The sequence below is a fragment of the Xyrauchen texanus genome, chromosome 34 (genome assembly GCF_025860055.1).
Source record: "Xyrauchen texanus isolate HMW12.3.18 chromosome 34, RBS_HiC_50CHRs, whole genome shotgun sequence".
NCBI lineage: Eukaryota > Metazoa > Chordata > Actinopteri > Cypriniformes > Catostomidae > Xyrauchen > Xyrauchen texanus.
Window position 1 is genome coordinate 34,714,974 of NC_068309.1, and position 234,225 is coordinate 34,949,198.

Below are 234,225 nucleotides of genomic sequence, written 5' to 3' on the forward strand. Positions count from 1 at the left end.
TGTTTTGTTTTTGAGCAGGAAGATAATATAATGCAGCATTTATTAAAAATGGTATTGTGTGTGATGCTAATAATATTTCATACTTTGCTCATCCAACTTTTTGGACTTGCTTAGCGCTTAACTCTTTAACAGTTCTCAAATACTATTCTGTTTGGTAATGGCACCTTGTATACAGCTGCAAGAAGAAGTTTATGAACCCTATGGAATTACCTGGAATTCTGCATCCATTACTCATAAAATGTGCACATGTGGTCTGAGCTTTGTCTAAACTAATAACACACAAACAGTTGTAATTAAAAATAAATAAATTGTTAAGTGTAAAAAGTAAGTGAACCCTTTCATTAAGTAACTTGTAGATCCTCTTTAGCAGCAACAACCTACACCAAACATTTCCTGTAGCTTCTTATAGTCTTGCACAACACATTCGTCCATACAAATCTGTTTCAGAGCGGGCCCTAGCCTTTTGGGGGCACTAAGCAGATTTTCAAAATGGGGCCCTAATATCTGCAGGTACAACTAACCAAACACTCCCATCATCAATAATGCACATAAACAAGTCAGTTTCTTCGAAAGTATAAAGCTTAAAAATGCAAAATTATCAACTGTAGTTTACAAGCACATGCATAACTGCTTCAAAACAAAAACAAAATTAAAGAATATAATATTTTAATCTAGCCAAACATGAATGCACAAATAAATAATATATTTAATGACATTCCAAGACTGTGCAAATGAATAAGAAAGAATTAAATTACCAAATTAAGGTAAGGTACAGTAGATGCTATCTAGCAAAACCCTTCTCTGCTGTGCCCAAAGTTTAGTGAGCCCTGTGATCACCATGAGGACATTGTGTTTACTTTCAGGTAAATCACACTCCCATTAGACATTCTATTTACATTCTATCTAGTGTGTTAAATTTATTCAAAATACACAACTCTTCGACAGCATACAGACACTGTCTGTCTTTGCTTATATGAGATGGATATTGGGGAGAAGAGTGAAATTGGCAAAAGGGAGATTAGAAGTCAGATCACCTGCATGGAGAGTCAACTGCTCCTTTACAAAAATCGAGAATTTGATGCAAACTTGCCACAAACTGGCCACTGATTATTTTCACATGCAAATGAGCTTTGAAGCAAACATGCGGCAAACTGTTAATTCTTGCCAAAGGTTTACTGCAGGTTTACCACTACGGTTAAGAGCTGCAAACGTCTGGCAAACAATTGCGGTGAACCACAAGCTCATTTGCATGTGAACATAATGAGTGAACTTTAGATTTTTGGTAAGGGCTATCCTAATGTTGTCATGCCAGTTCTGAGAAATGTTTACATAAAATGTATATCATTCAATGTATGTTTTTCATTGAATGATTATATAATAAGTAATACATTTTATAGTTTTGACGGGTGTCAATGGACTACTGGCGTGCATTTAGCCAGGCTGTGTGGAGATGTGCTATGTACACTTATTGCAAATATTTATTTGGCTAAAGACCAATCCTATTGTTTACAAAAAATGGTGGCAGAAAGCCGATAGACTGTTGTGTTAGATTTGACATAGATTAGATGATTAAACGAAAGTAAAACCATCATAAATACACAAATAATCTTAGCTATACAATTATTATAATGATATGAGTTAATATAATATCTGTAATAATGTTCACTTTATTTGTTTGAAACAAAGCAGTGGGTTGAATTTATCTCCTCAGTCCAGTCAGCTCTGTTGGCTTGAAGCCACAGCCATCTATGAGAGCCCTTGAAATCATTTTTCAACAACAGAATCAGAGAAAAGTTCACTGTTTACAGGCGGTTTTTGCCACCACTTCCATGTGTGATGTAAGCTGTGACATTGTCAAAGGATTAGTCTATACTGAACCAGTGGAGGGGGGGGCCTCCTTGGTGTCACGGGGCCCTCTACAGCCACTTATGTCACTTATTAGGTGGACTGGTGTCTTGCCAATTTTTGACTCCCCATGATGGTTATGGTTAGGGGTAGGTGTAGGCGTGGCCCTTAACGATAGGGACCAATGACTCCCTACTATGTTTAGGGTTAGGGGTGGACTTTAAGGATAGAGACTTATCAGGTAGCTGGGAGTAAAAACCTGGAGGGTTGTCAGATTTTGGCACAACACAGGAACAGCAGATCATCAATATTTCTGGGTTGTCTTGATTGCACAGCCCTCTTCAGGTCATGCCAGAGAATATTAATTGGGTGAAGTTCAGGACTCTGACTCGGCCATTCCAAAACATGATTTTTTTTAAACATATTTGTTTACTTGTGTGCTGTGGGTCATTGTCTTTTTGCATTACCCAACCTCTCTTAAGCTTGATGCCACAGCAATTAATTGTTTTCTCAATTACCGCGAGGCATCCAGGCTCCCTCCACCATTCTTCACAGTTGGGATGAGCTTTTCCCAGAAAAGTTGTGGAACATCCAGGTGGTCTTGAGTAAGGGTTGACAAACGTTTTCTTGCAACTGTAGTTACAGTGAAATCAGATAAAATCATATGAAAGACATTTCTGATCCTCAAACTTGGTGACCAAAAACATTCTAGGTGGTAATGACTGTATTGGGGACAGAGATAGATACAAGGATCTCGCTGATCTTAAAACTTTTATAAATATATTAAATATGTTAAAAAGTTAAGTTGCAAAGTCTAAGAAAGGGGACAAGCCCAAAACAGAGAAATTGTGGCACATGTAACATTTTGGAAGAACTATACACTCTTCAGTTTTCACTATTGATCCTCCAATATTGTTTGAATCTGAACTATGTACAAAATTATATAGCAACAAAAAGACAATACAAAAATAAATTTATGAAAGGTCATTTTCACATTTCATCTCGCAATGTTGTTCAGGGACGCGCTGACATGCAATAATTCTGATATCTCCCTCTAGTGGCGTGGGAACGAACTGCTCTTTTCCATCACATTCGCTCAGCAGTCAGGAAACATGGCGACACGAGTCTTTCAGAGACTGGGCAGCGGCCTGACACAGCACGCCAGAAATGCTCTTCCATCGAACCAACACCTGCGGTTCGCGATCAGGTGAGATGACATTTTGACTGAACAAACTGACTCAATACATTATCATCACGTGTCCTACTGCTTGACGCGATCTCATTTGTTTACCTTCACTACCAGTCAGTGATTTAACCATTATTTGTAGCTAGCGGGCTAAGTACAGCTCTTAATTTTTAATTGTACACCCCTTTGGCATTTTATTTCAACGTCGTTTTCCCATTTAGAATAAATGGTGTTAGTCTTGATTGCATTTCTTTGTGTAGTCTCAGGAAAATTGCATAGACACATCTCACAGTGAAACTTTAAAACTTTATGGACTATTTTGCAGGAAGTTGCAGCAGTGTGCATGTTAAGTCATTTTTATTTGTATAGCGCTTTTCACAACACGCATTGTTTCAAAGCGTGGATTAACCAAAAAATAAAAATTATTTTATTTTGTTTCAAGAGTGACCTTAACCCAAATTGTTTTTTATTATTTAGTAAGAGTTTGGTGTTTGGGGAACAGACACAGTCTCTATGTGTAGCAGTTTATGTGACCTTTGTGACGTCTCAAGGCTGCTAGCAGATGTTCGGATTAACCAGTTTGTCTGGTTCCTGACCTGGGAACCAGTTAGTCAAAAACGATCATTATTAAGTCTATGAGCCAAATGACCAGAGAGGAGAGCGGCACCTTCCCTGAAGGGATGGAGTCCTTCTCTTTTAGCAGGTCAGGTCTACCCCACACCAAAAAACTCTTCCAATTACCTATAAATCCTATGCTATTCTCCGGACACAACCAGACATCCAGCCGTTCAGTGACACTAATCTACTATTAACCTCGTAACCATGATGAACAGGGAGGGGAGTGGTGTAGCTTTGCTGAGCGAGTATGCCACTGAGACGTCACCCAATCACCCTGTTGCGGGGGCTCTTCAGCCGGAACCAAAGTGTGTTGCTCGCTGTTCTACATTTACATTTACATTTATGCATTTGGCAGACGCTTTTATCCAAAGCGACTTACAGTGCAATTATTACAGGGACAATCCCCCCAGAGCAACCTGGAGTTAAGTGCCTTGCTCAAGGACACAATGGTGGTGGCCATGGGTTTAGAACCTGCGACCTTCTGATTAACAGCCCTGTGCTTTAGCCACTACACCACCACCACTCCATATGTTCTACCCGCATCCGAAACAGTACCGGCTTCTCTTTCTCACTGACCTCCACTAGTGTTAGGATCTGTGCCTCTAGCTCATTAACCTTCTCCTTCGGCCAGACTAATTCCATACATTTATCACATGTGAATCCCTCACTGGTGATGAAAGAAGCAGTAGTAAACATATGGTGTGTAAAGCTGCTGACTACCACCCTGAATGAGTCCAGGGCCTTCTGATTGACTCCAGCCAGGTCTCCTAAGCAACCAAATTGGCCCAGTTGCTAGAGAGGGTAGACTCACATGGGGTAACCTCCTCGTGGTTGCTATAATGTGGTTCTCGCTCAGAAGTGGGGTGCGTGGTGAGTTGTGCATGGGTGCCACGGAGAATAGCGTGAAGCTTCTACACATGCTGTCTCTGCGGCAACACGCTCAACAAGCCTTGTGATAAGATGCGCTAATTGACATCGCAGATGTGGAAGCAACTGAGATTCGTCCGCTGCCACCTGGATTGAAGTGAGTCACTATGCCACCATGAGGACCTAGAGTGCATTGGGAATTGGGCATTCCAAATTGTGGAGGAAAAGGGGAGAGAAAAAAACTGCAATATTTGATCCCATTGCAATTAAAGCATAAAATCATGAACTCTATGATATTATGCTTTCATTCCAGAGACATGGCTTCAAAATTAAATTTCATGTTTAGTCTATGGAGAAAATACATGCTTTTTCCTATTTGCTGTTTGCTGTATGCTGTATTATAGAGCACTGCAGGCCAATTGTATAAATTATGCAGCTAAAATTGTGTGGGTGTGTTGGGATGGATGTCAGAGTGTGTTTTGTATGTGTGTATTGAGAAGTGTGTGTGTGTGTGTGTGTGTGTGTGTGTGTTAGGGTTGAAACGGTTCTCGGTATAAAACCGAACCGTACAGTTCGCCATCCACGATTCGGGAAGCATAGGCACCGCGGTTCACCGTTATTGACGCATCTGGAGCACAAGGTTTTGTGAAGAAAATAAAGCATCAAATAGACACGCATAGTTACAACCTCTGCTAATGCACCTGAATAGATCTGTAGATGGATATGCTCCACCTGTGTTTCACGTGGGTCATCTTGATGATATCACTCTTCTGCAAGCGTTGTGTGTAGTTGAAAATGGCAAGTGGTGAAAATGAGCCGCTGATTACAATTACAACAGCAATGGTCAAAAAACCTTTACAAAACAGGCACTGCTTTCAGACATTGCTTGACACAAGTGCTGTACTGGTAATACATTGACATATGATAATTTACGGCGAAATCACCGGGGAAAGATAGCTCACGGCGCGCACACTCACCCTTTCGTTCTTAAGCAAGCACTCAGTGCTAATTCGGACAGGCATAAAACAATAAATTAAGCGATTGGGGTGTACATTGCCAATGATGTGTTTCCCTACTCCACTGACGAAGATGTGTGATTTCTGCATATGATAAAACACTCGAGCCTCATCACAACATCCCTCGTATAGCAAAGTTCCTTCTGTATTTATGTATGTATGGTTACTGTAAAACAAAGATTTTTAGTCAGGACAGACCTGTTGAAGTTTTTGTTACCAAATAGAGTACTCTTACTTTGGATTTGGTAGTAATATTTTTTTTCCTTCTGTACATTGCAAATACTTAACCGTATTGAAACCGTTACCCTATCACGGTTTTAGGGTGATACAAACCAAAACGTGAGACATTTACCCCATTACACCCCTAAGCGTGCGTGCGTGCGTGCGTGTGTGTAGAAAACAACAGTGGCATTATGTAAACAAACTGGCATTAAAAGGGTTAAAATCTTGAAAATGAATGAATATTTGGTAGTATAATCAGCACTGATGTTGGTTAAATAATGGAAAATAATATTAATATATAATATTAGTATGGCAGTTTTTTGACGTGGATATTTTTGTCCTCTAAGGACCTCTGAGTAACTTTTTTTTATTGATGAAGCACAAGGGTTATGATGAATCACTTATGATGTGTTATTCCTCTTTTGTTAGTTGCTTTGAATAAAATCATCCGCCAAATGAATAAATGCAATGTAAATGGTATACCTTTGACAATTTTGAATTAAATAATTATAATAAAACAGTGTAAACAACCAAACTATGTGCTATACTACAGTTTAATGGTAAAGAAAGTTTCAACCAACAGAGACTAGTACGGTAGCTTGTAGTGTATTATGCAGAGGTCGACCGATTGTGGATTTTGTCGATACCGATAACTAAGGCGGTGGAAAAGGCCTATTACTGTTTAATCGCCCGATAGTTAAAAAAAAGTAAAAAAAAAAAGTAGTCTTCCCTTACTATGACGGGTGCAGAAATAGAGGCTACAGGAGTCCAAAATTAGTAAAATTCCAGATGCAGTTTATTTTTCGACCAAAATCTCAGTAATAACCCCCCAAAAAAAATCAAGATTATAACATGGGACTTTTACCTATAAACAAGACCAAAACACACCAGGACTCTTATTTTGAAATGGCAAACACTAGGCTCCTTTACGATGATCCATATTTAAAGGGCACCTATTATGGCATTTAAAATGTTCCTAATATTGTTTTGGGAGTCCCCAACAACAGTTTTACATGCATGCAATGACAAAAAACACTTTTGTTGTCTTATAATATGCATTTATGTTTACCTGATTTGCTCACCGACTCCCAAATGATTCGTCCAACGACTCATTTTTCCAAACCCCTCCTTTGCGTGACGCTAATCTGCGGTGATTGGTCAGATGACCCAGTCAGTTGTGATTGGTATACTCTGTGCAGAGCTTGTCAGAAACAGAACGCCCATCTTTGTACTAAAAAAATCAAAATCAGAGAAGGAATTTGAGTTGATTTATGTTAGCGATCATAGCCCAAAGTTCGGTGGTAAACACCCAATCAGTTATTGTTTGCGTTAGCCCAATGCATAAACATATTGGTAAAGTTATTGCTCTATTCTTTATGACAACTCCAATAACATCGACAAACATTTCACATATTTCGCTGAGCGTAACTTACACAACACACACAAATACTTATTAAGCATGCTAAAAACACATAAAAGCAACAATTATTAATAATACGTACAGGTTGTGATTCGGAGGAGGAAGCTGATCCAAATAAACTTGGTACTGAACCTTCCTTCAGTATCAACCGGCTCGCGAATCCTCACTTGAAAGCATTCATGTTCGTAAAGCAATCGTCATTAAAATGACGCGAACAAGGTTCGGACTATACTTGTGTGGTATAGTTGTAAATATAAACTCTAGCCACTGATTCTTCACATGCTCGTCCCTGGGCAGTGAAAAAATGTCGCTTTTTATATGCACTTCAGAACACAGCGTCTTGTTGTCGACATGATGTTTTCAAGTTTTCCCTAGTGTCTGCGCGCGCAATGAGTGGGCGTGGCCAATTTGATAATTTTTCGTCTTGACGTCACAACGAAAAGGAAAATGACTAATTTGAAAAACGATTCATTAAATTGACTCAGAGTCGACTCCTACTTTTTTTACGGTGAACTTTCATATATAAAACTTTGCAGGATGGTTTTGTTCACTTAAATCTATGTTACACACTACATGAAAGGTAATTTTCAAAATTCCATAATAGGTGCCCTTTAAGTATTTACCAAATGAAGCGTTTTATAGCCTATACATTCAACAGGTTATGGTTTTTGTATGTATGTGTATGTATGTATGTATGTGTGTGTGTGTGTGTGTGTGTGTGTGTGTGTGTGTGTGTGTATGTATGTATGTATGTATATAGTTTACTATAGAACCTTTCTGTTCTAACTGACAGAGGAACACAGAGGAATAATAGTAATAATAATAAAATAAAAAAGATCAGCCTAGATTTTTCCCAATAATCAATAGGCACTGATTAATTGGTAAAACCGATATATCGATCTACCTCTAGTATTATGTTTCACATGACTCACCAACATTGAAATAGAAAGGTGTGTTTTTGGTTACATATAGCTATTATGCTTTGGAATAATAGTTATGATGTGTTTAATGTATTGGACATTTATTGTTCTTTGTTTTGTTAGGAGTGCATTTACAAACAAAAGTCGTGAAGACAGCTGGATCAAGTCTCTTTTTGTACGAAAAGTGGATCCCAGAAAAGACGCCCACTCTCACCTGCTCGCTAAGAAAGAAGACAACAACCTCTACAAAATTCAGTGTATGTTTTTGATCCCACATTCTTAAATGTTTTTACATTGCCGAATTAGATTTTGTTTCTTGGAAAATCATATTATTATGATTATGGGTAGATTTTTTCCCTCAGGCAGTAGAATCACAGTCTGTTGCCATCTGAACGACCCATAACTTGCCTTTCTTTTACAGTTCACAATGTCAAGCCAGAGTGCCTTGATGATTATAACAAACTCTGGTAAGATTATTTTGAGATGACATTGTGTTTATTCGTGCATAGAGAAATTATTTATGTGTGTTTAATTAAATAACTAAATATTACGGCTGTCAATCTATTACAGTTTTTAATCAAATTATTTACATGACCTGCCAATTAAATCATAGAAATGATCGCATATTAGTATTTGTTGAAGAGGCCTTCAAAGAAAGATTGATTTTTTTTTTTAAAGATAAAAAAAAAACAACTCATATATAATTTAAATAATTATAAATATACAGGGCATTCAGAAAGTACTCAGACTCCTTCATTTTTCACATTATGTTATTGTGGAGCGGAGGGGGGCGGGGCCGGGCTGAAATGTCGCATGCCCGGTCCCCAATCGAACTGATGGGGCACGCGAGGAATAAAGGCGGCCAGTGACGACAGTTCGAGAGAGAATTACGGGCATGTCCGTCATGTGTGTTTATGTTTGTGTGTTTTGGTTTAAGTTTTCATTAAATTATTATTTATATTGACAAGCCGGTTCTCGCCTCCTCCTTGCCCATCTTAACCCCCTTAGATTAACACACATGACGGACATGCCCGTAATTCTCTCTCTCTCTCGAACCGTCATCACCGGCCGCCTTTATCCCTTGCGCGCTCCATCAGGCCGATTGGGGACCGGGCGTGCGACATTCCAGCCCGGCCCCGCCCCCCTCCGCTCCACAGTTATGTTGCAGCCTTATGCTAAAATGCTTTCAATTATTTTTTCACACCTATTTTAAATCTACACTCCATACCCCATAATGACAAAGCAAAAAAAATATTTTTGATAACTTTGCAATTTTTTTAAATAGAAAAAAACTTAGTCAAGACATAAGTATCCAGACCCTTTGCTATGACCTTTGAAATGAGCTCAGGTGCATCCCATTTCTCTAGATCATTTTTGAGATGATTCTACACTTTGATTGGAGTCAACCTGTGTCAAATTGAATTGCTTGGACATGATTTGGAAAGGTACACACCTGTCTATATAAGATCTTACAGCTGAAAATGCATATCAGAGCAAAAACCAAGCCACCTGGCCAAACTTAGCAGTCGGGGAGATGGGCTTTGGTAAGAGAGGTGACCAAGAACCCGATGGTCACTCTGATTGAGCTCCAGAAATCATGTTTGGAGATGAATATAATTCATTTTAAAATACTATTATTTCATATTTTATGATTCTCTCTATTAAGCTCCCAAAGGAAAAGTTGTGATAATAATTTCAGATCCTTTTCACTCATAACAGTGTGAAAGCGCCCTCTGTCTGCTTGTATGATTGTAAAACATTTAAAAGTGTTTCACCGCTGTTCAAACGCTACTCAGTTTGCATTATTGATATGAATAAATGTTTTCCAACTGAATAGACATGAAACAAATTACAGTAATATGAAAATGAATCTCTTCAGTAATCCAAATACTTTTTGAAAGTAACTTTATTCTGATTACTAACTATTTTAATTGTAACTGAAGTGGACTAGAGTTACTAATATTTTGTATTTTAAATACATAACTCTGCTACTTGTATTCTGTTACTCCCCAATCCTGCATATGGGTCAGGAGGCATGATTCATTGTTTAAATTTTTTTACTCACTGTTTTATATTATTAATCACACTAAATTAACACATTAATGAACAGCCCTACCAAATATTTTTTGTTAATGTTACAGAATAAAGATGACATTTTACAGATAAAATATTACACAAATAACAAAATGTCATCATCTACCCACTAATATCTTTCTAAAACGGTATGACTATCTTCCTTGGAATACAAAAGGAAATTTGAATGTCCAGGCTGCTCTTTTCCTACAAAATAGATTGGTGACCCCAACTTTCAAGCTCAAAAAAAAGAAAAAAAGCACCATAAAATTTGTTCATACTCGATTCAGTGAGGTGGTCATTTTTATATAAAGTACTTTCAAAATGTTGCTTCCATACGACTATAATTGACACATTTGCAGCTCTATATAACAAACCAACGGCTAGAATCAAAATCAATGGAGATCTAACCAGTTCATTCATTCTGGAAAGAGGAACAAGACAAGGGTGTTGTGCGTCGCCGCTCCTCTTTGCCCTGTTTATAGAACCCATGAGTCAACTGATTAGGCAAAGGTCGGATATAAAAGGGGTAACAATGAAATCTGTGGAGCAAAAATTGGCCCTATTTGCTGACGATTTATTGATAAGTATAACACAACCTACTCAGACACTCCAAAAACTGATGAAATTATTAGAGGAATTTGGTTCCATTTCGGGTTATAAAATTAATATCAATAAAACTCAAATATTCAAATTTAACTATGACCCACCAGCCTCAATTAAGACCAGGTACAATTGGAAATGGGAGGCTGATTCCATTAAATATTTGGGTGATTTATTACCTAGGGACTTCTCAAAATTGTACGACATCAATTATGGCCCATTAAATTCAAAGATAAAATCTGATATACAAAGATGGAATGTTATTCACTTCTTAAGTTTAAGTTCGCGGATTGAGTCAATTAGAATGAATATTCTTTCACGGATGTTATACCTTTTTCAATGTCTGCGAGTCAAAATACCATCTAAGCAGTTCTTAGAATGGGACAGATTAATAGCAAGGTATTTGTGGCAAGGGAAAAGGGCCAGAATTAAATTTAAGACACTGCAACTAAGAAAAGAGAAGGGTGGAATGGGCCTTCCTTGCCTACAGGATTACTACCATGCAGCCCAACTGAGACCTTTAGTCTGCCTGTGTTCACCAACTTACACTGCAGCATGGAAAGAAATAGAAAGTACAATGTTAAACGGAATTCCAATGACAGCCCTACTAAGTGATAACAAATTACTAGAAGAACAGGAAATCCCAGACGATTCTATAAAGGGTAGCTCTCTGAAGTCCTGGCAGGCAATAGTTAAATTTTGCAGATTACGAGAAGCATCCAAAATTATGGCATCACTGTAACGAAAATCTTAAAGGGCTGTTAGGAACAAGTGGAACAGGGTTCCTAGAAGTATTTTTATCAATAACCAAACCCGGACCAAGCAACAAAATTATCTCCAAACTATACAATGCTATACAATTATCTAAACAAGAAAATACAGAATACATAAAGAAGAAATGGGAAAGGGAAGTAAAAGTGATGATCACACGGGAGAGCTGGGGGAAAATATGCCAGTTACAATGGTAATCACACATGGCGGGAGTTTTGCTGGAAAAACATTGCAAGATTTGTTATCACACCCATTCAGAAACGATACCAGGGCAGCGGAGATGCCTGTTGGAGACTTTGTGGCTCTAATGGAGCCAACCACTTCCATATTTTTTGGGACTGCCAGACAATAAGACCTTACTGGAAAGAGATCCACAAACATATAAACAATGTATTTAATGTAAACATTCCACTTAAATGTGAAACTGTATATTTGGGCAATCTAGGGTATGAAACATGGAACATCAATGATAAAAAACTGCTGGCGATACTATTGGCAGCCAGTAAGAAATCTGTTACGAGGAAATGGTTAAAAGTAGACCCACCCACCATTGATGAATGGATTGAAATTGTCTATGAGATTTATATTATGGAAAAGATATCCTTTTCCCTTAAAGTTGAAAGAAAAGTTTTATAAGATTTGGACCAAATGGACTGAGTATGTAAAACCAATTGGATCTGATTTCATTTGACTGTACTTGTGCTTTGTGTAGACCTGCCCTCTTTTTAGGTGATGTTTTCATTACCTGAAGTGGTGCGCTGTTATGCTTTGTTATTGTTCCCAACTGAATAAGTAGTAGTATGTAAAAGAAAATTTCAGAAGTGCAATATGGACAATCTCATGTAAACTTTCTGAATCCACCCTTACATATGTACTTGAACGACCAAAGTTGTGATTAATGTATGTGATGGGTATTTGCTCTTCCAAATAAAAAGAGAATTAAAAAAAAAAATTATAATTTGTTCATATAAATAGTTCATATATAGTTCAAGTCTTCAAAAGCCAATTTTTTCAGACCAATTGAAAACCATTTAGGTTTTACTGTTGTATTTACTATTAATATTAATTCATTTCTATCTAAAATTCTATTCATGATTAAAAAGCCTTATTGTTTGGTGTTGTTAATTGGGTCTAAAATGACATCTGTGTTTGCACATACAGTGAGGATGTACTGCCATCAATACATGCTGATTCTAACTACCCCTGTGAGCTAGTGGGCACCTGGAACACATGGTATGGAGAACAGGACCAGGCAGGTGAGGAGAGACCCTACACTCACCAATTATTCATGTTCCTGCTGATGAATTATGAGCTTATCTAAATTAGGGAAGGTTATCTAGGGTTTTTATCATTTTTTAGCAGTTATGATTTGAAGCATATTAATTTATTTGAGCAACAAATGCGACAAAATTGCACACTATGCAAATAATGTTTTTATTCGCCAGTGATTGAGTTGTGTGGCGATAAAGAACTTTAGCACAGCCATCTTTTTACTGAATAAGCTGGTGATTATGAAGCCTAGCTGAATTCAGCCTCGTCTTTTACTGTGTGTTGTGTTTCACGAGTGCACACTCTGAAGGAAATTGTCCATATTTGGCTGCAGTGGGTCCTGAGGTGTCGCGTTCGTGCGGTCATCATTGGTTTAATTGAGCCGTGATATGCCATAGTTACATTTACATTGCATTTAACTACGTCAACTCATATTTCGCTAAAACTTTTCCTGGACTGTTTTTACAAGCATGGCTACAGACCAGTAACTCACCTGTTGGATGTCTGTTAAGAAGGTAAAAGTGTTGCAAAACTCGAGAGCTTGTATATTTGAATTTGACAACTTGTACAATAAATATTTGTACACCTAAGTTGATACACATTATGCAAGCAAATGTTTCCTTTTGGCTTGTTCTGTGTATTGAGTGTCCAAAGACGAGATCCACACACACTATTTTCATTTCTTGTTGGTGAACAAAAAGTAAAAAATAAACAAATTCTAATCACACACTGCACAAATGAGCTGAACCACCGTGCGACTTCTCTCTCGTTAATGTGCGCTGTGCTAATTCAACTGTAAATATTTACTCGTGGAGCTGCCGGTTCTCTTAAAGAGACGGTACCATTTTAGTGCCAGTTATACATATCAATGTAAACTCAATGTAACATAAACATAAACATTTAACAAAATATAGTAATGTAGTAAGTGTAATAAATATGTAAATATAAATATTTAAAGGGACGATCATACATTATGAAATATTTTAACTTCAACAAACACTAAATATTTAAGATTTTGACAAATAGGCTCTTGAAGCTATGCAGAGCTTTTTACAAAACCTAATGTTTATATATGGTACTGTTTATAATAAATTAATCAAAAGGGGATCTGGGTAAAGACGCTGACTACCACCCCTGGAGTCGTGATTCCAGGGCATGCTGAGTGACTCCAGCCAGGTCTCCTAAGCAACCAAATTGCCCCGGTTGCTAGGGAGGGTAGAGTCACATGGGGTAACCTCCTCGTGCTCACTATAATGTGGTTCTCGCTCTCGGTGGGGTGCGTGGTGAGTTGTGCATGGATGCCGCAGAGAATAGCATGAAGCCTCCACACGTGCTATGTCTCTTCTGTAATGCGCTCAACAAGCCATGTGAGATTCATCCTCCACCACCCAGATTGAGTCGAGTCACTGTGCCACCATAAGGACTTAAAGACACCATAAGCAATTGGACATTCCAAATTGGGGAGAAAGGGGGAGAGAAATTATTTTTTTATAAAAAATAAAAATAAAATTACATTATTATTTCCATCCATCCATCTTCTGTAGCTGCTTGTCCTATGCAATGCTAATTTGTTAAACTGTGACGAGCTTGTATGATTTCTATAAGTGCAATCTTGTAAATGTGACATTTTTACTTTGCTTTAAAAAAAGCTTAAATGTGATTAAAATGATAAAAAGCAAAATATGAAATAATATTTTCAGTCTTGCATACTATATTGCATGAATTCATTTATATGAATACTATTTATATTTGAAAATGCCCCCTTTTCCATTTCCTTATGTCATTTTCATTTTTCAGTTGCATTACGCTTACAATGTCGTCCAAAATCTGCAGATTAAAAACAAAAGTTTACTAGCCAATGGCAATTCTTTCTGCATAGAGGGTTGCAAAACACTCCAAGACGTTTTTTCTCTAAATTCATCCCCAAAAAAGCAGACTTCAAATCATGTGCTGTGAGCAATGTTGCTATTATTGACCCTTCCCTAAACCCTGCCTTGAAAGTGTGTTTGACCGATCCTACTTTAGCAATGGTTGCCGCCTGGCATTTCTCATTTCTTAATTTTTTCAATGATATTGTATAGGAGTAATGTGTGTGGAATTTTATCAAAGTTATTCCAAAATATTTTTTTAAATGTTGTTGCTGGTTCACTTGAAATAGTGTTTTTGTTTTATTCTGTTTTAATATTTTAATCAATCTTGAGAAGAGCATGCAATGGTTAAACTATGTGTCAGTCCAATCTTTTGCCTGGATTCTGATTCACAGTCTCAACCATTTTTCAAGCACATTACTTTTCCAAAAACTCTTCATTCCAGCCCACATAAGAATATTATCCATTCATCTTATGAGAATATTTAGCAAAAAGTATTTTGCTGCAGTCTCCAATTATTTCCTATTGGAAGTTCTGCAATGCTAGTCAGAGGGAGCAGGGGAAACCAAAGAGGACGGAGCTTAGCCAAAGGTCAATTATTCATGATTGCTTTTGTTTTTTGTTTGAGGATTATGATTGTGAGGACTAGTGTTAATGTCTCTGTGTGTGTCTGTCCATTAGTACATCTTTGGAGATATCGAGGAGGATACCCCGCCCTGACAGATGTCATGAACAAACTCAAGAAGAATAAGGTGGGTTCATGGGTTCACCAGCTGCATGATACAAATGGCTTAGACTCTAATAGGATTATCTGAGGGAACTAGGGACTTAGGTGTGGAATAAAGATAAGTTTGGATGGATGTCCTATACCTAATAATCTTTGCCAAAAATGCTTCGGGACATGGACACCTGTTTCAAAATGTACAGCCAGAAGAGGAGACAAGAATATAGCGGCTTTCATGGCCTGATCATACTATCACAAGTGCAACAAGCTGTTTAGCATTCATTTCATGACACTCTGACATGCATACAATGCAAAGGAGAGTGGGATTCTAGAGAAAAACAGTACACTTTTACCATGTTTTACCAATAAAGAGGTTGATCGAGGAAAATTGTATCAATAAAAAAAAAAAACATTATAATAATAATTGAACTAAAACCAAGCACATGTAGGCAGTTTTCTTAGCAGTTCATGGTGAATTCAATGATAGTGATATGTACCTCACAGCACAATCTAAAATACAGCATTGGAGTTACAATTTGTCAAATAAAGTGCTGCATAACAGAGCCTCACCAATGTGAGATACTGCTTAAATATGATATAAGTAGGGATGCACCGATCCGATACCTGGATCAGTATCGGCTCCGATACTGACGTTTTTAGATGGATCGTGTATCAGTCCGACGAGCCTGATCCAAATCCGATACAGTGTGTTAGTCATGTTCGTTACGGTCAAGCTCAAAAAATGACATAAAAGAACCATAAAAACACAAAGTAGTTCATATGACTCGTGCATTTTATTCAAAGCCACTTGAAGACGTGCGATAGCCCTGTGAATCACAAAAGGCTGTGTTTTATAAGTAAATATATAAAATGCACGCGCAGCTCCAGCACGTCAGTGAATGGAGCTGCTCTGTTCACACACACACACTCACTCACTCACACATGTTGTGTTTCCATGTTTTATGGGGACTTTCCGTAGACATAATGGTTTTTATACTATACAAACTTTATATTCTATCCCCTAAACCTAACCCTACCCCTAAACCTAACCCTCACAGAAAACTTTCTGCATTTTTACATTTTCAAAAAACATAATTTAGTATGATTTATAAGCTGTTTTCCTCATGGGGACCGACAAAATGTCCCCACAAGGTAAAAAATTTCGGGTTTTACTATCCTTATGGGGACATTTGGTCCCCACAAAGTGATAAATACACGCTCACACACACACTATTTTTTGCCTTTAGAAAAAAATTTAGTCTATGATACGCTGTGGTCGTGGCTGGAGGATTTTACAGTTAGAATGGCTTGGTTCTATAGTATAATGCAGTAAATCTGCCATCATATCCATATTTTTATCCTCACTTCAATGCACATTTTGTTGTTTTGATTAGATAATGTTCTAAACTATATTAAAATGTCTCCAAGCTCAGTTGGTAGAGCGGGTCGGCCACTAATCGCAGGGTTGGTGGTTCGAATCCTGGCCCACACGTCTCCACATGCTGAAGTGTCCTTGGGCAAGAAACTGAACACCAAGTTGCTCCCAATGGCAGGCTAGCACCTTACGTAGCAGCTCTGCCGCCATTGGTGTATGATTGTGTGTGTGAATGGGTGAATGAGTCACAGTGTAAAGTGTTTTGAATACTGTTAAGGTTAAAAAGGTGCTATTTAAGTGCAGACCATTTACCATTTATCGTTTTTGGAAAACCCATTCCCACCATTGGAGCAACTCATGCTTGAAGTACTACCTGTTTTCAGCTGGGGGCAGTAAGCGCAAATACAAGATATTTGACAGAGGGATTTCTGTCTGGAAATGATGGACATTGATGACTGCTGATATGTCTGTTCAGGAGTTTTTGGAGTACAGAGATAAGCGTGGTAAGATGTTGCTGTCCCGCCGAAACCAACTGCTGCTAGAATTCAGCTTCTGGAATGAGCCGGTGCCCAGAGAAGGGCCAAACATATACGAACTGAGGTCCTATCAACTCAGGGTGTGTATTAACTCATGTTAAAGAGTGTTCATTTGAATGCCACTGTTTTATCATTCGTTCCACAGCATGAGTAATATTATTGGATGTTTAAGGAATATTTCACCCAAAAATGATAATTTCCCCTCATCTATATTTTGATATACTGTCAGTACTATGGTATTAACTGTACAAAAACCTCTACCGGTTGACACATTTCTACTTAGCATATATACTGCTATATTGGCCAGAATTAGGGCTATTTTATTTTATTTTATTTGAATGATTGTAAAAAATATTTCCCCCTCCTTAGCCTGGAACCATGATCGAATGGGGAAATTACTGGTGAGACAAATCTTTTTCTTTTAGTTTGAAATAAACTGAATGTTTATTGTTTCATAATGTACTGATATGGTGGCATATTTTTAGGCTACACGTATGAAGTGATGTTTTCATATCCTCTTACAGATTGTAGTAGCTGAATTATGAGAAAGTATGGTAACACTCCTTAAATTTCACGCTCTAAAATATATAAACCTAAAATGGGAGAGTAAAGGCGATGAATATACAATCAAATTTGGTCTTTTATGCCTGGCTTAATTTGACTGCTGCATCAAACACTTCACATATCAAAGAATCTGCATGTCTCTTTTTAAACGTTGATTGGATACGTCTTACATATTTTTACAATTAGTAATTTGATGAGATTGAATGAAAAAACAAATATATAGCAGTAAGTAATTTAGAAGTATGAATGAAACTGGCCTCTTCCACACAAGAGTTGATATTCAATATTAATGTACATTGAGAATTGAGAACTGGAATTCAAATTAGATCTAGAATTGTCAGAAAGCTGAAGTTTCGCGTTGTGCTCGCAGGGCTCGGGCCATTGAGTTCCGCCAGCAGAACCAGGAAGCTGTAGGAGGATTCTTCTCTCAGATTGGAGACCTGTACATGGTGCATCACCTCTGGGGTGGGTAAACTTATGTGTACAGTGCTGTGAAAATGTATTTTCCCCCATCCTGATTGTGTATATGTCATACTAAATTGTTTCTAAAATTCAAACAAAATCTAACATAAAACTAAGGCAATCTAAGTAAACAAAAATACAGTTTTTAAATTATAATGTTATTTATTGAAGCAAAAAGTTATCCAATACCAACTGGCCTGTGGGGAAATCAATTTGCCCCCTTAGTTACTAAATCCCCAAATCTATTCAGAATGGGGTTCAGCTGGACTAGACACACCCAGTCCTTATTACTGCCAGCCCTGTTCAATCAAATCAACACCTAAATGAATCTTTTTCAGCAGCGTGAAGTTTGGCTAAAAGGTCTCACCCTGTAGCACACTATGCCAAGGTCGAAAGATATTCCAGAAATGATGAGGAAAAAGGTGATTGAAATACATCAGTCTGGGAAGGGTTACAAAGCTATTTCAAAGGCTCTGGGACTCCAAAGATCCACAATGAGAACCATTATGAAAAGTTTACACAGTGGTGAACCTTCCCAAAAGTTGAAGGCCGACCTTCCAAAATTCCTCCAAGAGCACAGTGACGATTTATCTAGGCGGTCACAAAAATGCAAAGGACAGCATCTAAGGGACTACAGGCCTCTCTCGCTTAAATAAAGTTCACTGTTCATGACCCCGCTATCAGAAAGACACTGGACAAAACTGTCATCCATGGAAGAGTGGAGAGGTGAAAAACACTGCTAACCCAGAAGAACATTAAGACTCATCTGAATTTTTGACAAAACACCTTGAAAAAGATCCTCAAACCTTTTGGGAGAATGTTCTGTGGACTTATGAGTCAAAAGTGGAACTGTTTAGGAGACGGGTCCCGTTACATCTGGTGTAAATCAAACACAGAATTCCACAAAAACAACATCTTGCCTACGGTCAAGCATGAGGGTGGTAGTTTGATGGTGTGGGGATGCTTTGCTGCTTCAGGACGACTTGCAATAATTGAGGGAAACTTGAATTCTGCTCTCTACCAGAAAATCCTAAAGGAAAACGTTCTGTCATCAGTCCATGAGTTGAAGCTCAAACGCAGCTGGATTAAACAGCAAGACAATGATCCAAATCATTGGAGTAAATCCACCTCTGAATGGATCAAAAGAAGCAAAAGTTTTGGAGTGGCCTAGTCAAAGTCCTGACTTGAACCTGATTGAGATGCTGTGGCAGGACCTTAAACGGGGCAGTTCATGCTCGAAAATGTGAAAACAGTATTTTGTGTTTTCTCAGGTTGCTTTTGTTTTATGTTATATCTCGTTTGAAGATCTAAAACGATTCAGTATGACAAATACACAAAAATAGAAGACCTCAAATACTTTACATCACTGTACATGACTTGCATATGATTTCATTACACCTGTTATTTAATTTTTTTTGGCTTTATCGTGGAGCGACACTATGGAAGTAATATGTGTAGTCATGACATCAGAGACCCTTTCATGACAACATATGATCACAACGTTTTTGTATTAGAATTGCATTAGAAACAAAGCATATGTTGTAGCTAGCAATATTTGTACGGTTTCTACCTTACCTATGCTGTTTTACAAACATTGAACTTTCAAAAGACAGATTGCGATCAAACATAACACTGAAGTAATTAACTGTAGAAGATGGCATAACAGAACATCCATCGAGAGAGAAATTCTATTATAGCGTCTTATGTTTAGAGGTTTTTGGTCCAATAAATGATGCTCCTCTTTTGTCAGAATTTAGTAGAAGGAAATAACTAGCCATCTAATCTTTGATATCATTGATATTAGGGCTGCATGATATCGAGGAAATATGCGATATGTAGTGGGATAATGCGATGGCATAATCCTATGATAACATCATCGGAGTGTGGAAAAAATTGGAAAACTACCCTTTCAAACGGAGCGAGGCGCAACGCTCTCTCTCTCCGGCTTATAGCACAAAAAAAACATGAATGAACATCAGAGGGTATGTTGAAAGTTACAATACAACTTACTAAAATGTGTCAATTCTCATGTAATTGCCTAATCTGTAAATGTTGAAATGACATGAAAAAAATTAATCTGGAATATCTTGTGCTTTTCTCCTGCTTCGGGTCTATGCCTATAAACTGCACGCGCATGCAACAAGTGACAATCGCACGCCCATTCTATTCTCTCCATTTTGCATCTTTTTAAACTTTTTAAAGTGTGGTCTCAAGCCCTTGCAAAATGTATATTTCGATAAATGCGATATATATCGTGCAGCCCTAATTGATACACCCTAATTGATACACTGCTAACCTGGAAAATTGGAAAATGTAATCAGGCTTTGTGGAAATATAAAACTAAGTATCTTAATCATAAGTGTGAGATCTTATTCCTTGGTTCTTGATCATTTCTGTACTTCCATCCAACTATTTTTATGCAAATGTAAAATTTGCACTTAAGATAACCTTATTGGGAATAATTGATATGTGCATAAACTCTTAAAATTCTCTTAAAAGTTTGTATGCTAGGCAGAGATGGATTTTCTAAGAATTTCACATTCACATTAAGGTGATGTAAGCAGTTTATTTGCAAAACGATGACATGATTTGACTAATTGTCAAAATAGGTCCAAACTCGGCACACAATTCTTTGAACATCGCCCATGACATTCGTAAGTGTTTAACCCACTGCTGTTTGTTAAAGTTGGCACTCAAAATCCACCAAAACAGTTTTGAGCTTGGGTACCCTCAGCTTTTCCAGCCATAGTTATATGAAATATTACACTCATTCTCATTTTTAGACAAACTCTTAGAAATGCACTTAAAAAATATGAAACATTTGATGGAAACCCATCTAATGTTTCCCAAGGGAAGCATATAAAAGGAGAAAAGCAGAGAACCTAATACTGAGCCTTGTGGTACTCCATACGTAACTTGTGCTTTATCTGACATTTCCTCATTTACTCAAACAAAGGGGTAGCGGTCCGATAAATAGGACCTGAACTGTGCTAATGGCTGTCTGCAAATGCCAACATTATTCTCAAGCCTAATTATTCTCCAAGGGAATGTCATGATCTGTGGTATCGAAGGCAGCACTAAGAGAGATGCAGCCATGGTCACATGATAAAAGCAAGTCATTTGTAACTAAGGATTTAAATGGCAATCTGTCTCACCTGACCACTTGTGATCAAATTACTTGAGATGGATGTATACAGAGCCATAATAAAAGAATGATTCTAACCAATTGGACTACTTCCTCCTCTCAGCATACAAAGACCTGCAGTCTAGAGAGGAAACCAGAAACGCAGCATGGCAGCATGATGGGTGGGATGAGGCTGTGTATTACACAGGTGAGTTTTTCTTTTTAAAATGTGAAGTCTAAACGATTAAGTGTATGAAGGCTAATAAAATCATGTTTTGTTTTCAGTTCCTCTGATTCAGCATATGGAGTCGAGTATAATGATTCCAATGAAGACCTCTCCTCTGAAGTAACCTGTCAGAAACCAGCTACACCTCTTAAAATGATAGTTCACACAAAAATTAAAATTCTGTAATCAATTACTCACCCTCATATTGTTCCAAACCAGTGAAAGGAGTCCCCATTAACTTTCATTATATGACAGAGTGACCAGGATATTCTTAGGAAATTCACCTTTTTTATTCCATAGAATCATATGGGTTTGTAAAGAAATTAGGATGATTACATTTTCAGAATTTCTTTTTTGTGTGTGAACTATTCTTGAAACGTACATTCGGAGATGAAACCAACTGTCTGTCAGAGTTTGAACTGCCACGGGATTCTGATCAATCTGAAATTTCCATGTTTTTTTTTTTTTCCCCCGTTACTCCACTTATTAATGATGTTTGGTTTAAACATTCAAACAAGTGGTTATTGCCACTTTAGGATTAATAAAGTTGTATGAAATTAAATAAACTGTCTAGAAATGAAAAGAGATGATGGTTTGTTTCCAGATAGTAAGAGAAACCTGTTTTTTTTTTTCCTTTTATACAAGATGATTATTGTTTGCCATTTTCCATACAGTGTCAGCAAGGTTATACCATGACAAGTCCCTGCAGTTTTCTTTAAATTCTAATCAACGCTAACGTGTATGCTTTGTTGGTGAACGACACAATGATTGAATGGTATAAATATTGTTAATATCACTTAAACCTGAAGTCTTTCTGAACTGTTACTGAACTTCATTGTGAAACTTATTGATTTATAATTGTTTTATTATTATTTAACATCCTCAGAAATGAGTGTGTGTGTGGTTTTTAAGGATGATGAAATATTATTCCCATTCCAACCAACTTTGATGTGTTTGTAAAACGTTACATGGAGAAGTCTTGGTTTAGGCTTCAGGTTCACTGTTTCTTTATTTTCACTTTTAATTAGGACAAATTAATATTTATGGTCTTGGCTTTAAAATTCTCATTTGTATGATTTGGTGTATTTTAAATGAGTAATAAACAATAATTCTCTGATATCATAATAGACACAAAGATGTGGTTTCTAGGTCATTTCAATGTAGTTGCAGAGGTTTTCTGATTTGTTCTCAGTGCACCGCTATGCAATTTCTAGGTGTTTTTTAGGCAGATGGGGTGGTTACCAGGGTGTTGCTATGCGGTTGCTAAGGTGTTCTGGCGATTGCAAGGTAGATGCTTATTGGCCCAAATCGAATTATAATGCCACCCTTCGATGTCCCTGATGGTATTTATGATATTCTGATGTCTAGATATGGCTCGAGTCCCTTCTTTAATGGAAGTCGATGAGATTTTTCACCCATTTTATCATCAGCCAGTAGGTCAGGTCTTTTAGAAAAGTACAGCCCCAATGCAAGCGCCACAAATTATTACATTATTTGTACACTACTAATCATGGAATCACAATAATTATAATAATACTAAATAATAAAATAGTTAAAGGTGCACTCGTTAATAAAACGTTCTTCTAAAGAAATTAATTATAATTTTGAAACGTGTATAAAATCATTATAATTCATGTGGGACGAAGTCCTTTATATAAGTATAATATAACAGGTTCATAATAATAACATATTTTATATATATCATATATTACAACGAATTCAAAATATACAGAGAAAAAAAATCTAAAATTGTATTTTTAACACGCATATCAAGGTGAGGCTGGCCAAAGACAGACGTTCTAACGAGCCAATCAATCAACTATATTTAAAATGTCATGTTTCTTCCTACCAATCAATGCGTGCCAGGGGCGGGGCAGAGACAGCATGCTAGATGTTTCTGGAAGCTGCGCATATGCGAGCTTCTCTTCCGTTAACCGCGTGAAACCCTGCTCCTCACTTCAGCAGAATGTCCGCGGTAAAAGCGCTCAACCCGAAAGCGGAGGTCGCCCGGGCTCAGGCGGCCCTGGCGGTGAACATCAGTGCCGCCCGCGGACTTCAGGATGTGCTCAAAAGTAACCTGGGACCAAAAGGAACCATGAAAATGTGAGTTTGTCTTGAAGCGGCTCGAGACTCAGATGCGCTTTTGTTAGCGCACGCTCGTGTCTCATTGATTCAGATCGAGCTAAGCTGCTAACCGGCTATGAGCCAAATAAACACGTGCTCCAACGTTTACGCACAATTTCTCTGTTATTGCGAAAAAAACTAAAACATGGTTTGTAGCGTTGGAAAGGCACAGTGTGTGGCTCAGACTGGTTTTAATATAACCTACACATTGTCTACAAGTTAGTTAGCTGTTAGGCCAACATGATTCTTCATTTAATAAATACATATTCATCAATATTTCGTCTGATTAGCATGAATAGTGCTGTTTGTACATGCTGCAATGGAAATGCATTTAATATTAGTTTGCTGTCACACTTTGGCGTTTCTTGAAGTGTCCAATTAGGGAAGGCTTATGTGGTGTTTCTATGGGTGGGCTGACATTTTTTTTTAGTATTTGTACACAGCCCTGGCTCTGTAAATGGGACAAAATCAAAGTGGATCGGACCGATCCAGTCAACTCTACTCCAGCCAATCAGCAACAGGGGGTGGGTCTTGAGCGTGCACAGGATGGGTGGTGGGGGTAGAGCGAATGCAAATCAGGTTGATGCAAACTTTCAAAACTCCAAGGAGGAAAAATGACTGAGAAACAAAGAGGAAAAAGGTAAAATGAATATAAACTATAAAACAAGGATTATGATAAATTGAGGGCTAGGAACTGTGTCAATATCTGTGAGGCTTTTCAGAGGTGGAGAGACTTGAGAGAGGTAAAAGGAATGAATTTGGGGCGGAGCTTCCAAAGGAGTACTCAATGGAGGGGTGTGTTTGTTTTGGCAGTTGAGTTCGAATATCAACAGTGTTTCTCAGGAATCGCGGAGTGCACCTTTAAGTGTCATGCAGTTCATGCATGTCTAAGTAACCTCATATTGCTAAGTCAACTTCAATATATAATGATTCTCTTTTTAATTGAGTGGATGTAAAAAGTCAGTGCAGAACAGACAATGGAGATGCCATGCTTGCTTTGTTTAATACTTGTTTGGGTTTTATTAGATAAGATGGTTTGATCAAATTGTGTTATTTCCTTCCACAGGCTTGTGTCTGGTGCAGGAGACATTAAACTCACCAAAGATGGAAATGTTCTGCTGCATGAGATGGTAAGAGCTTTACTTCCTTTTGGTGAGCACTTGAGAACCTGTGCAAACTCATTGGGGACTTTTCAATGCATTCTATATTTGTTTGGTAGCAAATATTGTAAACAATGATTTATAGCAAAAAGTCTTCATTCAGAAATTATCATATCGTCCCAACCCTGTTTTTATATCCATAAAAGACAAAGATGTTTTCAAACTTCTGTTACTGAAGGTAAGTGTTTATACAGTCAAGGTCCAAAACAACAACAAAAAAAAGCACAAAAAATTGTCTTATTTCCATGTGTAATAAAAGCAGTCCATATGACTCTTGCTCAATATTCGACTTCTGAAACCAAACAATAGCTTTGTGTGAGGATTTGTCTTGTTGAAGAACGAATGGGTGTGACTTAATTTAAAACAAAAACTGAGGCATTTTTGAGTTTGTTTCGTTGGCTCTCAGGAAACTTTCTGGCTGCTAAACACCTTCTTACTTCCATTGGTCCACATCATAGGTAGGTGTGACCTGTAGTTTCACCAACTTTGAGCCTGACAGTTAATTCCCATTCAGTCAGTACACATCAGTCAGGTAAATATTACAAATTACACATTGTTTACTGCATATACATTATTTTAATCCTCATCATCGAGTGGTTAAAATTGCCCTGCGTTGTGGCCGGTGTCTGAATGTTTGCAAACAGTATACCATTGCTCAGCTGTTTCAAACTTCTTTTACCTCTGAACGAGGAGCTTCTTATTAGAGGTCGACCGATATTGTTTTTTTCAGGCCGATGCCGATCTTTTGAAATCCGGGTCGGCCGATTTATTTTGGCCGATATGTGCTTGTTTTTAACCTCTTATTTGAATCTTTTATTTGAAAGATAAAATGTAACACAAATAATTACTTAAGATAGACAACATTTCTCAACAAATACATTTATTGAACACTTGACCAATCTGCACTTGTAGACTTAAATTAAAAATGTATAATGTAAAAACATATTGTATAAATAATGTATAACAAATATATTAAATAAACAAAGCAGGTGTTACGAACTGCTCCGAGACACGAAGGTTGAGATCCAAATGCAGCTTTAATTAAGGGGCAATCCAGACACGTAATCCAATATTCAGAGCATCCAAGAGAAGCACAGGCATAACTAGGGATGGGTATCGTTAAGGTTTTAATGGTATTACAATCTTACCGATACTGTTTATCGATCCGGTACTTTAACGGTATTCTTAACGGTTCTTTATATATATATATATATATATTACACAAATATAAACGTTATATAGGCACAGTGATTTAATTTCAGGAAGGTCTACTAACATTACTGTTCAGGTGTGGTCTAAAAGAAATCTAATAAAGTAATCAATTGTAAAATAACACTGCATAGTTTATCATAGATAGATTAATGCTTATTAATGCAGAAGTTATTCATTCAAGAGCTGTAAGTGATTTTCTCTTTGCCTTTTGTTGTTTGATTCGCAGTAATGGCTCAATCGTCACATGTTTAATAGACAGCTTCCCCTTTAAGACCGAGTTCAGAGCTAATAGGTTCCTGATGCAGCATATTTTCTCCCCAACTATTTCCATAACTACGTCCATTTTAGACATAAACTGTGTTTAAGTGAATCTCCAAGCCGGTCGTTTTGACATATTTTTGTGTATATTTGATCGTTTAGACACATGAAACCCAAAGTAGTCTATAGTTTGCTCGTCTCTTTGCGGTGTATTTCGGAGCGCGCGCCACCTTGGGAACGGTATCTCTTGCGCTCTTTTTATTATTAAAAGCGTCCCGCAATTTAGCAACAGTAGCTAGACTGCATTTTACAACAATCACCGATCGTGCTGATTCTGACGTTAAGTTTGAGTTTTATGCTACGTTCACACCGGACGCGAATAGCGCGTCAGGCGCGAGTGATTTCAATGTTAAGTCAATGCAAAGACGCGTTACGCGCGTAAAAAATTCCTGCGGCGCTGAATGAGGCGTGAGCGCGCGGTAGACGCGAATACGCCTCATTCAGCGTCAAGTTCGCGCGAATTGAGCGTCTGGCGTGCTACGCGCAAATGGTGCATGTTGTGCATTCACGCGTTTGACGCCAATTGCGTCTGCCGCCCGAGTTGAAAAATCTGAACTTTGGCGTCAATTGCGCAGCGTTAACCAATCAGGAGCCTAGCTGCCTGCTGCCCTCCTTCCTCTTCTCCTATGCCGTTCCCTGTGGCTCTTCCACCTTCCAAGCGAGGTCCTTTTTGTTCCTGTCTCTTAATGTAAATAGTTTGCACATATTGTTCATTTTTTTCAGTTCATATTGTTATTTTATATGTTTTGCCTAAATAATTGTTTTTAAGTTTTGCCTAAATATGTTTTTTAATGTTATACCTAAAATTACTTCATATGTTTGGCCTCAATAAATTATTTTGTAATATGACTAAATGCCTGGTGTGGTTCTAATGCACAAACAAAGCAAATCTTTTATCACATAACTTGATTTCAATATATGAGACATTTTGATTTTGTATTGATTGCTATTTGTTCCATATCTAAATCTAGATTATATGAAACATTATTATTTTAATGTAAAGACAACCAACATTAGTGTCTGGACAGTGTTGAATAAGGAAAAAAACACAGGACAGGTTAATTACTTTTGAGGCTGGCTCCATTTATCATCAAAACAAAAATAAATAAATAATTTAACCTGATATACTACCATGGAAAACCTGACATTTTTAAAAAGTCTCAACTTAATAAATGTGCATGTTGTGGACCTGACATCCTGGAACTGGGGCTGACAACCTGGGGAAAAAAAACAAAATATAATAATAATGGACTATTTTTAGATAGTTTAGCTCTTTATAGGTTTGTGGGTGGCTCTTAAAAGAGCCGTTGTGGGAAAGTCATGAGGAGGACTTCAAACGCTACTCCGTCGGCTGCCATGGTACTGCTCCCTCCGCCGAGAAGTGTGCCATGAAGACATCCCTCACCCGGAGTGCCTCTCTGGAGGAGTTGTTGGCCGGAACCCGACCCAGACCTGGCAGTGGCTCCTCTCCAGCATGTCCCGCGCCCCTCGCAGCAGGTGCCTCTCTCCTCTCCGAACACCTCAGAAAGTTGTGGAGAAGACACGTCGCCTTCACACACTTCTCCGCAACTTCTGGGTGGACCTCGATGAGGCGGCAGTACATCCTCCACTGTGAGGAGAGGATGCCAAAGGCGTTCTCCACCACCAGCCTGGCTCTGAAGAGGCGGTAATTGAAGACACGCCTCTCTGGAGGACAGCATAGAGGGTAGTTCCACCGCTCCTGGAATCCTTCTGTGATGGACCTCCAGTCATCAGTGGTGGGCACAGCCATGTACTCCTCCACAAGACAGTCCCAGATTGCAGTCACAACCTGGTGGACGATCTGGCTCACTGTTGAGACACCAACCCTGAAGCTGGACGCTATGGTCCTGAATGAGTCCCCTGTGGCAAGAAACCTAGAAAATATTTTTATAAGTACACTTGTAGTTACATATTCAACTATATACAATAACCAGTCTGTTTTACTTTAATGCACCATATTTGTTTGTTTGCTAGCAATTTTGCAAGCAATTTAACAAAGTTTTGAATCTTCAAAACAAAAGGGTATATGTGTATGGTTTAAATCACTAGTGTGCCAATAACCAATAACTGATTATCAAAAAGAAAGAGTAACGCGTATACTACATATTGCTTACAGATAGAGACATGACAGTATCATTTTTAGGTTATAGCAGTTAACCGAGTAACGTTATCACTAGAAAGAGCACTACATATTGCTTACAGATAGAGACATTATCATGTCTGCCAAAATAATATTTTATTTTTTAGGTTAACGTTACAGCAGTTAACTGAGTATCACTAGAAAGAGCACCAACAGTGGTATCCGTACCACACAGTTTGAAAAACATTGCTAGCATAGCGTAAAGTAACATATATTTAATATACTGTATTTAACATTTTATATACATTTACTAACCGAAGACAGATGGACAGGCGCTCCGCGAGCTGGGATAGAGCCTGTAGTTGGTGTCCTGAAGGGTGATCCTCGCCCGATCGCGGGACAACAGGTCATCAAACTGGGCGCTGGACAAGCGGAAGTACCGCTGAAAGCGGCCGTCATCCAGGCGCAGCTCCTGGAGCAAATGATGAAATTGCCGAACTGGGAACGCCTCCGGAGGGTCTGGTGGACCCAAGTATGGCGACGACGACCCATACGCCGCTGTTCTGCTCTCCAGAGCAAATACAGAGCGGTGACTCTCTCCACGAATGCTCGATCAACATCAGCCATCTTGTAAAAAGATGGCCGTCAACGGATTTACGCCTCTGACGCCGCCACGCCGTAAATTTCGCTTCAAACTTTTGTTTTTTACGGCGTCAATTTCAGCTCTTGACGCGTGAATGGATTCAAAGTGGTCAAGCGTATAACTAGACGCGGTAGGCGCGAATTTGACGCGCTGTTCGCGTCCGGTGTGAACGTAGCATTAGGGAGAAATGTCAGTGCACCGCTGTGAAGGGAAGGAAGTTGTGCTAGACAGAATGCGGCTTATGTATAAATATTCTTTTTATAATCTTTGGAAGGCGAAATCTAAAATAAAATCAGACTAATATCACAGATCTAAACCAGGCTATGTTTGAATGTTTAGTTCTGTCACTCATTTAGCAGGGCTCGTTTTGTGCTCTCTGTGTCACCGCGCGAGATCTCTCTCTCTCTCTCTCTCTCTCTCTCTCTCTCTCTCTCTCTCTCTCTCTCTCTCTCTCTCCCTCCCTCTCTCTGACTGCGAACAGCTAAATTGCATCACAGACAAATGGTTTCATATTATTATACATAGAAATGGCTGGCGAGATAAAATAACTTTCTCTTTATAGCAATAAAGAATGTATTTTCTTAATTTCTCCAGTACCGACAGCAGAACGGATAACATCCGAGCTTACCAAATTCAGTCCTTCAATAGGCTATAGTGTGTTGGTATATTTTTATTACTTATTTCTCTGCATTGAGTGACAACCCTCTCAAATATAAGACACACAAACAGAACAAATAAAAGTCTCAGATTCACTGTCTGTAATTGCAAAATTCTTGCTTACTTATTGTGAAATGATAGCAACCCTTCTGCTGTGATAATGCAACTTCAACTACGCTATCAATATCCAAAGTAGCCGAACGTCATGTCAACTATGGCGTTTGTCACGTTTTTTTCTTGAAGTTGGCAGTAACATATCAAAGGTTTTTAATTAAATATAAAGAAGTTATACAAATTTAACCCTTACTGTTTTCTCCAAGGAACTTAGCTCCTTCCTTAGGCACTGGATGAGGTCTGCTCACTCTGCTGGAAAATGACTCTAGAGGCAGTGTGCGTCGAACACGTGTTCCACAACAACACTAGGCTGCCCACAGATGCGCCTGCCTAATAATCGGCTTGATATGTGTGGATATTGGCCGATGCCGATTATGTAAAAAATGCAAAAAATCGGCCGATTAATCGGTCAACCTCTACTTATGTGTAAGTGTGCTGCTAATGCGCTATGAACTAACAGTGAACAATTGTATTTTTATTAACTAACATTGATTAATAAATTCCATAAATATATTGTTCATTGTTAATACATTGCATAAATGCATTAATGTTAAAGAAATTAAACCTTTTTATTAAGCGTTACCAAATTTAAATTAATTATGAGTTGCTAACATTGTATTGAAAACAGTTATTCATATTTAGGTTTTCAATATCAAAAGGTCATTGTGACATACTGGCAACTAAAAACCATGAGAGCATCGCACACAGCAGAGATACTTTCAAAAATAGAAAAATATATACATTTGTGACAAGGAGGGCTTGGCCTGCCCGTAAGGATGTATGCCTGGTGCTGAATTACCCCAATCAGCTGGGAGGGATAAAGAGGAGCCAGAGTTGCCAGTTAGAGAGAGAGAGAGAGATATGCATGCAGCCGACGAATGTGTGTATTCTGCGTTGGGCCGGGAAGGTCAACAGTGTGAGCAACACATGGAGCTGAGTGTGTGCTGAAAAGTGACACTGTCTAATTAAAGTCTTACGTGAACTGTTCACCCGGCTTCCGCTTCCTCCTCTGTAGTGTGGTTCTGCCTCGGTAAAGTGTTACCAAATATTTTGTCATCATTACTCGCCTTTATGTTGTACTAAACCTGTCTGACTTTCTATCTTCCATGGAGCTCAAAAGAAGGTGTTAGGGAGAATGTTAGTTTCAGTCTCAATTCTTACAGGCTGAGTAATTAGGGTGAGTAATGATTTACCATCTTTCTGTACTGTGACCTTAATCCCTATTAGGTGTAAAAGCTTTTTTATTAATTGTTTTGTCTCTGACAAGTAACTTTTTTTACTCTTGACATGTGAATGACCAATTTACTTGTTTGAAGGACAAGCACGTGACAATGCTTAATGTTGAGCCCTGTAACATAATCAGTGGACCTCAGGAAAGATAATAAAATGATTAAAAAAAAAGCATTTCATGACCCCTTTAATGTGTTGAAGCATCAGGTGCATTGACACTGTGATGATTGTGCGCTAGTACTGTTTGATGTGCTTGAGAGATGTTCCTATCAGCGCATAACTTGCATTTTACTTTTTTCTGTTTAAAATGCATAAATGTTACAAATTAAAAATGTGGCATGCATTTCTGCGGGGGCGCGGACACTCTCCCGGGGGGGCACGAGTAGGCTACGATGGAAGGGAAAAATAAATGTTTGGGCACATTTTTTTTATCACTAAACTACTGTCATAAAAAGTTATAGTTTTGTATATACATAACTCCTGAATAAAAATAAAAATGTGTTTGGACTGCTTTAAAAAAAAAAAAGTTTTGAACAAATTTGATTGGTTTGTCGATAGTGAGCACAAATGCAGGTGATAAGCATAAGCGGTTTCATTAAGCGAGTCATTGAGTCGTTCATTCAAACGATTCGTTCAAACGGCCGATTCATCAAGAATGAGACAGATGTTTGTGAATGGGTCATTGAATCTTTGACTCAACCGATTCGTTCACAACACTGAATCATTCAAAACACGATTGAGTATTGCTGTGAGATGCGCTATGGCTATGCTGTGATCTTTGTTTGGATTCATCGGATCTATTTTCGCTGCTAAAATAGACCAAAACAGTCATTATTTTGTCTAAAATGTAAGTGACTTAATATTATTAACTTGTTTGTTGAACTGTCATAATGAAATCAGTGTCACATTTTCAATCGTGAGGTGATGGTAAATTAAGTGATGGTCAATTGTCAGCTCTCTTGGTCGTCAGGTCGTGTGATGTATGTTGCTGAACTGTATTCAAATGTTATAAATATAAAAACACCACATTTTGAAATTTATCTGCAGTATGTCAGTTTAGTTTATTTGTGTGTGCTGCGCTCATAGACTTCAGAAAACGGTGCTCATTTGTTTGATTTCAACCTGTCTTTGCAAGGCCGCGAAACTCATATTTTGCTCCTTGCAGACAAAGTGCACGCCTTCACACAAAAACTAGACCTCTGGCATGGCCGCATCAGTCGAGGGAACTGCGTCATGTTCCCCAGCCTTGCAGACTTTATCACTGATGCAGGCACGTCACACGATTTCTCCTCCCTATTTCAATCAGCGTCTGAGCACCTGTCAGCAATGAGAAAACAATTTGCGACGTACTTTAAAGAGGATTATCGCTCTTTTGCGTGGGTTCGAGATCCGTTTGTGTGCACAGCAAACGAGCTATCAATTGATATGCAGGAACAGCTTATTAAGCTGAAGAGTGACAGTAGACTGAAGGAACTCTTTAGCTCCTGCCCTCTTTCGTCATTCTGGGCAGCATTGATGCAGGAATACCCTGAACTCTGTGACGTCGCCTTGAAGATTCTCCTGCCTTTCGCGTCGACATATTTGTGTGAGGCAGGATTCTCAAAAATGACTGCACTAAAACGAAATACCGCAATCGTGCACAAATCGAGGATGATTTGAGGCTATGTTTATCAAACATTGAGCTAAGAATTGAGGATCTTTGCAAGGCAAAGCAGGCTCAGGTCTCACATTAACATCACCTACCAGCAAGCTTCTGTAAAAAATGCAGATGATGCCTACTATTAGGCCTAGTAATAAGTCTGGTGCCAATTCCCAATTATAGCAATAGCCTAGTAATGATAATAGGCCTACTGATGATGATAATAATAATAATAATAACAACAATAAAGCATTTAACCTCATATAATTATATAGCAATAGCCTAGTAATGATAATAGGCCTACTGATGATGATAATAATAATAATAATAACAACAATAAAGCATTTAACCTCATATAATTATATAGCAATAGCCTAGTAATGATAATAGGCCTACTGATGATGATAATAATAATAATAATAATAACAACAATAAAGCATTTAACCTCATATAATTATATAGCAATAGCCTAGTAATGATGATAGGCCTACTACTACTCATAATAATAATAATAATAATAATGCCTGCAAACTCACATTAGATGTCTGGTGTTACTGCCAATAATAATAATAATAATAATAATAATATTATTTTTATTAACAACAACAACAACAACAATAATAATAAAGCATTTAACCTCATATAATTATATAGCAATAGCCTAGTAATGATGATAGGCCTACTACTACTCATAATAATAATAATAATAATGCCTGCAAGCTCACATTAGAAGTCTGGTGCTACTGCCAATAATAATAATAATAACAACAACAATAAAGCATGGGGCGGGGGGCACTGGGGCCCCAACTGCAATGAACCAGCTTTGGGGGGGCCCAGCTTGCAAAAGGTTGAGAACCCCTGGGATAAACAATCATTGTTTGAGCTGCTCTAAAAATTCATGAATCTTTTTTTTTTTCTTGATCTCTTTCAGCAAATCCAGCATCCCACCGCTTCATTGATTGCCAAGGTGGCCACAGCCCAGGATGATATCACAGGAGATGGCACGACATCAAATGTGCTCATCATCGGAGAGCTTCTCAAGCAGGCAGATCTCTATGTCTCTGAGGTTTGAACATACTTCCCATAATTACACATTTACTTGAATGTTTCATAGTGCTTGTCTAGAGTCAGTAGTCATGTTCCTTTTGTAAACCTGTTCGTCCCCTGAAGGGTCTTCACCCTAGAGTAATCGCAGAGGGCTTCGAGGCTGCTAAGGACAGGGCTCTTGAGGTGCTGGAGGAGGTAAAGGTCACTAAGGAGATGGACCGAGAGACGCTCATCAATGTAGCCAGAACCTCACTCAGAACCAAGGTCCACAATGAGTTGGCTGATTTACTTACAGAGGTGAGAGATGCTGTGACTACGAGTACAGACTTTGAGGAGATTTAAGGCTTACTTTGTGCTTTATGAATATTAAAAATGACTTCATTTTACTTTAATTCTGTTCAAAGACACTGGTGCTTTGGTAAACTGTTAAAAACATAATTTATTCTTATATAGTTGGGACAGTATTCATTTTTTTATTAATATTTTTATGGTTTAAATGATAAAGAAACCAACATAACCATAATTAGTGTTGTCAGTCAATTAAAATATTAAATCCTGATTAATTGCATGATATTTCATAGTTAATCGTGAATAATCACAGATTTTGAAAGTGCTGAAATATTACTATAGCCTGTATACTTTTCCTGTCAAAATGCTTTTAGTTCCTCCTTAGAACAGAAGAGAAAACAATATGACCAAAAATGACTTAACAGTTTTCTGATTGTTATTTACTATATTAAATTGTATGATAAATTGGCATTGTATCAGCCACACTGCTCTCTGGATATCGGCCATTAAAAAAAACATATCCGTTGAGCAGAAATCACGGTATGAAGGTGCAGTTCACGCGTAAAGTAATACCATGAATTATATATGTCAACGGTTTGATTACAGTCTCTTATTAAAACCGTGGTATAACATGAAACAATGACACTGTTACATCCCTAGCCCGCTGTTTATATATATATATATAAATGAATGAATGATTTTTATTTTTTATGAAACACCTTTTAAGAGGTCCAAAGTACTAAAAGTGCCTGAAGTTAAAGAAACACTTAATAAATAGTTTCATTGTATACATACCTAAGTTTTTATAGAGTAACTTGTATCCGATTTCATATTTGAGGAAAATATGTATTGAATATGATTAATAATACTTCTAATGGGCATCATTTCCAAGTCTACAGATTGTTTTTTTTTTGTTTTTTTACGTGTAAAATTTTACTTATTTCTTTTCTTCAGGCTGTGGTGGATGCTGTTCTGACCATCAGGAAACCCAATGAGCCCATCGACCTGTACATGGTGGAGATCATGGAGATGAAACACAAAACAGACAGTGATACACAGTAAGACTTTAACAACTCAAAAAATGACAATGGTCCTAATATAGTCACCCTCATGATGTTTCAAACTGTATGACTTAATTTCTTCTGCGGAACACAAAAGGAGATGCTAGGCAGAAAGTTAAGAACTGTCAAACATGGTCACCATGTACTTTCATTGCATATTTTTTTCCATATAATTAAAGTGAATGGTGACTGACACTGAACATTCTTTCTAAAATCAAAAGAAATAGCCGTATGGGTTTGGAGCAACAAGAGGGTGATTTAAATGACCCTTTTCATTTTTAGGTGAACTACCCATGCTGCCAAGAGATTGCAGGAAAGAATGTGTTTTTATTATTGTAATGGATTAGCCTTGTTTGTGTTTTATGTTTAGACTGATCAGTGGTCTGGTGTTGGATCATGGTGCCAGACATCCCGACATGAAGAAGAGGGTAGAGGACGCTTTTATTCTCACCTGCAACGTCTCCCTTGAATATGAGAAAACGTATGCTTTAAAGACGTTCTTTCAGTTTTACAGTGTATTACTGGATATTTCTCCCCTCAAAACATCTGTAAACGATGAACAGTGTGTAATCATGCTAAACGTCTTTTCTCACAGAGAGGTAAACTCTGGGTTCTTCTACAAGAGCGCGAATGAGAGAGACAATCTGGTGAAGGCTGAGAGGAAGTTTATTGAAGATCGGGTGATGAAGATCATTGAGCTGAAGAACAAAGTTTGTACAGATAACAAGAAGAACTTTGTGGTCATCAATCAGAAGGTAATGGACATTTAATATTTTGGGATTTTTTAAATGTATTTTGGAATAAAGTCTAATTTGTTTAACCCAAACCTTTATTTAACAGATTTCCATGGAACTAAAGCACAGGTTTTCATTTTATTCTTTTATTTTTAGGAGTTATAGCCTTTATTTTTTAAATAGGACAGTTAAGGGAGACAGAAAATTAGGGGAGAGAGGGAGCGGAGTTGGAACAGGACATGACCTGGCTGGACTGAAACCTTGTCTCCTTGAGGCAATGGCTCTTATATGTAATAAGCACTACCCTCTGACTTGTAGATTTTCTTACTGGCTTTGAAGGTTGAAAAATGTTAATGATCAATGAAAATCATAGTCACACTGCCCTGTATGCACAGTGAACACCCATGGGTGCTTGTGTAGCTCTCCTTGGCCGATTTAACTGTGTTATAGTAATGCGTGGTCTGTTACCTCTGCATTAGAAGAATTCTTTCCCTTCTAAATGTATTCATCAGACCAGCACAGTCTCTATGCTCTAACCCTAAACTTACACTATCTGTCTGCTGCAGAACTGATTTAATCTGATTGATCTTTGAAAGGGTATTGATCCATTCTCTCTGGATGCTCTGGCCAAAGAGGGCATTGTGGCACTGCGCAGAGCAAAGAGGAGGAACATGGAGAGGTGAGGGATATTATCAATATCAGACATAAAAACAACTCTTCAACTGGCATGGCTGAATTCTGTTTTACTCTGTCTCTAGTAAATGCAGCCAGACACCATGCAAGATCAGCACCTGCTCTCTGTACAGTTAATGATGGGATCAGTCCATTCCTATTGCTTGCAATGAGAGTTGGCACATTGTAAAAAAAAAAAAAAGAAGAAAAAAAAAGGCCATTGTGGCTGCTTAAAAGGGCTATATCAGAAAAATAAATGTTTGCTATTTTGAAATGAAAGTTCTTTTTACTATGAAAACATAATTACTTGCAAAACTCAAAACCTCTCTTGTCTGAAAAGATCATCATGAGAAACTAAAGACTTTTTTTTAAATATTTTTTTTTCCTTTATGATTGTTGCTTGTAAGACTGAACAATATTATTCCTGTGAGTTCTTGGGCAAAAGCCATGGCACACTGTGAGATATTACTTCAGACTTTATGGTACACATAATAGTCAAGACTATTATGTTTTATCTCGACTGCATTGCGAATTTTCTGACACTGCCAGGCTGAGATTTGTCGCTTCAGCTGTCTGTAACCCCCACGACAAGAAAATATTTACAATCCCTCAAATTTGTCTCTGATGGCAGAATCATGGCCATAATCTAAGGGTGCTTTCACACTAGCACTTTTGGTGCGCACCAGAGTTTGAATTACATCGAGGTTCAGTTTGTTTGGGTGATGTGAACTGCAGTTTTCCGAACCGCACCAGAGTCAACTTGAAAAGGTGGTCTGGGGTATGGTTCATGTGAACTCTGTTGCGGTTCGCTGCTGATATGAATGCAATAGTACCAAATTACGGAAGTGAAACCTCATTGATGTATAGTCCTGATCGAAATTATTATGGTTACATTTATCATACAAGCTTGTGTCCAAATAAGTCACCTTCAGAGAGCAGTTCACAGCCTTCACATCTCTTGCAACGCATCCACGGGCTCGCGGCAGACAAACACTAATATTCTGCACGTCATTGCACGTTATTCAATACATCCGTGGCAGACAAACATAATTAGTGTTTTGTGCATGTAAAGTTTTGGTGGTAAATCCAAAGAGATTAATACTTCTATAACACAGCTAAGGTGATGTCTTCTTGAGTTGTTGCCTAGTTACAGTAGTCGCATTGATGACGTAATCAGACCGTGGTTCAGACCCAAAAAGTATGATGTGAACTGAGACCAGGGGAGGGGGGAGGAAATAAACTCTGTTCAGTCCAATCAATTGAACCAAGTGTAAATGAATTTTACACTGTGTACCCGGCCTAACCTGCAAAATGCTTTTTTTAAAACGTTTAACTTTCAGACTTCAACATTAACATGATCTACGTCCATATTTACACATCAACGACACCTATTTGGTGCTCTTAAATTTGGCCTGCCTAGCAGGGCTTGACATTTTTGGGCAGGGCTTGTGGTGTTACAAAGTCACCAGCCACTCATTTTCACTAGCCAAATTCCCCCATCCCACAAAAAGTAATAAAGGTAACTGGAGACTGTAAATGGATGGACATTTTATGGTGAGAGAGAATCTTCCTCGTTCCTCCCTATTTTTCCTCAACACCAAAAGAACTTATAAGTGTGGTCTGTCAAATATTATATGGTTTCTGGCCAGCTGAAGTTTAATTTGAACAAGATCCCAAACAATTTTAGTCTGATCTGAACAGTGCACATGTTAGCGCAAGAAACCTTGACTTAACATTTATCTCAGAAAAAAACCCATTTAACTTTGACCCCTTTAACTGTGATTTTTATTTTTAACTGAACCCTTTTTTAAATGGTTAAAATAGTCTCTAAATTCTGTCTGTACCTAACGCTTAATCTTCCAATTAGACTGACTCTGGCCTGCGGTGGTATTGCCATGAACTCTGTGGATGACCTTACGCCTGAGTGTCTGGGACACGCTGGGCTCGTGTATGAGCACACACTGGTGAGAACTGTGGTTTTACTCTACACACCAGCAAACCTATTCTGTGACATCAGAGTATGATGCTCACTTATTATTGCTTGTTTGTGATAGGGAGAGGAGAAATACACATTCGTTGAGAAGTGTGGAAACCCTCGTTCAGTGACGCTGCTGGTGAAAGGGCCCAACAAGCACACCCTCATGCAGATCAAAGATGCGGTTAGAGACGGACTCAGAGCAGTCAAAAATGCCATTGAAGATGGTAGGTGGAAAGAAGCCTCGGCCTACAACAAAGTATTTCTTTCCCCTAGCCTATACTTGGTGTTATCACTCCTTTTAGTAATCCCATCTACAGATCACAAGAGGGCGATATAGGCTGATGCTTCATTGTCTCTTCTCTGTTTAGGTTCTGTTGTGGCCGGGGCTGGTGCGTTTGAGGTGGCTGTGGCTGATGCACTGGTCAAACACAAGCCCAAAGTGAAAGGCCGATCCCAGCTGGGCGTGCAGGCATTTGCTGACGCCGTCCTTATCATCCCTAAGGTAATGGCAAAAACTAAATTAGAATCTCATCTTCAAAAATTATGTAGAATATAGATGAACAAGGTTCTGACATGGAATTCCAGAATTGTGGTTTTAAACAAATTCTCTGTTTGTAAAGGTTTTGGCTCAGAATTCAGGCTACGACCCGCAAGAGACTCTTGTGAAGCTGCAGAGTGAATACAAAGAGTCTGGACAGCTGGTGGGAGTGGACCTGAGCACAGGCATGTGTCCTTCCCACACACATGCAAACACACTCATATTGGCTGGACATTATAACTAAAAGAAAAGGAATGTCAAAAAATATAAAGAAATGCTTCTATTAAATATTTTCAAATGCAGTCAACTGCACTGTTATGACAACACATTATGTGTGTATATATATATATATATATATATATCTCAGACATGGGGACTTGTGACTTGGACTCGAGTCGCTATTTTTATGACTTGTGACTTGACAAAAAATAAAATACTTGAGACTTGACTTGGAAGTTAAAGACTCGGGACTTGACTTGACTTGAGACACGAAGACTTGAATGACTTGAGTGTTAATGACATCATGTTTTCAATTTGAATATAAAATATGTAAATTATTTTAAAAAATAAAGTTGATCCAGCTGGAGCGCAGGCTGAGAATACTCACGACACTATAGGCTATCATCAGCCATGCCCTCTCGTACCTTACGCACACCACGCCCACTTAGATCAGATAAACAACACATCACCATGTCAGCCGAGGGGTAACGTTACCGAGGGTCATCGCTTTCGGCTTCAAAAATTATTATCAAGATGGCAAAAGACGAACAGCGCTTTGCAAGACATGCAACGTTAAGATCACGGACAGCCAGACGACAACCTCCAATTTCGTCCGCCATTTGAAGAGCCATTCTGCCCAGTAAGTGCTTGTCAATTTGTTAATTTTATCTGGTTAGTTGGTAGTTAGCTAATGTAATAATAGCAGGGTTCCCACGGGTCCTTGAAATCCTTGAAAGTTTGTGAATCTGAAAAATAAAATTCAAGGCCCTGGAAAGTTCTTGAAAATAAACATACATAGATACAGGTCCTTGAAAGTGCTTGAATTTATTTTGTGCAAGAAGTTTTCTGGAAAAAAAAATCTGTCCATTTAATTTTTTATTTCAGCCAACACTTCGTGGCTTATGCTGCATACTAGCCTGCTTGATTTACCTTAGTTACGCCGCATTTACGTTAAGTGTTTCCCGTGCGAGGTACTTTGTTTTGTACGTTGCCATGACGTTCACGCGCGCTGGTACCTCAAGTTGCAATACCTTTTAAAAGAGGTAATGACTAATGGATATACTCTGTGTGTGAGTGAGTGTGGGTGTGGGAGTGTGAGAGCGCGAGAGACGAGAGTGAGTGAGTGAGTGAGTGAGTGAGTGAGTGGGAGAGTGAGTGTGTGTGAGTGTGGGAGAGTGAGTGTGTGTGTGAGTGTGGGAGAGTGAGTGTGTGTGTGAGTGTGGGAGAGTGAGTGTGTGTGTGAGAGTGTGGGAGAGTGAGTGTGTGTGTGAGAGAGAGTGTGTGTGTGTGTGTGTGAGAGAGAGTGGGAGTGTGGGAGAGAGAGAGAGAGAGTGTGTGTTGTGTGTGTGTGAGAGAGAGTGTGTGTGTGTGTGTGTGTGTGAGAGAGAGAGAGAGAGAGAGAGTGTGTGTGTGAGAGAGGGAGTGTGTGTGAGAGAAAGAGGAGAAATGTAACAAAGTTTAATGTACGTAACTGTGTGTGAGAGAGAGAGAGAGAGGGAGGTGTTCAGAGAGGAGTCTGTTGGATGTTAAGCTGTTATTTGTTTTATGGACTCAATGTTGAACATTTAAAACATTTCAAACACTGTTGGCAGAAGTGAAAAATAAATAATTTTATGAAGTTACAATTTTGTTTGATTCCATGATGTATTTTACTGAACATGAGTATTGTAATTTACTGACAGTTACTTATATCTTGTCTTTTCACTTTATTATGATCAGATTCTGCAGGTAAAATTACAATAATAAGGTGACTTGACTTGGACTTGACTTGACATAGCCTGTGACTTGACTTGACTTGCCCAAGAAAAAAATACTTGGGACTTACTTGAGACTTGCACATGTGTGACTTGGTCCCATCTCTGATATATATATATATATATTAATGCGCTATGTTGCTTGGAAACCATAAATGTCCAAAAAAAAACTGTAAATTAGGGATGTGTGCAACAACTAAATTCACTGACATTTAAAAAAATTTGTAATCGACTAGTCTAAATGTAACAAACCCTTAAACAGAGTGTTTTATAATTATATAATTGCCCTGATGTCAATGAAACACTTTCAGCATAGTAGTAATTTAATCATAAACACATTGGTTGTGTAGATATCAATGGTGATGACATGGCAAAAAAGTCACACCCACAAAGCATAAACATTTACATTTATTCATTTGGCAGACACTTATAAAAGAGGAAAACATAAGTGAAACAGCTTAAGGAGATGGTGTTGTGAAAAATGCCATATTACAAGTTTCACTTGCATCAGAATAATATTCAAAAATGATTACAATGCAACAAGAAATATTTTTAATTAAATTTTTTAAACGGTTTGACGCTATTCACATTGTCAAAACACAAAATCGACTAGAGCATACATTTGAGCCAGGGCTCGACATTAACTCTTTCCCCGCCAGCGTTTTTAAAAAAAGTTGCCAGCCACCGCCAGGGTTTTTGACGATTTTCGCTAAATTTTAATGACCCGCAGAATATTTTCTTCCATGAATATATGAAGATGCTATATATCACAATAAAGATCTGAGCCTCTGCTTTTAGGCAAAAAAACGATTTTATTTTATCTTCATTTGTTCTTTTTTTATTGCGACTTGAACAGAGGTCGGTTTTGTCAAAAAACAACATTTCAGACAAAAAGCTGAGAAAAAGGCATGTTTATGTCTGATATTTTGAGCTTCTCAATACTCCACTTCTTCATGTTTGAGACGATCGCAGTCTGTTTCTTTGATCAAAGAGTTGTGTACTCTTTCAAAACATGCGGAGGGGTCTTCCTTACCGTATAACACCTAAAACACGGAAACCCGGAAAATTCAGTGTTTGGCGGGGAAAGAGTTAAGAATTGTCATTTAAAGTACATTTTCTGTTGTTAATTAGTGGCATTTAAAAAATAAAAATATGAATTTTTGGATCGATAAAATATTTACTTGTCTGGAGAGAAAAAAGGACATTTAAGTTACATGCTCAAGTAACATGTCACCGTTTATGTTTTATATTTTTCTAAAATTATGAGCGATGTCCAAACTAATAGTGAACCAATACAATCAACTCAATTATCTGGGACAGAAATGTAAACTGCACCGGGTAGGAGAGGAGACTATTGTCATATGAGAATTATGTTATGTTATGTTAGGTTTGGTAGTCAAAGGAAAACCTCCATCACCATCATTAACAGCAGGAGTGAGGTAATTAACACCACAGTCTAGGTAATTAATGGGAAAATTAATGCAGAGCCGTAAACTGACACTTGTCCAAAAGCAGTCCATGATAAAAAAAAAAAAATCCTGAAAATATATTCTGTAAAAATACCATTTGCAAGAATCTGTTCTGTTCAAATCTGATATCTATTTTTTTGATAATATCCAAAAAGAATTGGATTTCTTATTTCCATATTGAATTTATTTCGGAAGTACTAAAAGAATTGTTAATGAAACCTTAAAGGAACTGGAATAATGTGAACAAGTCATTGAATTATTGTTTTGATTCTATTAAATATTTCGGTAATGAATCAAGCTTCCAAACTATTGCTTTTTTGCCACTGACATTTGTGAAATGTATTTATTTTTTTGCAGGTGAACCAATGGTAGCTGGCGAGGCCGGTGTATGGGATAACTACAGTGTGAAGAAGCAGCTTCTTCACTCATGGTGAGATATTCAAGCAAATATAAATGCCAAAAAAGAACAGCATGGCAGAATTCTGTGTTACTCCGTCTATAGTAAATGCAGTCAGACACCATGCAACATCAACACTCACTCTGCTTCTGAATAGTGATAAAACTCACTCAAAGTCTCATCACACATGCAAGAGTGAGCACATTCAGTTAATTAAAATTCAGCACCTGGTTCAACAAGACATTTCTGTTTCTAGCATCTGGAGTCAGTAGTAGTACACTACAGGTACTCATAGTTCTTTAGTATGTGTACTGTGCACTGTATGCAGGGGAGACATTGACCTGCTACATTTGCCGGTGTATAACCAGATATAATTAGTATTTTTATAATGGGTGTTATTAGTTTAATATTAAAAGTCTGGGACAAGGCTAAAACAGTCAAATATGTACATGAAAGACAAGGCATGGTAAAATGTTTCTAATACGGTTTGAATGAACCCCTGGGACATGAAAACCCCATTTTATTTAAAAAGTATGTATGCAAGTATTTTATTTCAAATAGCCTTAGGGTTCAACCTTCAACCAAGTAAAAAAAATATTCCCCCTCTTTTCCATCTGAACAGCACTATAATTGCCAGTAACATTCTTCTGGTTGATGAGATCATGAGGGCTGGCATGTCTTCACTCAAAGGGTAAATGTAGTCCAGCATCAAGACAGGATGAAGAGGGCTGTGAGCGAGCACCAGATGCTTGGATCTCTGCGATCAGTGACATCCTGCCCGCCAGGACTCCGACTGTGTGCCTACGCTATTGTCATTACCTGTTTCTGCTCATTCTACATGTTCAACTAATAATGTCCTTTGTTATGACCTAGGAAATGTCACTCCCCTCCAGTGAATTGGTTTATTTATGAGATTGTGTTAAAGCAGCACTGAATTGCAATACATATTTTTCATTTGTACCCATTAAAATGTTTTTGGTTCAGTTTTTTGTGTGAACCGCAAAAGTATCATTAAAAACCCAGAGAATAAAGAATTCACAATGAACCCAAAAGGAAATACAAACTCAAGCAAGGTAAAGTACAGAATCAGATGTAAAAACGTATAGGATAAATGACAGCATTTGTGGTATCATGTTGATTACTATATCAAGATTGAACAGAAGATTTATTTGTATTTAATATTGATTGAGCAACGTAATCTGAAAATAAATTACAGATTTGGATTTAAAATTCAGGTGGGCCTTTCACCCCACCCTTGGGGTTTATAGTGATATTGTGTAAATATAGGGGCAATAGTTAAAATACTACATTTGTTAACAGGGCTGTTGCAGACAGGTGTTATGTTTCATAGCACCTATGTCTGACAGGTAAAGGAGACCTTTTGTGTGGAATTTAATATTTATATTTAATATACTTTGTTGGGTTGATGTCAACACAAAATGAAAATTTGCCTTTTGTAACTTCTGATTCATCAATTAAAATTATTTTAAAGGTTTTAAAAAAAAAAAAAAGTGCGTCATGTAATGGCTTTTTCCACCTCGAAAATGACTGTTTTGACATCAAGCCCTCTTATTTTTCCAACCTTAAAGAGAACTTTTGACTTTTTCTGATGGGTACAGTAATAACGTTACAGAAGAAAAATGAGCTGCAAATGCTGTTTCATGAGATCAAGAGTTCCACGGTTATAAAAAACGGAATATAGTGACAGTCATAACTTTTTCTATTGCTAGAAATGGCTATTTGCAAGAGCCATCTGTTAAATTATGTTTTAAAACTTAGTAATCAGGAACGTCATGGAAATGCATTGCTCGAAATTTGTGAGAACCCTGCAAAACTTCAATATTCGACAGATTTCCGTGAAAGCAAAAACGACGTAGACAGGAAATGAAATATTATAGTTGATGTTTATTACTTCATTAGTTTCAACGATTTTCAAAACAACAGGTGCAATTTCAATATTGCTTTTTAAAGGTTTCTAGTGTTAGATCACACAAAATTCAGACATGTTTGTGCATTTTGCGAGTCCAGCAAATGAATGTATTCCACACTGTCTGTTTCATTAATCATTACAACTTCTACACCTGCCACATCCATATCAATACATTCCTACTTTCAGTAAAATCCATCTGAAAAGCACTTGTCTTTAAAAATAAGCCCAACATCAACCAAGTCTTTCCTTTCTAGAAATTAAAACAGAAGTATGCATCTTTTTCAGTATTAAAATATGTTCTTCTGTTCAATCTTAAAGGTGCACTCAGTATTTATTCCCTCATTATAACTCTTAAAGACACGAGTTGTAATTGTGCACTATATGTATGAAATCATGAGCACTCACATTAAAATGAAAACTCCAGTCACATCAGTGACCTTATAAAAGCTGTTTTATTCTACATGGAGAGGGTCCACACATGGGGGCTGCCATGTTAGAGTCACATGACCAGCTGAATACTACTCTATAAATCTCCATTACTACATTTCTACAATGACATCTGAAACCTATTGATTTTAAAGCCCATTGTACAAAGGGACCTCCGTTTGTTCCTGGGAGGCAGCATATGCCCAAACCCGCCCCCACCCTAATCCTAACCATATGGAGCTTGTAAGGCTGGGTAACCTGCCAGAAACCAACTGAGGCATCTTTGTCCCATCATAGATTTTACAGCCTCCAAGCTGCTAGGTGTCAGTGTATGTCCATGATGACAAAAGAACAAAAGTTACTGAGTGCACCTTTAATATGCAGAGACAACTATAAGTGAGCCAATCACAGGTACATTTTCTCCAAAACTCTAAATACTGTGTCTCTGTGGCGCTATATCAATTCAATTATGTTGCTTGGCTTTATTCTTGTTTTGCCATTTTTTCATTTCCTGTACATATAAGCTATTCATCCCCTAAATTTGTATGGCACATTTTGATATGTACTAGAAAATACATTTCTATGACTTTGGTTTTATAACACACAAATTACACTCGTTCAAATGTTATTAGATATCACACTAGCAAACGGTTCACTTCATAAACTCAACATTCATCATACAGCATAGTGAGAATGACGTTCTTACAACATTCTGCCGCAATATTTTAGATTTACTCAACATTCGATCCAAACAGCAGGTGACACTGAGATATCCATTTCGTTAAAAAGGCAAAGAGGATAGTTCACCCAAAAAAATAGTCATGCAGTTTTGGAACATAAATGATGACAGAATTGTATTTTTGGGTGAACTATACTTTTAATGTTTATCTTGTCATACAATAAGACATTAAAGGAATAGTTCAAACAAAATGTATGACTTTCTGGAACACAAAAGGAGATGTTAGGTAGAATGTTTACCTCAGTCACCATTCACTTTCACTGAATGGAAAAATAGATGCCATGAAAATAAATGGTGAGGCAAATATTCAGCCCAACATCTCATTCTGGTAAATGTAAATCAGAAGAAAGAAAGTAATTCGGGTTTGGAACGACATGAGGGGACATAAATTAAGATAGAATTGACATTTTTGGGTGAAATATTCCTTAAAGTCTTAAAAGCTAGAAAAACAATACTGAAATAATTCAAACCAAAAGAAATCAACCACTGTTGCTCCAGCTATGCAGCAGAGCAGTCTTCACATTTTTATTCAACAGCTGCTGATCTGAAACTGACCAGAACAATTCTTCTGAGGGATCCAGATCTCTATTCCACAACATTTGGTTCCTCCAGACCCAGTTGGATCGAGCAGCACTGTGTAGTTTTGGCATGAGTATTGTGCTTTAAGCTTCTAAAACAGTCTGACTTGTTTCTTCAGCTCATTTCGTTTCCACAGTGGCAACCGGTCAAAATCTGCCACAGTCATTCCAAAGACGTGATAGAAGTCCTGTTGGGACAGATGTCTCTGCGTTCACACAAAAAAAAAAAAACAGCCAATGAATTACTAGCAAATAAAAAGTTACCATAATCAAATCGTGCTGCTATATTAGAGCACAACCACAGAATTTATGCTTAATTATTTTACAATGATCTTAAATCTGCTGTGTCATTTCTGACATTTGTGGCACCAAACAGAATTACAAATATAGATGCAAGCGGCAATTACAGGGCCAAACACACCAATGGCAAACATTTAGATTGTATATAGTATTCCGGTGATGATTTTAAGCAGAGTGTTGAAAAAATAAATTTGTTTCATGACTTATAGTGTAATACAAGTGCTTATAACTTTTTACCAATAGGTGGCGCTGTCACCAAATTGATATTATATTGTCAGGGCTTTGTCACAATGCCACATATGAAGTTTCATGTCAATGTTCATGAGATAGATTGGCTTCTAGCCATATTATTATTTGTTTATCCATTACATGAGAATAATATGGTCTATCAGAAAGTATTTCACAACTTTTGTCATGAGTTTTAATTGGAAATACTAATTTGGTATTTCCAATAAAAAAATCAAATGTTTTGCAAATTGGTTGTACGACCTAGGAGGACTTTGAAAACAGCAGACAGTAAATATGACCAACCATGACAAATTGGGTATCATAGGACTCTGTATGCCCCAAGGAATCTAAAGAGACTAGTCTCATCATTTTAGGCCAATCTATTCAGAAGTTAAAAGCAAAAAGTAAAAAAATATTTTCTTTTCATATTTCTTGACCACTAGATGGTGCTTGCTCATGCTTGACATATACCAAGTTTTGTGTCAGAATGCTAAAAAGCATTGCCATGATACAGCCTCATGTCCAGTTTGGCATGTTCACTTTCTAATTAGTTGATGAGTATACAAAAACAGTTTGTTCTATCATCATGAATTCCATCATTTTTGTCATGAGTGTCTCTAGATGATGCATGCAAAATTTTAAGTGGATCGGACATCCGGTCTAGGAGGGGTTAAAAAAAGTTGGATTTTCTAACAATTCAAAATGGTGAAAAATTTAGTGGGACAGAGCTTAAAAACCAATACGAGGGAAAAATAATTTGGTTTCTAGGACTTACAATTCAAATGTTATTGGCCAAAACTTATTGTAAATTTGTAATGCTTGGTGGCGCTAGAGGGTTTGAGTTAGAGTCCCCAAATTTTGTGTGGGGGCTAATCATACACACCCCTATCAGTGTGCCAATTTCCACCATTTTCCTACGTACGGTTCTTTGGGCTTCTATACACCCCTTCAGTTTTTGGCCCCTAAAAATAATATCTACCGGTATATCCAGAATAGCACAACATTACTACTAGCACTGATGTCAGGATTTTAACAGCTCTTTCTTGGCTCACTATTTAAACAGACTTTATGAAATTGTTTACACAAAATCATATTAAAAAAGCAAATGATTTATTTCGGACATGATAACTAGTGTAAATGACACTTGCTGATTAAATATGCAAGTAATGAAGTCATTTGACCAAAATGTTTGAAAAGTTTATTTGAAAAGATATACCATATATCATTTAAAAAAACTGTAGACAGTATCATATGTAGAATATTTGAGGGAAGGACTACAAATACGCGGTTAAATACATGTTGCATGTCACATCTGCCTTTTGGAGCATGTGCAGACTGGTCCAATGTTAGTCGGAATAAAGCGTTTATGACATTTAAAGAAAAATCAAAATATTAGACAAATTATCAGACTAAAATTAAAACTAAAGTGCATGTAAATGTACCGAGTTTATATGTACTTTGTTGGGCTGGTTGGAAAGCTCAAACAAACAGAGCAATGTTTTGATAGAGCTGCAGTGTTTACACTTTCAGGAGAACTAACATATGAATGGCTTGCTTTCAGTTGTATCTGCATATTAAACTTGGATACGAAAATGTATTTTCAAACAAAAAATACAAAATATTTAATTTCCTATCCTTTAATGAGCCAATTTTATTACCAACAAAATTAGGTTCTAGTATTTATATGAGGGAAAAAAATCATATCTAATGATGAAAGCACTTTGCTCACCTCTAATCTTGCTCTGTCCACATCATGTGGGAGCTGACTGCGTCCTCTAACAGTTACTATCAGAGCCTTATAGGGGTATATCTGCAATAAACATGAGAGTACACTGAATATCATCAGGTATACTTTAGGATAACAGTTAAGACTAATGTAAGACTAAATATCACAGTTAACACCAATTCCCCTTTGAAATGCTGTAACAAGCCTAAATCAATGCCACAGAAACTGGGTCCTTGGATTTCAGCACACATTTCTCTCTTAGAGCAAGTCATTTGTAAAGATCCTCACCTTGTAGTCTGAAAAAAACAAAGAAATAGACATAAGAATTCACTTTCTTTAAAACAATCCAGAGATGTGTCATATTTTCATACAGTTGCTGCCAGAGAAACTCACCTCTGGAAGTCTTGTTGACTGAATTGCTGCTGTCGTAGTGAAAACAGTCTGCACTGCGGGGCTGAAAAGAAACAATATTAAAGCTATAGCTCACCCAAAAATGAAATTTACTCACTCTTATGGCATCCCAGATGTATGTGACTTTCTTTCTTCTGCTGAACACAAACAAGTATTTTATGATGAATATCTCAGCTCTGTAGGTCCATACAATGCAAGTGAATGTGTACCAAAATATTGAAGGTCCAGATTTTGGTACAGCAACACAAGACTCCAGTGGTTAAATCTATGAAGAAAGAAAGTCACACACATCTGGGATGGCATGTGGGTGAGTAAATGATGAGAGAAATTTCATTTTTTGGGTGAACTATCCCTTTGAAGCCTAAAAATGTTCCAGGTTTAACAAAGCATTCGGCAGAAATGTATTGTGTCCCTCAGTTCGTTTGAACACTTGGAGGTCTATGGGGCAAGACGTTGCACTAGTATAAATGTTAAAATACATACTGCATACACACATTACATGCTTTAATGAGACTAGTGTGATAAAATTGCTCACTAACCTTGTCTATACAGTTATATAAAAGCTTTCAGCTGTAAAGCCAGCAAACACTGTAACTTTCACACAATAGATGCATGGCTACCGAAAGAGACTGTTTACAAGGGCAAAAGTCCTAACACAGGCATACAGAAAAAATATAAACTTCACATTTCTGCTTTTAAACCCTCTGGTACAATTGCCCCGTAGACTTCCTTGTAAGTACAATGCAACTTGACTAAAATGGTTGCAAATGAGACAAAAAATAAATAAATAATTGTGACAAGAATAAAAAAATTTGTCTAGACAAAAATCTAGAATCTAGTGCATTCAGATATCATCTTGTGAGTTATTAAATTTTGAACAAACGCCAGTGTGTCCTCTGCATGTTGCCAAAACAACACCGACCCGCCAAGGCATGGACTCTACAAGACCCCCGAAGATGTCCTGTGGTATCTGGCACCAAGACATCAGCAGCAGATCCTTCTAGTCATGTAAGTTGCGAGTGGGGTCACCGTGGATTGGACTTGTTGGTCCAGCACATCCCACAAATGCTCAATCTGATTGAGATGTGGGGAATTTGGAGGTCAGGGCAACAACTTGAACTCTTCATCATGTTCTTCAAACCATTCCTAAACAATGTGTGCAGTGTGCCATGAAGGGGTGTACCTGGTCTGCAACGATGTTTAGGAAGGTGGCACAAGTCAAATTGACGTCCACATGAATGGCTGGACCCATGGTTTCCCAGCAGAACATTGCCCAGTGTATCACACGCCCTCCACTGGCTTTTCGTCTTCCCACAATGCATCCTGGTGCCATCACTTCCCCAGGTAAATGGCGGATACTTACATGGCCATCCAGGTGATGTAAAAAAACGGGATTCATCGGACCAGGCAAACTTCTTTCACTGCTCCAAGGTCCAGTTCCGATGCTTGCATGGCCATTGTAGCAGCTTTCTATGGTGGACAGGGGTCACCGTGGGCACTCTGACCGGTCTGCGGCTACGCTGCCCCATACGCAGCAGGGTGTGATGCACTGTGTGTAGTATTCCTCCCATAACTATCATTAAATATTCTGTGACTTGTGCCACAGTAGACCTTCTGTTGGTTCAGTTGGTTCAGACCAGACGGGATAGTCTTCATTGTCCTTGTGCGTCGATGAGCCTTTGGTGCCCAACAACCTTTCTCTGGTATGTGGTTTGTCCGTCCTCGGATTACTGACGCCAGGTACTCACCACTGCTGACCGGGAGTACTTCACAAGCCTTGCTGTTTCATAACAATTTGGCGCTTGTCAAAGTCGCTCAGGTCTTTACTTCTGCCCATTTCTCCTGCATTCAACACGATGACTACTAGAACTGATTGTTCACTTACTATCTAATCTATCTAGACCTTGACATGTGACCTTGTTAGGAGATGATCAATGAAATTCACCTCACCTGTGAGTGGTCATAATTTTTTGGCTCATCTGTGCATACGTATACAGTATATAATATATGTGTATGCTTTCATATAGCCTACATCTCTATTGTAAACACTATCAGCACATTATTCGGTTTATGGCTCTTTCTTTGCTTTATCTTTTTCTATCTTGTTTATTTATTTATTTTTCCCAAGAGCATTTAAAGAATCTTTTTGATTCAACAAGCCCAGAGAAAAAGTCCACATATGTATCTGCAGGCCTGGCCTCCACCCACTCTTTCAATCTCAGATCTCTTACCCTGTTCAGGCAGTTTCTGCTGTACCCCGGCAACGATGCTGACTTAGAGATGAAGGAATCTGGGAGAGAACATACACACACACACTCAAATGAGAACACTTAACACCCACTCTATCTGACCAAACACCACAAGAGTGGGAAGATCTGAACACACAAAAACACACATCACGCCTTGATTTACACAGGGCAAAGAGAAGAAACCATTCACCACACACACACACACACACACACACACACACACACACACACACACACACACACACACATGGATAATGCCTTGGAAGATGGTGAAATGAGAGATAAAACAGTTTGGGTGAATATTTATCCAAATATTTATCAATTGCACACAATCAATGATGCCTAAATCCTGCATGCACACTCATCGTGCCAAAGACCCTGAAAGCAGTAACTTTAAATGCAATTGAAATCAGGATTATGCACCAGAAATGAACTGAAAAAGCCTTTTCATTTCTGTTCAATTCTACAAACAGGACACTTCATTATTAAAGCAAAAATGAAGTAGAATCAAAATGAAATTCAAAGAAACTCATAACTGCTGTAAGTGCAATGAATTATGCATAAAAATGTTATCATGTACACATAAGACGTGTTCCCAGAATAACACAATATTAATAATCAGTTTAGGAAACTCCTCCAAATGTACACATTTTATATTATATTTAATAAATGAACATTCATTTGATTAGAATTCTAGAATCAATAGAATATGGAAATGTCTGATACACATTTATAATGGGTACACTTGTGTGGTTGCAGCTCAGTATTTTACATGACATATTTTAATAGATGAATATTTTGATTTAAAGTTGAAACAATATGGAGGATATTTTGTGGTGCTGTATGTTGTGCTTTGTTGATGTTTTTCATTATAATGACTCTATTCAATAAAACATGACTGTAAGTCTATGAGTCACTCACCGCTTTCAGCACTGTACTGGGATCTGGGAGCTACAGGAAGAAACGGAGAGAAAGAGAGAGTAAATCAAGTTTGCTGAGTCACAAATAACACCATGAAGCTCATCTATGATCTGAAGTGATAGACTGTGTCATTGACGTATGGCACAAACTGGTTCAGTGTTGTCAGACTGTCAGTCTGGTTTCAGACAGCAATGAGAGTATGTATAAAACATGCCTTCCTCTATCTCTCATGAATTAAACAGCACAGGCACTAAAACTGAGGCGAGCTGATGAGAGGAGAAAATGAAGAGGAGATGCAGAATCAATGCAAACATACAGTACATGTGTAACACAATGGGCTTTATTCTGATTTATTTCATTCTATTGTGCTTTTTTTATTTTGCACTATTCTACTCTGCTTCAATTTGTTCTATTTTATTCTATTCTGTTACTCTATGTTCTATTTATTCTGTTCATTCTATTCTCCACTATAATTCTGTATTCTGCTCTTTCTATTGTATTCATTTCTGTTCTATTGAATTCTATTCTGCTCTTTTCCAGTGTTTTCTATTCTCAGCTATTATGCTCTATACTATTGTATTCTAAACTGCTCTATTCTACTTTCCTCCACTGTTCCATTCCATTCCATTCTGCTCCACCTGTTCTATTTTATTCTATTTTGCTTTTAGTTTATTCCATCATCCACTATTACATAGTATTCTGCTCTAATTTAGCCTCTACCGTTCTTTTTATTCTATTCTGATCTGCTGTATTCTACTCTTCACTCTTGCATTCTATTTCATTCTATTCTGCTGCATTGTTCTATTTTATTCTGTTCTGCCCTATTTTAGTGTATTCTACTCTCTACTATTAAACTGTATTTTGCTCTGTTCTAAGTTATTCTATTTTGCTCTATTAGTTGTTCTAGTTTATTCTATTTTACACTTTTATACTGTATTCTATTGCATTCTAATCTGCTATTTTCTATTCTGCTCTATTTTACAGTATTCTAATCTTTTTTTTATTTTTCAATTTTTCTCTACTGTTCTATTCTATTCTACTTTATTCAGTTCTGATCTGATCTATTCTACTTTTCATTTTTTATTTCATTCTATTCTGTTCCACAGTTCTATTGTATTATTTCCTGCTCTATTGTAGTTTACTCTATCCTCCACTATTTGATTCAGTATTCTGCTCTATTCTAATGTATTCTAATCTGATCCATTCCATTTTCTTCTACTGTTAATTTCTATTATGTTCTTTTTTATTCTATTCTACTTTATTTTATTGTCCTCTAATCTGCTCTATTCTATTTTTATCTGCAGTTCTATTCTATAGTTCCCTCTATTGTTTTATTTGATTATATTCTGCTCTATTCTATTGTATTAAAATCATATCTATTGAATTTTATTCTGCTCCACTGTTCTATTTTATTCTGTTCTTCTCTTTTCCAGAGTATTCTATTCATCACTAATATACAGCATTCTGCTCTATTCTATTGTATTTTAGTACTTTCTAGTTCTTTTTTGTTCAATTCTGTACATCTATTCTTTTTTTTTCTTCTGTTCTAATTTATTATATTCTCCAATACTATATTCTGCTCTGTTGTATTCTAATCTATTTCCATTGACTATTCTATTACTTTCTGTTCTACATTATTCTGTTATATTGTATTGTAATCTGCTCCATTTCTTTCTATTCTGGTTCATGGTTCTATTAGATTTTGTTCTATTTTAATTTATTCTGTCCTCCACAAATTTATTCTGGTCTGTTCTATTGTATTCTAATCTGCTCTATTCTATTTTTTCTCTCTACTGGTTTATTCTGTTGTATTTTATTCTATTCTGTTTTATTCTTCTACTTTTCTGTATGTTATTATATTTGATTCTATTCTTCTCAATTCTATTTGATTCTATTCTGCACCTCTATTCTATTTTTTATTCTGCTCTATTCTAATTGATCTACTCTTTTTACTATATTCTATTGTTTCCTACCATTTTATTTATATTCTACAGTAATTTAGTAATGGCCCAGGTATAATAAAATCCTTTTATAATGTCAGCTGTTATAATAGAAGTTCTTCTCCAAACCTCAAGAGCACAGATTTGATATATGTGTCTGTCAAACACATGAGCTGCCTGCAGAGGGTTTATTGGGGTTGAGCAGCTGATAAACTGCACTGATCAGCACAGGTCAGCTGGTCAACTACAAGTTAGATGACATTCTCTCCCCTGCTGGCTTCAGCAGACTTTCATTAAGAAGCAAAAGTTGTGTGACTGTGTGTGTGTATAGAAAACTCCCCGTGAACTCTTTAGCAACTATGAGGCAACATTTGGAACGCATAATGTCATACTTATGCTTCTCTATTCTTCAAATTATAATCCCATTGGAATTATCCATGTTCTTTCGACAGTATGAACCCACTTTACTTCCATAATGTGATATTCTTTGAACATCCTGTGTCAGAAATATAAGAAATGTAGGGCGGGATTTGATTTTATCAATCAGGAACTGATTAGTGGTTTAATTATGATGTAAGCCAAAAAGATCAACTGTTTCAGAGGCTAAAAAATTCGTTCATTTTGATGTTTAACTTTCAATGCTAAAGAGCACTTAAAGATGCTATTTCCTGTTTTTAATGATGAGACAAAAATGATGATTAAAATGTATAAAGTACTAAAGCAATGCAAAAGAAAAAGATCTTGGGAGTTGAATAGCTTAAAGGAATAGTTCACGCAAAAATGACATTTCTCTCATCATTTATTCACCCTCATGACATCCCAGATGTGTATGACTTTCTGTCTTCTGCCTAACACAAATGAAGATTTTTGAAGAATATTTCAACTCTGTAGGTCCTCACAATGCAAGTGAATGGTGACCAGACATTTGAAGCATCAAAAATCACATAACAGCAGCATAAAAGTGATCCATTCGACTCCAGTTGTTAATACCATATCTTCCGAAGTGATATGATAGGTACGGATGAGAAACAATCAATATTTAAGTCCTTTTTTTATCATAAATATCCACTTTTTCTGTCAATTTAAAAATGTGAAGGAATGTGAAAGTGACATTTTTTGTAGGGCTGTCAATTTAACGTGTTAATTTAGTGTGATTAATTATATAAAAAAATAACACGTTAAAATTTTTACGCAATTAATCATGACTGTAATAAGGAATATTCCTACCATCAAAGCAATTGAAGCTTGAAGTACCACCTTTTTTCTCCAGGGGGCAGTAAGCGAAACTCCAGCTGTATTGGCAAAGTGCAGCTTGCACAAAGAACAACAAAGCACACATACCAACCGCAGACAGCGCAACATGAGGACTCATTCTTGCATTCAAACACTTGATGGGGTGCAAATCAGAATACAGGGATCTCAAGATGTGTTTTTATACATTTCAAACTGTTTAATTTGGCACAGCGACCTAAAAACAGTATGTTTATGATGCGATGAAACCAAAGTGAGACACTCCACAGGTGTACACTGACGTGTCCGACATGCCCTCATAATAAATCTAGGACTGGTTGACAAATTCAATTGCAGAATGGATTGCTGTGAACTGTACAGGCCAATGAATGAATATGGAAAACTATATAAAATTGGATTCTAAAGCCACTTTTGTCTTATCAATGTTTAACTCATCTGCCAAAATAATGTAATGCCTTTATCTTATTTTTATATATATATATATATATATATATATATATATATATATATATATATAAATACATTCTTTGTCATTTAAATATAACCATTTATAATTATTTCATCATTATATATAAAATTATTATTTGAGTGGCTTTCTCAGCTAATATTTATATATGCGATTAATTCGATTAATCGGCACACCATGTAATTAATCTGATTAAATATTTTAATCGATTGACAGCCATAATTATTTGTTCATACCAACAAAGCTGAAATTATCTTAATAATAATAATAATAAATGAGAGAATTTTCATTTTCATTGAGAAGATGCAAAAAATAAAATAAATAAATAAATAAACACTGGACAGTTATGATGCACTCCCATTTAAGTTATTTTTAGGTAAATAATATTATTTCTAATAGTCTTTGTCTTCTATGCACTGTTGAAATAATGAAATTAATTTATGTTCAATCCATATTCTGAGTTCAAATAATCAGATGATACTGATAAAACAAAAGCTACTGTATGCACTCACAGCCATTGACTGTGTTACTGTAGCCCACGTTATGCAGTGTCTCTTTACTGCCATCATGAGAGTTGCGGGCACTGCCCCAGGGGTCATTGTCATAGGAACCAGACCTGGCCTTCATTTCCTCCTTTAGGATCATCCTCCCAATCCCACCCTGGATCTGAGTTAGGAAGAGAAGACAAACAGGAATATATTCATAAAGCTTTGTAAAACACATATTGCAGTTTTCCTCAGGGCTTATAGTACTTGATGCAAAATCAGAGACATATTGTAATCTATCTGTTATCCATCCATCCATCTAGACATGGTCATTAAGACTTGTTGTATGTAAAAAAGATTCTGAAAAGATTATTTTTGGGTGCACTATCCATTTCTTTAGGCTATGGCACTTACTCTGTTAATGCTCTGATTCCATACATCTTCATCTCCACCTGAAGAAAATCTCCGTGCTCTTGTAACTATAAAACAGAGAAACTCATGTAATACATCATTTGGAGTGAAACTGAGCATCACCTGGCCAGCTATAAAGATTAAACTCAAGCAGACAAAGCTGAGCTGTTAATCATTTTCTAAAATACCTTTTGGAGAGGCAGTGTACTGGTAATAGTCTGACTCAGGGTTCTGATAGTGGTCTGGAGAATACGACGAGAAAGGAGAAGACAATATATCCTCGCTCGTTTTGCTCTTTGTGGCTTCATTTTCATTGTTGTCTGTGGGGAAGAATGATACATTAGCTACTTAGAGCTGCAGGCCGCAGAACGGCTGGAGCTGGTGTGAGTCATTTTCTCGAGTGAAGGCCTTTCTGAGAGACTTAAGTGTAAAAAATTTAGATAGAGAACAAATGAGTTGAAATGAGGTTAGAGACTGGAAAGATAGAAGTGACCATGAGGCAGAGACAGAACATCACTCACAATAACAAGCGGAGAGACTGGAAAGAGAGAGAGAGAGAGAGAGTCTTTGATTTTGGAAACATACATAACTTACGATGTTAGTGTGTTAGTTAGAGTGAGTATGATAGTGTTCGCATGTTGACAAAGTGCATAAAAATTAATAAAAAGCACAAAATCTACAGTTTATTGCTTCCAAATGAACTTGAATTGAATCTTTCCCATTGGTATAACTTTGTTTTAAAAAGTGGTGGGGACAGGGGCCTGGTATCTCGGCGAGTATTGACACTGACTAACACCGCTGGAGTCGCGAGATCTAATCCAGGGTGTGCTGAATGACTCCAGCCAGGTCTCCTAAGCAACCAATCAATTTGGCCTGGTTGCTAGGGAGGGTAGAGTCACATGGGGTAACCTCCTTGTGGTTGTGATTAGTGGTTCTCACTCTCAATGGGACGTGTGGTAAGTTGTGCTTGGATACAGTAATTTTGATTCCCGAGTTGGAAGGAGACAAAGTTTCAACATGGCAGAGGAGAGTACAGTTTAGTTTCTATAGTGAATGAAGGGTCTTTTTAATTTTGCTAAATGCTGCTACCTTGTTATCGCTTGCCTTTTCAGTCACATACAGTGGCAAGAAAAAGTATGTAAACCCTTTGGATCAGCTGATTTTCTGCATTAATTGGTCATATGTGATCTCATCTTCATCAGTCACAAGTTTAGACAAACACAAGTGCTTAAGCTAACAACACACACACAATTATAATCTTTCATGTCTTTATTGAACACATCCCATTAAATATTCACAGTGCTGTGGAAAAAGTAAGTGAACCCTTGGATATAATAACTGGTCGATTCTCCTTTTGCAGCAATAATCTCAACCAAGTGTTTCCGGTAGATACGGATTAGACCTGCACAACATTCAGAAGGAATTTTGGACCATTCTCACTAAAAGAACTGCTTCAGTTCAGACATATTCTTAGTATGTCTGGTGTGAACGTCTCTCTCGCAGTATCTCTATAGGGTTAAGGTCTGTGCTCTGACTGGGACCCTCCAAAAGGTGGATTTTCTTTTATTTAAGTCATTCTGTAGTGGATTTACTTCAATGTGTAGGGTCATTTTCCTGCTGAATCGCCCAACTTCTACTGAGCTTCAACTGGCGCACAGCAACCCTGACATTATCTTGTAGGATATCTTGATAAACGTAAGAATTAAGTTGTGAAGAATTTAATTGAATAATGCCTTGATGATGGCATGCAGTCCAGGCCAGTGACGTGCGGTGATGTCTTAAAGAGGCTAGGCACTGAGTTATGAAAGCCAGATTACCTGATTTATTGTTTAAGCTAATAATACGTAATAACAGTGAACGTTACGCACAAGCGCGGCATATCAAGAAATGTAAAAATCAGGATGAATTATTTGTCAATAATAATAAAAAAAAATAAATAAAAAAAAAATCAGGATGTATATTGTGTACTCTCTCTCTCTATCACAGACACACACACACAGTGAACGTTACGCACAAGCGCGGCATATCAAGAAATGTATGTATTTTATATATGTTTTATATATAATATATACGATTTTGTTAATATATCTTCATTAGATATTATTATACAAAATTCAGTAGTCAAAACACAGAACATATAACAGAACATAAGTTGTTTATTTTTTACAACATTATGTGCTTATTTTTTTATGTGCAATCTTCATCTTTATAACAGAAGATACAATACAACAATCCTTTACCTTTTCATTGTGGTAGGTTATATTCAGCTTCCTTTGCTCGTCAAGTGCAAGGTTGATCTGAGATTTTCCAAAGGTTTTCAGTGTAATTTGACACTGGATGTGAGCTGACGACTTTTCATGCTTGGTTAAAGCTGCGGACAGGTTGTTCAAATCACAATATCCCGCTGAAGTCCAAACAGTCTGACTGGTTGAAAAAAGCAGGCAGGGATAGCAGTACAGCCGCTGATTGTTAGCACAGCCACATAGCCAATCTTTTCTTACATACCAATCAGTTTGAAATGATTGGATACTTTTTGGGCCCTTTTGCTGTGCTAGTCCATCTAAGGCTGGCGTAGACCTCCCTCTTGCAATTAACTCATATTTGGAATTAAAATCGAGCTTGGAAAAAATTCTTAATTCCGTGATTACGGCCGGTGCTGTCATTTTGATTTTGAATTTGGCGGGGATTAGGCATGTACGCTAGCTGTGGTGTAATGACGTTAGCTACGCAAATGTCCTGGAATATCTCGATTTTAATTGGTTCATGTCTGATACGTAACGGAGATGATTACGGGCATAACATATTTACGTCAAAAGGCACAGCAGATTTGTGCTTTTTGCCGTACATGTTAAAGAATACAGGATCGAAGTGCGCATGCGCAACATGGGTTTTCCGCGTGTCGTCTGCAATGAATGGACCGTAAAAGCACTGCTTATTCTACCATTTGTTTTTAGTTGATTATGCGTAACTGCTACATTTGTCATCATAACGTCTAAACAATTGGAATAACACACATATTGCATGTATAAATCACAAGAATAAAAAGTAAAAATCCAAATACAAGTTTATTATTTAATAAACATTTTATTTTTGAATTTTGGCAGGGTAGGCAGTGCCTAGTTTGCCTACCCAGACCGCACGTCAGTGGTCCAGGCCCTGAAGTAGCCCCAAATCAAGATGCTCCCACAGTACTTCACCGTTGATGTTTTCATGTCAAGGTGGTCTTTGGCAAACTTCAGGCGCACAACAATGTTGTTGTTGGAAAGCAGTGGCTTCCTTCGTGGTGTCCTGTCATAGACACCATGCCTGTTTAATGTTTTCCATATAGTTGATGATTAGCTGTCACTTTAGAGTTTTTTTTTACCACATTAAACAATCTGCTGTGTGCCCTTTGAGTCATCTTGGCTGGACGGCCACTTCTAGTGAGAGTAGCTACAGTACTAAATCGTCTCCATTTATAGACAGTTTGTCTAACTGTGGACAGATGAATATCTAAACTTTTAGAGATAACTTTGTAATTGATTGTAGGTCTTCTGAGATCTCTTTTTAGCGAGGCATGGTCCACGTCAGCAGATGCTTCTTGTGCTTTTTATATGTCAAAGTAGCTCTAACCCACACCTCCAATCTTGTTCGATTAATTGGATGCCAGATTTGCCAACTCCTGTGAATGTTTCATTGATGTATTCAATATGCACTTTAATGATCCAAAAGTCATATTTAAGCAGCATAAAAGTAATCCATGTGACTCCAGTCAATCAATCAAGTCTTCTGAAGCAAATCGATATGTTTGTGTAAAAAATAAATACATAATTAAAACGTTATTAACTTTTAAAAAGCATTTCCTGCCAGCAGCTGTCGTGACGCGTGGTGTAAACGCGTTGCGAGAATTCGGAAGCTGTGCTTATTTACAACAGAACGAACGTCACGCAAGAGTTCGGCTATTTCAAACTGCATCAGAGCCCTGGATGGAAGTGCTGATTTAATTATCCACTTGTTTCTTACATAAACCTATCAATTCGCTTCAGAAGACATTGATTGATCGATGGAAGTCGTGGTGATTACTTATATGCTGCTTAAATATGACTTTTGGATTGTCAAAGTGCTGGCACCTGTGTACTTCAATTATAAGGACCTGACAGAGCTTATTCTAAAAATCTTCAGATGTCAATGAAAGACAGTCATACACATCTGGGATGGCAACAGGGAAAGTGAATAATGAGAGAATTTTAATTTTGGGTGAATTATTCCTTTAAGACAAATGTATACATAAATGCAGGTAATTCCAAAGGATTAAAAACTTTTCTCGACACTGTACTCAAAAAAGTAATCCACTACAAATGACTAATTACTTCTCCAAACCGTAATCAATTACTATACTGATGTGTAAGCCTAGTAATTGTACTTAAAGTTAATTCAAATAATTGGAAGTCAGTTACTGTAATTTGATTGCAAGAATTCAAACTTTAATGTGTTACACTATTTTCTGACATAAAAGTAATCAGATTACTTTAACTAGTGACGTTGCAATCAGATTACACCCCACAATGCGTATATCAGTAACCATTTGATGCATATTGTAATTTGTATGTACAGATAGATGAAGGGTTATCAATTAGATTAATCAAATTCAATCAGAATGTCGCAATTTCTGACACAGTAGCTACATTGTATCACCTTTTATCAATTGCCTGAAGTTACATTTTTATCATGAGTCACTGGACATGCCCACATCGTGTCACCAACAGTCGCTGTCCCTCATGTTATCAGAAATCAATAACTCTCAATGAAAATAAATGACTTCCTGTAGCTTTTCATTGTCAATGTGAACACCAACAACAAATGTGATGTGGTCACATGCGTTTCTGACTCCCTCAGAATGTAGTTTAAATAATCAGATTTAAAAATGCATTGAACACCTTTTGCATGGTTATATAGTTAGATAAGAAAGGTGACAGAGTGAGATAAAGACGCAGAAAGACAGAGAAAGCACTCACTTCTGGAGTGAGATACTTACAGTGAGGAACAGAACAGCAGGACAGGAGAGGAGAGGGGAGAAACAGATCAGAGATGCAGTAAGAGAGGGAACTATAAAAAGGATGGTTGACCCAAAAAAATGTACATTCTGCCATTATTTACTCACCTTCATGATGTCCCAAACCCATTTGACTTTCTTCCATTTAACACAAAAGTATACATTTTGAAAAATAAATATCAGTATACAAATTTGAAAAATAAGTATCATACAAGTAGTCCATAAGACCTGTGTGCTATATTTCAAGTCACGCAATAGCTTTATGTAAGCAATAGACCGAAATTCAATAGATCATCCCCTCCTGTCAGTACTTGAAATCGTGAAAAAATATTTCAGACTGGTTTTGTGAATGGGATCAAACAATTCACTGAAAAGATCTGATTGGGTTACAAATCAGATATCGCTTTTCTCGTGAGCTCCCATGAATGTGAAGAACTAGTGCGTTAGCGATAAACTAAACTATTTTGTGTCCTTTTGAACCTTGAAAGCTCCAATGACTGGTCATTGTAATTGCACGTAAAAAAACGACCTGTACATTCTTCAAAATGTCTGCTTTTGTGTTCCACGCAAGAAATAAAGTCATACAGGTTTGGAATGACATGAGGGTGAGTAAATGATTAGAGTTTAAATCTCAGTAAGCACTTTATTAGGAACACCTGTACATCTTAGTCATGTGATTATCTAATCAGCCAATCGTGTGGCAGCAGCGCAATGAATAAAATAATGCAGACACGGTCAGGAGCTTCAGCTAATGTTCACATCACTCATCAGAATGGGGTAAAAAATGTGATCTCAGTGATTTCAACAGTGACATGATTGTTGGTGCAGACAGAAATGCCTTGTTGATGAGAGAGGTCAACGGAGAATGGTCAGACTGGTTTAAACTAACAGAAAGGATACAGTAACATCTCCGGTTACACATGTAACCTCGGTTCCCAGAGATGAAATACTTTCCTCGATGACCTAGTTGAAACCTTTGTACAATTATGCCAATCTTCTGATTTTGGGATCAAAATCAGAAATAACAGTCAGTATCTGGTGTGGCCACCAGCTGCATTAAGTTCTGCAGTGCATCTCTTCCTCATGGACTGCACCAGACTTGCCAGTTCTTGCTGTGAGATGTTACCCACTCTTCCACCAAGACACTTGCAAGTTCCCGGACATTTCTGGGGGGAATGGCCCTAGCCCTCACCCTCCAATCCAACAGGTCCCAGATGTGCTCAATGGGATTGAGATCCGGTCTCTTCGCTGACCATGGCAGAACACTGATATTCCTGTCTGGCAGGAAATCATGCCCAGAACGAGCAGTGTGGCCGTGGCATTGTCATACTGGAGGGTCATGTCAGGATGAGCCTGCAGGAAGGGTACCACATGAGGGAGGAGGATGTCTTCCCTGGATCGCAGAGCATTAAGACTGCCTGCAATGACAACATGCTCAGTCCGATGATGCTGTGACCAGGGCTGGACTGGCAATCTGGCATACCGGGCGTGCCTGTGGGTCGGCAGCGAAACGTGCCGAATGTGCCACGATAAGCAAATATGAGCCTCCGCGTTATGCAGAGTGGACCCCAAAACGGCGCCACGATATGCAGAAAAGGATCTTTTCCTCTGCTCAACAACTTCTGGGCCAGTTGCCATGTAAAATCCCAGGCCGATTTCTCTTCCCAGTCCAGCCCTGGCTGTGACACACCGCCCCAGATTATGACGGACCCTCCCCTTTAAAATCGATACTGCTCCAGATTACAGGCCTCATGTAACGCTCATTCCTTTGATGATAAACGCGAGTCCGACCATCACCCTTGGTGAGACAAACCGTGACTCGTCAGTGAAGAGCACTTTTTGCCAGTCCTGTCTGGTCCAGTGAAGGTGGGTTTGTGTCCATAGACGACGTTGTTGCCGGTGATGTCTGGTAAAGACCTGTCTTACAACAGGCCTACAAGCCCTCAGTCCAGCCTCTCTCAGCCTATTGCAGACAGTCTGAGCACTGATGGAGGGATTGTGTAATTCGGGCAGTTGTTATTGACATCCTGTACCAGTCCCACAAGTGTGATATTCAGATGTACCGATCCTGTGCAGGTGTTGTTACATGTGGTCTGCCACTGCGAGGACGATCAGTACGGACATTGCAATTTATTGCCCTGGTCACATCTGCAGTCCTCATGCCTCCATGCAGTATACCAAAGGCACGTTCATGCAGATGAGCAGGGACCATGGGCATCTTTCTTTTGGTGTTTTTCAGAGTCAGTAGAAAGGTCTCTTTAGTGTCCTAAGTTTTTATAACTGTGCCCTTAATTGTCTACCATCTGTACGCTGTAAGTGTCTTAACAACCGTTTCACAGGTGGATGTTCATTCATTGTTTGTAGTTCATTGAACAAGCATGGAAAACATTGTTTAAACCCTTTACAATAAAAATCTGTAAAATTATTTGGATTTTTACAAAATTATCTTTAAAATACAGTGTCCTGATAAGGGGAGTGTATATATGGATATATATATATACAGTATGAGTAACCCACATGGCTAATACCAGATGGGAATAAGTGTAGTCTGGGTACCTATATGAGTATATAAGTACACAGTGCTTGTGACTTAGAGGGGCATTATAACACCGTTTATATATTAGAGATTCACTGATCGACTGGCCAGGGACCAGAATCAGCCGATTTTCGACATGTTTTGTTGCCAGCGGCGCAGGCAATAACATCACAGCCGCATGTAAACATGTCATTGACGTGGAAGATATTCACTGGGAGTGAAGAATACATAAAGTTCGCAATTTGTAATACTTGTAAGGCTAAAGTAAACCGTGGGGGAACCACCACAATAATGTTCGGAACAACAAACCTAAATAGACACTTATAACACCATCACCCAGCTGAAAATGCCCATTTTAAAAAAGAAGCTAAAAAGGGAAAGCGGCTAAAGCTAGCCAGAGCTCAGAGCCAGCCACAAGTCAGCAGCCTCTCCTATCATTCCTTGGAATGAGCAGCGAAAAGACCAAAGCAATTACGAGGAAAATTATGGAATTCATGGCCCTGGATGACCAGCTGTTCTCCATAGTCTCCATAGAAATCTGATAAATTTCCTCGATACAGAGTAGGAGGTACTTTCCGACGTCGCATTGCCAGAGTTGTTTAATCTCATGTCATGTCACACACGCAGCTGGTTACAAGTGTACCTGGGGTACACAAATCCTGGAGAGGAAGGGGGTGGATGGCAGAGGCAGGCTAAATACATACAAATTGTGCCGTTGTGATTTAATGTGCTGAGTAACATATTTTTCCCACCATGTCCGATATTAAAATCAGAGCGACACACATTGCAAAAGGCGTGGGTATTGTTGATATGGCTTCGGGATATGAAATTAAATTCTTCCGCCCAGGTGTTGTTAAATTTACATATATATATATTTTTTCTGTTTTTTAATTTCGCCAGAGCACCACCAGAGTCTTCTCCTCCCATCTACCAGTGATGCTTGATTCAACTTCCCGCGTCTACTACCTGCGCAGATATCAACAGCACAAATGGGTTGTAGGTTGCCAGGTTGAGGTCACAAATGATTAGTAATTTGTATGATGTGTGGATTGTGTGAGTAGGATGCGTTTCATACAAGATCTGGCAACTGGACAACCTTGGAATAATATATTGATGTGATTATTCATATAACGTGGTTTGGGCCATACAAATGACGGGAGTTTCCCGGGAGAAATAACAAAACGGGAGGGGGTGGGAGATGGGTGTGAAATATGAGAGACTCCCGGGAAAAACGGGAGTGTTTACAGGTATGGTTACAAGCCGATCCCGAAGCAGCAATCAGTTTTACAACTGATATATGGACATCTAACGTAAGCGTAATGTCAATGTTGAGCGTATTGGACACTTCAGTTTTTCAGATCTTTGGAATTGTTTTGTTAAACGAGTAATAAAGAGAAAAAGGTCCATTAATAAAAATAGTGGAAAATAACATCTGTTATATAAAGCAACTCATTTGCAGTTAATTGTTATTTCTACCACTTTCTAGTCACAGAGCACTTTATTTTGAGAGTTGTTTAAGTGAGAGAAGATCCTGTAACTTAGTGCAGTTTGGGGGAAATTGTTATGTTTAATAATTCATTTTATTATGAAAATAACATTTTGCATTGAAGAAAGGTAGATTTTGTTTGTATATGCGGTCAATAATAGTTCTTAGAAAGAAAAACAGAAAAATCAGTATTGGCAGGTCACACTTGCAAAAAAATCGGAAATCGAGATCGGCCAAGAAAATTGCAATCGGTGCATCTCTATTAGATATAGTGGCTGTATAGAATATAACTGGTAACCAACCTGTAACAGAGATTTTGGCTTATCTGCTGAATAAATAAGCGCTCCAGACAGAGAGGACTTGTGAAGAGATGGATGCCATGTCTAGGTTGTAAAACCTGGCAAACGTGTTTTGTGAAGACCATCCTGCTGCTTAGCATATGTCTTGTAAGGACACCCCATTTGTCCATACCTCTAGTTGAATGTGCTTTGACCCCAATAGGGCAATTCCCGCCTTGTGATTTGTATCTGGGGGGGATTGTATCTACAATCCTGAAAGAGAGTCTTTGTTTGGAGATGGCCATGCCTTTCGCATGGCTTCCATAACAAATAAATAGTTGATCTGACAGTCGTGACTGGTGGGTGCTTTCAACATATTTGGGTAATGCCCAGCACCAGGCATAACAGATACATAGACTGCTCTTCATTTGATATAAACTGTGGTGGCAGAATGCTTGCAGACAGACCACCTGAGCCATGAAGGGCATTGACAAAACCTTAGCCTTTTCTAGGTTTAAGTAAGGCTTTTGAAAGCCCTGTTCCGAACACCAAGCATGAACTGTCAGTCGACAGCGAATGCATGTCTATCACTTGTTTGAATGAGGTCAGAAACATCAGGAGTGTGGTTTTAATAAAAGCACACGCAACTCAATAGATTCTAATGGCTCAAACGGGGCCCCTTTAAGTGCTTTCAGCACTAGGTTTAAGTCCCAAGTCAGTACCATAGCAGGGTGAGGGGGTTCCATGGGGTAAGACCAGTGTCTATTCACGTGCCCTGTGCTTGAGAGAAGAGGTCCCTCCTCAGTGGTGTTTCCCACAGAGGGCCGTCCAATACCCCTATCATCTCCATGAAACCATGACTGATTGGGTCATTTCGGCACCATCAACAGAATCGTTTCCTTGTCCTCTTGGACTTTGCTGATGACAGAATGAAGGGTATCAGGGGAAATGCATATTTGCATTTCACAGACCATTTTTGGACCAATGCGTTCAGGCCCAGCAGAGCTTGGAGCATGGTGTACCCGAGGGGACAGTGAGTATTTCCCACAGAAACAACTTAAGTGCCGATTTTATGTACACCACTACTGTTGTGTTGTCCGAATAAATCAGAATGTGGTGATTCACAATGTCAGAATGAAAATCCATCACAGAGTTGAGCTGAGCCCCTAAAAAAGAAGATTTGTTGGCTGGGGAAAAGCATTGCTTTTCGCACGGTTGACATTCAGACCCAGGTTTTTAGCTCATTCAGCATTGCGTCTGACTGGGCTAGAACAGCCAGTCATTGAGGTAATTCAACACACGCACACCTTTCATTTCCAATGGGGCAAGTATTGCATCTATACATTTCGCGAACATACCGGGAGCCACTGACAGCCCAAAAGAAAGGACTTTGAACAGCTACGCAGTGCCCTTGAATGCAAATCTTAAAATTCTACTTCTAACATGCGCAATTGGTACATGAAAGTACGCATCCTTCAGGTCTACTGACGCAAACCAGTCCTGTTGATGGATGTGCGATAGGATTTGTTTTCTGGGTTAACATTTTGAATGGGCACTGCGCAAGCAGGGCTTATTGATTCGATCACTGTAGGGGACAGAGCGCCACAGGGAAGCAGTTGGCTATGGTGTGTCTGGTGATAGACTGACCACTCGTTAAGGCTCGCGCACATCAGGCTTATTGATTCACTTGTTACAGGAGACAGAGCACAACCTGCATTCGAATGGGAGAGCCCCCTCAGCACTTCGAAATGTGTGGGGTGTGATAGACTGACATGACCGTGATGGCTCACCGCGCATCTCCGCAGAGAGATAGCGGGCTCGCTACAGGAGACATTAATCCCGCTAAACACAGGGGAGCCGTTGATTTAGTGTGTGTGTTAAATGTTTATGTGAACACCATACACAGAATCACATTTGCGTGCTACCCCGGCGACCTACGGTGAGTAGTGAGCAGCGTGTAAATAAGTGCATCTCGAACAGACACAATCAACATATGCGAGACACTAAAACAACATATGCAAGACTGAGTCACTGGTGACTTTTTTGTGACCCACAGCACCTTCCTGAAGCAACTATGAAATTTCGTGTCACATCCATGACACCCCCAGATCATCCTCCACCTGGTTGTCTAATGGTTAGACAGATACCTGGAGAGGCCTTCAAGCCATAGTGTCTCGCACCCACTGTGAAATTAGGTGGAGGATCGTGATGATCTTGGGGTGCTTCAGCAAGGCTGGAATAGGGCAAATTTGTCTTTGTGAAGGACGCATGAATCAAGCCACGTACAAGGTTATCCTGGAAGAAAACTGGCTTCATTATGCAGCGAGAAATGTTCCTGTACTTAATAGAATAATTTCTTTTTTAATTTTACTCAAACACATACATAAAACTAGTAAATCTAGATAAACTAATAATTTTGCAGTGAAAGGACAAAATGCCCCTGCCGGAACACTGTGAGGAAACAATGGGGCTGAGTAGTCGCTGAGGGGCTGAGTAGTCAAAGCGACGAGCATTTGAAGTGAATGGATTTAGAACACGAGCTCACTCACCATTCAACAAGAGTGTTTTCAATGGCAATGTGGCGAAAACTTCTGCGGAAACTCAGGGGAGCAGTAATCCTTCTCGCTGCAGGCACAAGAACACAGGCGACGAGTGGTCCTGTTTGCATCTCGAGCCGTCCACTGAAAGTGTATCTAGATTGCGAAGCGGAGAGGTTTTCCTAGACAAAGTCGAATGTTCTTAGTCGTGAAAGAAGTAATGGTGATTAAGTGCCCTCTTATATAGAATGACTGCGTGCCTAAAGGGGCAGAGCTCAAATCACAATTGCCAATCAGAAGATTGTTGTTATTGTACAAGGGTTTCAACTAGGTCATTGAGGAAAGTATTTCCCCATACTGTGCACAGCAATGTTGAGTGAACTTAATTAAAAGGGAACTCGGATAACCACTGTACAATTGTAGTGAGCAGAATAGCATCACAGAATGCACAACACGTCGAACCTTGAGACGGATGGGCTACAATATCAGAAAATCATGTCGGGCACTTTATTACGACCATAGTGTTCCTAATAAAGATCTTATTGAGTGCATGCATGAGTTATTCATTTAAATGTGATTGTAAAAGAGCGCAGTAAGGAAAAGCTGCTTTTAACAGGGCATTTTAACAGGTGAAGGCATATAAGTGGACTTTAGTCTTTGGGACGGGTAGGGAATGTTTGCGCTCCCTCACAGTAAATTTACCATGGTTTTACTATAGTACTATTGTAATAACCATTACTGTGGTTACTATGGTTTTACTACAAATACCATGGTTCATGGGTTCACATGTTACTGTAATCTATGAATGAAGAGAAGGTAAACATATGTGGCTCGCTGTCCATAATGGTGGGCTTGAGCTCGAGACTTGAATCTGAACCCCCAAAACTGCAGAATATGTCGATTGCTACTCTGGAGAATGATTGGGACAGCCAGCCAGAAATATGTTTTAAAGAGATACTGTGGATTGTACCTACTGGTTTCTTATAAGAAAGTGACCCCAGCCAAAAGTATAAGGAAGTATTTAATGATGGAGTGCTTGTAGTGGCCTTTAGTGCTGTGCTGCACTTCAATAGATGTTTGAAGGCGGCGGATGCGTTTGTGAGTACACATGCCTACGGTATACCTCCAGATGTGGACATTTTGAAACAGGGCTCATGCTGCTATCCAAACGGGAGCTTGCGGTGCAAATGGGAGAGGATTCTTGCTCACAGCATTTGAACGCCTAGCAAGCAATCGAACGGGAGACCCAACCTGCATTCGAATGGGAGAGCCCCCTCAGCGCTTCGAAAGTGAGAGCCCACGTAATATGTTAACGCTAGATCACACAACCTTCGAACGGGAGAGCATATGTTCAAAGCCTGGACCGAAGCCTGGAAGCTCACAGAATTTTAACAGGGGAGCCCACGGCCGGAGAGTTGTAACTCACACTGTGAGTGACAGAATTGAAAGCTTTCTAGAGGCCCTGGAAATGAGCAGAACCTTGAGTTATGAGAGACTGCTGAATATACATTGCTAATATTTACTAATGAAGTGATTAATTTGTTCATGTATGACTATGAACGCATGAATTTTATAGATCTGCGTACATGCGTTCCCATTAACGAATGTACAGCCGTGGCCAAAAGTATTGGCAGTGGCATACATTTTGTGTTTCGCAAAGTTTTCTGCTTCAGTTGTTGTGGTGTTGATTCACATTGTTTCTTGATTATTGTGCAGAGTGATCAGATGCATTTTAAATAATTGCAAAAAGCTTCATTGGCCAAAAAAATGTACTTTATCACAAAAAAACTAAATTTCTCTGTTTTTTGGCCTTGGCACAAAATGACCAGTTAACATAATTTCACTAATCATATCAGCAGCACCTGGGATAGTGTGAACGAGTACTATTCAGGTGAAATCATGCTATCATTCTGATTGGATTATAAGAGCAGACTGATTGCTATAAAAGGCGGGAAGAAGTGCTTCCAATCATTGTGTTCTTGTTCGCAATGGTTACCTCTAAAGAAAGACATGCAGCCATCATCGCTTTGCATCAAAATTGACTCACATGCAAGGAAATTGCTGCAAAGAATATTGCACCTGAAATAACCATTTACCAGATCATCAAGAACTTCAAGGAGAGAGATTCAACTGCAGTGAAGAAGGCTTTAGGACGTCCTAGAGTGTCCAGCAAGCACCAGGACCATCTCCTCCTGAGGATTCAGCTACGGAATCGTACCACCACCATTGCAGAGCTTACTCAATATTGGCAGCAGGTTAGTGTGAGTGCATCTGCACGCACAGTGAGGTGAAGACTTTTGGACAATGGCCTGGTGTCAAGAAGGGCAGCAAAGAAGCCACTTCTCTCCAAAAAAAAAAAAACACATCAAGGACAGACTGAAATTCTGCAGGAATTACAAGGATTGGACAGCAGAATACTGGAGCAAAGTTATTTTCTCTGACGAAGCCCCCTTCTGACTGTTTGGGACATCTAGAAAATCTATAGTCCGGAGAAGAAAAGGTGAACACTACCATGAGTCCTGTGTCATGGGGTTTCTTTTCATCCAAGGGAGTGGGCTCTCTCACAATTCTGCCCAAAAACACTTCCATGAATAAAGAATGGTATCAAAACATCCTGCAAGAGCAACTTCTCCCAATGATCCAGGAGCAATTTGTTGATGATCCGTGCATTTTCCAGCATGATGGAGCACTATGTCACACGGCAAGAGTGATAATGAAGTGTCTCGGAGATCATTACATTGAAATTTTGGATCCGTGGCCAGGCAACTCCCCAGATCTTAATCCCATAGAGAACCTGTGGTCAATCCTCAAAAGGCGAGTGGACAAGCAGAAGCTCACAAATTGGGATCAACTTCGAGTACTAATAAGGCAAGAATGGATTGCCATCAGTCAGGATTTGGCCCAGAAGCTGATATCCAGCATGCCAGAGCGAATTGCAGAGGTTATGAAGAACATGGGTCAACACTGTAAATATTGACTCTTTGCATATATTGAATGTTTTTGCCAATAAAATCCTTTTAAAACTCACGAAAAGCTTATCATTGTTTTCCAGTATACCATAGAAACATGTGAAAAAATTATCTACAAATACTGAATCAGCAAACTTTGCAAAACACAAACTTTGTCACTACCAATACTTTTGGCCACAGCTGTAGAAGCAACATGCACATGAACGCCTATACGCATGTGCCCTTTCATTGGACGAGTGCAAGATTATTGGATAGGACAACAGAACTGGTGATTCCTTTAAAGAAGAATTAGTCAATTAAAATTTGGTGAGCTCTTCAGAAACAGTTCGTTCTGATGTAACTGTGGAAAGCGTCTGTAAACCAATGTCCGAGATAAAATTTCCTGTTCGGGTTGAATATTATACGGCAGTGGTTTCTGCTCTGATGCGGAATGAATGGAATAACAGCCATGATGCCAAAGGGAGAATTAGTGAATAGCAATTGAGATAGTACAGAAGAAAATGTAAGCATTGTAGAAGCAATGCCCGATAGCATATCACCCGGACGTTCATTTGATGTGTGTTTATATACCATACCATACCAACTTTATTTGTTAAGCACTTTACAACAACCAAAGTTGACCAAAGTGCTGTACAGAAAAATATACATAAACATATGTACAATTAATAACCATACAATAAAAACATTCAAAGTAACAAATACAATCAAGTAAATAAAGTCGACATCTTACTAGGTGTCAAAAGCCACAGAGAAAAGATGGGTTTTAAGAAGGGTTTTAAAAACAGATAAAGAAGAGGCCTGCTTAACATGCAAAGGCAGATCATTCCATAGTCTAGGGGCAGACACAGCAAAGGCACGGTCCCATCTGAGATTACGCTTAGTTTTAGGCACAGTCAGGAGCAGCTGATCATCTGACCTGAGAGCGCGGACGGGTTTATAAGAGTGTAGAAGCTCAGAGAGGTATGGCGGGGCAAGACCATTTAATGATTTATCTATTATAAATTATCTATATTTATTATCTATTATCTATTAAATCTATTATAAGCATTTCAATAAGTATGTCCCGGAAGCCAATAAGACAATCAGCAGATGTCCCTGAGTTGTCAGTGATTTAGAATATTTACAAATCTGATCTTTAATATGTTTAATAGATGCCAATTAGACTGATGCTTCCAGGTGAAAAGGTCTATAACAGAATTCTCAGAGATGCATGTAGCCTATGCCATCTTGAGTGGCGGTTACCGGTGCATGGAAATGAGCTCTCGCAGATGCTGTTGCACTGGAGGAATCTGCAATGCCTGGGCAGGGAGGTGACCCCCCTTTCCCCCTACCACATGGAAGGGAGAGGACATAATGCCGTGCCTGAGCACTCCGGGCAAGAATGGACCAACTCTGCTCTTGGCAGGCGGGCCCGCCTCGCCCTGAACTTGACCTTAAGACATGTCCAGATGCAAATAATTAGAATGGGAGTGTTAACTCTCTTAACGAATGGGCTGAATCCTTAAGCAAGGTACAGCATGGTGTTTGATGGAAGAGCCTGTACTTTTCGCATGAAAATACTTGATTCTGGATTTCGAACACGAGCTCACTCAGCGCTGCGAAAGGGCTGAATCCTCAAACACAAGACCACAGAGCATTTGACGGGAGAGCTCCTGTTTCACTTAAAAATTATTAATGCTCTATAGTAAATAAGCCTGCATTGTGATAAGAACGAGCAGAATCCTTGAGCACGGGAACACGCGGCGTATGACGGGAAGGGCCCATGTTTATGGGAATCTCCTCTCAAGAGTGATGATCTCTGAAGCCCTATAAAATCTTAATTTATTAGCAGATAGCAGTTTCACTCTGAACTCAAGACGCTTTGCTCTTGGCTTGCTTTTGTTGTAAAATCCGAAGCCGATCCCCTCTCATCACACTGAAGGTACTGCACAAAGGAGCTGCATAAGGACATGATATATAGCTCAGAATTTGAGGAGGATTTTTTTGCAGGCTTGAGCCTTGCATCTCTCCTCTCTCTAAAGCGGCTTCGCCTGTCCATTACAGCCATCGCCATCATGATTGGATTATGTTTGCCAGAAAATATGATGAGGAGGATGCTATATTTTGCTGAAATTTATCCCTGTAAGGCATCTAGCTGAGATTGATTGCGTTCATTGCGAGCATGACACACGAAACGCTTCGCTCTTGGCTTGCTTTCTGTGAAAGCTGACATTGATCCCCTCTCCTTTCTATACTTAGAGAGAGAATTTGAGGATTATTTGAGCCTTGCGTCGGCTTGAGCCTTGCATCTCTACGCTTCTCTATCTCAAGCGGCTTTGCCTGTTCAGTGCGCTGTTGACATTCATTCTGGCAAGCTGCTATCGTTTATGTTTGGTAGAGGTGATGATGTCAGGATGAATAGTGTTCACAGTGTTGGCACTTTTGAGTTTCTCTGCAGGTGCAGTTATTTCAAGAGTAGCATGAGCAGCTTATTTTGACTTGATGTTCACCCTTTTCAGTGAGAGTTTAGGTCACTGGCGCTGCCGGCTCTGTGGTGCTTGCTAAATGCGCCACACCACAAATTGGTGCACCAGCCACCAAGGTCTATGCCCAGGAATGTGGTAGGTCAATGTTCGGCCAGTATCTGTGCCGTGACTAAATTTCTCAGGTATTCGCTTCTTGCTTTACCCACCGTTGTGAGCTGGGAGCGAGAGTGCAACATGTCCTCTGGAGCACAGGACAGTTTTGACCTGTTTTTATTACTGATTTCCCCTGCTGTTGCTAGTTGGTAACGATTTTGTGGCATGACACTGGTCACTTCCTTGCCTGATTTGCTGTTGTTATTGATGTCCCACAAGATTGCTATGGCGCAGGTATGTGAATAGGTAGCATGGCACAATGGTATGCATTTCCCATAGCATCAGCTACTGGCACAGAATGGTAGTGACCGACTTGAAAGGGAATGTTCTGGTTACAAATGTAACCTTGGCTCCCTGAAAGGAGGTAACGAAATGCAGAGTTCACCGCAATACTGATTTCTCTTAGATCGAAAGATGCTCTCTCTTCCCTTCAGTTGAAAAATCTTGATGGCACTGTGCTATTCTTTATAGACCCACAGTGAAGCAAGCATCAGGGGTGGAGTGTCAAGCGCCATCTGCCAATAGACTGGGGTGTTTTGTAGGGCTTCAAAGATCGTCACTCTTGGGTGTAGTTTCCCATAACTTCAGCTACTGACAGTATCTCATTCCCTCCTTTAAGAGAACCAAGGTTACAGTCGTAACCAGTACATTACTATTGTATAATCATGGTAAATTTGTGGTTACTGTGGTTTTACTAAATATAGTTAAACTATGGTCACTGTAGTAAAACCATTGTTAATTAACCCAAATAATTGCAAGGGAATGCAAAACTACTGAGAGGGGATGCAAAACATATTGTGAGGGAACACAAAACTAATTCATAAAAACAATCCTCACTGTCTTCTAAGGGCCTCCATAGATGACCAAAAGTAAAAAGCAGTTTGTCTGAAAGTCACTATTTCCTACTTTGGTAGATTTAGGGTATTGTGCATACGCAACATCTCAATTTATATTATACAAAATAAACAAGTAAACTGGGAGAAAGAGACAATAATAAATTAAACAGATCACCCAGGCTGTTAGATTCCTATTATCCTAGAATTCATTACAAGAGTTCTTTTTGGAAAGGTTTAAAAGGGGGAAATAACAGCAAAATTGTGGAAAGGCACATAAACACACATAGATCATGCAGTTTTCTCAAATTTAAGAACAACTAATTAGTAATGACCCTTTTATAGCAAGTAACAGCTCTGTTACAAAACCGAGTGAGTTGTCTAGACAGTATTTTAAATGCATCTCACACACACACACTCCTGACACGAAAAAAACAAAAACAACATGCTACACAACAGCCAAAGATGTCAGCTTGACACTTATGTACATAGACCAACAGACGTCTTATGTGAATGGCCCCTAAAGGCAGCATTGCCTGTATCTTTCATGGAAAAACAAAAGATGTCGGAAAAAAGGATGATTATAAATTCACTTAAAGGGGTCATGTCATGAGAAATCAAATTTTCCTTGATATTTTGACCTAAAAGAGGTAAGGGTTTTATAAAAATATACTGTAAGTTTCAGAACTCAAAACTTACTTCCCAATGCAAAAAAAAAAAGCCTTATTCTCTACCTCCGTGATTTCCCTACATCACATGGGGGCTCATTAATTCATGGCCCACTCTACAGCAAGACATCTAAACCTACTTTAATATTATTGCACCCTTCTCACTGCCCACTGGTGTTCAGTTGAGAAGCTGAAGAGAAGAGAGTAAGGACAGATACAGTAGGCCTAGTGGCCAACTATTCCAGAACATCAAAGGAGACTGTAGAGCAGAGGAGGGCGGGGCCAGGCTGGAACAATGCAAGCCCAGTCAACCCAATCAGCCTGATGGGGCGCACGAGTGATAAAGGCGGCCGGTGACGACAGTTGGAGAGAGAGAGAATTACGGGCAGCTGCCCTGTATGTGGTTGTGTGTGTCTTTTTAGTTAATTAAATATTATTTATATTGTTAAGCCAGTTCTCGCCGCCTCTTTCCCTTTAACCCTTTACAAAGACTTACACAGGACACCTTCTTTTGCCCATCTGTACTATTTTGAATTATTTTATATATAAACATGCACTCGACAGACGTCTTTCATCTCACTCCAATATAAAAAAGGAGCTGTGTCATGCTGTGTCATCTAGCATAAAAGCATACTGGACACATTCATATATCCGTCTGTGCTATTTTTAATTGTTGGTCTATGCAAACATGCACTAGATGGAAGTCTTTGATCGTTTTAATGCGTTTTTGGCAATGTGTGATGTGTTTTAAAAGTGGAACAAGTTCAACTTCTAAAAATGTGACTTGGTCTTCTCCATTCCATTACTGCCCAGTGCTGGTCCTCCTATACACAAGTTCTTATAGTTTATAAAAAGTCTGCAAAAAAAAGCAAATGCAAAAACTGATATGCAAGTTGACATCATTACCTAACACTGTTTTAGGCCATTTTAAATGTAGAATCATATTTTTATCTGGCCTCTGCAACAATTCTCAAGTTTATTAGTATAACCAGCAGCACCAGCACAGACCCCAGTAATGTACATCCAGCAAGAGCCCTGCCAACTGATCCTGCAGACTGGCCTTATGTTCCTTTTCTATTTATTCATAGAAATTTGGCACCTTAGATACTGTTGGCTGGAGGCAGTTTTGCTTAGGGCCCCAAAAATGCTAGGACTTTCACTACACTTCTGTCGTGGTTGTGAAAATCCCAATTTCAGAAAAGATAAAGCGGCTGAATTTGACCAGTTCCTGATCATGATTTCACCATGGGTTATACTGTATGTGTGTGTGGCTCATTACAGCGTGGATTGCTTGTGAACAAAGGAATGTTATTTAAAGATTAAGGACAGTTAAAAACACTATTGGACCCGATCGCAAACCTTAAGTAACCAGTTTTATTCATAAATGTCTCATCTGATTATGATGGTTTATTGTGTAGTTGGGCTTAAACAGTTTGATACATTCAGATGCTTTTTGTTTTACTGACATTGTTGCTATTGTTATTTTGTGTTGGATGTGCATTGAGCAAAACCTGAAATATAGTTTTTGTTGTTGTGGAGCTGATTCATTCTGTTTTCTTAATGAGTTTCAAACATATCTGGCTGCATTCGAGGGGTTGTACAATGTTGGCCAATCATAACAGTGTGCCCTTTACATTAAAGGGGAAGACAAAAACTGAGTGTTTCAGTCTGAGGGCCAGAGGCAGGGTTCAACATTATCATATATAACTACACTCTGATGGTTTTTGGTGCTAACAAATCTAAAATTAGAAATAAATGCATGACATGACCCCTTTAAAATATCTCATCTAATTACAAAAGGTTTATTTCACCCAATATTTGTGTGTTCTATGTACAGTGGGGTTCAAAAGTCTGAATATCAACTGAAACATTTACATAAATTGCAGAATTGCTTAGTATTTGTTATTTCCTCCTTTTGCTGTTATGACAGCATCAGACATCAAATGGAAACTGAACATGAGTTTACACTGACAAAAACAGCAGAGGGCACTTTGTGTCCTTTTAAGTCCTCCACATGTAGCTGCCTATGTAGGCAGTATGCAGAAGGGCAGCTCACTAGGCTTTGGAACAGAGATACTATCAAGACTTCAACTTAGCAACTAAGATTGTCTACTCCGTATTACCATTAGATATGATACTTTCACTGCCATGTTGAAACTGTTTTACTTGACACCACCACCAGCTGATATCAGATCATCTTTACTGTATGCTAAACAAATGCTCCCAAATACACAACATTTGCTTTCCAATCATTGTAGTACATTTACATTTGTTAAGTAATAGTGAGTTAAATGAGTGGATTAAACAAACAAACTGGGAATTGAGGTTTGGTGGACAGAACAGACTGTTTAATCTCAATCTGCCTCATCTCATTCTGAGTAAAGTACCATGTCTCTTATAGATGGGTGCTTTTCTGTAGATGTTGGACTCCCCAGAAGCTGAAGTTAGAGAGAGAAACAGAGAAAGAGTGATGTAATACAGAGACAAGGGAATAAGAACAAGGGTTAGGGCTTCGTCATTACTACTACAAATAATCTATCTTCACATATAATTTGGTGTTGCAGTGTCTTCTTGTTCTTGATATAGAGTAACATGGAATTAAGTAGGGGTTGCACCAAGAACTTGACTAGTTGATTAGTTCTGCGTTAGTTGATGTATTGAGTCTATTTGTGTCGACTAGTTGTGGATCAAATTACTTCAGTTGCACTTGTTCTCTACGGAGACAGCAGAAGGTAAATTCCTCAGTTCACAAACTGAGCTCAAGTGTATATGTGTGCGAATGTATTAGAAGAATATGTAAAAATATCTTAAATTACACCCTCGGAGTGCTTTAGATTCAAAACAGATAGATCTTACAGTAAATGTGGAAATAGTAGGTTGAAATTTTCTGAGCTAAACTCAGTCTGTGCTAACCGAAATTCGAAACACTGCCCCAAGTGGCCGATTCGGGAGGTGTTTTATAACGCAAGGGCATGTGTGAACTACAGTTTATGAGTGAAATGCCCACAGAGGGTTGCCAAAAGCGAGTTGTAAAGCTACTTGTTTTTAGCTGTAAATTATGTAAAACAGTGAAGAGGAATGGATATTTTATTAACTCTTCCCACAAACCCAAACCTAAACCTAACCATCAGTTGAGTACAAATGTAATATTGGATGGAAAATAGAACCTCCTAATCACTCTCGTCACTGATTATGCAAATGCAATTAATTCCTGCCTTCAACACGTGATTATAAAACTGGTCTCCCATGCTGTTGATGCAACACGCAGCCGATCTGATGAAAAAATGTTTGATGAGAGATGGCATTTGAAATGTTCATTTAAAGTCTTCAAATAGAAGCCCAAAACATGACTGTTTTCTGGCTGTTCATGACAACACAAGCCTCATGAATTTGAAAATAGAAATGGAAATAGAGAGCAAGAGTGAAAGACAGCAAAGACCAGTAGTCTACAGAACACATCAACAAATATATAAACAAATTTCTGATAATGTTCTATGTTGCAATAAAGCATTTACATTTAAATTGCCTCAGTTGTTCTTAGATAAGCTGGTTTCACTGGAGCACACTATGAGAGTTTTTTCAATGAAACCCTCCTCCTCCCCAGCATCACTGGTCTAAATCTGTTTTAAGGGGATTGTATGTCTAAATGTGCAGCAGCAACATGTCCTACATGCTCAACGCAGAATGTTTGTGTATATTTTAGCAGTGGAAAGTCTTTATACTTGCTCTATAGCAGCAGCATAAGCAGATATAATCCACCAAGACCAAAACAAAAGATTTGTTATATCAGTTAAAGCAACTTACATTTATTTAGAGTTGTAACAGAACTTTCATTATTAAGTCATAAACATTGTATAATGTTTTCCATATCAGAAGTTCATTTACCTTCAAATGAAAATATGAATAAAAGTTTTATGACATTTCTTATTATTTGATTGCACTAATGATCTGTTAAGTGTTACATAATGTAATAATGTTTTCTGTATGAAATGTTTGAGAGTTTTTAAATAGTTAAAATAATTACTTAGTAATTACATAGGTTGCTTCTTTAACTTTATAGGGACAAAGAAGTGGTGGCATTTTTTAAAACAGCTGGAAAGAGGGTAAGAAGTATAGAGATGAACAGTATGCGAAAAGAAGAGCAGCAACCTACCTGGCACATGAAAATGCTTGGGTACTTGATTGATGGTGGGCATGCTGGACCTTGCATCAAGCTGACTGTAATAGGGTGAATTCCTGCCACTCAAAGTGCCTGCAGTCAGCCCAAGACCAATCACAGTGACACAAAGTAAAAGGTTAGAAGAGATCCCGCCTGATTAAATTAAATAGAAGCACCTCCTACAAGTGTTTGTTAGTCAGTGACTGTAAAACATTTTTAATCTAGGCCCCTTTCTTCAAACATTGTTGCAGGATGAAAATGATGTTGACCAGATTCTCTTTTTATGATTAACCCTATCTCTTTTGTCTAGAGAAACTTGCAAAACATTTTTTAAATATAAATTAATATACATTTAATTCATCATACTTGAAGCCCCTCCAAAAATGTAACATTTGCAAAGAACCAAAACCACACAAAACAAAAAGCTACATCTTTGGTATTCCCGGTCAAAATGGAACGAGCATTGAAAATGAATGGGCATTTTATCTGTCAAATACAATCAATAAATCAGCCACAATGCAGAAAAAACAGACAGAAATTACAGGGTGAGACTCTAAAACATCCTCAGTGCAATACATACAGTAGTGGCCAAAACTATTTGCACCATTGGTAAATATAATCAAAGAAGTCTGTGAAAATATCTGCATGGTTATTCCTTTTGATCTTATATTCAAAAAATGTAAGAAAATCTAAACTTTAATTTAGAAAAACGAAAAGTTAAACAATTGAAAGAGTACAAATATCGAATTATTTAATAAATATTTATCTCCAAAACACGTTGGCCACAATTAGTGGCACCCCTTGAAATTCTTATGAGTAAAATATATCAGAAGTATATTCCCATTAATATTTTATATTTTTTAGTGCACCTGGGTGACTAGGAACATAAAATTGTTCTGCTATGACTTCCTGTTTCACAGAGGTAAAAATATGAAGTAACACACAGGCCAAATTCCCTTAATCATCACAGTTGGTTGTCGAGCTTCACAAAATGGGAAGTGGCTATAAGAACAAAGCCAAAGCATTGAAAAAGCCCTTTTCCACCATCAGGGCAATAATGAATAAGTTCCAATCAGCTGGAGATCTTAAGAATCAGCCTGGAAAAGGAAGTGTGTCTATAGTGAGGAGGATGGGTCAAGTAGCCAAATAATCTCCATGGATCACAGCTGGAGAATTGCAGAAAATCTCATAAAATAATATCAGACATCACCACAAGTTGTTTGGGAGAGTTTCAAGAAAAAATGCCTCTGCTCTCATCCAACAACAAACTCAAGTGTCTTCAGTTTGCCAGACACTACTGGAACTTCAAATGCGACTGGTTTTTGTGGTTAGATAAAACAAACAAAAAAAGCTTTTTGGCAGCAAACACCAGAGATGGGTTTGGCGCACACAGAGATGATGAAGTGCCCAATGCCCACGGTTAAATGTGGTGCTGGATCTTTAATGTTGTGCTGCTGTTTTTCTGCCAGAGGTCCTGGACATCTTGTTTGGATACATGGCATCATGGACTCTATCAAATACCAACAGATAGAAAATCTAAACCTGGTTGCCTCTGCCAGAAAGCTTACAATGGGCCGTGGTTGGATCTTCCAGTAGGACAATGATCCAAAACAAAAACATCACAATCAACACAAAAATGGTTCACTGGCCACAAAATCAAGGTTCTGCCATGGCCATCCCATTCCCTGACCTGAACCCCATAGAAATGTGTGGGGTGAACTGAAGAAGAGAGTCTACCAGCTTGGACTTCAGAATTTGAAGAAGAGAGATTCTGTATGGAGGAATGTTCTCGGATCCTTTGCCAGGTGTTCTCCACCCTCATTAGGCATTATAAGAGAAGACTCAGATCTGTTATCTTGGCAAAGGGAGGTTGCAAAAAGTTTTGAATAAAAGGGTGCCAATAATTATGGCCAATGCTTTTTTGAAAAAAATATTTATATAATAATGAGATATTTCCCCTCTTTCAATTGTTTTTCTTCAATCAAATGTTCAATTTTTGTGATTTTTTTTTCAATGAAACATCAAAAGCATAAACGATGCAGACTTCTTTGCTCAAATTTACCAAAGGTGCCAATATTTGTGGCCACTACTGTACACACCCACTCAAACACTTATACACACACACAAGAATGAACTTGAGACTTTAACAAAAATTTATTTATTTTTTAGATTTGCCAAATAAAACCAATAAATCAGCAATGCTAAACACACACTCCGAAATGAAGGGTTGAGATAACGCTCAATGCAGAAAACACACACACACACACACACACACACACACACACACACACACACACACACACACACACACACACTTGCAAAATAAACTTTTACTATAGAAAGTTTGAATTTGCTAAATATTTACTCTTTATATTTATTCTTCTGTTTTATATTCTATTTGAATTTTCAGATTTTTGCAATTCATGTCTGTTTCTTGGTGTTCATTTTCTTGATATTATTATTCATTTACTTCAATTATTACATTTGTATGTTTGAAATAAATGATTGTTAGAAAAATGCTTATTCTGTATTCTTCACTTTGTAACATCATGGTCAGGTTTGATAGCAAGCATAAATCACTTTAACTGCAAAAACTGACACTTCAAATCCATTTTAAAATTCTAAACTTTGATAAATAATAATTTAATATTGTCTAAATATAATGTATATTCAAATGCATATATTGTGATAAAATATAAATTAGGATGCGACAAGGGCTGTCAAACGATAAAAATATTTAATTTCGATTAATCGCATATTATGTTTAGTAGTTAATCATGATTAATCGCAATATCTTAATAAACATGAGTGGACAAAATATGCTTAATCCCGATGTATTTTTCAGTCATCTATACAAAACCTACCCCTACTCTACCAACCGAGTACAACAACAGAAAATGAAAACAACACAATATACAGAGTCACTGTGACAGAACCTTTGAGACAGCAGCAGGCTTTCCGTTAGCCGGTAATCAGTACCGCCGCTCCCTATATGCATATTACGCAGTCTACATAGGGCACCAACTTCCTAAGGGGGCACCAGAAACTCCATCGGCTGCCCTTATTCACTTGTTATACATTATTCAAGGACCCAGTAGCAGTCACGCTCACACTTTCACTTCGCGCTCATGCCTCGCAACTTTCGTAACGCGCCTCGGAGTGCAAGGCTGGTGTTCAAATGTCAGCTGTCTTGCCGCTGCAATCATGTTACAAAGTTAAGTGTTCTACAGTATCTGTGCTTTGCGGATATGTTTTACTGCTGTGCTACATTGATAAAATGCTTGGCGCATAATGTTTCCCAACATCTGTTTCCCGACAGTCAATGCATGTGACATTAGTGGCGTTTGAAAATGTCTGCGAATATCAAAAGGAAGGTGCCATTTTTTAATGCTTACCGGAAACCACATAAACATTTACCCTGAAATTTTCTGTTGGAAAACTCTGTATTGTTTGTTCTTTACAAAAGTAAACAGTCGAACATCACACTGCAGTAATGAATCCTGGCTGTGCTGTCAATGTGTGTGTGTGTGTGTGTGTGTGTGTGTGTGTACTCACTGGAGCGATAGTACATCTTAGGGGAGCGGGGGACAGTAGGAGACATGCCCTGTTGGCTGAAGGTGGGAAATTCGATGTAACCAGGGCTAGATGAGCGCCGGTGCCTGAGATCCACGCTGTCATAGATATCCTACAACACAAAACCAAGACAGGAGTCGAGCGTGAGCTTCATCAATCATCACATAGTCTGAGCTTCTAACACTACTGTCAAACAATTTACAGAATCAGACCCAACACACTCGCTGCCACACAACAAAACAACAACACCGTACACAACTGTGAATGCAGAATGGAGAGTAAAGCCAGAAACATACTTAACGCAGTAATGCGTACACAGTTACGGTTTAATTTCTTGTGTTATCGTGTTGGTAAAAAAAACGAATCGGTTACCTAACGTAACCTCGGTTCTCTCTAGACGAGGGAACGAGTATTGCGTAAGCTAGCTTACGCTACGGGAAAGATTCATCTTTTCTGAGATATTGAAGCCAAAAAATTATCCTTAATTTTGTATCATTTGTCAACGCAGTGCAGCAACTGCAGACCTTGAGCGGGCTAGCTAGCGAGCTCATTGGTTGCTCTGCGGCAACTGCTGCAGCCTATAGACGAACTTGGGCGAACTCGCGTCCAATGAGAGGCGTCCGCGTGCTTACTGCATCAAAGCCCGCCAAAATGGGCGTGGCTAGAGTGCATATAAGCGTAGTTCGTAGGCTGGAACCCTGGTTTTCATTGAATGAAGCGTAAAGTCGCTGCGTGGCGCGAAGCACGGCCGGCTACGCAATACTCGTTCCTCATCTAGAGAGAACCGAGGTTACGTTAGGTAACCGATTCGTTCTCTTACGAGAGGTTCTCTCGTATTGCGTAAGCTAGCTTACGCTACGGGAACCCATTGTCAACGCCGTCGCGCCAAGCATCCACTGCATGAGCCCCGGGGTGGGGGACCCGGGGAGCCCTTGTGAGTGGGGAAATAATATTTGGCCGGCAAGAGTGCGGGCCAGTGTGTGTGTAATACATAAGCACATTGTGGGAAGGGAACGACAGAGCGGCGGTGCCGGTCTGTGTGGAATGAGTCCCATCAGTGCAGCTCACCAGGGGAGCTGTAGCGTATTAAACCGCTAGTAGTTTTGCCTGCAGGGCGGGCACTTCCAGATTGTAAAATCTGACAAAGGTGGAGGGGAAGCCCAGCCCGCTGCCACACATATGTCGTGAATGGAAATCCCGCTGGACCATGCTCACGATGAGGCCATGCCTCTAGTGGAGTGAGCCCTAATGCCCAACGGGCATGGCAGGTCTTTTGACGCCGTATGCGGCAGCAATAGCGCCCACTATCCATCTAGACAGTGTCTGTTTCGAGGCGGCGAGACCTTTGGTGCGCCCTCGAACTAAACGAAAGCTGCTCAGAGCGCCTGAAAGAGGCGGAGCGCGCAGTATACAATCTCAGTGCTCTGACTGGGCAAAGGAGATTGGCGTCGCGTTCGCTATCGGATGCTGGCAGCGCCGATAGGGAAATGACCTGTGCTCTGAAAGGAGTACCGATCACCTTGGGAACATAGCCGTGTCTAGGCTTTAAAATGACCTTGGAGTCACTTGGTCCAAACTCAAGACACGCAGCGCTGACAGACAGCGCGTGAAGGTCTCCCACACGCTTGACTGATGACAGGGCAGTCAGAAAAACGGTTTTGAGTGAAAGGTATTTCAAATCCACAGATTGAAGCGGTTCGAAAGGGAGGCTTTCATAGTTTCGAGAACTATAGAAAGATCCCAGATAGGAACCGATGGGGGCGCGGGGTTCATCCTTCTAGCTCCCCTGAGGAAGCCGGATGACCAGCTCGCTTTTTCCCAGTGACTGGCCGTGCAGGGTTCAGCTTAACGCCGCGACGGCCGCCACATACACTTTGAGTGTGGATGGGGATCTGCCATTATCCAGCAGCTCTTTGTAAAAACACGAGCAGCGACGACACCCCACATGTCCGTGGGTCCAGGTCTCTGTCGGTGCACCATTTTGAAAACACAGACCATTTTGACGCATAGAGTCTTCTCGTGGAAGGGGCTCTAGCGTGTATGATGGTGTTTATTACCCCTTCTGGCAGAGCGACGGGTAGTCGCTGATCACCCACGCTGCAGCGCCCAGCTCTGGGTGGGGATGCCAGATCGCGTCGCGAGCTTGAGAGAGGAGATCTGCTCTCACTGGGATGGGCCACGCCGCTGTCAGTGACAGCTGCGTAAGCTCCGGGAACCATGTCTGATTCTCCCAACGCGGGCTATGAGGAGCACCGAGTGACGCTGCTTCCCTGATCCTCTGCATTACCTGTGGCAATAGCGAGACGGGAGGGAAGGTGTAAAGCGGGCGGTTGGGCCAGTCCTGGGCCAGCGCGTCCTCGCTGAGAAAAATATTGGGCAGTGAGAGTTCTCTTCTGACGCAAAGAGGTCTATCTCTGCTCTGCCGAATATGCGCCATAACTTCTGGACTGTTTGAGCGTGCAGGGACCATTCCCCTGGGGGAATATTGTCTCTGGACAGTCTGTCTGGGCCGTCGTTCAGGTGGCCTGGCACGCGCGTCGCCCTCAGCGAGCGCAGGTGGCACTGGGACCAACTCAGTATGCGTTTCGTCAGATGGAAGAGGTTCCTGGATCTGACACCGCCCTGACGGTTTAGGTAGGATACCACAGATCTGTTGTCCGAACGGACCAGGACGTGGTGACCCTGAATGACCGGGAGAAAGCGCATAGCGCGTACTCGACCGCTATCATTTCCAGACAATTTATGTGAAGGAGCTTTTCCTGAACTGACCATAGGCCAAAAAAACCGGAGAGCCCTCGCAGACCGCGCTCCAACCCGTGTTGGACGCGCCTGTCGAGATGACTTTTCGGCGAGATACAGCTCCCATCGTCACTCCCCGCTGATACCATTCGGCCACTGTCCAGGGCTGCAGAGCGAAATACAGGTCTGAGTCACCTTGATCGGCTGGCGCCTGTGGCCCAAGCCCGGCGAGACGCCGGGTGTTTAGCCAATGCTGAAGCGGGCGATGCGCAGTAAACCCAGCTGAAGTACTGCTGCAGCTGAGGCCATGTAACCTAGCACTCTCTGAAATTTTTTCAGAGGCGTGAGGCTGTTCATCTGAAAGGACGCGGCTAGTCGCTGAACACGGCGCCGCTGTGTAGATAAGCTGAGCCGTCATTGCCAAGGAGTCTAGTTCTATTCCAAGGAAGGAAATTGCCTGACTGGGCTGTAGTGAGCTCTTGGTCCAATTGACTGCAAGACCCAAACCGTTCAGATGGCTGAGGAGAACTGTTCTGTGAGACAGAAGCTCCGTATGTGACTGTGCCATAATCAGCCAGTCGTCCAAATAGTTCAGAATTCGCAAGCCCTGACTCCGCAGGGGTGCGAGCGCCGCATCCATGCACTTCATGAAAGTACGGGTGCTAAAGACAGGCCGAACGGAAGGACGGTGTATTGATAAACCTGGCCATCGGCGAATCTCAAGAATGGCCTGTGACGGGATTTATCTGAATCTGAAAATAGGCATCTTTCAGATCGAGAGAGATAAACCAGTCCCCTGGCGCGTATGCGCGAGGAGTTTCCTGATTGTAAGCATTTTGAACGGTCTTTTTGCAAGCACCTTGTTCAAAACCCTGAGATCTAATATTGGTCTGAGGGCGCCGTCTTTCTTGGGAACAAGAAAATAACGGCTGTAAAACCCGACTCGCTCAGCTAAGGCGGCACTTCTCTATGGCCCTTTTGCACAGAAGGTTTGCTATTTCTGAACGAAGCATGCAGGCTGCTTCCGTGTTCACAATAGTTTCGAGCCAGCTCTGAAGCGGGAGGGCGGCGATCGAACTGTAGCAAATAGCCCTGTTTTATTGTGCTTAACACCCATTTGGATATCCTGGGATAGCTTCCCACGCTTTGAAGCGTAACGCTAGAGGGTGAATGGCCAAATCGCCCTGATTGCCGCACACAGCTGAACAGAATGTGTGAGCCGCTTACTGTGCTTATGCATGACTGCTCGCAGACAGCAGGGACAGGCTGTTCTGTGAGTGACTTCCGATTGAGGTGAATGGGGAAAGAGTCACATCTGTTAAGTGATGCGCGAGCATAGTCACGGGCACGGGACTTACATACAGAGAAGTGTTTGCCGGCCGTGTGACAGAGCGGGCAGAGAATGGGCGCGCACAGGTATTCGTGAGCGCGTTTATTGACTCTAACACTCGAGCGGGCTGTGTCCGCTTTATGTGAGTGGGCTCTGATCGGGACATGGGAAGTGTAATGCTTGTGTGTAGAGGTGAACACTGGATTGTGGGCACATTTTCTACACAAGGCTGGTCGTGTGACAGAGCAGCCAGAGAAGGGGCGCGCGCACGGATTCGTGGGCGCGTTTATTGACTCTAACACTCGAGCGGGCTGTGTCCGCTTTATGTGAGTGGGCTCTGATAGGAACATGGGAAGTGTAATGCTTGTGTGTAGGGGTGAACACTGGATTGTGGTCACATTTTCTACACATAAGGCATGTTTGCTCTTTACAAGATTTCTTTTGGTCGCCGTGAAAACGGCGTTTGAGTGCAGGCAAGCGGGCAGTATCACCGGCTTGTTGGCTGCTGAATCCACCACTGCAGTAGCCTGAGAGAAGGGGACTGACAGAGGGCGAAGCTTTTACGGCTGTCCGGCTGCGGCGGGACTGAGCCGTCGTTTTCTCAACAAAGCTAGGAGAACTTCGGTTGCTCAGGTTTCAACGCAATCTTAGGCCGAGGCCCGCGGGGGTGGCGGTCTGCACGCGACCTAGGGTAAATAATGACAGAATTCAAATTTTTGAAAAAGGAATAGCTGAACCCTTAACTAGAAAATATACAAATAATCAAGGCTTGAATTTATTTTCATTGCCGCATGCTGCAAAAAATATTGATTTTAACAGCAATTTGGGAGAATAGGCATCTTTGGCTTTACCTGAGAATATGGAGAAAGGTTTCCCAGAAACTGCATGAGAAGAGGAGCAAAGCAAAAAAGAGAGAAAAGTGAATGGAAATGAGGCAGGCACAGATTCATTTCATACTTCATTACTCTATTTTTTCAGGATAATGTTGCGAGATATCACAGAAACTAAAGAAAGTGAGCACACAGTATCTGTGTGTTCTATTGAGGATTTTTAAAGTTACAATATCAGTTTCTGTCCTTTACACTATATGGACAGCTAATCTGTTTATTAAAAATTCATGTCAAATTTGCTAACATAGCCTATATACTGTATAAAAGCTGTACACCCAGTAGCTTCATCAGTACAAAAAAAAAAAAAACACTGCTACATTAATGGCGCATTTTTCTTAAAGGAATATTCCAGGTTTAATGAAAGTTAAGCTGTATCTATAGAATTTGTATCATGTTGTTTATTGTTTGTAAAAAATAAATAAAAAATAACTTCAATAATTGAACTCTACAGCAAAACTGTACTGGAGGTTTTAACAGCAGAAATGTGCAGTTTATATTTTTGTTAAAGCACTTACGGTATAATAATTGCTCTGTACAAAAATGTGTTATTGTGCGGTAAAGTTGTCTAAATCATCCTTTTAGCAGTGATGTTTCGGCAGTGAATGAAACAGTCTTTTTGTAAAAAATCTTTGAAAAAAAGTGAATGAATGCTTCTTATTCTCATTTGATGTTAAGGAGCATATTGGTTTGACCCACAGAATGAATACACCCCTGCACTGAACCAATCTCTGATTTGAGTCTGAATGAGATGAGACATCTCATTTATGAATAAATGCAACTTACTGATACTCTTGTTTGCGAACAAAATGAATGAATAAGTCATCTTGTTTGTGAACAAGGATCAGCTGACCAACTGAACGAGAGGAGAAGGCATGTTTGTTCAGTATGACAATCTCATTCAAAAAGAAAAGGGGCTAGTTGAATTATGATTAAAAGTGACTGATGACTGCACATTACAATGATATACTATACTGATGTTATTGAAACTAAAAATAATGTTTTATGCTATAATTGTTGTGTTTTTTTCATAGCTTGATAAGCCATTTTCAGCTGTTTAAAAAAATAATAGATATGACAACAAACAACTACTGAACATGCACCTGTGGAACTGTAGTTAAGATGGTAGGCAATTAAGGTCACAGTTATAAAAACTTAGCACACCAAAGAGACCTTCTACTGACTCCAAAAGAAAGATGCCCATGGTCCCTGATCATCTGCGTGAACATGCCTTAGGCATGCTCTATGGAGGCATGAGGACTGCAGATGTGGCCAGGGCAATAATTTGCAATATCCGTACTGTGAGACGCCTAAGACAGAACTACAGGGAGACAGGAAGGTGATTGTCTTCGCAGTGGCAGACCACGTGTAACAACACCTGCACAGGATCGGTACATCCTAATATCACACCTGTGGGACTGGTACAGGATGGCGAGTTACACCAGGAACACACAATCCCTCCATCAGTGCTCAGACTGTCTGCAATAGGCTGAGAGAGGCTGGACTGAGGGCTTGTAGGCCTGTTGTAAGACAGGTCTTTACCAGACATTACCGGCAACAACGTTGTCTATGGGCACAAACCCACCTTCACTGGAGCAGACAGGACTGGCAAAAAGTGCTCTTCACTGATGAGTCACGGTTTTGTCTCACCAGGGGTGATGGTCGGACTCACATTTATCATCAAAGGAATGAGCGTTACACTGAGGCCTACACTCTGGAGCGGGATCGATTTGGAGGTGGCAGGTCCGTCATGGTTTGGGGTGGTGTGTCACAGCATCATCAGACTGAGCATGTTGTCATTGCAGGCAATCTCAACGCTGTGCGTTACAGGGAAGACATCCTCCTCCCTCATGTTGTACCCTTCCTGCAGGCTCATCCTGACATGACCCTCCAGTATGACAATGCCACAGCCACACTGCTCGTTCTGGGCATGATTTCCTGCCAGACAGGAATGTCAGTGTTTTGCCATTGCCAGTGAAGAGACCGGATCTCAATCCCATTGAGCACATCTGGGACCTGTTGGATCGGAGGGTGAGGGCTAGGGCCATTTGCCCCAGAAATGTCCGGGAACTTGCAAGTGCCTTGGTGGAAGAGTGGGTAACACCTCAAAGCAAGAACTGGTAAATCTGGTGCAGTTCATGAGGAGGAGATGCACTGCAGAACTTAATGCAGCTGGTGGCCACATCAGACACTGACTGTTACTTTTGATTTTGACCCTCCTTTGTTCACGGACACATTATTCCATTTCTGTTAGTCACATGTCTGTGAAACTTGTGCAGTTTATGTCTTAAAAACTTTTTATGTTTTTACAAATATTTACACGTGTTAAGTTTGCAGAAAAGGGTTGAAATCGAGAGGACGTTTCTTTTTTTGTTGAGTTTGTTCATGTATGGCCATATTAACCAGTCAGATTACAACAGACACAATTCAAGTTCAGGAAGAAATAATGTAGGGCTGGACTTGAATTGTACTCTAAAATACATCCCATTATAAAAGTTTAATGTGTTGGAAATATTGTTTCATTTTGCCTTCCATCAACCTTACAAAAAACACAAATTCAAGCTGAAAGGTAGAAACACACATGGATTCTGTAAAAAACTGACAAAACTGCATGCACGAGGAGACACTGTTTTAGAAGTAGTACCTTGCCATAGCTGTAGCGCTCTAGCCTGTCATCAGACGAGTATGTGTGATCTGTCTCGTAGGGAATGAGATCAGGCCGCTGTGCATCATATATAGACTTAATCTTAGGCATTGCGGCCAGATACTTATAATGAAGGATATCATTCTGCAGTTTAGCCTACGGAGAGGACACAGAACAGTATGCAACAGAAGAGAGGTGAGACACAGAGAGACAGATCCTGTGGGGATAGACAGAGATCTAGTGCTGCTGCAGACTGCATAGATAACACACACACAAACAGCATTACTCAAAGTTTAAATAAAACATACTCATCTTCAAATGACTGACAAATTGCAATTTCTTAGTCATTATCAAATGTGCAAGTTTGTGACATCGCTCACGTTAACTCCTTTGTATGAAAGGCCGGGTTTCCTTGCTTCCATTGAAGCACACAAGATGTTCATTCTCAAATCATGCTGGATAACATGAATCATCAGGTTTACAACAATATTTTGAGCTTTGAAATCGCAAGCTTATGTCATTCTCCTTGTGTGTTTAAGTCATATCCGTAAGCACAGAAAAGAAGGACCTGCTACTGTGTGGTGCCTTTGTGGCATCTGGGGAAGCTACAGCAGTCACAAATGGATGTTTAGCTGTTTAACTGTTTGTTGAAGTTGTTTGCTTGCTATAATGCTTGGATAATGTTTCAGGAAGGGTTTTTGAAAATTAAATTGGTTGTCATGCTTTAATAAATCGAACATTACATATAAATGTGTTTAATATTTGGTAAGTATTCATTGCGGGGGTGCTCAGTATGCTCATAGCAATCGACCGGTCGATCGCAAGACAACCACTGGTTGATCTCGTTAACAGGTCAAAAGGGAAAGTGAGTAGAGAGAGAAACTAAACAAATAACAAGAAACTTAGGAATCACTATTTTTTCCTAATTTCCGCTCGTGCAGAAAGCTCTACCTGATTGGATAAAGCTAGGTTCAGGGGTAGGTCAGGGTTGGGTTATAATTTCTCCAACTAATCAGTCATTGCAGTATTGTCATGAATATACATGACTTTTCCCTCACCATTCTACGCAACCCCTGACTGACAGGCGGCTTCTTTTTGTGTGCATGCTAATGTGTGCTCATGGTAAAGGCTTGGGTATACTGTTTGTCTGCATTCTGGGCCGTCTTGCACATGGTCGAGCACTCAGCCTTTAAAAGTATACTGTTTTGACTACGAGCGAATACGAACACGTTCGACACCTACGCTTTGTGATACTTTTCTAGTACAGTCAACAACAGAAGGACTGTCCATGTGTCATGAAAAACTGGGCCCCGCGCAGGCAGTCTGAGCATACAGTGCGAGTTCCGATCAGCAACGCGGAAAACCGAAGTATCCTTTGGTCTTAATAAGGATACGCACCTGCGTGATGGTCAAATACACTTAAAAATGCCAGTCTAGTTGAGGTATTAATAGAAACACAGTCAGTTATGTCTAAAGTAAATGTAAACACCAGAAGACAAAAGGGGATTTGTATCAAAATATTGGATCTGTGCAGTAGGAAATAGACACTATGTTTTTAATATTAATCAAACAATTATAACGAGAAGAATACGAGGAAACCACAATGCTATTTGCTGGATAGCTTTATTAGCTTTAAAAAGTATTGATGTACTGTATTATTATCATGCAGTAAAGACCTGTGATCTATGTAGTTATATACAATGCATTTCATTATTTAATTTTTTACATTTCTGAATGTTTACTTCAATACAGCTGTTAGAACTTGAAACTATAACCTAATAAACATATTAGTTATTAGTTTTGGTATTGAGAATGGTCAAATTTCACTGGTATTGGTAATGACTACTGACAATTTGGTAATGTGACAACACTGCCTAAAATGTATATTTAAATTGTGCATAGGAGATCTTGCTATAATAGCGTTTTCAAAATGTATACAGTAGGTTTTCTGGTAAGTTCCCCAACATACGCAAATTCTGAGTTTTGCATAACATTGCTGTAAATATGAAGTTCCCTATGTGTGCGCGTGAGTGTATGAATATGTACTGTTAGTAAATTTGAAATATTTTGGAAATATATATATTTGCAACTTTATTTTAACTTTAATTTTTCAATTCAACTTTCACTCAAATTGTTATGTTGATAATATAATTGTTTTATTTTTATTAAATTACCAAATTGCAAATCAGAAGCCTTTTCTTTTCACATTTAGGTATATAGATTTTTAAAAGTCTTTCACCTGCACTAATCAAAACATTAAACTCCTAGAAAGAGGAAACTTCCATTCTACTCATACATTTCAATGATTTATAAACAGTTCTGGATAGTTTAAAGCATCCAAATTACTGAATGCCTCACACATGCAGTACTCACACATATCACTCTACTGGGAGAGCCGATACTGGAACCAGGTGGAGAGATAGAGGCTTCTGAGGCACGTCTGAGCTGCAGGAGTACACACACACACACACACACACACACACACACACACACACACACACAAAATGTGAAAATGGCATAGAATTTATAGACAATTTGATGCGGATTTTTCGGAGGACATGATCTGCTAAAGGAAAATGAACTACATCCCTCCAGGGAAGGAGCCACTCCCCTCTCTATTAATTTCGCTCATAGTCTTAATAGTGATAGTGTTAGACAAACCGAGGCCCAGGTCAGGAACCTGACAGACTGGCTAAACCAACCATCTGCTATCTCCCTTGAGATATCACACAGGTCACATAAACTACAACACATTGAGACTGTATCACCTATATAGAGACTAGAAAATAACAAAATAAATTAAGATAAAAATCTAATATAGTTTGATCTGCTAATTCTCTTTAGCATTAGATCTCTTTCATCCAAAACACACAGTTTTATAATTTTTAAAGCATGATTTACAATCAAGTTTTTAATTTAAACAGCTCAGTGAGGACTTCAAAGGATTAAATCACCCAAAAAGGAAAATTCAGTCATTGCTTACTCACTGCTGTGTTGTTATAACCACATATGACTTTCTTTATTTTTCTTAACCCAAAGATAGAAATTGTGAAAAAATGTTGTGCTCAGTGATGTCATACAATGGCAGTTTCTGGTGACCACATCTTCAAGCTTCAAAAGAACACAAAAGTATAATTCATAAGTCTAGTAAATTATTCCATGAGACTCATGATTTTTATGAAAGCATACAATAATGAAAATCTGAAATGTAATGTATTATTTAGTAAAACTGTTATTCTCCCGTGCGCGTTCATGAGTCTGCACGTGAGCTTGCACGAAAACAACAGTAGTTACGCAGCACGCGTGAGATGGAGTGTGAGATGGTGATGACGAGATGGTTCGAGTGAAAACTAATTTTGTTTTGCTTCAAAACCACCAGTGATATTAACAACAGAAAACACAACATAGCTGCGCACAAACCAGAGATCAGAACTTACAAAACATGTTTGAAGTGTTTGTACTCTGTTTGTAGTGAAAGAATAGATGCATCAAACAGAGTGATGATGCTGAAGGTAGCTTTAGTCACACCGTGCCCTACTCAGACGTCAAACAACATGCAATAAAAGTGATCTTTTCTATGTTAAGCAGCTGTGATGATCAAAGGGACATTCTGTCGATCACTTGGTTTCTATATTTGGCGTCGCGCCCAGTAATCCCATTTGCACCGGTCCAAAATGCAATGTGGTGCTAGAGCGAAGTGACTGTCTGTGTTCTACAACTGCTTTCGGGTCTGTTTAATATGCGTATAGGGAGCTGCGGTACTAGTAGTTACCTTCAGCCTCCTCCATCACACTTTTTGATTGAGGACATTGAAATGCATCCTTTCTTTAACTACAAACTCTTCAGACATGATTTGTAAGTTCTGTATCTCTGGTTTGTGTTCAGCTATGTTGTGTTTTCTGTTGTTAAAATCACCGGTGGTCCTGTTGAAATGAAACAATATGAGTTTTCGCTTGAACGCCCCATCTCACGCGTGTTGCATAACTACTGTTGCTCTCATGCAAGGAGCTCTAAAGTTTGCATGCAGACACAAACACGCACAGGAGAATGAATATTCAGTCAGTGAATATTTTCACTAAATAATACATTAGACTTTGTTTTAATTCTAACAAACCTATAAATTATTCCATGAGACTTGTAATTGTTATGAAAGCATCATAACAATTACAAGTCTCATGGAATAATTTATTAGACTTCTGAATTATACCTTTGTGTTCTTTTGAAGCTTGAAGAGGTGTTCTCCATAAACTGACATCACTGAGCACAAAATGTTTTCACAATTTCTCCATTTGTGTTAAGAAAAATATAGGGGGCCTGGGTAGCTCAGTGAGTAAAGATGCTGACAACCATCCCTGGAGTCGTGAGTTGGAGTGACTCCAATCAGGTCTCCTAAGCAACCAAATTGGCCCGGTTGCTAGGGAGGGTAGAGTCACCTCCTCGAGGTCGCGATTAGTGGTTCTCGCTCTCAATGGGGCGTGTGGTAAGTTGCATGAGTAGCATGAGCCTACATGTGCTGTGAGTCTCTGCTGTGTCATACACAACGAGCCACGTAATAAGATGCACAGACTGCAGAGGCATCTGGGACTTGAGGTGAGTAACCACGCGAGCGAGGAGGTAGTTTCGGTCAGTGAAATGTGCCCTCCACGACCTTGTCAGCTCATCGTACACCTCCAGGAAGTAAGGGACTGGGAGGGGGGGCGTGTCTGTGAGAGGTGCCTGGATCCGAGGAACCAATCATCTAGCCGTGAGGGCTGCGGGGAGGACGGAGGGTTCCAGTCCAATTTCACGCTCACGGCGGCCTGATGTAGGGAATGAGATGTTGTGTCCCCACGGCCATGACGCTGTGCCAAGCCACTGTAATGGCCGAACCTTATTCTCAGCTCCTCAGTGCAAAACCTGAATGGACAGATGCACAATTCCCTCATGTTATACCGTAAGTTCAGCCGAGGTACATGAAAATTCTGCCTGCCAATTTCTCATTGGCCTTTTCTCAAGTTCAGAGGTAACCGAGGCCTTCAAGAAAGACCCCTAGTGTCGCTTCATTCGACACAACGTGTGAAATGTTACATGTTGTTTTGATGCAAGTATAAACACCTACTCTAAGTTTGCGTTCCATTTTTGCCGCCTGCTTACACATGGGGTGCCAGACCTCCGAACCTGGAAGACAACAAAGCAGTATGAGCAAAATTCAGAATTAAGAATGCTTCCTTTCAATTCATGAGATTTAATTTTAGTTGAATTGGCCACACACCATAGGATGTTGAACAGGAATTACAATTTTAAGGACAAGAGGAGAAATTTACTGAATTGAAATTAAAAGAAATGCAGCACAGTCACAATAAATAAAGCAAATTAGTCCAAACAGAGTTGGGAAGTAGTTAACAAAAATTAGCAACGCTACTTACTTAACTACATTTTTTAGTAGCATGCCAGTAGTTCAGCTATTTTCACAGCTTTTCCTGTATAAGCGACATTTTCCAATGATTATTGGTGTATAGTCAGAAAACACTACATTTTTCACATTAACTTGTGAACTCAGCAATGGAGCTAAGGGAGTAAACAAACACAATCTGCTGAACAATCCTCTCTCTGTAGCACTGGGAAAACCATATGATTTAAGTGAATCGTTATTTCGGACAGTTCATGTTATTAAACCATTTCAAATTAAATGACTTACTTATATTTTGAGTAGGGAACTCTGATTCATTTTAGTGAGTCGGTTCTTTCAGATGGTTCATGTAAATTAAATAGTTCACATAAATGATTCACTGATTCACATGAGCCCCGCACAGCCTTAAAGGGACTTTGTCATCTTGTTTTCACTATACTTTGATTCAGTTATATAAAATAAAGTGTTTTCTAGGTTATATAATGTGTACAATTAAAGCTGCACTATCTAAGATTTCTTTGTTTACAATGAATAAAATCCATTATTGAGTACATTAAAAATCTGCTTTCAAAACAATGTCCTTGTCTTAGCCCAATTCAGCTTTTTTAAAGCTTTTTTTATTTTGAGCTGTCGGTTCGGATTTGGTGGGAAATCACAGTGTTCCTTGCCTGTTTACGTCATGTCCATAAGCTTAGAAAAGTAGCACCGGCTACTATGTGTTGCGTCGTGTGAGTGTCAACTGAGGAAGAAATGGCGGTTCAGTCAGTCACAGTTCAGGAGAGCAGAGGGAGGATAGTTGTCTCCGAATGTATGTTTATCAGTTTGATGAAGCTGTTTACTTGCTATAATGCTTGGATGTGTTTTCTCGTAGGGTAGTTGAAGTTTTTATTGATTGTTATGCTTTAACGAATCAAACATTACTTAGGGAATATTGTGTTTACCGGTCACAATGTTTTTTCCTCCCCATTTCTCCTCAATTCGGAATGCCCAATTCCCAAGTCCCCGTGGTGGCGTAGTGACTCGCCTCAATACGGGTGGTGAAGGATGAATCTCAGTTGCCTCCGTGTTTAAGAACATCCATCCGTACATCTTATCACGTGGCATGTTGAGCGCGTTACCGCGGAGACCTAGCGCGCGTGGAGGCTTCCCGCTATTCTCCGCGGCATCCACGCACAACTCACCATGGCCCCCCACCGAGAGCGAGAACCACATTATAGGGACCGAGGAGGACTCTACCCACCCTAGCAACCGGCCCAATTTGGTTGCTTAGGAGACTCAGCTGGAATCACTCAGTATGTTCTGGATTTTAACTTGTGACTCCAGGAGTGGTAGTCTGCGTCTTTACTTGCTGAGCTACCCAGGCTCCCAGTTTGTGTGTTATTAGTTAAAAAAAGATTGTGTTTTTTTATTATTGTAACATAGATGATAATCAAACCAGATTGTAAGACCAATTTATACATGAATGCAGATAATTCCAAAGAGTTCACATACTTTTTCTTGCCACCGTAACTATCAGGTGATATTGTTACATTTTACAATCAGAACTGACTGCAGAATTAAATAATTTCATCCAATTTTTATATAGCTTCCCCAACACTGAGTCCAACACAATCTTTGAGACAAAACATAATTAATCACATCATAAATGATCATTATTATGCCTATTTATCCTTGATTTGTAGAATAATAATTTTTCACATTTTTCAAATCATCGAATGTTTTTGAAAAATAGCCCATATGCTGTAAAATAACATAACTACGCTCACAGAAGTTACATTCATTTCTTTCCATTTTAATTATAATTTCTTGAATTCACATTTTAATTACAACTGCACATTTCCAGACAGCAGACATACATCTCGGAGATGTAATTTTTAAAAAAATATTTTCATCTGGAAATCATCACAATCTAATTAACATCTGCTAAACATCTGAAAATGTCTAAATCATAAACATCTCAAAGACATCTGCTGAACTGTCGTATTGACAACCGAGAAATACTTATTGACATACTATATGTCTTGTTGACGTCCTGCAGATGAGCAAACAATGTAAAAAAATATGTCTTCCAGATGTAGACACACACATCATATAGACATCTGGGTGATGTATGTGTGCTATCAGGGTTGTCTTTGCTATTCAGCAGTTAAATTGGAATTTAAAAGGATCCTTAATTCAGTTCTGAATGTACACAACCCCGAGAAAGAGTTCTCGCAAAGTAAACTTTGAAATCATTTAAAGTAAATCAAGGGCCCTAAAGAGACAGCAACTCTCCCCTAGCGTGCTGTATCCTCCTCAGTATTCATATCTCACACTGCCTGATCAAAGAGATGGGTTTGTGGATGAGCACTTCCAAACAACTCCCACTTATCAACACTGAGTCACAGAGGGCCATATATCAGAGCAGAGCTGCGGTGATCTATCACTCTATATATACACATATATAAACAAGTCACACTTTAAGGTGCCTAACCCAGAGAGCCCAGAGAGACTGGACTTTACATAACAGTGTTATACCAGGGAACAGGGAATGCTTAATCTGATGGTTTGACTCTAGGTATCAAATTCTGCTAGCATTGTGCATGAAGCTTGTAATATACAGCTCCTGATCTTCAAAGTAATATGCTTGCCAAATACATTAACATGCAGCTGTAGACCACCAAGCCATCATCATTCAATGGAGAACTTCCATTAAGCTGCAGTCCATCTCGTGAATTTCCAGAAAAGTAGCGACCAAAAATGTTTTATAGGAGTTAACATAATTTTAGTGTGATAAAATCACATACTAAAATTTTCTGTGTAAAGTTACATCCAATTTTACAACTTCACTGCCATGATAATGTAACACTGTAAACCCTAAAACCCTAAAAACAATGATTTGAACAACTTTACAGCTCAAATAATACACGTTTTAACCGATGAATTCAGAGAAGTGCTTTTATAAAATTCTAAACTTCACCATTTCTGCCTTTTAACACTCCAGAAATTGGCTCCATTCAATTCCATTGTAAAGAAAATACATCCAAATATTAGACTGTCACAATCGGTCACATGACAGGATCGGTCAAATGAAATGCAAGAGCCAATGGCATGTGAGTGATCAGTTGAATATACGGCATCAGTGACATTTCAGTAGTGCAGTGTCCCCCCAGTGACATTTGGTCATGAGAGTGTGAAGGTATGACAGTAGTTAGTTAGAGTCCAGGGTTGTGGACTGGAGTCGCATGACTTTGTCTTGACTTGGACTCGAGTAAAACATTTGAAGACTTGCGACTCAACTTAGACTTTGACAACAATGACTTGCGACTTGATTTGGACTTGAGTCCACAGGTTCTGCAACATGTAGAACCTGTGGTTTAAAAATGACAGACGCTTCATCGACAAAGTCCAATTTTGCGAGGCATCTGAAAACCCACAGACATAGGTAAGATGAGATTGTTAACTATTCCACATCAGCTATGGTTAGTAGCATTCAACTTATTGTGTTAGCTGGTTTAGCTAGTTAGCTTTGGTTCCACAGAGCTAAGTGGACTACAACAAATATTTTGGAGTGAATTATTCTGCAGGCCTCATTGGTGAAACCAGCTAAAAGATTCACTGTGGACCAATGGTTGCGACCCATCCCGTAAAATACAGGTTCATCCCATATTTAAAGATGATATGATGCATGCCGTATCAAATCAATACGGGATGCGATTTAAGCTAGTCAGATGGTGTCATGGCGAAATCGTTCCAGATATTTAATTTAACATTAAGCAGGAAATTTTGCCTACGGTGGTTAAGGGACCAACTGAAAAGCCCACACATTGTGCTAAAACGTGCTAATACTATGGAGGGTGTAATTACTATAGTAATTAATTCTCGGACACTAATTTGGGCAAAGAGCACTAATGACTTGTTTAAGACTTGATGCTTAAACAAGAGGACATAAGACTTAACTTGGAACTTGCCTGTATTGACTAGGGTCTTGACTTGAGACTTACTTGTGACTTGCAAATCAATGACTTGGTAACCCCACTGGTAGAGTCATAGGAAATGCTATTGATACTTCTTTAATACAAGGAGGCTTGAATAAATGTAGGCCCTAATTGACTATTTTAAAATGTTTCCATCAGATGACATGCATTGTTCAGTCTGCAAATCTGGCTGAACTGAGCTCAGCATCGACCCACCTGTCAGGTACATCTCCTCCCCTTCATTGAACATCACGTGACAGCGTGCACAGCAAGCGCAGGTGGGGTGGTAGTGCTTTCCTCCAGCCTAAAGAAGAGAAAAACAAAATAAGTTGCATCCATAATAAGTATGTACTGCATCTGATGAAAGATGTACTTCTAGGCTGGTAAAACAGTACGCCCTATAAGTATGCAGTCTATTAGTTTGAATACATTCCAGACATACTTTATACAGGAACATGGGCATGTCCCGTGACCTGAATATTTGCTGTATTTTCAACAACTGGCAAAATAATCTACTGTGGTTTTGTTAAACAAGCACAATTAACAACTTTTTTGGTGTATATAACACTTAAAGTTGAAAAGAACCACCCAACACTTGGTTCTCCACCGTCTTTTGAAATTGAGTTTTGAGCCTCTTCAAGCTCCTAAAGCATTACGGTATAGAACAGTGTCTAGTGGAATGTGAACTTGATAACCTTGCCAGAAATTATAGGTCATCTGGGTATTTCTCACATATTATTATATGAATACTGAGGATTTGGACATACTATCAGAGACTTATTTATCAGAGATGGGCCACTTCTATTAAAATGAATGGGAAAAGTTGGAACGCCCAACGATCAACGAATGTAGAAAGGAAGCCCCGCCTTACAGGTAAAAGAGTCAATCACCATTTAGATACAGACATCACTCGAGAATGCACATGCGCATTAGCTATACAAGCTTGGACAATTGTGTTTTTAGCATAACCTGAAGTAAAGAAGCACAGTTTATGATAACAGTGTTGTCAGATTTTACGGCTGATTTGAAATATGTTCTTTGATCGTAATCTTGACCAACCATTTGGAGATTTCTGTCTTTCCCCATTAAAGTAGACTTGTATGCAGCTTGTTTACATAGAAAAATAGCTACCCAATAACATTCCAGCCAGTGGACTGACTTGTTAAAAAGACTTTGATACTACTCCATTTGCATACTGTTTTTGGCATTCTATAAAGTAGAAACGTTTGAAAGTTATTCAGACACAGCTTAAGACTTTGAAGCAGACTCCAAAATCTGCTGAAAGGAAGACAAATCTAATTGAAAAATGTTTCAAGTCATATCAGGAAGGCTGGGGAGGTTACCATCGAACAGTGAACTGACTTCATTCATCCACCTAAAATCACTGCAACACCAGTTGGTTAAGTTATTAAAAAAATACCTCAAATTCAACATTTTTGTGGAAAGCAACATTATGCCACAAATGCTGTCGATTGAGCCTGTATAGAATCTGGAATATTCCTTCTCAAATGAAAAATGTACACAATATTTACTCAAAACATTTTTTTAATATTCAAATCGATTCACAAGGTTGTTGGTAGATTTTGAAACTTACATATTTCTGTTCATCTCTATAAGCCAAATATCTGTCAAAGTATCTGCAGATAAATCGGCCTGGCTATCTGTCACTAATTCTGTAATCTGAGAAATTAGTCATACAGGTGATGCATGAGGGCTGTCTGTACTTCATCATCTACAGTTATTGATTGTGCCACATAACATTATTTAAACCACTGAAAGAACAGAGAGAGAGAGAGAGAGAGAGAGAGAGAGAGAGAGAGAGAGAGAGAGAGAGAGAGAGAGTGTGAGAGAGAGTGAGAGGTTAACAAGCACTTTATTATTCTTTGAACCTTAAATCACGTTACATTACTGGCAATTATTAAAAAATAATAAATTAAAAAATAAAAATAAATTACTTAATTAAAAATTCACAATCAGCTGATCATTTTGTACTATACATAGTACCTCATTAAAACACCATACATCACAAAAAAACCACATTATTTGTAAGTCTATAATAAGCTGAATTCGATTTTCAGTCTTCCCTCTACCAACCCTCTAAACATCATTTCAGAATCTATTGTAGCAAGTTGCAAACCTTTGTTCTTTCTTGTTTTCCAAATTGCAAGTTTAGCTGTTCCCATCAAATAATTTAATAAACATATTTTCCTCCTCATTGAAAAACTATACTTCATTCCCCAATAAACACTTTATCGGAAAAAACCTCATTAAAACTTCTAAACCAAGTCTTAAGCAAAACAAAAAGCTCTTGTAATCTGTTACACCTTAAAAACAAATGTTCTAGATCCTCCTGCTCCCCACAAAATCTACATTCCCCAACTACTGCCGGATTCAGGTGTGCCACATGTCGGTCCGTAGCTATGGCCCCGTGAATAATCCGCCACTGTAGATCAGCGCTGCGCTTCTCTACAGGGGTTTATACAGGGTCCGCCACCTGTCCCGCACGAGAAAGTCTGGTTGTAACAGTTCTGGCCATCTAGAAGCTTTTTGCCTCTTCAATGAATCTCGATGTGTGACTTTAACTGTAGTGCAGTATATTGCTTTCTTAGACACCTTTTTAAAATGGTCCAGCTGAGGGGTCTTAAAAGATAAAATCGAGTCTGCAACTTCACCTTCCTCTTCTTCATTTATGACAGGTGAAATGTTTAATTCTGGGAAATCTTGACCAGTTCTCATGTCCTGTGTTTGTCTCAGTCCTATCCAAGTCCTACAGCTGCTTGGAAGTGCATTACAGATTTCTTCTTTCAATTTTGAAACAAGACGCTAAGGACTTTAACCCCGTCAGCTCTTGAAGTGCCTCAATGGATTTCCAGCCCCTTTCATCCAGGAGATGTCCAAGTTTCTGAACACCATTCCTCAACAAACATCTCCTCACGCTCACAGGAGGACAACAGTCTAGTCTGGACCATTGGGTTGAAAAACAACGGTTCCTCTGGAGTCCAATGTCCTTGGTCACCCATATCTCAGCTCCACTCTTAAAACAGTTCTCCATGTCTGCAGCATAGACTTATAAAAAGGTGGAAGCTCTGACAGGCTTACTTCCTCAAGTCTCATTAAAAACAAGTGTCTATCAAATCCAAGTCCTCCTGCCCGCTTCAAAAACACACTTGCAGTTTTGGCCCACACCACATCTGTTTTGTAGAGAAGTCTCTGCACAGCTTGAATCCTAAAAGCCCGGATCCGACTCCTCACATCTACCAAGCCTTGACCGCCCTCTTGAACTGGTAAGTAAAGTGCAGCTGCACGGATCCAGTGCTGTCCACTCCAGAAAAAATTAACAAATGTCCTTTGTATCATAGAAATTAGCTCTTCAGGAGGCTCCATAGTTATAGTCCTGTGCCACAACATAGATGCAGCGAGATTATTGACAACCAGAGCTCTCCCCTATAGGACAATTGTGGCAATAGCCATTTCCATTTCGACAATTTAGCAGATACCTTCTCCAGCAGACCCTCCCAATTTTTCTTTTGAAATTGGTCGTTCCCCAAAAAACTCCTAGTGTTTTCAATCCGTCCTGTCTCCACTGTAACCCACCCGGGAGTTGAGGAAACCCAAAACCTTCCCACCTACCAATAATATACCCTTCACTTTTAGACCAATTAACTCTAGCAGAAGAGGCTTTTTCATAGATTTCAATAGTTTGGTTTAAGGTTGTAATATCCTTTTGACTTGTGATAAAAACACTAATGTCATCTGCATACGCAGATAAAAAAACTTAAAATTATCATTTGAATTAGGAATTACAAATCCTTCAAGATTCCTCCTCAATCTGCACAACAAAGGTTCGATAACCAAACTGTATAATTGCCCAGAAAGTGGACATCCTTGTCTAATGCCTCTCGACACAGGTATTGGTTCACTTAGCCCACCACCTGCTTTCACCATAACAGAAACATTACAATACAACAACCGAATATAGGATATAAATCTGTCACCAAACCCAAAATACTTTAACACATTAAAAAGATATTGATGGTCAACCCGATCAAAAGCTTTTTCTTGATCTAAGGAGAGAATTCCAAGATCAACATGATAAAAATTATTGATATTAATTATATCCCGTAATAGAAAAAGATTATCCATTATAGATCTTTCAGCTATACAATACGTTTGATCATTATGAACCAACAAGTCTAAACAGTGTTTAAATCTATTTGATAAGCATTTGGAAAATATTTTGTAATCAGAACATAATAAAGATACTGGTCTCCAGTTTTTGAGAAGTCCCAAGTCCCCTTTCTTTGGAAGCAGCGACAAGACTGCTCTACGACAACTTATGGGAAGGGTTTCACTTCTAATGCAGTCCAGCAACACTTCGTAAAAATCTTGTCCAATTATTTCCCAGAACTGTTGATAAAAGTCTATAGGTAGTCCATCAATTCCAGGGAACGGCCAATATGCAACTGACGCATTGCTTCTGTAAGTTCTTTAAAAGTGATCAAATTGTCCAGAGCCTTTTTCTGTTCATCCCCAAGCTGAGGTAATTCCTTAAGCAAATCATGAACACTCTCAGTATCACAGCTCTCAGCACTGTATAATTGTTTATAAAAATCTCTTGACAACTTTCTCATTTCAACTGGATTTGATGTTACTGATCCATCCTGACGGCGAAGATGACACATCTGTTTTTGATTAGTATATTTTTTTTCAAGATTAAAAAAGAAAGCACTTGGAGCATCCATATCTTTGATAGTGCAAAATCTTGCCCGTATCAGTGCTCCTTTGGCCTGCTCTTGTAAAAAAGAATTCAGCTCTTGTTTTTTCTTTTTCAAACCATCACAATGTACACCTTCATTATTAGTTACAAGATTTTTTTCCAACAACTCAATGTCCTTTTGTAGAGTTTTTACTGTTGTTTTGACAAAAGTTGATGTATGAAAAGCATAATTCTGACAAAATAATCTTATATTCAGCCTTTCCCACATCCCACCATTGACAAAGATTCTCAAACAAAAGCTTCTTCAACTTCCATTCACTCCAAAACACTTTAAAACTCTCACAGAAAAAAGCATCATGTAATAATTTAACATTCAAATGCCAGTAATAATTAGATCTTAATGTCTTCTTTACATTTAAAACCAACGTGATCATATGGTGGTCTGAAAACCCGTTTGGAAAAATACAAGCATCAATTACTCTATTATTCCACATTTCCGTCATATAAAACCGATCCAATCTTGCACCCCAAAATCTATTGTCACACATTTTCAACCACGTATACTGTTTCACCCCGATATTTCTTGTTCTCCATACATCTGTTAATTGAAACTCATGCATAACTTTTAACAGTGTGCTACTTGATTGACTATGAGGCTCTTCCCCATTTCTATCCACTGTAAAATCTGTTGTGCAATTCCAGTCCCCTCCAATTACAAGACACACACTATCATCATACTTCTGGATGGCATTTCTCAATTTCAAAAAATATCTTGTCGTTCAGGACCACTATTGGGGGCATAGACATTAACAAACACAAAACTATTTCCCTCATACTCAATTTCTATTAACAATACTCTACCTTCAACAATCTGTTCCACATTTAAAATGTTAACATTCATGTTTGCAGAAAATAAAATAGCCACTCCTGCACTATTAAATGTCCCATGGCTCAAAACAAACTTGCCTTTCCACCACATACCCCATTCAATTTCATTATCCTTATTTGTATGTGTTTCTTGTAAAAAGAAACATTGATCTTTTTAAATTTAAGAAATTCTGAAACCACTGCTAATTTACCCCTGTCTCTTCCCCATTAATATTTAGAGAACCCACCCTCAAACTATCCATGTAAGAAAAGAGATATAGAGTGGGGAGAGACAGAAAAAAACAGCAAAGTATAAACGCCACCACGTGAGATTTATTCATCTTGATGTCTTTGAGAAACAAATATCTTTTAGCAGTTTTGTTACCATCTTCTTCAGTCTAAATCTTTTCTTCTTATCCAAAGACTCATAGCTAACCGTTCTATGCAACGACAACACTGTCGCAATAAATTTCTCGAGTCCGGAAAAAAACTGTCACATCAACAGTCTTACCAAAAGTCGAATCTAGGAAGTCATTTATCTCTTGTAAAGTGTACACCTCTCCTACTATCTGTGAGCCCATATCAGAAAACTTCGGAAAGCGTATCATCATCTTTTAACTCTGTATCACAACTTTCTTCATCCCTTGATGCATCAACATTAACACTGGCCACTTCACCATAAATCTGGTCACTCAGATCATCGTTCATTTCACAATTATCACTTGATTCTGTTTCAGCAACCACTTTCTCATTTTGACCGTTATCAGTAACGCTTTCAGCCTTTTCAACAACTCGAGCATCCAGCTCCTCCACAACTCGAGGCAGCTGCGTCCTCTGAGGCCTTCGCCAACACCGCAGCACTTCGGCCCGGCGCTCGCCACACTCGACCCGGCGCTCGCCACACTAGTCCCGGCTTCGCCACACTAGTCCCGCTACTCCCAGCTTTATGTGGGCATGCTAGTCTCTTATGACCAACATCCCCACACTCAAAGCATTTCATGCTTCCCGTGTTAGCATAAATCATATATGCCTTTCCTTCAGTACAGCACTCTAAAAGACACGTCTAAATTTGGTTCATTCAAAAACATGAACACCTGTCTTCTGAAAGACATTACATGTCTTAATGCTTCATTTTTACAGCCGAGTGGTAGCGTTTTTATCGCGCTAGCAAATTTTCCGTAACGTGAAAGCCCTCGCTCAATTTCATCATTCGAATAAATGGAGGTATGTTGGATACGGTTACCTTAGTAGTTGGCGCAACAAGCGGCGAAACAATAACAAATTCTCCACTTACCACAATTCCATTAGTTATCAGGCGACTAACTTGAATCTCTTCCTTCACAAAAACGACCACGGCTTTATTCATGCGTGAAGCCGATGCAATATTCTCATGCCCGATCTCCTCTCCAACAGCCATTAGCACATCCTCCACAGTCACACCGGTTACAGGAACACACCTGACGCCATGACGAAGGGAAACAGGTGGCGCTACCCCTACGAAGAGGGACGCCATCCTGATCCCAAACAAAACTCCACAAGTACCTCACACAAATGGAATTAAAGAACTTTTTTTTTTTTTTTTTTTTTTTTTTTAAATTATAGAAACCGAAAAAAAAGAAAATAAAATTATAGTATTAGACAGAAAAAGCCCAATAAGTCACCCTCTCCACGTGGGAACCCTCAGATGCCCAAACCTCTCCTCAGAGAGAGAGAGAGAGAGAGAGAGAGAGAGAGAGAGAGAGAGAGAGAGAGAGAGTGTGAGAGAGAGTGAGAGAGAGAGAGAGAGAGTGAGAGTGTGAGAAAGAGTGTGAGAGAGAGAGAGTGTGAGAGAGAGAGTGAGTGAGAGAGTAAGAGAGAGAGAGAGAGTGAGTGTGAGAGAGAGAGTGTGAGAGAGAGTGAGTGAGAGAGTAAGAGAGAGAAAGAGAGAGAGAGTGAGAGAGAGTGAGTGAGAGAGTAGAGAGAGAGAGAGAGAGAGAGAGAGAGAGAGAGAGAGTGTGAGAGAGAGTGAGAGAGAGAGTGAGTGAGAGAGTAAGAGAGAGAGAGAGAGAGAGAGAGAGAGAGAGTGTGAGAGAGAGAGAGTGTGAGAGAGAGAGAGTGAGAGAGAGAGTGAGTGAGAGAGAGAGTAAGAGAGATCAGGCAGAGGAGATTAATGTTTTAGAACAGGTCATGAATCAGTTTCTGGTTTAAGGGTTTGTTCAAAATGTAACACTCACTGATTGCATCAGCAGCCCATCAGAACATACCAAAATATCTAATAAAAGATAAATAAGCAGTGTGCAATAACTCAAGCAGAAACCATGGTTTTACTATAGTAACACTGTAGTAACCATGATTGTAATAATCACTGTGTTTTGGCAGAAACCATGGTTTTACTACATTACAATCATGGTTGCTACAATGTTACTAATCACAGCGTTTTAGCAGAAACTATGGTTTTACTATAGTAACACTGCAGTAACCATGATTGTAATAACTATTGTGTTTTTGCAAAAAACATGGTTTTACTATAGTAACATTTTAGTTACCATGATTATAATAACTATTGTGTTTTGCGCTCTTTTGCCAAGGTATACATTTACTTATCCAGTTTGTGTTTGACAGAGACTTACCTCCAACACTCTTCCACTGATGTACCTGCTACACTTCTCACACCTGATGCCAAACTGGTTATGGTAATCCGATTCGCAGTATGGAATCCCATCCCTGCCAGACAGATACTGTATGATTAGCAGAATCAACACGTCATTACCTCAGTTATATCAGTATTTTAGGATAGGGATGGGCGGTATGACCAAAACCTATCAATGACCTTACAAGATATCAATGTCATTAACAAGAGTTTTGATTGGCTAGACACTCAAGGATGTAGAAGTATGGGACATGAAGTGTAACTTGTGAGCAGACAGCACAGTAGAGTCGTACTTGCTAATGTATTCTCCGGTCAGGACCATCCCACAGGTTTGACATTTGAAGCAGCTGACGTGCCACTGTTTTTCCAATGCCAGGAGAGACTGACCATGTTTTATCTCTTCATTACACCCCGCACAGTCTGATAGATATAGATAAGATAAAGATAAAGAAACAATGGATGTAAACCATTAAATCGATAAACAAGATTGAAATCTGTGATGGAGAGAGGAAAATTGGAGGATAACTGGAGCCATAGCACGTAAGCCAAACTCCATCCAGTAATCACATCTCAAATATTGTACATATTCACTCGGGGTGGGGGATGATAAAGCATTCAACTTGTAGTGCACAGTGCGCACCTTGAGACTTCAGATTTTGGCCAGTAGGTGACATATAGAAAACTACGTGATTTATTGAGAGACTAAATGGAGATTCACACAAGAAGAACGTTATTGACAATTGCTTAGTTGAAAAATACCCAAAGTAAATTGAGATGGATTTGATAAGAGTGTTTTAAGGTCTGAGACTGAAGGCTGGGCACGTGTAGGCAACAGCACAAAAAGACGACAGCAAGTGTGTGTGTAAGTGGGGCAGCAGGGAGAGTTCTGGCAGATGATGATACATGACTATATAGGGATTCTGGGTGGGAAAAGGTCGCCTCCTCATTTGTTCTCTTTTAGGTTCCTGTGTTGTTGCCCATCTCTGCTGCTCTCCCTACAGACTTGATCCTTTTTTTCAAACCCAGACACCATTTGTTACACAAATGGATGAATCGCAAAACCTAAGTCATATTTCACCCGAACAACAAAAGAGATAAATATGAATTTATATTTGTAGAGCATATCAAATTAATCACTTATTTGGCTCCAGTTCATTTAGGATATTCCCTTAGAAGGCAGCACCTAAAACAGTAGACAGCAAGGCAGCTCATGAAACAATGGCTCTGTTCCAGAACATCATATGTTGAATAAAGGTAGTGTGCTTTAAATGTAAGTTAAAGCAAGAGTTCAATAGGGCAGACTTACGGCTTGGCCCGTGGATCTTCACTGGCTCATTGCTGTTCCCAAGTGTGTGTGAACACTGCTGACACACACACTTCTTCCCACAGAAGGTCACCCTGTCACCAATGGGAAATGGCTTCCTATGACACAGAGAGACAGAGCAAGTAACACACACAAACAGCAGTCCATACTAATGAAGCTGCATGTACAGCGATGTACTTACGGCCAGTTCAATCAAAGCATATGTAACAGGCCTGTTAACACGTACAATCATATTGCTGGTTACTGATATTAAGAATGCTTTGCATTCTTTCATGATGGTTTTGTCATGGCTACAGTGGCGAAGCAACATTAACCAGATAAACAGCTTATTATAGGCTTTTTAGCAAAAGATGGAATAAAAAATATATTCATATAAATAGTATAAATCATAATTGTGAGTTGCAGTAAAGAGAAATATAGTCGCAATGGTCCCTTTTTTAGATATCCGGGGTTGGTATGCGGAAGTAAACAATAGCAGAGTAAAATAGTGGTGAATAAGAGACCACAGCAAATAAAATGTAGCTTTCCTGTTTGCATCAACAGCAAAAAGAAGCTTTTCAAAAGAAGAAAAACATACTGAGTGGTGAATAACAGCAGTCACATGAGAGAAGCGGATACATTTTCTGTCACTCCCTCGACGGCTGTAATAGAAACCACATCGCATCGCAGGTGTGATAACTCATTTTTTTTTTTTTTTACTTATTTCAGGGTAATATAATACAATGTATAATGTTATAAATTTACACGAAATAAATAAAAATAGCAAATAGAAAAATCTTTATAGATAAAAGATAAACAATCTAAACTCTCAGTTATAAGAAATAAAAATGCATTTGTATGAAATAAAATCGAAAATGCATAATGTAGTCACAATTTTGAGATACAAAGTCATAATTACTAGAAAAAAAACTGCAGTTGTGAGATATAAAGTCACAATTGCAAGAAACAGAATCGCAACAAATTAAGTTACACTACAAATCATCTGTCCTTATCCTCCTTGACTTGTCTGCTGCTTTTGACACAGTGAACCACCAGATTCTCCTGTCCACTCTCTCTGACCTGAGCATCACAAGAACTTCACTTGGATGGTTTGAGTCATACCTTACAGGCAGATCATTCAAGGTCACCTGGAGAGGAGTCCAAGTCACACCTGCTGACCACTGGTGCTCCTCAAGGATCAGTGCTTGGACCCCTCCTCTTCTAAATCTACACTACATCACTCAAATCTAGCATTAAGGCACATGGTTTTCCAACCACTGCTACACAAACTATGTAATTTGTAATTAAAAACAATATCCATGTAGAAATTATAAAAAACAAAAGTGCCATAAAAGTGACTTATTCTCCCCAATATATAATAATTCATATAATTCTAATAATGGTAACATTTATTATAAATATTTCTGCCAAACCACAAAAGTCTCTACAGTTAGTGTTACTAACTGCAATTTCTAGTAATAAGAACAGTGACGTGTGGATTGAAAAGCCTTTAATTACCATTGTAAATGGCACAATGTTCCAACACAAGACTATAGGTGCATTAATATAGAACAGTGATTAAAACTGACTGGACCCAGTACACCACACAAAATATGGCATCAGCTTTCTAATGGCACTTAGAATAAGCTTGTAGTCCACTCACAGGCCAAGATATTCGATGAAACAACGAGGGTTGTGCATGAACTGAAAATTAGACTGAATGTCTATGGACGAGCACATCTTTGAGGGCTGATGAATTAGAGTGCCACCTACATTCCAGATCTGTATTTTGATTGAATGAGCATTGTTCTTGCTTGCTGCCATCTAGTGGAATGAAATAAGATTTTTCAAAGTGTGGTAGATTGAACAGAACCAGAATTACATGTTTACAAAGTTAGGAAAAAAAAATCTGAAAATATTAGACCAATTCTTTGCAATTAGTCCACAGTATATGTGAATGGTGAGCTTTTAAATTTGAGTGTGAAAATGTTTTGATGGCAGCCCAAAAATGCACCAGAGTTTGACGTTTAGCTACAGGGCATTCAGAAAGTATTCAGACCCCTTCATTTTTTCACATTTTGTTATGTTGCAGCCTTATGCTAAAATGCTTTAAAAAAATAAATAAAAATCACATCAATCTCCATACTCCATACCCCATAATGACAAAGCAAAAACCATACTGAAATATCACATTGACATAAGTATTCGGACCCTTAACTCCGTACTTAGTCGAAGCACCTTTGGCAGCGATTACAGCCTCAAGTCTTTTTGGGTATGATTCGACAAGCTTGCACACCTGGATTTGGGGATTTTCTGCCATTCTTCTCTGCAGATCCTCTCAAGCTATGTCAGGTTGGATAGGGACCATCAGTGGACAGCCATTTTCAGGTCTCTCTAGAGATGTTTGATTGGGTTCAAGTCCGGCTCTGGCTGAGTCACTCAAGGACATTCAAGGAATTATCCCTAAGCCTCTCTTGCACTGTCTTGGCTGTGTGCTTAGGGTCATTGTCCTTTTGGATGGTGAACCTTTGACCTAGTCTGAGGTCCTGAGCACTCTGAACCAGATTTTGATTAAGGATATCTCTGTATTTTGCTGCATTCAGCTTTCCTTTAACCCTGAGCAGTCCCCCAGACCCTGCCATTGAAAAACACCCCCACATCATGATGCTACCACCACCATGCTTCACCGTTGGGATGGTATTGCGCAGGTGATAAGCGGTGCCTGGTTTCCTCCAGACATGACGCTTGAAATTGTGGACAAACAGATCAATCTTCATTTCATCAGACCAGAGACTCTTGTTTCTCACTGTCTGAAAGTCCTTTAGGTGCTTTTTACTGTGTCTTGCACTGAGGAGAGGCTTCTGTCTGGCCACTCTGCCATAAAGCCCAGATCGGTGGAGTGTTGCAGTGAGGTTGTCCTTCTGCATGTTTCTCCCATCTCCACACATGATCTCTGGAGCTCAACCAGAGTGACCATCAGGTTCTTGGTCACCTCTCTTACCAAGGCCCTTCTCCCCCGATTGCTGAGTTTGGCCGGGCGGCCAGCTCTAGGAAGAGTCCTGGTTGTTCCAAACTTATTCCATTTAAAAAGTATGGAGGCCACTGTGCTCTTGGGAACCTTCAATGCAGCCACATTTTTTTTTTTTTTAGCCTTCCCCAGATCTATACTCAACACAATCCTCTCTCTGATCTCTGCAGGCAGTTCCTTTGACCTCATGGCTTGGTTTTTGCACTGATAAGCATTTTCAGCTGTGAGAACTTATATAGACAAATGTATGCCTTTACAAATCATGTCCAATCAATTGAATTTGCCACAAGTGGACTCCAAACAAAGTGTAGAAACATCTCAAATATAATCCAGATAAATGGGATGCAACTGAGCTAAATTTCAAATGTTATAGCAATTTAAAAGGGTCTGAATACTTACAGTATGTCAATGTGATATTTTAGTTATGAAAGTTATGTTTCATAGCTAAAATAATAATAAATAATAACTGTTTTTGCTTTGTTATTAAGAGTGTAGATTGGTGTGAATTTTGTTTTGTTTTTTAAAGCATTTTTGCAAAAGTCTGCAACATAATATAATGTGAAAAAATGAAGGGGTCTGAATACTTTCTGAATGCACTGTATGTTTTGATCGAAAGGGAAGAGAAGAAACTGGAACTTATCAAAGGCATCTTTCGCTATCCAACAAGACGAGGCAAGACGATTTAAATTGTAATTTAACAAACCTCATCTAACATTGCTGCGCTGCTCAGCACACACCCGCTAGAAGGTGCCACTCGCTCACACTTCGCTGACTGAAGCAGTAAATGCAGACGATTTAAAAAGCATACTTTTGCCGTTTAGTAATCACTTATATTGCATATTAATAGCTGCAGGTTTCAAAGCATTTTGGATGGTTTTTCCTCATCATGTAAGTGATGTCTTCAAAAAACTCATGTCCATTTTCTTTATTTGGGGGCCTTTAAAACATATGACCCCTTTAAAACAAAAAAATACAATATGTAGCATATCATAACTTAAGCATCATAAGCCATTATCATTGGATACCTGCAAATTCCCACCCCTAGTGATTATGTTTACTGCAGCTTATTTTACACATTTAAACCAACACTAGTGGTTGAGTAACACTTCTGGTATTATGTATATACAGTATGTGACCATATCATCACCTTAGGGGTGGGCGATATCTCGATATTTAAAATATATCGAGATATTTTTTAAACACGATATGAATTTTGACATATCGTATATATCGATATATTGTTTATATTCAATTCTGATTTCGCCACTTTGCTCGCTTGCTTTCTCTGTGCTGCTGTGCTCGCTCCCGCCTCCGCTCGCCCCCGTCTCCTTGCTTTTGCTCCCCCTCCCTTCGCGTGTTGTCTCATTCAACATGGCGTCGCCCGCAACCAGCCCGGAGGCAGAACTCGTCTAAAAAAAAAGGACAACTGGCTCCATTATATGGAGATACTTCAGTTTTAAGGCGTCGGATGAACAGCAGACAGATGTCTACTGCCGTGAATGCCGAAAGTTGGTGCCAACCAAAGCTTATAGCAAACTTGTTTTTTGGCTATTTGTTGATGGCTACAACAGAGTTAATGCAAAGATGAGCTTGAGTTGTTTTATTTTTTGAATGAAAAGGCAATCTGTATTATTTGTTTTAATTTACAGTTAAATTATTATTATTTATGTAATCAGGATTTTTTTTTTCTTAAATGTCGCAGAAGCACTTTGTTCTTATATATGCACTGCCTACCTTGAGTTGAGTTGTTTCATTTTTGAATGAAAAGGCTATATGTATTTCTTCCTTTATTTTACAGTTAAATAATAAGAAGCACTTTGTTCTTACGTGAACTGCCTACCTCTTTGCACTTTAATAAAAAAGGACTGTGGTATTTGGCATATTTGTTTTTGCAGTAGTTTTTTTTTTGGGGGGGGGTATTTTTCCTGTAAAGATATCGAGATATATATCGTATATCGAGATATAGCAAAATATATCGAGATATATTTTTTGCTCCATATCGCCCAGCCCTACATCACCTCACACCTCACAATGCATCTGCTGGATTATTGAGATCCCATGTAAACTGAGCTGAACTCTAGTGGCATTAGGAACACAGCCCTGGGCTCTACACTGCCCTATTTCATTTAAATAAAATGTTAATACAAGACACTTTTGTTTGCGAGAGTTCCAGTACAATATGATTCACCACATTATGCTGACTTCCCGACAAGTGGCATCTACTATAAGACATTTTTGTATCAGCTCCAATATATTTACCTTTCTCTGTGGCATAGCCAGAAGTGTGTTGCGTCAGTAATGTGGGAGACCCGGGTTCTAATCCCGCATTAAAACCAGGAAGTAATCGAATTTGCATAATCAGTGGCTAGCATCATTCGGAGGTTGCGTTTTCCCCTCTAATGTTACATTTTTACTCCACTAATTGGCAGGTTTAGGTTTGGGAGGAACAGTTTATAAAAAAATATGCATTCCTCTTCACTGCATTACAGCCTGTACAGCTGAAAACAAATCGCATGACAATTCGGAGGAACTAAATCAAGTTTGCAGCAATAAAATATAATGGTAAAATGTCAGGTTATTCCAGCTGGGTGGTTTATTTATATAGCTCAGATATTTCCCAGCGTTTTCTTGAGGCTCTGAGCCCATGAGTCCTGGTAACATACTTTTCGGTGATGACTTCACATCTTAATGTAGCTCTGGTGGTGTGGACAAAATTCTTAGTACCTGCAGATGCTGCAGACAAAGCATTTGGGATGGTAGGTACGTCCCAGCGCAGACACCACCTCTCCTGTGATGAAGTCCCCACAGCTGTCACACTTGGTGCCGTACAGGCGCTGGTAGTCCTCCGTACAGATGTATTCACCTCTCTTCTGGAAGAATCCAGATTGAGCTAGATCACAGCCGCACACTGCAGACACAAGCAAACAGAAAACAGCCTCATGATTGGGGTACAGATCCATCAACAAGTGCTTATGATCAAAGTCCACTAAAAGTTATTGTCTTTTTCTCAGTATGAGAAGCTAACACATGAGGAACAGTGTCATTTCTGCCCATTTGTGTCCCCATGACTTTCTTATTATATAATTAACAGGTCTAATAACTTTTTTATACAGCATTAATGTGAAGAATGTGTTCCCCTTCTGTCGCTCTCTCCACGTTGTGTCGGAGAAGCGACACTAGGGATCTCTCTTGGGCGCCAATATTCACCTCTGATCTATTGAAAAGGGCCAATGGGAGTTGGCAGTTGCTGCGAGTTTACACACCACTATAAAACGTTCCTGTTTCCTCTGACGATCTGCATGCTGTTGGATCTTGATGGCGCACAACAGCTGCTTTCTCCTTCACTTTGCACGGCGTGCATTGTTGCCACTGAGCGCTTCGACAGCGCAGACACACATACACACTGTGTATATTAAAAGTTATTTTCCTTAAAAGAGTAAATTTCTCTAAAGAGCAAACACAGCGGCGTTGAACGTCCTTTTCAAGGACGCGTCTTTCTGAAGATGCCTTTCCGCCCCTGTGTAGTTTTTGGAGGCGGTGATTTCTCCCCACCTCTGACGGTCATAAAACCGCCTGGCGTACCTGGGTTGCGTAAACATGCAGGCAGCGTTTTTTATGAATGGTCTATGTTTTCAGTACGAAAACATAGCCATGACAGCATTGCGGTCGTAGGCTTTCTCTTGTAATGAGAGAGAGCCGCTTCAGCCGCCCGCACCTCGCCTCCTTCCCACGGGATTGAGGCAGGCGCGCTGGCGATGAAAGCGATCTGGGGTCAATGACGGGCTGCGTTTCGCTGGGTGAACCCCTTGAAACCCCCGCCTCCCCGGCAAGCTTGCTGTTTTCCGTCCGGGCTCGGGATGAGCATGCTCTCCAATGGGTTATGTTTTCAGCCTGAGAACATAGCTGCAGCAGCGTTGCGATCTCTGCTTTCTTGTGAGGAAGAAATCCACTTCAGCCGCCCTCCGCTCCTCGCCTCCTTCCTACGGGATTGACGCAGGCGCCGCGAGCGATGAAGATGATCCCGGGATAATGGCGGGCTGCGTTTCGCCGGGTAAAAACCGCTCGAAACCCCCCGCCCCCCTCTGCACGCTTGCTTGCTCCCCTCACGAGCTCGGGATAAGCGCGGTCCGCCTAACGGCCGGCCGCCCGGTCCCTGGAGCTCCCGGACATTGGATGACGACATCACCGCTGCATCGGAGAGCATCACAGCGGCATCGGATGCGGATAACCGCCTGGGCCGCCACCTACGGGTCTGCTTGCCCAGTCTGAGCCTGACGCACGGAGATCCGCTATGCTTCCCCCGGGCTTGATGATTCACGGGCTGGTGCGCCGCCCACAGCCGCGGCCCCCCCGTTCCTTCCCGGACGTGCACGACGAGCTGAGCGAACCAAGCTTCCTCGCTCCTCCGCTCTCACTACCCTCGGCGGTAGAACGGTCCCAGACCGCTCCCCCCCTGCATGCCATGGCCCCTCCCTGCAAGTCCACCGGGCCAAGGCACTTCAAGATTTGCACTTGGGTAGTCCTGTTCTTGACGTGCTGCAGGAACTGCACTCGGACAGGCGATGTCCACCTCGTGGTCCAGAAACATAACAAATGGACTGGATCTGGTCGTAGTAAAGGAGGTAGACAAAGCACGCTTTCTCAAAACTCTCCAGTCTCCCAGCTCCATTCGGCGACACCACCTGACGACTCCACCCAGCAGTCCTCAGTGGTGAAGAAACAGACGGAGGCCAGGTCACACGTCCTGCCCCGCCGCAAACCTGCCGCCAGGGGCCATGCCCTGTCTGCTCGCCGAGGGCGTCCTCCTGCGGCTTTCAAGGAAGAAAGGAAGTGGTGCTCCGCCTCAACGAACGAGAGCTCCGGAAGGCTCCCAGGCGCTCCTGAGACGACCGACCCAGAGACCGAGACGTTAGCTCCGGAGGTGGTAAGACCTCTCCGTTCCCCGGTGGAGGGCCGGGAGGAGAATCCTTTGTTTTTACATTTTCCACATTCTCAATAATAGAGCTATTTCCTTTGCCTCTGGGTCACCTGGCCCGCAAATGCCGTTCTCACGGCAATCTGCTTTCAGATTACGACAGTCCCGGTACACCGGACGCGGTGACCCCGCCTTCCGCCTGCCCACGACTGTCCCACGGCCGGCCGGTTCAGACGAGTCCAGAGGACGCCAGCATCAGACCTCCTCCTCAGTCATGAACCCACCCCCTGCCGGGTGCGCGGAGCAAGCTAAGTGCTTTGAGTCTATTCTCAGCACCTCAGCCTCAGGCCACAATGAAGCCGCCCGACGCTGCATTACCTGTTCCGCCCCGCTGCGAGGCCCCGCCGGGTACGTCCAAAATACTCGTCCCTTTGGTGCCTCTAGCGTAGAGCTGGGAAGTGTGGCTTTCGCTTCCCAACGCATCACGCTGGCTGCACCGGACCATTCGACTCGGTTACGCAATTCAGTTTGCCCGGCTCCCGCCCCCCTTCAGGGGCGTCCGCGGAAATCACGACCCTCTTAGCCAAGGGCGCGGTAGAGTCCGTCCCTCCAACCGAAATGAGGAAGGGTTTCTACAGCCCTTACTTCATTGTACCCAAGAAAGGCGGCGGCTTACGACCAATCCTGGACTTGCAAGTTTTCAATCGGGCCTTGTTAAAACTCCCGTTCAAAATGCTCACGCAGAGAAATAAGTACGCATTTCCCCCAGTGAGCCTTCTTGCACCGGTGCTGTGCAAGGTCAGGGAGGACGAGGAGCAAGTCACGTTAGTGGCCCCCTACTGGCCCACTCGGACTTGGTTCTCGGAACTCAGGCTTCTCGCGACAGCTCCTCCCTGGCGAATTCCCCTGAGAAAGGACCTCCTCTCTCAGGGATGGGGCACGCTCTGGCACCCGCGCCCAGACCTCTGGAACCTCCACGTCTGGTCCCTGGACAGGACGCGGAAGAGCTAGCCGGCTTACCGGCGACCGTTGTGAATACAATCAACCAAGCCAGAGCCCCTTCTACCAGGCACCTTCACACCCTAAAGTGGTGCTTGTTCGCAGATTGGTGTTCTTCCCGAACTGAAGACCCGCAGAGATGCGCTATCAAGTCAGTGCTCCTGTTCCTACAGGAAAGGCTGGACAGGAGGCTGTCCCCGTCCACCCTCAAGGTGTATGTTGCCGCCATTGCCGCCCACCACGATCCTGTAGACGGCAAGTCTTTGGGCAAGCACGACCTGATCCTCAGGTTCCTGAGAGGCGCCCGGAGGTTGAATCCCTCCCGGCCAGGCCTAGTTCCCTCCTGGGATCTCTCGGTAGTCTTGACAGGACTCCAGAGACCTCCCTTCGAGCCGCTTGAATCAATTGGACTCAGGGCCCTCTCTCTTAAGACTGCCCTGCTGATCGCGCTCGCCTCTATCAAGAGGGTCGGGGACCTGCAAGCGTTCTCTGTCAGTGACACTTGCCTGGAGTTCGGTCCGGCGGATACGTCTGTGATCCTAAGACCGCGACCGGGCTATGTGCCCAAGGTTCCTACCACACCCTTCCAAGATCAGGTAGTGAACCTGCAAGCGCTGCCCCGGGAGGAGGCAGACCCAGCCCTTTCGTTGCTGTGTCCAGTGCGCGCCTGCGCATTTACCTGGACCGCACACAGAGCACCAGACGCTCTGAGCAGCTCTTTGTCTGCTTTGGGGGACGGCAGAAAGGGAATGCCGTCTCCAAACAGAGGCTCGCCCACTGGGTTGTCGATGCCATCACACTGGCTTATCACACCCAGGCCGTGCCCCTACCCTTGCGGGTCCGAGCTCACTCAACAAGGGGTGTTGCGTCCTCGTGGGCACTGGCCAAGGGCACCTCCCTAGCAGACATCTGTAGAGCCGCGGGTTGGGCAACACCCAACACCTTCGCGAGGTTTTACAACCTCCGCGTTGAGTCGGTTGCGTCTCGTGTTTTCTCAGGTCCGAGCCCGTAGAACTTCGGTAACACGTAGACCGACCGGCCGGGTGGATCGCTTGCGCCCAGCGCCCTTTTCCTGACGTCAAGGTAAAGTAGTGTGCCTTCTTCCCAGGGCGCCCCACTCCGAGTCGGGACCCTGGTCGATTCCTCCCCAGCCCTCCGGGTCCGCGGTTCAGCGGAGGAACTCGCCGATCCAAGCCACTGCGGGTACCCTGGTGGCCACCCTGTACTGGTATAGGGGCTCCACAGGTAAAATAAGAAGGCCTCCTGTTCGGACTCCCCCTGTGTGTAATTCCACGGTTCTGTCCCCTTACGAGCGGACCCCGTGTCTCCCTTAGGCAGTTACAGCTGCCCGGTCGCCGTGCTGTAGCAACTCCCCCTTTCGAGGCTGGATCTACCACTGCGCCATACTTTCCACACGAGCCCTAAGACGGCTGTGTGACGTGTCTACCACTTTTCCTCCCCAAGAAAAAGGGCAGGTGTGGTCTCCGCAGGGTCTGGGTAAGACCCCCTTCCCTATATGCGTGTAAGGGCCCCGGCCGTGATTGCTCTATGCGAGAAACATAGAGAGAAAAGAGGCCCAGCCAGGCTGGCCCGTTCCCATGTTGGCAAACATCGCCTTGTTCCCCTCCCAGGGTAACTAGAAGGATTCTGATGTTCTTATGGGGCATTGGGGAAGGGTACGTGCAGCCAGGTACAGACGATGCGCGGCACTGGATGAAATCCCTGCCCGCCCCTGTATCGGCGGTTCACGTACACGGTTCAGCGCATGGCAAGATTGGAATGGGTCCCCTAGTGTCGCTTCTCCGACACAACGTGGAGAGAGCGACAGAAGGGGAACGTTTGGTTATGTATGTAACCTCCGTTCCCCGAGGGAGGGAACGACACGTTGTGTCTTTCCTCTGCCATGTCGCTGAACCGAGCCACTGTTGTGGCCGGACCATTTCCGGCTCCTCAGAAAAATCCTGAATGAACTACCGTATTTGCCCCGCTTAAATACCCGTATGTCCGGGGCGGGGTATGCAAATACTGACTGCCAACTCCCATTGGCCCTTTTCAATAGATCAGAGGTGAATATCGGCGCCCAAGAGAGACCCCTAGTGTCGCTTCTCCGACACAACGTGTCGTTCCCTCCCTCGGGGAACGGAGGTTACATACGTAACCAAACGTTACGGTGCAAAGAAAATTGATAGCTGAGGTAGATAAAAGACATTTCTGCACTGACATTCAACCATGAAACTATCTGTAAAAGGGTTGACACGAAACATGTTTTGAAAGAGCTCAACAATGGCACAAAGAAGATTATAAAGTGCATGACAAGTTGTCATTTTATAATGTAATCCCGATCATAGATTTGTGCGGTGAATGACAGGGATTGAACAGGCTGTTACACTGCACCATCCATTGAATTGCTGTCACATGGCTTCTCCTACAATATTCAAACGCAGATTCAACAGCCTAGGTCAAAGCTTTCATCTAAAAACACTAAAACACTTGTAACCCTTAGTGCTTACTGATAGTCCATCACCTATTCCAAAGCTGAGGTGCACAATATTATCTTTTGAACAGCAAGAATATTTTAAAACAGCAGAGTTCCACTGATTCACACAAGGAACAATTGCATCAAGTTTTATGTCAAGTTTCATGCAGTGGAGCATTTTTCAGACAAACTATTGCAAACACTGTGGGTAGGACCATTAGAGATGCCATCCACTAGATCCTTTGAAGCAATTAAGTGTAACCGCACCATTGGTGAGACAGTAAGAAATACTAAAAATGTTTTAACAACATATCTAGTTCATTCAATGAACCTGAAATTGACAGCAATGACATTGCTTGGTGAAAGCCAACAGCTCTAAACTCTGACCAACATGATCACACGGGAAGTCGGCATGCTGTTGCCGAATGTTCCGGTACTCTAGGATCGGCAACAGTATGTGGACTAACTGACATGCCCTATCTCCCATCTGACATATTTGGAATGGCTCAACAACAATTACTTTCCCCGTGGCACGACTATTAGCGAGTTGCGTCAGTTCAATCCCCATTCAAGCGAGGAAGTAATAACATTTATATAAACAATCACGAGTATGTTAAGGAGGTTGCATTTTTACCCTAACATTGCATTTTGTCTCTATTAATGGTTATGGTTAGATTTGGGTTTTAGTTGGGGGGGTAGATTAAATAAAATAAGCATTTCTCTTGCAGGTCCCCTGTATAACTAACAGGATTAGCAGACATAGAATTTATTTCGTATTTAAGCAAAATGGACATTATAACTGAAATATACCTATATGATTCGACTCCTGCCTATATCGAATCGAATCAAAATCGGAAACAGAAATGAATAAGGAAATCTGTATCAATACCCAGTCCTAGAAATTCAGGATATTCTTCAAAAATTTATATTTTTTTATAACATTCATAAGGATTTTGAACAACAGGGTGAGTAAAAGATGACAGAAGTGTCATTTTTGGGTGGTAAAAAATCTCTTTAAATGTGTGTAAAAGTGCCTTCCACCAAACAATAATAGTATCTGTTTTCCCGCTGGATGTGTAACGTGATTCCCTGAGATACCTCTCGCATCACACCAACCGGCAGTCACACGCTTTAACATGTACACGCCCTTCAGGATTCCAAACACATGCCAGAGCTGTGTGCTTTCTGCCCACCACAGATTACTGCAGTCAGAGGACGACACGGGCAGGTGTGCATGTGTGTTTAAACTATGTAGTGTTTGTATTCATGTCATGTGCTGTGATTGTGTTTACTGTATAGTGTGTGTTATTCTGCTGTGGAGGTTAGGCAGAGGACTTCACATGGCTCTGTAAATGATTCAATGACACTACAGCCACAACATGCAAAAAGCATATTAGATCAATCGATCGATCGATCTATCTATCTGTCATCCATATCTATCTATCTATCTATCTGTCTATCTATCTATCTGTCTGTCATCCATATCTATCTATCTATCTATCTATCTATCTATCTATCTATCTATCTATCTGTCATCCATATCCATCTATCTATCTATTGATCTATCTATCGATCTGTCTGTCTATCTATCTGCTCTGAAATGAGAAAACATGACATAAAAATTATTTATTTCATTCAGAGGAGCCATCATTTAAACCAAACAGCCACTGTAGCCAAATTGATTAAAAATGTTAAATGCATTATCAAATAATAAATAATTATAAAGTCATGTATTTCATAGTATTTTTACTAAATGTACATAATGAAGAATTATACTGAATCATTTTAACTTAAAGGCACCAGTGCATCAAAACAGTAGGCCTAACAACCTGAATGTTTACCACTAAATTTATTTCATTTTGTGACCAGGGTATGCAAAAACAAAAAAATCATTCAGGAAGAATATTATAATAATAATAAATTATTGTGGGATCCAGTCAATTGTATTATTATAATACTAAATAAGTTTAATACAGAAGTAATATATTTTATATCTATATTTTATATCCTATTTATTTCACCTGGAGCTTTTTTTGTTGTTGGTGAAAACAACAAAATGGGAAGTATGAAGTGTGAAAGTCCAGTGCATATTTGACCATTTACATTCATCCTCATGCTGTCATCTCCTCCATTTCTGTGATACTTTGTTGCATCTATTCATTTTTATAATAATTTGTAGCGGTTACAGATGTTTGCCTTATTATAAATAACTAAAATGTTATTTTATTACTTTAAAATATATTTTAACCTTTTATTTTATACTTGTATTTTATTTCAAATGTATTATGCCCCAATTTTCTCCAAGGTATCAATGACATCTTTTTTAACTTATCTTTTTTGCTTTCTATTTCTATTGATTTTTTTTATTCTAAAAATATCCCCAGATATTTAGTTTCCTGTAGCTCAGCTACAAATCCAGTGTGTGTGGTCAATGACAGTAATAATGTCTATATAATACAGTGTTCTGTGATGCAGGTGCACTTGCTTTCATGCTGCACAGTCTCAGTCAGTAAGAGCCAGTAAGATGAATAGCTGGCTCCGCTCGCCCATTCACAAGAGAGAAAAGACTCGCAAGTGACATCTGCACGACTTACAGTTTACTCTCTTGTTCTCTATGTGGCCCCATGCATAATTCAACAGCTCAATAAATAAAGTGTGTGTGTGTGTGTGTGTGTGTGTGTGTGTGTGTGTGTGTGTGTGTGTGTGTGTGTGTGTGTGTCTGTCTCCGGACTGGTGTTGTCAGTAGCAGACCTATGTGGAATACATGGAAGACATACAGCAGCAGTGTGTGTGTGTCTGTTGGGAAAGGAGGAGGTAGATTATGTATTTATCTACTGCCAACACACACAATTTAATTCACCATGGCTGGACAAAGCTGCCCACCCTCCTGTTTTTTATTAATGACATCCAATGCAATTACTTTTATCGTCTGGTTGTGCGCACGCACGCGTGTGTGTGTGTGTGTGTGTTTTGCACAGGCTTTAAGATAGAGATGAATGGTTGGCTGTTTTCTCTCCCCCTTTGTCTAGTCATTTATTCCTGTGTATAAGAATGTACTTCGCTTTCTATCCAATACTAAATGACAGCAACAAATCAGAAGTTCATTGGACCAGGTGTAATGCATAAATGTCTGTATTTTTGCGGAGGCTTATATGCTAAATTCTTCACGGTGAACTCGCAAAACAGCAGCACCACTGTTGTCATTGGAAAATTATGTTATATAATGAAGACAAATTTACTACTCGCATTTGGAGCCCCTCTGTGGACATTTGACATAGAAACTGGAGCTTACGCATGCCCATTCCTTCAAAAACACTTCCTGCTCCAGCCACTGGGGGCAGTGCTTAGGCTGTGCCTGTTCATTTATTAAATATTTTGGCTAACTTGTGCTAAAGCTCCAGTCAACAAATTTGACCATGTTGAAATCCATTCTGTACCAATTCTGTATGTTTCCCCCTTAAATCAATCCAGAAAATTCTAAAAAGAAATTCTGCAAATTCTGTCAATGGTAAAAACATTTCTTTTGGACATTCTATCATGGTAACACCATCTGATACCATCACTTTACCATGGTACTGCCATAGCGCTTTAATTTAAAGGGCAAGCAAACCCCAGACATCTTAATCTAAATGAATTAAATGGGAAAATGCCATTTCTCCTTATCTTTGAAGCAGTGCTATAAAATAAATGTACTCCAAGGATCTATTCCCATTGCCCAATCAAAGTACTTAACTGCTTCAATTCGGAGGATAGTGACTAGCGCAGATCAAAATGGCCATAACATTGAGTCTTATGTTCAATTCCATCCCACAATGATTTTACATCACCACAACAACAAGCTGATTGGTATGATTACTGTATGATGGGATGACAATTGAGGTCAGGCCAAATGAAACTCTCTTGACAGCTATAGATTACAACAAAGGGTCTGGATGGTATAAATGCAGCGTCCAGAATAATAGGGGTAGTTTGAGGGTCCCTCTCGTAGCGTATGCTGGTGTAGGACTAAAAATAATCAATACAATTTCATTAGTTAGACAGTGAGAACTCTGCTAGAAAGTGAAGTGTATTATCAGAGAGAGAGAGAGAGAGAGAGAGAAAATAGGAGAATAGCTATTCAATCTATGTTGTAAATGTATATTGCATCAAGGGCTGTTTACTGATTACACATCCAAATTTACTCCATGATGCCAATTAATTTATGTAATTAATTGCAAATAGTAGTATTTATCAATATTTGCTGTGAATGCCACTCCTTCCATTCATTTTCTTTGCCTTGTAAAGCACTGTTACTCATTCTATCACAATCAACAAACCCCGGTAGGTTCATAACACCCCATTCCCCGGTTGAGAAACTATGGGTTAGGCTCATTTAGTTAGCTGACCAGAACACATACACAAACAAACACAGATTTATTCGACTGCTGTATACTGGATTTAAATATTTAAATACTAGCCTGACCTTTCGCATCTAGGCGTAACAAATGCCATTGGGCAAGTGAGCCCCAAGGATAAGTTCTGTCACATCATGACAACTTCCCATGGGATGAAGTCTGGAGAGACTAGTCCTCCTTTTACATAAGAGCATTTAAGAGGGGAGGCTGGCTGAGCTCGCTTTAATAGATGGGCTTGGACATGAAACTCGACACAAGGCCATTTCATAATGGAGGAGAAACACTGAAGGACTGTTAGAAGGAGAGACGTTAAGAAGATGTTTGTAAACCCTTATTGTTGTGATTTGCTTGATTATTTGAACAAGCAATTTATGAACATTTTTGTTAGCAACATTTAAATGTGCTATTTGTCAGAGACTAACAAATATCAAACTGTTATTTGATTTTTTGTTATCTAATGTTTAATGAAAGGAGTTCTAATTGTTAATAGAATTACTCATAAAATTTGATTTTCATTAAAACAGGCAATAGCAGTGCATTCACGTCATGATGGAATTACCGTATTTATGAGATCCTGACTTATATAAACCATTCAAATCTTCACAGAAGATGACATTTTCAAACTTTCAGCTACTTTAAATTGAAATACCATTCTAAAAATGAGTTTGCTAAAAATGTAGCTCTTAAATCACATATTTACATGTATTAATATGTTGCAATGAGCTACGCAGACTTTAACGGCTTGCATTCTGGCCTGTTTGTCACACAAAGCTATCATATGGCTTCAGAACACTTGGAATATAGCACATGAGTCTTTTTTGAGTATTTTATGGTGCTTTTTGGAGCTTGGCATCCAGTGGTCACTATAAGCTTTTCATCCATCCATCCATCGTCAACCGCTTATCCTGTGTACAGGGTCGCGGGGGGCTGGAGCCTATCCCAGCTAACATTGGGCGAAAGGCGGGGGACACCCTGGACAGGTCGCCAGTACTATAAGCTTTTATCATATGAAAAAGAGCAGCAAGGATATTCTTCAAAGTTTCTCCTTTTGTGGTGCACAGAAAAAATACTTCAGAGCAATGGAGGTGAAATTTACAAAATTTTCATTTTTGGGTGAACTAACTCCTTAGGCAGCCTAAAGCAGTTTTTATTATAGTATTTAATCTCTTTTTAAATAAAATGCATTTACTTGAATTGCCATTCACTTCATTAATCTGAGTTTGTTAATAATTAAATCCAACAGTCAATAAGCTGTGAGACTCTTTGCTCACTAGCTGAGGAACATCTTCACTCAGTCTTGACTTTAAATCCCACTTAAAGACTAAAGTCAAAAATCTATATTTATATATCATTAGTACGAATGAACCCTTTTGTATGATCACAGCAAATAAGATCTTCAATTCAGGGATAAATATGTGATGCAGTTTATTTTGTGACAAGACAAACACACACATTTAATTCAGTCTAAATTACTAGATGCTTCAAATGCCTTGGGGCAGCTCTGTGACAGTTAAGCTTGAACAAGACTGTTCTTCTAAGGCACACAAACAACGAAAAAATAGATAAAACACTTTTTGGTTGTCAAAAGATAGTGGAACAAGTGCACAGTTAATGTAAAAAGTGAAGTTAGTCTGAAAAAATCATAATTTATTTGCAGATACCATATGGCTTAATATTTAGTGTAATGCCATTCAGATATTTTTTAAATATGAATTATATGACGAAATACTTTTGGGTGCCACTGTATATTCAAATATAGATATTTCAAAGTTGGCAGTAACTGTAGGTACTGTATGTGTGTGTGTTTGCTGACAGTGAAACGGAGGTTGTAGAATATTAATCCTCTTTGGCTGGTGGCTTGCTGAGCGGTAAGCTAAAGATAATCTGTCTCTACATCCCAGCACTGCAAGATGGATGGCCAGCCTTCACCAGATACACATACTCTTATCTCTATACAATACATATTACATCTATGTCTGGGTCACTCATAAGAAACAATGGGCATCATTGAGATGACAACAGATTTCTCGACCCTATATCCACTAGGGATGTCATAAAATATTGATATATCGGTTATTGATTGGCACATTATTTTATCAATATATTTTTAAAGCATCAATATATTAAAATCAGTCGACATTTAAATTAGAAGCCTAATTTGTGTGCTTTCAATTAACATGGAGTTGCATTCCATTCACTCTATTCTGATGTAATAGCTTTGGGGACCACAAGGGGGTGACATAACATATACTGAAGCTGGTCAGGGCATGGACAAGGGACATATATAGAACACATTACAAGCTGATGACAGTTCAAAGTTACTAAGGAACTTTAAAATGAATTAATCTTCAAGAATTAACAAAGTGACATTGATGAGTTTGCAGGTTAGTGTATGAAACCGTTGTAACGGTGCAAACTGAACAAGAAGAAATGGCAACGTTTATGCAATTTCCCTGTATGAAGCATCGTAAAGGTCTTTCATTCAAGCTGTAAAACCACAAAAAGACATACTTGTTACTGAAAATATATTGTGCAGGCTCTATAAAATATACATGTTCACAATATATCATCCAGTTTATGACTAGTAAATAATCTCTGTCCTTTGATAATGATTTGGGTTGAATTTAATGAGAAACTATGCGAGTTACGTTGCGTGGTGCCGCAGAATTTTTAATAGCCTCTGGAAACGGTGAGCTCCACAGTGTGTGCATACATAACTTCATAGAAAATAATTGTGTCTAATTAATAGAACATGCCAGGTCATCTGCCAGATGCATCGGTGCACGACCCACTTTAATTAACTCTGCCGCTCACAATTTACCAAATTTGTGTTGAGAAATATGTTTGAAAAGACAAAGACTATTCTGCAACGGGCAGCACTATTTATCTGAACAAACTCCAGACATACACTGATGAGCCAAACCATTATGACCGCTTAATATGCTGTTGGTCCTCATGTTCCTCAAACCATTCCCGATCAATGTGTGCAATGTTGTAGGTCTATCCTGCTGAAAGAGGCCACTGCCATCAGGGAATACCATTGCCAGGAAGGGGTGTACCTGGTCTGCAACAATGTTTAGGTAGGTGGCACGTGTCAAACTGGCATCCAATTGAATGGCTGGACCCAGTGTTTTCCTGCAGAACATTGCCCAGAGCATCACACTCCCTCCACTGGCTTGTCATCTTCCCACAGTGCATCCTGGTACCATCACTTCCCCAGGTAAATGGCGCACACGTACGCGGCAGTCCACGTGCTTCAAAAGAAAGCGGGACTCATCGGACCAGACAACCTTCTTCTACTGCTCCAATGTCCAGTTACGATGCTTGCATGGCCATTATTGGCACTTTTGACAGTGGACAGGGGTCATCATGGACACTGACTGGTCTGCGGCTACGCAGCCCCATTCGCAGCAGGGTGTGATGACTTGTGCCACAGTAGACCTTCTGTTGGTTCAGACCAGACGGGATAACCTTTATTGCCCTCGTACATCGATGAGCCTTGGCGCCCAACACCCTGTAGCCAGTTTGTGGTTTGTCTCTCCTTGGACCACTGTTGGTAGGTACTCACCACTACTGACTGGGAGCATCCCACAAGCCTTGTCGTTTCAGAGAGGCTCTGACCCAGTAGTCTGGCCATAACAATTTGGCCCTTGTCAAAGTCGCTCAGGTCTTTACTCCTGCCCATTTTTCCATTCAACACGTTGACTACAAGAACTGATTGTTCACTTACTATCTAATCTATCTAGACCTTGACATGTGACCTTGTTAGGACATTATTCGCTTCACCTGTGAGTGGCCATAATGTTTTGGCTCATCGGTTGTATATCAGTAATCATCAGGAAAATCATCAGCTTGTCAATACGTGACAACATCATCGATCCCAAGCCTAATATCCAAACCTGCTATTCTGATGCCACCTCTGTAAATGCAACGATACTTGAACAAAAATGGTTCTCTGTTAAGGCTGGTCACATACTCCACGCTGTGTACCAAAGAGGAAATTTGACCAATTTTATCACAGTTTGACCTCAATTGGCTCAATACAAAGAATACAAACTTAAAAACTGGTTTGCAACAACATAGTCTCAACTATGTGAAATTATCATACGACTTCCAATCAACAAACAGAATTTCAAACAGATACAAAACAGGCATTTTATCTAGCCTCCTATCCGACACTATTTTAAGAAAGGAAACTTCCTTGTTGTAACTCATTCCAGATTGTGCATTTTAACAATTTAATTGCATTTTATTTGTTCTTTGTAATTTATTATTTTATTATAATTGTATCATTACGAAAGTGAATGGGGACTGAGACTAACATTCTGCCAAAGTCCTCCATGATAAAAAAAAAATAACAAGTGAGTAAATAATGACCGAATTGTTCATTTTTGTGTGAACTATTCCTTTAATACAATGTGTAAACAGGGCCACTAGCAGGCTTGAGTAACAGTTTTTAACACCTGTCCTTCATATGCATTGCTTTTGATTGTATAATAATGCAAACAAATTACAGCTTTCTGCAACCTTGTATAAACAATGCAAATGTGTTAGAATAGGGTCCAAGCGCCGTGTCGGCTGTGTTTAAAATAATCTGGTTCCCGTGAGGAGTCCACCTGCTGAGGTCACACACAAGCTTGACCCAAGCATGCTGGTACATGAGTCTGTGGGGTTTACAGAATGTGTGATCTCTACACTATATACACTTTTAGAAAAAGACCAACAGAGCAAAACCGGTTAAATCCAAGCTTAACCACTGTCCGGACCCTTCCTGTCAAATACATCAACGCTTTACAGAGCTTTGCATTTTAATAAGAATAAAGCTCAATTATAACATGCAACATACGAAATCTTTTGTGATCTTTCAATCTTTGATTCAGTTGGTCAGTTGGTTTACACAGACATTAAATCAAAGCCCTAACCTGGCCCTTAAGATGACCCTATAAGCACTAGGGGAGTGATGTACTGTATGACCAAAATATATCATGTTATATACGTCAATCACTAATGCGATTATCTAAGCCAATCTATCAAACTATCAGCCAATCGTGTGGCAGCAGTGCAGTACATAAATTCATATAGCTATGGGTCAGATGCTTCAGTTATTGTTCACATCAACCATCAGAATGGGGAAAAATTTGATCTCAGTGATTTAGAGTGTGGCATGATTGTTGGTGTCAGATGGGCTGGTTTGAGTATTTCTGGGATTTTCATGCACTCATGTCTCTAGAATTTACTCAGAATATTGCCAAAAACAAAAAACATCCAGAGAGTGGCAGTTCTGCAGACGGAAACGGCTTGTTGATGAGAGAGGTCAACAGAGAATGGCCAGGCTGGTTTGAGCTGATAGAAAGTCTACAGTAACTCAGATAACCGCTCTGTACAATTGTGGTGAGAAGAATAGAATCCCACAATGCTATTCTGAGATGCGGATTGGCGCTGTTTTGGCGGCACGAGGGGGACCTACACAATATTAGGTAGGTGATTTTAATGTTGTGGCTGATCAGTGTATGTCACAATACAGTTAATTTTGCTTGAAATTCAACAAATGTATGTTTTTATAACCATGTGTTTATGCCAATGTTTGTGTAATTCAGTGAATTAAGAATTTAAGTAAAAGCTTTTTCATCTGTCTGTCTGTCATCCATATCTATCTATCCATCTATCTGTCTGTCATCCATATCTATCTATCCATATCTATCTATCTGTCTGTCATCCATATCTATCTGTCATCCATATCTATCTATCTATCTATCTATCTATCTATCTATCTATCTGTCTGTCTGTCTGTCATCCATATCTATCTATCTATCTATCTATCTATCTATCTATCTATCTGTCATCCATATCTATCTATCCATATCTATCTATCTGTCTGTCATCCATATCTATCTATCATCCATATCTATCTATCTATCTATCTATCTGTCATCCATATCTATCTATCTGTCATCCATATCTATCTATCTATCTATCTATCTGTCTGTCATCCATATCTATCTATCTATCTATCTATCTATCTATCTATCTGTCATCCATATCTATCTATCTATCTGTCTGTCTGTCTGTCATCCATATCTATCTATCCATCTGTCTGTCATCCATATCTATCTATCTATCTATCTATCTGTCTGTTTGTCATCCATATCTATCTATCTATCTGTCTGTCTGTCTGTCATCCATATCTATCTATCTATCTATCTATCTATCTATCTATCTATCTGTCTGTCTGTCATCCATATCTATCTATCTATCTGTCTATCTGTCTGTCATCCATATCTATCTATCTATCTATCTATCTATCTATCTATCTATCTATCTATCTATCTATCTATCTATCTATCTGTCTGTCTGTCTGTCTGTCATCCATACCTATCTATCTATCTGTCTGTCTGTCATCCATATCTATCTATCTATCTATCTATCTATCTTTGTCTGTCTGTCTATCATCCATATCTATCTGTCATCCATATCTATCTATCTATCTATCTATCTATCTATCTACAATAAGTTATTGGATGATGCTGGACATTACTTTGAATGAGAATTAATTATGCTAATATCAGATTTAATGTCTGTAATGTCTAAAAAAATTAATAACCAACACTTTTATATCTTGGTATTATTTAAAATTTCACAACTTAGTCCCACTGTCCACATTTGTGGACGTACACAGATGAGCCAAAACAACCTGCCTAATATGCTGTTGGTCCTCCGTGTTTCGTCAAAACAGCGCCGACCCACCAAGGCATGGACTCTCTAAGACCCCTGAAGGTGTCCTGTGGTATCTGGCACCAAGACATTAGCAGCAGATCATTAGCATTAGCAGTTGCGAGGTGGAGGCACCGTGGATCAGACTAGTTGGTCCAGCACATCCCACAGATGCTCAATCGGATTGAGATCTGGGGAATTTGGAGGTCAGGGCAACTCCTTGAACTCTTCATCATGTTCCTCAAACCATTCCCGAACAATGTGTGCAGTGCAGTTATCCTGCTGAAAGAGGCCACTGCCATCAGGGAATACCATTACCATGAAGGGGTGTACCTGGTCTGCCATGATGTTTAGGTAGGTACCCTTCTTGCATCGATGAGCTTTGGGCGCCCAACAAACTGTCGCCTGTTTGTTGTTTGTCCCTCCTCGGAACACTGTCAATAGGTACTCACCACTGCTGACCGGGAGCACCCCACAAGCCTTGACCACGCCCCCGCTGCCACACAGACACACACTCAGGTCTCAGGAAGTTAAAACAGTACCAAGACTTGTGCCTAAGATAGAGGCCCTGGACAGCCAAATAATGGTTTTTGTGACGTATACTATTTTTAACACATTAGACATATACTGTCTACAAACTGATGACCCCAGTTTTAAACCAAAAGCCGGTTTGTTAAGATTTAAAAATGGAAAAGCTTAATTATGGGGAAGAAAACGCTTGATAGAAAAATACTGTCTTTCTTCATTCAGTTTTGCTATTTTGGCAAAAAGTAGTGTTCATTAAAAGTGAAGATTGATAGAAATTTGGGTTTCCCTAGCCTGTTTTTCCGATTGTTGCCCTATCGGCATCAAGCTCAAGGTGGACCCCTTTAACAGTTGCACAGCATCTCACGCAGGATCCCCCTGAAAAATAAAGTCCTGTATTAGAGCTGGAATGTCCCTTATTTGGCTGGTAGAAAGTTGGCAAGCCTATCTCTGCCTCTAGTTAGTTGTACATGAATATCAATAACATCACATGCAAAACCCAAATGCAGAACAGGAAACCACTGGGATCTATACATTTGACATCAAAACACACAACAGAAGGAGTAAGAAATAGGAACATGCTTGAGATAGTAGCTAACAAACCTCTATGAAATACTTAGTTGCTCTCTAGCTTAAAAAGCAAGAACAGTCATGCAGAAAGTGCAGGCGAGTGGAGGTAGTGCTGGCCTGTCAACTCTACTTTTAGTAACACAGAAACACACAAACATTACAAACCAGCCATTTGTGACGGTACTAAATGAAGACACTTCCACAGTAGCTGTTCTGCATTATGTTCTTACGGATGCCTACCCTTCAATCTTAGTGTGATGGAAAAGAGATGAATCTGATTTTAAAGCTTACAGTATATCTTTCATAGATGCAATTCCTTAATCACCTAAAATGGTTGCCCTGACAGAGAAAGGAGAAACTGACAGAAATAGGAGAGAAAAAGAGAGAGAAAGAGAAAAGGAAAGATTCCTCAGGAATAAAAATTAAATCACACACTATTCCTTTAAAGATATTATTCACTAAAAATCTTACCCTCTACTAAAGCTCTTACATCAAATATGGCACCTGCCTGTATGTTGCAGGATGGACATCAAACATCATTGGTTATTGTGTGTCATATGACCAAATGTCACTGACGGCAAACTTGATACAACACATCTAAAGGTAGAGTTGAGGAAAACATTTTATTTACCTTTTTTTTTAATTACTGGAACCGTATGGAATCTACACAGTGAAACACACCAGTGTAGTCCGATTTCAAAACGAATGATTCTTGTGAAAACATACAGCAATACCAGTGAAGTCTGATTCATAAACAAATGACTTAAATGAGCTGGTTCTTTTGAATCTACAGCGCAATCAGTGTAGACCGATTCCTGAACAAATGACTCTTTTTAGCTGGTTATTTTTAGTGAATCAAAAACATACAGCGTGACCAGTGTAGTCTGATAATAAAACCAATGACTCTTATGAGGCAGTTCTTTTTAGTGAATCAAAGACATACAGCTTGTCCAGTGTAGTCTGATTCCCAAAACAAATGACTTCAGTGAGCCAGTTCTTTTGAATCTACAGCACGATCAGTGTATTTAAAATCCCAACCAAATGACTCTTATGAGCCGGATCTTTTAAATATACAGTGCCAAACTCACAACTCTTCCAGTGTAGTCTGATTCATAAACAAATGACTCTTATGAGCTGGTTCTTTTAAATCTACCATGCGAAACACACAACAATTCCAGTGCAGTCTTATTCATGAAAAAATAAATGAGCCGGTTCTTTTTAGTGAATCAAAAACATACAACACGACCAGTGCATTCTGATTCAAGAACAAATGAATCATATAAGCCGGTTCTTTTTAGGGAATCAAAAACATACAACACGACCAGTGCATTCTGATTCATGAACAAATGAATCATATGAGCCGGTTCTTTTTAGTGAATCAAAAACATACAACACGACCAGTGCATTCTGATTCATGAACAAATGAATCATATAAGCCGGTTCTTTTTAGGGAATCAAAAACATACAACACGACCAGTGCATTCTGATTCATGAACAAATGAATCATATGAGCCGGTTCTTTTTAGTGAATCAAAAACATACAACGTGACCAGTGCATTCTGATTCATGAGCAAATTATTCTTATGAGCGTGTGCATATCCACGCAGCGTTTTAAATGTAGACTGAAACCTGAACGAATGACTCTACTGAGCTAGTTCTTTTTCATCAAAAACACTTACGCATCAGTCGAAGCGGTAACTGAATTACTCAAAGATGTCTGTCTAATGCGTTTACACAGAAAAACTAAAAACAGCACAGATGGATGCAAAAACGTATTCAGTTTGGTCGGCCCCTAATGGCACCATACTTGATTTGAGAGTTACAGCGGCGGGCTGTTCCTCAAACAAAGCTATCTTATGACTTCAGAAGACTTGGAATATAGCGCATGAATCACATGGACTCATTTTATGGTGCTTTTAATGTGTTATTTATCCTTTTAATGCTTGACAGATGTGGTTACTATGACCTGCATTGTATGAGCTGCAAGATCTTATATTGTATTCCTTTTTTCATTTATGTGGTGAAGCATTCCTTTATATCTTCATTTTGTGACCAACAGTGTCCAAGAAGGACAGAAAGAAAGAGCACGTTGGGAACGGTGGCATCTCACCTCCTACAGTAAATCTTTCTCTTCCCTCAAAGGCCTGTAGAAACAAACTGTGCTGCAGGTGTTTGTAATTGAATTGTGTAGATTAGAAAATCCCACAATAAATGTCGACTTTACAATGCAGCCTGCACTTCTCATTATATCAGTGACACTCTACCTGAGCTCCAGTCTGACGAGAAACCCACATCAGAATGGCACACGCTAGTCAAATGACCATTATCACTGTGGGATTACTCCCACAGTGTCAACATTCTAATCCTGCATGGATTATTTACTGGGGACTGTAATCTGGAATGAATGCTGAATGTCTTTTTCACAGTTGTTTTCTCATTTATAATAGACAATCAAAATTATTTCCCATTTCTATCCTTTTGTGTCAGGCTCCAATTTATTTTTCAGTCAAGATGGATTGAGTAATATTGATTGACTGGCCAACTGTAATCCATATTTTACGAGTTTAAGTTTGCCCATCACAGCAGTGGATATTATAATGGGAAAAAAACAAGGCAAAACTGAAGGTCATTCTGGCGTTGAAGTGCAATTTCATGTCGCCATCATATATGCCTTATTATTTCGATATTTATTTTTCACAATATCACAATTACAGGAAATAAAATACAAAATGAAAATATTGTTATTATTTATTCATCCTCTTGTCGTTCCAATCCCCTATTACTTTTTCTTTTTTTAACCACAAAATGAGAAATTTTGAAGAATGTCCCCATTCCTCTTCCGCTTTCAAGCTTCTAAAAGAATGCAAAAGTATCATAAAAGTTGTCTATGTGACTTGTATTTCATATTCCAAGTCTTTTTAAGGCATACGATAGGTTTTGGTGAGAAACGACCTGACATTTTTCATAAAAAAATGTATATACACAGAAGCTCATTCACAGTGGCTGCATTTCCAGTTGTAGCAAAAACAACTACATTTCTAGCATAACTTTGTATAACAAAATATCAGTGCTGGTATCACTAGATCTCAGAGCTGCCTTTGACACTGTTGACCACAATATTCTCCTAGACAGATTGGAAAATTGGGTAGAGCTCTCTGGGATGGTCCTTAGCTGGTTCAGGTCATATCTAGATGGGAGGGGTTACTATGTGAACATAGGCAACTATGAATCTGAGTGGACATCCATGATGTGTGGAGTCCCACAAGGCTCAATTCTTTGACAGCTCCTGTTCAACTTGTATATGCTCCCACTAGACCGAATTATGAAAGAACTACATTGCGTACCTTTGCTATGCAGATGACACCCAGACTTACCTAGCCCTATCGCCAAACGACTACAGCCCCATAGACTCTCTGTGCCAGTGCACTGATGAAATTAACTGTTGGATGTGCCGAAACGTCCTTCAGTTAAAAACGACAAGACAGAGGTCATGTATCTGGCAACAAAGGCAAAATTCCCAAGATGAACACAAACTACATCCCTTGACTTCAAGGGACTAAAGAGAAAAAAATCAAGTAAAGAATATTGGTGTCATTTTGAAGTTAGACTTTAGTTTCAGTAGTCACATCAAAGCAGTAACTAGGTCAGCCCACTATCATCTAAAAAATATAGCGAGAATGAGATGTTTTGTATCCAGTCGAGACTTAGAGAAACTTGTTCATGCATTCATCACCAGTAGTTTGGACTTCTGCAATGGACTCCTCACCGCCCTTCCCAAAAAGACCATTAGACACCTGCAGCTCATTCAGAATGCCAAAAAATGTCTTTACAGTTACATTTAGAATTCATTTTAAAATACAATTATTCGTTAATAAACCACTCAAAGGCCTAGGACCTACTGTACATACATTATAGATATGCTTATAATATAAACCTATCAGACCTCTCAGATCATAAGGATCAAGTCAGTTAGAAATTTCAAGGGTGTACTCAAAACAAGGTGAGACTGCAGTTACATAGCTATTATGGCACCCACAGCTGGAACCAGCTTCCGGAAGAGGTCAGGTGTGCTCCAACATTAGTCACATTTAAATCCAGACTGAAAACACTTCTGTTGAACTGCATTTATTCACTGAGCTGCACTTATTGATTTCACTGCATCATTTTAAATCTGTATTCTTTTTCTTTCTTATTAATTTTAATAATGTTTACTATGTAAAATCTATTTGATTGGTTATTTTTATTTCTTGTTAATTAGTTTGAAAATGTATTTTCTATTTTCTTTATCATTTTAATGTAAAGCACTTTGAATTGCCATGGTTCATGTAATGTGCTATAAAAAATAAACTTGCCTTGTACAGGCACTCTGGGCATACGGCTAGCACAAGGAAGTGTAATCGTGCTTCTCTTATGAACACACAAAGGGCGGGTAACCAAATGATGATTTATACATTTTGGGTGAATTATTCCTTAAAATGTTTTTGTTTGCCTTCATAGAGTTGGAAAATACGCAAGTCACATGGACCACTTTCAGGATACATCGGCAGCCTTTTGAAGCTAGCATTAAAATTTACTTTGTATTGAAAATAGTGCCCAGGACACTCTTGAAATTTGTACTTTTGCTGTAAGGATATACACTTTGCTGTATTGATTATTTACATTACAAAATTACATGTTTATTTGCAAGCATCATTAGAAAATTGCATTAATGTGGATGTTGATATGATGATGTAATTGTTGTTAATTCCTGGATATTTAAATAATAATAATAATAATAATAATAATATTATGTTTATTGTTTATTTGTAGTTTCACCCCATACCCACGACCATTAAACCTGTAGACAAATGAACTTCTTGTCTTCAGAGTCATGTGAGGGAAGGGAGTTTATCTGACAGTCAAAACACTAAAACTACGTTGAGGACAGTATACACGCAATTATTCATTATTTAATGAATAAGCCAACAGATGTCTCAAGACTGTAACAAGCAAAGGTCCAAGTAAGCCCAAGCCGACTCCGTTATGTCTGCTCCCCCACTGATTATTATCAAGCCTTTACACTGTCTTTGCTACATAGGACCGGCACATTTTTAAACACTGTGTCTAGTTAAAAATAACTTCAGGTCTCAAAAACGCATGTCGAGACACCTGTGTTCTGTTTCAATCGTTGCGCTGCGTCTAGATTGTTTTTAGCGCAGGTGTCACACATATTTAATGTTCTGATTATGTTCTGGTTGCAAAGAGGTGACTATATATAGGTAAATATTCATTTTGTATTATTGTGTTGTCGAAAGAAATGGAAAACATGCATTAATACCTTGAACTAGACATTAGACACAACATAAACATTGTGAATGTACTTGGCTACAACAGCTGATAGAACGAATGTAAAATTATGATTTAAAATCACATTTATGTAATTTTCTAAGCAAATTTTCGAAATGGGTTGGTCAGTTGCTTGGGGCCTCAGAAATTGTAACCTAGTCAAAGAAAATGTAAAATGTTTCTGAATAAATAAGCATCTCTACCCTTATTTCTAGCTTCATTTATTTTGCCTGCTGTCAGTAACTTTGAAGTGAATAATGTTTATGTTTCAAAAATGACTCACATTCAGTACTTTAATAAGAATATTCTAGGTTCTAATGTTGTCAAAAGTACCGGTACTTCGGTACCAAGTCGATACTAAAATAAAAAAAGATGTAACTATACCAGTGTTTCTGCAGTACTGTAAGTACCAAGCACCAACTCCATCCAGTAACAGCATGCAGTATGACTGATACACCACTGCTTTAAAATGCTCATAGGCTTATTTTGAACGTGTGCTATATTACTCCTTGTACACTGAAATGGACAATTAATCAAATTAAAATTGCGATATGTCCTAGTGTGATTATTAAACTGCGAAATGCTGCACTCTTAGTCTGTATGAGCAGAATGAGCTTTAAATGAATGTGTGACGCAGACCACTCACACACCAGGAACTCCACAGACATTGAGGATCATTTGTGTATTGTGAGATAAAACCCAGAGCACTAATCCACAGTGAAGCACATGTAGACCAGAAAAAGAAAGTGAAGCTTCCATCAAACCACACATCAAAATAAAAGCATGATTCAAAATAAAAGCATGATTCATAATAAAAGCTAGACACATGAAATTGAAGAAATTTCAACAGAAATATATTATGACTATATAATACATTTAATATTAATTGTAGTAATATTAATAATAATAAATAATAATTATAATTAAGCAATATATCACAAACAAGAGTGCTATTGTACTGAATACAATTTTGTTAAAATGCATTTGTGTGTTGAAAATACATTTTTAAATTTTTTACATGTAAAAAGTTTTAAGAATTTGTCTTAATTTTTAAGACACCATTTGGATGATGAAACTAAATGAAACTTTATAACATGGAATTCTAGAAAAAGTATTTAAAAAAAAAAGGGAAAAAAGGATTTGGGAGAAAATAAAACTTAACCACTTAAGCAATACATACTTTATTGAGAAAAGCTTTTAAAAAAACATGTATTTCTTTTATTATTTATATTCAAATGTAACTTTTTAAATAGCCTAAACAGGTGTGCTCAGTAGCACATTACCATATTAGCAAATGAGGTATAAAAATTGGTATTGAAAACCGTGAAATTTCACTGATATCAGTAATGACTACTGAAAATGTTGTATTGTGACAACACTAGCAGGTTCAATAGAAGTTAATCTCAATCAACAGCATTTGTGGCATAATGTTGAGATTACCACAACAAATAATTTGGACTCGTCCGTCCTTTTCTTTAAAAAAAGCAAGACTCAAGGTTACAGTGAGGCATTTACAATGGAAGTGAATGAGGCTAATATTTGGAGGGTTTAAAGGCAGAAATGTGAAGTTTTGTAAAAGCACTTACATCAATTCTTCTTTTAAATCTCATGTATTATTTGACCTGTAAAGTTTTTTTAATTGTCGTTTTTTCGGTTTACTGCATTGTGCTGTCATGGTAATTAATTGGCTAAAAGTTTAGTAAGTGATTTTATCACTCTAAAATCATATTAACACACATATTGTTCACATATTGTGACTATACTTTTGAAATAGTGAGTATTGTAATGTTTACGGATTGGCCCCATTAACTTCCATTGTAAGTGTCTCACTTTAGCCCAGATTTGTGCTTTTTTTTTTAAGAAAAGAAGAAAATGAGTCGAAATTCATTTTTGTGGTAATCAACATTAAGCCATAAACGCTGTTGATTGAGCTTAACTTGTACTGAACCCGGAATATTCCTTTAATCCATTATAACACACATATCCAGCCCTTGTTTACAACTGATGACTCTGCTGGAGCCTCCAGCTGGTGGATCTCCCTCGGCTCTGAGCAGCGTCTCCAGCACCTGCTCTGTATTTATGGAGGGATCTGTGTCAATGTACTGCTCACACAAACTGCTGACTCTGGGTGGATCACGGAGCGCTGACTCAAAACTTCTAACACGACAGTCTTTTACTACACGCTCAGTTATTCAGCAGCCTGATCTGGTCAACAAGACTCATGAGGGTTTGACAGAAGAAGAGCACAGGCAGTGACATTCCATACTTGGGGTTAAAGGTTTAGAACAAACCCTAACCAGAATGTAACCAGAATGAGAAATGCCAATATGGTACTACCTGGCAAATACTGTCTCATGCCAATGGTGTACTTTGAAATGTATTTTATAGACTAGGAGCATAAAGTCCTAACTTCTCCTGAAGAATTGCTCTTATAAAGATACTTCACTTCATGAAAATGTAAAATGCAAAAAGGTTTCTGTGTGGATTAGGTTTAGAGGATAGAAAACATTACCCGAAATTTTTGACGTTGTGGGGACAATTTGTCTGTCCCTATGAGAAAAACAGCTTATAAATCATACCAAGTTGTGTTTTTTGAAAATGTAAAAATTCTGAAAGTTGAGGGTTGGGTTTAGGGGTAGGTTTAGGGTTAGGGGATAGAATATAAAGTTTGTACAGTATAAAAACCATTATGTCTATGGAACGTCCCCATAAAACATGGAAACCCAACATCTGTGTGTGTGTGTGTGTGTGTGTGTGTGTGTGTGTGTGTGTGTGTGTGTGTGTGTGTGTGTGTGTGTGTGTGTGTGAGAATGTGTGTGTGTGTGATGCACTCCACCTACCCATGAACTCAGGCCTCATATGACAGAGACAAATTGGCTTAATTTATCTGAAGCAACCAGAACTTGTAAATGAGTGGGAGACACAGAAAGACCTTTGCTATTGTCTTATGCACGTGTGTGTGTATGTGTGTGTGTGTAAGTTATTAGGTGAGCTACTGTATTGGGTGAGTTAAATAGATACGTTGTGTGGACAGAAAATCAGGATCACTGCAGGTCAATGGCAGCTGTCTGTCTGAACACCATATGCTTATTTATGTACAGGCATTCAGGATGAAAGACAGATAGATGGACACAATTAGACAAAGAGAGAAAGCCCACCTATCTCTGGGCCCCAAGCCATAGAAAGACTCCCATTGGTCGACAATTACAGGCAGTAACCCCCATGCCAGTGATCTGCCCCTTTACAATGGTTGCCGCGGAAACAGCTCACATAATAAAAAAGCGCCACGTGAGCCCGTGGCGGTTTGGCGACAGACAAAGCAAAGTGGTCGTGAAATAGTAAATGAGATCAAACCCGTTATGAAACATGATGATTGCATTTCAGTTATGGGGGAAATAATATGCGACCTTTAACCCATTACTGACATTTAGTGACATTAAAGGGATAGTTGCCAAAATTGAAATTTTGTTGTCATTTACTCTTATCCTCAAGTTGTTCCAAACCATGACTTTCTTTCATCCGTGGAACATAAAAGGAAACTTTACGCAAACTATCAAAAAGTAACAGTAAACAGCCACATTGTGCGCTATATTCCGAGTGTTCAAAAGTCATTTGTTAGTTTTGTGTTAAGAACAGACAGAAATTTCAATCATAATTCACTGATAATCTTCCTCTCTGTCGCAGCTCTTAAATCTCAATCCAAATATTTCGCGTCAAGACACGTCATGCCAGGTTTGATGTCATGATGTGAAATGTTATTGCTTCTCGTGTCTTGTCATAGATGTCAAATCTGGTGCACTGCATCTTGACACAATATTTGAATTGGATGAGACTTGAGAGCTACATGGGAGGGGCTTGTCAGAGAATAACATACATTTCAGTCTGTTCCTCACACATAGCTATTTTATAGCTTCAAAGACTTGGAATGTACAAAGTAAAAATGTTTTTAATAAAAAAAAAATAGTTAACAGGTTATACGCAGGGTTGGTGAGTAATGGAATACATGTAACGGAATTACGTATTTAAATAAAAAAATATTAGTAACTGTATTCCACTACAGTTACAATTGATATCATTGCTTTTACAATAAAGTTACATTCAAAAAGTATTTTGATTACTGAAGAGATTACTTTGCATTTTATTATCACTTTTTTGTTTAATATTTATTCTATTCATTTTATCCATTTATCAATATACATTTTATGATCCGAGGAGCATTTGAACAACAGTGAAACACTTTCTTATGATGAATTGAAAAAGTGGATATGATGTCTTTAAGGAACTTTCCCTAGGGAGCTTAAAGTTGCTAAAGTATTTTTTTTCATGAAAGGGTGCAAAAATGTTCCTACACCCTGAAAGATATGAATGAAATGAGTGTTGTAGGATATCTCACCTGTCTCTGTAACAGCTGTAGACTCTCTAAACAACAAACCAAAATGTGTCCGCAGATCACAGACAATGATGCTTTTGACCTGTCAATCATTTTGCGTGTTCTCATTGTATTGTAGTTGTAGAGAATTATTGAGACTTACTGCCATTTTGAAGCCGTGTTGTTCATAAGGGTTGTCAGTTGAGGGCGCTATTTTGCAGTTGTTGTTTTCAACAACCGTTTCTGGATTCTAACCATTTAATGATGTCGGTCTCAATAAAGAGGTTGTTAACTTTGGAGTGCAGGGTTTTGAAAAGAGGGGGTGTGGCTAATTAAACGGCTAAGTCTCATGGAAGTAGAACGGCTAAAATCGCTTACAGCCCCTTTAATAGAGCGCAACAGTCTGGTTCCGGAAGTAAATATCCAATTCATTTATCCCATAGATTAATTGATTTTCATCGATAACTAAGACAGACCCATCCATCAGCATTATTTCAACTGCATTGTTTTAAAACGTGTTTGATAGCGTAATTTCAATATTTAAGCCCATTATTACTATGACTTCTCCTTCCTGCCCAGTAGGTGGCGATATGCACAAAGAATGTGAATCTCCAAAAACAAAAGAAAAGAACGTGATAGTGGAGATTTATGGTAAAAAGGAAGTTAAATATTGATCTGTATCTCACCCACACATTTCATATCACTTCTGAAGACATGGATTAAACCACTGGATTCTTATGCCCCCCCCCCCCCCCCACACACACATCTGGGATGGCATGAGGGTGAGAAAATGATAAGAGAATTTACATTTTTGGATGAACTATTCCCTTAAAGCAGATGCTGATTCTTACATTGGCAGGTGAAGCACCTGATGTGGAAGTGGACATTTTGCACTCGCACCACCTCTCCTTTACAGACATCTCTGCAGCGCATGCAGTGGATGGACGCCTGGTCATAGCTGCCACTTCCTCTGCTGTAAGCGGGGTGTTGATAGGGCCCTGCCAAAGAGACATGTACAGCATTAGCAAAATAGTCACAAGCACATAAACTGTCAAATACAAAACAGCATTATTGTGAGTGTGATATTGTTTTTATACAGCAGTTCAACAAAAATAATGTTGAATAACTTAGGATTCAGACAAAAATTGGCCAGTTAGTTCATAAATTTCTTCTGTGCCAGAAACAAAATGTTCCAAAAAGAGCCAAAGTATCAAACACAACTCTTTGCCCTGTTCGCACACTGTGGTTTCCAACTAGTGGTGAACGAATCCATTAAAGGTGCACTCAGTAACTTTTGTCATTGTGTCATCTTGGACTTACACTGACACCTAGCGGTTTGGATGCAGCATCATTTAAAATCAATAGTTTAAGATTTAGGTGACATTGTAGAAATGCAGTATTCTTCATGTAGAATAAAACAACTTCATTTAAATGAGTGCTCATAATTTTCTACATATATTGTTAAATTACAACACGTTTAGGTGCAGTTTCCTAGTGAAATGTCCAGCAGGGGGCACCAAAAGCAAGTTAACTGGTGTCAGACGAGGTTTTTAAGGTAAATATTAGATGGATGTTTTAATGAGTAAAGCATACCTCCCAATCCTAAAACTTTAACCTAAGCCTAACAGAATCTAACACGCTATGAGGTAAGCTACTGGGGAAGCTAATCACATTGGAATACATGTGTAAATGTAATTGAGTCTGTAATACAAGGTGTTAAAATGCATAATTTTTCAAAAGGTAAGTTATAGTAAAGGAGTTGTTATGAGGGGCCTGGGTAGCTCAGTGAGTAAAGACGCTGACTACCACGTCTGGAGTCGCAAGTTTGAATCCAGGGCATGCTGAGTGACTCCAGCCAGGTCTCCTAAGCAACCAAATTGGCCCGGTTGCTAGGGAGGGTAGAGTCACATCGTGGTCGCTATAATGTGGTTCTCTCTCGGTGGGGCTCGTGGTGAGTTGTGCGTGGATGCCATGGAGAATTGCGCGAGCCTCCACACGTGCTATGTCTCCACGGTAACGTGCACAACAAGCCACGGGATAAGATGCATGGATAAGAAGGACGGTCTCAGACTCGGAGGCAACTGAGATTCGTCCTCCACCACCCAGATTGACGCTAGTCACTACGCCACCATGAGGACCTAGAGTGCATTGGGAATTGGGCATTCCAAATTGAGTAGAAAAAAGGAGGTGTTTGAAATCATGAAGTATCAGTATGTGAGTAATAGAGCAAAAAATGTGTGTTTTTAAACTCATAATCAGCCATTGTACTTGTGATTTGTGTGAAGGCAAATTAAACGCACAGTTGTTGTAGATCCTCCGTCATTAGTTTCACCAGGAAACTGCGGTGAAATATAGCATTCAGCATGTAAAAGCCAGTTTGCAAATATTTTGTTATAGTAACATTCATTCTGAGACAAGGTTGATTGTTTCTGTGGTGAAAAAGCATTTAAACAAATCATCTGATCATCTCAATGATGACTCAGTGTCACTAACAGTTTTGGGTAAATTACTCAAAAAAGTAATCCACTACAAATTAACAACCACTACTCTAAAATTGTAATAATTACTTTACTGATTACTTTATCGAAAAAATAATCGCATTGCTATTTCCCTTAATTTTAAGCAGTGGTGGACAGTAACAGCATTTTTACTACGATACTGTCCTTCAGTATATTTTTCAAGTATCTGTACTTTATCAGTAAAGTTCATCAGTTAAATGTGTTCATTTTAAAAAACTTTTTCTCATCACTACATTCAAAAGCATAATATCTTACATTTTACTACAGTGCATTTAATTAAAACATGTCATTCCTCGCTACTTTGAAGTGAATAAATTAAGAAATACCATGAATGCACTTGTTAGCTTGCAGTAGGCTGATAAATACACTTTTGCTAATGCTAATGCTAATGCAGCTTTCAGGGCAACCTAGGATAGAGAGAGAGAACTATAAATGTGTAAAGAGCACTATTAACATAAAAGATGCTCACTTGTTGCCACCTACTGCCGTAAACATACAATCTGCAGAAATGGTGACTGAACAAATCAATGAAAGAGATCCAAAAAACGATGAATACAAATCCCCACCACTATTTGGAAAGTCTCATTTAATCAGATTCAAGAACCAGAACTAACTGTTGTAATGAATAATGACACACAGGATATAACCAGTATGCACTCATTCTGTTCAAACGCCATAAACTCTTTTTTTTAAACATCTTATTTGAAAGCATCATGTATCATATCACTAGCACACATGGCTTGACAAAACACCACAGTTTTCACATCGCTGATTAAATTGGACAGTAGGACAGCGATATAAATACAGATGGCACACCAATGCTCTCAAAAAGACAGAATTGATATAGAAAAACTCTGATATTCATTTACAGCTGTTGGAACAATCGTCAGTGCTGTGTGCTTCACATTTAAACTCCCTGCCACCTGCACTGCCCTTCTGCCAACTGCCAGCTGCACCCTCCATCACATCTGCAACCACAAACAAGCTAAAGAGCCAGTGTTTGGCAAAGGAGATAAAGACTGAAAGCTGGATGAATTCATTTAGACAAGGAGGAATGTGCTGATCAACTGTGACCAGAAGTATGTGTTTAGTCAGTGTGAAAACCAATGCATTTTAAATATGATTTTGACATTCTCTAAAGACAGTTTAAATGATGGTCGCCCATGCAAAACTTGCCGCCACAATGCATTTTGTAGAACAAATGATCTGGGATGAATTATATGCTGAAGAATATTACTTGAAACCTACAGTAGCCATGTAGTGACCTACGCAGTGGTTTTAATTTAGGGTTCTGCATTGGTGTGTCTACGTCAACTTCAGTAAGTATTCACAGCCAAAAATGCTGCAGTATACAGAAAGAAAAAGCTTTCATTTCCAAAATAATAATACATTTCATAAATAAACAAATGCAATGTAATTTGTGGATTGAAAAGTATTTTGAGTCAACAAATTACCGGCCACAAATTACTTCATAAAACGGAGCGTGGTGCACTTGTGTGTGTTTAGAATTTTTCTATGGAAAAATCACATTTGAATGTGGATTATGAAAACTGGGATAAATAATCACAAGTGTTGCGTTGTATCTCTGAAATAATAATAATAAAAAAGTTTCAAGTTTGTAGTATAATAGTTTCAATGAAACACCAGCAGACCCCACATTTGGCCTGTCTCATATTAGTTGGGACATCCCGTACTTTGGCAAAAATCAACGTGACGGGACGCCCAATGTCCCATATTTAAGCAGTGAAACAGTCGAGGGGGACTTCAACTGGCATTCGACTGCCGAATAAATTAATGTGGACTTCCCACTTGGCTAATATCCCATATTTACCTACATGAGAATTTTATTGAAGCGGCCAAACAACAGAAAGGAAGCTCCGGGTCAGCTGTCCCTTATAACTACCTACAGCTGAATACAGATTTATTAAAGGGGTCATGACATGAGAAACCAAATTTGCCTTGATCTTTTGGTATATAAGAGGTCTTTGTATCATTAAAACGTCCTGCAAGTTTAATATTTTAAGACGTCCTCCCCATTCTAAACGAATCATTTATTTAATCAAGCTCAAAATACAGCTCGTTCTGGATTCATGGTTAGAAGTGACGTGTCGGTTAGAAGTGACGTACCAGCGTTTGCATATGACCGCCTCCAGCACAAGATAACTACGCTTTAAGCGCAAGACAACTACGCTCATTTCAGTATCGCCGTCGCCTCACAAGTGTTCAGTCAATGGACAGCGAGCTCTGACAGAGACTACTTGTGCACAGGAAAATTACGATGCCACACAGATGTGCTGTTCCTGGCTGTGGTCAAACAAAACCTCTGAATAAGCTGCCGAAAGATCCAGACGTCAGGGAAAAATGGATGCAGTTTATTTTTTGCGGACGCCCCAGTCACGGCAGTGTTAACTTAAGCGCTTGTTCTGTACATTTTAAGGATGACTGTTTTGAGAACAAATCTCAATATGATGCTGGCTTTGCCAGAAAACTGTTGCTCAAAGATAAGTCCGTGCCGACTATTCTGGGAACAACGACGACGCAAACTGTAAGTAATCTATTTTAAACTTTAAACTACTTTTTAAAGCGCAATTTCATTCATTATGAATAATCACAGTGTTTTTACTTAGTTTACTTGCATATTGTTCTGGCTGGGGGCGTCAATAATTGATACATAGGCACTGACGTTAGCCAATCATAACAGTGGGCGTTAACACTGAAGTCTTAAATGGAAAATGCCCCCAAAACAGACTGTTTGAATCAGAGGATGAGAAACAGGGTGGGAAAAGGTCATAAATCACTAGATTTTAAAAGTTTTTCTTAAAAAAAAATATATTAATACTATAATTGCACCTAAGGGAACATAATAATACAATAAAAAAACCCATGTCATGACCCCTTTAACCCTTCACATCCACAGCTTGTGTTAGTCTGGACTATTTTCACTGTTGTGAGCTTTATATTGCATAATTTTTTCACAAAATCTTTTATGGATGTAAGTATTGGGGAGCAACAGTGTGACGACTTTGTTGGGTTTTCTATTGTTATTCAGTTAAATAAATGTAGCAGTTTCATTAAAAAAATTACATTTAGCAAAATGACCATGGTTTCCACAAAAAGAACATGTTTTTTCTATAGTAATATTGTAGTGATTATGAAAAGTAAGTAAAACCATGGATCTGCCAGGGAATGCAAATTTCAGAAGAAATATTCCTGCCCTTTCCTCTAAGGGGTTCTGTAGATTTCCATGATTTCTTTGGTGAATTAGGTGCTAAAACATCACAGACTGTGCATGCAACAGCTGCAAATTAATTATCTGTGAATTCCTCCACAATGTTAATTTGAGAAACTTTTCACAAACAATTTAATTTAGCTAATCAAATTAAGTCAGTTTCATTAATCCAACATAATGTAGTTAAATTTGGTCAATTCAATGTAATTTAGTAACTTTGTTAATTTCATCAAACTAAATGTTCTTATGTAAACTTAACTTATTACTCATTACTACATACCTGTTGGCGAGTAAGTGTAAGGACAGTCAAATGGTTGTGCAGTCAATTATATAGCAACTGCTTATGGAGTTAAGCAGTACTTGAACCAACATTTCGCTTAAAGGTGAAAGACCTCAACCTAAGCACAAACACCAATCTTCACCACAGTGGTAACCCCCAAAATTCCAGCCTAACAGAAACTCTTTTTATATAACTTATTATAACATTAAACATGGACAAATCTCCTCCTGTTCTCATCTTGCTCAAACATGCATACAGTAACATTATTTCAATATTTGTTCACCCCATCCAGTCCTATGCAAAGCATGCTGGGAAATGGAAATCCCCTGCCCAGTTTCATTAATGCTACAAAAAGTATTCACGCAGTCCCAACTGAAATGTATGAAGTAAACTAACACTTTTACAAATTTAATTGGATGTAATGCAAAACTTTTCAAGAATTGTGTTACTTCAGTTCGTTTTAATTAAGTAAAATGAACAACCAGCAAAAATATATATTTTTTGAGTGCTTAAGTCAGGCATATGAGGTATCATTTGAAAGCGTAGAATCAGAATATTTCAGGAATAACCATCATTTGTGCATTTATGTTACATGGCTTTCACATAGCACTTAAATGGACAAGTCATATATCAAATGAAAGCTCTCATTCTCAAGAATGTGCACTAAAACATGATTTCCATAAGTCATCTAATACAAATGTCTCTGTTATGCTCCAATAACTGCTTCTGTAAGCCCCAAGTAGCCAAACATATTATATCTGCTTTTACCTTGCTTGCTTGGCTGAATAAGCCAATATTATATCTTAGATGCCCAGAACAAAATATGCCATCCAGAAGGAAAAGCATGCTAACCAAATCATCAGAAAAATATGTTTTGGTCTATTGATGATAAACTGTTATATATTATTGCAAAGGGGTTGATTTCAGCTTTCTAATGACACCTAGACTGAGCTTCTAGTCCACTCAGAGGCTGAGATATTCTGAAAATTAGACTGAATGTCTAGGGACGAGCACGTCAATGAGGGCTAAAATGCGTTAGAGTGCCACCAAAATTTCAGATCTGTATATTGTGATGGAATGTGATGGGGAAAAATATATTCTTTTATATGGTTCTAGCTGCCACCTAGTGGAATAAAATGTGACTTTTCAAAGTGAGGTAGAGTGAACAGAACCAGGATTACATGCTTACAAATGTTTTCGCAGTTAGTCCACAGTATGCGTGAATGGTGAGCTTTTAAATTTGAGTGTGAAAAATGGCAGGAGGCAGCCCAAAAATGCACCAGAGTTTTTAAATCCCAAAGTATAACCAAAAGTATTAGTGATGCTTGCCTTAATGAAAACCACTAAAATCAGCACAGCACAAAACAAACTTGCAAAACGTTCTGAAATTGAAGTTTTTAATGAAAAACACAAAACATCCCAAAAGTATTTTGGAATCGTCCATTATCATAATTTGTTGTGACCAGAATGAATGCAATGCATTTTGCTCTCTTGATGTAACACATCCGTCATCTGGAATTTGGCAGGACGCCATTCCCCCGCTATTGCTTATTCGATTGGCGTTTAAACAATTGCTGGAGAGGGAATGTGGCAGTGCGCCATGCAACACGCTAAAATCCATTGTGTCATAATACCCACGATTAAGCACACCACATTAACACAAAACACTCAATTAGGTGTCAGATGTCCAGATGTGTTATTTGTAAAGCAGGAGAAGGGCAGGGGTGTTTGAAAATGGTCTGAACACTATTCACTGACTATTTCAAAAGTATAGCCACCAGATGTAAACAATATGCGTATAAACATGATTTCAGTGTGATAAAATTGCTTACTAACCTTTTCTGTGTGAATATAGATCCAATTGTACAACTTCTTTGCCATGACGACTATAAAACACAATGATTTAAACAACTTTACAGACAAAACAATACACAAGTTTTAGCAGAAGAATTAATGTAAGCGCTTTTCTAAAATTATAAGCTTCGCATATCTGCTTTTAAACCCTCCAAAAATTGGCCCCATTCACTTCCATTGTAAGTGCCTCACTGTAACCTCGATTTTTGCTTTTGCTTGTACTGAGCCCAGAATTTCCTTTTAATTTTAAAGTCATCCTTTGAGTGATAAAATGTTCCTCTGTGTTGTTCTCTTCACCGTTCCCTAAGCCAAAGATATTTGCTGCATGAATGGTAAAGAGAACTCCAATGTTCCAGTTCTCTCTTTCATCTTTGTCTCTCACTAGACAGCATTTTCATTGATGCTGATTGTGACATCAGCCTAGTGGAAGTCTGTGGTTTTGACGAAAGACAGGAACTTTATACAGAGCTTTGATCAGATCCCTGTATTAAACAAACAGTCTTCTTCAAAGCAAAACACTAGGTACGACATTGTGGGGCCTCAACAGGCGTGCAAGAATAAGAATACTGATGGGACACCTGATATTCACCTGTGTGAATAAGGCCACATCCACACTAATACGTTTTCATTTGAAAATGCGTCTTTTTCTCAACGTTTTGTCCTTCTGTCCACACTGAGGTTTTTGACAGCAAAAACAGAGCTTTTCGAAAATGCACTCCCAAGTAGATACATTTACAAATGCTGTATTTTTGTTGTAGTGTAAATGGAGATATCTGAAAATGAAAATGCAGTCATGTGATCTCAAAACAATCAAGAAGGCGGCCCATGTTGTAGTGGCATTGTGCCTGCTATCCACTTTAGTAGCATTGTTAAAGATAAATGTTACTTTGTACATCCTTCACATTGCATTCCTTCAACGCCGATGAGAAGCTTATTTGGAATTGCTGTCCAATGACAGAACACAAGGACAATTGCGTTTACAACCGTACATCGAACGGCAATTTTTTGCATGCGGATTTAAGCGTTTTTTTGTTTTCTCCTCAATTTGGAATGCCCAATTCCCAATGCGCTCTAAGTCCTCGTGGTGGCATAGTGACTCATCTCAATCCGGGTGGCGGAGGACAAATCTCAGTTGCCTCTGCTTCTGAGACAATCCGCGAATTTAATCGCGTGGCTTGTTGAGCACATTACCAAGGAGACACGCACAACTCACCACACACCCCACCGAGAGTGAACTACATTATAGTGACCACGAGGAGGTTACCCCATGTGACTATACCCTCCCTAGCAACCGGGTCAATTTGGTTGCTTAGGAGAGCTGGCTGGAGTCACTCAGCACACCCTGGATCTGAACTTGTGACTCCAGGGGTGGTAGTCAGCGTCTTTACTCGCTGAGCTACCTAGGCCCCCGGATTTAAGCGTTTTCATATGTTCCCTCGAAAATTCCAGTGTGGACAGAGAGTGTTTTGAAAACGGAAACACAGTTCTGTTTCATTCCTACTGACCGCCAGAGGCAGTATTAAACACTACTGGATTATCGCAGCGCCAGCCAGATAGGTCGAGAGAATATACCAACAAAGTCACATAGTGACGTATGCTGAGCCCTGGGGGTTATAAACCACAGCCGCTCAGCACTCTGCCTCATTCGCTTTCTCGCCTGGTTGAGATAGGTTGTTTTAACTAAGTGATATATTGCGCTGTCAAGTGCAGCTTACAAGAGCAGCGAGATATCGTCCTCACAAGCTGTGTCAGTGCGCATCTATGCCACTTCAACGGATTTGAAGTGTTTTTAGCCGCATTTTGGCCTTTTCGTTGGTAACACTCTGTGCCTCTTGTTGCTATCCGGTGGCTGGTGTTTTCCACGCTATAAGTTAACAGTCTCTCGTTGACATTTTCATCATTCATTCAGTTGTTCTGAACTTTTTTCCTCGAACTTATGTGATAGTCTGTGCCCTTTGGTTCAATCCATCGGCCATATTAGACATTTATTTATTTATGAGATATTCTTGACATTACCTGTCTGTTCACCCGCAGGAATTTTATAATTATTAATTTCCTGTATTCTGCTTGAATTAAACCTTACGGTTCTATCCGAAGGAGTTATTAGCAAGTAACTATGGCTCACAGCTTGATTGCCACTGGTTTCCCACTGACTTGTAAGCTGTGCCCTAATAAACTCCTCCTGGACGACGGTCATGACATCTGCCCGTCATGTTTGGGTGTTCAACATCTGAGAGAGGCTCTCACGGACCCGTGTCTGCACTGCAGTCTTTTACCTATGTCGGAACGGCGGCTCCGTCTTGCTGAGTTAGACCCCAATTCAACGGTGAAACTCGGGCAGTTGGATGTAGCCCCTTCTCGCACTCAGATGTGCAGGGCGTCTGCGGCAGCCGGCGCTCCCCTCCCATCTAAGAGGAGGGCCACATCGCGAAGTGATGAACATCCGTGTGTGGAGGAAAATTCACTCTGTAAGACGGTTTCTGTACTTTCTTCAGAGATGGCGGAGCTGAAACGCCTGCTGCACTCGCTTCAGCCTGTAACATCTACTACACCTGTGAAGATGACACAGGAGGATGAGAATGTTCTGAATCGTGGAACTGGGGAAGAGTCGCTTGAGTCCCCTCATTTTTCACATCATTCTGACTTGGATGTGCTTTCTACGATTGCTTCTGTCTCATTTTTTAATGATCATGGGAATGCTGTGAATGTTGCGGCGCAACCATCACCTCAGGATGTTTTCGCTGGTTTTCCAGCAACGGAGGGGTCGAGTGGGGGGTCAGTTCAGTCATCTGGACAGGCCCAGCCCTCTTCTGATGATACTTTGGCTGTGCTTCGAATGGCTCTTGCTCGTCTAGGGCTTGAGGAGTCACCTGTCCAATCTGCCCAAACCAATGTCTTTTTCAGGCAGGCCACAGCTGCAACATCTTTTGCCATGCCACAATAAAAAGATTTTGTGGCTGAGTTTTCAAATGCCCTCACTGGTTCTGGAAGGCCTAAACGGCGCTCAAAGATTGCTCGGATGTTAGCATCTATGGCTGAAGCAGATTCCATCGGGGTGAGTTGTGCTCCAGAAATAGAGCAGCCTGTTGCAGCTTTGGTGGTGTCTCCTGACGAGGCTCTACGAGGGAATGTGCGATGTCTCATTGCGCAATGTGGTCGCACAGATTATTACTGAAAAAGGCATACGAGTCTGTTGCGTACATAACTAGTGCAGAAAACACAATCTGTCAGTTACTACTTGCTGTTACCAGTACGCTAGAACCAGCAAATGTTGATCCCTCAATTTCACAGTTTCTGCAAACGGCTCTTTTGGCAACGGGCCACGTAACCCGGGAGCTGGTTAGTCTTGCAGCCACGCTTCTGGCAGCCCGCCGTCAAGTGTGGCTTGCTCAAGCATGGCTACCTGAGGACTGCAAGAAAACCTTGAGAGATCTTCCATTCGTTCCTGGGCATCTTTTTGGTCCTAATGTTCCGGAACTTTTGGAAAAGAAGGTAAAGCTGTCTGAGGCCACTCGTCAACTGATGCAGGTACAGCGCAACCCTACCTTTAGGATGCCAGCAGTTCAGACCCGACATCACTATGCCACACCGGAGCCATATTTCCGCCAGCACACTACACCTCAGTCACAGCCCCCTCAAAGGCTTCGGGCTACTGAGAATGCTAACATTTTTCGGCCACCTCATCGACATTTGCCAGGCGGACCCCGTCAGCGCCCCGCGACCACTAAAAGTCGCAGCCATAAAGCCTGAGACACTCAGGCCGGCGGTCGATCGTTTTTCAGTAGAACAGATAGAGTACTGGAGGACCAACTAGTGTTGTCAAAATATTCGGTACTTCGGTACCAAGTCGGTACTAAAAAAAACGTCTCGGTACCAAGTACCAGTGGTACCGAGTACCCGGTCAAAGTTCAGCGCATGCACGCACGGCGGCGTGAAGTTGCGTTCTCCTCATGAAAGCGCTGAGACATGGCGACCGCCGGCGCTGCTGTGGTGACTGCTCTTGTTGATAAGAAAGGAGGAAAGAGCCATGTGTGGAAATATTTCGGATTTGCGGCTGATGACGAGGGAACATCATAGATCATCAAAAACCAATTTGCAAACGATGTCATCGAAGTTTTCTCTCAAAAGCAGGAAACACATCAAACTTGATAAAACACCTTAAAGACCGACACCGGATCTAATGAAAGAGTTCAAGCAGGTAAGTTTCAAATTAATTTCAAATTTAGAGGTTCTGTTTTGAGTTATATACCATATTTTAATTTGAATGTCGGATTGAAATAAACACAATGTTAGCCGTGTAGTAAATCATTAGCATAACGTTACGTGGTGCAGCTAACGCAAATATAATGAGTGTTAGAATTAAGCTTCTTTATTAACTATTTAATGCTACTATACATTTTATTAGGGTTAAAAAAAAAAATAAAAAAAAACAGGAGGACATGAAGGTTTTTTTTAAATGACCTGTATGCAAAACATCAGTCAAAAAAGTCTGTCAAAAAAGCAGTTCTAGGCTTATTCTTGGCTGGATAACCAGCAGGTTTAAAATAAAAATTTAAATATGAATACAGTTTGATTAAATAAAAGTGCATTCAAATAAAACACGTTTTATCTTCTCCTGTATAGTTTGGTAGGGCTTTACAATATAGTACCATTCACTAACATTAGGCTAACATCATGCTAATATCATGCATTATCTAACATCAACTTACAGTGAGTGAACAATATAACATTAATGTTTGTGAATGTTATTTAATACAAACACTTGATCTTTCATGTTTATTCATTGTGCATTTAATTGTTAACAGCTAAAACTTTTAATTTTAAAAATGTATTAGTAAATTTGTAATCTTATCTAGATTTATTATAAAAGCTGATGTTTGTTATTTACAGAAACATTATATTTTAGCTGGTGTCAATGATCTAATGTTGCATTTGGTCAGACAGACTTATATCATATGTTCCTTTTACAGCTGCAGGCTGAGGATGATCATGAAACACCCCAGCAAACTCTAAAACAGCCAACAGTTACAGAAGCTTTTCAGCGGCAGCAGAAATATGACAAAAACTCACCTGAGGCAAGAAAGCTGAACCGAGCTGTTGCTGAATTCATATGTATGGATAAAGTGCCCATTTATACCGTTCAAAAATGTGGATTCCAGCAGCTGCTTCATCACTTCAACCCAAAATACCAGCTTCCAAGTCGAAACTTTTTTATGTACAATGAGATTCCACGCATCTACAATGACACCAGAGACCTCATAATGCAGCATCTCGGAGAGAAACCGTTTTACAGCTGCACAACAGATCTTTGGACAAGTAGAACTACAGACACTTTCATGTCTGTAACTCTGCAGTACATTACTAAATCGTGGGAATTGCAATCCTGGTGTCTTGGCTGTTGTGGTCTCAACACAGATCACACTGCTGAAAGTTTGAAGGAGGCCTTTGAAGAAAAACTTGAAGACTGGAAGTTGGACATTGTAAGAAGAATGTCAGGCATCACAACAGACAATGCCACAAATAACAAAAAAGCCTTTGAGGACTACACCTGGATTCCTTGTTTTGGACACAATCTCCACCTTGCTGTAAATAAGGCAATAGACATAAACAGGGTGTCCGCAGCACTGTCAAGGCTTCGAAAAACTATTTCTGCCTTCACAAGATCACCAAAACTTTCACGCCAGCTGGCCAAAAAACAGAAAGATCTGTCCTCTCCAGACCACAAACTCATTCATGATGAACCCACTCGCTGGAATTCTTCATATGATATGGTGGAACGTTTCTTGGAGCAGCAGCAGGTTGTCTGTGCAGTCCTGGCTGAAGACAGGAAAAAATGGTATCTGATGCCAAAAGACTCGGACATTACAGTTTTAGAAACTGTTAAAGCAGTTCTTGAGCCACTCAGTCCTTTTACTGATGCACTTAGTGGGGAAAAACATACCACCCTGTCCTCAGTCTTGCCATTACTCTGGAAGATATTTGAGTGTCTCAGTCATGAACAAAGTGACTCTGCACTAGCCCAAGAGATGAAGGAAAAGATACACGAGTATCTTAAACATCGCTATGATGACCTGCAGCTGCAGTTTCTTTTGAACACTGCAACTTACCTTGATCCAAGATTTAAAAACAGCTTTGTTTCTCTTAAGGTTGATGATGTGAAGCAAAGTCTCCTGGATGAGGTGAGGAAAATGGGCAATGAAGGAAGTGCATCTCGGGTGTCTGGAGGAGAGTCAAGTCAAGAAGTCAGGCCATCAAAAAAATCCAAAAATGACCTGAAGCATCTGCTTTCCTCCATACAAGGGGAAAAGAAAGAAAAAGGAGAACCAACATCCTCAAGTCAAGCACATCTTTCTGCAAGTGACGAGTTAAATGGTGAATTCTTGGTGTACGGTCAGATGCCTGAGGTCAGTGCTGAGGATGATCCACTTTCCTGGTGGAAAACAAATATGGGTACACTACCTCAACTATCACAGTTTGCCAGGAAGTATCTGTGCATTGCTGCATCAAGCTGTTCATCTGAAAGAGTGTTCAGTACTGCAGGGTATATTGTTAGCCCAAGACGCTCAAGACTGAGTCAGGAACATGTTGATATGTTAGTGTTTCTTTCAGAAAATCTGGAAATGGCAAAGAAAGTAACTTAAGGAATAAATGTAACTATAGGCCAGTATTGTTTTGTGTGAAACTTTAAGCATAGATTAGAAACATGTATCTAGTTATTTAATTACTCAAATGTTTACAATCCTTGGCTTGATATACTTAAATTATGCCATTTGTTTTTTTTTTTGCTTTTTTTATAATAATATTTTAGTTTATAAATTGTTGTTCAGTCATGGCATATTGTGTTTAATTTATAAAAATGTTTAAGTTTATAAATATAACACTGAGTGTTTATTCAGTCATGGCTTATTGTTGTGTTTTTTAGGTGTGTAATTTATTTTCATTTATTAGTTGTGGAAAAACTTGAAACACAATTTTAAATAAGTATAAAGAATGGCATTGTTTACCTTTTATTAATAAAAATAGTGTGTTGTTCAATTAGCATGTTTTTGTGTTTTGCTTTGGTACCGAGAACCATGGATTTTTTCTTGTAAATTTAGTCTAAATTAAACTTTGGTTTGGTACCGAAATTGGTACCGAGAACCGTGGATTTTCACTGGTATCGGTACCGAATACTGAAATTTTGGTACCGTGACAACACTAGGACCAACACAGCAGACCCTTGGATTTTGACGACTCTGAGCAGGGGATATACTCTAATCGTTCCTACGATTGTCAAAAATGCAGTTTGTTCAATGGCCCTCTCTCTGGAAATTCGTTCACTGTTACAGAAGGGAGCCACAGAAAAAGTTAATCACCTAGTTCAGGAAGAGGGGTTCTATTCAACATATTTTCTTGTTCCGAAGAAGGACGGTGGTTTCTGCCCAATTCTCGATTTGAGGCATCTGAATTTGTTCCTGAAGGTCCTTCCTTTTCGAATGCTGCGTACTGCCGACGTTCTTCGTTCTGTGGCAGCAGACGATTGGTTTGTTAGTGTCGACCTGAAAGATGCATACTTTCACATCCCAATTGCTGTTCATCACAGAAAGTTTCTACGTTACAGTTTCCTGAATCAAGCCTACCAGTTCAAGGTTCTACCTTTCGGTCTTTCCCTTGCTCCTCGTGTCTTCACAAGGTGTGTGAGCGCAGCTCTGTCTCCTCTCTGGATGACATTATGCCTTATGCCTTATCTGGATGACTGGCTTCTTTGTGCCCCCACAAAACAGCAGACTGTGCAAGACTCCAGACTGCTTTTGAGACATGTGCAGAAGTTGGGGTTTTCTGTGAACGAGAAAAAGAGCTGTCTGAATCCAACACAGACCACTACGTTCATAGGAATAACCCTGAATTCCCACGTAATGTCTGCCTCCCTGTCTCAAGAACGTGTGACAAACATTCTACAACTCTTGGTTCGTTTTCGCCCAGGTGTCTCTTTACAGTACCAGGTAGTCCTACGACTAATAGGGATGTTAACTGCTGCTACAGTGGTGATTCCCCTAGGTTTACTCCACCTCAGACCACTTCAGTTGTGGAACAACAGTTTGCAACTAGATCCCACCAAACATCGCCATCGACTGATTGTAATTTCTCACCGTTTCTTGCATTGAGGTGGTGGAAGCAGGTGGAGTTGTTGAATACAGGAGTGCCCCTGGGTGTAGTTCCCTCTCGACGGGAGTTGGTCACAACCGATGCTTCCCTCACAGGGTGGGGGGCAACATGGAACCAGAGGGGTATTTGTGGGCGCTGGACACCAACCCAGACCACAGAACACATCAACCTTCTGGAACTACGTGCAGTGTTCATGGCTTTAAAGTATTTCATGCCAGTCCTGGCAGGCCGCCATGTTGCGTCTATGGTTCGCAAGGACAGAAGTGTCTAGCCCCTTGGGCCAGGATGCACTGTCTCACGAATGGCTGAACTGCCACTATATGCGTTCCCACCTATCCCTCTGTTATGGGAGGCGTTACACAGGATCTCCCTGAGCAAGCAAAGAGTGCTATTCGTGGCACCACGATGGCCAGCCAGACCATGGTTTCCTTTGTTGCTAAGACTTCTGTCAGGCAATCCATGGAAGCTTCCGCCAGGAAGGACCTCCTCTCCCAACTGGAGGCCAGCGTCTGGCACCCAGATCCAGCTTGCCTGCAGCTTTGGGTCTGGCCATTGGGTTAAATCCTTCTCTGGAAGATTGTAATCCTGCGGTTATTCACACAATCTCCAATGCTAGGGATTTTTCCACACGACAGATCTATGCTGGCCGTTGGAGGCTTTTTTCTGCATGGTGTGAGAAGCAAGGGCTTGATCCTGCAACATGTGACATTCCGAGCATCTCAAGTTTTCTTCAACATTTACTGGAGGAGAGCAAAGCGGCTTCCACGTTGAAAGTGTATGTCGCTGCTATTTCTGCATATCATGTTCCAATTGGTGGATCTTCTCTTGGATCTCACAGTCTTGTCTGCAGTTTTCTGAAGGGTGCACGCCGTCTTAAGCCTGCTCGGAATCCTCACTTTCCCGTGTAGGATTTGCCACTCGTGCTTGCATTCCTTTGCTCATCCCAGTTTGAGCCCTTGCAAAGCTTTGATGTGAAATTTTTAACCTTGAAGACTGCCTTTTTGTTGGCTATTGCTTCTGCAAAACGTCTGTTAGCGAATTGTGCTTGCGTTGGTTGCCGGATGACTCCGGGGTGGTCCTACGACCCAATCCTTCTTGTCTTCCAAAAGTCCTTCTTCCTCAGTTCATTAACCAGCACATTGAACTGGCCCCTTTTCAGACTTCTTCAGGGTCTGATTCAAGTGCTCAACTTTTGTGTCCTGTTCGTGCCTTGAAGTGTTATGTGGACACTACTGCTCAATTTAGACAGTCAGACCAGTTATTTGTCTGCTATGGTGGTGTGAAGAAAGGTGCTCCAGTGTCGAAGCAGAGGTTATCAAACTGGATAGTGGAAACTATTATACTGACTTACAAGGCAGCAAGGCAACCATTGCCCTGGGGGCTAACTTGCCATTCCACTAGGGCCATCTCATCTTCATGGGCTGTTTTTAGAGGAGTTTCGTTGGCGGATATCTGCACTGCCGCTACCTGGGTTTCCCCATGCACGTTTGCCAGGTTTTATAAGGTCAACGTTTCTGCTCATCATGCCGTGAGTTCTGCAGTTCTTCAGGAGCGGCCTTCATTTTTCAACAGGTCAGTGGCATTCCTCATGACTATGTTGGTATGGGTCATCCAGTAGTGTTTAATACTGCCTCTGGCGGTCAGTAGGAATGAAACAGAACGTTTGTTACACATGTAACTGTGGTTCTGTGAATTCCGGATGACCTCCAGAGTTCTTGGTCACTCGGAATGCACGAGAAAGGCGTACCGAGGCAGAGTGCTGAGCGGCTGTGGTTTATAACCCCCAGGGCTCAGCATTTGTCACTATGTGACTTTGTTGGTATATTCTCTCGACCTATCTGGCTGGCGCTGTGATAATCCAGTAGTGTTTAATACTGCCTCTGGCGGTCAGTAGGAATTCACAGAACCACAGTTACATGTGTAACTAACGTTTTGCAGACAAAACCCTTCTACATTTGCATTATCTTGGTCTGTTAGTTCGATTTAGTAAAAACCGGACTGGTACGATTTCAGTCTGACTAACATGTTTACATTTTAACAATTTTAGTCTGTGTAAGTCCGCATGAAATCAGACTTTTTAAGTGCATCTAAACGCACTCATTAACTCAGTGGATTTTGAGAACACATTACTACTGTAAGGTTATATACCACCCTTTCCAGTACACCAATCCTTAATTTCATAAGTTTCCTTAATTACAGAGATAACTATAACTGTTCATAAGAAAGAAAAACGACAAGAGATTATTTACAAGATAAATAGCCAACTGCTCTTTGATGACCATGAGGAGTGATATCAAACTATGGATTTTACAATCACATGACAACAAAGAAAATATAGTGCAGTCCATTGCAAAGGAAATTTACATTTTTGTTTAAAAAACTTTAAGTAAAATATTAATTTGAAACTAGATATGACATTTTCAGAAGAAAAATTAAGTTGTGGGTGGTTACCAGAGCATTGTTATGTAGTTTCAGAGTGGATTTTAGCATATTGCTATGCCATTTGTCTTGGAGATCTGAATGGTTGCTAGGTGGTTGCTTATTGGTTAAATTTACATGAATCCACCCTCAAGTCTCTGTGCAGAGGTGATTGCTTTTAGACAACCCGGGAACCACAATTTCCCCAACACTTTCATGAATCCCGCAATGACGAGTTTATATGTACAAATGAAATTATCTATAGAAATGACTTAATATTCTTTGTGAATTTCAATATCTTAGAGAAGTCATATATTACATGAGTAAAATATCATACATCACTATCACACTGTTTAAGAATCCACTTTTCTCTACATATAGAAGTCAGCAGACGCACGGCCCATAGAGCACTAGCGAAGCTCTGCTTCAATGAAATATACGTGTACCATTCAATTGCACCAAAAGATTGATGTTCATAAGATGAGAGGCTCTAAACACATCATTTTGGGTTCTTGGGAGTCTTTGGGACCCTCATGAACACAATTTGGGATCTGCATCTGAATGTTTATTGGCCAGCTCTCAAATGGGCAGGACTTCACAACAATCTGTCAACAATTGAAACAATGTGTGATTTGCATGATTGAAAGTCTATGAAATTAAAAAGCACTGCTGTTGAGTGCAGATTATTTAAATCTGAAGCAACACATTTATTTCAATGTTCATAATCTGATATTTTGTCTGCTTTGTTGCAAAACAGTTTTAAGCAGAGATCTAGCGCACGTGGAGGCTTCACGCTATTCTCTGCAGCATTCACACACAACTCACCATGCGCCCTACCGAGAGCAAGAACCAGACACTATAGTGACCACGAGGAGGTTAACTCAACGTGACTCTACCCACCCTAGCAACTGGGACAATTGGTTGCTTAGGAAGCCTGACTGGAGTCACTCAGCACGCCCTGGATTCGAAACTTGCGACTCCAGGTGTGGTAGTCAGCATCTTTACTTGCTGAGCTACCCAGTTACCCCTGTTTTTTTAAAAAGACTTCCAGCTTCGGCCATTGGGGGCAGTGTTTCGACTTTTGATAAGCACACACCGAGTTAACCCTCTGGGGTCGACGGCGCGTCCTGCTGGATTTTTTCGTCATTACAGCGGAAACAACATAAAATACTCCGTCATTTTGGGGTATACAGATAAGTGTAAGACATCATTAGAGACTTAAAAAGTGTCTACTTTTATTTGTGTACACTCACAATAACAACTAATTCTTGTGCTTTTGTAAAATAAAGAAAATAAAAAGGGTGCGATTTCAGCAGTCTCTGTGCACGCAAGCATAATTCTGAAAAACGTCACAAAAATGAACTGAAACTCCGCGAATACTGATCAAACAAACATGAAACATATGTCTAAAGAAATCTTAAAATGTCTACTTTTAACAAATATTCTCCTGCAATGTAATCTGTATGAAACAAAGCGATGTACATTTTCTCCTGGCTCAGCTAATTATCCCTAATGTGAACACACCTACGGGCAGAGGGCGCTATTCATATGGTAATGTGCTGAGATGATCAATGCAAAACATATAGTTCATTCACTTTTCTGCATGTTTGAAAGATCGCAATAAACACAGGCAAGGAAACTCCTGGATAGTGACGAAGCATTAACATTTTCCTCAGAAGAAAAGCGGGACTCCGATGAACGTTTGTATTTTGAAGAGAGACTTGATCCAGCCGAGGATACAATTTCGGACGAGTAAGTCATTTAGTTTTCATTAGTTGACATGCTATTTTATATAAACGTACATATTTTACTAGTGGGACTGTTTCCAGACTTGCCAGCCAGGATTCAGAGTATTGACATTTGAAATTTGTCCTAATAGGCAAGTTTTTGTTACATTTAAATGCTGTTTCGGCTAAAGCAGGTATTTAAATTGTATGCTGTATGATATAAATATGATATGTAATATGATATAAAAATAATATGAATGTTTAGATTATATTTTAACTAGTGTTTATGCTGCCTCATTATCATCAACAAAGCTTGTGCTTGCAAATATGTGTTCAGGTTAAATGAGTAAAACACACTTTAAATATGCCCATATTAGAAAATCACTATCTTATAATGATTTCTGAAGGATCGTGTGACACTGAAGACTGCAGTAATGATGCTGAAAATTCAGCTTTGATCACAAATTGCATTTTACAATATATTCAAATAGAAAACTGTTCTTTTACATTGTAAAAATATTTCAAAATATCACTGTTTTTACTGTATTTTTGATCAAATAAATGCATTCTTGGTGAGCAGAAGAGACTTCTTTTAAATGGTAGTGTAGGTCTAAAATTAAGTAAAGTCTTTATGTAAAGAAAATGTATAGTCAGATTACTTCTTTTAACTTAAAACATGATTTTGACCATTAATTCTTTCTGTCACATTCATTCACTTTCTGTCACATTCCTCAGTAATAGGCCCAGGGGAGGGGTCTTTGTCTCCTCAGGTGTGAATTACAATCAATATTCATGATAGTTCACGCCTCCTCGCACATGACCTTTCTAACACTAAAAGTGTCTTACAAAAGTTAAATTACTATATTATTTTGTATGAATGAATGATCAGGATGTTTTTCACATAATTTTGTAGCAAAAACTCAAGGCTACAAGATCTAGTTCTCAAAAGGCTTGTGGACAAATATTTAGTATGTGTTATATGGCCTTATTTCAATGACTTAAAATTGTAGTTTTTTCAAAAACCACGCATAAATTTTATTTTCTCAAAAATTCAAACATGTTCACACATGTTGCTCACATATGATTGTAGCCCAGTTTGTGCTGAATACAGTGTTATCAGACTTTAGCCATTAATATGTTTTCAAGCAACTGAAAATAGCACAAATGTCAAGGCATGTCAAAACTTCTCCAGGGTCCAAAACACCCTCAGACCCAAGAGGGTTAATTAAAGAACTGTTCTACTTACTGTTTCTGAATTCACAGTGAGATCAGTCTGCAATACAAGTCTAACATAAGTCCTCAACAAGTCACATGATTTGAGGTATCATTCATGTCCATAGCAGAAACATAAAATAAATTAAAAAAACGTGCAGAATGAAATTCGTGTAGGCAAATCTTTAGCATTAAGAGTTTGTTAAAATCCCTAAACCTCAGTATGAGAATTAGTAATAGGCTAGCATCACAGCTAGCTATGAAGGGAAAGCTCTCTGCAAATGTTTCATTCTTTCCATGTTCACTAACTAGACTTCTCGAACCAACATCAGTGACACATTCACCCCAGCTGTAAGTGAAGAGCAATTAGGGAGGCAGGGCGTCTCTAATAGCGTTGTCAGCATTGCAGAGAATTGGGCAGATTGAAGCTGACAAACTTAATTTCTGGATTTTTTTATATGTAATAATGATGCTAGCCTTATCAAACAACAACAATAATGAAACATCCTTCTTAGTAAATCTTTCAATTTACAATTCTCTTCAAATAATGCCACATTTGATACACTTGTAACAGACTGCCTTGAAGTCTGGCGTCCACACAAACAAGCAACGACTGTGAAATGATCTGTGAAAAGACAGCAGTAATTTGACACTCTGTAATCGAGGAGGCAGCTAATCATCTTCAGCTCAGCGTAACAACAGACTTGATTGACATTGTGGAATGCCGTAACATTTCTTTGTGTTGTGGTAAGGCTAATTTCATGCTATCCTGAAGCTGTTTCAAAACAAACCAATAATATGTAAATGTTAAAGAGTTTATTATCATCTGACTGGAGCTCAGTCTGATTACTTGAAGTGGCATTTTGTGGTGTATGTGAGCTGGAGCATGTATTAGACCTGGCATATATTGATTAAAAATACAAGAGGTGCTAGCAACCACACAACAGAAAGAGAGAAAATGCATGATCATATAATGTGCTGACATGAGCCGAACAGTCATGAAATACAATCACACCACATAAATAAAACACAGAGGGACAAATTCATTAACTTTGTGCTACTTTTGTGCTGTATTTTAGTTATTCACTAACCATTCACAATCAAGTTTAACCAAGTTTAATTAGTGCTAAAATAGTGTTGTGCCGTGAGTATTTAAATGAAGTCTTTGTCATTCTTTTTATTGCAAACACGCCTCCTTTCAAAGTAAATTAGGCTCATTATAGAGTGTGCTTCATGAAAGTCAGTCCACTCAGCAGTCATTTTGGGAACGCTTCCGGGAAGTTATTTTCTATGGATACAGTGGCATACAATTACAGCTCTTACCTACTTGAAACAGGAAAGACTGAAATTCTCAAAACAGTTGGTCAAATAACAGATTACAAATCAGCAGTACAATCTAACAACAATTTTATCATAAATTGTAATAATAGCTTTGTTCAAACTAAAAATCATAATTTTTCAGGCTGGTCCAGCTAATGTGCATGTTAGTGAACAAATTTGTATTTTTACAGTGATTTTCTTTGTTCCTAAGGAGCTTTACAGAAAATTGTGCTGTTAAAGGATTACCCTCGTTTAGCAGTTTCATTAAAAAAAAAACTTTATTGAAAATCATTAAATTATGGTCATGTCTAGAAGGTAGCCTCCAAGTTACCTAAAGTCGTTCAAGAGCCGCATGCAACGTTCACACAATGTGCTTATTTGGAGTCCTACAGAAACCCTACACCTCTAAACCTAAACCTAACCTTACTCTTACGAAAAATCTAGAGTTCTGGCAAACTAGCCACAAAATTGCAACTCATTATTCACCGCAAATGTTTGCCAGAAGTTTGCAGCTCTTCACCGGTAGTGGCACAACTGCAGCAAACCTTTAGCAACAATGGGCAAATTGCTGCAAAGCTTATGCCCATTTCACATGCATGAGCAGAGCATATTTTATTCGCTGTCCATAATAAAAGATGAGAGCATTCACATCGGAAGCATCAGCAGCACGTCAGAGCGTAGTGTGAGCATCATGTTAGCTGCAGTGCAGTGGGGATTCAGCTCCGAGTCTATTTTTGCAGCACAGCTCAATTAAAGTGACCATGCACTTTTGATGGATAAAATGTATGTGATTTGACACAAAAAATGCACAGAATAGGCATTTATAAGTAATCTAGTGCTGTATGAATTAGTGCACATCTGAAAAACAAATGAAAAGAAAAAAAGAAATGTAGAAATTTAAATCAATTTAAAATATGTTAATTATAGATCTGAATCAGAAGTATAGTTTATCATTTAAAACTACAGTAAATGACAACTTATGAGCCTGAAACTATGGGACAATTTAGTTTATGGTTAAAATGTTCTATTATGTACTATTAAACATAGAACAGGTCTATCCACAATATTCTCAGTGAGTCCACTGTATTTCTTTAGGTGGGCTGAATTTCCGGTTGGATAACGGAAGTGCGATTGGTTGGTGTTTTGTGTGTAGTCTCTGCTTGCTTGCGAGTCATGCAATTCGATTCTTGCTTTTTAAATGCTGTAAGATATCTTTAAAATTCCCCGGAAAATGTGTGCAGTTAATGGTTATATGGTCAAGTGTAACTAAACTGTCTAAAACAGCAATGATACGATCAGAAACCACTCACAAAGCACAGCGCTCCAGTCCTAGATGCTGTTTCCATCGGATGCCTGCAGAATGATTGACGCAGGAACATCTGTTTGAAAAATTTTGGAATAATTTGTTTGTATGCTCTTTTCAATTTATTGACAAGAAGTCAACAGCGGGAATTACTAATATTATTCACCGTTAGCTTTGATAGATGTCCAGAAACAAAGTGCAATGAGCTACATAAACGGTAGCATTATTGTGCTAAATGGTATGTGTGAAAAGTTCATTAAACATTTTGAGAGTTTGTTCATTTCTATTCAGCGTTAGCCTTTGTGAATGCTTCACATGTTTGGAAATGGCATTATTACTGAATATAAAAAGGAACAGTGTTTTTACCTTTACTGTCTGTGAGTAGTGATGATATTTTCAACTGTGCTGTGATGCTAATGATAAAATCTACAGTGAAAGACCATAATTATTAGATGAGACATCTAATTCTCTCTCTGTTACAGCGCTAGATGGGTGCCCACTTCACGCTGGCTCAGAACTTCACATCACTAAACCTGGCTCTTTGGAAATGGGAGCTCTTCATCATGAAACACTACAGCTTTTAGTCACCAACACTCCAAAGAATCCCCTAATCCTCGGTAACCCTTGGCTCGCTAAACACAACCCTCACATTTCATGAACAGACGGTGAAATTACTCAGTGAGGTACCTCTTGTTTTACCTCCTGTCTGCAATCGGTACAACCCTTTTCTCTCTACACCACCAATATCAACCCCTCTGTGCTACCTACCATTCCTGTGGTCTACCAAGACTTCCTGCCAGTGTTTAGTAAGGCTAAGGCTACTCAACTACCACCTCACCGCTCTACTGACTGCACTATCGACCTCCGTCCTGGCACCCAACCTCCTAAGAGCCGTATTTATGCCCTGTCTATCCCTGAGACACAAGCCATGGAGGATTAGATTGAGGAAGCACTGCAAATGGATTTCATTCAGCCCTCCACCTCTCCCGCGGCAGCAGGTTTCTTTTTTGTGGAAAAAAAGGATGGTGGACTCAGTCCTTGTATTGACTATAGAGGCCTCAATGCTATCACCATCAAATTTCCTTATCCTCTTCCTCTCATCTGAGCAGCACTTGAACAACTACGGGATTCCAAGGCCTTTACTAAACTGGATTTGCGCCATGCCTACAACCTCATTCGCATCAAAGAAGGGGACGAGTGGAAGACCACCTTCATCACCCATTCTGGTCACTATGAATATCGGGTCATGCCCTATGGCCTTGTCAACTCACCATCCATCTTCCAGTCTGCACCAGTGCGTCATCTATACCTTCCCTGGAAGCTCACGTCCGGCATGTACGCCAAGTTCTACAACGCCTCCAAGGTAATCACCTCTTCATAAAAGCAGAGAAATGTGAGCTTCATGTCACCACCACAACCTTTCTGGGTTTCCCATTCCCTCAACCCTGTGTATTTAGTCTCTGCTCTGGCTTCACTTCACTGCAAATTCTTGCTAATTCACTTTTTTTTGTGCATTTCTGAGCGTTTTCTATCTTGCTGGCCTGTCTGTTTTGACCATTGTCTGTTCCTTGGATTACCCCTCTAATAAACTCTGCTCATCGATCTTCCCTCTGTGTCCAATTCTGATTCTTTACAGCTTTTAATAATACATAGTTTTATAGTTCATTGAACTTTTGTGTACAATGTTTATAAGGTATGTCCAAATACATTTTTATTTGTATTGTATGTAGATCTTTTTGTACGGTATAGTTTGTGTGTACATCATTATTTCCTACACAAGAAAAATTAATTCAATCTATCAACAGGATCAGTTGTTCAGTCAACACTAAAACATTTCATGTAGGTTATAGCATTTAAATATGGAGATTATGTATGTACACTAACAATTATAAAGCTAGATTGAGCTTACTGCACATTCATCTCCAAAATATTTGTATTTTATCTGAAAAACGGCAGCATGGCAGTATTATCACCTGAGTCCTGTCATACACAGGCATCCTGCTGTCTGGACCTCCCCTGTATCTGCAGCAAGTAAATAATCTCTATACAATACACTTTTCAGGTTCTGAAATGACTCAATTCAAACTTTGAAATAAACAATTATCTACAGTTCTCAAAACACGTGCAACTTTACAGCTGTGAAGGCGCTAATAGGCTACGTAGCTTTTCTGCTCAGGTTCTCCAACCAATGGATAAAGACAACAAAATAACTAAAATGCTTCTATTTGCAATATTTGGCCATCATCCTCAAACCCATAATCATTAACAGATGGGTGAGGAAGAACAATATCGCCTTGCTATAATTCTGTGATTTATTTGTTCTCAAGTTTTTTAATGTTGTATTAGTACATAACATAATGATTGTATATGCTTAACCAGAAGTTCCGCCGACATCGCCCGCAAAGCATCATGGGACTCAGGAATATTGTGGATAGGCTTCAGCAATACCCACTTACAGTTGAGTTTGCTTTCACTTGTAAAAACATGCACTTGACAGACCATTCATTTGTCCCCATTGGAACGTCCCTTTTTCAGGACACTGTATTTTAAAGATAATTTAGTAAAAATCCAAATAATTTTACAGATTTTTATTGTAAAGGGTTTAAACAATGTTTTCCATGCTTGTTAAGTGAACCACAAACAATTACTGAACATGCACCTGTGAAACTGTCGTTAAGACGGTAGGTAATTAAGGGCACAGTTATAAAAACTTACGGCACTAAGGAGACCTTCTACTGACTCAGAAAAACACCAAAAGAAAGATGCCCAGGGTCACTGATCATCTGCGTGAATGTTCCTTAGGCATGCTTTATGTAGGCTTGAGGACTGCAGATGTGACCAGGGCAATAAATCGCAATATCCGTACTGTGAGACGCCTAAGACAGAACTACAGGGGGACAGGAAGGACAGCTGATTGTCCTTGCAGTGGTAGACCACATGTAAAAAAACACCTGCACAGGATCGGTACATCCAAATATCACACCTGTGGGACTGGTACAGGATGGTGAGTTACACCAGGAACACACAATCCCTCCATCAGTGCTCAGATTGTCTGCAATAGGCTGAGAGAGGCTGGACTGAGGGCTTGTAGGCCTGTTGTAAGACAGGTCCTTACCAGACATCACCGGCAACAACGTCGTCTATGGGCACAAACCCACCTTCACTGGACCAGACAGGACTGGCAAAAAGTGGTCATGGTGAGTCATGGTTTTGTCTCACCTGGGGTGATGGTCGGACTCGTGTTTATCATCGAAGTAATGAGCATTACACCGAGGCCTGTACTCTGGAGCAGGATCGATTTGGAGGTGGAGGGTCCGTCATGGTCTGGGGCAGTGTGTCACAGCAACATCGGACTGAGCTTTTTGTCATTGCAGGCAATCTCAACGTCTGAGACCTGTTTGATCAGAGTGTGAGGGCTAGGGCCATTCCCCCAGAAATGTCAGGGAAATTGCAAGTGTCTTGGTGGAAGAGTGGGTAACATCTCACAGCAAGAACTGGCAAATCTGGTGCAGTCCATGAGGAGGAGATGCACTGCAGAACTTAATGCCCCCCCACCCTATATATTCATACAAATATTTACACATGTTAATTTTGCTGAAAATAAAAGCAGATGAAAGTGAGAGGATGTTTCTTTTTTAGCTGAGTTTATGTGTTTATATTGGTTATACTGTATATAAGTATTTCATAGAATAATGATCAAATGATGGAAGAGCGAGTTATAAGCTGACATATATCCAGATACGCAGTGTGGGTGGTCACTTGCACTCTATTGGGTTGTATTTACTGAATGACATTTAAAATGGGTTGCACCAATAAGGATTAATCTTAAACTTAGATTAAATCAAGGTTTATCTGATAATTCTGTTGCACCAAACTTTAAACCTTGTTTAAAAATAATCATGGTTCCATTTATAGCATCATTTCTATCCAGATTTAAATTTCACAGTACATTTAGATTCACTTTATTAACATTAACATCTAGATTTACTTTATCACTCTTTGGAATAAAAGTACAATCGGGTTATGCACTGGATGCTTGGCATGGAAAGTTGAACTGGATTCATCCGGAGATCACATTTTAATAATAGAGGTATGAAGACCTGTTTTGATTTAACATGTTTTCATTTGTTCTGCTGTCACCAATTTCTGTTTCATCAAATATTACAGCCTCTAAGTAAACTAGTTCTAGGTGTTGTAAAGGTGAGGTTTGCAAACAAATTACACACATCAGATTTCTTTTTTTGTGTGCTGAAGACCTGAGATACAACAAAGAACATCACAATGCAGAGATATAACAGTCTGTCTTGACATACAAATCAATAAGAAAATCTTTTATTGGTAAATATGTAATGTAAAAATACACTGAACAGTGACAAGGAGGATGTGTCTCAGTTTTATGATAAACACAGGAACAAACTGAAACTTCAGTTCTAGCTGCTGTTGACCTTGTCATCTCAGTGTGACGGTGTAATCAGCAATGAATCGCGTTTATTAACGGTAGCCAACCAGGATTTACAGGCATTTTCCCCCATCATTGACAGTGTTAGATATTAGATGATGAGGTCACTATATATCACATGTCTCATTTTCTAGCTCAGTCAAGCAATTTCAAGGCCAATAAGAATGAATCCTACGGAATTTACAGATACAGTGTACAGATAGAAGTGAATCGTGTTCTCTCACACGATTGGTTGTGCGTTACAAACGTCATTCATTCATGTGCACAAGCGGGTAATCTAATCTTAAAGTCAGGATGGAAGCCTGAGTTGACAGAGAAAGTTGATGAGCTGCATCATGGTACCAATTAAGCCTGATTGGATTGGTTCGAATTTGTCAACCTGAAACCAATCCTGAAACCCTGAGTTCATTCAGGGACCTTCATGGTACAAGCCTCAGGACCAGGATTGAGAAACACTGAGGCATAGTAGCAAGTTATGTTCCTATTCAAGCAAATTAAAATTTTCAGGAAAATATGGCAAAATTTGTGAATGTTTCCATCCCATGTGTTTAAGAGAACAAAATCAACAACTTTGAGGAAATATCTGAAAAATAAAAATGAATGTTGAAACTCTTTTTTTTATTGTAACAAATGACTTACACTGTAGAGCGTGCAGACAACATGCTCTAATGAATTTGCATTCAGCAGATGCCTTATGTCTGGGAACAAAAGCGTTTTAGGCATCTATGGCAGGGCGGAGGGCGGGGCCGCGTCGTGATTCCACACCCCCGGCCCCTAATCAGGCTAATCAAGCCAATCAAGCCTCAGAGAGTGACAAAGACCGACTGGAGACTGCAGTGCGAGAGAGAGTGATTTACGGACAGCTGTCCAACACCTTTGTGTGTTTGTCTTTTTGTTTCAGTTTTATATTAATCTATTATGTATATTGTCAAGCCGGTTCTCGCCTCCTCCTTTCCATTAATCCCTTTACACTGGTGCCGAAATCCAGGAAGGAGGAGGGATGCGGCATAGTAGAATCCTGGCCACTACCATCCACCCCAACGGAGCAGCCGTGGCCATCCACCGTAGGACGGAGGAGCCCAGCCGCCTGGAAGCAGAGGAACGGCCACCGACAGCGAGGGGAGGATGGACTCCCAACCAACCGCCTGGAACGGTTACCGCTGCCAGGGGCGGGGGAGACCCCTACTGTCCACCAAAAATGCGCCGGGGTGTTCCGTCCGCCAGGGGCCAGAGGTCTGCCTCTGATCCGTCCGGGGAGGCGTGGCTGTCGTCCGTTGAGGTTGGAGGAGTGGCAGAGGACCAAGCTACGGCGTATCAGAGAACCAGCGAGTAAGTGTTTTTTTTTTTCTCTCTCTCTCCTCTCTCTCTCTTCCACTGCCGCCCCATGTTGGCCTTTCCCTCTTTTTTAAAAATGTTTTGTTAATTTGGCACAATCGCCGTTGCGGCATGTAGGTGCCAAATTTTTTTTGTTTCCCTCCCCTTGTCCCCTCGCTCATCCAGGCACGCCCCTCCCCAGGGAAACCTTTGCGTGTTTGTCTTTCTGTTTAATAAAAAACTATTATTTATATTGTCAAGAGATCTTTGCTAAAGACTGTTGCCCTCCCACAGAATACATGTATTTTTAACTGTTGTGCTCGTCTTATTGAGAAGTAATGCATGGATTTAAATAATGTGAAATCCAACTATACATACCCTCATACGTAGAATAATTTTAAACTATCACAAAAATTGTCCTTTACAGGTATACATCGCACCTTCCCCCTAGGGGAGCTGTCAAAATTAACATATTAACGCATGTGATTAATTAAAGTTTAACGGGTTAGTTCTTCTTAATCGCAATTAACGCACTTACATAAAGCATAAGCCAGCATAACCCACCACAAACACACAGAACAGTGATTTCGTGTCAATGATCAAGTGATGGAGAAAGGAGCTCTAGCACTATTTGTTGTACAAGATACGCCCAGATAGGACTTGTGACAGAAAGTATTGTTCAGCCAATTTAAGGCGCATTTGAATGACTTTTAATGGAGTTGAAAACAGCGCTGGCGTTGACGCCCTGATGTGAACCGTGAATGCGCTTCATGATTGCTGTAGGAAAGTGGATAGCCACAGTCTACCACCAGATTAATATTGTGAAGGATGAGAGTTTAAGAGATTTAAGAGAGTTGCAGCGTGAAGCATTTACCCTTGAAGCATTTACCCATGTTTCCATTGATCACTGCATATATAATCGGGGGTTTTATTTGCTTGTTTCGATTATTGGGGATCCCCCAGATCTCAAACGCTCTCACTGTGGATGGTAAAGTTTTTGAAGGGAATAGTGCATAGGGATGATCCCTTCTGATTGAAACACAACCTCCAACTCATTTCATGAACCTTTTTGGCCGATTCATTAAAAATACCTGGTTCAAAAGAGTCATTTGTCGTGAATCGAACATTATGGCTCGCCCTGTTTGTTGTTGTGAGCAGTGAGTTCATCTCAAAAGAACTGGTGAAAAGTGTGATAAAACTCATGCTCTAAAGCTGTAATTCAATAACGCACAAAATAACATCTGATGAAATTGCATACGAATGCAAAAAAAAGTGTTCCAGGCCTGCTCTGAGGATGACACATTCAGGTTTGCTAGCTCTTCTCTTGTGTGGCTCTTAGTCCAGCTTGGCTGTGCTGTGTCTGTCATTCTCGAGCCATCTGCGCCCAGAACGGGTGCCAGTCTTCAGGGTGTCCTTCTGGAACTGGCAGCGTAGCCTGCACTCACTTCTGTCATTATTTTGGCTCCTGAGTGGTGTTGCTAGGGAAGCTGTCCCTGCCCACAAAAACCATGGCAATGTCACACAGATCAATCAGTTACAAATCGGGTAGGCTGATGACTTGGATGAGACTTGGAATTTCTACAAACATTCTACAAAGATCGCTGTGACCACCCATGAGGATCTGCTTTCTGTTGTACTCCAGTTCTTCTGAGATGTATGGTTTTCTCTGTCCTGAGGCGGGGCTGTTAATCAAAAAGTCCAGATGGTACTGGGATATGGTGAGTAAAAGTCAACATGAAATCAACTTTGACCTTATTATATATCTTTAGAACATACATCAGTGTGTCTTACAACACATTTCACCCTTTCTGTTGAGATGAGCTTGAGTGATTCGTGGATGAATTAGGTCTTTTTAATGAATCAGTTGTAAAGATTCAAGATACTCAGGAGCTCAGGTTAGCATTAGAGTCACTTTCTCAGCGATTCATACAGTGAATCAGCTGCCAGTGAGTTCACAACTGACTACCAGATTACTGGAATAATTAACGTTTATAACATGCGATCGCTGATGTTCTACATTTGTTGTATGAACATTTTTACTTTGTAGTGTTTCAATTGTAATACTTAAAGAAATATTGTAAGTGTGCATATTATATTATCTGTTTGTGAGAGGGTTAGGATTTATTTATATCCAAATCGTGCAATTCCATCATTTGGATCCTAAATGTTTCAGTTGAGGAGCCAATTTCTCCATAGTAATTTTTTAGTATGGAGTTCTGGTGCAGGAATTATTATCTAACATTTGAGCTTCTTCAAAGTGAACCAACTTCATGATGTGCATCCTGAGATGTATTTAAGGAGTTCCCATATATGCTGGACATGTATGTGCCATTAGATAATGAAGATAATGGAAAAAAACATAAATTCAGTCAAATGTTCAACCTTTTTACTGGTTGTGTATAGATTTAATGCTTTATTATTAATAGTATGAAGACTTCTGTTTTGCTTAAGTAGGTTTTTTGTCCATTTCTGGGACCCTCTCCAAAATTGCCCACGGATGGTATGATGTGGGAAGCAATACATTGGCAAAACAGTCAGACCACTACAGTTCTGCAAGGGTTCCAGATTTATGGTTACATAACTGCCATATTGTACTGTATAAGAAATAGTGTTAGAGAGGGACCTAGTCCAGTAACAGCATCTACAGTTCTGACACGGGTGAGCACAATCTACATTTCCCTCACTCCCTTTGTGTTATAAATGAAAAAAACTGGTAAGAAACATCTCTTTAACTTCAGAATGACTGCTAAGATCCGCTGTACATAGTGAGTGAATCCTTTGCCGCTGACCTTATAATGGTATTTATCCATATGGCCTACTGTAAATACTGTGACATTAAGAAGCTTTACTGGAAGAGCTTGAGGCAGACTTGATAAAGCCGCATAAACCATCCATATGCCAAGCTTTACGAGACTAGTAAATGTCAATTAAATGATGTACTATGTGATGTCTACACAATGTATTGGATTTACATCTGGATATTAACTTCTGCGTTATGATGGTTCAGTTTAAAAATTCAGTTCTTGTTCAGACTGGTCTCACTAGCTGGATTTCCTTCCAAAATGTTACATTTTTTAAGCATATTTCTAAAAATGTTAAGAAAATGCAAGTTGTTGCATGTTTCCATTTACTGCATCATACGCATTATTATTTTTTAATCATTATTTTAAAGGAGCTTGCCTTGTCATGAGGGGAGAGTTATTTGCAGGTTTAGAGGAATTATATATCATTTTATTAAATGCTGCCGGGAGACACTGCAGATGGAATTATATTGAATTTAATGAGGGCTGAAATGGCTGTTACGCCCCAGCCTCCATTTACCTGATAGCGCCTTAAAACTGTTTTGGCTGATTGTGAGGACCAGTTGTGGGTTAAACACTTCTGAATGTCACAGGCTATAAAGAATTTGTTCAAGGAATTGTGTGCCAAGGTTGGAGCTTTCTCTTGGCTCTTGCACACAATACCAACCAACATGCAGATTGCCATCATGCTTTGTGCACAAATGGTCAAACCACGTCATCTAGCGCAACCTCTGTCTAGCGCATAAACTATTAAGCGAATTTAGACAATTTATGCACATATCAAGCATTTCCATTCAGGATTATTATAGTAGCTCTCGAGAGTGGGCCAGGATGAGCCAGTCGTCGAGGTAGTTGCGGAAGTAGGAAGGAAAGCCGCAACCGCAAAGTTGTCGTGGTAAGGTTCTTGCAGTGAGAACACGAACCATCCACAAATGCTGCCTCGGTGTGATCGCTGCCCAGACAAACGAGGCAGCGTTTGTGACCGTAAGGAGTGGAGAGAACTCGACAACATCCAGGAACTACACAGGGCCAGAAGGGCATCTTTAGAAAGATGCAGTCTTTTAGAGAAAATAAACTCTTTTAGGAAAATATTATTTTTTAACAGTGCTGTCGAAGCACCCAGGGGCAAAGCTGCACTGTTGTGCAGATGTTGTGCAGAAGGAGAAAGCCGCTGATATGCGCCATAGATCCAACAGCATACGCTCTTGTAGAGATGAGAGAACAGTCAGTGAATACAGCTCGCTGATCACACAACCGCTCGGCTCCGAAGGAATAATCTGAATGGACAGATGCATATTTCCCTCCCTTTATACCCGTATGTCCGGGGGCGGGACATGCAAATTCTATCTGCCAATTTCTCATTGGCCCTTTCTCAAGTTCAGAGATGGCTCTCAAGAGAGACCCCTAGTGTCGCTTCATCGACACAACATCGGGGAATGTAATCTTCAAGGGAAAATTTAACCTCCGAATAGCCCTCATTACTGATTATGCGAATGCGATTACTTTCTGGTTTCAACGTGGGACAAGAACACTGCTAATGCAACACACGTACGGTAATGCAACATTAGAAGGTAACGCAATTGAACTGATGTAAAATATGTTATGGGGATGGTGCTTGTCAGTAACTGGGCAGAATGGGGCTGATGTCACAGTTCTATGAAAACATGATGTAACTACTAAGAAATATCAAAACTAAGTCTTACACAGAACTTACATTTATGCATTTGGCAGATGCTTTTATCCAAAGCGACTTACAGTGCAATTATTACAGGGACAATCCCCCTGGAACAACCTGGAGTTAAGTGCCTTACTCAAGGACACATTGGTGGTGGCCATGGGGTTAGAACCAGCGACCATCTGATTAACAGGTGATTAACAGCCCTGTGCTTTAGCCACTACGCCACCACCACTCCACGTGGAGAAATTCCTCAAATTTCTGACGTCAGACAGATGAATAGGTTATCACGTTACCATCCACATTTACATGTCAATGATGCTTGTTTGGTAAACAGAAACTTGGACTGTACAGTCAAGGTGAGGTAATAAAAAGTAAATAGGATAGATACTATTAAACACCACAAGTACTAATGAAAAAAATTGTTTTAAATAAGGCAAAGTTCGTGTCAAATCGTGTACTGTTTCTGGCTGTGTGTAGAACCTGCCACTCTGCAGATCCTTCTGAAGAATCCCAACATTACAAATAAGTTTATTTTTAACTACACCCTCCTTAACAGTCTTTGCAAAGAGGCTGTTATTGAAGTATGAGTAAGTATTGGACCCGACAGCAAACCTGCAGCCTGTGTGTGAGCACAGAAAAACATTGTAGCTCATTTCACATGCAAAGGGGTTTCTTTAAGGCACAATGGCAAAAAACTGGACTGTTCAATTCTAAGGTATAGACAGAGGGGAAAAAGTATTTCATTGTACGAAGCACCAGCCACACAGATGTCACTGACAAACCAAGAACTTTCATATTGGTCAACGTGGAGAATTCGGCTGACAAAGTTCACCAAACTTGAAGACCATGCGAAATCCGCGAGGAGTAAATCTTCACCACCATCTTCAACACCAGAAAATTACTGTATTTCTCCTGTGGAATTTCACAGTGCAAAGGTAAATGTGACCACACCTTAAGACAAGACCGGCAGGGTTTGAACTCCCAATTTGACTGAAATCCAGAGCTTTAGCCACTGCACAACATAATCGACAAGTCTTATTGACACCAAAGAGACATTCCAAGTTTAGAGTTTTAAATGATTGCTGAGAAAATTTTGTTACAGCTAAGTGGTTGTGAACTGAAGGATACATTGTGTAGTGAAGTATGGCTACATTGTAAGCCCAACATGAAGACCCAAAGGTCAACAGAAGTTTTTAAAACCATCCTTTACTGGATTCAGAGCTTTAAACGCTGCACCCTCAATTGACTCTTCTCAATGAGAAGTCAATTCTCAAAGAGACAAGCTAAGTTTCCAGTCAGCACAAAAATAAACATTAGCATGCTAACAATTAGTATGTAAGCTAAAGTTGCCTATGGATAGCATGAAAACAAAATAGCCTTAAAAGAGAGAATACATCTATTCTTTATAGTATTATATACTTTAAGGCTATTTTGTTCTAAATGCTAACTGATTACCATGATAGCATAACATGTAGCATGCTAAACATGCTAATTTTCATTTGAACTGTAAGTTCTGCTCAGGTACCCTCAGGACATGATGTCAATGACACACACATTTTCTTATAAATATGACAAACAGTTAAAAATATACACTTTATATTAAAACTAAAGGCAGAAAGGCAATATCACTGATAATTGGAATCCCAAGAATGACCCAAGAAATACATAGACACCAAACACAGAAATATTAGGACAAATGGCTCAGAAGTTATGAGCAAAAGTAGCAGTTATTGAGATATCACAAAACTTGGCATGTACACTCATATCATGGACTTAATGAAGCATACCAATTTTCTTTTGATAAACCAAAGATTTTTGTGAGCCTCACTTCCTGTTTCACGTTGACATCGATACATTAGCGTTGCCGTAACTTCCAAATGGTAATGAGAATCAAAATTCTGTTGAGTCATTTCTGTGTGGCTCAGTCTGAAGATCAGACAAACTGAATATTCAGGCAAAATGGAAAAATTTGTAGGGAGTGAAAAGAAAAATGGTTAAATGTCACAATCCAAGATGATGGCCACTGTAATGGGCGAAGTTTTAATGTAAGGGGTCCATTATAATAATCATGAGCAGAGAAATTTTGAAAATAAGAGTTTTGTTACTAGGCCAAAATGTTTGTATCCAGATACCCCAAACTGTTTACTGTATGCCCACCCCATCATTGTGCCAAATTTCATAAGTTTCCTATGAACTGTCCTATGAGGGCTACAATAGACTGAGTAAGAATAGTAATAATAAGAAAACTAACAAATACAATAGGGCTCTGCCTTTAGGGCTTGGCCCCTAAAAAATCATATATTTTTAGAGGCCAAGCCCTAAAGGGCAGAGCCCCTATTGTATTTGTTAGTTTTCTTATTATTACTTATTTCTTATTAGTATATATATATATATATATATATATATATATATATATATATATATATATATATATATATATATATATATATATACTCCATGTTGCCATTTTAAAAGGCACCATAGTATGTATGTATGTATGTATGTATATATATATATATATATATATATATATATATATATATATATATATATATATATATATATATATATACATACTATGGTGCCTTATATATATATATGCCTTTTAAAATGGCAACATGGAGTAAAGAATGATTATATTGTATACTAGAAAACATTACGTTTTTAGTGATACAGTATCTGTCTTGAAAGATGCAGGATGGAAGCTTTGAACAGAGGTTGATGAAAACATGTGACGATATGCTGATGCAGCTCTATATCTAATTAAAGTCCAGGAGCCGAACAGGGGGCAATGTGTATGTAACAAGATCAGAGAGCCCTCATATGGACCATAACACTAGAACCGGAGTTATGAAATCAGGGAATGATAATGAACAACAAATAATCCTCAGAAAGACCCCTGAGTCCTGTTAGCTCTAAAGTGGCTGCTAATCATGTAAAAACAAATGGAAAAAAATGAGTAATGAATCAAGACCCAAAGCCTGAGGAAGCTGGGTGTAAAAAAACTCCAAGCCACTGTATGGATGAAGGTAATGGGTTTGCAAAAGAAAATGCTTTATACTGCAAGAAGTGTCTGGGTTTTTGAGTTGCAGAAGTAACAATTTGTCTGTCAACACATTTTCTGTCTGCCTTTTGAAATGACAAAAACACCATTCAAAGAGTGAGTGCATTTGCGAGTTTGGTGGCGAGTGAGAGTCTAACAAGTATACATGTTCTGTTCAGTAATTTCTGTGCGGCTCAGTTTGAAGATCAGGCAAACTGAATGGTATATATCCTGGAATAGCTTCGGTAGTACGACGAAATTATTCTGCATCAAACACGTGCACAGATAGACCCCAGGTAGTGCTTAAGCACCTGCCCTTTTGGCCTCGGATTAGGTAAGTGCACTTTTTGCAAAAATATTTTATTTGGACTTTTTTAAATTTTCAATTTTCAACCACAGTTAACGCACGCAAATCGAGTGCCCTACGGAGTAGCATCCACATCTCTCTGACCTGCCTTCATTGGTGAAAGCCAGGTAACGATAGCGTTTGCCCTAAGCTTCAGCATTGTTTATTCACTGTTGTGAAATTAAACCAATTGAACTAATTTCACCAAGTGAAATTGTCATAAAATAGCATTGTTACGCCATCATCAATGAAATATGAGTGAACTCTGGTAGGCTAGTTCCTTTGTCAGGCATCTGAAACAAATATAGGAGTGGTGGTGGTGTAGTGGTCTAAGCACATAACTGGTAATCTGGTAACCAGAAAGACACTGGTTCAAGCCCCAAAGCCACCAACATTGTGTCCTTGAGCAAGGCACTTAACTCCAGGTTGCTCCAGGGGGATTGTCCCTGTAATAAGGGCTCTGTAAGTCGCTTTGGATAAAAGCGTCTGCCAAATGCATAAATGTAAATGTAAATAAATATGCATTATGTGGCTAATAGTCAATCATATTTGGATATAGGAAACGTTAGCCAACCTGTCACCCATCACAAGAAAATGTGCAAATATATAATTCGTCCACTGTTAACATGCTCATACTGATTAGCAAAAGCTTTAAGATATAGCCTAGTAAATTATCGATTCTTACTCAGACAAAATGTACTGGTAATTGTAGGTAAGCCAACTGATTGTCATTTCAATACATTAGTCCAGGGCCAAGATCAGATTGAAAGTTTTTTTTTTTTATCCCATTTTTCCCCAATTTGGATAGCCCAATTCACACTACTTTTATTAAATCCTTGTGATGGCGCGGTTACTCATCTCAATCCGGGTGGCGGAATACAAGTTTCAGCTGCTTCTGTTTCTGAGACCATCAATCTGCGCATCTTATCACGTGGCTCATTGTGCATGACACCGTGGAGACCCACAGCATGTGGAGACTCATGCTACTCGCTGCGATCCACACACAACTTACCGCACGCCCCATTGAGAGCGAGAACCACTAATTGCAACCACAAGGAGGTTACCCCATGTGACTCTACCCTTCATAGCAACCAGGCCAATTTGGTTGCTTAGGAGACCTGGATTTGAACTCGCGACTCCAGGGGGTGGTAGCCAGCGACAATACTCACTGAGCTACCCAGACCCCTACAGTCCCTGCTCCCTTCACCTCAGTACACAGAACACGCTTATTCTCATTGTTACAACAGGCCTACTTTGTAGTTTGGAGGGTAGATTGGTTGGTTTATTCTTTTATTTATTCAGAGAACAGCCTCATTCAATTTTGTGTAAAGATTTGTTGATTTTGAATGGTTATTTATTTTATAGACAATTTTTATGACAATCTTTAAAAAGAGTGCTAGACGATTGTGCGGGATTATTGTGGTATATCACTCCTTTCTATACCAAACCGAAGCACCGAATTTCCCCAGGCCAAGGTTTTTGCACGTATCCTTCTAAACAGAATGTCCTCATATGAAGACACCCTGCTGCCCGAGGCTCAGTGTGGCTTCCACTCTGTTAGAGGCACAGTAGACATGATATTTTCCCTCAAGCAATTACAGGAAAAATGTATAGAACAAAATATGCCGCTTTACATGGTCTTTGTGGATTTCACGAAGGCCTTCAACACTGTCAATTGAGAAACTCTGGAAAGTCCTCCGGAGAGCTGGCTGCCTTGAACACTTCACCGACCTTATCGCTGCTTAACACTCTGGAATGAAAGCCTCAGTCAACATGAAGCGAGAGACCTCAGAGCCATTTGAAGTCAACAATGGTGTGAAGCAGGGCTGTGTCCTCGCCCCAACACTCTTTTCGATATATCTCTCTATTGTCCTGGCCCATGCTTTCAAAGGCTATGAAGAGGGCGTGCGCATACAGACAAGAACAGGCGCAGACTTGTTTAAAGGAAATCAGCTCAAAGCAGGCTAGGGCTGCAACGATTCGTCGACGTTGTCGACAAAAATCGATAATAGAAATAGTCGACAATGAATTTCATTGTCGAAGTTGTCGCCAGACATGATTTTTCCGACCGAGGCACCTCTCTTCATTACAATCTCTGCCGAGAGTCGCACATGCGCATTAGCTTCTCTGCTGAGCGATAACATACAGAAATGGCGGGGTCCAACGCAGCAGCTGCGCGTACCAAAACATCTAAAGTTTGGGAGCATTTTAGCCTGGATACGGCGAATAAAAAGATTACCTGCATGGTTTGCAAAGCAGTCCTTGCGTATCACGGCAGCACCTCGGTGATGCACGAACATTTAAAGAGAAAGCACGTCGGACAGTTGAATGAAACGGAGTTTGACTCGCCTCGGTAAGATTTAAATAACATGGAAGCTAATACGTTTTGTTTTGGATATACATTGTACATTTTATAAGCGTATTTTCGGTAAAAAAAGAAAAAAAAGGATTTAACGTTATGCCCGACTGTGCCTGACAAAAGTATTTTAAATTAAATGAATGCAGTCTGAAGAAGAGAGCCACCATGGACCCCTTTCTGCAAAAGAATCAGACGTGCACCCCCACAACAGGCGAATGCCCTCACTGAGTCAGTATTGCAGATGCTGATCTATGATATGAGGCCGCTCTCCATGGTCGATGGTGCTGGGTTTCAACAAATGATAGCCCAGTTCAATCCAGACTACATCCTGCCATCCAGAACCCATTTCACCCACTTGATGGAGCAGAAATAGAGAATTAAAGCAATCTCATGCTAAATTTTAAAAAAATTTAATAATTTTTCGATTAGTCGACTAATCGTTTCAATAGTCGGTGACTAGTCGACTATTAAAATAGTTGTTAGTTGCAGCCCTAAAGCAGGCACAAAAATCAGGACAGTAGTATTACGAGAACTCATGTTCGCTGACGATACTGCCTTCGTAGCTCATACTCGTATAGATGCACAGGACATCATCTTTCATTTCACAAGGTCAGACTGAGATTTTGGTCTGAAGATCAATATCAAGAAGACGAAGATGATGTTCCAAGCACCTCCTGGCTCCTATGGCACGGGCAGCCAAATTCAGATAGATGGAGAAGACCTTGCGCAGGTGCACCAATTTACAGTAGGTACCTCGGCTCCACTGTCAGCTGTGACAACAAAATGGACGAAGAGCTGGAATTACAGAAATCAAAAGCCTTAGCAGCCTTTGGAAGACTAAAGGACAGGGTCTAGAAGAACAGACACCTCACCCAGAGAACAAAATGTACAGTATATCGGGCCAATGTGCTCCCAACACTTCTCTATGGGGCGGAAATCCTGGTCTGCATACAGGGCTGCTGCTCACAAGCTAAATGCTTTTATGATGAGGCAGCTCCGGCAGATAATGAACATCAAATGGTGGCAACACATACCAAATAACTCATTTGTGCAACGCATGCAACTTTACCAAGCATGTGTGAATTTAAAAATCTGCGATGGACAGGTCATGTCATTCAGTTAGATGACCACCGACTAACTAAACTAATCCTGTACTCACAACTTCAAAAAGGGTTTAGCAGCATAGGCAGACCTAAACTGCATTACAAAGACACTATCAAATGAAACCAAAAATTCCTCTCAACAGCTGGCAAACTCTCGACAATGACAGAAATCTGTGAAGGAAACAGATTCACAGGTTGTCGTCATCAGACACGATGGACAGCTGATTTTTATAGACCACTAAAGCATGCACAGTGTGGCATTGTTTTCTTTGGTGTTGCCTGTTCTTGTGATAAATGTAAAATAGCGGTGTTTTCCATTAATTACGTAGACTGTGTTGTCCCTCCACAGTTTCATAATGAACTGAAAATATTGCTACTCTTCTCATAATGACACAAAAGGTCTATAGCGTTGTGTTTTGCGCACTTCGGCAAAGCATCTCTCACTCCCAGTCAGCAACTGAGGAGCGAGTTCAACACAGGTAAGCAATTTTGCTAAGTTTCTTTGATGGCTCATATGTATGCTCTAGTCAATTTTGTGTTCTGACCATTTGTAAACTTCGTTAAACTCTGTCTCGTTTATGTGTTGTGGGTGTGACTTTTTTGCCATGTCATCACCATTCATATCTATACATGCAATGTGTTTATGATTAAATTACTACTAGGGCACAAAATTGTTTACAAGAGCACAAAGTTCTTCATAGATCTAGCCTTTTAAGTTTGCTCTCAAAGTGCACCAGATTGATGCATTTAACTTTAAAATGTACAACATTTTCTTGTGGGGGACCATGCCCCCGGACCCCCCCAGAGGATCTGAGGTCCACCCACCAGTCTCACAAAATCACTGATATAAGTGGGCGGCTGTGGCTCAGTTGGTGGAGCGGGTCGGCCACTAATCGCAGAGTTGGTGGTTTGAATCCCGGCCTACACGACTCCACATGCCGAAGTGTCCTTGGGCAAGACACTGAACCCCAATTTGCTCCCAATGGCAGGCTAGCACCTTACATAGCAGCTCTGCTGCCATTGGTGTATGAATGTATGGGTGAATGAGTCAACAGTGTAAAGCGCATTGAATACTGATAAGGTTAAAAAGGCGCTATATAAGTGCAGACCATTTACCATAAGTGAGTGCTAAAGACAATCTCTGTGTGAATTGCTAATTTTGAAGAAATCTGTTGAATATTAAACATTTGCATGTGAATGTGTATGCATATTGAAAAAAAAAATGCATGTAAAAGTTGTGCTAATGTGTAACTTTATTTTTTATAAATAATTACGAGGGGTGCCTTTTTTCTTAGCTTGAGCACAAGCCCCCGAATATGTATGTTCACACTGTTACAAGCACTCTGTGATATCTGCATTAACAAACATGCAACCAGCAGGATGTAGTAACCTCCACACTTGGCTTCTATTTATCAGCATATTAATATAGACAATACAGTAGTTTTTACAATAAAATGTTGAAAAAAAAATTAGTTTTTAGTAAAAGTATGATTTTCCTGTACAATTAATGGTACAAAATGTACATTGTTTAACAAGAGAGTACATGTACTTTTTATAATAAATTATTGTTATTGTAAATAATATTATTTACAGTAAAAAAAAAATAATAATAATCGTGCATTCCCAGAATTCCCTGCGTGACCCAGTTCATTTCATTTTATGGGAATAGTTGTTTCTTCTTATTTTTAATATCAGATATGTACGTTTGGGTGTGTTACATTTGATGTAGTTTTGTTAATGTTTATTGGATTATTTTAATTTCACATGTTACCCTGATGGTGTTTAGTGTTTGTGTGAGTGACACTGAGCACTGTCTCTACATCTAAATTGATCATTGCCCCAGCAAAGTCCACTACTGATGAACTTAATGTTATCATGTGCTCTTCTGTAATTATTACAGTGATTAACAGTATCTTGTAAAGTAAAAAGCAGATTTTTACAGTTTCAGAAGGTTAATATCAAGTTTATTACTGTTTTTTTTTACTGTAAATTTAACAAAAAAAAATTTTCAGCGCAATCGTGGTCATGTAAATTAGAACAGTTTTAAACTGTAAAATTTACAGATTGTTCTGTAAAGTTGTTTACATTTTTACTGTATTTTTTCATAATTATTCTGGCAACCACAGCTGACATTTTTTCTTTTTTTTTTTTACAGTGAGACAATTGTACAGTGAGTAGGCCTATTTAAACTGTGCATGGATCTTACTAAAACAACATTATATGAAATGCTCAATGTTCTTATTACTTATCATGGAGAGACAGGCAGACAGAGCGAGAGACAGACCAATTCATGACACCACATTTTTTTGTATCCTTTTTAAGGCACAATTTAGTTCTTTAGTTCCCTGCCTGGCCACCCCTTTGAAAAACTCCTGGCTCCGCCCCTGCACACAAGTAAACTACAAAAAGCAATATTATCAAAAACATTTGTGTCTACTTATTGCTACCTTTACTAGTAAGTCTTTCCCATTTGCACAGCATGAGTGAGGCTCCTGTTCAAATCTGGTATTTATTAGAAAAACAGAATTAGGCATTAAATTACAACTAATAGTCAAACTTCAAAAGTTTTACAATGAGGGTTTGTTGCAGTTCAGCAATATTTCACCTGGACACTTTTAATTGTAATGTGCTCAACAGATGTGCCTGAAGAACATTTGCTGAAGGCAGCTGAAAGAGGAACTCAATTCTGAGAGGAGAGATGAGATTTGTTGGACAGTAATACTGTTGATTGAATCTTTAGTCACTTGTTCAAGTAACCAGGAAGTATTATACATCTTTAGACATGCACTGATGTCAAATAAAACAGAGAGCTACTACATGATTAACTGGGTGATCTTCATCTGGGATTAGACCAATACATCAGTTGTGAGAAGTTGTCAAAAGGGCAAATCTTAGTAATTGTATACAAAATCTTATTTTCTCTAGCAGTTGTATTCTGGTTTTAAACATTTAGATCAAAACAGTCTTAAATTAGGATATGTTTGGTGAATTCAATCCTCCAAACTACAATTCCAATATCATATCTTTGTAATAGCTGTGGGATAAGCAAGTGAACACAATAAAAACACACAAATACTTTCTGGCAAAAGTCAACCATATAATGATTAATAAATTGTATTAATGTTTTTATATTTTTAGTACAAATTTTTATATAAATACAATAAAACAAACGTTTTAAAATATTTTTAAAAAAATTATTTATTGTAAATTAATGTATAATTAATTATAAATATAGTAATATAAAGTAATTAAATGTCAAATATTTAATATATTACTGTATATTTTTGTAAATAACTTTTAAAAATGTTGCCGTTGCAGGAACCGTTTTGTGCTTTATAATAAAATGTTGCTTTATATATTTTTTTTCTTTAACAGTCTATTAAATGGCAGGGTGCTATTTTGACAGCTTAGACCATCTAGTGTGACAACATGCCCCACTATGTCAATGTGTGCTCAATTAACTTTATACATGGCCTGGGTAACAACTGTTAAAATATATATATATATATATATATATATATATATATATATTATATATATATTTATTATTATTATTATTATTATTATTATTATTATTTTTTTTTTTTTTTATTTATTATTAGGCCTACTTATTATTTTTATATATTTATTAAGTTTGTAGAAATTGAATTAAATACAAATCTAGACCATTTTACTACTATATTATCACAAATATCACAAATATAAGAACTATCTAAACTTAGTTTAAAATAATAATAATAATTTCCAGGTGAGTAATGTGTTTACTAACTGCCCACAATATTCTTCACTTTATTAAATTTATATGGTGCAAATTTCGCTTAAGTAGCCAATAAAGCAGACAGATCTTGATATTGACTTTTTTTCAAATGTGGCCAAACTGAAATGTAATTCTTACCGTTCGTGTTCATGATGAAAAGTGTCCTGGAGCAGTTCACACTCACTCTCTCTTCACCATTTCTTCATTGCATTCTTAATAAATAAAATTGAGAGGACCTCAGGTCCAGGTGAAGGTGTAAAGAATAAACCTCTAGACTTTGAAGGACACGGTGTATCAGCAGTGCCCACGGCTCTCTTTCTGTCTGGTTAAGAGATTGGAAAACAGTAAATCCAGATTGTACTGGAGGTCCTGCATGAGCTGCTCAATCACAGCCCGCCTGCACAGCATGAATCCTGCAGCGGAGCTCCTGTTCTGTCCCAACTGAGCGCATGTGTCCACCCGAAGATGCTCACGGGACAAAGACTGCCTTCCTCTCCTCCTCTCTCCCCTCTCCAGAGAAGACCGACACCCACCACGAGCGTAAAAATAATAAGAAACTTCCACCTTCTGGACTTTGTCGGTATTGCAATTTGTAGAGAAACGCAATTTCTATACTGCTTTAGTAGCCTATTTATCAAAAGTAGGATACATTAAACACACTGACCATAAAACATAAACATTAAACGGCTTCTTTTATTAGTCTGCAAACTAATTTGTTATATTGCTGTTTTCTGTTTCAAAGCGTCGAGTTTCTTTTAACAGTGCCTACCTGAGAAGGTAGATATCATGAATCGATGGTCCGAGGTTAGTTACGTTGATGTCATTAACTACTTTGAGTTATGACAGCCAACAACTACACAAGTTTAGCGTGAAACGTATTCATCAATTCAGGCAATTAGAATCATCATGGCGCTTCCCAGTGGATTACAGTGAGGGACTACATTTTCTGGCGGAAGGATGGCATTTAGAGGTGCACGCAGTAATTTTTTCCCCTCATTAAAAAGGTTAAACTCTTAAAGACATGAGTTGTAATTGTACAATGTTTGCATAGGCGGAGGGTGAACCAACTCCAGGGCAAGGCTAAGATGTGCGCTTCCCATTGATGCATTTAAATCGATTTTTGTAGGTTTTAATCAACGTGTCGCCTAGCAACAACTTAAACGTCCCAGTATAAACGCTCCCGTTAACTAATTTGTTATTAACGCGACTACGTTTACAAACTGTTAGCAAAAAAAAATGTTTTAGCAAAAAAGCAATCAGTACTAAATAATAATCAGCCAATATAAATAAACACTGCCTTACCTAATGCAGCCAAATCCTGCGTTTAGACCTGGCATCATATGCGTTGATGATGTCCTCGTTATTTAGTTTTGTGGTTATGTCACTCTCAATATGCAGCAGACTCAAGGATGAAAGTCTCTCCTGTCCCATTGTTGAACGCATCCAATTCTTTACGCGTCGCCTAGCTGAAAAAGATCTCTCGCATGTTGCGGTCCCCACCGGTAATGTTAGAGCCAACTTGAAAAGTTTTTCGAAGTTTGGATAAAATCCAGTCGAGAGTGCCTCCTTAACGAAGCCAGGAGATGTGTGACGTGAGTTCAGTTTCAGTAAATTCATCTCAGTACATGCCAATTTAGGGTTGATAGAGAGGGTGGTCGCATATTTATTTAAAAGAAACTGCGCGCCTTCTGGGTCACATTTTAGCACTCCACCCGCGGTTTTAGGCGAGTGCGGTTATGGGTGTCATTAACATTTTTTTTTAAATGAATGAATTTGTATTCAAAGTGATCACAATTTAATAAAAACATTGTAATTTATGAATTATATTGCTTTCATTTATTTAAAAATTGTTTATCGAAAGAAAAAAATCCAGCATATACATGAATTATCTCTGCGCGTGCGCACCGCATGCAATTTACGCTGGCTTTCCACAGACCACAGCTGAGCCAGCTCAGCCGCGCTTATCATTTGGTTTTGGAGTGGAGGAAACTGATCCTAGACCAGCAATTATGGGCAGTTTTTCTCTATAAAAGCAACTAGTAGTAGCAGGCAGGCTGCTTTTGAGGGATACATTTTCACTCTCGAATTGTATGTATATTGCTAGTCTCAAGTACGTGGCCAGGGGAATGCTAAGCCTTCCCCAGCCTTACACACGCTCCGCCTATGAATGTTTGTATGAAATCATGAGCACTCACATTAAAACGAAGACTCCAGTCATAACAGTAACTTTATAAAAGCTGTTTTATTCTACATGGAGAGGGTCCACACATGGGGGCTGCCATATAGGATCACATGACCAGCTGAATAGGCCTACTATTCTCTTACAGTGTTGCCAACTAGTTTCAATGGAAAGTAGCAAAAGCCTGCTTGAAAAATCGTTACATTTCGCTAGATGATGTCATACACTAAATTCGTGACGTCGCCGCGTCTCATTTACATTTTGCATAGTGTCCGCCCTTTAAATGTGTTTGCTTCTTTGTGCTTACTGTACATACTGTAATACCCTATTAATTCCATATATACAAATGTAGCAAAATGTAAAGTTTGTTATGTGTTTGAAACAGGAATGAACAACCGTCTAAAAATCTTCTGTGATTAAGTGCACGAAAAGAATAAAAATAAACGTTCAAATTAAACTCTTTAAATGTAAAACTAAAGGGGAGCAAACAATTCAGATTCGTGATTGGTCCTTGGAAACGCTGTATGCACATGAGCAGCTCATTCACGCTATGTCAGCTGCCGTGCGGTCAACTGATTGTGCTGCTCCGCATTCTCGCCTGCTCACCTCTCTCTCAGTCTGTTCTTACTGAACAGAGTAGACGCAGAGAGAGGTGTGCCTCCGATTCCGGGCAGGAAAGCAAGGCCACTCGCTCGCGGGGCAGTATTGGCCACTTTCTTCTACGGAAGTAGCTAAGGTTTGTCCAAAAAGTCGCTCGATTTGTCGCTAGTCACTTTTTTTAATAAAAGTCGCTAAAGAGGTCTGAAAAGTTGCTAAATCTAGCGACAAAGTCGCTAAATTGGCAACACTGCTCTCTTAATCTCAGTAACCTGGCCCAGACATCTATTAGATCTGGAAGATGTCTATTTTATGTTGTTTGCTCATCTTCAATACGCCTATTTGACGTATTGTATCTGTTTCCTCTCAGATGTCCATTAGACTTTCAGCAGATGTCTTTGAGATGTTTATGATGTGAAATGTTCATAAATCTGATCTTTTTAAGATGTTTAGCAGATTTTTATCAGATTGTGATGCTTTCCAGATCAAAACATCTAAAACAGACATCTCGGGGACGTATGTGTGCTATCTGGGTAAGTCCAAGATGGCACAAAGACAAAGTTACTGAGTGCACCTTTAATGATTTCACTTTAAAAATATGTATTATTGAAAACATTTGTGTTCCAAATGTTTTTGTATTATTTTGTAACCATTTTATACCGAGCCAGAGTTCCACGTCATGGCGGCCAAGCCAGAGTTCCACGTCATGTCGGCCGCCGCAGAGCCAGAGTTCCACGTCATGTCGGCCAATGCAGAGTTCCACGTCATGTCGGCCAATGCAGAGTTCCACGTCATGTCCGCCAAGCCAGAGTTTCACGTCATGGCCGCCAAGCCAGAGTTTCACGTCTGGGCAGTGGAGGAGTTACCGGGTTATATGTACAGGTGAAACTCGAAAAATTAGAATATCGTGCAAAAGTTCATTAATTTCAGTAATTCAACTTAAAAGGTGAAACTAATATATTATATAGACTCATTACAAGCAAAGTAAGATATTTCAAGCCTTTATTTGATATAATTTTGATGATTATGGCTTACAGCTTATGAAAACCCCAAATTCAGAATCTCAGAAAATTAGAATATTGTGAAAAGGTTCAGTAAAGTAGGCTCAAAGTGTCACACTTTATCAGCTAAACACCTGCAAAGGGTTCCTGAGCCTTTAAATGGTCTCTCAGTCTGGTTCAGTTGAATTCACAATCATGGGGAAGACTGCTGACCTGACAGTTGTGCAGAAAACCATCATTGACACCCTCCACAAGGAGGGAAAGCCTCAAAAGGTAATTGCAAAAGAAGTTGGATGTTCTCAAAGTGCTGTATCAAAGCACATTAATAGAAAGTTAAGTGGAAGGGAAAAGTGTGGAAGAAAAAGGTGCACAAGCAGCAGGGATGACCGTAGCCTGGAGACGATTGTCAGGAAAAGGCCATTCAAATGTGTGGGGGAGCTTCACATGGAGTGGACTGAGGCTGGAGTTCCTGCATCAAGAGCCACCACACACAGACGGGTCCTGGACATGGGCTTCAAATGTCAAACGTCTTACCTGGGCTAAAGAAAAAAAGAACTGGTCTGTTGCTCAGTGGTCCAAAGTCCTCTTTTCTGATGAGAGCAAATTTTGCATCTCATTTGGAAACCAAGGTCCCAGAGTCTGGAGGAAGAATGGAGAGGCACACAATCCAAGATGCTTGAAGTCCAGTGTGAAGTTTCCACAGTCTGTGTTGGTTTGGGGAGCCATGTCATCGGCTGGTGTTGGTCCACTGTGCTTTATTAAGTCCAGAGTCAACGCAGCCGTCTACTGGGACATTTTAGAGCACTTCATGCTTCCTTCAGCAGACAAGCTTTATGGAGATGCTGACTTCATTTTCCAGCAGGACTTGGCGCCTGCCCACACTGCCAAAAGTACCAAAACCTGGTTCAATGACCATGGTATTACTGTGCTTGATTGGCCAGCAAACTCGCCTGACCTGAACCCCATAGAGAACCTATGGGGCATTGCCAAGAGAAAGATGAGAGACATGAGACCAAACAATGCAGAAGAGCTGAAGGCCGCTATTGAAGCATCTTGGTCTTCCATAACACCTCAGCAGTGCCACAGGCTGATAGCATCCATGCCACGCCGCATTGAGGCAGTAATTAATGCAAAAGGGGCTCAAACCAAGTACTGAGTACATATGCATGATTATACTTTTCAGAGGGCCGACATTTCTGTATTTAAAATCCTTTTTTTTTTTTATTGATTTCATGTAATATTCTAATTTTCTGAGATTCTGAATTTGGGGTTTTCATAAGCTGTAAGCCATAATCATCCAAATTATTTCAAATAAAGGCTTGAAATATCTTACTTTGCTTGTAATGAGTCTATATAATATATTAGTTTCACCTTTTAAGTTGAATTACTGAAATTAATGAACTTTTGCACGATATTCTAATTTTTTGAGATTCACCTGTATATGACTGTGCGCTGCTACAACGTGACTGAGTGGATGAGAGGTTTGACATTTAAACATGATATGAATTGGGAACTAAATATCTTTGAGACCAAGGTGAATAATTTTTAGTTAAGGATCTTTGTCATGTTTAGATATGTGTTCATGTTTATTCTTGGTTCATGTTTTCATGTCTTTTATTTTGAAAAGTCTATTTCCTGGTTTTTGTAATGTGATTTAATGTTTCCCTACATGTTCATGTGTCTTGTTTTCATTGGTTCATTGTTTGATTACTTTGTCTAGTTTTTGTCAAGTCAAGTTCATGTTTATGTTTAGTTCACATTTATAGTCTGGGTTTTTGGATTTCACATTTTGTTTAAATAAACTGCATCTGAGTCCAGGCCCGCCTTTGCTCCACAGGGGACCTCCATCCCTACAACTCCACCTTGATCCTCAGCCCCATCAGCTCCGCCCCTTGAGCCTCTCACGCCCCCCTCCCCCCACCCTGATCCCATGCTCCACGCGCTGATACGTCAAGTTGCCACAGCTTCAAGTTCATGTTTATGTTCACGTTTATAGTTAGGGTTTTTTCATTGCACATCTGTAAATAAAACTGCACTTGGATTCTTCACTCCATCGTCTTCGTCTGCTCCTGTGTCTTTGCCTGCCAGCAACGTTACAGTCTTAAACACTATTTTCAATTACTGAGAACTTCTAAAGTGTTTAATGGACTGAAATATCTTCATAATTGAATTTAATAAATTTTCTCGAGACCTTCAAATACTGTTTTGGGATATTCTAAAGTGCTGACTTTTTCTTGAATTCTGAATTGCAAAAAATTGCAAGTGCTTTCAAGTGGCATTTGTATTTTGAAAATCTATATTTTTAAACACCGATACAGATATGGAGGGTTGTGAGTGTCAGTTGAAGATAGGTAGAGGTGTACTAGGATTCATGCTGGTACATCAGATTGGTGGGGTTGATAAAAGTTGTCCATTTCCTTCAACCCCTATCCACACAAGAAGTGTTAATTTGCAGACACCTACTATGTCTCAGTCTTGTTCTGTTTCTGATGATTCTGTACAATTCCCTGATCTAAATGCTGTGCCAGTGAACCTGATTAATGACATAGTGAAACAGAATGAAACAGAACTTTATCACCTGTTTTGAGTCTGGGGTGTTTTGGTCAAAACAAAGGGATTCGACTCTTAATATGAGTCTTGACCTGCTTTTGACCTGCTCAAACAACACATAGTGACACTGTGTATTCATGCATGCCTTTGGCAGATTTCTATGCCACTTTGCTCTAATGAAATGAGAAGCCATTCAACTAATGGATTAAGCTGCACAAAGCTATTTATATTGCTGAGGAAGGCCTGAAAAGACCCTTTTTGTGCAGTTACTGTAATGTTCATTCAAAACTGTCCTTATCCAGAGCTGGCTCTTATATTCAAGTGAAAGCCATTAGATGAATGGACTGCAGCTGATGTGCTGGTTAGACTGGATGAGAATCAGAGTGAGAATAAGCTCCAACACATATGCACATATGATTGGTTTTACATGTCATGCTCATTCCACAGAGATTTGTGAATGAACAAAGATTCTTTTGGAATGAGTTTTGGAACAAGGTTCTTGTCAGCATGCGACACAATCATCCAGACCTCAGCAGAAAGTAACTGGTGGTGGAACTAAACAAAATGTAGCATGTCAAATATGTGGTGATGCGAATCATGATACTGTTTTACACTGTTGTATAAACCGTCTGTGCTTTAACTGTCATTCCTCAGACCACAGAGCATCAGCTTGTTCTGCTGGGACTGCCCTGAAAGCAAATGTCCAGCAAAGCAGTGCTGGCTCTGGTCAGCAGGAAAACTAGATAGCCCACATGAGGAGGAGTCTAGTGGAGGGCCATATGTGATGTCCCCTATTTGTGATGATATTGATGTGGCATCTGTTTATTCAGAGATTTGTGACACAGTTGCTGACAAGATTTTTAAGAATGTTTAGAGATTTCACACAGATGATGATCTGTTCTTTACTGATGCTTTAGTACAGGATGTTGTTTTGAATCAAGGCATGCTTGACAGTGGGTCTATGGTCTGTATTATGAGTACACAAGGCCTGTCCAAACTCATAGAAGCAAAAGTACTTACCCCAGATGATGTATCTCCAACATTGCTCACACTGATCTAAAAACAAGCCCTCTGAGAATGTGTGATCAACAGAAATAAGTGTTTGATTGCTGTTTCTCTGTGCCTGCTCTAATTGTTGATTGATTGAGTGCAGACCTAATTTTAGCATGTAATATCATTAAACATCTCATTCATGACATGAACATATCAGGTGACTTCTGGGGGAGAGTATCAGGCTCAGAAGGCAGTGATTCACATACAGGAGCTTTGATTCAACTTTTGTGCAATGTCGAATCATGGAAAGGGACAGATCCACCTACTAAAGTAGGTACTGTAAAACTGAAACATGCTGTAACTCTGGATCCCATGAAAGAACATGTAGTGTAGGGAAAACTAGTTAGTGACAAAAGTCTATCCAGTGGCAGTACAGTTGTTGTGGAGCCCAGCACATCATGCACAGCACCGAGAAATGTAATGGTAGGCAGGATGGTTGTGTCTTTATGGGGGATGGCTGTACACTGGTCAAAGTTATTAACCCATCGAACAAGCCTGTCTGTCTCAAGCGCAACTGCAAGTTAGCTGACATGTACACTTACATGGCTCTAGAAGACTTTGATATTGACTGTCTTGACATGTCTTTTCAACAGACTGCTGGTTTGCAGTGCAGTGTGGTGAAGACTGATAACCTGACTGAATGCAGCAGTGAGCAGTGCGTGAGACCAGACTCCATGTCACGTGGGTTGACTAGCTCAGCTCTGTCTAACTAGGGACTTAAACTCTTTGACTCCTTACTGAAGAGGGAAGTTGGTTGAACTGTTGACTAAGAATGAGTCAATATTTTCACATCACAGACTGGACTGGACTGGCTCATAGAATCTGCCTGAGTAAAACTAAACCTTTCAGACTTCTTTACAGGAGACTGTCACCTTCAAACTATGAGAAGCTACTTCAGGTCTTGGATGACATGGAGGAGCAATCAGAAAGTCAACAAGTGAATATGCATTGCCTCTGGTGTTAATCTGAATGAGGAATGAAATCTGAGGATTTCCACTGGCTAAATGCATGCACCATCAAGGATGCACATCCTCTCGCACATCAAGCGGATGCACTTGCAGCCCTTGGTGCTAATGCCTTCTTTTCCACAACGGACTAAACATAAGGTTATTGAAACATGGAATTACATGATACAAGATGACAAGAGAAACACTGTGTTTACTTCACCATTTAGACTCTACAAATATAACAGTCTTCTGCAGAGTCTGTGTTATAGTCCTGCAACCTTCATGAGGATGATGATGAGCATATTTGGTGATCAGAAATTCACATGCAGAAATTCTGTTCAGATATTTTGTTTTCGGTCCTGATGAACAGCTCGCTCTGGAACTACTTGAGATGGTGTTCCACAGACTCACAATCTAAAGTTGTCTCAACAGAAGTGTCATTTCATGAAAGCATTTGCTAGTTCCTCTGGCACATTGTGAGTAGTGAAGGCATAGCTATAGATCCTGAAAAATTAAGGGCTATTGTCGACACCACAGAACCGGATCTTATGGAAGATGGTACTGACATTCCATCACAAGCAAAAATAAGGTCATTTTTGGGCATGGTGTTTTTCTACCAGAAGTACATTTTAGGCTCTCCTCGCATTGGTATGCCCCTCTTTATATTGACATTAGGCGTGAAGAGACAATGGCATAGCAAAGGCCAGAAACGGGTGACTGCAGGCAGAAAACGTACCTCTTCAGACTGGACTCCAGAGTGTAGAGATGCTTTTAGTGCTCATAAACAGGTCTTGATTGAGAGGGTTGTTTTGGCACACCCAGACTTCAGGAAGCTATTCTTGCTGTCTGTTGACTCAAGCAATGGGCTTGGGGTGGGGCTTTCTCAAGTAGCAGAGGATGGAGAGGTCACTCGCCCTATAGCCTTTGCGAGCAAGTCATTAAATGATGCCCAATCAAGATATCCAGTGCATAGGTTGGATTTTTTTGCTCTAAAATGGGAAGTTTGTGACAAAGATGGGTGGCATTAGTGGGCCTAAGAATGTATTCACCAACAGTTTGTGAGACCCAGTGTGTTCCACCGACTTACCAGAGTGCTCTTTTGGAGAGTCGAAAGCAGTGAATTTAGAGTATCTCCAAGATGTTTTCCACTGGTCCTATCACCCTCTCGAGAAACAAGCACAAGACAAGCCCTGTTCAGATATTGTGGTGAATCATGCTGCTTTTTCTAGAAATGTTTTTTGTCTCTCAGGTGGAAGTTTCTGCCATTCTGAGCAGCAGTAAACAACAAGAAAATCATGTTCAACCAAATATTTACCTGCTTCCGCAACAAAGTCATCAAACAAGTCTCTGGATGTACTGGTCGTAACAGACCATTTTACCAAGCTGGCACAGGCTTACCTTTGTCCTAACCTGCAAAGATGGTTGCGAAGCAGCTATGGGACAACTTCTTCTGTATCTATGGCTTTCCAGAGTGAGTGAATTCTGATCAGGGAGCCAATTTTGAAAGAAGCCTGATTTCTGAGATGCTTCAGCATGCAGGAGTGGGTAATGGGAATGTTGAGTGATTCAACCGCACGCTGGGCAACATGATTCATGCCTTACCATCAAAAGTGAAACACAAATGGCCACAAATGTTAAAGTATCTCACTTTCTATTATAATGCGATAATTTATGAAACAACCAGTTTTCCTTCTTTCCAATTGCTGTTCAGTAGGACTCCCAGGTTGCCTGTTTACAAGATGTTTGACTTTGTACTCCTTGATGATCAGGTGGTTGACTATGACGAGTATGTGTGTTCCTTCAAAGATGATCTTGCAGAGGCTATATAAATTGCCCAGAGCTCAGTTTCCAAACAACAGCAGAGATAAGCAAACCTCTACAACAAAAAGCTCAAAGGGGTTCCGGTGAACATTGGTGACAGGGTGTTATTGGCCAATAGGCCGAATGTGGTAAGAAGATTGCTGATAGATGGGAGGTTCACATCTACATAGTGACAGGGATGAAAGATGCAGTTCATACATACCGCATCAGAAACTGTTCAACAGGTACTGAGAAAGTCATTCATAGGAATCTCATAATGCCGGTTAACTTCCTGCCTCTTCAGAATGAGATTTCTGAAGATTATTCTTGTGAGGGTGATGTCTCTAGTGGGTCAAGTCAGTCTGTGAGTGAAAATACAGAGCTGACATTGCTTGTTAATGAAGCAGATGACAGAACTGTGGCATGGGTGTCTAAACTTCCAGTTTCTGAGAAAGCAAGTCTGTTTGAATATCATTCTGTCCAGTTAAATATAGATAAACAACCTACTACCGTGACAGTACCACGTACTACAAGCCTCGATGGACAGAACTTTGATATTTTTGACTTGAGATTCAAAAACAGATATTGACACGAACATTGGTGTTACAGGCATGGACATTCCAACAAACACTGATCCTACTGATACAGATGTACATGCTGACACTTTAGCCATGAATCATTTACCACAGTGTATTAGGGCAGTGGTTCCCAACCCTGTCACTCTGGAGTCCCCCAACACTAAAAATGTTGGATATCTCCCCAATAAAACACACCTGACTCATCAGCTCGTTAGTGGAGACTCCAAAACCTGAACTTGGTGTGTCAGAAAAGGGAGATAGAAAAAATATGCATTGGTGAATGTTCCAGGAACAGGGATGGGAACAACTGTTCTAGAGCACCTTCTACTCGGGTGGTTCATTAACTGTCAAAACCAGATGTGGGAGGGTGGTTAAACCAGGTTTTAGATTGATCCAGTATATGCACCAGAAGGTCTTGTCTGGGTTGTACTATTATTTTATTTAGTAGGTTGTTGGACGTTTCTGAATGTGTATGGATGTATTACTCCTATGCATATAATTAAATTCAATTACTGAATGTGATACCCAAAGATTTCACTTGGATTGCTGAAATTTCACCAGTTAAAACCTGTGAAACAATACATGAAATGGTTTACTCCCAATAACAAATAATGACAATGCTACACAATTAGTAGCATATCACTTTATCTTTACTCCTTCGTTTTGGCTTTGTTGAGCATGCCACTTGCATTGCCACATTCCTCAAAGATTTGGCAGGACATTGGTAGCCCACATTTCGTGTGAGTGTCTGTCTGACAGATGCGACATACATACATCAGAACGGCATTGCACACTATATCTAGCTAAAAAAAACATTATATGATTGTTTCTAATAAAATAGTTAACTAGTTTAACTTCACACTTGGTGACGTTCCAACTGTGTGCATAGACGGGACAGCCATATCTGTCAAGTGCAGAACTTTGGAAACCCATTTCATGTTGAGTAAAATTCTTGAAACATTCTTTTTCGAAATGCCTTGCACACAAACGCAAACTCTCCGAAAATATTCCTTCTTTGAAATTTACAAATTCCAGCCTGCGAGCAAGCAACCATGGTAGTTTGCGGATAGGAAAGAGAATTTGGAGAGCGGAGCAACCTAAAATACACCTTAACTCCATGTGAATGACAGGTGGCTGGAGGGGAGAGGTTGAAACTCGTCTGGCTATTGGTCAAACGTATAGCCCCACCCTCGGTTAACACTCGTTGCGAGTGAGGGGGCAATTTATTATTTTTGAATTAAGATTAAGAGGGCCTACCATTTTTTTAAATAACATGTATGGATTAATCATTTCTAATAAAAACAGCTATATCCAATTAGAAAATAAGCATTGTCCATTTTGATTTAATGTCGACTTTTAAGTATTTCCAAATTTCCAATGTCCTATGTACTTGTCCTTTGATATAAAGCTAAAGTATGTAATTCCTGCTACACTAGTTCGACCAAACAGAATTACAAAAATAAACAATGTTTTAAAAACAGCTTTCTGAATATAGCCCTCATCTGCCATTGTTCAAACAGTCAGATAGTCTCGCCTCCGAATCATACCATTGGTTGGGATATGTTGTTGGGGCGGGCCTAAGATCCATGCAAAACAAAGTCTTTTCATAGTGCCACAGAACTACTCTTTTTACAGTTATCAAAAAAATGTACCTATGAATGGCTTACTTATAGTTTTCTCTGCATATTAAGCTGGTGTAGAAGAACGTATTTTAACACTGAAAAAGTTCCATACATCAGCTTCAAGCCCACTGTGGGAGATGTCCTGACACGTACATAAAGAACAAATTCAGAGGCAGATGGATGACATAAATGTTTCTTGAATGTATTTAAAAAAATAAAAAAATAAAAAGTGATCCTTTGGCAGTGTGAAGGGTTGTAACACCATTAGTGACGTGAATAATCAAATGACTGTGTGCTTTTGCACCAGCACCCCCTGCTGCCATGGATGGCACACACCATTATAAACCTCTTTTCCCTCCAAACCTACTGAGAGCTGTGATGATTTTGCATTTGCAATTTTTACATTGTAATTAATAAAATCTTGAACAAATAATAATCTTGAATAATAATAAGAACATCAACAACAAATTGCCACTATACAATTTGGGAATTCTACATTGTAACCATAAAAAACTGTATTTAAACTGTAAATGTTAGTCTTAGATCATTTTTTCAATATAAATTTTAAGTCATGAGAGAAGAAGTCAAAGGGTTACTCTTCTCTTTATTGGGTTTTTGCTGTGAACATATGTTTTTAGATAGGTTCTATAACTTTCCTCTCTCATTGAAAAAGAGCATTTTAAAAGGGCAAGTACTGTCCAGATGATGTCAGTGTTTACTCAATGGATGTACTGATACTGTGCAGATTGTTTTCTACTCGCACAACAGCAACAGATTTCTAGACTGACGCTAAACACAACCCTGCTCAACAAACATTATACATTAAAACACATTTTAATTTTTGCCTATTTTCTGTAAAGAATTCTTCAACTGTTTTAATTTCATAAGCAACAACCCCTATGGAGGACTAAATAAACAACTGGCCATAGATCTTTAAGCAGATTGAGTGTGGCATGTTCAAATCTTAGGCTAAATAAAATATCTAAAATAGCTAATCTACGTCAGTCTATACAGTATCCAAGTTGATGGAGGCTCTATACAAACTTTAATTTGATAGGAATTGAATTTGTAAAAAGAAAAGTAAAGAGTAAAGACTTCATTAAGAGGCTAACAATACTCGGCAGTCACTTCGAGTTTGACGGACAATGTTAAAGATGGAAGATTCTATGGAGATGGGAGCACAGCCTGCAAAAGAAAAATGTATAAATGAGCTTCTCTCTTAAGCTTGCAAAGAGGCTGAAGGAGGTACTTGTGACTTAAATACCAATACTCCAATAAAACATCCCTCAAAGAAAGCTAAAAATGACAAAAGGAGTGAACCGTCTTTGACTAAACTACTAGAGAACATCATCCACATTTTGATGGCAAAAATCGGCAAAAAAAGAAAGTCAGTCAATAACTGTTAACAAGACATTGCATTTAAAGAAATCTCAAAAGAAGAAAATTGAAATGGAGCAGAAGATGAACGATGTGGAGCGGTACAACAGACGATTAACCTGCATCTTTATGGAGCTCCTGAGAAATCAGATGAAGACATCAAAGCGGTTGTGAAAAAATATTTGCAGGGAGGTTCTTTCTGTATTTGAGTGTAGTTCTGTGATGGATGCCATTGATGTAGTCCACAGGGTAGGCAAACTTCAAGAGCTGAAGAAGAACATTTCACAGCGACCAGTGATCATCAGGTTTCTTTCACAGATGGCAAGAGACTTGGTGTAGAGATCTGCCAAAGCGAATGAGCATTTGGAAAGAATACATCTCCATTTTAAAGAAGATCTGCCTGCTGGAGCCAAAGAAGCATGCATTAAACTGTGGCCTCTTGTGGAAAAGGCATGGAAAGAGGGAAAGAAAGCATACTTAGTAGGTAACAAGGCTTACATAGGTGAGAAAGAATTTTGTGTGGCTTAATGCTACATTATTCGAAATGAGGTTTGCTTAGAGTAGGCAAATTACCTCACTTTTTAGTAAGTAATGTGTTGGTTGTGAAGGTAACAAATTGTATTTATGTTAAATTATACCTATACATATATATATATTATAATTGAAACCTGTTTTTGCTAACTATTATAAGTACAATTGAAACTATATAAGTATAACAAGATATTTCATCAACTGAAATTAAGTAGAAAGACCCTACTAGTTTAAAGATAGAACTTTTAAAAAGGGTAAGTGTAAACATTGATGTCTATTTCAGTTCTTTCAATTAATGCCAGAGGTTTGCATAATCTTATAAAAAAGAAATCTTTATTTTTATATTGTAAAGGAAGGGTGATGATTTGTATTTTATGCAGGAAACACATGCTTGTAAAGAAGATGAATAGTTTTTGAGGAGTCAGTGGAGAAATGACATATGGTTTTCACACTGCAATACTAGATCAGCAGGAGTCGCTATACTAAAAGGAAATTTCAGGGGTCAAGTCTTTAGCCATGAGTAGAAATTATAGTTCAGGAAGAATGGTAACATTGTAAGTTAACATTGATCATACTCAATACACCCTTGTGAATTCATATGAAACCAATAATACAATTCCAGGTAAAAAGATATATACATGCAGTAAATGAGACTATTCTAAACAACTGCACATTGATTTCTTTTTAATATCGCACAAACTAGAAAATTGTGTTCACTCCGTTTCTATAGAGGCATCTGTTTTAACTGACCATAAGGGTATATCGATCTTTATTAATATACATGGTTAAACCCAGTTTGAATAAAAAAAGGGATATTGGAAATTGCATAAAACACTATTAGAAGAAAAACATTTTAAAATGATGGTAAAAAGGATAATTAATAGTTTTTTGATAATTAAAATAATTGGTCTTGGACTAAAGTAATGAATATTTATGGGGAATACTGGGAGATAATGAAACATAAAATCAGGAACTCTCGAACCCCAAAATGGTATTGATTCTTCTCAAGAATATATGGGGGAAGTAATAATAAATAATAATAATAAATAATAAACCGGTGAGTTTCCGGTTTCATAACTGTTCTATGAAGACAATATGTCAAAGAATTCTAAATCCTCTGACTCTGCAGACATTAAAAGACACATGCTCAAGCTGATACCCCTGACAGGGCCGCAGACTGGGGACTCACGCCGGCAATACTGGCGAAGGTTGTTGCTTAATTGGAGGAGCTTGCTGTAATACGTCGACCAATCACTGACATGGAGACAAAGTTCTCGTTGGTTACAAGAGTGGGGGATGTCGAGAAAGGATCGATTATCTTGAGTCATCGGAGAGGGATTTAGCTGCTAACATGCTAGCGACCAAGACAGACTTGGAGTGCATGCATTTGGGAAAAGTTGGAAGACCTTGAGAATCGTAGCTGGTGAAACAACGTCCATATTGTTGGAATTCTTGAGAACAAAGAAGGCCGAGATATGGTGAAATTCCTAGACAAGCTCTTCCCGACTCTTCCATAAGCTGGAAATCGAGCAAGCTCACAGAGTCCCGGCTTGGAGATCCATGGAAGGAGACCAATTCTGGCCAAATTTCTGAGATCATCCGATAAAGATATTGTGTTACATCTTGTCCGGAGTAAATGATGGCTTTCTTGGAAGAACCACAAAATTTTCTTGTTCCCAGACTTTGAGAATTCGACAAGAGATTTTTTTCTGTTCGCTTTTGCATTGATGTTCCCGGCCAAGTTGAGAATTGATACTAAGGATGGCCACAAAATATTTACATGTCCACAGCAAGCGATGTCCTTCATAAAGTCAATGGAATGAGTAAGTCATTGTGTGATGCTCTCTATGCAGCCGAGTGAGCCTGAATCTATGAACATTCACTTGAGGAAACTGGGCCCCTTCTTTGTTTCTTTTTGTGTTGTTCAGCCTAGCGGCTGGAGTTTGTTTTGTGGAATAACACTCCTTCGGGACAGTTTGTGGATGTATCTGCACATTCTTTGTGCTTATGCCTCCTATTGGATGGAGTTTTTTTTGTGGAATATTTCTTGCAAACAGTGGAGTGATTAGGGCATCTGTTGCTCTCATGTAACAGCCGAGTGGGCCTGACCCATTGAACATTCACTTGACTGTCTGAGGAAACTGGGTGCCTTTTTTGTTTCTTTTTTCTGCAAAGTGGCTGGAGTTTGTTTTGTGTAATAACACTCCTTTGGGACAGTATGTGGATGAATCAGCATGTTCTTGTACTGTTGTAGCAGCCGAATGGGCTGGCTCTCTGAATATTCATTTGAATGCCTGAGGAAGCTGAACTGCCCTTTTTTATTTTGTGATGGTTCTGCTAGTGCAGGGGTTCTCAACCTTTTGCAAGCTGGGCCCCCCCCAAAGCTGGTTCATTGCAGTTGGGGCCCCAGTGCCCCCCGCCCCGCCCCATGCTTTATTGTTGTTATTATTATTATTATTATTATTATTATTATAATTGGCAGTAGCACCAGACATCTAATGTGAGCTTGCAGGCATTATTATTATTATTATGAGTAGTAGTAGGCCTATCATCATTACTAGGCTATTGCTATATAATTATATGAGGTTACATGCTTTATTGTTGTTATTATTATTATTATTATTATTATCATCATCAGTAGGCCTATTATCATTACCAGGCTATTGCTATAATTGGGAATTGGCACCAGACCTCTGATATTAATTTATGCTTTATTATTGTTATTATTACTAGGCCTAATAGTAGGCATCATCTGCATTTTTTACAGAAGCTTGCTGGTAGGTGATGTTAATGTGAGACCTGAGCCTGGTTTGCCTTGCAAAGATCCTCAATTCTTAGCTCAATGTTTGATAAACATAGCCTCAAATCATCCTCGATTTGTGCACGATTGCGGTATTTCGTTTTGAGTGCAGTCATTTTTGAGAATCCTGCCTCACACAAATATGTCGACGCGAAAGGAAGGAGAATCTTCAAGGCGACGTCACAGAGTTCAGGGTATTCCTGCATCAATGCTGCCCAGAATGACGAAAGAGGGCAGGAGCTAAAGAGTTCCTTCAGTCTACTGTCACTCTTCAGCTCAATAAGCTGTTCCTGCATATCAATTGATAGCTCGTTTGCTGTGCACACAAACGGATCTCGAACCCATGCAAAAGAGCGATAATCCTCTTTAAAGTACGTCGCAAATTGTTTTCTCATTGCTGACAGGTGCTCAGACGCTGATTGAAATAGGGAGGAGAAATCGTGTGACGTGCCTGCATCAGTGATAAAGTCTGCAAGGCTGGGGAACATGACGCAGTTCCCTCGACTGATGCGGCCATGCCAGTGGTCTAGTTTTTGTGTGAAGGCGTGCACTTTGTCTGCAAGGAGCAAAATATGAGTTTCGCGGCCTTGCAAAGACAGGTTGAAATCAAACAAATGAGCACCGTTTTCTGAAGTCTATGAGCGCAGCACACACAAATAAACTAAATTGACATACTGCAGTTAAATTTCAAAATGTGGTGTTTTTATATTTATAACATTTGAATACAGTTCAGCAACATACATCACACGACCTGACGACCAAGAGAGCTGACAATTGACCATCACTTAATTTACCATCACCTCACGATTGAAAATGTGACACTGATTTCATATGACAGTTCAACAAACAAGTTAATAATATTAAGTCACTTACATTTTAGACAAAATAATGACTGTTTTGGTCTATTTTAGCAGCGAAAATAGATCCGATGAATCCAAACAAAGATCACAGCATAGCCATAGCGCATCTCACAGCATTACTCAGTCGTGTTTTGAATGATTCAGTGTTGTGAACGAATCGGTTGAGTCAAAGATTCAATGACCCATTCACAAACATCTGTCTCATTCTTGATGAATCGGCCATTTGAACGAATCGTTTGAATGAACAACTCAATGACTCGCTTAATGAAACCGCTTATCACCTGCATTTGTGCTCACTATCGACAAACCAATCAAATTTGTTCAAAACTTTTTTTTTTAAATCAGTCCAAACACATTTTTATTTTTATTCAGGAGTTATGTATATACAAAACTATAACTTTTTATGACAGTAGTTTAGTGATAAAAAAAATGGGCCCAAAAAATTTTTTTGCCCTTCCATCGTAGCCTGAGTGTCCGGGAGTAGTTGTTTCTTTAATGTATCCCTTTTGCAAATTCCAACAAATGCTTAAAAGGCTGAAATTATTGTCTATATGGAGACCAACTGGACCTCAGTATCCTCTGTGGGCGTGGCTTGGTAGGCACTTGAGGCGGTACTTAGGGGTCAGATCATACAATATGCCTCATTCATCAAAAAATCCAAAGCAGGGAACTCGTGAAATTGGAAGGGAATATTTTGATCTCTGTAGTGCTGATGAAGACATTAGAACATTTGTGGAACCATTACAAATTCCTAAATTGAGGAATGAGCAAAAAAATTCTCTTGATTCTGAGATAAACTTGGAGGAGCTTGGCGAGGTAATACATTTTTTAGATCTTATGCTACAGAACTGGTTCCACATTTGTTAGACATTTATACGGAATCATTAAAGAATGGAGAGCTTCCGTCAACCATGACACAAGCCTGTATCAGTCTGATTCTTAAAAAGGACAAAGATACAAGCGAGTGTAATAGTCCAGAGAGATTCACCTAGAAATAAAAATACTGTCAAAAATTCTGGCTAACCGATTAAGTAAAATTATGATATCTCTTATACAAATAGATCAGGTGGGACTTTTCTGGGGCTGCAGCTCTTCTGATAACATTAGGCTCGTCAATATTATGTGTTGAGTTGCAAATGATCAGACTCAGTTCACAAGCCATCTCACTTGACGGCAAAAAGGCGATTGATTTGGTAGAATGGAATTGTTTTTAAAGATTTTGGAAATATACGGGTTCGGGAATACTTTTGTTGTATGGATTAAGTTACTTTATAGACACCCGGTAGCGGAGGTACAAACAAACTGATTAATTTTAGATTATTTTACCCCAGCAGGGATGCCCTCTTTCCCGATTATTGTTCTATCTTGCCCTGGAACCATTAGCAGCCGGTATAAGGAAGGAGGATGATTTTCCAGGGGTGATGGCGGTAGGTGTGGCGCATAAGCTTCTGCTTTACATAGATTATATTTTATTATTCGTCTCTGATCCTTCTATATCTATGCCTTGCCTCCACAGAATTATTCTCAGATACAGATTTAATTGGTCTAAATCCAAAGCTTTAGCTTTGACAGCTTACTGCCCAATAACGGCTTTTCAGATGGGTGCCTTTCAGTGGCCCAAACAGGGCATTAAATATTATTTTGACATTTGGCTCATTGGTCGCCTCCACCTGAGAGCGCCCCTCCCTGGTTTTGTATTGAACAGGAAGTTCTTCCCCCTATTTCACCATTGCAAAGCCTTTCTGTCAAACTAACCGGAGAAGTTAAATTACACCCTGTTATCTCACATTTACACTCAGTATGGACAAAAGAGTCTGGAGTGTTTAATTTGGACATTTATTTAAATGTTGCCTCGAGCTTGTGGTTGAACCCCAAATTATGTATTAATAAATCCTAAACTCCTTTCTGCTGATCAGAGTGGATTGTGAACAGGTCACTACACTTGGTGACCTGTATGAGAGCAGAGTGTTGAGATCCTTTGAAAATTTGGTTCAGTGTTTCATTTTGCTCCAGACTCTGTATTTTGGGGGCGATGGGGCAGTCATCGATGTTGAGAATAGACACATAAAGAGTTCTGTCCTAACCTGTGTCAGGATCGTCAGACAGATACCTTTAAGGGATTGGATGTCGGCTGGAGGGCCTTCATTTCAGGAGTGGTGCTCAGAGATGGGGAGGGTGGCGGCCTTTTAAGAAGAGTCATTTATAAGACTAAGGAAATTTAATTTGTGGAGAAATGGGATGGATATCTGACGTTGCTGGATGTGTGATTATTATTATTATTATTTATTTTATTTTGTTAAATTTTTTTGTGTGTGTCTATAATCACGTATGACCACTGGGATGTTGTTGGGGGCCAGGTTTGGGATTTGGAGGGGGAGGGGGTGATAGTGGGAGTTAATTGTTCATTCTGTGTATATATGTTTTGCTTTTCTGTGTTCAATATGTGAATAAAAAAAAAATGTATAATCAGAAAAATGAATACATGGGGAGTGAAGGACCCAAAACTTGTTGACATTAGGTTTAAAATATTTATTGGTATACAAATATTTAGCAAAACAGAGTTTAAAATAATTACATTAGAAATATGCTAAATAAAACTGTATATACCCCAGCTCATTTTTTTTGGTCTTCTGTGTTTGGAGACTTGAATTGGTGAAAAGCCAGGAGAACAGTGGATAAAATTTACATCAATAACAAAATAAAATTTCTTTTAAAATAATGCATAGAATATATCCAGTAAAGCATGTACTGGAGTGCTTTATAATGGAGTTTGATTACTCTTGCAACTGCTGTAAAAATTACAAGGAAACGTCTCGGGTTACATGTGTAACCCTTGTTCCCTGAAAAAAGCAGAACGAGATGCTGCGCTTTTGCTAAGCGCTTTTGCTAAGCGCAGCATCTCGTTCCGCTTTTTTCAGGGAACAAGGGTTACACATGTAACCCGAGACGTTCCCTTTACTAAAAGCTTCACTATGATGCTGCGCTTTTGCTAAGCGCTTTGGGAACGCAATACCCACGCCGCCGCACTGGGGCTGTCCAGACCCCTACGGTTGTGAAGTGTGCTCAGAGGAACGCGAGAGGTCTCAGACATGAGCTTGAGATGTCGACTCAAGGGCGTAAGAGCCCGGAGTAGCATAAACATCTAAACCATAAAATTTGATGAATGTGTGCAGAGAGGACCAGCCTGCTGCATCACAAACTTGTTCAGACATGAGCTCGAGATGTCGACTCAAGGGCATAAGAGCCCGGAGTGGCAAGAACATCCAAACTATAAAAGTCTAATGAATGTGTGCGGAGAGGAACAACCTGCCGCATCACAAACTTGCTGCAGAGGGAGACCTCTAGCCAAGGATTTAGAGGAGGCAAGCCCTCTGGTGGAGTGAGCCCTGATACCTACTGGTGAAGCTTGACCACGCGCCTCGAAGGCCAGGGCAGTAGCGTCCCTCACCCAATGTGACATAGTCTGCTTGTGGGTGGCTGCCCCTTGGTTGCGGCTCACATGGCAAAGAATTGTTGCCTTGACTTACGCCACTGGCTAGTGCGGTGGACATAAGTCTGAGGGGTACAGACTGGACAAAGCCTGAGAAGTCTTAGCTGCTCCGGCGTTACAAACAGCAGGAAGCAGAAGGCTTAGAGAGTAACCGGTCAAGGGCACCTTGGGCAGGTAGTCAGGGTGAGGGTGCAAAGAATGCTTTTGGTCATACCTGGGGCAAACTCTAAACAGGCCGGCAAAAAGAGACAGAGCCTGTAGGTATCCAAGTCTCCTTAGAGATGTAATTGCCATAAGAAAAACCATCTTGAGAGTCAGAAGTCTACCAAACGCTAACTCTAGAGGTTTAAAAAAGGGGGTCTTAATCAGACCCTCAAGGACTACTTGCTCAGTCCTATGAAGAGGTTCTAGTCCTAGCAGAGGATGCCACTTAGAGGGCACCCCGCCCACCAAGGCGTGGCAAACCGAAGTGGAGGCCACATAGAACCTGGCAGTGGCGAGGCAAGTGCCCGCTGACAGTTCTTCCTACAGAAAATCCAAAACTGAAGCAAACTGGCAGTTAGCTGGTTCTGTAATATGAACTTAGTAGAGGGAAACGCATACAGGCACATTTGTGCCATGTATGCGCCACCACGATCAGCCCCCCCCTGGAGGAGGAGGGGGGAAACTGGGTGACTCGGGAAGAAGTAGAGGAGACATTATGCTATTAACAGAGGTGAAGAGGTCCTCTTCTGCCCTGTAATATCTACCCAGATCAGTTCCAAGTGGAGGGAACCCTAGCACTTAAAATGGTCTCGATAATCTCAGGAGAAAGCCCTGTGTACCTCAGTTGGAACCCTACAGGGACCAAGCATGAAAGGTTTCACAATTCGGGGCGGGGATGAATATTGTCCCCTGAGACTGAGAAAGAAGGTCCTCCCTGTTCGGAGGAGAGATATTAACTCCGAGAACCATACCCTGTTCGGCCATCGCGGCGCTATAAGTAGGAGGCAAGACCCTTGCTGGTGAACCTTGGCCAAGACTCCCGGGAGCAGAGAAACCGGGGAAAGAAACGCATACAGACGCATTCCGGGTCATGTATGTGTCATTACGTCCAGACCCAAGGGGGCTGGGTGACTCAGGGAGAAGTAGAGGAGACATTGCGCTGTTCATAGAGGCGAAGAAGTCCTCTTCTTTCCTGAACAATCTCACCCAAACCTGCTCCAAGTGGAAGGAGCCCTAGCATTTAAAATGGTCTCGATAACCTCAGGGGAAAGCCCTGTGTCCCTCAGTTGGTACCCTTCAGGGGCCAAGCATGAAAGTTTCCACAATTTGGGCCAGGGATGAAATATTGTCCCCTGTGCCTGAGAAAGAAGATCCTTCCTGTTCGGAAGCGCCCAAGGCGAGCCGTCGAGGAAAGATATTAAATCCGAGAACCATACCCTGTTCGGCCAGCACGGCGCTAACAGTAAGAGGCAAGACCCTTGCTGGCGAACTCTGGCCAACTAATACCTTAGGGTGGAGTTTTCACTCCCCCGTTGGAATTTTCTGTCTGGACAGTAAATCTGCTCCCACATACGGGCATCCAGGGATATAAACTGCCCTGAGTGACAGGAGCTGCCCTGGGCCCCAAGGAGAATCCAACGTGTCAGAAATACAGCTGACAAGAACGTGGATCTCCCTGATGGTTTATGTAAGAGGCTACTGCTGTATTGCCCACCCGCACCAAGACATGGCAGCCTCAGGAGGAAGTATTTCAGGGCCAGAAATACAGCCATCAACTCGAGACAGTGACTGTGACAACCGAGCTGACGACCCTCCTATCCCCTTAAGCTGGACGACCACTTAAGGCCGTTACCCAGCCCGTCAGGAAGGTGTCTGTCGTTAGCAGCCTGCGACAACAAGACGCACCTAGAGTGGGACCCAAGGTAGAAAACCGGGGTCTGAACCACATAGAAAGGGAACGAAGCCCGAGGCGCGTAACCGTTATTAGCCTAGGGGGTTTGGCCCTTGGAAGAAATCCCCTGGCTTTGAACCACAACAAAAACGGTCTCATGTGCAGAAGGTCCAGAGGGATCACCGAGGACGCAGTCGCCCTGAGACCTAGTAGAACCTTGACCTAGCCTGACTTTGCTCAGGGTATACTGAATGGACTCGATTCTAGCGGGAGACAGTTGTGCCCGCATAGTGATCGAAATCCATACCCAATGGACAGTGTTCTGAGTGGGAGAGGGGACGCTTTTCATTGCGTTGAGCCTCAACCCCAGAGAAACTAGATGAGCTAAGACGGTATCACTGTGCTGAACTGCCAGTTGCTGGAACTGCGCTAGGATCAGCCAGTCATCTATGTAATTCAGAATTCGGATGCCCCGGAGTCGCTAAGGAGCCGGCACTGCATCGTGCATTTGTGAATGTGCGGTTTAAGAGGGCTAGGCCGAATGGAAGAACCCGATACTGGAAGGCTTCGCCCCCGAAAGCGAACTTCAGGAGCTTCCTGTGTTGCGGCAGAACTTCTAAGTGAAGAAGTGTGTCATAAGATCGATGGTGACCAGCCAAATGTAATGTTGGGCTTGTGACACGATCGTCTTGATAGGCAGCATCTTGGACTTGAACACCCAGACTGGGTAGTTCTGGATTTAAGATCTAATGCCAGACGCAACCCCTCACCCTCCATGGGAACCAGGAAGTATATGGTGTAATAACCTGACTCTCTCAGGAAGGGGAACACGTTCTATTGCCCCTTTAACCAGGAGATTTGCAGTTTTGTTTTCGTTTTTTCTTACAGTAGACATGACTGATCCGGTTTCACGGAAGTGACAACCATGCCGTTGAAACACGGAGGATGGCAAGAGAATTGAATTCTGTAACCTCTTTCTACTGTTCTTAGAGCCCACATAGAAATACCGAGCAGAAGTTTCCACGCTGACAGGTTTTCTAGAATGGATGCTAATTGCGAAACTTGGGATGTCAGGTGTTCTGCGTCCTATAATAAGGTAGGAAACAGCGGTACACCCAACTTTTAGTTGGAAGCCTCTGCCTCCAGAAACACCAGAGGCGACGGGAAAGGAGAGGATTCGTGAGGGTACCGGGAGGGGCGGAGTGGATGGTACACACGCCCCGTCCCGAGGGGAGCTACCCCCACCGGGTTGAGCGCAAGACCCTCAGGGTTTTTTCCTTTTTGAAATAACCGCCCTGAGGTCTTGCTTTGGAGGCTGTCGGGGGCGACGAGCCTGTCCCCAGTCCTTAAAAGGGGGGGCACGACTCGCCACACACTGTTTTCTAGCAGGACCGGAGTGGGACTGGGTGGCCGACAGCCCCGCCCCCTGAGTGCAGCGAGGAAAGAATTGCCCGAAAGTTTCCTCATGGCTTTTTGCCTCCTGGAACCTGGAGATAACCGTAGTCATGGCGTCTCCGAAAAGTCCAGAAGGCGAACTGGGGCATCAGGGAGGAAAGTTTAATCTTTGTCCTTGATGCCCGATAGGTTGAGCCACAGGTGTCTTCCCGTGCTGACCAAAGTAGACATAGACCGGCCAATAGCACGGGCTGTCTGTTTGGTCGCGTGTAGAGATAGGTCCGTGGCTCGAAGAAGCTTAGAAAAGGCTTGCTCGTCGAGCGCAGTACCCGCACTCAGGTCCTCCAGCAGGTCAGCCTGGAAGGCTGTAATATAGCCATTGTGTGCAGAGCAGCACCAGCCTGACCCGCTGCTTGATAAGCCCTCCCCACTAGCATGGAGGTAGTCCTGCATGGCTTTGTGGGGAGAGTGGGTCTCTTAGTGATGTCGAGCCAGGTGAGAGATAACCCACAAGTGGCGGCGGCATCAAAGAATAGCCCTGTATCTCAGCACCTACGATAGTGGAACATCGAGGGCATGAAGACACAGGAAATAAAAAGATTCCTCCATGAACGAAAAAGACTCGTCATGGAGGTCATCAAAGGATGGAAGGGACTAATATAGCATTTCTTTCCTTTTTTTTTTTTTTTTTTTGGCCACCAGACAGAAATCTGTCCTTATAATTTGGGCATTTTTGCAGTCTAGCTGTAGTCTGGCCACAGCCCGAATAAACACCTCAAGTAATTTCTCAACTTTATTATTGTGGAATGTAGAGAGGTTCAGCGCCCCCTCGTGAAATGAAGAGACGCCGAGGCACGCTTCAGGCTCACTAGAAGGATCAGCTGAATCTGGGGAGAGAGCGAACGAAAGGGGCGGACCCGTCTCTCGCTCCTCAGCCAGATACATGGGAGAGAAACACGATGAAAGAGTGGGCGCTGACTCCCGGAGGTAAGCGAGGCGAGCGCGAAGCATTTCGCCCCAGCGGGAGAGCAGCATGCTCTTCCCCCAAACACACAAAACAAAGCTGATGCATGTCCGTCTCAGTCATAGAGCAGAGACAGGGAAACACAAAGGAGACGCATCGTTTGCCTTGATTTTCAGTCATTTTTTCTTGAAACGACAGATATATACGATATATATATATATATATATATATATATATATATATATATATATATTATTTTTCTTTTCAGAGGAAACAGAAAGGAGAAAAAGTTCACTGCACACTGCCTAACAGAATCTAACTACTAATAGAGGAAAGAAAGTTTGAGATAGCACACAGCACAGAATGGCTCTGAAGACGAAATGTCTGATGATGCACCGTGACGCATCTATTTATAGCCACTGCGCCAGGTGCGTCCAATGATTACATTGGCAGAGGCTACAAATTCCAGTCAATGTTCATTGACGTGTTGCATACATATTCACAGCTGGTCACACTGAGACGTGTTCCCGAAGCGCTTAGCAAAAGCGCAGCATCATAGTGAAGCTTTTTGTAAAGGGAACCATTTTTCACTTATTTTTTCATTGTATATACACAAAAATATTCTGGGTTGATGTGAAACATTTAATTAAGCAGAAATTGAACATTGCACCAAACCATATATATATATTTTTTTTTTTTTTACTACAGCTCTTGCAGCACATCGGGATCAGGACTATCCATGTGCAGATCTTTTAGTGCCTTGGCCTGGTGTACCTGCAGGAGGGCCATGGCATGCAGGGTGGAGGCCTGGGTATCTCAGCGAGTTTTGACGCTGACTACCACCCCTGGACTCATGAGTTTGAATCCAGCGTGTGCTGAGTGACTCCAGCCAGGTCTCCTAATCAACCAAATTGGCCCGGTTGCTAGGGAGGATAGAGTCACATGGGGTAACCTCCTCGTGGTCGCGATTAAGTGGTTCTCACTCTCAATGGGGCACGTAGTAAGAGTAACATGTGCCTCCACATGCTGTGAGTCTCCACGGTGTCATGCACAACGAGCCACATTATAAGATGCATGGATTGACGGTCTCAGAAGCGGAGGCAATCGATACTTGTCCTCCACCACCCGGATTGAGGTGAGTAACTGCGCCAACATGAGGACCTACTAAGTAGTGGGAATTGGGCATTCCAAAAATGGGAGAAAGAAAGAGGATAAACACACACACAAAAAAAAATTCTTTAAAAAGTAAAAAAGATTTTCAGCTGAATGTAAAAAGAAAAAAGTAAAAAAAAGTAGTATAATGATGAAACACAAAACAATTATTAAAATAGCAAAAAATTGTAAAAGGATCTAAATATATAAAAAAGGAATAATAAAGTATCAAACCATTGTTTTGGCCAGCATTAATTTAATAAATTAATTCAACAACATATAAAACATGTGTGACAACTTGCCCTGACCTGACATACTGAATTAAAAATGTTTTAATGTATGACAAAGTGGTTTTATTGTGTTCACTTTTTACTCAGCTATTACAAAAATATTGTGATATTGGAATTTTAGTTAGGATACAATTCAACAATAATTATTTTAATTAAAGTGTTTGGAAGTACTGTAAGTGTTTGAAACCAACATGCTTAACCATTGCAAGGAAGAGAAAAAAGTTGTTATTTGACTTTTCACTTAACACTTACTAATATATTACGAAGATATGGTCTTGGTGACAACTTCTATGTTTGGCAATAAGCTCCAGTCTCCCTGTTTATATATATATATTAAAAAGGCTTGTGCAATGTTAAATGCTAAACAGGAAGCAGTCATAGATGCTCGTACTTCATCAGTTAATTCTGTGTCTCTTTATATTCCTCTACGATTTCCATCAAAGACCCCAGACAGAATGGCATGGATATTTCCAGGGAGCTGGAATCCAAGTCCACCTGAACCACGGCAGCCACTGTGGAAACCGGAGCTTTTCCCTACAGGTCCTGTGGCTCCAAGTGTGAATGCAGCCTCAGTTCCAGCCATATCAGTTGAGGTAGAAGACCTTAGATGAGCCAGTGCCAGAGCCTCTGCCCGAGCTAGAGGCCCCAGTGGGGGAAACGGAGCATCTCCCCCATGCCTGGATACAGGGCTGCCGCTGGCCAAAGTGATGGCCAGTGTGACCTGAACCGTTGGGCACCTATAAAGTGTAGCTGTGGTGTACCTCAGATCATCCAACACATTTCCTCTGTATACAATAATCTTAACAATGTTGCCTCAGTAAATTAGTGAATGAAGAACGAATAAACACACCCTTAAGTGGTATTAAGGCCTTTGCACACCAGAGGCGATACAATAATGTAAAACAAATCTCAGCTGAATGGCTCTTTAACATAAAAAAATTCACATTCACGCCTTTACAGTAGGTGCCGCTAAATGACATGCAATTTTACCACGGTATGGTTGGTGGCGCAAATATATAAATTATTATTATTTTTATTTATTTGACCACATCACATTGTGTGTGTGTGTGTGTGTGTGTGTGTTTGTTTGTCCAGATCTTTCACTGTCCCTCAGGTTGTGGCATGTTGATACATATTGGGCAGCAAGATGTGCCCTGTCTCCTTCTCCTAGGAGTATTTGTAATTTTGAGAGGTCATTTAGGTCTTTAAATTCTGAAGTTTCAGAGTTAAACTTGTTTAACATTCCTTATTTCTCTGAATTTTCACATTTTAGGAGGAAGTGGATTTCTGTCTCGACCTCACCTGTCCAACAGTGACCACATATTCTGTTTTCTTTTGGTTGCCATGATTTTTTGTGTCTTCCTGTTTCAATTGACAATGTGTGGTCACTGAGCCTGTGTTTGGTTAGGGTCTGTCTCTGTTTTCTATCTCTGACAGTAAAGAGATATTTTACCAGCTCATACACTCTGTTTAGGGCCAGATAGCAGTCTAATCGACTTTGGCTTTTAGTTTCTTCTTTCCAATGTTCCAAATAGGTTTCTTTGCATTGCGTTATAATTTGGTTTACTCTGATTGGTGTTTGGAGAACAGTGTTGTTGTGAGACTGGTCAAAATGTGTTTGAGCGGGAACGATTAGTCTCAGCACCAACTGATGTAGGGGACTCTTTTCTGGGCTCAGCTCTTGGATTTGGAGGGCTTTGGATTGAAGGGTGTCTCGGGGGCTGGTTTTAAGGTGAATAAAAAAATGTAAGTGCTCTCTTTCGCATGCTAATTATCAATGGGTATCTGCCTAATTCTGCTCTACATGCAGTTTGTCCCAGTGTGTATAGCCGTGATGACTGAGTGGACCCCATACTTCACTACCATACAGCGCAATAGGCTGGATGACACTATCAAATATTTTCAGCCAGATTTTAATTGGAATTTGGAGATTATAAAATGTTCTCTTAATTGCGTTTAGGGCTTTTCAAGCTTTTTGTTTTTGAGTGCATTCACTCCCATGTTTAAACTCCCTGATTCTGTTATTGTTATACCAAGGTAGGTATAACTCATGCTGTGTTCAATTCTATAATTATTTATAGTAAACTGGTATTTGTATTCTTGACACTTGGGCTGTTTTTGAAAAATCATTACATTAGTTTTCTATATGTTTACTGCTAGGGCCCAGTCTTGACAGTATTTTTCGACTATGTCCAGCTGCAGCTGTAGTCCTTGTTCAGTAGGAGACAGTAGCACAAGGTCAGCATACAGCAGATACTTCACCTCTCCATCTAGGAGGGGGAGAGGATGAGAAGCACATTGATCCAACTGAACAGCTGTTATGTATACCCTGTCTTGTTTCACTGTTGCCCTTTTTTTTGCCATTTTTGTCACTTTTGCATTTCTTAGTTTTCACTTTAGTCCCTTATGTAACTCCATAGTCCCCTTGTTCGTGTTTTCTGTCATTGTTTTCACCTGCCCTCATTAGTTTGCCTTTTGCTTCTGTTAATCACCTTGTTATCTTGTTTGAGTTCTGTTCGTTCATTGGCCCCTTTTTCCCATGTTTATGTATTTATACCCTGTTTCTTTGTTCAGTCCTTGTCTATCGTTGTTTGATGTCAGCCTGGTGTGTGTTTCCTTCCCGAGTCCTCTGTTTGTTTACATCGTGTTTAGTTAGCAGTTTTTTTTATGTTTGATTTCCCCATTGTGGGTTGTTCCTTTGTGTTTACCTGTTTTGTTAATTAAATAAAGTTTAAACTGCATTTGAATCCGCATCTCCTCGTCTGCCTCGTTGCTCAAGCGTTACAGAGAAAACAATGACAGAAAACACGAACACTAACAAGGGGACTATGGAGTTACATAAGGGACTAAAGTGAAAACTAAGAAATGCAAAAGTGACAAAAATGGCAAACAAAAGGGCAACAGTGAAACAAGACAGGGTATACATAACAACTGCAAGTTCATTTAAATATACATTAAATAAAGTTGGACTTAAATTGCAACCCTGACAGACACCTTCTCTGGGTGAAGAATTCAGTTGGTTTGTCTCCAATTTTAACAGCACACCTGTTTTTCAAATATATTGATTTAATCAAATCATAAATTTTGCCACTTACACCACAATGCAGAAGTCTATAATATTGCCCTTCATGCCAAATAGAATCGAAAGCTTTCCTGAAATCAATAAAACAAGCAAATATATAAGTTTTGTGTACATGTTTGTTAATTAAAGTGTGTAGGGTATATACATGGTCGGTGGTGCGGTGTTTTGGAATGAAGCCAATTAGATTTTTACATAAGATGGAGTGTTTGTCAAGGAAATTAAGTATTCTTTTGTTAAGAATACTGCCGAATAACTCACTGTAATACAATGTTGAACAACTTCAACACAGCCCTCTGCATCTGTGGGGTGCTGCATTTGAGCATTTCATTTCTTTGGCCGGAGACAATTTATATGGGTGGTCAATTCTTCCCAATTAAATGGGAAATCAAGGGGGTTTTGCTTGTTTTTAATTGTTTCTTCAAATCTTTGGAGTTTATTTTTTATAATGCTTTGATCTGGATACATTTCATTTATTGGTATGTCTTTATACAGACTTTCAAAATGGGTTCTCCAGGGTAATGGTTGTGGTTCCTTTCTGTTGAAGCTGTTCCACATAGCCCAGAATTGATTTTGATTAAGGGCATCCTCAATATCGTCAAGTTTCTCATGGTATAATTTTGTTTTTTGTTTCTAATTGTATGTTTCTATTTATTTAAAATGTTATTGTAACTAATGCGTAAGGCAGGGTTGTTTGGTTGGCGATGTTTTTCATTTGCTACTTTTCTGAGATCTTTTCTGATGATCTTGCATTCTTCATCAAATCATTTTTCAGCATTTTGCCTTTTAACAGGCCTCCGTTTTTGTTTCATAAGGCCAGCTTTAATAGCTGCCTTATGAAATATCATATTAATTTCCTCAGTGGCCTTGTTTACACCATCTCATATCATAATGTCATTGGGACATATTGGTTTTGGTCATATATCGATTTGTCATTTATAAGATCATGTGAGTTCAAGGCCATGATGAATTTGTCTCCACTGTCTGGGGCCCATCTGTAAGTAGGATGTACTTTATACAGTTTACTGGGTTCCATTTTTGCGTCACTAGATTGACCTGATAATTTGAAGAACACATTTATTTGGTTGTGGTCTGAAAGGGGCGATTGCTGTCTGACAGTGAATGCACTGATAGTGGAGGGGTCCATGTCAGTGATTCCATAGTCTACTACACTAGAACCAAGAGCTGACGAGTATGTGAATCTGCCTAAAGAGTCCCCTCTGAGCCTACCATTAACTATATACAGGCCTAAGGCTCGACAGTGTTGCACTATCTCCCTGCCACTTTGATTTACTGCAGAGTCAAGATTGTTCCGGTTGGGGATGGTTGGTGTGGTAAACAGGGGAGACTGACCAAACACATGATTGTTGCCATGTGGGTCAATGATGTCATGTTCAATTCCTGTTCGTCCATTCAGATCTCCTGTAAGAGGCCTGGTAATAGGCTATTTCTGAATAGAGGGTTTCAAAAGTGTCTTTTTCAAAATATGAAGGATCTACTGGGGGTATATATATATATAGCACAGAGATATAGATCCCTGTCAGTTATGCCCAGGGTTTTATCTAATCTCAGCCAAATGTGGGATTTACCCTTTTTTATTGGTGAGATCTGATAACAAAGATCTTCTTTATACCACACCAAGATCCCCCCTGATGTTCTGCCCTTATGTATGTTATTCAGTTTTATAGAGGGCACCATGACTTCATTATACCCTGGGGGACAGTGAGTGAGCTAAGCATTTTGACACCATGTTTCTACTAACACAATTACATCAACATCTTTGATAGATTGGATGAATTCAGGGTGTCTACTCTTCAGATCAAAAGTTGAGGAGCGGAGACCTTGAATATTCCAGCAGCTTATATGAAATGAACGCATTGATAAACAATCAAAATGAACCTGTAAAGTGAGACAAACATTTAAAAATAACCACAACTATCTATACCTTACAATACTGAATAATAATGTGAAATTAATTCCATAAATACATGTACTGTATATAATAAATATTACTACTAATACTAAATAATAATAAATATGCTAATATTACTAAGCCTACTCCTAACTAATAATATATTCCTGTGTTGTTCTTTTACTAACAAAAAATATATTTCTATTTTTCTTAAAATGGGAAAGTGATCTGAGTATATCTTAGCTGAACAAAAGCCGGGTGCACAGGGTGTGCAGCATCTCCCTGATGTCTCCCAGTTCACAGGTAGTAGGGGGAGGGACCATGGCAGTAGTCTGGACTACAGCTGCAGCATAACTCTGCTGCAGTTGGGCAGGGGGCCCAGGGGCAGGTGCTGCAGCATATCTCTGGTGCTGCAGGTGGGCAGGGGGCCCAGGGGCAGGTGCTGCAGCGTATCTCTGCTGCTGCAGGTGGGCAGGGGGCCCAGGGGCAGGTGCTACTGCATAACTCTGCTGTTGCGGGTGAAGAGGAGTGCTAGGGGCAGGTGCTGCTGCATATCTCTGATGCTGATGCTGATGCTGTAAGGGGGGCTGATGGGTAGGGGGTGAGGTGGGGGAAGGTTGCCTCCTCTGGTTGCACTTCACATTGGTGAGGTGGTGGGCACTTGAGAAACTTGGGAGTCCAGGCTGAACTGTTGTCTCTCCTCATTGCAGGGGGAATTATCCTGGGCCAGTGATATGGAGGAGGAGGAAGTCTGGGATGGCCTCTAAGGATCTTAGTTAAGGAGGGTGTGGAAGGACTGCATCCCAGGGCCATGTATTTGAGGGTTTTTGCAAATATATTTACCCTCTCTTTGTGTAGATGGAGTCCATCATAAAGGTCCCAGGTGCCAATGGTTGGGTGGAGAGTCAGGTGGACATTTGGTAGGGTGCCACATCCTCTTCTGATATCCATATTAATGTCATGGATGACATGGTGAGGGGTGTCTGTCCTAGGCAGCAGGTTGGAGACCACAATGCAGGTGTTAGGGGAACTCCCTACTGGCATGCTCCACCATCTTTTTCACCGCCTCTCAGGTCATTTGTTCCTGTGTGAATCACCAGGCATTCGGGATTCTTGAGAGTCTCCTTTTACAGTAGCTTCATTGCCTGGCCTGCGGAGCTGCAGCGTTTAGACAGAACTTTCTTTCCAGGAAAAAGCTTGTTTGTGTCCAGGAATTTCCCATTTGAGTCAGCCAGCAGGACCACTTGTGGGTCTTGTTCTTCAGGCTGGGTGGAGGGAAGTTGTGATGGGATGAGCTGACTGTTGTCGGCTGGCTGTGTGAATGTATCAGGAGGTGCCAGGGTGTTGTTGGCTGGGTGCAGAGCAGAGAGGGTGTGGTTGAAATGAAGCAGGGGTTTAGGAGACTGGGGATTGATAAGGGTCTTTGAGGTGTTGGACTTGCCTGGAGATACTCCTTTCTATGTTTTCATCATCCTCCTTCACTTTGGCTAACCGAGAACGAAGCACAATGTTCTCCTGTTTGAGTGCCTCTAGACTTCCTCTGAGGTCAGATGCCAAAACCTGATTTTCTCTCTTGAGCTGCTTGAGTTCCTCTTTCAGCTGCTGGACAGTATTCGGGGGTCTGCTCTTTGCCATACTCTCCTTTAGCTGGTTGGTAAGGCTGGCAGGTGTGGGAGGGGCAGAGATACACAAGGTGTTGGGGTTCTCTGCTGGACTCTCATCATCTTCACTGTCAGAGGTGACATTTACCCTCTTGGTGTTCACTTTAGCTTTCAACAGGGAGAATACCTCTTCAGAAGACTCCAGGTTTGTTTCACTCCCTTGGACCAGGACCTTTCCTTTGGTGTAGTATGTGATGGTAAGCAGAGGTCCTTGTCCAGGTGTTCATATTTGCAGATCTTTAATCTGCCTCCTGAGCCGATGCCTTCACTAACTACATGAGCATAATTGCTGCATAGAATGTATTTACAGATGTAGATGGAATCAGTGAAGAAAATGAAGTTGTTCTTCTTCCTTCCTTCTTTTTGCTGGGCGTAGTCAATGAAGAGGACCTCTGGGTTTCCACGCAAAGTCTTCGCCTTGTGTTTCTCCCTAGCTGCTCCACTTTTACATTTAGCAGGGTACTCAACTTCCATGCTGTCTGCTCTGACAGCTGTGCTCTTATTTAGTGTCTGTTTGCTGGTTTTCAAGGTGATCACTTGTTTATTTTAAAAGAGGACTAGGCTAATTATTTACCTTATTAGCCTTTTCTCTCTCTCTCTCTCTCTCTCTCACTCACTCACTCACTCACTCACTCACTCACTCACTCACTCACTCACTCACTCACTCCACTCACTCACTCACTCACTCTCTCCCCTTATTGTTGGTGGTGTGGTCCTTTTATACTGCTCTCCCAAAGCTCACTGCAATTAGAAACAGGTGCTACTCATAATCTGGCTCAGCCTCACCACTTTCTCCAGACAGATGCTCGACCATGCCCCCAACAGGTTGGTTGGCACAATTTATATTCTTTGTTGAATATGTCTGGTGATACAAACATTATGAGAACTAAAATTAGATGCAAATTAACTCTTTGAGTTCTTGTATTAATAAAAACACTTTATATAAAAATATAAACTAAATGTTAATTCATGATGATCAAAAGTTATGTTGTCCATTTGTGCCAACATTGTGTCATTGTGAAAAGTTTAACTTGAAAAAATTTTAAATGATTATTTTAAGGGCCAATGCAATATAGAATGTAGTTTTGCTAGACTTTTGATCACTTGATGGTGCAGTGAACTCAAAAGAGCAAATTCACATGAGCTCAATGGGCTAAAGTGAAAAAACAGGTTAGAAAAGTGTTACCTATCACTAATATATGTGTCTGGAATGGGGTATGCATTTGTTTACATGACGGTTCTAAAGCCATTCACATGATGTAATGTATAAATGCTCTTGTGACACATTTTAAATGTTTAAATCCAGAAGGCTTAGATTTAGACTTGTTTAGAGCTGTAGAAATGTGACAAAGCACTAACTGACTGCTTCTGACTGTCCACACAGTGTATCCGTGTTTAACGGTAGGCAATGTGTATTCTGGCTACACAAAAGAATGTTTGTTTATTCATTTTGGGTTGGGAGAGCAGGAGTTTCCCTCATAATGACCTCATTCAGCACACTTGGGGAACTTTTTTTTATTAAAAAGATGACATCATAAAAACTCTGAAAAGCTGTTGGATACTGAATTATGAGAAACCACTAATTATACCTTCCTCGACAGTATGTTGCTTAAGTCACACACACATGTTGGTGCGGCTATCCATATGACGATTCTCCATAGATATCATTATTTTTATACTGTACGAACTATAGATTCTGTCCCCTAACCCTAACCCTAACCCTCACAAAAAACTTTCTGCATTTTTACATTTTCAAAAAAACACAATTTAGTTTGTTTTTTAAGCGATTTGAATTATGGGGATATTAGAAATGTCCTCATAAACCACATTTATAGCATAATACCCTTGTAATTACCAGTTTGCATCATAAAAAAATGTTTATGTACACACACACGGACACAGCTGGGACGTCCCGGATTTAAGCATCCCACCACGGATGGATGGCAAATATACGATGCTGCTTTGAATTTGACCAAAATGAGATATCTAAGCAGGCAGCATAATTAAACTGAATAGCTGCATAGCTTTTGGAACTGACTCTGATGCCTTTAAAATGCAGTCTACATAGTTAGCTCACTAGTTTTTGGACAGAGCCAGTTGTGCAGAGAATAGATTGATGGGATATACAGTATAGTTTAGCGGAGTTATATTTATAATACTTGTGTATCTTTTGGTTTATTTTTTAGTTAACCTGCAAAGGAAGATCCACATATATTGGCTTGTTATGTCTGCTCTTAATATAAACCATACTCCACCGCAGTGCTCTCTACATCTGCCCTCCACAGTTTTGTCCAAACTTGGTCTTGTGAAGTGTGTTGCCAATGCTCTCTGACTCAGCACAAGATCACACTGTTGTCCAGTATGCTTCAAAACTGGAGAAGACATACTCTCTGTTTCAAAACCTAAGATACTTTTCTACCATTGGGCCAAACTGTTCCTTTTAATTAGGTATATTTCTTCTACTGTGGTGCTGAAAGAAATCAGGATTAGAATGGAATGAATAAGCAAATAACCAATTGTGAGTCGACATGTCACTAAAGGTGTTACAACAGTATGGAAATCTGGGGCCAAACCATCAGGATGAACAGTTCAGAGCACAGTGAGTAAAGAATCCAGTAGCATTTCCACTTGAGCACAGTGTGGTACTGTATGATTATACAGTAAACCATTCCTGGCCCAGATTTTTCAGCACGGTTAGTTAATCATACTCAAGACAGTGAACTGTTCTGATGAATGCCCGTAGTGATGTGGCGACTTATAATAGGCCACTTACCCAGACAGTCCATTCTAATCCTGTCTCGCAGTACCACAATGGAAAATGAAACTATAAACTGGCCAACAAGCCCAAATTGGTACAGAATGATTCTGCAAAGTGAACCATTTGGTCCAATGGTGAAAAAGCAGCTTTACTGCACCGAACCGTGCTTAAGTGCAAATGCTTTTGGAAAAGTTACTCATTGTGCTCATAACCATTGGACCAGATGTTTAAAAAGCACCTATGTACGTAAACTATGTAAGCAGCATTTTTCAGCTTTGCTCTCGATGCAAAAGCTGTTCCAAAAGGTAAGTATTAAGATTACTGTACATCTACATTAATAAGGAAAACTTTGAAAATGCATATTTTTTTCTACTTTTTGGCCTGCCGTCCACACTGAGACAGCATTTTTGTCAGAAGTAGAACAGAAGTTCTACTGTGGCACAAGTCACATAAATGTTAATGATGGTTATGGAAGGAATGTGTCACTACACAAAGTGCATCGCACCCTGCTGCGTATGGAGATGTGTAGCCGCAGACGAGTCAGATTACCCATGATGAATCCCGTCCACCATCGAAAGCGCATACAATGGGCATGTGAGTGTCGGAACTGGACCTTGGAGCAGTGAAAAAAGGTCACCTGGTCAGATGAGTCCCATTTGATTTTACAGCATGTGAATGGCCTTGTACGTATGCAACGTTTACCTGGGGAAGTGATGGCACTAGGATACATTGTGGGAAGACGACAAGTCGGTGGAGGGAGTGTGATGCTCTGGGCAATGTTCTGCTGGGAAACACGGGGTCCGAACATTCATGTAGGCATCAATTTGACACGAGCCACCTACATAAACATTGTTGTATACCAGGTACACCCCCTCATGACAATGGTATTCCAGATGGCAATGGCCTCTTTCAGCAGGATAATAAAACCTGCAACACTGCACACATTGTTCGGGAATGATTTGAGGAACATGATGAAGAGTGTTGCCCTAACCTCCAAATTCCCGAGTTCTCAACAAGTCTGATCCACGGCACTCCATTTCACAACTTACAGGACCTGCTGCTAATATCTAATGTCTTTAATCTTGTTCTACCAAATAGTTTTCCTAAAAATCTATGTCCACATTTGTGGACAGTGGGTCTAAGTTGTGAAATTTTAAATAATACCAAGCTATAGTAAGTCAGATTTTTTAACCACATTGTTTATTATGTTTCCAGGAGTGTTGATTATTCATGTTTTTGAGACATTACATAAGAATGTATCATCATCTGCAGCCTAAAACTCAACTTTTGACCAGATGTTAGAAGTGAATGCACATGGCTGCATTGAGAGCTATAGGATGGTCACATGCTCCCTAATTAGGGAATGATTTAACTTCCAGTGTGCTGTCTGTCTGCACTGGTCTCAGAAAAGTTTGAAATGCAACTTATATGCATTATAACTCTGTATAAAGCTTATTATTATTTTTACTATAAATCTCCACATTTACTTTCATAAGCGCTCTTCTCTCTTGAGTTCTTCTTCTGTTTTTGGTGAATCAGCATCAAACTCTTCAAAGTGAAAACTTTCTTCGCTCCGCACAGTGAAACAATAATAGTTTCGTCCAGGGCCGGAGTGGGATTCATATTCAGCCTGGGATGTCATTTCCCCCAAAAGGGGGGTTGGCTGTGAAGATAACAATAAAACAAGATCACAGCAAAAATATGCAATATATGCGATTACTTAAATTATTTAAGCTCACCATGTCATTATACCACATATGGAGTTCACTAAGATTTTCACTTCGTCATAACACTTCATTGTAAGTGTTGTAAAAATAAGTGAATGTTAAAGGCATATTTGATCATTTCCTCACCCTCATGCCATCCCAGATGTGTATGGATTTCTTTTGCAGAACATGAATGAAGATGTTTAGAAGAATATCTCAGCTCTGTTGGTCCATTCAATGCAAGTAAATGAGAAGCGGTGAGAAACAGATCAATAATCAAGTTATTTTTTACTATAAATCTCCACTTTAGCAAGCACTCTTCTGTCTTAAGAGTTATTTTTCTGTTTTTGCTGATTTACATTTGCCTATTGCCCCCTACTGGGCAGGGAGGAGAATTTATAGTAAAAAAGGACTTAAATATTGATCTGTTTCTCACCCACACCTATCATATCGCTTAATCTACAGTATGAAGACATACTGTAGATTAAACCACTGGAGTTGTATTGATTACTTTTATGCTGCATTTATGTGATTTTTATACCTTCTGAGTTCTGATCACCATTCACTTGTATTGAAAGGCCCAACGTCTCATTTGCATTGCTTTTGGGAGTATATTTTAGAGTGTGACATGTCAGCTATTTTTTTGTGTGTGTGTGTAATGTCCAATTCTGTGTGTATTTGTATCAATATTTGTGATTGTATTGTGTGTGTATACAAATGTAAAGTGTGTTACGTGTTTGAATAAAGTACAATGTACAGAGTTGTTTAAGTGTCTGAATTCAGAGAGTTAAACAAAACAGGAATGAACAACCATCTAAAAATCTCCTGTGATTAAGTGCATGAAAAGAATAAAAATAAACGTTCAAATTAAACTCTTTAAATGTAAAACTAAAGGGGAGCAAACAATTCAGATTCGTGATTGGTCCTTGGCAACGCTGTATGCACATGAGCAGCTCATTCACGCTATGTCAGCTGCCGTGCGGTCAACTGATTGTGCTGCTCCGCATTCTTGCCTGCTCACCTCTCTCTCAGTCTGTTCTTACTGAACAGAGTAGACGCAGAGAGAGGTGTGCCTCCGATTCCGGGCAGGAAAGCAAGGCCACTCCCTCGCGGGGCAGTATTGGCGACTTTCTTCCACGGAAGTCGCTAAGGTTTGTCCAGAATGTCACTAGATTTGTCGCTAGTCATTTTTGAATAAAAGTCGCTAAAGAGGTCTGTAAAGTCACTAAATCTAGCGACAAAGTTGCTAAGTTGGCAACACTGATGGAGCCCACCCTTGCTTCAGAGGTGTCTCCAAAGCCACCTCTGAATCCACCTCTATCGCACAAGAACACACTCACAGAGCAGAGTCTAAGCGCCAGACATTTTTTAATTGTAGAAGTTTCTAACACATCTCTCTTTTCTTGTTTGCATTTACTGGTGGTTCAGGAGAAACATAAGGTATCTGCGGTTCACCTTCCATTCTCGCGCTCTGCACAACGTCTAGGAACCCGCGATGATGACGTGTGATTGTCGGCGCGAACAAGTTGCGTGGCAGTATGCAAATATAGATTGACAGACAGGAAGGACATACAGTCGTACCAAATGTAATGATTGGTCGATCATTTTTAGTCCTGTCCCTTCCACAGAAGATATATATATATTTACATTTAGACCACTTAAATTATTGACTGCTATCAGGATGTGAAGAGACTTTCAACTCCAAAAACAACTTACCATTTTGCACACCATATCTTTAAGGCAGCACTCTGAGGTAAGTTGTGGCTCTAATGATAAAGCGGGCTTTTCTGTGACACGGTGATGGTCATTTTCAGGGTGATTCCCTAACTGGGCTCTTATGAAATAATTTTTTTTAGGTGTACATTTTTAAATCAGTGCAGCAATATATCAGTGCTGTTTGTCCCGCGTTCCACATGTCATGTCCCACCCACCCCCCTTGCGTGTGTACTGGCAACTATCGCAGCTACTTCGGACTGATTAACTGAATAAATCCATGTAAACATCCAAGTTAAGTGTAAATGCCTTTTGCTCTGCCATTCGTGTGATTGACAACTGGAGGGCGAACGGAAAGCATTTCTGTGCATGCAAAGCGAGACGTGTGGGTAGTAGTAAACTCCCAGCTCGTACGTCTTCCCCGCTGTTGATTTTGGGCAATTAACAGTCGTCGAGTGTGCATCAAATGTACACTGGAAATTAAAGTGCAATGTGCGTAAGAATGAGCAAACAAAAGTAGGGAACGAGTGGTTCACTCAGAATTCAGACACTCATACAAAATTTCGTACACCCGAAATAGTGCACTATATAGTGGATAGGGGCGGTTTCAGACACAGCGATTGTTCCCGACCGGGGTTGAAATGTTTCCAAACCATTCCAAACAAGACAAATTCATCCAGATCTTACGAGAGAATTCTCTCATTATTTACTCACCCTTGTGCCAGATGTGTATGACTTTCTTTCATCTGCTGAACACAAAATAATATTTTTTGAGGAATTTCTCAGCTCGTTTCGTCCATATAATGCAGTGGTTCTCAACCTTTTTTGAACAAACGCCCCCCCCCCCCCTAAAAAAAAACAAAAACACTTCAGAAATACTATTACAGCCAAACAATTGCAACACTGATACCTGAAGCCTGAGTTTTTGGTAAAAAAAAAAACTGAAACAGAAGTTTCTTAAAAACTACATGTAAAAGCCTCAAGTTGAGTAATATTGTGTTTGGAAAAAAATGCAAAAACACATGGATTGTTTGAAAGGTATTGCAAATGTATTTAGAAATTTAAACAAATTCAGGCTCACACACAAATTTTTTTAAGATGAACCAATCACGTGAACAATAACGTAACTAACCTAAATGGCCAATGAAAAAGCAGCGGTCGTTCACGCACTCGATTAGGCAATATATACTAGACTTCAAATTTGAATAGCCTACAAACGGTCATTTGATTTCAAATGACGAACAAAGACGACAACAGCTCGGCCACCTGAACTGAACCGAAGAAAAAACGATGTCAAAAACAGCCACTTTTTTTTTTATTAATTACGGTCATTAGTGTGAGCCCTGAGCACTAATTATGCGCCTAATTATGTATTCCGCGTTATGTACAGAAAAAGCCGGTGAAAGCGCGCATCTATTTTGCGCTGAAAATTCTCCGCCTCTTAAAAGCATGTGTAACTTAGGAAGCGGCTCTCCTGGCATATCCTCCTGGTGAAGTGGCAGCAGTAATCCGAGCAAGACGAAGACATAGGCTAAGGAGAAGAGCTGAAAAGATTTTTGCGCAGGCCGAGTACCTCAGAGTACCTCTGAGTAACGCCCCCCATTTGTGCCTGAGCGCCCCCCTCTCTGGTGCCTCGTTCACACCGCCCCCCAACACTGTCCAAACGCCCCCTAAGTAATTGGGTGCCAACATTTTAAAGCTAAATAAAAATCACGCAAGTCAGCAATACGACTCCAGTGGTTGAGAAGTTGGTGAGAAACAGATCACTTTCACATTCTTCTTATGTTTTAGGTGATTCACAATTTAGCAAAAAATGACAAATATTGATCTGTTTCTCACCCACACCATCATATCACTTCTGAAGATCTGGATTTAACTACTGGAGTTTTATGGATTACTTTTATGATTCCTTTACGTGTTGTTTGGAGAATAACATTTTTGGAACCCACTTACTTGCATTGTACTGACCTACAGAGCTGAAATATTCTTCAAAAAGTCATCCATATCTGGGAGTAAATGATGAGATTTAAAGTGATAATAATTTAATATTCTGTCATCATTTCGCAACCCTCATGTTTTTCTAAACCCGTGTGACCTTCTGTATTCTGTGGAACCCAAAATATGTTAGACAATGTTAGAGACTGACAGTCTTGGTCACCATTCACTTTCAAAATATGGAGAAAAAACAACACATTCACTGAAAGTAAAGTGACTCAGGCAAACATTTTGCCTAATATTTCCTTATTTTGTTGCATGGAAGAAAGAAAGTCATACGGTTTAGAACAACGTGATGGTGAATGATGACAGAATTTCCATTAGTAATAATCATAATTCTGTAATACATGTTCAATGTGTATTATGTAATGGAATATAGGGGAGTAAACGTCTATTATGTCATTTGTGAAAGTAACAAGTTACTCACTACTTGAGTACTCTTTTAATTGGATACTTTCTTACTCTTACTTTTTTTAAGTAATTGTACTTTTACTAAATTTGATTTAGTAAAACCTGATTGTTGTTTTGGAGTTGTATATTAATAATAAAGACTTTTAAACAATCAACATTCTTATGGATTTATCAGTTTAAGAATGAAAAAGGTGATTTTGATGAACTCTTTTTTTCTGATGTCAAAGGCTGTTATAACATTACTTATTTGCTGATACTAGAGAAGCTCTGTACCCTTAAGATTAGAAGAAAGCAGACTGGTTTATATTAAAATGCCAGATCAAGAGGTAGATGAAATATGGTGTCATGGACTTGCAAAGATAAGACTGTCTGTCCAAGATGGATGAGTGTTTGTGGAGAAAGTTCATCAGAGCGGTCATTAAGAGGTATTGAAAGAGCCGCAGGAATTCACGTCTGCTCAGATTACATGCAGAACAATTTCATCTGCACTCCACCATTCTGAAGACAAGTCAACACTGACCTTAAACTTTTGACATCATTTTCAAGAATCTATGCATGTGACATTGGCAAAACACTGGACATGTTTGGAACTGAATACAAGTGTACTGGACACTGCACAGAATAACTGAAGAGATGGCTCTCCAGGTCCGAGCATCTTTAGTAAGAGTTTCAGTAGAAAGATTGGTGTTGTCTGAATGATGCTACCAAGAGAGGTGAAGTGTTCATCCATTACATTACTTCACTGTTTCTTTTTATTGTGTTTGTGCTGTACTATGTGTCATTTTTAATATTCAATGACATGTAGCAACATGGAGTCCAAACCAAATTTCCCCTTGGGGACAATTAAGTATACTGTACTTTGACTATTTAACTGTTTACACGGCAAAGTAAGATGTTCAGATAAGAAATATTCTTTCCGTGAACCCAAGGCTTTCATCATGTTCATGTATTGTAAATGTTGACCCAAAAGCAGATGTGAACTATTTCATCCTTGACAGCAATACATTGTACCTTAGGAAGGACTAGGAGTACCACTCCTAATATAAACAAATAAAACAAATGAACACTTTTTGTTCAAATAGTAAATGTAACTAAATCACTTTTCAAACTGCCAAATAAATACATTTAAAAAATAGTTAATTCATAGTTAAAACATAGTTAAAAATAATATATAAAAAATCTATTTGTCAAATGCAGGCTATAAATGGCATATTAACAGCATTTGCCAATTGCTTTTCTTAATCCATTTGTTAATCGACTAAAATAATATATATATATATATATATGATTGCAAATCGGTTCAGTTTTATAGAATTGACTCAAATAAATGATTCTCTCACAAATCATAAATTAATATGGCTTGAGAGCAAGTTTTACTCCACACAAGAGTATTATCTAGCCAATGAAATACCTTAAATAGACTAATTTACATAACTTTAAAGATTGTTCATACCTTTGAGCTCTGAATGTGTTTTTAAAGAATTCCTGTTTCAGTGGCATACCCAAAATAAAAAGCTTATAACTTGACAAAAAACCCAAAGAGGGTCAATTGTTTGGTATCATTTTTCAATTTTTTAAACATTTTAATGAAATGTATTAGGATAATTTATGAGACCCTAAATTATTATCAGCCTAAGAGACTGCTGAAAAATAAAAAAAATTTACATTTAAAAATGTTTCCCCTTATTTTTCTGATTTTATATCATCTGTTTTAGGGTGTAAATAAGTTAGCTCCAAAATATGCTTTAGTTTTTTCCCCAATCATCCCAACTGTAACCAACTTGTTGATATGACAAAACAATCAAAAGTTAAAGCATTACAAAGTAATTTATCCTAGTGTCCAAAAACATCTTCAATTGTCCAAAATGTTCTCCAAACAAACATAATAATTAGACAAAAGTACTATTTACACATGTAACTAACATGTAATCTCCTGGTGGCCATACGTAATTACGGTCAACGATCCTCTCTGCCCATATTTGGATGACTTCCTCCTCTGGTTGCAGCGATCTGAATCCTAACATGATTGGTTTAGTGTTCAGTGACATAGAACAACATACTACATAATTTATGATGAAGTCATCTGATCCAGGAAAGCCAATGTGTTTTTAACCAGATTGTACATTATGTGCTGTGTGCACATTGTGCTTTATGGATTATGTTGTGTGTGGGCTCATTTTAACAATAATCCCCTACTCTAAATAATGGTATGTGATATTTTATGTTCTGTTATTGTTTCATGAAGTAATAAGTAGAGTTGTGGTACTCGAGTTCATACTCGGACTCGAGTCCATGTCACGAGTCCAATTTTAATGGACATTTTTTTTAAATGCCATTTTTACTCTGACTTGACTCAAACTCGAGCCTTTGGGACTCAGGGCCGAGTCCATGGCATTTGATTTATGATGCAATGAACAAAATAAATAAATAAAAATAACAAACAGAAATAAATGGACAACTGTCTGCAAGCAGTTGTAGCACTCCCTGATGTCGTAGACGTAGCAAGAGTTTGTTTCACCGTGTTGAGCAAACACACCTGCAGACACTCGGTCAACCAATATGCTTGAATGTTACTACGGAAACTGCTGTATAACATTGATTACTGAGGTGGCTGTCACAACAAACACATAAAGACGGGTATGTAGCCAATGTACTAGAAACTACAAGGCAGTTTCACTCGTAACGGGACCTGACAACTGATAAAACCGCACGTGGCGTTTGTGCAGTTAAGCTGGTGCTCGCATCGCGGTTTTGTCATGGTTAAGAACTCCATTAAGTCAAACTACCCACATCCACCACGGCGTAAAGGAGAACCGGCGAGTAAATGTTTTTTTTCTTTCTCTCTCTCCTGCTGCTGCTCCTCGTTGGCCTGTCCCTCTCTTTTAAATGTTACTGTTATTTTTGTTGGGGTACTACATTGTTACAAGAAGTACCCCCTATTTTAATCATTATTGTTTCCCTCCCCCTCCCCCTGTCCCCTCCCAGATTCAGGAAGGCAGAGATGACCTGCCGGCAGACGTGGCGTATGGCACGCCTTCCCCCAGGGAAAGAGGGGGTGTATGTCATGCCGGGGGCTCCCTGGCTTGAGAGAACAAGGAAGGAATGTGATAGGGCGGAGGTGGAGCGGGGTCATGATTTTACACACCCGGCCCCTTATCAGGCTAATCAAGCCTTCGAGAGGGATAAAGGCCAACTGAGGACGTTGGTGCAGGAGAGAGAGAGCATTTACAGGCAGCTGCCCTGTGTGTGTTTGAGTGTGTGTCTTTTTATTTAATGAAATGTTGTTTATATTGTCAAGCTGGTTCTCGTCTGCTCCTTTCAATTAATCCCTTTACAGTATTATTTATAATTTAATTATAGATTGGGTGTCCAGACGTCAGTGGCGGAGCTAGGGCTTAACTAGGGGTGGCCGTGGACTCCATGGACAGAAGACTGGCCACTCCAATCACAATTGGTGTTTAAGTCATTTTTTTTTTTTTTATATATTTTGACAC

At 39.7% G+C, this 234,225-nt stretch overlaps 3 protein-coding genes and 3 non-coding genes across 6 annotated transcripts; 5 read left to right on the top strand and 1 right to left on the bottom strand.

Annotated features, from left to right (window-relative positions):
- Positions 1-2,938: 2,938 nt before the first annotated feature.
- Positions 2,939-22,816, top strand: LOC127627668 (protein NipSnap homolog 2-like). Its single transcript, XM_052104140.1, has 10 exons — positions 2,939-3,052; positions 8,218-8,351; positions 8,516-8,561; positions 12,703-12,797; positions 15,360-15,430; positions 17,253-17,393; positions 17,683-17,714; positions 18,248-18,342; positions 21,588-21,671; positions 21,749-22,816. Exons 1-10 carry the CDS (start codon positions 2,958-2,960, stop codon positions 21,811-21,813), a joined length of 858 nt encoding a protein of 285 aa, XP_051960100.1. The 5' UTR covers positions 2,939-2,957; the 3' UTR covers positions 21,814-22,816.
- A 790-nt stretch (positions 22,817-23,606) lies between these two features.
- On the top strand, positions 23,607-44,107 carry LOC127627513 (T-complex protein 1 subunit zeta). The gene is made up of 14 exons (XM_052103922.1): positions 23,607-23,792; positions 24,880-24,943; positions 33,819-33,953; positions 34,058-34,231; positions 35,177-35,280; positions 35,654-35,764; positions 35,879-36,038; positions 36,614-36,696; positions 38,557-38,653; positions 38,744-38,891; positions 39,036-39,169; positions 39,288-39,390; positions 43,005-43,077; positions 43,667-44,107. The coding sequence occupies exons 1-14, from the start codon at positions 23,656-23,658 to the stop codon at positions 43,737-43,739; spliced, it is 1,596 nt and encodes a 531-aa protein (XP_051959882.1). The 5' UTR covers positions 23,607-23,655; the 3' UTR covers positions 43,740-44,107.
- LOC127628290 (small nucleolar RNA SNORA22) lies at positions 36,405-36,541 on the top strand. The gene has a single exon (XR_007968641.1). It is a non-coding gene; the product is annotated as a small nucleolar RNA SNORA22 (small nucleolar RNA).
- Positions 36,743-36,876, top strand: LOC127628289 (small nucleolar RNA SNORA15). The gene has a single exon (XR_007968639.1). It is a non-coding gene; the product is annotated as a small nucleolar RNA SNORA15 (small nucleolar RNA).
- LOC127628288 (small nucleolar RNA SNORA15) lies at positions 43,117-43,249 on the top strand. The gene has a single exon (XR_007968638.1). It is a non-coding gene; the product is annotated as a small nucleolar RNA SNORA15 (small nucleolar RNA).
- A 151-nt stretch (positions 44,108-44,258) lies between the features above and the next one.
- LOC127627514 (actin-binding LIM protein 3-like) lies at positions 44,259-188,897 on the bottom strand. Its single transcript, XM_052103923.1, has 23 exons — positions 188,573-188,897; positions 144,419-144,565; positions 116,008-116,191; positions 110,259-110,374; positions 109,246-109,372; positions 108,933-109,026; positions 100,956-101,043; positions 96,493-96,551; positions 93,768-93,839; positions 91,395-91,550; positions 88,715-88,744; positions 83,777-83,906; positions 80,216-80,314; positions 78,450-78,500; positions 57,294-57,425; positions 57,109-57,173; positions 56,722-56,875; positions 52,553-52,582; positions 51,614-51,672; positions 49,365-49,425; positions 49,260-49,267; positions 48,975-49,055; positions 44,259-46,923 (listed from the first exon to the last, which is right to left on the bottom strand). Exons 1-23 carry the CDS (start codon positions 188,583-188,585, stop codon positions 46,810-46,812), a joined length of 2,070 nt encoding a protein of 689 aa, XP_051959883.1. The 5' UTR covers positions 188,586-188,897; the 3' UTR covers positions 44,259-46,809.
- Positions 188,898-234,225: the final 45,328 nt, after the last annotated feature.

Coding starts and splice junctions, on each gene's coding strand:
- LOC127627668 (XM_052104140.1), top strand. CDS start 2,958: ATGGCGACACGAGTCTTTCAGAGACTGGGCAGCGGCCTGACACAGCAC. Junction 3,053..8,217: donor CACCTGCGGTTCGCGATCAG/GTGAGATGACAT, acceptor TTGTTTTGTTAG/GAGTGCATTTACAAACAAAA. Junction 12,798..15,359: donor TGGAGAACAGGACCAGGCAG/GTGAGGAGAGAC, acceptor TCTGTCCATTAG/TACATCTTTGGAGATATCGA.
- LOC127627513 (XM_052103922.1), top strand. CDS start 23,656: ATGTCCGCGGTAAAAGCGCTCAACCCGAAAGCGGAGGTCGCCCGGGCT. Junction 36,697..38,556: donor AAGAGGAGGAACATGGAGAG/GTGAGGGATATT, acceptor TCTTCCAATTAG/ACTGACTCTGGCCTGCGGTG. Junction 39,391..43,004: donor GGGAGTGGACCTGAGCACAG/GCATGTGTCCTT, acceptor ATTTTTTTGCAG/GTGAACCAATGGTAGCTGGC.
- LOC127627514 (XM_052103923.1), bottom strand. Junction 96,552..100,955: donor GGAGGAGATGTACCTGACAG/GTGGGTCGATGC, acceptor GTTGTCTTCCAG/GTTCGGAGGTCTGGCACCCC. Junction 49,426..51,613: donor GCAGAAACTGCCTGAACAGG/GTAAGAGATCTG, acceptor GTTTCTTTTCAG/CCCCGCAGTGCAGACTGTTT.